Below are 288,358 nucleotides of genomic sequence, written 5' to 3'. Positions count from 1 at the left end.
TAATAAAATTCTTGGACTTTCGATTTTTCCAACTGTTGTCTCAGCAAATTATAATGAGGAGTTGATGATTTCAGCTCTTACTTACAATGCTCCAATGGTAATGTACCAAAACCAGCAATAGCTATCACTATTACATTACCAGTGAATAGAAATAAGTAAGTTGTATGCTGAAAGTTCTTTTGAGAGTTTTAAGAGTTCTGGCCCGATGCCCAATGTCCTTTGGATAAAACATGTCAGCAATGAAGGGCCAGAGCTGACATGGAGTCTTACACACCTTGGTCAAGCCGTTCATATTGCAGGTATGCTGGACACAGGGGCAGACATCACTGTGATTTCTTGTGCATCCCGGCTGTGCAATTGGAATTTGGTGACAGCCATGGGTGCTCTCACAGGAACTGGAGGAGCTATCTTGTGTCTGCAAAGTGAATTCATGATTACTGTTCTAGGTCCCAAGGCAAGGACAGCAACCATCCGTCCCTTCGTGGTGCAGAAGCCCATCACAGTGCGGGGGAGAGACGTGTTGTCCCAGTGGGGAGCAAAGACAGAAGTGGGTTTTTGACAAAAACCACAGCAACGCCTGCCACTCTGAAATTACCATGGAAAACCAATCAGCCAATTTGGATTGATCAATGGTCTCTTGAGCAGAAAAAATTGAATATTCTCAAAAAATTAGTAAGTGAACAACTACAAAAAGACCACATCAAACCTACAAAGAGTCCCTGGAATTGCCCAGTTTTTGTCATTCATAAGACGACTTTATGATTCCTGGAGATTGCTCCACGAGCTGAGGAAGATCAACAAGATCATAGAGGACATGGGGCCTCTGCAACCTGGACTTCCCTCTCTTTTGATGATTCCACAAGACTGGCTTCTTGTTGTCATCTCTGGATGCTGACAGAGAGAGAAACAGACAACTTTCCCAGGCATTGTCCTAGGGAAGTTGTGAGAATGCTGAGAGAAAGAATGAAAACAATTCTTATCTTAATCTCTGCACCTGGTATTTGTGAACACGTGGAATGTTTGTACATGTTTATGGAAAGATATTTTTCTAGAAGATGTTGTTCCTCATTAACCAGTGGTGTGAGGGGTGCTCAAGTTCTGGGTGAACGATCTTGCCCCTAAATATGTGAAGTTCCTAATAAATCTCGCTTTATGCTCTCTGATCCTAGGAGTCAATGTCACCTTGCTTCATCCCTTCCTAACTCAACAGCGACAGTGTACCACAGCAAAACCCAGTCTTAAGTAAGAACTGTGTGTAAGATTTCATGGTGTCAAGTTTATTGATTTGAGTATAATGCAAATACTAATAGAATAAGGGGTGGATAATGTCTTGGGTTGGAAAATGTGTCTGGGAGTATGTATTCTATTGCTGTCTGTTAAGAGATTGGGCAATTATCTTCTGCTGATTGGGCCACCTGTTAAAACCAGGTGGGGCAGTTTTATTCATCTCTTCCACAACCAATCCTCCCTCCAGAAAATATCTTCTGTTAGTGGGCCACTGAATCTCACTGCATGACTGAAAAAATTGCATCATCCCACTGGGAGATGCTCTACCCAGGGGAAGGACCCAAGCATTCCTACCTGGATATAACCTGCAACACCACGGCAGCCTTTTCCCACTAGATTCCCAGAAGAGCAGCTTTCTTTCAGCAGATTTCCAGAAGAAGACCAAGCGCATCTACACCACCACTGCACCTTCAGAGGAAGACTGCACCCTTCTCCAGGATCACTGCTTGAAAAGCACATCTGCCACTCCAAGAAAGCTACAGCCACCATGTATTTTTGGACTGCTCCCAACACCCCAACCAACACAGTGTCAGGGCATATTCTGACTCTGTCAGTAGTTTGTTTTTGTACTAGTGCATTTGTATTTTAATTTTCCTAATAAAGAACTACTATTCCTACTCCCATGTCTTTGCCTGAGAGCCCCTTAATTTCAAAATGATAATTCAGAGAGAGGGAGTTTGCATTTTCCATTTCAAGGGAGGCTCCTTCCTTCCTTAGCAGACACCTGTCTTTTCAAACCAAAACACAAGGCCATGACATTCCACAAGAGGAATCACTGGTGTACATATCATGGACCTCTCCCAATCCTATTAAAGTATTGAAATCCTGGTTTAGAATAGACAGATATGAAACAACTATGAGAGACAGAGACTAAAATGGCTTGTGATTGATTTATTTTTTTTTAGGAATGGGGAAAACTACCCAAAAGGTGTTGTTTTATAACATTTTAAAATATACTACATAAAAATTAAAAACTGCAATAAAAAGAGTTCTATAAATAAATGCTTTTTAATTAGAAACACAGAAATGTGAAGATATGAATGACATTTTCATAAAAATATGAAATTACAAAACAATATATACAGTGAACTACAATACAAAGTTAGGGAAGAGTGTACTTTATTTAGATCTTCTTGTATTGCTGGAGTATTTTCCTTCTGAAGAGAAGCTAGTATTTCAATGAAGAACTCTCTCACATCTGATAATTAAATCTCCTTCTTTCTTCTAGTGCTGGGTAACACATCCTGGCTGAAAGGAGCTACTGAAGGCAAAGAACTGGTTCTGCGTGGTCTGAAACTGAAGGATGAAGAGCCAGTACCAGCTCTGTTTCCTGTCAGACAGGAGGCCATGTTGCTTGAAGGCAGGGTAAAAGCTCTGTTTCGTCTGGTGTGGGAGGATGCATCCATGGAGGGCCCACTATTGGTTCTGGTTGGTATCAGGTTGATGGCTGGTTCCAGTGATGACCCAAAACCTGTTGTGCGTGGCATGGCACGGAGGCTGCGTTGGTGTCAGATGCGCTGTAGGGTCTGGCCGGTAGCACAACGGGAGGAACGTTGGTGTCAGACACAGTATGGACTCTGTGTCTAGGCACTCTCCGCTGTGCTGGGGTTAACAAAAGGATAAAAAACAAATCAGGAGAGAATCTATGTTTCCTGTCAAATGCTGCTCACAAGGGCATGTATGTGAAGTACTTATAAATGTTTGCTCCTTAAATGCTTCTTTGAAACACATGGCACCTGATTATTAGATATAAATATTTAATAGACAAAGGACATTAGCACAAGTATCCTGCCCCATAAATTGGTGGTATAGCACTTCAAATAAAGTGCTACAAATACTCACTTCAAGACATCTTTTACCTCTCATCATATTAACTCCAAAGCTGTGTTTTTTATTCAAGGAAACAAACTTATTCTGAATGTTAATAGTTTATAACAGAAAGAAAGGAAAAAGCGTTTGGCTCTTAAAAAGAAAGCAAGAAAGCAAGCAAGAAAGAAAGAAATTAAAATAGGTTAGAAAAGAAAAAACTCAAAAATAAGACTTACCAGCAGGAGCAGAAGTAGCAGGTGTACGGGGTGCTCTGGGTCCAAAGCTCACCTGAAATATATCTGTTCAGAGATAATAAATTTACTTCAGAGAAGGTAAATTTTAAAAGCAAGGAAATGCACAGAACTGAAATGGTTGTGTTTGTAAGAGAAGATGATTAAAAAACATTAATGGTATAAAACATAATGAAAGGAAGAAGCATTTGGCAAAAAAAGAGAAGAGAAAATAAGAAAAAAAATTTAAAAAGTCAAAAAAAAACCCACCCACTACTGCTACTCTATAAAAGCAAAAAAAAACGTAACAAGTAAACAACTGAAGAAAAACCCCAAACCAAAAATAGTCAAGCAATTGGGCACCAATAGGAAGAACCACGGTAGTAATTTTAATCCCTGTGTTAGCTTTCACCACCCCTTTCTCTTCTGAGAAATGTCTCAGAATATTTCTGTTAGCAATAGTTTTAATGCTCCACTATGTTTCCAATTAAGGATTGTTGTATTTGCCTGCAGAAGCTGTGCAGCATGAAGGGAGATGCTGGCTAGGAACCCATAGCCCAGGGACTACAAGTGTTTGACAAGCAGACTTAGCATCATGAGCTTGTGCTGGTGGAGGAGGTGTACGAGCAGCTTGGGCTGAAAACTAAAAAGAGGCTGTTCAGAGAAAATGAATAAATAATTACTTCAGAGGAGGTAGATTTTTAAAAGCAAGGAAATGTACAGAATTGAAATGGTTATCGTTGCAAGAAATGGCTCTTTCAAAATGTCTGCAATAGTGTTATTGGTCCATGATGTTTACAATCAAGTATTGTTGTATTTGTCTGCAGAAGTTGTGCAGCATGAAGGAAGATGCTGGCAAAGATCCTACATCGAAATGACTATCATTTCTTGACAAGCAGACTTCCCATCAGGATCAGGAGTACGAGGTGAAATGGGTCCTTGGGTATGAAGACAAGCTGAAATGAGTCTGTGTAGAGCAAGTAAATGTACTTCAGGGAAGGTGAATTTTAAAAATACGGAAATGCATGGAACTGAAATGGTTATGTTTGCAAGGGAAGGCTATTACAATGATTTATCACATCAAGAAAATAAATGCCTTCAGTAAAAAAAAAAGTTGAAAGCGGAGATAATTTTAAAAAAGAAAAAAATTAAAACCTAACACCAAACCACCCAGTGGAACCACTCCCCAAAACCAAAGAACCCAACCAACCAATCAAATCCAAACTGAAAACAAAAATTTTGCATGCAGTCGAGAACCAAAAGAAAAATCACACAAGTGATTTTAATCCCTGTGTTAGGTTTCACCATCCCCATTCTCTCCTTTAAAAACTCTCACATTTCTGTTAGCACTCGTTTTATTGCTCCATTATGTTTAAAATCAAGGATTGTTGTATTTACCTACAGGATCTGTTCAGCATGAAGGGAGATGCTGCCTAGAAACCCACATCCAAGAAACTATCATTTCTTGAAAAGCAGACTTAGCATCAGAAGTAGGAGCAGCAGGTGTACTGGCTGCTTGGGATGAAATTGGAGGCTGAAAATTACCTGTTGAGTAAAAGTAAGTTTTAAAAAACAAGGAAATACTCAGAACTGAAATGCTTATGGTTGAAAGGAAAGGCTATTACAAAAATGTTAATGGTTTAAAACAGAAAGAAAGGAAAAAGGATTTGGTTAAAAAAAATGCAATTAATAGAAGTCATAAAAGAAAAAAAATCAAAAATAAAACAACGCCCACCCACAAGGACCACTTTGAAAAACCAAAAAGAATCCAACCAACCAAGCAGCTAAACCCAGACTAATATAAACAATATCTAAGCGAATAAAAGACCCATAGGAAAAAAAATCCTCCAGCGTTAATTTTAATCCCTGTGTTAGCCTCCAACATCCCTGTTCTCATCTTTAAAAAGTATTACACCATTTCTGTTTGCATTAGGTTTAACGCTCCATTGTGTTTATAATTAAGTGTTGCAGGATTGGCCTACAGAAGCTGTGCAGCATGAAGGGAGATGCTGGCTACGAACTCACATCCCAGTGACTAAAATTGCTTGAAAAAGAGACTTTGGAGAAGGAGCAGGAGCAGGACAAACAGGAGGTGTACGAGCTGCTTGGGGTGAAACATGAGGCTGAATATTATCTCTTGTGGAAAAACAGGATTTACAAACTAAGGAAATGCACCGATTGGAAATCGTTATGGTTGAAAAAAAAGCCTATTGCAGAATATGAATAGTTTGTAACAGAAATAAAGGAAAACCAATTTTGCAATTAAAAAAAAAAAACAGAACGAAAGCAAGCATGCAATTAAAAGAAGTAATAAAAGAAAAAAAATCAAAATGCAAACACCCACACATCCACATCATCCACTCCCCATGGATGTGGGCTCTGAACCCACATCCAAATGACAATAATTTCTTCACCAGCAGACTTATAATCAATAGCAGGAGTAAGATCATTAGGTGAAATAGGTCCTTGGGGATGATGTGAGGAGTCTGTCCAGAGAAAGTGAATTTGCTTCAGATATAGTAAATTTTAAAAAGCAAGGAGATGTAAGGAATGGAAATGGTTTTAGTTGGAAGGAAAGGCAATGATGGGTCCAGAGACAGTACAGGTTCTGTTGGATGACACACCGGCAAATACGTTGCTTCCAGACGCAGTATAGTATCTGCTGGGTGAGTGGCCTTCAGATGCAGTACAGTATCTGCTGGGTGAGTGGCCTTCAGATGCAGTACAGTATCTGCTGGGTGAGTGGCCTTCAGATGCAGTACAGTATCTGCTGGGTGATGTACTGAAGGCTGAGCCGCTTCCAGACACAGAATAGGTTCTGCCGGGTGTCATGCTACTGTAGCCTGAGTCGGTTTCAGACAGAGTATAGGTTCTGAACCTTGGACGTCCCCAGAATGCTGGAATAAAAAATTAAAAAAAAATATAAACAAATCAGGAGAGAATCTACATTTGCTGTTAAATAGCTCTGACAAGAGTATGTATTTGAAGTACTTACAACTGTTTGCTCCTTGTCTTAATTGCCTATTTGAAACACATGGCATATAAATATTCCATATTAATCCTTAATAGACAAAGGACATTAGCACAAGTGTCTTGCCCTAGGAAGTATTGTAATCAGACGTTGTTTGAAGTTCTACATATTCTCACAGACATATTTTACCCCTCGTCCTTATAATTTCTAGGGTGTGTTTTTTAATCAAGGAAACAAACTTCTACAGTTGGACAAAAATTTTAATCCCTGTGTTAGTTACACCACCCCTTTCTTGTCTGAAGAATGTCTCAGAACATTTCTCTTTGCACTAGGTGAATTGCTCCATTATCGTTACACTAAAGTGTTGCTGTATTTGCCTACAGAAGCTGTGCAGCATGAAGGGAGATGCTGGCTAGGAGCCCACATCCCAGTGACTACAGTGACTGCTCTCTTGAAGAAGAGACTTACCAGCAGGACCAGGACCAGGTCCAGGAGCAGGAATGACAGCAGGAACTGGAGCAGGAGCAGGAATGGGAACAGGAACAGGAGCAGGAGCAGGAGCTGGCGCAGGAACTGGAGCAGGAACAGGAGCCGGAATTGCATGAGCTGCTTGGGGTGAAACACGAGGCTGGAAAATATCTTTTGAGTAAAAGTAAGATTTAAAAACTAAGGAAATGAACTGTTTGGAAATGGTTATGTTTGAAAGGAAAGCCTAATATAAACTGTGAATGTTTTATATCAGATAGAAATGAAAAACCCTTTGGTTATTAAAAAAAAGGAAAGAAAGGATGAAAGAAAGAATGAAAGAAAAAAAGAACGAAAGAAAGTAAGAAAGAAAGAAAGTTGGAAAAGAAAAAATTCAGAAATCAAACACCCACCCACCCACCCACCCACCTCAACCACTCCCCAAAACCAAAAAATGTCCAAGCAACCAAACATCAAAACCCAAACTAAAACCAAAACAAATCCACAAGGACATAGGAACTAACAGAAAATACATTCCAGTAATGATTTTAAACCCTGTGTTAGCTTTCACCATCCCCTTTTTCTTCTCTAAAACGTATCACAACAATTTTGTTAGCACTAGTTTTAATGCTCCTTTATGTGTTCCCTTAAGTTGCTTTATTGGCCTACAGAAGCTGTGCAGCATGAAGGGAGATGCTGGCTAGGAACCCACATCCAGGGGACTACAATTGTTTGACAAGCAGACTTACCTGCAGGAGCTGGAACAGGAATAGTAGGTGGATGGGGTGGTCTGGGTCCAAAGCTAATCTGAAATATATCTGTAAGGTAAATTTTTAAAAGCAAGGAAATGCATAGAACTGAAATGGTTATTTTTGCAGAAGATGATTAAAAACTATTAATGCTTTATAATAAAATGAAAGGAAGAAGCCTTTGGGAGAGGAGGGGAAAGGGAGAAAATAAGAAAAAAAATTAAAAAGGTAAAAACAAACACCGACCCACTCACTATTGCTACTTTGCAAAACCAAAAAAATCCATGCAACGAAGCAACCAAGCAAAAAAAAAAAACAACAAAACTCAACCCTAAAATAGCCAAGCAAATGGGGACCAATAGAAAAAAACCACAGTATTTACAGAATTCACAGAATGACTAGGTTGGAAAAGACCTTAAACACCCTTGAGTCCAACCCATGCCTTAACACCTCCACTAAACCATTAACCATGGCACCGAGTGCCACATCCAGTCTTTTTTTAAACACATCCAGGGATGGTGACTCCACCACCTCCCTGGGCAGACCATTCCAGTACTTTATCACCCTTTCTGTAAAAAACTTTTTCCTATTATCAAACCTATATTTCCCCTGATGCAGCTTGAGCCTGTGCCCTTGGGTTCTGTCAGTTGCTGCCTGGAGAAGGAGACCAACCCTCACCTGACCACAACCACCTTTCAGCGAGTTGGAGAGAGTGAAAAGGTCACCTCTGAGTCTCCTTTTCTCCAGGCTGAGCACCCCCAGCTCCCTCAGTCATTCCTCACAGGGTTTGTGCTCCCAGCCCCTCACCAGCCTCGTTGTCTCCTCTGGATGCCCTTAAGCATCTCAAGATCCTTCCTAAACTGAGGGGCCCAGAACTGGACACAACACTCAAGGTGTGGCCTCACCAGTGCTGAGTATAGGGCAAGGATGACCTCCCTGCTCCTGTTGGCCACACCATTTCTGCTCCAGGCCAGGATGCTATTGGCTTTCTTGGCCACCAGGGCACACTGCTGGCTCACGTTCAGCCAGTGTCAAACAGTAACCCCAAGTCCTTTTCTGCCTGGGCACTGTCCAGCCGCACCATCCCCAGCCCATAACATTGCAGGGGGTTATTGTGGCCAAAATGCAGGACTCAGCACTTGGATTTATTAAACTTCACCTTGTTAGACTCTGCCCATCCATCCAACCATTCCAGATCTCTCTGCAGAGCCCTCCTACCCTCCAATGGATCAACACACACTCCCAGCTTAGTGTCCTCTGCAAACTTACTCATGAAAGACTCAATCCCCTCATCCATGGCATCAGTGAAGATACTGAACAGAGCTGGCCCAGCACAGAGCCCTGAGGGACACCCCTGGTGCCCGGCTGCCAGCTGGATGCAGCACTGTTCACCACCACTCTCTGGCCCGGCCATCCAGCCAGCTCTGAACCCAGCACAGAGTGCTCCTGCCCAAGCCGTGGGCTGCAGCTTTTCCAGGAGTGTGCTGTTGGAGACAGTGCCAAAGGCCTTGCTGGAGTCCAGGCACACACCATCAACAGCCTTTTCTGCATCGACCAGGTGGGTCACTTGCTCATAAAGGGAGACCAGGTTGGTCAAACATGACCTACCCCTCCTAAACTCCTGCTGGCTCCGTCTGATACCCTGGCCATCCTGTAAGCGCTGTGTGATGACACTGCATATAAACTCTTCAGTCCCCCTTACTGGGGACTGAGGTCAGGCTGACTGGCTATCATTAACAGGATCCTCCTTTCCACCCTTTTTATCAATGGGTGTCACATCGGCCAGCTTCCAGTCTTCTGGAACCTCACCAGTGAGCCGGGACTGTTGGGAAATGATGGAGAGCAGCTTTGCAATCTCATCTGCCTGCTCTCTCATCACCCTGGGATGGATCCCATCTGAACCCATGGATTTGTGAAGGTCCAAGCAGCTCAGCAGTTCTCTGACTGCCTCCTCTTGCATAATGGGGGGACCATTCTGCTCCCCAGTATCATCGAGCAACCCAAGAGGACAGTTGTCCTGAAGGCAAGCCTTCCCACTAAAATCTGAGGCAAAGAAGGTGTTAAGCACCTCTGCCTTCTCCTCATCTGCAGCTACTAAGTTCCCTTCTGCATCTAATAAACAACAAAGGTTGATCTTACTCTTCTTTTACCATTTACCAAATGATCTTTTACCATTAATCTATTTACAAAAGCATTCTTTACAAAAGTCAACACTTTAAGATCAAACTGAGCTTTGGCCTCTTTAATTTTTTCCTACATGCTCTAGCAGCCCCCTTAAATACTTCCTGAGAGACCTGACTCTCCTTCCAAAGATAATACATCCTTTATTTTATTCCTAAGTTCCTCCAAAATCTCCTTGCCCATCCAGGCTGGACGTTTGCCTCATCGACTCATCTTTCGGCACACAGGGACAGTCTGTTTCTGTGCCCTCAAGATCTCTGTTTTGAAGCTCACCCACCCTTCCTGAACTCCTTTGTTTTTAAAGGCTGCTTCCCAAGGAACTCTCTGAATAAGTGTCCTGAACAGGACAAAGTCTGCCCTCCAGAAGTCACATGTGAAAGTCTTATTAATGTTCCTCTTGATTTAACCAAATATAGAAAATGTTACAATTTTATTATCACTGCAGCCTAAGTGACTTCCAACCACCACATCTCCCACCAGTCCGTCTCTATTTGCAAATAACAGATCTAACATTGTCCCTCCCCTGGTGGGCTCACCCACCAGCTGTGACACAAAGTTGTCCTCTGCAAACTCTAAAAATTTCCTGGACTGCCTTTTTTCAGCTGTGTTGAGTTCCCAAAAAATGTCCGGCAGGTTGAAATTGCCAGCAAGAAAAATGGCTGATGATCCAGAAACATTCTCTAGCTGTTTATAGAATGAATTGTCCACCACTTCTTCCTGGTTGCGTGGACAAGAACAGACTCCCAGTAGGATGTCAGCCTTGTTGGCCTATATATTCCCTAATATAAAGGGCCACCCCTCCACCTCTTCTCCCTTTCCTGTCTCTCCTGAAGGACTTGGAGCCATCCAGTGCAGCACTCCAGCCACGTGAGTCGTGCCACCCCATTTCTGTCATGGCAATGACATCATAGCTTTGCTGCTGTACCGTGGCCTCCAGCTCTGGTTTGTAACCTGTGCTGCGTGTATTGGTATACCTGCACCTCAGCTGGGCTGCTGATTTCACTCCTGTCTCAGGCTTACCACCCTTGGGCCTGCTTCCAGACAGCCCAGATGCATCCCCTTTCCCCTTCAGACCTAGTTCCATGTCCTTTCAACAAGTTCTGCCAGTTCCTGAGCTAAAAACCTTCTGTCCTTAACAGAGAGACGGAGCCCATCTGGTTCCAGTAGAGCAGGTGCTGTAAAAGTTGCCCCATGATCAAAGAACCCCAAATTCTGCCGATGACACCAACCTTTGAGACACTTGTTGATAATGTGAGCTCTCCTATTCCTTTCACTGTTTTTCTCAGCCACCAAAGGAACTGAGGAAAAGACTACCTGTACCCCTGTCCTATCAACCACTTGTCCCAGTGCCCTCAAGTCCCTTTTAATTGTCCTGACACTCCTCTTTTCAATCTCATCACTGCCAACCTGGAATATCTGCAGTGGGTAATAATCAGAGGGCTGAATCAGCCCAGGAAGCCCCTCAGTGATATCCCAGGCCTCAGGGAGGCAGCAGACCTCTCTGTGGGGTGGGTCCTGTTGACATGTGGGGCCCTCTGTTCCCCTCAGAAGGGAGCCATCCACTAGGAGTACCCTTCTTTTTTTCCTGATGTTAGAGGTGGTAATCCTTCTCACAGATGAGTCGTAACTGGGAGGCTCACTGGGCAGATAATTTTCTTCTAAATCATCTGGTTGACTCTCTAGATGGAGGGGTTCAAAGCTATTCTGAAGTGGCACCTGACTTGGGGATGGGGGTCGGGAGGAATTTTTATTATTACCTCCTCAAGTAGGTACCCATTTCCAGTCCCCTTCACCTATCAGGTGTCCTTCTATTGTCTGACAGTGAGAGGCATGGGAGTCCTCTGACTCTTGGTGGGCTTCCCTCAAGGATGGAAGGGCAAATCCACCAATCTATTTCCCTTTCACTTTCCCTGATACTCCTTAGTCTTTCAACTTCCTCTCTAAGCTCAACCACCAGAGAAAGGAGATTGTTCACCTGTTCACACTGCAGGCAGGTTTGCTCCACAATGCCCCCTGAAACTGCTACTAAGCTCAAGCAGTCCGCACAGGAATGGGTCTGGACCGATGTAACCTTTTTGGAGGGTTCCGTTTGATTATGTACACTTGTACTAACTACAGTTTTCAATTGCGTAAAAACCATTACTAACGCAAACCCCAAAAACCACCAACCAACAGAAACACTGCAAACAACACACAGCAAACCTTGCGGACAAGAAAAGTTGCAACCCTGCCTGCTTGCCCTGCCTGCGCCAACTGCTACGCAAACTGCTGTGCCACACCCTCAGAGAATAAAAATTCATACTAGTAATTTTTAGTATACAAAATATAATTTCAATCCCTGTGTTAGGTTTCACCATCCTCTTTCTCTTCTGAGAAAAGTCTTACAGCTTTGCTGCTAGCGCCAGTTTTACTGCTTCCTGATGTTTGCAATGAAGTATTGTTGTATTTGCCTACAGAAGCTGGGCAGCATGAAGGGAGATGCTGGCTGGGAACCCACATCCAAGGGACAACAATTTCTTGACAGGCAGACTTACCAGCAGGAGCAGAAACAGGAGTACAAGGTCTTCCAGCTGCTTGGGTGAAATGGGACACTGAAAGGCGTCTGTTCAGAGAAAGTAAATTGACTTCAGAGAAGTCAATTTTAAATTTTCTTCAGAGAAGAAATTTTAAAAAGCAAGGAAATGCTGAAATGGTTATGGTTGAAAGGAAAGACGATGAAAAAAACGTTACTGGTTTATAACATAATGAAAGGAAGAAGTCTTCAGTTAAAATAAATACAGAGAAATAAAGAAGAAATAAAAGAAAAAAATAAAAAATCAAACACCCACCCACCCACCACCACCACTCCCCAAAACTAAAAAATCCAACCAGTTTAGCAGCCAAACCCAAAATAAAAGCAAAAATAGGGACCAATAGAAAAAAACATTACAGGAGTAATTTTAATCCCTTTGTTAGGTTTCACCACCCCCTTTCTATTTTCCAAAAAGTCTCAGATAATGTTTCTCTTAGCACTAGATTTAATGTTCCCTTATGTTTATAGTTAAGTATTGTTTGCCTACAGAAGCTGTGCAGCATGAAGGGAGGTGCTGGCTAGGAACCCACATCCCAGTGACTACAATTGCTTGGAACACAGACTTACCAGCAGGAGCAGGAACAGCAGCAGCAGAAGGAACTGGAGCAGGAGCAGAAACAGGAAAAGCAGCAGGAACAGAAGCAGGAATAGGAGGAGGAAGAGGAATAGGAGCAGGAGGTGTACCACTAGGTTAAAGTGAACTTGCGGAGATTCTGTTTAGAGAAAGTCAATTTTAATAAGCAAGGAAATGCACAATACTGGAATGGTTGTGGCTGCAAGGAAAGGCTATTACAAAATGTTAATGGTTTCTAATAGAAAGAATGGAAAAAGCCTTTGTTAAAAAGGAAGGAAGGAAGGAAGGAAGGAAGGAAGGAAGGAAGGAAGGAAGGAAGGAAGGAAGGAAGGAAGGAAGGAAGGAAGGAAGGAAGGAAGGAAGGAAGGAAGGAAGGAAGGAAGGAAGGAAGGAAGGAAGGAAGGAAGGAAGGAAGGAAGGAAGGAAGGAAGGAAGGAAGGAAGGAAGGAAGGAAGGAAGGAAGGAAGGAAGGAAGGAAGGAAGGAAGGAAGGAAGGAAGGAAGGAAGGAAGGAAGGAAGGAAGGAAGGAAGGAAGGAAGGAAGGAAGGAAGGAAGGAAGGAAGGAAGGAAGGAAGGAAGGAAGGAAAGAAAGAAAGAAAGAAAGAAAGAAAGAAAGAAAGAAAGAAAGAAAGAAAGAAAGAAAGAAAGAAAGAAAGAAAGAAAGAAAGAAAGAGAAAGAAAACAAAAAATAGTAATACCAAAAAAACCCAATAAACCCACCCACTCACAGCCAACACTTCCCAAAACCAAAAAAATCCAACTCCCCAAGCAACTAAAACCAAAGGAAAATAAAAAAAACCCAAACAAAGGGGGTCAAATAGAAAAATAAATTACTGTAGTAATTTTAATCATTCTGCTATCTTCCACCATTCCCTTTCTCTTCTGAAAAGTCATAGATCATTTCCATTAGCACTACTTTTGCTGCTCCATTATGTTTACACTAAAAATTATTGTTGTATTTGCCTACAGAAGCTGTGCAGCATGAAGGGAGATGCTGGCTAGGAACCCACATTCAAATGACTACAATTGCTTGACAAGCAGACTTACCAACACTAATAGGAGAAGGAAGAGGAATAGCACCACCAGGAGAAAGAGGAGACAATCCAGCTGCTTTGGATTCAAAGTGAACTTGTAAAAATTTTGTTCGGAGGAAGAAATTTTAAAAAGCAAGGAAATGACAGAACTGAAGGGGTTATGGTTGCAAAGAAAGGCCAATACAGAAATGTTAATGGTTGCTAACAGAAAGAAAGGAAAAAAGACTTCATTAAAAAAAAAAAGAAACAGAAAAGAAAGAAATGAAAAACAAAACCAGCAAAAATCAAAAACCCACCAAAAATCAAAGCCCATCAAAACCAAAAAGGAAACACCCTCCCAACTACCACCACTACTACCCAATAACAAAAGATTCAACCAACCAAACCCAAACTAAAACAAAAAATATCTAAGCAAATCAAGACCAATAGAAAAAAAATAACAGTAGTAATTTTAATGCCTGTTTTATCTTTCACCATCCCCTTTCTCTTCTGTAAAGTCACAGATCATTTCTCTTATCACTAGTTTTATTGCTCCACTATGTTTAAAATCAAGTATTGTTCTATTTACCTACAGAAGCTGAGCAGCATGGAGGGAGATGCTGTCTGGAAACTCACATCTAAAAAACTATAATTTCTTGAAAAGCAGACTTACCTGCAGGAGCAGGAGGAGTAAGAGGAATAGGAGATGAAGTAGCTGGTGCAGGTGCAAAGTGAACTTGTGGGGATTCTGTTCAGAGAAAGTAAATGTTAAAAACCAAGGACATGGACAGAACTGAAGGGGTTATGGCTGCAAAAAAGGCTATTGCAGAAATGTTAATGGTTTATAACAGAAAGAAAGGAAAATCCTTTGGTAAAAAAAAGGAAAGAAAGAGAAAGAAAGAGAAAGAAAAATAAAGACAGAGAAGGAAAAAGAGAAAGAGAGAAAAAAGAACAGAAATAAAGGTAATGTATAAAAATAAAAAAAACTAATACCCACCCACCCGCCACCACCACTCCCCAAAACCACAAAAACAGTCCAACCAATCAAGCAAGGAATCTGAACTAAAACCAAAAAAACCCCAATCAAATAGTGAGCAATAGAAAAAAACATACAGTAGTAATTTCAATGATTGTGTTAGCTTTCACCATCCTTTCTCTTCTGGAAAATATCTCAGGATATTTCTCTTTGCAGTAATTTTATTGCTCTCCATTATGTTTACAATTAAGTGTTGCTGTATTGACCTACAGAAGCTGTGCAGCATGAAGGGAAATGCTGGCTAGGAACCCACATCCCAGGGACTACAATTGCTTGAAAAGCAGACTTAGCCTCAGCAGAAAGAGTAAGACTCTCAACAGCTGATAAGGATCCACAGTTAGAGCTCAAAGAGTCTCTTCCTGCTCTTAATACGTCAGTTTTGGAAGCCGCCAGTGAGTAGACATCCTCAAAATTTCTAACCACATTCTTAAATCAAAGTAGAAGGAATCATTAGTGCCAGGCAAACTACACTTAAATGGCAAATAGCACATATCCAAATTTTTTACAAAAGACAGATTTTTTTTTTTTTAGCAGAGAAATAAAATAGAGTTTGTAAGCTGTGGTAGGCATAGGGACAGGCGTTCGGAAGATTTCGGGCTGTGACGGAAAATTACAGGAATCCTTCTACCCCTCTCCCCATAGATAAGGATCACCCTTGGAATGTAGCCAAACGTGTAGCCCCCCTAACCTATGGATGCCAGTAACTTTCCACTCCATACTAACCCTAGAAAGTATAGCCAAACCCCTTTCTGATGTAGAGAAACCCCTTAGTCCATAAATACCCTTGAGACCCCTCAATAAACGCCTTTAACCGTCCACCACATTGGTGTCAGCGTCCGTTATTGGCCCCGAGGGATCCCAAGGAGGAGATCGCAATGGTGGACTCCGATACCAGGTCATCGCAGCCTTCACAAGAAGGCAACAGTAAGCCAGGGAGAGTGTCAGTCTCGGGACTTAAACATCAAAAACACCTAACACTGTATTTTCTATTTTTTATTTTAAATGTTGAATATTAATATCATTGAGGAAAAGGGAATTGCTCCCTAGTTAGGAGCTGCTTTGATGAGATGTTTTCAAGTATGCAATACAGCGTTGAGCTCTTGATACAACTTTTTCATTTTATTTCAATACAAGACGTAGTGCAGGTTCAATTTCTGTTCACAATTACCACACAGTTTCAGGCTAATGTTCACACTTGCAAGATCAATCCATTTACTAATCCTTCCACTCCACAGCAAAACAATTAACCTAGCAGTAAGAAAAGAAACATCACAAACCTACAGACTTCTGAAAACAAATAATCTGATTGCACTAGAACTGGAAAAATGTAGCTGTTTCCATGTATGCAGTGGAAGAATGTCCCAATTTTGTTATATTGATTGGATTGATCATAAAGTTAGCAGGACAAGAGAGCACAGATGATTTGGCAGTACTAGTCACTTTATATCTACCCCAAATAGTGTCAACTAACTGTTGAAATTATTGGTCTTCTTTGCAATGGTTAATCACATTTTATTTGTTATGATTTTTCCCTTCAGATAGTATTACATTGGTCTTTTGAATGCAAACCTCTGATACAGACAAAAATCAGCTAAGTATCACAAACAGGGATTTGCAAAGGTTTTTCAGTTTTCCTTTCCTTGGTTTCACATTGATGATTTTCAGAATAGATGTTAACACAGCTAAAATCCATCAGGTTATTTCATCATGGTGTCTAGGAAACAGCAGTGGCAAATTAACCCGTATCACATCTTTTCTCATCAGAAAGAATCTCCAAAATGTCTTGGTGCTGTGGTCCTAGTGCCAAAAGAGGATTATTGCAGATTATGAGGCCTTTAATTGAAATGTTCCCATCACAGACTAAGGCAGTTCTAGAGAATGTGCCTGCAAACAACTCCACTGCTTTTAATGACAAGTGTCCCTAAAGTCATTCCTAGCTGCTTACCTCACTCAAGATTGCAGGACTGCCCTTAATACAGTTTGGCATAGAGTAAAACTAAAATCCATTAGGTCACCTCTGTCCATAAAAGGCAAACTTTGTAATAAAACCTCAGTAATGAGCTTGGAAAGAAATCAAACAGGAACTAGAGATGAGGGCTGAGGAGAGAGAGAGGGAAAAGGGTGAAAGAGAGATGAGGAAAGGGAGAAAGAGAAAAAGGGATGGAGAAAAGGAAGTTCACAGTGACACAGACTGTGAGCCATTGCTGCTGTTTGTATATGTATTGAGTTACCAAATGCACCTGAGGCTGCAGGTGAACAAGAACTTCACAGTTCTGCCCCACCAGCGAGCTCCCCAGCACATACTGTACTATGTTATTTATACCACAAGCACTCTGTGCAAATATGAAATGCAACTTTTTGTGTTTATGATTCTCTTCTGGAGAGAAAGAGGGAACAGGCTGCAGGTGCTTCTGCAATCATTGTGAGGTCAAAAAAGAATGGGAGTTGAGATGGGACTTAAAAAAAAAAAAGCAGCATCCACTACCAAATTCGAAAATAAGGATTTTAAAGCTGGTGATTGCCACAATGCCTCCTGTGGAAAGATGCCACCCATGGGACCTTTTGTGCAGCTCTAAAATGGATCATCACTGTACTGGGGAAATATTTGTAATTCAACCGTTTGACAAAACAAATTCATCTGTGCTAATTAGCTTTATGGGAATCTCAAGGCATTCCATATTCCATATTTCCATATTTTAGTGTGGAAACATGATAATGCACACATAATTTATATCTTTATCATATTGAAATGTATGTATGCATGCAAGAGGGCAACAGTGAAAAATTTCCAGTTTAGAATCTGCCTTTCTTGAATGTTTGATTTTGTGACCCCGATCCTGCAATTATATACTGCATTAGAACAGAAAATCTACAATCAGTTGGGAGGAATTACTGCAGAAGCTTACACACTGTATGCAATACTTACTTTGCTAAGTTCCTTGCACTTTACTTGATTACCTACTCTCTCTCTAATTCAGACAGGGAAGCACAATGAAAGACATATGTACTCACTTTGCCTTTTGTTCTCTCATTGGGAAAAAAATTCTGTCTTGGCACTAATGTATTCTGCACAGCTCTAAAGACTAATATAGTTTCTGTAGAAGACATCAAACTTACAAACAATGAGGAGGCATTGCACTGAATCTATGTTCAGAGCTGAAAATATGGCACATCTTCTGTTAATTTCTCTTTTTTTCCCACTCATTGTTTTCATATTACTACTAAAATTAGTAGTTTGAAATGTGCAAGTTTTTAAACCTACATGGGCAACATAGCTTCTATGTTTAAACATTCTAAATAGCAGTTTCTTTTAAATAAGGAATGCTCAAAACCCCACAACTGATTCTAAAACTCTGGGTTGAAAAAAATCGGATACTGACCAAGAAGGAATATGAAAATTTTGTCTTTTTTTGTTTTGGTTGGTTTTGTTTGTTTGTGGGGATCTTGATTTTGGTTTTGTTTGTGGTTTTTTGGGTTTTTTTTAAATTAGTCTTTTGTATATCAATAGGAAAAAAGGGAGGGGGATAGAGGGATATTAATTTTTAGGTATATATACTTCTGTCCATGTTTGTATTGCTGTCAGTTATTTAACGCTGTAACTGCAAAATTAAAAGTTACCATCATCTCTGAAATACCATCTGCAGGAGTATAATTGGAAATTGTCTTTCAACTGTTGACTGCAATAGTTTTGAAGCTTTTTGCTCTCCACATGCTCAGAGCAGCTGTATCTCAGATGCAAAAAATGAAAGAAAATTTAAAAAAAAATTAAACAGGATTGGTTTTAGACTCTAACCTGGAAGGATGCAGCCTCTGGCCTGCCCGCCGTTGCTTCCTCTGGAAGGGTCTGCAGCTGCAGGCTGGGGAGTGGCGCGGCTGCTTCAGCACCTGATGCCTCTGCCTGCTCTTTGGCCTGAAGGGAAAATACCCCAGCATCAGTGGTAATTCTCCTTCAGACACACCAGTGGGGATGAACGGTGGCCCCTTGAGCCCATTGAGTGGACTTGCTTTGATCACTGCACCTAACATCCATGAATAAAGTATGACTGATTGAATTTTCGTTGCAAATAAATCTCTAATTCAAAGGGCTGGGAGAGAATGCTACCAAAACAAAGCACCTTGCCCTGCCCTGAAAAGAGAAAGAACCAGGATATGGCACATATGTATTACTGTAAGAACACAGCACTTGCTGCATGACATTCACTTCCAAAGTTTGAAAGAAGCAGTATGGAAATGGTGGTGGCACAAAGGAAATTTTCTATCAGCACAGTTTGCTGTAGGAGAAAGATGCAGTTCAGATTCTGCCACTTTCTGTGAGCATTAAAGGAAAGAGACTTGAAAAAGATATCTGAAAATAAATAAATTAAATAAATAGCAACAGTTTCGGTGACCTCTGAAACTAAAATAGTGATTCCCACATTGCTGGGAATTAAAGATATAGTAAGGGAAATTGACACTCCCAGGTAATGAAATCACTTTTGCTCTGTGCTGCTCTAGATTAAAAACAGTTATGAAACCATCTGCCATGAGAGCTATAGTTGAAAAAGTCCTTTCTCCTAAATAATTCATATGTACAGCTTTGTTGGACCTTCAAATAGTCCTATATCAGGGCACAATTGCACAAGTCAGAGGGAAAACTTGAGATTACTATTAAGGTTAAAATATGATTTTAAAAAATACTATGGAAGTTTCTGACCACAGATTACTACTTCCTGCCTTTTCTTTTCCTATTGATGATGTTTCATAGGTTAAAGTAGCAGACACAAAGCCAAACGTTTTATGGCCACCAAGTATGTGACGTTTTATTATTCAGTAGAGGGGGTAACTCCACAACAATTGCCAATTTTTGGTGTGTTCCATTAGTCTTCACTTGTCAACCAGAAACAGTGCTCAGTGAGGGAAGGCAAGTGAATTTTGTCATAACTTCTACATTCAGAAAAAGTTGTGTATGTACTACAAACTTGCCTTTTATTTCACTGTGGTTTTTTAAGATGGAACAAGTTGAGAGGGGAAACTTCAACACTAAGGAAAGGAAGTTGCTTTGCTACAACTTCTCTCGTCCGCTGAGAATAAGCAGTTCTAAGGCTTTAGCTGATTTAGAAACACAAATCAGAGGGAACACGTCAAATTCTTACCTCATTCAGGGCAGCTTCCACAGCTTTCATTTGACTAATGATCAACTCTTTGTCTCTATTATAAAAGAAAATAAAAGAAAACAAAACAAAACAAGAACAATGAGGTAACTTTATGGAACTGAAACTACCAATGTAGAAATTAATCTTCTGCTACTTTATGGCTGTCATGTCTTGTAAAATAATTGTTGATAATCCAAACTGTTAGGATTTTCTCTCTTTTTCATATTTCCAATGCCAGCCCTAAATATGTACCACTATTTTGGTGCATTTCCATATGAAAGATGCTTCTGTTGAGGATAAGCAATTAAAATTGAGATAATTATAGGCCTATCAATGAACAACCATCATGGCTTGGATATAGAGGTCATAAAAAGTCTCTAGCAGGATGGAATTATATTCTTGTATTGGAAACCACAGACAGATTCTGTTTATTTAATCTCTTTTGTTTATATTCCAAAGGGAGATATAAAACCTATTAGTTGTGAAGAGTTGCTGTAAGATTGGAGGAAGAGTAGCTTTCTTTGTTGATATTCAGCTGCTATATACAGGAGAAAAAAAATAAAGTCAGTTTTAAAGTTACTTCACATTAGAATAACCTTTTCTGGTTATATATATGGCCACAAGGAATGATCTCTACTGAAATGCCCAAAATAGATTGGGGCAGGATGAAAAGGGCAAGCTTTCTGGAACAAATCTTTCTGCAGGTGACACCTGCTTTGATCAACTCATACCAAATAACATTTGTCATTTTAATTAGCTTGTTAAACATTTCATTGATGACCATACAAATTGCATTATTTCCCTGGTGCATAAAACCCCTAAAGCTTCTCAGATATTGTTCTTCAGAGGTTGAATGATCCCAGGTATGATGAGAAATTTTAATTAACTAAAATTTTTTTAGATCCTAGCCACGGAACAACAATATTCATAACACATACTTCATACTATGACAAGTATTAGACAACAAAGTCTGCAAAGACTTATTTTTTCATATGGTGTAAGAATAGGTTAGTAATAAGCTCCTTCAAGTCAAGGGGGCTCCTTTTGACTACCAATCTTTTCAAGACCAGTGCCTGAGCCTTTTCTGCCACTCCAGGTTATGGTGCAAGTGGTGTGGGGATTAGGTCTAAATCCAAAACTCCCTGAAATCAGCTGGAAGATCTATCTTGTACCACAGGAAAGGCGAGATCCAAAATGGGTTTCAGTCCCTTTGGCAGTGAAGACCTGTCCCCTAGCTGATGCTTCTGTATTTACTATAAATAAATTGTATCTGTCTATAAAAAGTTGGCGTGGAAACACAGAGACCAAACAATCATTTCTTAAATAAACAGAACTTTAAGGATCTGCCAAAGAGATGTTGTCAGATCAGTAAGATCACACAGGTCTTTTGTTTGCCAGTTATTTCAGCACCCAGAATTTGGAGCACTATTATGGGATAACTGCATAAAATGTATGACCTAATATTTTGAACTAACACTTTTGCTTTTAGAATACTATCCCTGAATTTCAAAACAAAAGAGACGGATGTACTTTTCTCTTCTAACCTTATGCTGTCCAGGGAAGTAAAGCCCTGCCCATGGAAGTAGGAATTTCAATTTTTGTTCATTTTAAGTGACATCCCCCAGGCCCCAGGGCTCACTTTACTCCCTGTTCAAGGGCACGTTCTGCCTCCTCGAGAGTCTCTCACAGCTGCTTCTGGTCCTGCTCCATGTCTTTCAGGAGTTTCTCCTGTTGATCCAGAACTTGGTCTCTTTTCCTCAGCTCCTCCGCTCTATCAGGGAGGTCCTGCCAGCAGACAGAGAGCAGAGTTACTCTGTCGCCCAAAGAAACTTCACTTTATGCCACTGGCTACTGACCAACATGGAAGACAAATTGATTGTGAAGTACATTTGGACCACTGCATCCTAAGGTTTTATGAATTTCCTAGCAAAAGCATTACTGACTCAGAACCCCCCTAGTGTTTAGTATATTTGCTATATATAAATGTGCTTTAGAATGCAAAATGATTGTAGGAAAAAGAAGCCCCAAAACAAACCCCTATTGAAGACTTTTTCTTAAACTGTTAAAAAAAAACAGCTTAAAAAAATTTTAAAAAGGAGTCTTTGAAGGGTTTTCTCAGTAGCCTAAAGTTCCAGCAGACTGAGTAGTGTGTGTGTATTTACTCCTGTTATTTTATTTACACAAGGACTGCGCTATTTGGCTTATTTCATGAAAGGTAATACTCTGGTGACTGTTCCAGAAGAATAATCTTACCGTTGGAGATATGTGGCTTTTACTTAGCTCAGTAAATGAGTGTGATTCCAGTCTATTGCTCAGCTCCTGAACCCGTCGCTGCTGTTCTTGTAAAAGCAATTGTGCCTCATGCTCACGCTGCAAAGCATTTTGTAACTCCTCCTGTACATTGTCTTTGTTGATTTTCTGGAAAGAGAAACAAGTTGTGCCTGATTCTGTAACTATATTCAGTGGTTTCCCTACCATTGAGTGAGTTCCACTTGCACACATATCAAATTCTAAAATAAACGCATGCTTATGATTAGTATTGAGGTTTTTTTAACATGAAGACATCACTGACCAATAAGATGGCAGACAAGTTAATTGCTGTGTTTTTTATAAAGAACATTCATGTAAAGTCTTGGCATTCATTATTCTATTCTAATTAGCACCGTGGGATGCAAAACTTCAGTATTTAGAAGGAAAAATATGCAGATCAATGTTCAGAATTTTAGTGGAGAGCTTCTTAACCCTTATAAACACCTTTGTGGACTGTTCTTCTTGTCCAAAAACTGTTCCAGAAAGAAATAATTCTTCAAAGAAAGTTGTCATCTGCATTGCAACTACAATCTAATATGTGATAATTTTCATCTAACAGTCCAAAACCACTAAGGGCATAAAACCTGTTAAGAACAAAACTGAAGATGATTAGAGATTTTTGAGTTTAAAAAAAAATCCATTTCACTAGCTAAGAATGGGAAGGACAATGGGTGAGACATCATCTAGCAGATATTCTTTGCTTAGAAGTGTTTGGATTGGGACACCCTGACAGGTTCTACCAACTAGGCTTCAGGTTAGGGAACCCACAGTGTCTCGGTAAGTCAATCAGCAACAGCAAAAGACTCAGGGAGTGCTACTGAGAATATAGACAAAAGCTTTTCCTCTCCCTGCCATAAAGTTACTTCTTCAGGGAAACAGACCCGCTAAAATTTGTATTGTATTCATCAACATCCATACACAGTTTCAACGGCTATCTTTATATTTCATTAACATTCCTATTGAATACCCCCATTCCCACTGACTTTACTCTGTTGAAGTGAAATCTTCTTTTAGGATACATAAATCAGATCAACATTTCCAACAAATGGGAGAACCTGGATTGCTAAAGACCAAACTCTAATTTATACAGGATACCTCCTTCTACAAATCAAAAGATAAGTCCAGTGGAAAAGGGATATTTCTAAATAAATCTGTCTTTTCGTTTAGTGACATTTACAACACAAGGTTTCTGGAAAACTCTGTTGAAAGTAAATCAATTTTATGCTTGTTTTCCAAAAGAACACAAATAAAAAAATGTGTAGAAAGGAGAATCTCTTTTAAGCAAGAGAGCCTCTAAGTCAAATGCACTTACTTGCTGAACTTCACTTAATTGGCTCTGCAGTCTGTGGGTTTTTTCAGCATCTTTTTGCATCTCGTTTAAAAGCCCATCTGCATTCTGCAAGCTACAGGTGCAGTGAGTGGGACTCTACCTCTCCTGCATGAAGCCTTTGTGAAAATTCAAATACTTCTTGCTGCAAAGTTGCTATGTTTCTCTGTCAGCAAACAGAAACAAGTTGATGGGCTATAAAATCTGCTATTTTAGCAATAAAATAAATAATACTCAAGACTCAAGAAAAAGAAGAGAAAACATAATTTTTTCCTCCATCTCTAAAAGACATACACAAGGACAAAAGTTTGAACCTGTCACCTACCAAGAGTTACTGCAAATTCTGTTTACAAGGAAGTATTATTTTCATCTAAGGTTTCCTAGGAAGATTATGAGAGAAAGAGTTTATCCTTTCATTTTGGTTAAAGGGAAGAAGGTTATCTTTACTGAAAGAAAGGATGGTAAACATGAGAAAGTAGAAAATAATAATAAAAAGTAACCTTAACATTTATATCAAGCCAATTTGTTCTTATAAGCTAATACAGATCTGATAGAACTTGAAAAAAAATCGTTTACTTGGATACACTAAACCTCCTCCAAAAATTCTTTCTCAATAAAAGAAAAGACTCATTCACACCCTAATGTGTGACAAATCAACTTGTGGAGTGTCCATATAGTAGCACTTGACTGCCCTGGACTCATCACCAGCCTGAAACCAAAGAAATGCTGCTATCAAGGGAGCTTCACCATTGCTGTAAACCTTCTGTTTCCATGAAGGAGGACTGTCAATCTGCTTACTGTGCTGGGCAGTCTGTCATGGAATCCAGCTTCCAGGGCCTGGCATTTACTCTCTGGAGGCCACGAGCCAGCCTCTCTATCAGCGAGTCCCTCTCCAGGTAGGCTCTGCACCCACGAGCGTTCCCTTGAACTGTCTCCATCAGAATGCTCAGGTTGTCCATCAGTTGTGCAAAGCAGTTCCTGGCTGTGCCGATCAGCGAGTTACTAGAAAGCCAGAGCTCCGAATCTTGAAGAAAAAAACAGGACAAAGGAAACATTGAGCAGGTTATTAGTTCCCGTTTCTTGTAATATCACGTTCTTTTTCACTTCTACAGGATGGAACCTGTAAATACTCTGAAACACAAAATGCTGAATCTGAACCACAGTTCCAACTTTGCTTTTAAAGGATATGAATTCAAATTCTTGAAAACAGCATGATCAAAGAAGAAAGTGCCTGAAAGTGAATCCAAACACATTTGATTCAATGGCAACTTTTATACCAATTTAGGGTTTAGGCTTCAGGAAAATGCATCATCTTGTCTTTGTCCTGCTATTTCCCTTTATTCACATAAATTATCCCTCTTCTAAGATCCTTTCTTCTGGGACAAAAATGTGGGGATTCTAAAAGTAGAGGTTAGTAAAGAACCAGGGATGGCAGAAATGCAGATGAACCAAGGGAACGTGTATCAGTTTTCACTGTAAATAAATTCCAGAAACACTCTCCAGCCTTCAGCTTCCATGACTCTATATACTGAAAGGATAAAATATCCTATCAGCTGCTTAAGAAAATGAATCTGTTCCAACAGTACAGAGATGTGATCATTCAGAGAATGTAGAAAAGAGTTATTATTTTACCCTGTAATCAAATTACTCTTTCAGGGAAACAGCCCCACTAAAATTTGTATTGATTAGCTCAGGATATAACCTCTAGTCAAAGGCGTCTATCATAAATATCAGAAATATCTCTTCAGAGCTATGATCCAGAATAGTTTAGATAAAATCAGAAAAATGGAAATGATATGACCACCCTGACTTACTTATTTTTAAAATATATTTCTGCTACAACAATATAAAGTTAAAATTACCTTGTTTGCTGAGAACACCCTCCAGTTCTGAGATGGAACTGATTATTGCAGTATAGAGGTTAGAGCTAGACAACCAGTGAAGTGCTTCAATACAGTCAACTCCTTCCTCTCCAAAACCTGTGAAACAGAATTGCAGCTAGCAGGATAAGTAAATCACTAAAATATGGCACACTGCTGCCTCCAGCTGTTTCAGAAATCAACCAAAAATAAGCATATAAACAAGAAATCAGTCAGGACAATTTAGACTGTTTTAAGCGTGCTTCCAGAATGACTCAAAAAAAAAAAAAAAGTAGATGAATCTTCTAATTTGGAAAACATTTTTAATACCATTTATCATTGTAGAGGGAAATATAAACTGGTCTGGCAACAGAAAGGGGCAATCTAGACATAATCTCTAAAGAAAACTTTGAAATCCTATGCTAATATTTTACCTGAATCAGAAAGCAATTTTTGTGGATTTTTAGGACATAAATATGAAAAATTATTTTTAAAAAAAGAGGAAATACCTTTTAAAAAAAAAAAAATAGGAACATTGCAAGATATTTACCACAGAGAAGATGCTGTAGCACCTAATTCTGAAATCCATAACACAAATATCAAAAATACCAGATAGTGTTGAGTTCATGTGCATAATTGCAATTTTACCTGCAATGTTTAACATAAGACTAGGCATTTCCTCTTAGATTGAAATAAATTCGTCAAGCAATATAATAAACATAAATCTGTAAATAACATTTGTCAAAATGTCATTAAATATGTCTTTATGCCCCAGCAATAAAAATATTATTTCTCTTTGTTATTCCCTAAGCGTGTAATTTGGTTTAACTCTTTAAGAACATTTCACTTATGCGTCACAGGATGCCTGCCTCTGGATTCTCCCAGACAAACTTGAATTCCAGAGCTCTCTCTGCATCCATCTGTCCAGACGAAAAAGGTACAAGAATATCGGGCCAGAGCCCTCAGCCTGTTAGCAGCCAGAACTGCGATCACGGCTCTTCGGAACACATAAACCAGGTTTCTTGGCTCTTCTCTGCCTCAGCCTGCCTTCGTCCTGGTTTCTTTCCATGACAGCAGGGAGAGCATAAAGGAGGCTGACGATCTTGTGGTTCAAGAGTTGGTGCTGGTTCACCTGTTCCTGGAGAATGTCTCTTTGGCAAGACGTGGCGCACAGTCGGCCGTAGAGAGAGCACAGGGCCCCTGACAGCAGCGCACAGGCTGCCAGCAGGGGTGAGCGTGCCTTGAAAGCATCTAATAATGAATTTTTCAAGGATTTGTTTTCCTGGGCCAGTTTGTCGGAGAGTTGTTCAAGGCCATAGAGTTTTTGCCTCTTTTTCTGCGCCCTTTCTTCACATTCCTGCGACAGAAACAAACCAAACAATAATGGAAGAAACATTAACTACATGGTTTTTACCTAGACAAGAATGAAAAGAAAATTTAGCTTTGCCATTCAAATGATGCATTAAATGAGCAAAAGTTGCTAGTAATAATTGTGAATAGAGTATCTCTTCTAGTAAGCAATTACAGAATTAGATGTCTGAAACAAAAACAGTGGTAGGAGGGAAATTTTCATGATCATCAACTGCAAATGGACTCCTGATTTCTGAAAACAATCCACCAACACCATGACAGCTCACAGAAGGTCCAACACCACCTGTCTGCCCACAAGACAGTTTTAGGAATTGACTTAACAATAGTAATAACATCCTCCAGTTTCAGAGAGAACACTGCTGTACCGAGCAGAAAGCCCCAGTGGAAGTGAGAGGAAAAACATAAGGAAGGCTGGAACATGAAAGTAGACAGATTAAATTTTTCAGCATGCAAAGACTTCCAGTCCTGAAATCCGCATCAAATACAGCATTATTCTGTGAAGTTGCAGTAACTGACAAATAACAAGGGACATCTATTTCCTTTATTCACAACACTTTTAATTGAAACAGGTGCGAAGGAGTGTGATGATAAAGACAGTAAATGGTGGTTGTGGAAGAACAGGGAACATTCTGGATTGCAAATAACTCATCTAGCAAGGAGTGACAGTTTCACGCTTTTAGGCCTCTCCTCACTGTAGTATCAGAAAAACAGAGTTGCTTAACACCATTGAAATCTACCACTGCTCTTAGGGTCAGTACATATGTAACTAAATTTATCCCCAGGTTTATCCACATGATTGTTATTCTCTACAATCTCTGCAAATGATGATGCTGAAAAAGTAGCTGCTGCCCTCAGTAATTCTCAAAACAAGCCAATTTGATCTTCCAGCTTTAACATTCTCAGAAAAAGAATCTGCCATCTGTAGGTAAAATCAGGCTTCTCAGCTGGGCCTGCAGACTAAATTCTCTTCAACAAATGCTTCATCAAAGTAATTGATTTCTTATTTAAGTGATGTTAATATTAGCACAGGGAGGGGTTGGCTTGTTGTTTGGTTTTGGATTTTTTTAAACTTTAAACGTATACTAAAACTCCCAAATGACCTTTAACTGCTAAGAGGCTTCAACTATTGAAATAATCCATTCAATTTTTAAAGAAAAAAAATTAGAAGTTCACAGCACCATACCTGTGATCTTGCATGAACTTCTGCAAGGACGTTTGAGTACTGCTGCTCAAGATATTGCTTTTCTTTCTGCCACCAGTGTTCTTGTGCTTTTAACTGTTCAGACATTTTCTCCAAAGCATCCTCCTGGTTCTGCTGAAGGTTGTTCATAGTGTCAGTCTTGTGCTTGCAAATATATTCTAGGTGAGATATCCGTTTGACAAGCATTTAAGAAGAAATTATTATTTACCTTTTCACTTTAGGTTAAGCACAGACTATTCCAGCATCAAATCTAAACTGCAGTTTTTTCAATATTTTTATTAAAACTAAGTAAAACCCTTCTAACGGCAGGTGAATTACTTGGTTCTCAAAACAAAACTGAAATGTATTTTGAAACAAAGTATTTTATTTAGTTTCAGTTTTGCTATCCTTCTACCACCTTGCAGAGATATTTGTCACCCTCTTTGCAGGAAACCTGAGCCAGACACTTCATAGATTTTTTTTTTAATGATCATATTAAATTTTAGGAAATTAGTAATCCAAGTATATCCTTTAGAAGTTTGTGATGATTGCAAACAATAATTAAAACACAGCCTTTAATTTTTTGTTTGTTTGTTTGTGGTTTTTGGTTTTTTTCTTCTGTTGAAAAGCCAAGAGATTCCAGCTTATTATTAAGTTTTAAAACAATTTCAGGGAATTCTAGCACAGAGAATTTTTTCCTTACAAGTAGCTCATAAGTTTATGATGTATTTTCAACAAACATGAAGGGATTCACTCTCGTGCTTTAACACTGCACCTCATGCAAGCTAAATGGAGGAATGAACCAAGCCAACAATGATCCTCAAATGCACACACCTGAACTTTCTGTTCCTAGAAAATATCAAGATACTTCCAGGTAGACCACACTGAACTGTGTGGAAAAAAAGTTTTTTCAGCCCAGTCTAAAATCCCAGAAAAGCTGCTAAGTACATGAGAAGAGCCCTAGAGACCTCATAATCAGTCTCAATAACAAGGCTTAACTAAAAAGGAAGCAACAATAAGACACAAGCCCTACAAACACTGCCAGCAGTGTTCACCTTCCCTTCCCTTTCCTCATCTACTTCAAAAGAGAAATAAACCAGAACACAAAGTGATACCCTAAAGAGCTCTTTAGGCATAGCTTAGTCTCTGGAGCCAGCTGAGTTATTTTAAAAGGGGCTTTTTCCTTCATAAAACCAGAAGGCTTTCTGGGGAGAAAGGCCATGTAAGCTCACTTGCTTTAAAACCACTCAGAAAAGTACAACTCTTCCTTCATGCAGATCCTGACATGTTTTATAATAGGTATTTCTGTTGTGTTTCTGAATAAAAATGTCATAATCCAAAGTTACAATTTAACAAAAAAACCCCACACTGGCATTCTTTCAAGTAGTAAGTCTGAATCATAAATACATAATTAAAAGGTGATATTCCTGGAGAAAGTGTATTCTGCCTCTGGATTCAAGTAAAAGAAAGACTTGATTTATGACTGTAAATGACTATGTTCAGAGAATTTCTTCATCAGTAAGATGAATTTATTATCTTTTAATTAGGTCCCTGTGGCTACTATCAGATTGTCCTTTCAGAAGATCCTGCACAGAAGGTGGAGCTGAGAGACTTGATGCACACTCCAGTCACATCTGAATGCCCCTGGCAACAAAGTGAGCAGTGGACAAGCCAGAATTAATGGTGCTCATTTGTTAGTGTCCAGATCCTTTTGGGGGGATGAATATCAGTCCTTTTTAATGAGACTGCAGTGTGAACAAATGTCACTGAGCTCAGCAGAGGCAGCTGATGCCTGGGGACACTCACCCTCTGGTTAGCCTTGCTGAAGTTCGAGACCAGGGCTTCAATATTCTCATGCAAGAGGGCACAAAGCTCTGTCCAAGGTAACTCTTCCAGGGGGACGTTTGTCTGTCTGGAAAGCACCTGGGCATTTGCCGGGGTCTGGTATAAGTTCAGGAGGATGGACATCTCCCTCTGGAACACAAAGAAAAAATTAATTGCTGTAGCTGGGCAATGTTCAAATCAAAAGAGATGCATCCTATGTGTGGTAGGTAGCAGTGCTGCGCGCAGCTGAAAATGAGCCCTCAAGGCTCATTCTCACAGCTTTACAAAATTCCTCAGTTCATTTCTAATAATTGCAGCCATAATAGTGCATAATATTACAGCAGAGTAAGAAAAGAGATTTCCCAAAATTTATCTAATTAGACACAGTATGTAAATAAAGTATGTGAGTAAATCCCAGTCCTGTGGGGGCCACAACCAAGACCTGGCACAGATAAAAATTTCCATGCTCTTAGTGGATGCAATTTATTCACCCATGTTAATACCTTGAGGTGCCTCCAAATTGTGCCCCAACACTTGCACAGCACACAGAAAACTGTCCAGTTGGCCTGGCAGCACAACACACTCTAAATTCCTTTAAAAACTTGTTTTGCATGGATTAGATATGATTAAACAGCTGGCCAAAATGGGCCTACAGCTCCATCAGTCAAACTCCACAAGCCATGCCTCATTTATTTACAGTGATTTTAATCAGTGGTATATGAAATTGATTCAGATTATAAATAAATTTTAGCAACAACAGCATGCAGTAGAAATTCAATTCTTCATACTTTAGTACATACAAGTGCCTTAGAAACTTTTTAAGTTAAGATAATAGAATGCTGTTTCTCAAATGCTGTCTTAGTACAGGCAGAGATCAAGATAAGATTATCAGACTAGAGTGGAAAGAACATATTCAGGAAGCATAAAAATGGCATAAAATATGAAAAAATACTGTACAGGTCAGGAAAGCAGGAAGGGAAAATGAAGGGAAGAGAACACACTGACATTTTTACCCAATTTAAGTATGGGTATAGCAAAGACCAACAGCAATATATTAAATGTTATCTATACTTAGGTTCTGCTACAATCTTCTGCTTTTTCATTTTGGGCAGCAAAATCAGAGCTATCTCAATGGAGTAAACAGGATCACATACAGGCATTTCTGCTTCCCAACAAATACAAACAGCTTTGGGAAAAATGCAAAGCCATCCAAGGCAATAAATACCTGATCTCATAAGGCAACCAGTAATACAACTCTTCCAAAAACGAATATTTTATCACCTGCTCAGGACAGTCTTGTGGTTTGAAATCCTTTGAGTAAAATAATTAAAACCACCAGCTCTATGAATATGACAGTGAGACAATTATTATTATTTTTTAACCTTTCAATACCGTAACATTAATTTTGAGTCTACCATTAAATACCATTTCCATTACCAGAAATCTTGATCATGAATGGAATCTTGTCCATAGTTCTTGTCATGTCATATATTTTACTAAGGAATACAAATAAAAAGGAAAACTCCTACCACAGCAACAGCTACCAAGCACTTCAGGTTTGGAAGCAAGCACTTCAGTAGAATATTTTCAGCTTGCAATTGGGTTTTGTAGTTAGAAATAGCAATCATTAATGCCTGTAGTTAGGGCAGATAGTTGCTTTTCTCTGTAGGTATTCCTTTTGTGCCTGATGAAATGACTTTTTCAGGCTAAGTAGGCCAGCAAATGTCTTTTAATACATTAATGCTTGCAAGGAAGAAGCTGTTATTCTCCCAGAAAGAAAAAGAAGATCCTGATTTTATTTGCCTCCAGTTTATGAATGACAGATCTGCCTGGGCAGTGGACAGCACTAAGACAAAGTGGGGAATAACTCCATCAAGTGAGCAAAAGACACCCACAAATCTGAAGACTCTCTGATGCAGGTCTCTGCTCCTGTCCACAGGGAACAGACCTCATGCACCTTCCATGCTCAGAGCTCTGACAGAGAAAGAGGAGACGTTTCCAAGCCACCAGCAAAAAAAATGTATATTGCTAAGAGTAGAAAGAGAGCAAATGTTACCACATAATGAAAGGAGAGATTTTCTAAACATGCTAAGAACTTTCCTTTGTCCATACTGCTATGCAAAAAGATGGCAAAATTGTTATTCAAGGTGTAGCTCGGTAAAGATAGTAGAAAAGCCCAAAGTGGTCATATAAAAGGAGAAAATTTTCAGAAAATAATCCAGCGAAATACATCCAATGTGCCAAATCCACAGCAAAACAAGTAAAAAACAAAAGAACAGAAAATCCTGTCTGCTTTTCCACCTGAAAGCTTGAAACTATTTTCAAGTGATTTTTACAGTCAAATACTTGCACTAAAACTAAAAGGGTGTATGAAATAGAAATAAACATTTCTACAATGATAGCTAATGAAACGTGACAAAAAAGTTAGGTAGAAAGAACATTCTTCACATGAAATGATCATCAATATCTACAAAATGCCTTAATTAGGAATGCCAGTACATCCTACCCATGCTTAAAAAATATTTTCAAATTAGCTTCTCCAAGGCATTGGTTACATTTATTCATGTAGTAAATTTTTTTAAAGGTAACATAATAACAACAAGGGTGAGAGAATGGCAGAATCCTTCTACAGCTCAGCGCAGCAAATGCAGCAAATCCTCATCTCAGTAAATATTTTGACAGTATGTCTTAAAAAACCTAAGCAATGTGTGCTATAGATTATTAATCCAATATTTCTGGGTGGGACGTGCCTGGCCCCATCTGACCCTTGCTGCTGGACCAAAGGCGGCAGCTGAGGTGTGTTCACCTCAGAGACACCTTTGGCTGGCCGGGTGCTGCAGCTGCGCACTCGCAACAAATCCAGGCATAGTAGAAACTCAGTCTACCTCTGGTGGAAAAGGTTCAGGCGACGGTGAAGAGAAAGGAGAGGATTCTATCGTAGAGTTTTAATCCGGAGTTTTATTCCAGGATGGTAGACCTCTGAAAGAGCTCCCAGTAGAATCCCAACCGCATGGTCCCGTCTCCTTTTAAGCCCGGGGACAGGGGGAGGGAAGGGACAGGTGAGGCACCAACCAGGTGTGAGGAGGGGAAGGCTCAAGGGATACAGACACTTGGACAGGCCAATGAGCCCGGACCTGAGGGGCATCTTTTGAACGTCTGCCAACCACACCACGACCCTGCTGGAATGTTAAGATTGATGGACAACTCTCAGCAGGTAACAAAAGGGGAAAGGAAAGGTTGGCACACCTGAGGGGTTGGGATAGGTGAAACAGGAAGTGGCATCACATTGCAACAGTGTGCCACATTTTTTCCCTACTATTGAGCTTTTTTTTCAATTTACTATTTCCTATGGAGGCTCTTTTTCCTTACTATTGAGCCTTCATGCAGGCTGAAGCTGTCTGGAGGAGCCACTAATGTTGCATTGGAATCTTGAGCTCTCTTCCTTTCCTCAACCTGGTCTTTCCATTGCACACTGGAGGATAAACACTGTCTTCGTGATGGAAAGTTTCCACAAAAAAGATACTTAAACAAAATTACTTTTGTCAAATGCACTGTGTTCTTTTAAAGGATAATCAATGGATATGACAGATACCACTTTAGCACATCACATGGATGCTGAAACTGCTTGCCTTTCTTAATTGAATGAAGAAATTTATATTCCTTCTAAGAAAAGATTTTTCAAGAGGTAATATTTTCAGTTACCAAGCCTCATGTCATGCAATTCATAAGATTATTTGGATGTGGCCTCAAAGTTACATATAACAAACAGAATTTTTCATATTTTAATTAACACAACAGCTGTCTTCAGAGAGACCATGTCACATCTTGCATCATCAATGCTGATTTCAAGTACAGTTCTTGCTCTTAAGGTTTCCACATGCCTGACTCTACTCTGTCTGGCTTTTAAAGCAAACTATCCAGAATTTTAATCTGTTCTTGTACTGTGTCAGTCAGGAAAACAGATATATCAAGAGCCTGGCATGACTAAACAGGCAGCTGAAGAGGAAACTCCAAGGCCAAACAATAGCATAAAGGACACAGAAGCACAGAGAGGGAATCCAAGGAAGAATTTAAAAAGATTGCCTGAGTATTTAGGCATGGCATCAGGAAAGCCAAAAGCTTGCTTAAAACTGATGTTTGCAGAGGATGACAAAGGCTTTTCCAGCTCAAGTTTTAAGTATTTTACTAAAAACATGTCCATAATCATGAATCTTGAATGAGTTGCTGAGGCCACAAACTTCCTTTCTTGTGGGAAAACATTTTTTTCCTTCTCCACTGCTCCTTGTGTGAGTAAGACAACATAAACACCTGTGTATACAGAGCCATATAGCTCTAGGCTGAAAGAGAGCTCACCCAAGTTCTGCTACCACACGCACAGCAGACTGTGCTGGCCAGGAAACATCCCAAGAGATTTCCTCTGCTCTCACACTTTTCGGTATTTTTTAACCATTTAAATCTTTCTACAGCCATTCAAAAATTGAAAATAAAGATTATCCACTATAAATGATACACAACTTCTTGACAGGAGTCTTAGAGATCCAACTGACTCACTGAAGTGGAAAACAATGTTTTCATAATAATATAAGATATAGAGTATATAGAAAAGCCATCTTTTCTAGACCTGCTGGATATCTTTTCCTACAATCACCCCAACCACTGCTGCAGGCTGGACCTAACCATAACTATGATTTTCAAAATTTTTGGTTTGGCAAATAATCTGTAACAGGCCAGTTATTATCTGTACCATTCACGATACCTTTGGTTACTGATATGGGCCTGTTATTAATGGACTGCCAGGTTCTGAACCTTTAGTTTGGTTTGGCACATTGCACCCGATTTTCTGCTGATTGAAAAATGCAGGGAATGTAAACTGCGAGTTGTACTGAGGCTGTCTACTGCCATTTTGCAATGGCTTTAAAAGGAAACTTACGCTTTTTCCCCTGTCTCAAGTGCATTTTACTGGCTCTCTGAAATCTTCCCTTGCTGTCCCTTCTGGAAAATCTTCTCTCCTGCCGCATTGCTCTTCATTCAAAATGCTTTCGAGTTCTTGAATTCTCAACTACCAAGTGATAAGACAGCAGTTAAAGGAAGTTAGGAAAGACTACCATGGTCTTGAATGCTGTTCACTGTTCTCTTCTGCTTTTTATAGGTGAATATCTTCTATTAATTCTATATGGAATTAGAAAGCATTTAACACACATAAAAATGAATTAATACATAGAGTTAAAAACAGAGAGAAATAGATATGCTGACCAAAAGCACATTTTGTTCTCCTTGCATGGTGTTTGGATTTTCCTGTTTTCCATTATTTATATTACAGAAGTTTTCCAGGGGAATTCTATTCATGAAGTAGAGTCATAAAAGGGTGGGATGAACAGTAAAAGCTACACTTGCACTCAGAGCAAAGCTCATGTGGAGCTTGTTCATGTACATAAACAAGGAAGAAAACCTTCTGAGGTCTTCACCCATAAAAGATAAATCTCTAACTTCAGGGAATGTTACTTTTCCAGCTCCTTTGTATGTTGTAAAAGTAAAGAGGGAATAAAAGAACCTGAATCATCACAATTTATTTAATCATCACTTCAGAAATCCAAATGCCTGTACTTAGAGAAGGTCATAAGAAAATAACTGACTGAAGAAGTGGCAATGCTTGTGTTCCTCAGAAAACCAGAAAAAAAATATGAAATTCCCTTTTGTTTTCTCATTTAGTTCTTCAAAAATCCACTAGGAAGGCTTCGTTAGTCAGTACAAGATCACTCAACAATCATCTTACAGGGTTTTTCACTTTTTTTTTTTAATAAACCGTAATTGCTTTAATGGATCAAACCCTGTGTAACACAGTTTAGTAATACAAAAATTTAATATTCAAGTATACATATCGCATTTTTTCATATATTCAAACTTTTCTGGTAACAGCAGATGTAATAGCTGAAATGCACTCTGAATAGTTACATTTGGAACTGCAGTCTCAGGATGCATTAATATCTCACACCTAGAGAAGCTGGGTGAATGCATGCTATCTGAAATTACCTAAGTGCCCATTCCAAAGATATAGGACAGAATATTTTAGCAGTTTAACTACTGTGAAACATTTCCTTTTCCCTCACTCTTTCAATGCTCCTTTGAATTCTAAAACATAAGAATGTGACATTTTATTTGACCATTGATTCTATTAACTTGATGGTTCCCTGGAAATAAAGGAGATATTTTTCTATTACCTTTTACAGTCTTGACAATCATTGCAAAAAATCTACTCAGTGTTTCCCCTGGAGCAAGAAAGTCTTAACATTTTTGGAAGATTGCACCTTTACAAGTTCATCTTCTATTTTACTGCAAACTTCTACCAAATATTTAATCAAAAGTTTACCTGCATGGCTTCTGTAGTGTATTTACTTTCTACATGTGCAAGTCTTGCTGCTGCAGCATCATCCTCCAGTTCCTTTATTTTCACTGCAGCTGCCTAAAAGTAAGTACATTTAAAAAATATCTATGTCCAGAAAGATGATAACATCATGCAAAGACAACTTAATTTCTTCAGTTTATTAGGTCTCCATAAACCAACCTGTGGTATCTGAACTACTTGCACTTTGGAACTGTGAAAACTCATGTCAATAAATAAATAAAAGGAAACAATTACATATCCAGAATATTAAAGTAATAGTTTCTATTTAGTTAAAGAAATTGATGTAGGATTATGTTCTTGCTACAGTTTTCATAGTCACAGATACCTGTCTCTATATAAAGGCCTGGACATGGTATTTCAGTTGAAAAAATGTTTTTAGCAGAAGCAGTAACTACAGAGCCGCTAGAATAGAAATTCACATGAAATTTCAACTACATTGTTTCCTTTCAAAAGCATCATCTCACTTTGACTGATGATTGATTTGAAAAGAACAATACACCCAAAATGATTTCTGCCTTCAAGTGATGCCAGAAAGATGAAGAAAAGGACATTCATATTAAAAGTAATTTAAGACACTCAAGGTTACACAGATACAAGTCAAGTCATTGATTTTGGACAGGTAAAGCAAAGTAGCAAGCATGTGAGACTGAATCCTAACTCTAAGCACTTCAGTTAGGGAAACGTTAACTGAAAAATAAATAAATAAATAAAATGAACGTATGAGCTGTTGGCAATAAATTTAAACTTTGTATTAGCTCACACATTCACAAAAGGAAATAATTGAGAAACAGAGATCTATGGAAGGCCTATTAAAGAGAAAGTCACAGCACAGAGCTTACCAAACCCACTCCACAAAAGCATCAGCCAAAAGGCTTAAGCTTTGCCTCCTCCCACAAGATCTATCTGCTTAAGATGCTTCAATAAAAAATAAAAAAATCACAAATCCTGCGCAAATACTCCCTCTGTACCCATATTGCTAAGAGTACTTTCCCAGTGACATAAACCCCTTTCCATCTGCAGTTCAAACACCACTCTCAGGTCAGGTTCGCAGCATCCACCTGTGAATCCACCTTTCCTGCCAAGTGATGCTCTGCATTTTGTTAATCAAACACGGGGCACTCATAGCCTAACTCAGAGGTTTCACCCCTCAGAAATGAAACTGCTCAGTTGTGCCAGTGTTTGCTGAGGCTCCCAGCAGCAGGCAGAAAGCTTTACCTCCAGTTCTTGGAGGAGGCTCTCCTGCCGTTTATTCTTGATTTCCAGACAGGGACCTGGAGCTTCAGCACCTTGGTGCATCCATTGTGCTCTGCCTCCATATCCTTCAACTTCTTGGCAATGCTTTGCAGGGCAGCATTGGTTTTCTAAAGATAAATAGGTAAAGGAATAAATCAATACATCAAGAGGCACTTTTTCTAATATAAAGTATTGCAGTTGAGAGTTCAACTGCAGTTTGAGAGGAATGGAGACTGCATCAGAAGATGATGTTAGAATTTTAAAATCTACGACGCCAGCACACGTCAACAGAAGTGTTTACCCAACAGCAGACGTGCTTTTGATTCACCACCAAGAAATCTGTGTTGGCCCAAAAATCACTGTGAACATGATCTTCTGTGGTAACACTAAAATCAGAGCCAGATCTCCACTGGAAACCTTTCCCTAAAAGAGTATAGCCCTTCCAATCTCTTCTGTCTCCCAGCTCAGTGGCAATGATAGAAACAGAGTGCATTTGGTGAAATTATGCATGGGGACAAAAGTTCATTTTTGTTATGATTTTGATTGCTGAAACTTCAGATGTTTTTAGAAACAGTTAGTCCCACAGACTAAATAATTTTGATTTCTGCTTTTCTGAAAAGCATTTTCTTCTTTCTAGAAACTGAATTTAAGAACTTATGAAATATGAAGTCCTCAGTAGAATAAAATAAGATGGTCCCCACTTCAATTTCTGCATACAGAAATTGAACTCAGCTAGAGGCTGGAAGCATTATTGACATTACTGACTCTCCCTGGGACCCTCTTCACACGGAGAGTTGCCTGAGTACACACACCTATCTATATATACATATATATATATATTCATATATACATATATATCTATATATATATCTATATTCATATATACCCACATATGTACAGATACATACATATCTATATATATATGCATACATATGTGTATATATATATGTATAGATGTATAGATATAATATGTATAGATATACTTTTATATAACACTACCAAAAATTAGTTAGTTTCAGCACATAGATCACTTAATATGGTAATGGTATGTCAAGTTTATCTACACTTTGTACAAACGTGTCTTATTTTCCACGGCTGTAGTAGCCTATCTTGTCAGTATCTATATTTATCTACTTATTATATGTACTGATAATGAGTTATATATACACACCTATATGTAGACCGATGTATACATATACATCTATCTATCAATCTATATCTATCTATCTCCATATTCATGTAACCACATATGTATAGATACATACATACCTGTATATACAAACACACACACATATATACCAATATATAAACACACATAAATAGGATCTCTAGCAGTTAGTTAATCTGTTAATCTCAGCTCATAGATTATTTAAGGATTGCTTGTTTGTATGGTAATGGATTGTCAAATTTGTCTACACTGTGTACAAATACGCCTTCTTTTGTAGGGCTGTAATCACCTATATTTATATATATATATATATATATGATATAAATATATGATATAAATATATGTAATATAAACTGACAATGACCTATTTATATATACATATAAATATATATATATATATATCTGTCAGGTTATATTGGCATGTCTGTATCTGTATCTGCATCTCTATCATATATATCTATATTTGTATCTATTATTATATAAATTGTTTAAGACATATATATATATGCACACTTATATATACCTATGTATATATATTTATACCCTCATATGTACAGATGCATACATATCTATACACACACACACACACACACACACACACACACACACATATATATAAATATATATATATATCACCCCTACCAGTGAGTCTCAGCACATAAAGATTATTTAAGGATCATTTGTGAATATGGTACTGCTATGTCAGGTTTGTCTCACTGTCTACAAATTTCTCTAGTGCAAAACCAGTAGTCTGATGTAGGGAAAACTCACTTCCTCACCGCCACTCACCTTCAGGGACGTGCCACACAGCAGAAACACAGCAATAAAGGCGTGTTTTCTGAATGTTCTGAAGTCTGCAGGAACTTTCTTCATCCCAATGTACAAGAACCTGGTTATTTGCTTCAATGACACAGAGGAGAGTGTTTGTAGTGTCACTGTAAATTTCCTTGAGGAGGAAGCCTGGCTGCCGTTCCAGGGCCTTTTCTGATTCGAGCCTCCTCAGTGTTCTGTGCTCATGGAGCGTGGGAGCCACGCTATTCACTGAGCCTCAGAGTCCCGCCCTTGTCCATGCTTGCAGTGCCTGCACACCACCTGCTGACCAAACACTGATGGGCCATCACCAGACCCATGGTAGCAACACCCTGTGTCTCTCTCTCCTGCTCTTTCCTCCTTTTCCTTCATTTGCTTCTTTCTGCCTTTTCTGTCCTCTCTCTTAGGGTCTTTTTATTTTTTTTTCCTTTTTATCAAGAAATGGTTCTCAGGTGTAATATCAATCTTGTTTGCATCTACTTTCATTTCAGGAATCTGATAAGTTTCCCTCCCCCCAGCCTCACTCTAGGTTGGGACATCTTTGGTGTCAGAAGTGGGAGTGGACCAAGACAGCCAGCCAAAGTGGGGAGGGAGCAGAATAGAAAATTAAATCCCCCGAACAAGAACAACAAAAACAAATGTGCCTGTATGATGAGTGTTATTAATTTTTAATATATATGGTGACTATCAAATCAAGAGGAAAGGCAAGGGTAGGTCTTTGACTGGTTCATTAAGGAACAAATCCTTAAATATTTTCCCCAGTATTTTCCTCGTGCAGACATAAGCCTGTCACACTAAAGACGGGGCTTGGAATCAAGCACAATTTAGGGTTGCCTGCTGCACTGCACTTATGGATGCCATTTGCTGCACTGGAGGAACTGCAAGGTGAATCCTGGGTGGATTCTGTGTGATGGATGCTGTTTCAGGCTCAGCATTCTGTATATCTGCACACAAGATCTACACAGGAAATCCAGAGGTATCACATGATACCGTAAAAGGTTCATCATCATCATTACTATGATCTGGCTAGTGCAAGGTTGTTCTGCTGTACACAGCCTGGCATTCAGAGGTATCCCATGCATAATATAAAGGAGGAGATGAAGGAAGGTTCTAATGAAGTATGGCAGGCACAGTGTTGAAAATGTAGCTTAGTCCCATAAAAGCAGAATAATAATATTAATATTTTAAAAATAAAATATTATTAACATTATTTAAAATTAAAATATTGACACTTTATAATATTTTAAAAATTAAATTGACACTTTTGCCTCTAAAAAGCTTTCTAAATGTCAGTCTGTAATAGGATGCTCTGCCTAAGCCCAGATACAGAAGCTTGAACTTAGTCATATTTACATTCTGTCTGTGATGAACTGAGCAAGGAGGGCCTGCTGTTCAGTGATGAGACTGAGCAAAGAGGATATGCTGGTTTTAGGTCTCCTTGACCAACTATCAGACCCAGTGCAAGGCCATGCAAGGCCCTGATATGGAGAGTCAAAAGTGTTGAACAGAAGAAACCAAAGAGCTGATTACAAAAAGAAAAAAAAAAAAAAGAGCATATTTTGCTGAATAAGCCTGGCAACACTTAGCCTAAAAATATCTATGGCTGACAGTCAATTAGGTCATACTGTAAAACCCCAGTCCCACTTTTTCACAGTGAAGACTTCTAGCACACTCCCTGATCAGGTTCCTTTCCCGTAATCTGTAACGTCCGTTCACGACCCTTTTTGAGCAAATCAGCTAAAATTTCAATTTTTTGAAGAAGGGTTTTATGTTGTTGAAGTGGAGGAGATATCCATTCCAAGGCCCATATCTCCCCCGTTTTTCTGTTATGCTGAGTAAGTGCACCCAGTAAAAATTTTGGTCCACACCAAACTGTCAGCTGTATAGGAAGATCAAGATCACGTCTCCGAACACTGCCTTGTGTGACACAGTCCAATATCTGCTGCAGGTCTCAACCTGTTCAGGGGTTATACGAACAGACTGTGCCTGACGGGGGGGTGCAGTTTTAGCCAACTGTTGCAAAGGAATCAATTGAGCTATCCTTTGTCCTTTTTCGATTCACATAGGTGGAAAAAGAGTATGCACCATAATAAAAATCTCCCCTGTATAGTCAGCGTCTATTATGCCAGATTAAACAAATAGTCCCATCATTGTAGCCGAGGAACGACCTAAAAGCAAAGCTCCCATCAATAATGAGTGGTCCTTTTACCCCAGTTGGAACCTTTTCTGGGTGAGTAGACATCAGGGTCACTGTGGCTGCTGCTGCTGCCAGGTCCAATCCGAGGCTCCCGGTGGTGGGGGCTGGAGGCAGGTTGAGCTGAAGCGGTGACAGCTGCTACTTGTGTCTGGGTGCGGCGGCTGGTGGATGGGAAGCAGAACTGCGCCGGGCAGCCACGGGGCGGGCGGACCCAACAGAGCCCGCTGCCCCACTGGGGGTGGGAGGCCCGTCCTGCCGCCCCCCCCGGCTCGGGGGTCGGGGCGGCTGCGGAGCGGAGCGGGAGGCGGCCAGGCTGCAGCTGCTAAGCCGCCCAGGGCCGGGGCTGGCATGAGCCTCCCCGGCGGGGCGGCTGCGGGCTGCGCGCTGCGGCGGGGAGGCTGAGGGCGCAGATCCGGAGCGGGAGGAGGCGGAGGGGGGGCTGCTACCTGAAGCAGGAGCTGAGAGTGGTGGGGAGCTGCTGTTTAGAGCAGGAGCTAGCAGGAGCTAGTGTCGGCGGGGAGCCAAACCAGTCTCCGTAACTCCTGTTTCTTTCATGGGCTGCACTAGCCTGCTGGGCAGCTCTTTCCTCTGCCTGGTATTTCAGCAATTCATCATGCACGACTCGCCATAACTTTCCCAACTTTCTCGCAGTTTTATCATCATCTATGACTGCCTGCCACAACTAATCCCCAAATATACGGCACTCTGATAACCTATGCACTGTGTGAGGATTTTGAAACAGTCTTTGTGCATACTATTGAGCTAACAACCCATGAAGCTCTTTCTGCAAATCTATACCCTTAACCTGACGCTTTTATAAAAAGCCAGTAAATAAATCATATGCTGCTTGCCTTTCTTTATCCGTGTTAAAGATAACAGTGTGCTTCTTGCAGCCCTTCCAGGCTCCGGCAGCACGTATCAGCCGGGGTCTCCGATGAGGCCCCCGGGACTCAGCACTTTCCCTTTTTCAGCGGTGCTTTCGCCGTCCTTGGCTGTGATAGGACCTGAACTCCGTACACCGCTTGACCGTGGCTACCAGCGAAAAAATGTCCGGGGTCACCATTTGTCGTGAAAGGCGGAAGAAATGCCTCACACAATATGCGTGAATAGCAAATCCCCAAGTTTATTGAAAGCTCACCCATATTTATATTGGTGTTAATGAAGCTTATACATATTGCAAAAGCTGAGCTCATTATTGGCTAAAGCACACTTAGATCAACCACACCTACTTCTATGCTCTAATGATTATTTTGTTTCTATGTTTACATTCTTCTAGCTTCTCTACCTAGGATATCTTCATTTTCTGGCAAGCGATTTTCTCCCCCATTTTCCCGTTTCAGTGAAGGTCACTATGACCTTTGTCAGTGATTGGACAGTGGTTGCATAATCCCCAGCTTGTTTCCCCTATCCTTATCCAACGGTATCACATCGAAGTGGCCTTTCTCAGCTAACCAATTATCCAAAAAGCTCTCTACATCCTTGCTTTGCCCAGAGAAATGACAGTTATGCTAAAACAGAAAGGGGAATATGGGATGACAACTTCCTTTGTCCATAGCATTACGACAGATAGTTTGTCAGACCAGAAGCTATTCCTGCATCTTAAGCAGCTGTACTAGCAAGAGTATTGAGCTACCTTGAGCTAGTTCTCAAAGCCAACACCATATTTGCATCATAGATTACTTTTCATGTCTTCTGGGTACCAGGCCAAAACATTCCCTCATTTGCTGTCTCCTTCTATGCTTCCTATTCAAAGAGAATTACAGTGCCCCAGAAACTTGTGCCACTCTTGCTGCCAGCTGATGGACTTAGCTCTTGTCCCTCTAGATGCTTCCCCTGTGCCAGTTGCATATACACTTTGCACTTGCTTGAGGGCAGGCTTCCAAATCAAAAAGTGTGCATTGTGTTAGGGCATGGTGCTCATATCAGGGCACTGCATCTGGTACTATCAACAGCCCTTTCTCTTCTTGTTAACTGCAAGTGGCAGTGCGGAGCAGTCAGTTTGAGAGGGCTTCTTCTCCCATGCCAGCTCATGCCTGCTCCCTCCAGCCTCTCTGTGGACATCTGTAGTGTGTGAGAGGGGCTGATGCGGAGCAGTGTCTTTTCTGTGCAGCTAAGGGGGCAATTTGGGAATTGCTCCCTTCCTCATCCAGCCTGTGTCTTGCCACGTCTTACCTCCAAAATTTCTGCTTTAGGTGCCTTCAGCTTTGCCTCCAAGCAAGGAGAGTGAGAGATCCATGGAGGCCCTGGCTGAGGCTGAAGCCCCCTGAGCCTTCCTGACTCATGCAGGTAAAAGGCGCTTGCATTGACTGCAACAAGAGGGAACTTGTCTCGTGCCTCTGGGCTTTGCCCATCTAATCCAACCGAGCACATCAAGGCTTGGAGGCTACCCCAGTAGAGGAACCCAGCAGGAAACAACAGCGGGAAGGCCTGGGCCAGAAACGGAGAATAGCAGTCCGAGAGGAAGAGGAGGAAGAGGGATGGCAGGAGACGCCAACAACCCCGGAGGCTGCGGCAGGCCGGGAAGCTCAGGTAGGAATGCCCCAGCTCTGCTGCCTTTCTCTCCACACTGCCCTGAGTCGGCCCAAGGTGCTGGCAAGAGCCACCAAGGGCTGCTGCTGGCCAGGGCTTGGCAAGAGCTCCACTGCAGCCCTTTGCTTCTGGCACGGCCATGTGCTGTACCTCGGCAGGAGGAGTGCTCTGTGCAGGAGAAAACGGCCAAGGGAGAGGCTGTGAAGTTAGGGCAGCTGCCACGGCTCTCCCTCTACTTCTGGGTGTAGCTGTCTTTTGAGCCGCTCTTTTGAGATAAGGTTTCAATTAATTTCAATTTGGAAAGTACTAGCTCCCCATGACTAAGGAAGTAGATCTTTCTCTATTGGGAGGGGGAGATGCTCTTTTATGCGCTCTTCCCCCAATCTGCTGCCCCTGTGCCCCGTTGCCTTGTGCGCCCTGCCACCCTGTCCCCTCTGGCCGTACTGGGGTGCGGGCTGGCAGCCAGGCCGGGCCGAGCAGCGCTTTCAGCCCCAGCTCCCGGCTGCCCACACCTGACGGGAGCGGCGGGGAGTGCCGGGGGCACCAGGCACCGTCGCTCAGGGGTCGCGGGGTGCAGTCTTGTCCCGTGGCCACTGGAGCTGACGGGGCCGGCTAGCTGCTCCCGGAGTGTCCGGTGGAGACTACAAATCCCGCCACTCCCAGGTCCTCTGCGAGAGCCCTGAGTAGTGGCTCCGTCTGCGGTGTAGTGACACAGGCGAGAGCCGGACTGCGAAGTGCTGAGGCGAAGGAAGGAAGGAGTGGACACCCATGCAGGTGCCAAGGCACTTTACTGACCCGGGCGGAGCCAGTAACAGTGTCAGAGGAAAACCCTTGGGGAGGCACTTATAAAGGGGAAAGGTAACGGAAAGAGACACGAGGGACCAATGAACAAAGCCCAGGGGAGGAGCGAGGGACAAAACTGAACCAATAGGAATGGCCTGGGGAGGGAAAAGGCTCAGGGGACAAATCATATGTTAGGTAAGGGAAGACTGACACAGAAATTTCTTGAAAGGAAAGGGGGTTTGGTTACATTGATTGACAGGTAACTGGTGGAAGGGACGAACCATTATGAGGGAGAACATGGGGGCAACCGAGGGTCAAACCAAATTCTTAACTTATAAAAAATAACCGACTTTACAATAAACCCATGCAGGACACTCAATGCTACAGCGGGCTCAAGGCACTCAGGAGCCGCTGAAGGGCCGGTAAGGCTGAGGGCACTGGGGCTGCCACAGCGGGCACAGCGCCTCTGAAGGCACGCTGCGCCTGCTGAGGAACTGCTGCTAGTGCCCAAGGCACTGAGGGGACGGTGAGGCAGTGGGGACTGAGGGCAAGCAGCGGCTCTGGGGGCTGAGGGCGATGGTGGCGGAGGCTGGGTGGGCAGGGAAGAGGTGCGGGCTGAGAGGGCTGGGGGGGCTCTGGGTACTGAGGATGCTCAGGGGAATGGCAGCACTGTGGGGGCTGATGGGCTAGGAGGCTTTGAAGCGACTGGGGAACTTGCGGGTGTGCTGAGGCTATGGTGGGGCTGAGGGCACACGCAAGTGACTCAGTGCTCCCTTTGCTTCGTAGAGATCTCCGTCTGCTCGATGTTTCCAGAAGGACTGCTCTGCACAGGACCAAGGGATGGAGGGGGAGTGGGGGGAGATGGGCCAACTAGGTTCCCTCTGTATCTTGTCCTAGCCCTGTTTGTACCGGCTTAACGTTGTGCCTCTATATAGTTATGTATTGTAAATGCACGGCGAGCCCTGTGGCAAGGAAGAACGATTCATCTGACTCCATGTTCTCAGAAGGCTAATTTATTACTTCATTATACTATATTATATTATACTATAATATACTATGCTAAAGAATGCAGAAAAGATACTTACTGAATGCTAAAAAGATAATAATGAATACTCGTGACTCTTTCCAGAGTCCCGACACAGCTTGGCCCTAATTGGCCAATGAGTCAAAACACTCACACCAGAGTCCAATGAAACAATCACCTTGGGTAAACAATCTCCAAACACATTCCACATGAGCACAACACAGGAAAAGCAAATGAGATAAGAATTGTTTTTCTTTTCTCTGGGGCTTCTTGCTGCCTTTCAGCTTCCCAGGAGAAAAGCCCTGGGTGAAGGTGTCTGGTGAAGGTATCATGTTCAGAGAATGTGAATGCCACAGTTATGTCCCTGTCTGTCTCCAGTTCTACCTCAGTATGCACGGAATGGTAGAGCTATACACAGTTCTGTGTCTTTAGTTCCAGGGACATGGAGGTGTAGCTGGGTCATTGTATATCTCTGCACAGGTTCATGTGGTGTAGAGCCATTTGTATACAGAAGTCAATATATTTTCACAATGCAGATCCTTATGTTTCTCTCTGCATCAATTCCTATGTATACCTGCATTGCATTGGGCAGTTTCCTTCTAGCTCTGTGGGTATTTAGAGTCCAAGGATGTTTGTCACCCTCCCCCTGTATATGGATCTGTACAGGCACCACTTTGTAACCTGTCAGTGATGAGATGGTGTGAACTGGTAGTGATCTCTGTTGCTTGCCATGGAATCTGCAGAGATGTAATTATGTGCAGTAAGCTTGTAACAGAACTTGTAATTGCATGTAAGAAGCACGGGTACAACAAGCTGTAGTACATTTCCCTTTTCAACTCAAGTTGCCTTTGGTGCACTTCTACCCGGACAGCGCTGCTGGAGCAAGGTGCAGTCAGTGAAACTGGAACTGAAACGAGTCTTGGTTGGTGTCATTGGGAGCAATTAGCAGATGCCTGCCTTAGGATCCAGGAGGGTTTTGGCAAAGAGGGCTGCTGGGGGCTGGAGGAAAACAGGCAGGCCTGCCCAGCTGATCCCCAGTTGTGCAAAGACAAGCCAAGAAACCGTAAAAGGGTCTGGGCAGGTGGCAGAGCTACACGTTTGGGTAGAAGGTGCTGCAAGAGCCTGCTGAGGAAAGCTCCATTTGCCATTGGGAAAGTGGGCAAAGGAAAGAAAGCCCTAAGGCTAGAGAGCATCTCCCTTCTTTTGGGATAGCCCATCCCAAACTCATCTGTGCTACTATGGAAGGGCAATACACCAAGGAAGGCTCTGTGCAAGGATGCCAGTGAGGCCACCTGTCCCTCCCTGCCTGCCTCTGCTCTCTGCATACGGGGCTCTGCCTGGCCCTGGACCAGCTGTGGGTGCTGGGCGCCGGGAAGGAGGAGGCACTGCAGACACAAGAAGAGCAGCAGCAGGAAGGCAGTGATGAGGATGCCACCTCCATCATCCTCATCTGGCCCAGCAGCTCCTGCTTTGCCACTTTTGGGTGAGTCATGGTGCCACATGTCATGGCAGGGCAGGAGAGCTTGCCAGCTGTGGAAGCAGGAGGCCTTGGGCAGCCTTGCCTCTGGCCTCTGTGCAGAGCAGGAGCAGAGAGTGGCCTGTGTGGCCTGGTCAGCATTGGCTTGCCAGAAGGCAAGGGCAAAAGCCACTGCTCTGGCAGCTGATAGGGAGTCAGTGCTTGGGCAGCATCCCTGTCCTGCCCCCACCATGGGGCTTCAGGTGCCTAGGCAGTGCCATTCCTCTCTGTCCCCCAGGGGCTGGGGGCAGTGGGGCCTGCTGCTGGTTCTCCTCCCCTCTCCCTCTCTCCTCTCTTCCTGCAGCTCCCAGGCACTAAAAGAGCAGTGGGTGGGCACACTTACAGGGGCAAGCTGCTGCTGCTGCCGCAGGGGGATGCTCCCATGGCAGCTGCACTGGGGAACACAGCTCCTCAGCTGGGGAGAGCTGCGGCTGCGGGCAGCTGTCGGGCACAGCTGCCTGATGAGGCACCACAAATGGCTTGGGGCTCACCCAGCTCTCTGCCCATCCCTTTTGCCACTGCCCAGGACCCAGGGAACACGAGTCAGCCACCTGCCAAACATCAAAGCCCTGGCTGTGCAGTTGAACAGCCACCCTGTGGCAAATGTTTCTGTGCTGTGGGCTCTGTGCCTGAGCACTTCTCAGCGCACTGTTCTGGGCTGCCAGGGAGCCTTGCCTAGTGCACCGACCTCGTGTGCAGGGAAGCAAGGGGCCCTGCTGCCACTTGGCAAGCAGAGGCTTTGAAGAGCCAGCAGCAGCACCAGCATGTCTTTGCTGCTGCCGCTGGCAGGAGCGCTGTTGCACGGGGCAGAGAGGCCGGTGGGCCAGAGGCTGCCAGCTGTGTGCGACGCTCGGGCTGCTGGAGCTGGGTGGCTGCTGGCCGTTGGCCCTTTGTGCTGTGGGGCTGCTCTGTGAGCGCAGCTGGCTTCCTGCAGACTGACCCCGAGCAAGGGCCTGCCACGGCCCTGTCTGACGAGGGAGGACAACCAGGCTGCTCACTTTGCAGATGAGTTTGGGAAGGAAAAGCAACCTTCTGCTCTGGCTCAGCTGCCCTCTCTTGCACCCCAAGTGTGGCCGTGCAGGTGTGGCACCCTGAGGGAGGACGTGTGCTGCTGCCCACAGCTTGGAAAAAGGCAGGGTCAGGGCTGGGGCGGCTTTTCCCAGCACCACGCCAGCTCTCAGGAGCCCCCACACCACAGCCACACCTCCCTGGGGTGCCACATGATTCCACAGGGCACTGAAGGCTGGGCAGGGCAGGCTGTGACAGCACCGGCCTGGTGGTCTCCACTGACAGGCTTTGTTTCTCTTTTCCTTTGCAGCGGGATGGACCAGTGGCAGCAGCAGCAAGATGAGGAGGAAGTGGCTGCCCTGGCCCTTTGCTCTGTGGCAGGCTGGGGCTGCCCAGGCCCCAAGCCAGGAGGGCTCTGGCTGCAGCAGGATGGTCTTTGGGCAGCTTCTGGCAGCCTCTGCATGGAGCATGGCACGCTGCCCCAGCCCATGCAGGTAAGGCAGCCTGCACAGGGGCTGCCCATCCCTGTGTCCAGCTGCTGCCCAGTCAGGGTCCCCACGCATGTGGCCCAGCCAAGGACCTCTGGGGTCTTCAGCCATGGCTCAGCCTTCTGCTGCTAGCCCTTGGCAGGGAGCCCAGGCTAGGGAAGAGCAGAGCTCTGCAAGAGCTCCCCCTGCTCTTGCACCGGGCAGCTTCTCACACACGTCCCTGCCCTCCTGCCTGTCCTGCAGGAACTGCGCAGCAAGGGCTCACAACTGAAGGCATCTTCTGCAAAGCCGAGAGCACCACTTAGAGATAGATAATACCTGTTCAGTTTAAACTTCACACTATACGTGAAGAGAACTATACGTGAGAACAGAAGGCAGATAACAGAACCCCTTTCGGCATACCTGTGGTTACATTTGAGAGAGGAGGGGAAGGAAGAGCTTATAAAAATCTCAGGACAGATAAATTGACAGTATTTGAAAAAAATAATTAAGCATAGAGGAAACAGAAAAGTGCATAGCTTTCATAAGCTTTTTGAACGTTGGTCTTTCTTATCCTCTTGAATTACTTCTTTGTCTCTTCAATTTTTGACCTCTCAGGGCAGAAGCTGATATGCTGTAAACCATGAGAGTCTAAAAAGTACCAGTTGCTTTTTGCACTGTTTTATTTGACATCACTGAGAAAAGGAGAACTATGTGAAATGTTGGTATAAACAATTAGAGACAATGCAGTTCAAGTAACAGTTTTCATTGCCTTTGGATAAATATAGCCCGTGGATAATAAGTTATGGCAATATGGATTTAACACCAAGGTCAATGAGCAAACCCATGTTTCCCATGTTTTGGCAGGAGAAGCAACAGTACAGCGGAAGAAAAGGGTTTGGAGTAGATATAAATATTTTTTAAAAAATCTCTGTGAAACACATCAAGAGAAACAGAAATTAGTACATATAGTTATATGTATGTATTTACAGCACAGAGGGAGTGGAACAGCTATGTAAATTTAAAAAGACTGTGGTTTATACAGATTTGAAAAATAAGTATTAAAGCAATTAAAGGAACTCAAGCTTACTTGAATGATGAGTTGTTTTTCTATCCTGCATAATTTTAAAACTATGTATGTGTACATGCTTTTGTAGTAAGAAATGGTAATTTACTTTACTTTAAGTACTATCATGTATTCTTAATTTTTTTTCTCAATGCATTTATGCAATTTTGGGTCCAAATAAATCCTATTAAAATACAATCTTTTAAATATACTTTTAAGCAAATGTCAAAGAACGAAATTAATATGACATCTCAGTAACTATGGAAAACAAGATGCTATAAGGATAGAACAGAGGATGTATAGCCATTTATCGGTATAGCAAGAGTAGAAAAAAGATTTGGAAGTCTCTTGTACTTTTTTTTGCCTTGTGATGAAATCTTCAAATTTACATGAAAAATATGATTGGTACAAGAGGCATTTAACTTTATGTGTTGTGGTTCTATCTTTAGGTATTATGTAATGGTAATTTTCTTATCTAAAAACAAAATAAAAAAGTATAAGACTTCGCCTATTTTATTTTAAAATTCACAAAAGTTTGAAGTAGCAACATTCTGTAGTGCATACTATATTAAAAAATTAATTTTAATTCCAGACAAAAAACAACAGGGCATCCGATTTATCATTGTGAAGGGGACTTCACACTTTTCAGTCAAACAGCTGATTACGTTGTTAGTAAATTATTAAACAGTGCAAATGAAGGAGATAGATGTTTAAAAGACAGAATAATGTTTAGGACACCAGCTACTCTTAGCACACTATATTAGCAGCAGATTAAAAAACATTACATACCTACAAGAAAATGGAAATGATGGTCATAAAGAATGTGGATTGATTGCACTAAGAAAATATGTGGAAAAATCTTTCCCTTAACATGTCACAATGTAGAGAAGAAGATCAAAAGAGGTGGGTTTAAAAGTAGTAAAATTTTAATACTTAGTGGAATAAGAATATCCAAAGCAAACAAAGAAAAATAATAATGTAAGGGAACCTGACAAATAGAAGAATATTGTACAACTCAGAAAAAGCAACAAGATAAATAATTTCAGATTTTATCTAGCATACTAAAAAGAAATACATTGACATCATCCAGTATAAATACTAGTAAATCACCTGTAATATGTAGGAAGTATACCCAAGAAAGAAATTAAAACTATAAAAAAGAAACAGAGCATCATGTCTCAACTCTTCAGTCAATGCAGCATTTACTTTCTGATTACTGAAAGCCGGATACTTTTGGTTAAATTAAACTTTCTAATGAGCAGTCCCAAAGCAGTAGAAATAGTGGAGTGATTCCAGGAGCCTTTAGAATGCCTTCAGCTACTGAAATAGGCAATATTTAAGAATTTGATTTACAAAATCTTCACACCATAAGGTCTGGTCGCTTTAGATAAATTTCAAACTGCACATGTTACTTAGAAAATATAGATTTAAATTCTGCATTTTTAAATACAATATTTTATTCAAATTGGGAACAGTTAGTGAATAAACAGAGGCATTTCTGAAATGAAGATAGTGATCACTATTTTCAGTTTACATATAGTCACTTTGACCAATTTCATATATTAATAGTCCTAATAGATGGTGAACTGAAATAAAAGTTCATTAAGAGATGATACATTTACTTCATATCTTAAACCATACTTCTAAAAATAACATTTTGTTTCCTCAGTATAACTACAGATCACACATTGTTATATTTTAATAACCAGTTCTTTCAGAATCAGTGAGGAGCTCTGACCTTGCTCACTGTGCAGCTGAAGATATTTCTTAAATTGTCAGTGACTTTCAGCAATCTTTCTTCCCGTTCAATGCTACCAGGCTTCCTAGGGATGACCCACGTAACTCTTGTATTCACTCCAGTTATTGTCAAGAAATGTGATTATTCCCTATATAATCACATATCTTCTCTCTGGCCACCAATTCAAGCCTGAAGCTCAGTATGCCTCGGTTTGAGTGGCTATTGGTTTATTTAGTCAGCCTTCACAGAGTGGATTCTGGCTGCCTTCAGGGATTGTGTCTTCTGGCTATGTCTCCTCTAGAGAGTAGTGCCAATGCAGTCCCTTTTGATGAAGAGCAAATCAAAATGATTCTTCATTAAAGCAAGCTGTTCTGAGCAAATGAAACTAAGAGGGACATCCTGGAAATAGCTTACATGGGGGAGCTTTTCTAAGTGTTATTCCCAAAAAGCTGGACATCCCAACTAACCAGCAATCAAATTCTTGACAAGGTTAGTAATTTCATTATAACTGAATGGCTTTTCAGTATTCTTTAACCAGGTATGTCTCTGCCTATGAAGAAATATAAAGGATGATCCCACAAATGGAGATATTGTCTTGTTCTGTAGGTATTTGAATAATCTCAGAACCCAGCCACTGTTCAGTTGCTCAGATTTTCTCTGTGAACTTAAAGGTCATGTATAAGCCCAAATAAACATCAAAGTGTTAATGAGTTTCCTCTGTGATTATGGTCAAACTATTAATCTTGTATAAGTCTGGTGTAAAGGGCATCAGGAGTACCCTGTTAAAGAAGATAATGAAGTTATGTGTTAAAGAATCCTCTGTGGTTGGAGAACCCTGGTATGTTCAAAACCTCATTCAGACTAACGTGGTGTCTGATTTGTTGGCTGTCTTGTGCATATTCATATAGATGCAAAAAATATTCTGCCCTGATGACTTTCATTTACCTGTGTGAGACTATAAAGCTATGTAGTCTCCAGCATCTAAGGTTTTAAAAGCAGGGCTGAATAATGTCCTGAGGAAACTTTGTCTAGCCTCACAGTTGATTAAGCTGGAGTTTGACCTAGAAACATCTTGAAATCCTTTCCAAGCTTATCTTTTGCTACCATCATCCTAAGATATTTGCTGATATCAGGTGAATTATCATCAGTTCTCTGGTGAGTCAACCTCAACTGAGTGCCAGGTGTCCTCCCATTCTTTTTCACTCACGCTTCTCAACTGGATAAGGGCAGAAAATATGATGGAAATCTAATAGGTCAAGGTAAGAACAGGGGCATCTTTTACTAATTAGTGTCATGGGCAAAACAGACTTGACTTGGTGCATATTGGTTTAATTATTAGCCAAATAAAAATAGAGTAGCATGATGAGAAACAAAGATAAAACCTGAAAGCCCTCCCCAACTTCTTCCCAGGCTCAACTGCTCTCCTTCAGTGTCAACACTTCTACTTCCTTCTGCCTCCAGCAAGGGACGTGAGAAATAGGGGCTGGGGTCAGTCCATAGCAGTTCTTTCATGCTTCTCCTTCCTCCTCACTTTGCTGCTGCTGCAGCATGTCCCTCCTATGGGATACAGACCTCCATGAACTGCTCCAGTGTGGGTCCTTGCCACAGGATGCAGATCTTCACTACTGCTCCAGCTGATCCCTTTCCACGGGGTCAGTCCTTCAGGAACAGCTTGCTACAGTGTGGGTCCCCCACAGGTCACAGTCCTGCCACCAAACCTGCTCCAGTGTGGGCTGCCCTCCATTGGCAACAGCTCCTCTGGAGTGGGCTCTCCATGAGCTGCAGTTTCCCTCTTGGGACCTTCTGCATATCTGCGTGGGTTCCTCCATGGGTACAGGGATCTCTGTCCCCTGTGCCCTCTGTGGGCTGCAGAGGCACAGCTGCCCCACCATGGTCTCCTCCAAGGTGAGCAGGGGTGTCTCAGCTCTGGCACTGGAGCACCTCCTTCCCTCCTTCGGATCTGACCTTGGGGGCTGCAGAGCTGTTCCTCAGATTTTTTCTCAGTCTTCCCTCACAGTTATTGTGCAGCGTTTTTCCATGTTGTTAAATGTGTTATTACATAGCCACCACCATCTTGGCTGAGGGATTGGCTGTGCCCCACAGTAGGTCTGCTGTGTGGGGCTGACCCATCCTCCCTCTCCAGTGGCCATTCCTGCAGCATATCCTGCCAAGACCTGGACACTTGTACCTGGTACAAGTTCTGTTCAATAGCATTCTAAGCTTGGTTTCTCCAAGTGCAGAAGGATCACACAGGAAGGAACAAGAAGTGGGTGATTTTTAAACAATATTTCCCAAAGTGGGATCCTTGTCCTGAAATGTCATGCTTATTCTAAGCTGAGTATGCTTTCTTTGAAAGCTTCAAAGTAGTGGATGAAAAAATCAATTTAGAAGACCCATGTGTTTTTCTGAAAAGGTCAATATTGTTTCAGTCAGCTGTCTGCCTTTTCTGCCAGTCCTTACATCTTTTACAAAAGAACTATACAAAAGAACTTGGATCTATCTGTTCTACTATAACAGTCAATATTGCCTTCTTGGTTTTCTTCATACCTCTATTGAGAGAGAAGTATAAATAAAAGACTTATTTTTTTTGATGGTACAGACATCAGCAAACAGAAATACAACATTTATTTTTAACTAGTAAAAAAATATTGGTAGCATTATAGTCTGTACAAACACCCATTTATAAATATGCAAGGAATGGTGCAGAACTTGGTTACAAGCATCAGTTGGGTTAATAGATGTCAAAGTATAAATACCACCATTCAAAATTGTGTTTCAGGTATGCTGTTCTGGCAATGAATTAAGATCCTAGGAATACAGACCCTATCAAAACAGCATGAATATGATATAAATACATGTACAAGCAAATTAAAAATTCATCGTGATCATTCAGTGCTAGCAGCAATGGAAATTATCGGTGAACTTGGTATTATGAATATGGAACACTATCAGTTTTTAAAGAAAAAGCATTTCTGTAGATATATTAATAGAGACGGAATGACTTAATCTCATTAATCTTCTCTTCACAAATGCTGTGTACAGAGCCCTTATATCCTTGGAGCACTGCTGTATCAGTCCCTGGCAATCTGTGCTTTTCTGTAATGTGGTGGGTTTGAGAATATGCATCTATTAGAATAGTATTGCATTTTACATGCTGTGTAAGCTGTAGCATTGCTACTTTCATGTCATAGAAAATAAATTAATGTCCATAGTGTAATCAATTTGTACATAATATTTAGCATGCTAAAAAGGGGTCTACACTTTGACTTATTCACAATCATCTCTGAACATCTGATGTGGGACACATAGTTCTCCAAGGCTGACAAAATCCCATTTTTATTTTCAAGGTATAGAAATGTACTTGGCTTCATGAACAATTGCTTCATTTTTTATGTTCAGGTGCAGGGGAAAAGAACCTCCAAACATTGAAAAACCCAAAACCCATATTATATGAGCAACCTAGAGCATACCTTGCTGTTTAATAACCCATGTGCTTCGGAGGAGTTACAGCGAGACAGGTTACCAGTTCCCTGCAAGAAGCACCAGAAGCACACCTTTAAAAATTGTGTTTTACTGTGCACCAAGGTAGGAAGCCAGGCCAGGAATGCAGCTTGGGTTTTTGAGGAGCACAACAGGTCTGTGGAAGCAGATGAAGGGGAGGAACACCCATGGTGCTTAGACCACATTCCTGTTGCCTTCAAGGCAAAATGTTACATTGGAGAGGATTAGACCTGTGCAAGCAACATTTGCACTTCAATTCCATCAAGCTGTTTACATTTTCATGACCTCATCTGATACTCTCTGTCCCTGCTTGGCAGGCCCAGTTCCTACAGAAGCAATTCCTGCTTGGAGCATTTTTATAATACTTTCATCCTCTTTCTCTTTTTCAGTTTATATGCTTTTTCCCTCCACTTTTCTTTTTATTTCTGTCTTCTCTGATGTACCTCTCATAGTTGCTTTTATTTTCCTAGCTTTCACCTCTGTGTGGTATACTTACTTTTCAGTTCTTTTCATCCCAGCAACAAACAGATGTTCTTTCTCCTCCTCCTCCTCTTTCTCCTGCACTTTTCTTGCATACTCCCTTCTCCTCCCCTATGCTGGAAATTGAGTTTTTCCTTTTTTTGTTTCAGCCAGCTGAATGTTAGCATGGCCAAGTAATTTGAACTTAGCAGTGGGGTGGCAGTAAATTAGACTGTTATATAGACTGATGAGGAGCAGAAGGTATAGTTGTGCTGTTAAAGCCTGTGTCAAACACACACTATGAGAATATGAAAGGCAGCAGCAGTACCAGGACTTTAAAAATGCTCTGAACCTCTTATTCACCTCATCCATTTCTTTGAAAAACACTGGGTGCTGATAATTTTTATTCTGAATGCAAGATGAGTTCTGTAATTTCCTTGCTTTATAAGGACTTGCTGTCCCATGGAGGTCCCATTTACATTTTTTCCCATATGTCCTAAGGAGAAAATCAAATGTTAAAAAAGGATACACACAGAAATATGTCAGTCAGGTGTAACCATGCTTAGAAACTCCCAGAAAAGGGGAAAAGTTTCCAGGTTGTACTGTTGTTCAGCCTGACTTAATAATTCCAGAAAATATGCTATATCAGAGTGAGTTTCTGTCTTCTGCAGCAAGAAACATCCCCCATATTGAAGAGAATGTGATAAACATGAAATCAATTAGACAATTTAGTGGCCCTGACTGACTTTGAGCTGGAGCAATCTCTCTGCAGGCTCAGCATTACTCAGAATCAGAGGCTGATATAGGAGCTTGCGGGAATCCTTCTCATCTGTCTGGTGCCAAAAGGAAATTTGAAAGGAAGACACAGCAGGCTACATATGGCATGCTTTAGTCTGTATCTTTTCATATTAATCTGAGTCTACAAGATATATGACAACCTGGTTATTTCCTTAATCAGTTGTGGGAGCTATTTAAATCTCTTTGCTTTTGAAATCAACATAGATAAGTGTAGTCACTGAAGAAAAGATTTATTTCTTCCAATTTCCTCCAGCATCCCATCACCGCCCCATCTCATCGTAGCTCACAATAGATGATGTTGTCCAGACAATAACTGTATTTTCTGCTTTCAAGGTTCAGCTAAAGAGCACTGCTTATCCAGAAAGGGCAATTCTTCACAGAAATTGTATTAGAAAATCTCTAGATTTTCAGGTTGTCCAAAACTTGAAGTGTTGCTGCATACTACAGCTGATATTATTTTAGTATACACCTCACAATAGTAGAAATTGATATTAACTACATAAGAATGACATGTTTAAATTAGAAACTGAGTTTAGGATTAGCATTGAAGTTATCAATTGAGAATGTGGCTGTAATATCCAAACATCAGAAGAGAGAATAAATGTAGATGTAAAACCTGTAAAAAAAAATTGGACCTGAATTTTTAAAGTTTAAGGTTCACAGTAGTGAGTTTATTAAACATAAACGTAGTCAGCTGTTTTCTCCATCAGAGCTTTCTACTGATGGCTTGTATATATAAATATTTTCTTTTATGTGTGGAAAATGCTTGTCTTAATGGACATCTATGTCACTCTTGACTAATTGCCTCTCTGACCTGGCTTGGAGTTCTGGCTGGGGAGAGTCGGAGAGTCCTCCCAGCCTGTCTTTGCCTTGCCTAGATCATTGCTTAGGTTTATTGTGTCCCTGTGTTTATTTGCTGTGGCATTTGTAGACCTCTGTCTAATTAATCTCAGTGGAACAGAATCGAGGATCTCCAAAACTTGCATCCAGAAAGTGGCAGAGAGGAAAAGAAGAGGTGATGGTTACAAATAAACATGGTTTCTGTTGTGTTTGCACAATGTGGGGCACAAAAGGCAGGTTACCTGAGTCTCCTGTCATTTGCCAGCCAGCACAGCCAGCCTGTCCTTGGAATAAAAAATGCTTCACTAAGTCTATTCAAAGCAGCTGCTTTCTACAAGAATGTCAGAGTATATCGGATGCCTTGGAACAGGCTTAGCACCAGATCCCTGAGATGTAGGTTCTGGCTTACCATTGTTCATTGTCTTACCCCAAAGATGCATGTCTGGAGCTATTCTAATGGGATAGGAAAAAGTATAGTAGTGTGGAGACAATATTCTCCTTTCTGTGCTTAAGCATGGATCTAGTCTGTTGTGCTTTATTAAGAAAAGCAACAGTTTATCCACTAGGTAGTTTTCTTTGAAAAACTCTTTGCAAGATTACCTCCCATTTATCCACAGTCCTTCACAGCCTCTGTTTTTCTCTGCAGACTGGGGCTACAAGGTACTGTTTTAAATTGTGAGAGCATAACTTGAAGTCATGTAGAGAATTCTTGGTTTTGTTTCCTCTTGGTGAGTTAGGTTGTTACATCTTGCCACCCAATTACCTTTACTATTAAAACTTATTAAGTTCTGCCGAGGAAGCTAAGCATAAGCAAAATAAAACAGGATCATCTGGTTCTTCTTTGCATAGGGGTAACTTGTCAAAGTCTTGGCAGAAACTTTGTAAAACCACATCACACACAAAATTAGGTTCAATAAATAGTAGCTAAAACCAGATTTTTTTTCTTGCCTTGATAAAAGCGTACAGATCTTTCAGTTTCTAATTTTAGCTCTATGGTTTACAATAAATACCCTGAAAGCTTTATTTTAAATTTTTCTTGGGTGGAGAAGGTATAGTTAATGCCATGTGTTCTTATTAAAAAATCAGGAAGTGAGAGATGTTTATTATTTCCTTGATTGTTAAGTGTGTGTTTGCAATGTTGCAATCTTCTGGGGTCTTGTTAAATGTGTGAAGAAAATCAGGAATTGATTGTCACTCAGTCCCATGTCTGTTCAGAGGATTTCAAGGCATTTATTGCTATAGAATGACTAATAAATATAATCTGTTTAAGTTTACTTTGTAGCCTCCTAAGATTTTAAAAAATGTTTTATTTTGTTTGCCTGTGTGGGTTTTTTTATGTTATCCTTGCACTGTATATCTGAACTTTGGCCTTTCTGTAACATGTTTTGTAATTAAGTGGTCGTAACTGGCATGTCTTGCTTTAAGGACTCTAAATCTATTGTGTAGAGCATAATGTCAACATTTTTGCAGGAAGTATAAAACTGATGAATATCTGAATAAATTTATTTTCACAGTGGTTTTGATCATAGATTCTAATGGTGCAGTGGGTGCATACATGTCTAATGTGTAGTAGTAAGACAGAATCCAGATAAATCAGTAGTTGGCAACATCCTTGAATGTGTTTTAAGTAAAGCCTTTCGTTAGTTAAATGAGAAATGTCAATTCATGAACCATTGCAACAAACTTTTTCCTCTGAATACTGTAAAATGCTATGTGGAAAGTATTCTTTTTCCACTGCCTGCTTTGCTCCTCTTTTTGGATCCAAGAATCACAAATAAGTAGAGTTCTTAACAGCACGTTGAAGCTCTGGAGAACCCCTGTGGCAGGGCTGAGGACAGGTGTGTCTGGGCAGGTGGGCAGTGCCAAACCAGAGCAATGCAGTGCTGCTGGGGGAGTTGTACCTTATTTTCCCTGTAAAGACCAGAGACACTTGAACAGTTGTCTCAGTAAGATTTTTTTCTTTAATAGAAGATACACTCAGGATTGTTCATGTAGCCCAGAGAGTATGTGCTGTTTCTCTGTTTTCATTTTAATTTTCTTGTATTAGACCTCAGTGCTTTGCCTCTCTCATTGTTTGAGCAGGGAACTGAGTCTAGGAGACTTGTTTTTACATGTAAAGAAGAATGAAGAGCTTGCTCTGTGCCTCTCAAACTTTTCACTCAGTCGCTGGAAGCCCATATGGATAAGATGCAGCAATTGCATCCCTTCATATCAATGGGTAATAGTGAAAGGTAAATGATACTGATAACAGCTAAAACGAGTCATCATAACTCCTACTACATTATCAACTCCTGACAGCAAATGTTTGTGAGCAAAACTGTGTAAAAATGAGGGAGAAAGCAGATATGCCACGCTGTGTCCTTTGGGCAGTCAAATTGCTGTATGTTAGAATATAGATATAGGTCACTTCACGTATAGGAGTCCTTGTGGTGCCATTGTGGTGCCTTGGTAATATGACCTCATTGAAAATACTGCATTACAGCTAAAACTGAACATTTTAATGAGGGTGTACTGGATCACAGAGGCTGCAGCGAGTTCTGCTGGCTACTTCATCAAACAGGCAATAGACAAAAATGCCTTTATGCTCTGGTCCTGTACTTACATGCCTGAGTTAAACATGTCCATAAGTGTTTGTGTGATGAGAGCTTACATCAACAAGTTTTCCTCTGCAGTGCTTGACCTGTGTTTTTTATTGTAGAGAGAAGTAAAAAGGAGCTCAGTTTCCTAATGGATTTGGAAAACAGATGACTTTCTCAGGATCTTCATGAGTTGTGAGGTGGTCCTGATACTTGAAATACTGAGGCAGGGCTGATCTTTTGTAACATGGTGCTCCAAGATAAAACTATGTCCCTATGTTTTTGCCTGCTGGTTCTTTTGATTTCCGGAGCTTCTCAGGGCTCATACTGGTTCATAGTCTAGATCCCATCTATTCCATCCTCTCTTCCTCTGCTCCCCTAGCTGATTTTGTCTCTTCTGAATTTCAGAATCTCCTCCCAGGCTTTCACCTCAAGTAGCAGGCTCTGGTACTGCTTCTTTATCAAGTGGTTAGCTGTTGGCAATAGCTGGCTAGGAGACAAATTTGTGAGTTAATTTCTCTGTGCCCTAAACACTGGCATCAGCTCAACATCACTGTGTATTATGTATTTTTCCCATGGACCAATCAGCTAACGTGCAGCAGCACAAAATGGATCTTCAAAAAGAGAAGACATGAAATAGTTCACTTGGACAGCTTATAAGCAACATATAACCCAGAGTAGTATTGATAAAACTGCTCAGATTTGGGATTGTGATTGTATGAACACTTAAAAGTATCAAGAAAGATTTTGAAGCAGTTTTGAGTTCACTGAACCCTCCCTCCCACTTGATTAACCAGTGATTTACACATATATAATGACTTTAACTGACTTAGAGGGTAATTTATATCACAATGTGCATGATATATACTAAAGAGAGGGGAAAAGGAACCATCTGATCTCTAGAAAATTGTCTGCTATCAGAGGGGCTCAAGAACTGTTTGAAAAATGTGTTTAGAAAGCTATGAGTAAATTTCCTAAATTTTCTGTGCTTTCTGGGTTGCATTCTCCCTGGGTACATATTGCTCAGGAAAAAAAGTTAGGAAGTCGAATTTTTTAACTGGCTAGTCTTTTTAAGTCTTTCTAAGTCTCTCAAAAGGCTTTATTTTTATGAACCTCTATAGTGGGTTTTGTCCTGATCTTCCCAGTGCTCATGGAATATTGTTTTTTTGCAGCTAGAGGATGGATATGGAGATCCCAGCACCCCAAGGTCCAAGTTCAAACATGAAAATGAGAGTGTCATTACTTGGGAGTAACAGGGTTATATTTAGGACAGGTGTTTAGAAGCAGACTTACCTACATATCCAGTAGGTTTTGTAAGCATGACTTCCTTGTGCCCCTCTCTTATGCTACACAAACAAGTTATTGACCATAAGAAAAACACCTCTGCATATTCTTAAATTTATACATGTGAACTTCTTCAATAGGACGACTCATGCATACAGATTTACATAAAAGACAGGCACTTGTGGGATCGGGGCTTAGCTTGTAGGATCCCTCTCCTACCTGAGAGAGAAAAATCCTGGAGGTATGTGCATCAAAGAAAGTGGGTTGTTGCGTGCTCCAGAAACTATAGAAAGCAACTGCAAAAGCAGTTGGAGGATCTCTCGGGTTCCCCCTTTTCTTTGTTGGCTGGGTTTTGGTTTCCATTTTCTAAACTGATTTTTAAAAATGGATCTATTTATTTGTTTTTAATACTGTTGCTTTGCAAATTAAATATACCTGTAGCAAGCTCAGTATTTAACAGCCCGATGGAGAACAGACTTCCGATCTAGGGCACTTTCAAAAATTCAACCTCTGCTGGACCCTTCACTCGTGGTGTCTCCTGAAGCGCTTCTTTGTCAAGCGCAGAGACGAAACCCGCTCCCGATCTGACTCCCGCCGGAGCGGAGCCGGCGCAGCCCGCAGGGGTCAGTGCTGCCACGGAGACCGGGGCCGCGGCCGCCGGGACGGGCAGCCGTGCCCAGCGGCGACGGGGACAACTGAGGGGCGCGGGCCGGGGCAGGGGTCATCGCCCCCGCCCCACGGCAGAGGGCAGGGAGCGCCCGGCCCCAGACCAGGCACGCCGGTGGGTCCCGTCCCATGATGTGGCGCGGTGCCGGGGCCGGGCAGGTGCCGCCCGCCGCTCTCCGCCCCAAAGGCGCCTCGGGGGAGTCCTGCCCGGCGGCCGGCAGGAGGCGGCCGGCGCTACCGGACCGCCGGGTCTCTCTTCTCTCCATCCCTCCGCCTCCGACGGGGAGGAGGCGAGCGCTGCCGGAGCCCCCCCGCACGGCCGCGGGCAGCCGAGGAGCAGCGCAGCGCCGGCCGGGCACCGCCACCGCCCCGCTCCGCCCGCAGGCTCCGCGGCCGGAGGGAACGCGCTGGCCGGGCGGGGACCACCCCCACGCCCCGGCAGCGGCGGCCGAGAGCGCTTCCCCGGCCCCGCTCCTGCGCACAAAGGGGAGGCGCGGAATCGTGCGCGGACGGGGCGGAGGACGAGGCGGGTGGGCGGCTCGGTACCTCCCCGGGGCGGCAGCGGCGGGGGAGCCGCCGTGACAGCCGGGCGCGGGCGAGGGCTGTGCCCTGCGATCCTTCCTAAAAAAGCCGCCGGTCTTTTCCCCCCCTTTCCCGGAGAGAGAGGCCGGCAGCCCCGTCCAGGCTGTTGGGCGGGATGGCGGCGGGCCGCCCCGTGGGGCTGGGCGCTGTGCCCTAGCAGCCGCTGGGCTCCATCCGCGCAGCCGGGGCGCGGAGCCGGGTGCGGCCCAGACCCGGCTGCGCCTCAGCCCCTCTCCGCCGCCCGAGGCTCTTTTCGCCTCCCCGCCCCGTCTTCGGCCATCGCAGCAGGCATGGGCTGTTTCTGCGCGGTCCCGGAGGAATTTTACTGCGAAGTTTTGCTCCTGGACGAGTCCAAGCTGACCCTGACCACACAGCAGCAGGGCATCAAGGTAAGGACGCCGGCAGGGCTGCAGAGTCGCGATGCGGGAGAGCTCGCGGGGCTGCCCGGCGGCGGCTGCCTCCCGGCTGCGCTGCGACAGCCGGGAAGGGAGCGGCGGCGGAAAAAAAGGGGTTTCAGGAGGAATAACGTCGTAACTTTGCTTACGGTCGCGCAAAGGACAGATGGATCAGGGTGACGCTCGCCGGTGGGGCAGACGGTGCTCTGGAAGGCTTCATCTCGAGATAGTGACTTAAAGCGAGCAGGTGCCGACCACCCCGTGGCACTCGGGACGCTCGGCGCAGAGGTATTGTTCTGTACCTGCCAGAGCAAGAAAAGAGAAGGCGGCTGTGTGCACGGTGTGTTGCGCACCCGTGTTGAGTCATTCCCCGCTCCCTCTGCCTTGGGCCGTGCCCGCCTGGGACACGCTCTCCCGGGAAAGGCCGGGGGTAGCGGAGCGGGGCGGGAGCGCAGCAGCGCCTGAGCGCAGGGGCGAAGGTCCAGCCGCCTCCCTAGCCCGGTGTCCTGTCGCCCGGCCGCTGGGAACAGCTCCTGCGCCGCTGCAGCACGCTCGGCGTGATGAACTCTTCAAAGTAGTCATCTGCCAAGCGCTAATGAGCCCTGACAGAGCTTGTGAAAACTGAGATTTTTCTAAAGGCCCTTAACTTGGTCCTGTTTGGTTAAGACTGATGACAACTGATAGCATGTCGCAGACTTGAAGTCCTTGTTCAAAGAGCCACGGACATGAATTTATTAGCAACGTCAGAACGTGGTTTCAGTGTTGGATTGTCGGATCAGAAAAAAAAACCGAACAAAAAACCAAACCAAACCAACCAACCGACCAACCAAACAAAACACATTTGAGAAAGAGAAAATACATTCAAAGAAAGAAATTCATTCTTCTAAAATTTATTGTTGGAAAGGGCTGTCTGATTTTACCTAAGACATCCAAAGAATAAAATTCTGTATGCCTTTGTGCTTTAGTTTGAATGATTGAAGCTTGGTGAAGCAACTGTGGAAAGGAGAACCTGAAGGACGGTAGTGGGGAGTGGGGGTTTATATTTAACAATATGTTTTCAACCCTAATCAGTGGAATTACTAGGTCTACGTGTATTCAGCATTATCAAGCTTTGCTGAATCAACTGCCTGCAGATAGGCCCATAAATCCATGCTTAGCACAGAGGAATAAGCAAATCACGCTGGAATGATACTGGAATTCAGTACCTGTGCAGGGTCTTTGAAGTCTAAGTTTAGACACTTCTGAAAAGCCTTACCTTTCAATGTGCAGATGTGGGTGTGTATATCATGCATACTTTTGTGCAGTAAACGTGCAGTCACAGAAGTATGTTAGAAGTATAATCTGCAAAGATGGTTAGTCTAATGAAGCTAAACCCTGAAAGTGAAGGGTTTGTGCAGTGTCTAATAAAAATTATTGTCCCATGGGAAAGAAAGAGTCTGAAGACGTAACTTCTTTCCAAGAACGCATGACTTGCAGTGTTGGGAACTGTCTAGTTTAAGATGAGGGTGTGTTTTCCTGCCATTCTTAGTGTGATCTGAATGTGGTATATTGCTAAATATTTCATCCCTTCTACCTGCTCCTTCTCTGTCTGAAACTCAACCATAGAGCAGTCATGGAATCAGTTGGAAGAGTATGTGGATCTGACAAGAAAAATAATAGTTCATTAACAATTTGGCATAGGCACTCACACTGCGCAGTGGGAAACCTTAGGGAAGTGAGAATGTCCCTTTTTGTAGCAGCCTGTTTTCTGTGTTTTCTTTTTCTTTCCTTTGTTTTAAGATATAGTTTGTACATGGTGAAGCCACACCTCAGTGCTGTAGCTCCATGAGCCTTTGAAAACCCAAGGTGAAGAACTGCAGAGCTCTCTCCCAGGCATTGTTTTAAACCACGGAGCCCTCCCTTGCCTCTGTACCTGCATGAGTGTTTGTGCAGCTGTGCATGAAGAGCAGCTACTGCCCAGCTGAAGGGTGGCCACTGGTTTGCCTTTTGCTGGGTGAGCCTTCAGCTGGACCTTTGTGCCCTGCTCCACTTCACAGCTGGAGGATGGCAGAAATGGCTTTTTCAACACAGTCCTGGCATCTATCATTTTCGGCTGCTGTTGTTATTATTCTACAGCTTTCCGGGGATGTTATATTATCAATTCTTAGTGAAACAGAACATAAAATTTGTCATATTCTGTCACGCTTTGTCATTTGGCACTTTACCCTTGAAATACAAGTGTTTTATTTTAAATCTTTTAAAATGCACTCATGTAAATGCAGAGACTTTTATTTTTAATTTTTTTTAATTGGCATTTCAGCTTTGGCACATATCTATGGTTTGTAAAAGTTCATATAAGTTTCATTTTAAACTAATATTTAAAAAAAAAAACATTTCCTTAGAACTACAGATTCTGGATGGGATCTTCCTTTTGTCATCTTAACTTTTAATTTGGTTCAGAGATACATGGGACATAAGCTTTTGGTCCTCTTTCAAATATCTTGAATTGTTACAGAAGCAACTTTGTTCTCTTATTTTCCCCCAAGCAGATGCATGTCTGTTAGAAACAAAAACCACAGCTCAACAGCTTTTGGCAATCTATGTACTTGCTTGATATTAGTGGATATAAAACTACTTGTTTTGAAGGGTGGAAAGCAGTGCCCTGTAGGAGTCTGAGGCAAATTTGTTTCTTCAGGGAATTGGATATGAAGTAGATACATGTGTCCAGAGAGTTTTGAGGATGCGTTGCTTACTTTGTATAGTGGTTATTTCTGACTTGTTATGCTTGGCAGCAACTCTACTTATCAAAACATGACATTTTTTAATTACAATATTATTGACACATTTTTCATTCTACAGTGGGCTTCAAATTGCACTTCACATTGAAACAATAAGCAGAGGTGAACAAGACCGAGACTTTGAGTGCAATTTAGGGATACTTTTCTCTATGGACTTCAAAGAGCTTGTTAGGGAAAGGAAAAGATTAGTTTTCTTCTGGCTCCCAAGTGGGGAAGCTGAAATGGAAAGAGGTCAAGTGGCTTTTTCAAGGTTGTATGGCAAGGAAACAACTTCCTTTTGCTACTGGGGTGATAGCTACTGACCATTCTGCCATGGGCCATGCTGTCTGGAGGGGTCTGTGAGGAACTCTTCCTCAAACCAATTATTGCTTCTTTGCTTCTCAGTTTTTTGTTTTGTTTTTTTTTTTTTTTTTTTTTTTTTTTGGTTTTGTTTTGTTTTGTTTTTTGTTTTGGTTTTTTTGTTTTTGTTTTTGTTTTTGTTTTGTTTTGTTTTGTTTACTGTTATTAGTGCTGCATTGCTGTTCTCCCTTTCTGTCTTTGTGCTTTAAGGTTAGAGCACTGCTCTATGAAAATGTGTAAGCTGGGTGTTCAGCACTGAGGCTTACAGCAGACTGATAAGAGTTAGTTAATCAGGAAAAGCCATCAGGTGTCTCATAATCTTAATTTTTATGTTTCCTTATAGTACATTAACAGACATATTCTGGAGTGTACATGCATTGAGATAAAAAAGTGATGGCACTTGTTAGTCCCAGAAATTTTGGGATGGAAGAGGCTATTCACCACAATCTCATGCTGCTTTCTAGTCAAGGTGCATGGCCTCATATAGGGACAGCTTTTCCTCTTAAAAGGATGTTCAAGTGTCCAGTTAGGAAATGGGTTTTTGCTAAAGATATGGTAAGAATGAGCTACCAGCTGACAATAATCCCTTTTCCAGGACTGCTACTTTGTCTTCTCTTCACACAGACTAAACAATAACTTAGGCATTTTTATGGTACAGCACCAGTTGTAGCTCATCTGCTGATGTTGCAAGACATGTCAGTGGTCTTTTGACATGATACCTGACTGAGGGGTTGTGGGCATTACATATTTTGGCTCTGTTGAGAACTGGGCTAATTGTCCTTGTAAACAGTGGTGTGCCTTATTGCACAAATTTGTTTCTGGAGATTAAGGAAAATCTCTGTGGGCCCTTAAAAATAATGCCTTGAAACCTATTGGTTGTCAGCTGTTTCATAAAGAGTGCTCATCTTGAAAAGTGTGTGTTACAGGAACCTAAGAGCCCTTTTTTCCCCCACCCGGAAAATAGTATTTAAGGGAGATATTTGTTTTGTTTTTTTTCTCCTGAAGAAGCTAAAAATTACATGAAGCATCTGTGTCTCATGTTTACATCTCTTTAGTTGGAACAAAGATCTCAAAAAAAATATTAGCTACTTCTGCAGTGAAGAAGCTCTCTAATTAGTCTTAAGCCATCTGGTCATTGCACTTTTGAAGTGCTCCTTGAAATTCTTCTCTGACCACAGTTTTTATGTTCTGTTTAGACTGACATGTGTGATGGGCCATCAACAGTATTTCATTAGAAGAGAAGTGATGAACAGGAAAGATACACAAGGTCTTCCTGGGAAAAGTATATGTTCTGTAATATTATTTTTTTAGGTGGTACCATTTATCACTGGTGGCCAGTGATAGTCTGGCCATCATACCATTTACTTGATGATTTACTGAGAATTTAGCAAAAGGATGGCTAAAAAAACCCCCAAACCCTCACCTCAAAAAAACCAAACCAAAACAACAACAACAACAAAACAAACCAAAACCCCCAAAAAAACAACAAAGCAAAAAAGCAAACCTGAAATAGAGAGTGACTGATATTAGGAACTGTGTTAAATAACTGGACATGTAAAAAGCATGAGTGGGTTCATCAGAATATTATACATATTGTGAAGATACTTATGGAATAATTGACAAAAGGATTCAGTATGATCTACAGAAGTAGGTAAGCACACCATTTCTTAGAAAGTTTTCTGTGGATTATTCTTGTATTTTTCCTTTTTTGGTGTGTGTGTTTGTTTGTTTGTTTTTCATTTTTGTTCAGTTTGGTTTTTTTGTTTGTTTGCTTTTTTCCTTTGTTTTTGTTTTGTTTGACTTTTTTTTTCAGTCCCCAGTGAAGCTAAACAGTTCCAGACTTCATGTCTTTAAAATACACTGTATACAGAAAATATACAATTTTACACTTTAACAAGAGCACTTTTACATCAAGCTATATTAGCTGTAGGTACACCAAGGAGTCAACCTGGGAATGACAGGGATCTGTTTTTTTTTCCCAGTGAAAATACTTAATGGATGCATTTGATAGCAGGAAATAGAATCCTATGAATAGAAAGAACTTATATTGGGTTAAAAAAAAATTTAATTGAGAGTTAGCATTAAAATCAAATTGGTAGTAATTTGCTGTGAATGTAGAATGTATTCTTCATGAAAGTGATTTCTGCTGATTTATTCTTCTAAATTTTTCTAGGAAAGGAAACCATCTTTTTTGTGAGAAATTTCTAAAATTTTCTGGTTACACTACTTCAGAAATCTGAAAAATCTTTTTAAAGATAGATAGCAGTTGTTTTCTACCTATGGTATTTTCATCACCTACAGGAATTACTAAACTGAAATATCAGAGTTCAAGCATATTTAATCATATTTTCCTCTGCCCTCTTTGGTATTGATTAATAAAGAAATAATTAATTGATAAATATTTCAAGGCAGATTCTTCTTGATATTCTGCCTATTGATTTGAAAAGAATAGTTAATAAAAGTGAGTTGATTAAAAGGACACAATCTCAGTCTCGTTTCAACCTTGTAATAGATTTTCTTTATAAAGCAACAGTTCTGCTATGTGTACATATTTCGCATAGCAGCAGGAAAACTACACAGACAATATCATCAAGTTCCAAGTGTGAATAATTTTCTTCTTTAATGCTGTTGACACCCCGCATCTAAGTATTGTCTGTAGCAAAAGCAAAAAAAAAAAGTTAAAAAAAAGTACATTACTGATAATCCCTTCCATATCAGAAAGGTGCTGGTGCTTCTTAAAGTTCCTTTATGGGTGTAAAATGGTCATCTGATTGCACACTGAAGACCAGATGGTATATATGAAATTTTGAACTGTTTCAGTCCTCTACAAATGGGCTGAAACAGTGCACGATTCTAGTTTACAGAGAATGAAAGGAACAAAATGGCTCATGAACACTGCTATTAAATGCTCTGCAAAAATTTGTGTCACAAATTTGAAATAGATTACTAACTTCTTACAATATCTTTACAGATGAGGCCAGCGATCTTGAATACCCCACAGAATAACCATAAAATAAATGAACAATGAGACACTTTGTTTTCCCTAGGTTCACTTAACTAAATTAATGAAACCAGCATGACTACAAGAAGTAAATCCATTAACTTCTAAATGGAGTTATGTCTTGGTCAACCTCAGCTTTGAGCAATCATATTGTCAGAGGTGTCTGTTCTTCTGTTTTCACTGAGCAGTAATTTCATAATAGGACCAGGGTACACGTAAACTATGAGGCTGCTTTTTTTGGTACAATTTTGGGTTTATGTAACTTGGATCAAGCATTTCTTATATTAAAATATTTTAGTATAGTTAAATACTATCTCTTGATATGTTTTTCATTTTAGTTCCTGAGAATTCTGAACTAAAATTCAGCTGCAGAATTGCAATCCGTTCCCTCAAAAAAGAAAACTGCTAAAAATTATCACATTGTATGAGGAGAAATCTTGAAGAGACTGAATTGAAAAGGTGTTTCAGAAAGAGAATGTTTCTAGAAGCTAAAGTTTTATGTCACTTCATGCTGTAAAAATATCTGTTTTCAAGATGATATTGAACACATATAAGGAAAAGAGAAATTATGTATTGGTCATATTGCATCATTATTAATATCTGCATTTTCGCTAGAAAGATGAGAGAGGATTTGCCAGTCTTTTAAATATTTTTAAAATTTATTTTTCTAAAGGGGGTTTAATTTTTTAATGATAGATCAGCTATATTACCTTAACTTCTTTCACAACCGATATATTTGGAAGTGAATAATCACATTTCAGTATCTAGGTTTAATTTTGCAAACTGCATTTTTAAATGCACATTTTAGATGCTGCTTTCTGATGAGATCTTTTGCTTGCTGCATACTGATTTAATCACAGAGTTTAAAATGAAGGTTGTCATTTCAGTATTGATCGAACTTTTGTTCCCACTTCTTCTGTTGCATCCTGAGTTGCGGATGGCTGAACACTGCAGGCGCTAAGGTCAAAAGGACATGCTCGAGATCAACTTGTGCTATTATTCAGAAGTGGAAAACCAATAGAAACATTGCAAAATGAGAGCTCTGCTCCTTTGGTTTTGCTGCAGCATGAAGAGGGGAACCTGCCTGTTTTGCCAAGTGGGAAACATGCTTTATCTGCTCTCCTTGGCTTGTGACCACAAACATTGATTTCTTTGAAGGGAAGTGACCTGGTAATTCTAGCAGTACCTTTCCAGAGGCAGGAATAAGACACCTCAGAACTTCCTTTGAATTGATATACAAATTGTCTTTATTGAAAGTAACAATCAAAATTTAATATACCTGCATAGGCATTTTTGATCATTCTAGATGGAAATCCCTATTGGGCTGAATGTACCATTAACCTATAGTACTAGGGTAGTTATGTTAAAGTTTGGTTGTTAGATGTCTCAGAGGTCTGTAAAGATTCCTTTTTGAGAAGCCTTTCTTTCCTCTTGCCCCTCATGATTTCTTTTTAATTCTGTCTTGTTTGACAGTGGCAAACTCTCACTCCTACCAGGAGCTTTCATTAGTTATGCTTGGTAAGAGCAAGCATAAGACTTTATATTCAGCGAAATCCAACTGTTCCTGCTTACATTTAAGATAAATAATAAAGTCATTACAGTAATGGGTAGTTACTAATGTAAAGGAAAAGTGGATCTAATTTGTATGGCGAGGTGTTTATTTGTTTGTCAATATTTACATTTTAAACTCTGCAGATTACAACTGGTTGTCCATAAAGCAGAGAAGAACGCAATCTATCTTCCTGTAGTTCTTGAAGTTTTGGGTAAAATCTCTCTGTGGCTGAGTGAGCCAGTTTGATAATAAATCACTCAGCACTTCAATAGTTTTCCTGTGTTCTCAGGAAAGTAAGAACTGAGTGCACCCTAGAATAAATTCTCTTGTTTGTGTGAGAGACAGAATGCCTTTTAGGAATGAAAAGGAAGGACCTTCAGTATCTCAATTCCATTAAAAGAATTTGGAAGGCAGAAAATGGCAGTTTCCCTATATAATTAGTGGAAAAATTTGGCATGACTACTAATGTAGGCAAGCACATGATTTAACACTTTGTAGAACTAAAGACACTTGATTGTCTTGTAGAATTGATCCAGAATACAGTTCATCCAAACAAAACCCACTGGATCTGGTTTTTGTTTTCCACATACTATATATTTCTCACTTATATCTGAGAAGAAGTTATTTGTAGTGTTTTGGAAAATATTTTCTATCTGTAATAATACTCATTTGTGTGTTATATAGAATATCTGGTTTATTTCATTTTTAATTTTTAAAATACATTCTATATGAGAAAAAAAAACATACAGTTCTTGTTTTGGTTCCACAGTTTTATTCAGATCACAGTGTAAAAGAATTGTGACAAACTTTTTCCTATTTGGTGGATGAATGGTAGCTGGAAGGAGTGTAATCTTTTCCCCCTTTAGAATACCAGAACAAGTATTCTCTTTATAAGAGACTACATTGAATACCATAAGGGAAAGTAAATTTTCTTTTTGTGCTGTTTGTGAGTACCACAGAAAACTGGTGGAGCTAACAGTTCAGAATTATAAAAATGAGGAGGAATGCATAGGAGACTAATGAGGACTGAGTTCAGCACTGACTCAGGACTTGAAGCAAATGATTCAACAGCCCTTGTGAGAAGAGGTAATCCTACAGTGCTGGTGTGATAGTTAACACGGAAGGAGATTCTCCACATCTTGCTCAGGGTTGCCTTAAACTGCCTGCAAAGCTCCCTGTTTTGAAATGAGTTTTGCTTTGTTTGGCCAGCACCAGATACAGAAGAATGCTGCAATGGGCCTTGCCTCTGCCCTTGTTCTGTGCTGGTGGAGGTTGCTGTGGTGTAGAAGGTGGCTGTAATTTATAAAGTGGTGAAATCTCGTCATGGCCATCGAAAGCAATGCAAGTCATGTCAGAACCAAGTGGGACTGGAAGGCCATGACTGCCAGCATTTCTTCAATGCTTGTTCCCATGGGGGAATCCTCAGATCCTCGTTCCCTGTGGTTCCTGTGGCTGTGGGAAGTGAGAAGTAGTGCAGAGGAGCTTGTTGCAGCCTAACACTTCCACGCTGTGTCACACAGAGCCCAGACCTCCTACACAGGGGTCCTTTCAAGTGTGCTTCAGGCTGATGGCAATCTTTTGTCTGTGTGGTTGTTATGTTTATTTAGTATGCCAGAATGAAAGAAAGCTGAGTGTCATACTCTCATAATTCTGGTTGTCATACCATGACAGTTAAGGGGTGGGTGATATGTATTGGGGTGCCTTGGAGGGGACAAGACAGCAGATAATCCTGAAACCTGTGCCTGGATCTCCCTTCAGAGCAAATTAGGACACCTCAGGAGGGACCACAGGAGAGAGGTGGCTTAAGTTCAGTAGACAAGATCAGGAGAAAAAGTTCTTGGGGAAATGAAGGAGAGTTGCAAATGGACAGAATAGTCTTGCAAAAAACAAACTTTTTTGTATTGCCATTCGCTTTCTGAAAGAAGGGGAGAAAGCCGCAAGACTTTGTAGAGGAACCTTTTGATGAGGTGTGTGAATGTCCTGACCTGACCTGCCCTCAGCTTTTTCGTTTTAATTTCCATTGGCTACTTTGGGTAGGGGAGGAGGAACTGGAGAGAGGAGGAAAAGGGGAGGGAGGAGGAAAAACATTAAAAATGTTTTTTTAATAACATTTTCAGGATAGAATAAAGCCCTTATGTTGAAAAGATCAAATATTTTCCCCCTGCTTTGAAGTGATGTCAGATTCTTCAGCTGTATTCTTCACTTTATTATTTTTTACTTTCTAAAAGTCCCATTTTTTCTTTTTGTGTACAGCACATAAGTTGGCTGAACACTTCAGTTCTCTTTTCAGTGTGTGCGTCCTTCTTCTGGAACACAGCAAACTCTAAAGCTGTGGGAAACAAAAGTTTCTGGTATCCTTCAAAGGGTATCTACCACATTTATTCTTATCCTTTTGTTCTTAACAAATGCATTTCTGTAGGCAAATTATAATGCCTTTAAAATCACCTCTGACTGAACCATCTTTCTCCAAAAAGGGGAGTGTTCTGGAGCTCTCTCAGTGCTCCAGGTTGGGATGGATGAGATTTACTAAGAAAATATTCTTGGCCTTGAGGTTCCTTTATCTGTGTCTTTAGTGTCTCAAAGCAGTTCCTGCAAAAGCCAATTTTCTTTCTTGGACCACCATTTAGTATTAATGCTTCTTTTTCTTTTCCTGTGAAAGCAATAGTGAGTTACCACTGTCTTTCCTGGATTGGAGAATACTTGAAATTTTGTACCCGGTTTTAATTTCAGTGTTGATGACATGGGTTTTGAAGTGCTTTGGCACCAATTTCAGCAGGAGCCAAATTGAACCCAATTTTTCTGTGAGCAGGTTCAATTAATAAATGAAAATTTACTTGAAAGAAAGAGTGTAAATTCTTGGATGAATGTGACAGATGTTATTAATCTAAAATAAACATGAAAAATTTCTACCTTTTTAACAGAAGTCAAATCTTTTTCTTAATCATCCTTGGCCTTTCACCAGTATTCAGCTCTTGTATCCATTTAGAGCATGAAAGCCACGTTTGTTGTTTCCATGTCTGTATCTTTATTCTTTTGTTTCTTTTTTCCTACTTTCCTGGAAAAAATCTTCTACAGAACTAGGTTTCATGAACTGTCTCCTGAAATCTTTATTTAAAGGAAAACGGCAATGCTGACCATGTTTGTTTATGATGTCTGCTGCTTTGGGAACAGGTGAACAGAAGTCAGAACAAATGATCAGAAAAAATACTAGGTTTAGTTTTGGTATTATGTGTGTGTTTGTCTCCGACAGAAATTGGAGGGGCCTTGGCTAAATGAAGTTGTTTGGGGAGAGGAATCTATAAAATGTCCAAAACAAGATAGTTCTAAGTAGTGTTGTTGTTTTAAATCTTTCTTTGTAGTGTTTGTAGTTTTGTGAAAGCTGAAATTTTTTCCTGTGGCATGGAAAAGCTCCAGAAGTAGGCAGAAGTCCTGCAGGAGAGCTTGACTCCAGCTTGATGTATTTTGTTGAGAGGAAGGTTTGATTGGGAGGGAGTTAAACCACTTCCACTGAGTTGGCTGAAAATGGATCAAACCCAGTTTTTTGTTTTATGTACATTTTCTTTTTCCTGAGGCTTAGTCTGTATCTCAGATCACGACACTTTCAATTATCTTGATATTAATTAATTAATTAATTAGTTTATTTATGCTAATTTTTTGTTTTGTTCATGAGTTTTAGAAAGATCAGGGTAGAAGATTTGCGGTAGATTTGCAGTAGGGCAGCACACAGAAATATTTCTACTGCTGCGTGTGACATACACAGAGAGTGTGCTTATAGAACCCTCCCTTCGAGAATATTTACTTGGAACTTCTCATAGACAAATAGTGCCCCCAAAGAAACTCAAAAATTGAAAGGGTGATTTTTTCTTTAGTATTAGTTAATCCTGCTGTGTGTCTTACCTGGAAGAGAATTCAAACCAGACATTTTTATGTGCCTGCTGTACTAAGGTATAAGCATTCACTTGAAAAGTTACAAAAGTACAAGTCAGTGTTCATTACAGCATTCACTTCTCTGAAAGTTACATAAATGTGTGCACTGCCCATCTCCATGCCCAGCTTGAGGTGATTATACTCTGTTTGTATCTAATCCACCAGTGGATTCACGCAATTCTATTGAAAGTGGCAGAGTTTCTTTGCCTACAGTTGATTAAAGGCTCTTCATCTTAATATGCATTTTTTCCTACCTAATCTAACCACATAGAGCAGATGGACTTGGTATTATTATCTATAAGATGAAGAGCATCTAACACGATGCTGCTTATTATCTTGTTTTTCAAGCTTGCTGTGATTCATATTCCTTTTCTTGCATACAGAAGGAATATGGGATAAAAAAATCACTTGAACTGAAGAAATTGCAGTGTAATTGAATTTTGAACATTGATTTCTGAGTGTACAGAAAATGAAGTGAAATAATGTACTTGAGCAGCAAATTACAGGATGTAGGACAGTGTACAGTGCCTTTAAGAAGCAGGTGTTTGCTGGGGAGTTCACTGTGCATACAAATGTACTCACATTTTGAAGTTGGTTAGGAGCAGTTACAGGGAAGAGGAAACCTGACTGGCCTAATACAGGCTTTTTCTATTCAGTACAGGCTTGAAAAAAAGGTAGAAATATAATAATGTAGGGAAAGGCTGGGTTTTGTTTGCTCTTTAAAGTCTGAAGCAGGGGAGAACCAGAAGTATGATTTAAAGGAAATTGTAGTAGTGGTTGTTGTAAGTACACAGAGAGGAAGCCTTGCATAATTTTCAGTCTGGAAGGAGGAACTGAACATTTAATTAAACAATGCCTTTGACTCAATTAGTTGATACTCCAGTCTTCTTAGTACATATAGTTTTAGGTTATTCTTCAACTGTACAGCTGTTTCCTACTGCATTACATGTGGGAGGGAGGTACACTGTGGTTCCAGAAGCAGAGGGAAAGGAAGTAGGTTTCTAGGCCCTAAAATTTTAAGCATCTCTAACTCAAAGCTGCAAAGGTAGCACATCTAACAAAAGCCTAACTGGTAATTTCACAGTGAGTATTGACCTTATCAAAGTCTACCCAAAATCTATTGAACCCCTTTTATCATCCCATCACTCCTGCCAGACTGCTGAGCCCCGAAACCTCAAGAGTTTCTCTGCATGCAGAAATAGTATTTGACTAACTGGATCTGCTTTCATAGGGAAAATAAAATACAGTCCACCTGTAGTCTGTTTGAGTATGCATTGTGATAGTGCTCATGTAACATAAGTTACTCCCTTGTGGGCAGAGGAATATGTTGGACAAGGTTAAAACACCTTGAAACATATTTATATATATAATTACACTAAAAATTAGCAGAAACAGTGTTTGGGTGAAATAACAGACTTATTGAACCACATCATAACAGATGATTGTTGTGATTTTTTTTTCCTTGATCTACCTCATTTAGATAGGAGGCTGGATCTGCTTGAAAGAACACATTATTTTAAACAGAGATTTGTTCTGGATTTTGGCTCTTGTTTCAGGGGGAATTATATCCTCTAATGACACTTGTTTAAGCCAAAATAAGTCAAGTCAGTTGTTGGAGTTTAGTCATCTCACACATGTTCTGCTACAAAAGGAGGAAAGAATACTCTCCTGTGTTATCTCAAATTTCGTTTAAGCAATAGTTTATCAATGCAAATAAAGTGCAGATCAAACAGAAGAAAATTATGCATAATAAAATGAAGAAATTGGAAGGATCTGACCTTGGTGAGGAAGAGCCTGACAGTTTCAGTGGGAATTATCATGTGTCACATAATCATAGTCAGGATTGCAATTGTACACAGAGGACACAGGCATTGGAACTTATTTTCAGAGCTATTTAGGTGCTTGCATAAGAGTCTTTCAAAAGTCTTTTTTAAAGATTGTACTGGGCACTCAGGCAACTCTGAAAACCTCTCAGGACTGAATTAATGGTTACGGAGTAAATATCAGGAGAACAGTGTCACTTAAATCAAGGTACCTGCTGTATGAGAGCTTGACCCAGAAGCTGAGACTGGGGAGCAGCATTTCAGCTGTGTGAGCTGGCATTTTCTTACTCAATGCTAGAAACAGAAGACAGAGAATTTTATGCTGTTGAGGCTGTGGACTTAACAGATTTAAGGAACAGCTGCTGCTGAGACAAAGAAATGTTTGCCGCATTTGTTCACACAGAAGAACTCCTTCAAAGGGAAGGTTTGGCTGTCATAGGGTTGTTTAGGTGTGACATTGTGCTGAAAGTTATGTGATTCAGGTCAGTGTGTTACCCTGAAATTCAGTTCTCTTGAGGGATTACAGTATCTAAGTATTTTACTTGTGTGTAGTATTTGCAGTCTCTGCTGATTCTTACAAGTTTCTATGGAAAGGTTTGGACATGTGATCAAACTGGTAAGTGTTCAGTCTGGTAGCTGTCCATATGCATGAATAGCAAATATTTAGTAATTCAGTTTATTTTAGATTGTACTAAGAGGATTTAGTTGCATTACCTTTTATTTGCTGTTGGCTAAGAGCCTTCACTCATGCTGGTTGTGGTTCAGCTTTCATATCTTGAAGGCCTCTGATTTCTCTGGGAGATTCAAATCTGCAACACTTCAGTCTGATTCTTACAGTACATTTCACTTTGGTGTTTTTGTCAATGCAAAGTCTTGAATTTCTTTCTTGCTTTCATTTGAAATAAACTTTCTGTTGTCATGGTTGCTGAGAGGAGCTCAAAAGCATGAGCCCTGCTGACTCCTAAAACCAGTAAGCCTGCATTTTTCAGTGAGGAAGCTTGGAATTAAAGCAAGTGCTATGATTTCTTTTCTTTCCCCTTGAAGGTAAAGTCATAATTTCTCAATGGCCAGGATTGCCTCTGTTGAAGAGCAGGGACAGGAGGGAATCAGATGAGGAGGATATATAGTCAATGTACAGTGAATTACATTACATGAGGGCATGGTCACAATTATGTGGCTCATTCTTTACAGGTTCTTTTAGTGTGATCTGTTTTTGAAAACCCCAACTAAAGGAGCCTCCCAGGAGCTCAGCTGCAGTCCTTTGTTACTCTTGTAGAAGACAGCTTTCCGTGACATCTCATCAGGGTCACGTTTGTTTTCAGTTAATCTACTTTCATGTTTTTCTGACTTCCGTGAGTCTGTGCACAGAGTACATTTGATCCTTAACCTTTTTCCACATGCTTTTTTATAGAACATTAGGAGACTTGATGCTAGGAGATGCTGGCAGCTTTGACTTTGAGCAGAGGCAGACACCCAGGCAATTGTCTGACAGCCAGGGTGGAGGAGGTTACCTGAGTATAGAGCATTAAATTATGTGCCGACCTCTTCCACCACCATCACTCCTACTCATGTTCCTAAGGAAAATATCTGGATTTGGGTTTGTTTTACCTTAGATGCTTCTCTCACGCTCAGTGTTTCTGAGTACCTCCAGGAACCTTAATCTTTGTTCCTGTAGTATGTCTTCACAGTTTTGCAGTTTTCTCTTGCCTTTCTTGAATAGTTCTTCTTGATCTTTTGTTTCCTTGCTGGGAGCATTGGTCTGCTGGCCAAAGACTTGAGATGGCATGTGAATGAGCAGAGTGCAGTTCTTTTTCTACCAGCACTTGGGACAATCTGGGCTTCATATCTCTGCACTTAAAAAAGTGGGAATGGGGAAATGTTTCTATTGTTTGTTTGGCTGGTTCACTATTTTGGCTTTATGTTTTGGGAGTCAGGGATTAGTAATTGTATCTTTTACAATCCATGCCACAGGGAACTACAGTATTTTAGCATCTCTTTTTGTGTCTCATCTCTAAATCATGGTGACAGTAATAAAGCAGGAGGGGCAAGTGGCATGAGGGGAAATAAGCACTGCAGTATGAAACATATATTTTAATTACAATTGATCTTATCAGATATAGATCCTTCTTCCACATACAATTCTCATACAGTTCTTTGTTAGAAGATCCAAGAGGACCCTGAAGACTGGAAATATGTTGAAGCAAACATCTGGCTTTTTTTTAACTAAAAGAGAAAGAGTTGACTTAAAACAAACCCACAAAACAGAAGCAGAACAAAATATATGCAAACAAACCTCACCCACCAGCTCTGCCAACTTCCTGGCCCTTCTCCCCTTAAAAAGCTGTGGACAGATTTTTCTCTCCAGAATTAATTTTGAAATTTAAGTTTGCTGGCTTATGCATCCAATATTTATCATTTCCACTACACTGTTGCATCCAGTGTTCCTTCCCATTTTAAAATGCTTATGCTTTACTTTCCAGAGGTAAACCCCACAATTTTAGAAAGATTTTAGAAAGTTCATGGTTTTTAGAAAACTCATGGTTTTTAGAAGATTTCTCTGCTTACAGGCATCTAGCAACAGGACAAGAGGACATAGCCTGAAGCTGTCCCAGAGCTGGACATCAGGAAGAATTTCTTCATGGAACATTGTTCAAGCATTGGAGTGGGCTGCCCAGGGATGTAGTGGAGTCCCCATCCCTGGAGGTGTTCAAGAAATGACTGGACAGGGCACTACGGGGTATGATCTAGATTGGTCAGAGTTTGGACTTGATAATCTTGGAGATCTTTTGCAACCTAAAAGATAGTGTGATTTCAGGAAGTTCCTTCAAGTGAAGTCATCACTATTTGCATTCTGGTCTCAGGCTCTGAAGAAGCCATTTGTAATGACTTCCTATTAGATCAGTTCTGACCTTTCATGTTTGCTCCGAGGTCTTTGTGCTCATGCTGTCATTCTGACAGTGAAGCATTAGACTGAAACTGGAAATGACATTAACCACCTTTCTCACCAACTGCTATGCAGGCAGCAAAATCACAGAAACAGAAGAGGAACATTGAATCAATATTTTCCACTGTTGCTGGGTTCAGTTTTACTGAAGGCCTGTAGAACTTTAGTGTAGCAGTTGATGTTTGTTTCCAGTTTGGCACTTGGCTTGCTGAGATTCACGGAGTCAGGAACAGCCTGTTTTGAGTTACACACCTGATGCACTTTCTGGGCTGGGGGAGTGGGATAGCAGCACTGGTATTGCACTTGAATTTTTAACTCTGGCACCTTTTTTTAAGATCCAGGAATCTCAAGTGCCGTAGAAATAGGAATGACACAGCAGAGGTGATGTCCCTCCCCATTCACACTTCTTCCAGCCTAGAATTGTTGGTATTTTTAAGTCTGGCTGTGGAGACAGGTGGGATGGAGATAGGCTAAGCAGACCTTTGTAAAACTCTTATTGCTCAACAAAATTAAGAGGAAACATGTCTTTGATTAAGAGACTGCTTCTTGAAGTTTATCCTGATTCCAGCTGCGTGTTTCTCCTCTGCTGACTTGTCCCAGCCCTCTGTAAGGTAGTCTGAGGTCTACTTTAATTTACTCTAGTTGGCAGTGGTCCCTGTGGAGGTGTGTGCCACGTGGCCATGGCTAGAACAGGGCTGATCCAGCCACTCCCTTTCCCCACCCTGCCAAGGTGCTGTGGGCAGGAGAGTGTGGGAGCTGGATCTCTTGGATCAAAGCCCACCAGCTTCCCTCCAAGTGAGGAACCCCTAGTGGGGAACTTGCTGAGACTTTCCTGTTGAGGCTGTGTGGTGTGCAGAGTAGGAATGAACCTGCTGTCTTCCTTCAAATACTCCCTCATGCCCACAGTGAGGAGTTTGAATGCTCCAATGCCATGCCCTGTAATTTGAAAGACAGGCACAAGGACTTGTGGCTGAAGTCAGTGGGTTTTATCAAGGACCTTCTCTAAAGGCCCTGTCAGAACAACTCTGCAGTTTGTTAGTCAGAGATATGAATGTCTCTGCGTCTTTTGCAAAAATGTTACTTGGATGAGCAAAATAGGAATATTTCAAAGAAAATTTAGTTGCCTTAATTAATTTACAAAAGATAAATTTATTTTTCATCTTGCTGGAAAGAGTTTTATCATCCTGTTTCACTTAACAGAGTGTATATGAATAGTAAATGCAATAAATAATTACAGAATACAGTGTAACATGATCAACTGAGGTCACAATTCATTCAACCTGTTAATATTTTCTTTTCCCATTCATCTGCATCAGAAATACATTAATAATTGCTTTTAAATCTACGCTTCTTGCCTCACTCCCTTAATATGTGCCATGTTTGGGGGGTTGTTATTAAAAATGTTTGTGCTGATGTATAGGAATTGATTCCTTGTCCACAGTAGAGCTGCTGTTTCTTTAAATAAAAAGAAAAAGGCACATCCATGGATTATATGCTATCACCAATACATTTTCAGTGTTACTTGCCTGCTTCATGCATTTATTTAACTTTGTGATTTATAGCCAGGCTCAGTATTGACTTTCATCTGCCTTGATGGCAGATTTAATGCAACCACACATGCATTAGGAATTGGGATGTCATTGCAAGAGTTTACAAATCAAAAGTGTTGCTGCAAAATGCATTGTACCTGTGCTAAGAACACTGTTTTTTATTGCATGGGGAATTATTCTCTGCAGCCTTCTGAATAGGCTTATCATCCATCATAGAAGATGCATCCTAAAATGTGTAATATTGTTTTGTCATAATGTTGTCAGATAACGGAAAAAAAAATGGTTTTTTTCTTTTTCCCATATTAACCTTTAACTTCACCTTCATGTTGCAGTAGGCTGTTATCAGCAAGAGCAAGTTTCACTTTAAAGTTCAGCAGACTAAGTAGTAACAAAAAAAAATTCATTATCTCTCTGGTTTATAGAACCTGAGTGGGTTTGAGATTATAGTGAACAAGATTAGATTGCATAGCTGGAAATCTAAAACATTGAGTAAATATTGACTGTGAAAATTTTCAGGATTTTTAAGCATCTGGATATGTTCTGTGCAAATCACCTGCATAGTTTTGTAACTATTTGATTTTACTGAGTAGTTACTGAAAAGATTAGCCTTAAATAGACTAAAAAAAAAGAAAACAAACACACAGTGTAAAAATACCTTTAAAAAAATTATATCCTTTATATAGAAGAGTATACAATACATAAAAAGTATAAATGTAATTTATGCTGGGATTTCTCTATGTATCTGTCTACCTAAAAAAGTAATTAAAAGACCAGACCCTTTTTCCAAGAGAGTGGTGGCTGAAAAGTGCAAGTGTGCTGAAGAACTGCTGAGCTGCCATTCCTAAAAGTCTGCAAGAGGGCTTTGAACCTCTTGTGAAAGAGCAGAAGGTGCTCAAATTTTTGTGAGTTGGTTGCAATGGGAAGAAATTTAAAGATGTGTTGTCCATGTAATGTACACTATCAGTCACCTTTGCTGACTGAGATGATGTAAATTCAAGGAATTGTAATTGGATCTTTATACAGACAGCTTAGTTAAATCTCACATTTTCCACTGATTTCAAAAGACTAAAGGTCAACTTTTATCACTTTCTCCTCTGTTGAAAAAGACCTTGATGAGGGCCTGGAAAAAATGTGTGTGTGTGCAATTTTCTCAAGATATTAAGACAATTTAAAAAACAACATAAATGTTCTAGTAGAACAGGAATTGGTGGTAAAAGTTTCAAACCACTGGTGTTCAGTGGAATCTTTTCATTTTAGAGGAGATTTTGCACACAAACATCCCATAATGTTTGCTTCATGTCTCAATAACTTTTGTCAAGAAAACTAATTTAATATGTAAATACAGTATTAACATAAGCCTCCACAATTTATTATATTATCTGATCTTGTGAACACACATTTTTAGCCTACCTTTTAAAATCCTAAAAGTAGTGTATTTTTTCAGATTTCTGGGTATATTTACCTGAAAACGTAAGGGCGGGACTTTCAGGTATGGTTTCTCAGTGGCTTATTTCCTATTTTACATGGCTTCGTAGATTTCCATTGGCTCTGCATTAAACTTATGGAGTTTGAAAGTGTTCCAGGAAGTTTTGCCTGAACATGGGGAAGAACTTCTTCACTGTGCAGTGACTGAGCACTGAACAGACTGCCCAGAGAGGCTGTGGGTTCTCCCTCACTGGGGGTATTCCAGAACCTGGGCACAATCCTAGGATGACCCTGCTTGAACAGGGCAGCTTGACCAGATGACCCCATTGTGTCTCCTTCCAACCTCACCCTTCTGTGATTCTGTGATTCCAGCTGTGCATTGTTAAGGTTGATCTGCATGTCCAGGGGTTTCTGCCTGTGGTATGGGACAGAAAATGTACCAGGGAAATCAGGTCAGTTGAGACAGAGTTGATTGTCCCAGAGACACAATAGCAGGGAGTAGCAAATCTCCTATGAGCAGAGAGCTCGTTTCATTTTGGTTTCCCGAAGGATGTTTGCAGTGCATTGTCTGAGTAGGGCAGGTGTGTTTTGGTGCTTTGTTTGTGTATGGTGCTGTGTTCTGAGCTGAAGTGAGGCCAGACTAGGAATCCTTTGGATACAACCTGAATATTCCCAAAGTTTTCACTAGTACAGTGTTTAGAAGTGAGTTTATAGCTGTTGTCTGGACTTTTAAGTAGTTTGTGGGCTTGTGAAGAAAATAGCAGAATTACAGTTCTGGTTCATGACAGGTTTTGCGGATTATCACTGTGGAAGTAATCTGTCTTGACACGACTGTGGGGTGCCAGTCATGGTTTCATAAAGCCAGGTATGCTTTGCACAGTGTCACAAACTAACACAGAATTAGCCAATTTTTAGAAGTGAATAAACAACAAATCTCAACAGCATGTCTGGGTCTGTTTCAAAGAATTTTGGAGATTATGTGTGGTTACCAGCATGTTACTAACATGCTGGTAACTTTCTGGCAGAGCAGTTAAATGTTTTCCTTTATCCCTACTTGGGCCAACTGGGGCTGCTGAAAAGCCTCTGTTTCTAGTTCATTTCTCACAAATTACTCTGCCCTGTATTCTGTTTGTGAAATACTGAGAATACTGTAAAATACATCTTATCCTTTCACCTGTGTAACAGCAGAAAGCCTTGGAGTAGGCAGGGACTGCAGAAAGCATGGGATTTTTTGCCTTGTAGGTGATAAATAGTATGATGGAAATATAAAGCAAATCTAGGTTGTGTTCTGTATACTTCACCTGCCTGGGAGTGCTCTGTAATTAGCCTTTCATGCAATACCCAAGGGGAGGTAAAAATCACGTTTTAAAACCAGATATGGATAAACCTGCACAATAAATTGTTGCCTGACAGGTAATTCTTTGAGCATTTTAGCAGCACACTTTGATTGCCTTTTGGTTCCTATTTCATCCTTGCTCTCTTTTTATCTTTTCCCTTTTATTTTGTTTTTTTATGAGGTGTTTTGAGTGTAGGGCTTTTTTTTGTCCTCTCTCTGTGGTTGCTTGTATAGGCTTGTTAGGCAGGCTCTTTCTCATCTCGTAGTGCGTGATCAGGTGATGGTTTTGCAGAAGCAGCAGCTCGCAACTGGAGTCTCGAAAGGGGGTGAGAGTGGGTGGATGGGGCAAGGGGGACACGCAAAGCTCATGTGCTGCTCCCTGAAGAAAGATGTTTGTGCTGCCCTCCCTGTTAGGCAGGAGAAGGTGTTTATTTCTTTCACAGAGGGCACAGTGTTCGGAGTGCAAGAAAGAAAGGAGCCGTGCTTTCCCACCTACTAACTGTTTCTGCTCTTTTACCCTGCCTCCATTTAATGCATTTTTGGCTGTCTGCTTCCTGGCTAGAGCTCCTGGGACATCCTTCCAGTTGCTACCTATCTTCTTTCTGTTTTGCAGAAAAAAAAGGATTACTTTAAGAAAACAGACTGTAGGGTTGATTTTTTTTTTCATTGTGTTGCTCTACTGTGTTGAAAGCAGACATTTACTGCCATATCTTATGTTGCTTATCAGTACATGAAGCCTAATGCACAACTGCTTTCAGTACAGCTTAGGGATGTCTGGGTCTCGGGCACATGGCTTTGAAGCAAGAGCTCATTTTCTCTCTCACTCAGCCAGAGAGATCCAGAAGAAGCGTATTCTTCATCTGAGTCCTTCCAAAATTTGAAAGCAAATTTACAGCTGAGGGCTGTTGACGAAGTCACCCCCACTAATGAATCAAAATAGTACTTGTATACTTGGTTTCCATTCAGTTTTAAACAAAATCCATTCTCTTCCTGGGAGTTCTTCCTTCTCTTCACTTCTTCTTGAAAGGAAGTGTGGGAACCCAGAACATCCCTCTGGCTGTCCAGGATGGCCAGGACTCCTGCCAGGGCGTTCAGAAGCCCTGGCACGGAGCCCAAAACACCTGTGGGTTTGAGTATGACCCGTGGAGAAAATTACCAACCTTATATGAAGGTCAGCAAGCCACAACAGTTTAGGAAGAATAATAGTAAGTTATCACGGGGTGGAAAAGTAGATTTTAGTGTTTTTGGTATGGGGATTCAGGAGGCAAGATGGAGGGATCTGGGCGTGTCCAGCCTTTCTCCTTCTTCTTCTTGGCCTCCATCTTCTGCTGTGATGTTGACACTTACAGATTGGTCTAGAGTAGAAGCTCACTGTCTAACAGAGGTGATAGGTATTGGAAAGTAATTGTAAATATTGTACACTTACTTTTTAGTATAAAGACATAGCACTGCCCCGGGGGCAGGGAGTGTGTCTGGAACTGTCCTGCTGGATGGACCTCGGCAGGGCAGGAGAAAATTTTTTATAGATAAGACGCAATAAACAACCTTGAGACCGAGAACTGAAGATCTCTGACTCATTCTTCAAGCGCTCGGGCTGGGAAAAGAGACTTTTAACAATCTCGGGGTCGCAGTGACCCAGAAAGACCCCGAGAAGGAAGAACTGAAATGCAGTTTTTAAGTACCCATTATCTATTTCTGGTATAGATCACATCAGTTGTGACAAGTTAAGTTGCAGGTATGGCTTGCATATGGAAGTCAAAGTCTGACAATGTAGATCTCAGAGTGCTTTGTGTATGACTTACAAAAGTTACCATGAACAAGGAATTTTTGGTTTCAGGTAGGACACAGGTAAATAAATGTGAGTGGAATACAGACACTAAAACTTGTCAGAGAGGATAAAGTATGAGAATATCAGCTCAGAAATTGAGCCTGTTTATTTCATCTAAGTAATTCAGTAATTCTTTTCATTCTTTAAAAAGCAGCATCCATAAGAAGAAAAGGCAGTGCCTTTTATGGCAGATTGTGCCAATTGAAGTAAAACCCACCCATCATCTGTGAAGGAAAAGGATTTTGTTTCTGCTTTAAGTGCTAATTTCAATGCAGCTTCAAATTTGGAGCAATCATTATGTAAAACTGCCCATACTTTAGCTCTTTTTTACTGTCTTATACAGTTTCATAAACCTGCAGAGACAGATATGACAGAGCAGCCTGTCTGGCAAAAGCACAGCAAGAAAGCTAAGTGCTTAAAAATTGGCATTCATCTTCTTTTAGACAAAATACATTAGAATATTCCTTTATACCTGAAATGAAATTACTGCTTTCTTGAGCTGCTGTCATGTTTGTGCTATTATTTTGCCTTTCACTTAATGAGTCCCAGAGCTTCAGGATTGTTTTTGACATAGCGATTGTAGTTGAATATAGAAATAATTTTTCCAACCCTTTCACATTGTCCTTGCTTTTTGAGAGTACTTTTTATCCATCAGTGTTTGAATCCAGAACTGTTTTCTTGCTGTAAACAAAAAGGGTAATGAAGGGATGTATCTTCTTGGAAATAGGGAATTGCATCTGGTATTGAAGTGACAGAGGGGGAAAAAGGGTCCTCTTTTATTTACTGAATAATCACCCCTACTTTGTCTGATATTATGCAATATACCTGTAAGATAAAGCCTAACAGATGTTTTATGTTTCATGTAAAATTTAGCTTAAGCTTTCTCATGAGAGAACCATGGAGGCTTCCGTAGGATTTGCTGCTGCCTGATACAGTGAGAAAATCTGGGTACCACCAGAGGCGGTACTTTAATTTATGGGGAGTTGAGTTTTACTAGTCAATAGTGTCTTTTCACCCCTCTGGACAGAAAAAGAAAAACAACAAAAATAAAGAAATTAACTCCTCCACCACGGGAGTCTTTGGCTTCAGAATTGTGCTGCCCTGAGCCATCCCCCTCCAACATGATAATTTGGATCCTTAGCATGGCTATTCCTAAAGGAGGATTATGGAGAACTTCAGTGGCAGTGAGCCATTCTGCTGGCAGTGCTTTGAACTGGAAACATGAACATGTGAGTCAAGTGTCCAGGCTTTGAAATATACATTCTTCTGACGTGTTTGGAGACAGCCACACGTCCTCCACTGCAGCTGTGACTGGTCACTACAATGGATGTTTAATATTGGTGATATCCTGTTAACAGTCCTGACCCAGAAATCGTTCTCTCTTCCTTAGCTGGTGAAAATTTAGACATATGCAGTATTGCCTCTCCAGAAATTTGTGCTCAATTTTTAAAAGGCAGTGATGAGAATGTAAAGTTTAAAATAAAGTGTTATTGTTACTGTATCACCTGTTAGGTTGTTTGACGTGTTATTTTTGTTATTGTCACTGTTAATTCTTTTTAATATTTACTGTGAAATTGTGCAGATATCTTTTATCCATTTCAGCTTTCTCTGCCTTTTGCTCTTAAACTCTTGCCTTTTGACCTCTATCAGAGACCTTCCTTGTGTTGATACTGGGAGGCACAGACCAAATCACCTTTAATCTCTTTCTGATACACTGACTATTTCAACATTCTTTGACACCTCCCAAATGGCAAGATTTCCAGAATTTATCCATTTGTTTTTTAAAAATCCCCATCTGAACGAGTTTTAATTCTTGAAGTGCAGAACTAGAAGAGAACTAGTTACATTTCTTCAATTATATTAAAGTATTGCCACCTTCCTACAGGAATAGGAACTGAAGTTCATGGGGTTGTTGTACTCTCTCCCTGCCCTTGCTTAATAACTGTATCACTGTGATCTCAGGTTCACTTGCTTATTCCCAGTGATGCCCAAATTCCATTCAGAGCTGCAGCTTGTCAGTACACAAATCTTACTTCATAAAATTGGTGTATTTCCTTGCCATAGATGAACTCACCCTTTGCAGTTGTTAGAATGCATGTTTTCAGAGAGCTTGTCTTACCGAGAGGCTTAGGTGATTTTCACCAATAACTGGCTTTTTTCATTACTTGTCACTTCAGTGATTTCTGGAATGTCTACAAATTGGAATGTCTACAAATGTCTACAAATTTCTAGGGAGGTCTTATATTGCAGGTCATAGAAAAACTGTTGCAAAGCCCTTCTTTGAACTTGGAAGACAGTACTCTACTAAAAATTATACTTTAGAGATGTATAATTCACAACATTTATTTAATTTTATTAAATTGTCCATTGGTATTTTTTTATAGTATAACTTTTAAACATTATTTAGGGTAGATTTACTTATAACTGTCAGACATCTCCAGTAAAGTGTTGCTGTTATAGCAGGCTCCAAAATTTGAATGTGTGTGTGGGAAAAACAGACCCCTGCCATAATACACATTTATTTTACACAAAGAAAATTGTTGATTTTATTTTTTTTTCCTGACTGTGGTTAATTATTTTGGGGAAGGAAATTTTATATATGATATTTCTGGTGCTGAAGCTGAAATGTTATGAAACCTATAAACAGAGCTTTCCCCCCCTCCCACCCTCCAGAATAAGATCATTATGGAACACTATAGTCAGGCTCTCAAAGGCTTATTCTGTAGTCTATTTACACAATCACATTGTGTTTACATGGCAAGGCTTTTGTGGTGGGGTCTGCAGGGGTGGCCTCTGTAAGGGGAACAGGGGAGAAGAGGAAAGGATGGAGCAGCAGCGAGGGGCAGTCGTGGGTTGAGCCCGACCCCTGCTCCCCAGGTCTCTGCACTGCTTGGGGAGGGCACACAGGACTCAGAAATAAAGTGAAATTGAGCCTGGCAAGAAGAAATGGAAAGCATTTTAAGTTTTGCTGCTGTTTCTCACCACGCTTCTTGTAATTGTCAGCAAATTAAATCACCTTTCCCCAAGCTGAGTCTGTTTTGCCTGTGACAGTAACTGATGAAGCAATTTCTTTGTCTGTATCTTGACCCATGAGCTTTTAATCTTGTTTTCTGCCTTTGTCCAGCTGAGGTGGGGAAGTGAGGGAGTAACTGGGTGGGCATCTGGAAGCCAGCCAGGTCAACTCACTATAACAATAAAGATTTCGGACACAAAATGTTAGCAGCCTGGTTTCCTTGAATTAGAACAAGAATATATTATTGTAAAGGGTTATGATAATGCTGCTCATATTCATGAAGAAGGGTACTGAATAAATTGAAATTCTAAGAAAATACTAAGTTATACATGTGCTTGGCAACAGTCATGGTGGATGATTCTCTTCCACTCCTGTTGTAGCACTGAGTTGATACATTCAGTTCTATTCTACACTTACTATAGTTCAAAAATATTTAGTTGTATTTAAAAGGTACTAGTTACAAAAGCTATTTATGCTTGTTTTAGTCATCCTTTGTTTTGTTTAGTGGCTTTTAATGTTTTTTCAAATACAATTCCTTTTCTGGCTGTAGAAGGAGTAGATTTTTGACACTATTGATAATTTAATTGGTTTTGGGTTTTATAAGGCGTTTTAGCCTTGGTGTAAAACACCTACTCTTTCATGGTTTTTACTACTGGTGCATATGAATATTATTCTTCCCGTAATGAAAATGGAAAAAATAAAAGAAGAAAGGAGGAAAAAGTGCCAATATTAATGGAAGATCTTTGTAATTGTTTCTTACTGCAAGCTCCAGTTTTGAAACAGTATATGAGAAAGTAATGTTGATCATGAAATTCTGATAGTTTATTTTGGTATGTGATCAACATGAAAGTTCCACAATTAAATTGCATATGTTCAGATATGTTCCGCTGCAAAAATTGTACTAATAATTTATAGTGAAAAAGACTACTTTTATTATTATTGTGTGGATAGAGAAGAGCAGGAGGAAAACATCTCCAGGTCTCCCCAAGGGGTTTGAGAAACATGCAGTTGTTAACTTGTTTCTTGCCCCACAGAACAGTATGTTTTATTTTTGTATTTTCTTTAATATCATGTATGTGGTGTCTTGGGTTGGAGATTTTCTGTTTAAGTGCCCTCCTCGTGTGGGTTAGCAGAAGGAGGTGTGGTATGGTGGCTTTGTTTTCATTCTTCACTGTGGAGACTTTCTTTCTGTTTACATTATTGTTATGCAGTTTAAAGGCCAGCAAATTTGGAATCAAACTGGCTTTTACATAATGTTTACTTATTTCTCTAAGAAACTGAAAGTTTTTAATTGAAAAACACATTACTGGGTCCTGGAACCACCAGTGGTGGTGGTTTTGTTTTGTTTTTTGTTTGTTTGTTTGGTTTTCAGTGGTTATTGTTTGCTTTTTGGGGGAGGGGTCGGGTGTGGTTTTGTTTGTTTGGGTTTTTTTTTTAATTTCAAATAAATAAAAAGGCCTAGGATCAATGCAAATTCCTCAGCCTCAGGGTAACTCTGTAGTACTGCAGGATCTGGATGTGAGGACATGGGGGACTGGCTGGAATGAGATGGCAGCATAGTGTCACCACATGGATGGATAAGCCACCAATGTTAATAATCTTTGTTAATGACAGTCTTCTGTATTCTTCAGCTGGGTTGGTTTGAAACACCTGGAAATAAGTTCTTGAGTTTAAAAAGTGTTGTTCTTGTGGAACCTGCCACTACCTGGCCTTCATATCCACAGCATAATTTCTTGATTGAGACCTGATTTGGTTCTCCTGTTTTATAGATTAATTGGACCAATGCCTAAGGCAACAGCTTTAAATCAAGATTTTCTGGCATATCTGTGTGGGGTCCAATTATCACAATATTCCTTTCCAAAAGAGAGCCTGGGGCTGCAGTACCACACATTTGGGCTGAAATTTTGAGTTAATTTATTTTCTTTCCAGCAGCTTTATAAAGATAAGATAAGGGAGGACCAGTAGGATAAGTATCTTCCCTTTTGCAATGGGAGCACAAATGTCTTGCATGCTAATTGATTGCACTTATTAAAACCAGGGTACAGCTGTAATCTGAAGAAGCCATCAGTTATCTAGCTGCCTATATAGTGGAGGTTATGAAATAGTATTTTGCCCTGGGAGACTTAGTGTCTTAAGTCATGAAATTACCTAAGGTCAGAATGTTTTATTTCATTTTTCTGTATAAAACAGCAAAAGAAGTGTTAGAAAAGTTCCCTGAAAGTTATTTAAGTATAAAATTTTAAGGAAGTATGCTGGTAGGAAAGGAACTTTTCTTTTAAGGCTAAACTTACACAGTTCTGATGGTGCCTAGCCCATGATGAGCTAGGACTTTGCTTGTTGCGACTAAGAAACGTTCTTGCTTCTTGCCTTTGAAACAACCAACTTTTAAAGAGGTTATGCTTGAAAATTTTAATATTGATTAAATTACTTGCAACTATTGTTTTGGAGATTACTTTTGAACTGTGAGATGTTATATAGTCTGCCTGAGCTTTATAGGCTGGTAGCACATGTTTCTCCTGTGCTGGAAGAAAAGGAAAAAGAAAAAAATTCAGATAAAGATGCTTGGAATTTGCTAGTCAATGCTGCATTTTTTTAGACACTGTCTTTCTCATTTCCATATATAAATGAAGAATGAAGTTTAATCTTTAAGAGAAACAAATTGTAACTGCAGATTTGACTGTGAACTGCTTGAGTTGCTAAGCTCTAGTCAGAAATTGTCTATGTCTTTTAATTATAAGTTATGCATAAGAAACGTTTTCCTCCATCAACATAATGTTTCAAAAACATAGCAGATTTGACTCTGTGACATAGATGGCAAAAATTACGTCCATAAGTTCAGTGCTAAGTTCTGGGATATCTGCTCTATGTAATGGCAAGGCTCTGTTTTAATTTTTGCCCGTTTGTAAGCAGTAATTACTGGAGAGTGAAAGATTGATTTCCAGTTTCTTTTGGGACTGGGCTTCTTCCCTCATCTAGTTGGTAAATGTAAGCAAATTCAGTTTGGTATTGCCTTTCCCAGAGGAAAATCAAAACATTGTCCTGTTACAATAGAGGTGGCTATAGCTGGCCCTGTTTAACCTGTCCAAATTTTTCTCTTTTCAACACTAATAATTCATAGTAGTACATAGGGCTAAGCTAGTTGAAAAACCATGAAAGACAAAAGTAAATATAAGAATTGCAGAGTCAGTCATCTTATGTTATAATTAATTCTAAGCTATCAGATCATGCTGTGACTGAAATGGCTTTGAGCACTGAGATGCTTGTGCCATTGTTTCAAAGTGGCCCTGTTAGCAGCGCAGTAATTTATTGAAAGTAGTCTGCTTGAACTGAGTCTTCTGTTAATAATTACTGAAAAGAACTCATGACAAGTGCTGCTGGCCTCAAGTTTCTAACTATTCTCTTTAGAAGCACCTCAGAGGCAGCATTTCTGGAAATTTTGCTATAGGTAAACAGAGCTGAGTTGTGTAATTGACTTTATGCATAACCTGTCTTCTGGTGTATTTACTTTCAATGTTAAGCTGACTTGATGTTAACACTAGAATATCTCATTGCAGTTAAGAATTGTAGTTAATATCTAAGAGATTTGTGTAACTTCTTTTAACTCCTGCTCTCCTTTTATATAAATATAAGCAGTATAAAAATGAACATAAAGTATTTTTGTGGGAATAGTCGTTATGAGCATGTCCACTATGAATTAATCATATGCTGTCACAATTACATGGAAATATTTTTCAGTATGTGTATTTATACCTTCAAAATATTTTTGAAGTTAAAGTGAGTAGCATGTGGATAAAAAATACACTATTGTCTTGGGACGATATGTGTGCTATTTATAGTAAGTGTATCATTTATAACCATTTCAATAAAAAATACTGATAATGCTTGTTGACTAGGTGTCTATACAAGTTCTGTTAGGATTTAGGAGTTTTACAGACTACCTCCCATTTCCCCCCCTGTTTTTATAGTTGTATCAATTATATACATTTATTTTAATAATTTCTGTATGACAAAGGTTCTTACAACATCCTTGGGAGCTGAGGATATGTGCATATTTACCCCAAACTACTATTTCCATTTATTCACATTCAAATCTAATTTCAGACAAATGCAGATAAAGTGATGCAGCACTAATTAGCTCTCTTCTGTGGGCTGTGTTAAGTGGTGTGATAGGATCATTAAAGCTGGAAGGACCCTCTGGAGGTCATGTAGTTTATCTTCTTGCCAAGTTAGAGCAAGAACTTTCCCAGGTGAGTTTTGAGTCTCTCTAATGGTGGAAGCTCCGTAAACTGTGGCTGTGGGCAGCCTGTTCCTGCACTTACTCCCTCTCGGGGGGAGGGGATTTCCTTTGCTGCATCTTGTAATCCTTTAATTTTCTTACTGTGCATCTGTGATGAGAGTCTGGCTCTGTTGTTTCTTGCTGTAACTACAACCTCCCTTGAGTTCTCTGCAATGTAGATAAGTTCTCATGGATACTTGGATGTCCATGTGCTGCACATGGCAACTTTTGCAGCTCTCTGCAGAACTTTATCCTGCTTTATCTTTGTGTTGGACTTGGATAAACTCACCTTTTTACAGAAAGGAGGCTTAATCAATGTCATGTAACTCAAGCAACCAGGAGAGAGTGAGGAATAAACATGAATTTTCTCATGTCTGTCCATAAATAATATTTAAAAAGTTGTACTTCATCTCTATCTAGATATGGTGACTATAAATTAACAAGACTTTTGATGTGTAACTTCTGGTCCTAATCAGAACTTTCCCAGGGTGGTAGGAGTGTGAATATACCAAATTAACTGCAACTGATCTTACCTTCTTTGGGTCTGGCTTCTGAAAGCAAGCAAAAATAGGTATTACAATGGCTATAAAATTCTTAGAAGGAATTATTTGCCCTCTTCGTAGTCCTAGTGGCAACGTATTCTGCTTGCTATTTTATGAGCATCTGTTTCTCGAGTAAGCTACTGAAATAATGGTACTCCAAAAATTGCCTTTTCCATTAAACAGAAATCTTAAACTTCCCAGTCTGTTTGTTAGGTCTTAAATTTGTGCTTATTTTAGTAAATGTTATGTATATAAGCCCTTCTGTGAAAGGCAGTTTTTCTGAGCAGTGTCTTGCTTGTGCAGTGAATGCAGGATTGGGACACAATGAGTGCTGTCAAAACAGCCATGTCACCAGCTGACTTGTCAAACAGTGAAGTATTTGGAGCCTACTTATGCCACTTGGTTTTGACAGTGGAGTTGCACACCTTTTCTCCTTTGTGACAGATTTGAGAGCAAACATTTTATAGGGGAACATAGTAAGGCCTAGAATATTCTGGTGTTTGGTAAGCCAACAATGTCTTTGACTTTGACTTTCAACAGCTGTGCATCTAGCTTATTCAAACATTTTCTTTAGTTTTGTCACCTGGAGCAGTGCAGCCAACTGGTTTGTAAGAGTTGTTTGAACACCAGGTGTTTACAGGTCTTGTGAACTGCCCTGTGAACCTAGCTGAGGCTCTTCTGCTGGTGTCAGCTGAAGATCCTGAAAAGTCTTGAGGCTCTGAGACTTGTTGCACACATAAAATTAATCAGATAGACATTTAAAAGTTTTTCTTGCCATTGTCAAATGTGTAATGCATTTATGATCTCCACGGGAAGAACTTAAAACTGGGTTTCATGGCTAGGATTGTATTTTTTTTTCTTCTAATTTGAAAGAAGGACCTGCACAATGAATGTAAAGTTCACTGGTGTATATTTGAAGTGTAGGCTTTTTCAGTAGGATTTTTGTAATTAACCTGTCTTAGCCACTTGGATCTTGGTATTGTGTGATGATATTTACTAGGTTTAGGAATGGAATGCTGAAGTTTCCTTTGGCAAATCTCAGTTGTATTGATTTTAGTGGATTTATGCAAAAAAAGTAAGAAGTAGATACATACACAAATAAGCATTTTAGTAACAGAAAGGATGCATGATCATGCTTGCAAATGTGGAGGTGAGAAATAGAAAAAAATTGATTCTTACTGTGGGAATAAGTACAGAGAAGACTTTCCTATCAGAACAGGAAGAACTTTAATAGTACTAAAAATACTTGTGGACAAAATGAAATCAATACAAATTTGCAAACATCTCAATTCTTGAATATTAACATACTTTTGTCTTCTTACATTTGGTGCTAAGTGTAGTCTAGTTTCTGTAAGAACATGCAATGAGTTTGCTCTTGCTAGTTGCTAGGGCTTTATTTGAAACAATATTTAGACCCCTAATTATGGACTAAAGTAGAGTGATATAGAGGACATATATGAAGCATTACCTCAGAGCTACAGTAATGAGAAACTACCCTTCTCCTCTCCAAAAATTATTAGTCAAATAAGTTGGCCTAAGTGGTAACTGTCCCCCTACCTAAGATGGGAGCTCCAGCATTGTTTGGGTTATTGCAGCTCTGAAGGGGATAACAGATGGGTTCCCCTCATCTAGCAAAACAATAATGTTATTTCTGCTTCAAACAACAACTCTGAATTGAGCAAAATGTGTTTCTTGGCAGCTTCCATGGACCATTCTCAATCTAGCTGTGCAAGTGGGGGTGATGGTTTCTCTTATTTCACTTTCTTTCAATTGCCTGCCCTTGATTTTCATACTCTTCTGCTTCTGTGTCAAAATGTGACATCCCCAAATCCATCAGCTGCCTTTCTTCAGGAAACATCGGCAGCATATTTCAGACTAGGATAATATTAAATTCCTGTGTTCAGCTTTGAGTCCCTCACAACAAGAAAGTCAGTGAGGTGCTGGAGCATGTCCAGAGAAAGGAAACTTCTCTTGGAGCTGGGAAAGGGTCTGGAACACAAGTCTGATAAGAGGGGTTGTTTAGTCTGGAGAAAAGGAGGCTCAAGAAAGACCTTATTGCTCTACAACCACAACCACCTGGAAGGAGAGCATTGGTTGCTTGTCCCAAGAACAAGTGATAGAACAAGAAGAAATGGCCTCAAGTAGCGTTGGGGATTTTTATATTGGATAAAAGGGAAAATTTATTTATGGAGGGGTTGTCAAACAGAGGAACAGGCTGCTCTGGGAAGTGGTTAAGTCATCACCCTGGAAGTATCTAAAAGATGTGGACATGTGGCACTTAGGGATGTGGTTTAGTGTTATGGATTTGCAGTGCTGGGTCAGTAGTTGGTCTCAATGATCTCAAAGGTCTTTTCCAACTTTGGCTTTTCTATGATTCTCTCATGGAGTCAGTGTCACCTTTCTTCTCAGTGTTGCCAGAAGTTTGTGCTCTTGCAGCAGGGAGTGACAGCTAGGTAGTAGCTGAGTTTATAGAAGCTGTCAGACAACTGTAAAGGAGTGAACAGTTTGAATGTAAAGAAGTGAGAACTACTTCACTCTGGGAGGAAGTGAGGGTGCATAGGACCAGGCAAACCTTCAGCATCCATCTTGAGTATTTTCCATATTTTCTTAGGTAGCCTGGATAATCTTTGATCATCCTTCTTTCAGTGAGGGTTTATTGCCTGTTCTGTGGTATTGCTTTTTGTTAAAATGTATATTAGAATACAGGGAAGATACTAGGGTAGTGCTGTCCACTCATCCATCATTGACCTCAGCACTGACTTTGGTGGCGTGTTGCATGGCAGCAGGTCCAGGCTGGGCCTTGGAAATGTCAAATCCACTGGCATTACTCCTCCTTAATTAACTGGATGAATGCCACGTACATCACTGGCATAGTGTTCTAGTCCTCCCAGGCCCAATCTAGATATAAGTTGTGTATTTTAACAGCATAACTCTGTCTGGGAGATGGCCAATTTGCAGTTAAAATATCATACGTTTTGCATAACTGGATATACCAAATGCCCTTTATCTCTGTGCTGTGTGTGCTGGGTTAACTGATGACTACTCCAGTGCAACTCCTGCAACCTGGGGGACTTGCTCATTTTCATACTGATTGGATACCTGCCTAAAATTCCTAGCAGGTTTCTGACTGAGATATCAGCAAGCTATGGCAAGTAAAAATGCATTAGATTTGTGACGTTTACCTGAGAGATCTGTGCTATCCTGGATCATTTTCATTGAAACCAGATGAGTTATACTCCCAGGAGCAGCTGTGTAGGCTGGCATCCACCCTCTCTTCAGCAGGGGCATGGGGATGTCAAGCACCTTTGGCATCTTGGTGAGAGCTGCTGGGTTTGTTACAACTGGTAAGTTGGATGAGACTGTCCTTCAGGGCATTTGTTAAGTGGGTATTTCATTATATATTTATATAATAGGGCAAATAAATGAAAGCCTTGGTCCTTAGTCAGTTAGTTGTATATGTAGTACAACCTGGTGGCTGAGGAGCAGGGCTGGGAGAAATAGTGCTGGGATGAATCTTTAACATGGTGGATACTGGACCAACATGCTAGGTTTAGACTTTTATGGTGGAAAAGATTTACTGAAACCTACTTTGACTCACACAGAACTGCACCTTTCAGTAGAAAGAGACAATCTTGCAGTTTTAGTGCCTGTCTTCCTTTTATTAGCTACCTGGGATGAAGTTTCAAATCACCTTGGCTGGGAAGCATCAGTATTTTGGGGAATGCCCTAAATAATAACACAACCTCCTCCACTTATAAACAAACATGGTTATTTAAAAATAATTTTACATACATGTTGTAACATGTATATAGAAAGAGATACATATTCTAATATGGTTTTGAGTGTTGTCTCACGTAGCAGTCCTGGTGTGGTTATTGTCAGCTGAGAAGTTTTGTGAGCAGGAGTTCATATCACCAGAAAAAAAAAGGATGCAAAAATTAAAACCTTATAGTTTACAAGGAAGGGTGCTTAGTCACAATTAATTCTGGAAAATGAGAGTCACTGACTTTGCAACAGAACTTCAAGAATCATTACTTTGATATATCTCATTTAGCAGCCCATTGACAAAGGGATGAGTATGGGCATGGTTGGGGTCCACATGAAGTGGTAGACCTTAAAAATTTACAGAAGTGGTGCCTCTTCACAGAAATGCCAGGGGAAGCCTAGGGGCTATTACTTTATTAAGTTCTGCTGAATATGCTGCTGGTTTTACTCTAAGCAAACCACACTATTTGATCCTCAAGCAATCAGATCAGATCAAAACTGAAGGGTGTGAACCTCCTGTCTTTAAGCAAAAGGTTGGGGTTTTGTTTTTGTTTTTGGGTTTGTTTTGTTTTTTTTTTTTTTTACTTTTGAATTTCAGTGTGAATAGGATTTTGTCCAAATCATCCAGTAAGCTAAATTTACTGTAAACAAAAGTAATACTGCCAAAAGTCTTGTATTCGACACAGATCAGAGATGGGTAATTTTGCCTTAGAGATTTGGACATAATCAAGTGCATTTTTAGCAAGTTAAAAATGAAAAGTAGTGATCTATTTGAAATGAAATAGTCTAGTCTGCAGAATATGTCATGACTTGACTGTAGTGAAAGAATTGTGTTGGTCATATGCAGTATCTAAAAAAATTCCTTTAAAACATGAACATTTAAGATTCATCCAGTGCTCTGTGGCAGAGTACAGCTGTAACAGAAATGGAGATTCTCTGCTGAAGACTCCTGATAATACACCAGTGGCTTGCCTGCAAGCTCAGGATTTTAAACATAAGAGTTTTTACAATCAGCCTTCAGTTTCATAGTTTATTTTGCTTTTCTTGCAGTCATCAGTTTTCTACTCTGATTATTGGAAGGTAGCTGTGTGTTGTTTGGGTCCAAAGAAAGCACTGTGAGCACAGCTCCACTGTGTGCAAATTTTAGGCTAAAGGCCTAAAATCTTATTTCTAACATTAATATAAATTTCTCTGCCGTAAAAGTCAGTAATAAATTTCACATTTACATAAATCTGAATGTGTTATTTTCACATCACCAGTGAAAAATTTAAACAGATTTTTGTTGTCTTCTGGTCATAATCAACTCCTTTTTTTTTCCCTAATGTGAAATATGTTTGTGATTTCATGTCCATAGTCAGCAAGCTGTTTTAAAACCTGTTTTCCTTCTTGCTTGAGATGTGTAAGTGTGTAAGTGGACTCATGGAGTATAGCAGATCGGAAAGGGTGGTATGCCTTGGGCATTTAATTTAACTAACCTCGTGAGTCTGATAATGGAGATGCTGCAAGGATGCCTTTTTTCAGTGGAGTCACAATACTGAGACTATGAGCATTAAGGAGTTAACTGCTTACATCTCTGTAACTTTTGTTAATGCACAGACATATTTGTTGGTTTTGTACTAAATGTAAAGAAAGAAGGATCTGGTTCTGCAAAATTATATGTGCCATGTTTGTGTATAGATCTTTACACTATGCTAATCACTGATCTGCCTATCAGCTGGCAGTAAAGAAAGTTATCCAGATTTGCACATGTCTTTAATTGCTTTATATTTTCCTTCATGGAGATGTATTGTAGACATGCTAATTAAGGTGAGTATTTTTTTCTTTTTTCTTTTTTTTCATTATATGGAATATTCTTGTTAACTTACATAGGTAAGCTGCCACCATGTATAAAAATATAACTGTCATATATGTAAGTATATATCATACATATCATATTACACCATGTATAAAATACTTTGTTTCTTGAGTGTTCCATATCAAAGAATAAAAATCTGCAGGAAGAGGTTTCAAGTCAAGGCATAGCAGTTAATTGGTTTGTAGCCTCATGTTAAAAGCATCTTTCCCCAACAACTTTGGTATGTTAAATATGTCTTAAAAGTAAAGAGATTGTGGTCATTTTATTGATGACTATGTGAACATGCAAATTGTGTTCTCTGGTTTGTGCAGTTCCCATATCATATAAAGGCACTTCAAAATATACTACCCATTTTAGGGATCCAATGAAGACTAAGCAGTGAGAAAGTAATGCCCTTGCTTGAATCACTGTGATTAACATGAAGTCACTACTTGAGAGGTTTAATTGCTGAAAGGGAAAAAGAATGGAGGTCACAGGGAAAGAAAATCTTACTAAAATACACCATAGTTTCCCTTGAAACCACACAGAATGTTTTGTGCATTACCCTTTTCATAGGGAGATACATGTGTTATCACTACAGTTCCTTGCCCAAGAGCTTGTTCAGTGTAATATTGACTTTTTAATGAAATCTCTGAGGAAATAGCTGTAAATTCAGTGTGAGAAGCTTGTGGGACTTTCCAGAAGGGAAGGTGCAAGGGAGAGGGTTGTTAGCTCTACTGGAGTTGGTTGTTCTCTTTGTTCTCTTTGGTTTTCTACTCATCAGTTTTCAAACTCTGCAATGAATTATTTTACAAAGTTTTGTTGAAATCTGTTTACCTATTTCCAAGAAAAAGAAAACCAGGCAACTTTTGTCTGAGAAACTCTTGGAGCAAAGAGATTACAATTGCTGTCAGCATGGTCACCACACCAGAGATGTGTTGTTCTCCATTTTTTTTTAAAGATAAGCCTAAAATAAGCCCATTTAAGATGCTGGAATCTCTCTCTCAGGAGAGATTTCCTCAGACTTTCTCAATGAAGTCCTGTTAGGATGCCATCTCACACTGGCCCTATCAGGTCTGGGTGTTCTGATGCATGAGTTTGGGCACCAAAACTGAAAACAATTTTCTTGCATTTGGAGCCATCAAATGTGTCTCTGCGTTACAATATGGGAGTGTGGAGAAATTTCCTCTCTTCATTCACGTGGGGACAAGGACAAAGTTGGTGGGAAGAGTGAAGAAACAGATTGGAGGTGGGTCGGAGTAGTGGAGGGAGGATTCAGTGCAATCCGCTGGAACCGGTGAGGATGTCTGGCTGGGGAAGCAGCAGTGTCTGTGCCAGGGTGTCTGTGCCAGGGGGGTGTGAGTGTGGAGGATGCTGTTAGTGCTCCGTGGAATCAGGCAGCATGTGGGAAAGGACGAGGAACTGGGAGGTGGTTCGGGAAAGCACACAAAACCCCCTGGGTTACACCACGGGTAGATCTAATTAAGGGGCAGAGCACTGGCAGCCAGGGATGAGCAATGATGCCAGGGAGGAGACAGTGATAGTCCTATGTGAGCTGCAGGGGGAGGGGAAACAACCGGTGGTGACACTGCCCCATTCACACAAAAGAATGAATTAATGGTTGGCAGGTTCTCTCGATGCTTTAAATTTAAATGATGTGTGTTGCTATTTTAACTTAACACTTGAGTTTTGTGTTTATTTATGTGCAGGGGTATCATTCTACCAAAAAAAAAAAAAAAAAAAAAAAAAAAAGGGGGCTGGCTTGGATTCTGTTTTATGTGAATATGCAAGGCTGGAACCTGCAGCGATTCGGGGACTGATTGACAGTTGAATGATTCGGGAGTTGATTGACAGCTGAATGAGGCACTCTGGCTGTGAGTGTGGGTGTGAGGGGCCAGGGAGCACTTGCAGAGGGTGACAAGAGCTGGGAGCTGTGATGGATACCTCCTTTTCATCCCCCTCTGCTGCCGCGGCTCCGTGAGCGTCCTTTCCTTTCCCATGCACGGGCTTTTATGTTGGGGTTTTTTTTCAGTCAAGCCTGTTAAAGTTGAATGCAGCCCAGCACCAGTAAAATGGTAATATGAGCCCATGCAGTGTGTGGCACTGGATAGCATCTCTTCAGGACAGCCAGAAATTCTAGAAGGGGAAGGAGAGAATGCAGGTGTATAGAGTTCCCCATTAGCAGCTATTATGGCCTGCTAATGGGTAACTTATTCTTGTCCCGGTGCAAACGTGTTGACTGCTTTTGTTTTTTTTTTTTGTTAATGAGAATATCTGGAAAACCATTTTTAGAACAAAATACTTGCAGTGTATCCTCCATTGCTCTAATGGGAAATGGCTATTGAACAAAAAATGAAGACTAAAAAAAAAGTCAGTCATCAATTTTTTTAAAATATGAAATTCCAGATGTTTATTTTGAGAAATTAGGAATTAAGTTTCCAGTATAATGAATCAGTTTTCTGGGAAGCACCATGGCAAATCAAATTATCAAAGATGTAGAGAAATCATATGTACATTTTTCAGGATAATATATGTATTCCTTTGCCTTCTGTCTGTCTCCACTGCAGAAGTAAGTAACTTGGTGGTGTCAGCCCAAATGAGAATTTGAACTTCATCAAACGGGAAATAACACTTTTAAATATTAAAAATCATAAAGTGTTTGGGAAAAGCTTTTTGGGATGTGAGCAGCTCTGTGGTGGGCAAGTTTGTGGTGGAAGAGGAAGGTTCCAAAGATCTGTGTGCTTTGAAAGGCTTGTTGGAGAGCTACTATTTTTGTTTTGCATTTCCCCCTCTCTTTCTTCCCCGAGTCACCTATGCCAGAGCTAGGGAGAAAAGGTGGCCCTGTCCAGTCAAGAAATATACCCTCTCTTTGTCCTTTCTGTTAGTTTTGCATCTGAGAAGGTTCTACTGTTTTTCTTGTAACTTTTTCTCTTGTAATATCTCTTGACTGATAATGAGAGAGTTCAATTAACAGAATCAGCTGATAAACAAAATCATGCTAGCACCATTGCTTTTGAAGAAGGAAAATATAAGAACTTACTTTTTAAAAAATTAACTGAGCTTGATAGAGGTTTCTAAGGTGTGAATTGACTTGAAGATGAATATTTAAGTCTCTATGTTCTATGAACGTGGGGATTTAGAAAGAAAGGGTTAAAAATAAATTGAGAATCTACTTGGGAATTGCCATCATAACCTGCTCACTTCATGACCAGAACGCTGATGAGATTTTGACAAATGGAGACTAAAGGAGGGGGAAGAAAAAAGGGGGATGACACAGGTAAAAGTCAGAGAGCAGCAGAAATAATTATCTTAAGAAAAGAAGGAGCAACTTGAAGGCAAAGATGTTAACGAGGCTGAGAGCAGGTGGTAAGCAGGGCCCTAAATTTGGGCTTTGCTGAGGGACCGAGAGTATGAGAAGGTGGTTTGTTTTTTGCTCAGTCTAGTGGAGCTCTGTACAAACAAGCTTCTGCAGGTATGCTCAGCTCTGACAGTACAGCTATTCATTCTGAATGAAAAAATGGCAAAATAAAGGATTGGCAAGATGTTCACTGACCTTTTCTCCTTCCCATTCTTCTTGCTTCTAAAAGCTTCCCAAACAATCTAGCACAGAAAACCTTCAAACCATTCTGCCAGCTAATCGTTTGAGCCAACTTCTTATAATGGGAATATAACTTCATTACTTCTTTAACAGCTGAAACGATAGTAAAATCCCTGAGCAGTTTGACAGAGTGAGTGTCTAGTCTTTAATTTTTAACATTCTCTTTCTGGAAGCCTTTTAGAGTTCAACTCTTTACTGACACTCTCCCTTGTCAGTCTTGCACTTAAAGCAGTTAAGCAAAGCAAGTGACATATTTAAATTTCAAGTCCCTGTGCTCTAAAACTGCTATGCATATTCAGTTTAGTATGCTCCATGAAAATGCATGCAACACCTAATTTAAAAGAGGTGTTTAAGTGGATGACCATAGGAAAAGATAGGGTGTTAGAACTGAGGCTTTAGTTCCTCAAGTGCCTCCCTTTGGCACAAAGGCAGCAATCACAAAATTACAAATAGGAGGAATAGAACCAAATATAGCAGGACTAGATGACTGATACAAAAAAGATTATACCTATGTATTTATTTTCAATTGATATTTTGTACGTAAGTTGACAAAACTAGCATGAATTGCTGTAATAAAACATAACAAATAAAGGAAGAAAAATACATAAGGCAAAATAACTAAAGAGAGGACAAAACAGAATCCAAGAATACCAAAATAAGCAGCAGCAAAAATAGACTTTTAAAATGGCAAGAAATTTATATAAGAAAGGTTTCAAGAAAGATTTCAATGACTGCAAAAAGAATTGCAGAAACTGTGTCATGAAAATCACCTAGAAAACGGGATGCTTACTTTATTTAAAATGAATGTGCCAAAAGTAAGTACAGCATCCTTTCTCTGCCAAGATAACTCTTCCACCAAGTGCTCTACCATGGAGCTGCTCACCTCACAGAGTAAAGGGCTGTCTCCTGACCAGAAGGTACACCAGGTCACACAGCTGTGAGTTAAGAGCAGTTTCATAAAGTAGAAAAACAATAGCAACCTACATCTTCACCATTCCCAATGAGTAGTTGTATTCTGTGGTTTTTAATTTCATTATTACATTATTCATAATTCCTTTCTTAGGTGTAGATTTATTCAAAGTACATTAGAATGATGGAAATGTTCATTGTTATTCAGTTCTTCAGAAAAACTCTTTTCTGTGAAAACTTGGAATGCATTATTGTTGGTAGCTTAACTCATCTGTCATACAGTGAATGTAGATGCTAATGAACTGGATAATGTTAATATCAGGGGATAGATTAGTAGATAGATTTTAACAAAAAATTTATATGGCTAGAATTCCTCTAAACAGAACCAGTTGCTGCCATTTTGTAAAATATCATTCGTTGTGGAGAAAAGATCAGTTTTAAAGCACTAGTAAGTAATTATGTTTCCAAAATTTATTTGTCTTCCCATTACTTATTTACTTGCTCTACTTGTCCTTTGTTTTCTTCACTGGGCTTTGATTCTTGCTTAGAGCATTCCTTTTAATGTGTGTGCATGTCCAAATTGCATTGTTACACCATGTAAATATAAATATACAACTACAACTTGCTTAAATCTTCTCCCCAAAAAAGACCCCAGTGAACTGAAGTAATTTTTTCCCAATTTCCCATAATTTCCCAACATTCCCAAGAAGCCAAACATTTTAAAAGCATAATTTCTTTAACTTATTTTCTTCTGTGTTTAGGAGTCAAGTAAATTAGTTTACATCTATCTGTGACAGTGCCTCAAAGTGCACTCCAGCCAGTAGTTACAAGGGGAGATGTTTAATTGTCTGGAGCCCATGCTTCTAGGAATGTATCCCTCTCTCAAAGAGGTTGCAGATGAATTTGTGACAGATACAATAATTGTAAAACCAGAAAAATATGGTGCATCTTCAGACATTTTTTCTAGAATAGCATTTTCTGACTGAAATGCAATGGATTGACCACTAGTGAAAGCTAAAGAGATTTACAGGTATCTTAATATACAGCACTTAGAATTCAGTGTCATCTCTTACATCCAGGCAGGTCAGACACTGTGCCAAGTTCTTGGGAACAGTGATAGGGAGGTCTTCCTGTGCCCATAAATCCAAGGAGTTCTCACACAAAAACCTCTGAAAACATGTTGGCATGACTGCTGCCAGTGAAATACAAGCAGAGAGGAAGGGATGGATGAGTACATTTTGGATGGTTCATTTTACTGATGTATACTTATGGCAGCCTGTGATGTTTCATTTGTATTTGTTAAATTCTCAGTTCCTCAAAGTATTCACTTCTGTTATATGATTGTGCTGGGGAATACCTTGCACGTATAAAATAACACTAATGTAAATCCTCTGTTTGGACATGCATTCTGGAAATTAAGGTTAAGCTGTTTTGTCTGGGTGAATATTTGTAAATGTTTAGCATTTTTAATTTAAAGACTTTTCTGTGAACGTGTGGTACGCAAATTGAGGCCTGGGTGGCACACTGCCTTGGGGAAAAGGGATCCTTAGTCTTCATTGTTAAAAACCAAGAACTTTGATTTCAGAGCTTCATGCCTTGCTGCTTTTGTCAGGGGAAGGTGATGAAAAATTGCAGGGTGTCTAGTCTTCTCTGAGTTTGAGGTAAGGAGGAAGAATCGGCCAAGAAGAAAAGTGAGAAAATGCTGTTTGGAGACAACTATTTCTGCTCTGTGTCTGCTCACTCTCATGCATGATTGTGTGCTGCCTTTGTGCATAATTTTAATCTCTCCTTAGTAACCTTTACCTAGGGCAAATACTGCAATTTGTCTCCAAGCATGCTGCATCAGGGGGGACTCTCTGATGGACATCTCAAAAGGCAAAGGTTATGTTCAACCTACGTTCTAAGCTCTTTTTCTGAGCAAAGGCTCATGAATTCTGCATTTCCTTAGCATTTTTTTTTGGGTTGTAAGAGGTAGAGTGTGTGGATTGAATTATTTTCAGGAGAAAAGCCCCATGATGTCTGCTTGATCTAAAAGAGACAATAACAAGAGGCTTCACTACCTATACCACTTTTCCTTCAATAGAGGGACTAGCATCCTACTGGGGCAGAGATTTTATCTTTAAATTCAGTTAATGCCAGTAATAGTTCTGATGTGGCCTCCACTGCTCTGTACAACACAAGAGAGAAAAATAAAAACTACCCAACAAGAAAAACCTCACTGGAGCTAAAAAGCAGTGAGCTGTGTGAAAGATAAGAATTTCTGGTGTCTAAATATAGAGTAATATGAATATGTTAAAACATAGAACTCTATGTACTCTTTTAAAAGAATAATTTCAATTTGGTTAAGAAAACTACAATTAAATCAGCCTTCTCCTGAATGTTCTGGCTGTCATTTTCTTAGCCAGTATAAACCTGCCTTTCTGGTTTATGAAGCCACAGTGCTAACATGTAAAGCAAGATGTTATGACTCATTGAAACAATTCTTTGTTCTCTCTTGAAAGCATTGCTGATGGTATTTTCAAGTGTACTTGGGTTTACCCCTAAGAATGCAAACCTCTTGCAAGTCTGAGCTTAATGAAAGGCAGATTATGTAATTTTTGCAGTGCCATATGATGTGAATGTAATCCTGTTAACGTCTTTGATAGTTTTGGTTTCCAGCTTTGCTGAATTTTGCTGTAATTTTATCAGGGGAAATAAGATGGCTTCTCTTAGTTTGCAAAACTTTGAGCAAATGCAGTAAAAATGTGTTTCAGGACTGAGAAGTAGTTACTAAGGGATTCATCAGCAAAACTTCTTTCTTGATTTGACTTGAAGATGCAAATTACTTGCATGAAACCCTGAAATCATGTGGCTAAAACTGAGAACTTAACTGAAAATGAGTCTGCAGTGATTTCACCAAGGGTCAGTGTTTTATGTGGACTGTGCTCCCCAGTGCTGGGAAAATAGAAGGTTAAGGAAAGGAAGGTTTAAGGGTGTGAGGATAGGTCCTGGCTCACATCCTGGCTGTTCCCTTGCAAAGCACTTCTTTGTGTTCAGCAGGCTGTGCTGAAAGATGTGAAAGGGATTGGCAGAGAGGGCTGTGGAGACTACAACATGCAGTCTGTTTTTGCTGTGAGTAACCAAAGCACTGAGCACCTTGCTGCTGTAGAGGTGGAGAGCCCCCAGCCACTGTAAGCTGGATAGGTTTGCTCAGCCTTTCCTCACAGCCAGACCACCTCTTTCTGAGGATCTGCAATTATTGAAATGTTAACTGAGCTGCATCAAAAGAGAATAAATTAATAGGAATTTATGTTTTCTATCTGCCTAGCAGTATTAGTAAAAAGCAGTTTAAAGCCTTTTATCTCTGAAAGGAACAAAAGGGGGCTTTAGTTTTAACCAAACCAGGTCTGATATATGCATCTTTCTTGGGGATAACACACCAGCTTTAGGGTCCATAGAAGGAAAGCTGTCCCAAAAACTCCTTGAGCAGTCCTCAACTTAATGAAGCAGAAGACTTCCAGACAAGAAGGGTAGTTGCATTCTAAACTGGTGCAGAGTCATGAAAGTTGAACTCCTTTAAGACTTAAGCCTCTTTGATTACTCCCAGGATTGTGTACTCTTATTGTAAGTAAAATAATACTTGCATTATTGAAATTGACAGCTTCATCTTGGTGGCTCAATCACTGTTTCTCAGTGCTGTTAATAAAACCAAATGACACTGTGAATAATGGTACTGGTCAGACAAGGAGTGGAAAGCTCATTGAAAGAAAACAGATTTGAACTTCACACAGTCACAGAAGCTGAGCAAGGCTTGGGTGGGCACCACTCGATGTGTCCTGTGAGCCATGGTGCAGGCACCTCTTTTTGTACCTTCTGCAAGGGTTTGCTGACCTCACTGTGTTAACTGTGTCAAAACCCATCGACTCTGAGTGGCTGATGCTGGAGATCCTTTAGTCTAAAATGTTCTCTGAATGTTGTGCACAGCTGGAAGTGTTGCCATCATTTATCTGCATGGGTCATTTGGAGTCAGGGCTGCTTGCTTATTTTGAACTTTTCTTATGTCTGTTTATAAAGATGCCTGTCCAGTCCTAGGTTCCCAAGACATTGCTGTACTGTTTAAGTGATGATGGAAATAGTTAACAATGCTGAAGGTAATTTACCTTCAGCATTCAAGGTAATATGACACAGAATCAGAACATGCCCACTGGAAGGGGCCCACCAGGATCATCAAGTCCAATACATGAATGATGAGATAGCAATGTCCTTTTTAGTGGGATATCTCCTCTGCTTCTTTTGAATGACAGCTAATTTAAAAATAAAATGAGCAAGGACAATTACTACTTCAGTCTTAAATCCCTACTGTCTAGTAATAAAACCTGTATTTTTAGTATTTTTAAGGTGTGTTTTGTTTTGTTCCAACTTTTTTTCCACAGTGCTCCTGATAGTCACTCTTTAGCCTGTCTTGCCTTGTTCTCACAACCTGACTTCAGCTTCTTATTGATGAAACTGATGATAAAATCACTGTTTTTCTCTGCTTTATCCAACTTGATAAATTGAGATGTAGTGAATTTCTGCTTACCTTAATCATGTTTCCCCCCAGATTGCCCTCTCTTTTGTGGCTGATCATTAAGGCTCACTGTACACGCTGGGGGAACATGTAATTGCAGTTGCCTGATGTAAACAACCAGTCTGATGGATTCAGACAAAGAGAACCTTTCAAGTACCTCTCCTAATTTAAGCAAATGTATAGTAAATCTGGTGAATAGCATGGATATGCTATTGCCAGCCTACCAGAGATGTTTACCTTGTTATGGCTTGCTTAGTCTGTGAGTGGCCACCTGAAATTGTTGTATTGTCCCTGCTCGTGGGATTAGATATGAATCCTGACCAAATGCACCTGCTGAAAAAAACCCAGACCTTCACTGTTGTGATGTGATTAATACTTCACCAGCAGAACTAAATTAAAGAATTTTTTAGTCAGTATTATTTGCCATTTTAATTTTGAAATTATCTGTTCATAGGTTAGAAAGTGAAACTGCACAAACAATATCTCACAGCTTCCACTTTCTGTTTATTTTCTCTGTGGTGACTTTACTACAGTCTAGTAGTTTATAAAATATGAAGCAGTTAAGCAAAACGTTATTATGAGTTATGTCCATATTTTCTTGTGGAATTTAGGACTGTAATCATCAAAGGCTCTAATTGATTCTGAGAGGGGATCTTTCTGTGTAATTATTCTCCATCTTCCTCATCTGTTTGTTGTTGGCTGCCAGGCAACCAACAAATACGAGGCATTCAGGTGGAAGTGAGCTTTTTATGGAGCATATTGCCCCTGACATTGTTTGCAAATACTGCTGTAGACACTTAATGAAGTGCAATTCAAGAAAACAGTGGGATTATTTCAATTCAGGGTGTTGGACTGTTCTCCCTTCTACTATCAAAAATATTTTACAAGAAAACAAATAAAACTAACAGTCTTTACAAAGATTAGTAACAGAGAAGTTAATGATGTATAATTTAGGTCTTAAGGGCAGTTTTGCCTCCTGTTCTCCATTGTCAGAGCTTGAGTGACAGGTCTGTACTGGAAGGGTGAGTGGGATTTGAAAAATGCTGTGTTCACTAGAACCATGGGGTTTTTGTTTGTTTGTTTGTTTTTCTTTTGGTATTGTGTAACTACTACCTTGCCAGCTTCCTAATAGTATCTTACAGAATTATTTTTCAAACATGCAAAATATTTTCATCTTTACTGCTGAAATTTTTGTTAAAGGCACTGGGAACTGCCTCATTTTTTTTTTTTTTTCTAGACAAAGCCAATTGAATGCATAAATGCCACTGCACATAGCTGACAAAGGTAGAACATCTTTGTGAATAGGCTGTGTAAATTCTTTCCCACAGAAGTCAACGAAGGGGTCGGTTGTCCTGGGCTACGTATTTCGTCACTTAAACCTGGTGGAAATAGATTACTTTGGGCTGCGCTACTGTGACCGAAGTCATCAAACGGTGAGTGAGAGACACAGCAGATTGGATTTGCCATGCATAAAATTCACCCTGTTGTGCTGGTTGCCTGTACAGCATTAGATTGTCATACTTCCCCTAACTTTCACTGTTTCCTGGCTCAGGTTTCCAGTAATAATTTATTTTGTTTATTTCCAATAAAGTCTTGGAATAGTCATTAGCATCTTAGATAGGAATGGAATCAAATGTTAAATGTTGTTGAAAACTAAATTAAGAAAGTACAAATAAAAAAATTATTATATGAACTTAGGATTGATATTTTTTCCTCTTTAATACTGTGCCCTGAAGCCAGTGCCTGGTGCTCTGTACTGCTCAGCCTCACTTGGCGCTGCAGTGCCTGGGAAGGAGCACCCCTGAGTGCATCACAGCCTGCTTCACTTGCTGCAACACTGGCCAAACACCTGTTTCAGGCTGTGCTGGGCAGTGCCATTTAAACTCTTCCTGAACCATCTCTGTGTCCCTGAGCCCATGTTCTCTAGAGCCTCCTTGGCAGGGACTCACCCCACATCTGAGGCTTTTTCCACTGAGACGTTTCCATCCTAAACAGACAAGGAGATGTTTCAGCCAGGCTGAGATGTTTCAGCCAAAGCAGGCAGTGTTTTGGAGCAGTGCTGTCTACCCCACCAAAGGCTTGTGCAGGACTGCTGCAGGCAGAGGTGAGGAGCAGGGAGTGCTCAGCAAGAGAAACCAGTGCTGTATTCACAGGATGGTCTTCATGCTACCTTAAAATTATGAAGGGAATAGTGCAGGGCCTATGGTTAAGTTAAGTCAAGCCATTACAGTTTTGAAGCCAGTGTTTAGTGATGATAACACTGCACAAGATCCTGTTTCACCTATATATAGTAATAACTTATTGAATTGGCTAAACATTTGCTGAGTTCTTCTGTTAACCAGAAACTGATCATGTAAAGACTGAATTTAGAACAGTATTAAGCAGATTGCTGATTGCTTCTGAGAGCTACAGACTGCCCCACTCCCTGTGTTTTAACTTCTGTGCCATAGTCCAGAAATGTATGAATTCAGTTCCTTGATGAGCTTCTAATCATTTTATTCCATGAAGATGAAGGCCAGATTCAGCTGTGAATTAAAGTAGACTGTTAAAAATGGTGATTTTGATTTCCTGAGGAATTTGAGGTGTGAATGAACAGCAAGTAGGTATTTTTTGCTCTCAGAAGTGTTTTCCTTTTAGCTGTGGTTGCAAATAAAATAGAAATGGCTGTTCCTGGGAATATTTCCAGAAACATGCACAGGGTATGTTTAATGGTGTATATGAAAATATGAGTATAAAAATGGATTGCACCTCTGTTATGAAAGGACACACAAAAGCATATTTTAGGGCACATCCTTTTGTTCTACTTTTTCTCTCATGTGGTGCTCCAGTGGTGTTAATTTAATGTTAGCTTTAGGCTTTATCCTCTGGCCAGCTCAGTGTCAGGAAGCCGTTGTGATTCTTGATTTTCCCATGGATTAGAAAGGTGTTTATCTCACTTCTGTCATTCGCCTGCTCTTACACAAACTCTGGCCTTCTCATGTGGATACAGGACCTCAGCTGTGTGCAAGGCTATGGAGTGCTCCTGCCCAGCCATGGAGATGCTGCCACAGGGGCTGCCTTTGCACCTGGGCTGCCTTTGCACCTGGGCTGTTCTGTAACACACCATTGTGAAAAGGCCTGCTTGTGTTGTTTGTCCATGTAAGGATAACAAAAAATTGATGCTCCTTCATCTGAAAAGTTCATAAATGAGCCAAACAGTGCTACTGTGTGTAGTTTTATATGTTTTATGATGTGTGGTTTTATGCTGCTAGCTTGCTATTTTTAGTGAACTCCTGTAAAATTTTAAGAATGGGCAGTAGAATGGAAAGTTTTCACACAACAAACAACACCTTGTGCTTTAGCTGTAAATATATATTTAGTTGCATGCTTACTGTGGCTAAACTCTCTGGGCTGTTGTGGGAATTAGTTCAGTAATAGCTGGCAAGAAGCCTAGATCTGCATTTTGGATTGGATATTTTTTGGATTGACCACAGTAGATTTCCTAAGGGAAGAGGAAAAAGGTTACCTTGCTAATTAGCTTTAAAACCATGGTCCTGAGTTAGTCTCAGAGGGAGAAAAGTGTTTGGGGGTTGGGCTACCTATTAATACATTGTTTGTGGTGGGGAAAGTTTTATTATTTGTACTGTCAGGTTTTTTTGTCACACTATAGATTTAACTGAATGACAAAGCAGCATAGACAAAATGATGTATTTTAAAGAACACAAATCAGTCACAAAAGAAACATTTTTCTTATTAAGGGTTTGAAAGGGATTGTTTGGTTATTTTCCCCATTACTCTTGCATGCCTCAGCACTTCCCGGTGGTCTTTTAAGTGCTGTGTTGGTGAGCTACCTCTTATGTGGGTGGTATCATAATTATTTTAGTACTACCAGTAGGGCTTTAATGAGTGAACAAGGTTTCACTGTGCTATGTAGTGTATATGAATGTGTAGCATTAAAATGGTCTCTTCCTGAACACCAACAAACTAATTAGCCGGTGAGAACAGCTGGATGCAGCAGATTGACAGAACTGGGTGGCACTGGCAGGGGCACTAACAGTAGGGTAAAGCATAAATTGGATAACCCTGTCTCTAGGGTAGTAATTTGGTCTTATTGCACAAATTTCGCTTTATTGACATTCCAGGTTTTGCCCAACTCTCCACAGTAAAAGGACAGTATTCAAATGGAAAAATCAAGCTCTGGAAGATTACAAGTTGATGTCAGAATAGCATTACCTATATCTACTTAATGCTGAGCAAGTGCTTAGACCTGAGCAAGACAGGTCTCCAAAGAAACAACAAAATATCTCTTCTAATAATTGGTTAAAGTACAACATTTAATAATGAATTAAAAAATCCATGATATAAAGTTACACCCCAGTGAACAGATGGGTTCAGCTAATGCTGTGTTGTCAGTAGTGTTTCCTGATAGTCCCTCTGCTGACAAACTACATGGTGCTTCTTCTCATGTGGTACTTGAGTACCTTTCTTAGTGCTGCAAGTTCTTTAAAAAAAGACCAATTTTCTTTGAGAGCCACAGAATCCCTAACTGTGCTCCATCATCTAAACCTCACCTGAGCCTATTGCATTACTGCAGAGAGTACTGGCACCCAAATTAATGTGAGTTGACGCTAGATACTGTCCTCATGGTTCTCAATGTGGATATGGTTCTCAGCTGGGTCTTCCTGGAGAGGTCATTTGTGTCTTCTGCCTCATCTCCCAGGACTTTGTGCCCCATTTGCTATTTCTAGGTGAGACACAATCACCAGAATATGTGTAGCAGAGGCTGAGGGTGGCTGAGGAAACTCTGTCCAGAATCACAGGCTCATTGGGTTGGAAGGGACCTCTGGAGATCACCCAGTCCAACCCCCTGACAAAGAAGAGTCACCTGGAGCAGGTGACACAGGAGCACACCCAGGAGGTTTTAGGATGTCTCTGGAGGGGGAGACTCCACACCCTCCCTGGGCAGCTCTTCCAGTGCTCTGCCACCCTCAATGGAAGGAAGTTCTTCCTTGTATTGAGGTGGAAATTTCTGTGTTTTAGTTTATGCCCATTGCTCCTTGTCCTGTCACTTTGCACTATTAAAAAGAGTCTGGTACCTTCCTCCTGCAAGCTGCCTTGGAGATACTTACTTGCATTAGTGAGATCTCTTCTCCAGACTAAATAGACCCAGATCCTACCTCTCCTCATAAAAGACATGCTCCAAAGCCCTCACCATCTCTGTGACCCTTCCTTCACTGGACCCTATCCTTTTGCTCCTCGTCACTCTTGCACTAGGGAGCTCAGAACTGGACAAAGTTTTCCAGGTGTGCCTCACTAGGACTGAGGAGAGGAGCAGGATCACCTCCTTCGACTTGCTGGCCACACTCTTCCCACTACAGTCTCTCATTGCTGTAGTATTTAGGGAAAACAGTGTTCCAGGGGTGTACTTCTCCAGGGGCTGGGTGAACTGGTGCTGGAGAGGGCTGTCCTGCCACTCACTGCTGCTTCCTGCTGTGCTGCAGCTCCCAGGTGCTCTCCACACAGTCCCTTTGCTACTGCCTTTGTGGCTTTGCCAGGGTGTGTAGGATAGCCAAGCTGGTCTGGAAGAGGCCAGTGTTTTATTGAGGTACACAAAAGGCAGAGATTGCAGTATTAATACATGATATGTCAAGAAAAGCTGAGCAGAATTTGATGAGGGAAGGGGTCCTCCTGAAGCCCAAAGGTGTTCCCTTTTGTGAAATGCCAAAAGAATCATGCTATATACACAAAATAGTACAGCAGTAAGAATATTTACAACAGTAAATATTTTTTGATAGTGCTAATATGAGCTATTATAATCAGAATGTACCACATACTGATACCTTTCTAGGGCTCTAAGTGGAGAAATACAAATACAGAAGGACAAATAATGATATTCATTCATATTGCACCATGCTCCCACCCTGCAATGTAGGTGTGTTTTTCTCCCCTGCTCAGAGGAAGCTCTGTTTGAGCACACAACCCTGAGAGCACAGCAGGTAGGAGTTAACCCATGGCAATACAGGGAATTAATGTCATACAATGTACAGCATATTTTGTCTTCAAGATCTTAGGAAAAAAGTCAAATTGTACTGAGCTAGTATTTTGTTGAATGAAATTTTTTTAAATGGATTTTTACACTCATCCCCAGGCATGATATACTAAATTATCTAGGAGGAAAGAGAATTGTTTGTGTGTGTTAAATTAGATGTCATAACCAGTGGAAAGAAAATGGAGACTGATAATGTTGCGTAGAAACAAGAAATTTTAGAAGAATATTATTGGATTAAAACAACAGACACAAAGCTGATGGTCAGGTGAGTTACAGATAGTAAGAATAAACTTTTAGAGTGCAGCAGGATCAGTTCACTGATGATATCATAATAAATGTAATCTATATAACTTCAGATTCTAAAAACAAAGATAGTACCATTAAATACACATTTATATGCAAGATTTGCCTGAAAATTTTTACATTTCTTATATAATAGGGACATCCTGAACTTGGCAGATTGAGCTTCTTTGCACTGGATATTTGCAGGAAAAATCTGATACAGCAATTCCAATTCTTAGTGTTGTCTTAGGCTGTAGGAAGTCTCGCTAATTTCAGATTCTAATTGAAAAATGACACATTTTCTCTCCAAAACTGTGTTTCTTCTGTTGTAAATGTGATCAAAAACTAACACCTTGATTGTGAGAATCTAATTAAGACAGTCCAACATTTAGTTTGAATTTGGTAGATCTTTCTGCACCAGACACTTCATTGATTGATACTACAGCAAACATTTCTACCTAGTTAATATTTTGTTTCAAGCAGGTTCATGGAATTTGACCCAAGTTTAACCCTATGCAGATACAAAAAATTAAGATTCCAGGTTTGTGGTAAAGTTCTTGCAGGCACTTAAAAGGGCTAATTATGAAATACTGCATGTAGCTTGGTTACATGCAGCTTACATACCTGGCTTGTATGGAAGCCAGGTTTGTAAAAGTACAAAGGACAAAAGAGTCCATTTATTCTTTATGCTGTATACTTTAAAACATTTTCTTAATGTAATTTCTACCTAAATTTAAAAGGGAGCTATTTTCCTTAATAACATTGTACCTTTTTAATCAGTCTTAGTTAATAAAAAGTTATTAAAGTAATACTGTGTGCATTTTTAAAGAACAATTAGTAAACTAGTCCCTTTAGCAACTGGATAGTTGCATCCCAATGCAACTATCCACAATATAATCAACAAAATGATTATATTTTTTTCCCACTTCTTCTCTAAATGTTAAATACTTTTAGATTCTCAGTGCTGGTCCCTTGCAGCTGGGTGAGGAGGTGCTGTGTCCTCCAGCCCTTTGCAGCAGGGGTGAGCTGTTTGCAGGCCTGTGCAGGGGCACAGGTGGGAGAGCACTGGGGGTGTCCCAGGGGCTGCCAGGAGATGGGAAGGGCGGAGGCAGCAGTCGGAGCTGCCTTGGCATTCACCACCCTGGGGTTTGTTGTCAGCAACTGCTGTGCAAGTGCGCTGGGTTAATGAGACACTGTTTTTTTGTTGCATTTCTCTTGGCACTTCAGTCTATCAGCTTGTGGTGTAACTATAGCTGACACTGTTTATCCATCTGTACAAGCATTTAACAAGTATCTAGCACACATTACTGTGTAGGTGTGCCCAGGTGTGCTCACAGGGCCCTGGTGTTGGGGTTCTTGGATCTCTAAATGTTCTCGTCTTTACTGTCTGACTTTGGTTTGAAAAATGTCTTTGCATTATCCATGAAATTCCATTCATCTTTGGCTTGCAAATAAAATGTTAGAAATCTCCTGCTCCTCCTCCCACCTCTTGCATTCTTCAGGAAAATTTTGGCAGCCTTTGAAATAATAAATAGCTGCGCGGTAATTTTAAGCATGGGTTTGTGCCACGGCCACAGAGCTAAGTGCTCCCTGGAGAAATGAAAAGGCAGATGAGATTCTTGTCTCTTCTCCACCACACTGAAGTATTTAATCTCACCTGCACTGATCTCAAGACCTGTGGCACTCACAGAAAAACATAACTTCTCATGGCAGCTGATACTTATTTTTACTAGCACAAGCAGCAGCACTCTCTCTCTTCCAGGGATGAGAGTGCAGTTCTTCCTGTCAGCTCAGCATGAGGGAAGGAGAAGAAAAGGTTAAGTGATATGAATAACCAATTGTTCTGTGCTAATTTTCAAAGTTAAGTAACTAATTTCCATAATTATCTGTCTCACAGTACTGGCTGGATCCTGCAAAGACCCTCGCTGAACATAAAGAATTGATAAACAGTATGTATTTAATTTGAACTTAAAGGACAAAGATGAAGTAACAATGTTCCATCTACACAGTTGGCACAATATTCTACAGATTTATAGTTCTTAATAAGTTTGTTATTGCAGTTCTTTGCTTGCAGTTCTTTGTATCAAAATTTCACACATGGGTTACACATGGTATCATTTAATAGTATAATTATTGTCCAAAGACTGCTGTGTGCTGAAATTTTGTTTTAGGCTAATAAGCGGTGTTATTGTTAATTAGTATAATTTTATAGTGTCTGTGATGCCTCTATCATGCTTAGCATACCATAACCGTTTGCTGTGTGAATGTAACATTTTTTCTGAAAATTTTAAGTTTCATAAAATATTAAGATAGGCTTATTAGTAGCTGTTTTGTAGTCAACTAGTAACAATTAATACCAATTAGCCATTCATGACAACTCACTTTTACACCAATTTTTTTTCGTGCAGCTGGACCACCATACACTCTGTATTTTGGCATTAAATTTTATGCAGAAGATCCATGTAAACTTAAGGAAGAAATAACAAGGTACAGTATTTAATAAAAGTATAGTTTGTTGATCTCAGGCTAGCAATACATTTCAACCAGGTGCATATTGTTGTGCCCGGGTTGGTTTTTTTTCTTGAACATCTGAATGTTTTTGCTTGAATGTTGGTGTGTATAAAGAAAATTGTGATTAACTTCACAGTGGTTGATAGTGAGGACTGTTAGGAAGCCCAAGAAGAAAAGATATTCTCTGGTGCATCAAAAATCAAAGGGCCTTGATGTGCATTTTTAAGAGTGGGTTTTTGGGTTTTTTTCCCATATTTTCAGTAATGCAATGTTACAGCTGCATTTATACTATGCTATAACCAAGTTTAGAGTTTACTTTGATATCAGATATAAATACAGGGAATTTTCTTCTTTATTTGCCATAGCTTAAATTCCAGAACTGTTTTTCAAGGGGATTTCTTTTGGACTTACTAAAAATATGTGAAGGAAATTGAAGAGTTGCATGCCTCTGATTCTTTTACCTAAGCTTGATCTCTGCAAGGTATGAGGATGCACACAGTAACACATGCACATGCTTGCACACAGACACACACACAAGGTTATCTGAACTCTCTCACAGTTTTGGGGTTATCTGTCTGTTTTATTTATTAAATGTCTTGGACAATTAACTTTAGGTTCAAAAGGAAATTTGAGAATTTGAGTAGGTAGGTGGACAAAATTAGTGTGCTGGCTTGCATTAACAAATGCCAAAATACTTCTTTTGATGTCCTAAGAATATGGCACATGAGGATTCATTAGAATGCATGCAAGGTTTTTAATTTTCCTAAATCAAAAGTTGCAGCACAGGCAGAATATTTTTCTTACTCCAGAGTGAGAAAATTCTTTTGTTTCCAACTGGCACAACAGGAATGGAAGTCTCAAACGTAACAAGACTCAGGCTGGCCTGGTAAAAATAAAAAATGCTGTGACTTGGCAGGTATAAGAACATAAGCTGGCAGCAATGGGATGCCCCTGTGCTATGGAAATTTGGTGCCATTTTCTTGTACTTTCCCAGAAGAGCTTTAAATCCTCCTCACAGGGAAAGACAGGTGTCCCTGGGAAGGGAACTTTGGCAACAGAATTATGATTGCCTCTCAGGAGGCAGGGTGGGGCCAGGGGGCTAAATTTTCACAAGTTCTTCTTTTGCCCTATGATAAGGCCAGCCAATGATCTACACTGCTGATTAGCGTGCAAATCCAGTCAAGAAAGGTCCCTGTGTCTTTAGGAAGCCTCTGGTCATGACTTGACAGTGTTTGGTCATGCAGAACTGGCACCTTGGGTGGTACAGAAGGCCAGCCTAGGAAAGTGATATAATGGTATTGTCAGTCTTCTATGAAACACATTAAATAGCCATCTGCCTTCAACCTCTGTGAGCACTTATTCCCATAGGCTCTTAAAACTTGGAAGAAAGGCTTTTGTTTTTTTTTTGTTCAGGAAAATAACAGTAGTAATCCCAATCCCAGTAGTAGTAGTAGTAGTAGTAGTAGTAGTAATACTACTACTACTACTACTACTACTACTACTACTACTACTACTACTGATACTACTACTACTACTAATATACCACCATCTCCTTAGAATAATTTGGGTTGGAAGGGACTCTTAAAGGTACTTTTACTTAGGAGGTATTAAAGATCCTCTTTTCCATTGTAATAATAATAATAATATTCTGCCTAACTCTGTAATTCCAGTGATGTGTTAACTGCTTTGTACTAATGGGTGTGTTTCTTTGGAGCATGTATTTATTACTTTAATGGACAAGAGAGCTAGCTCTGTTGTTATTAGATTCTGATGATCTGTGCCATTACATGATTACTCTTTGCAAATAATGAAAACCTGTCAAATTTGTAATTGCTTTGCAGCAGAATCTGTCTGGCTTGTTCGCAAAAGCTAACACTGCAGTGTTTGCTGGATATGTTTGCTAGAGAAAACTTGTAATTTGGCACTCTAATATATGCATGACAAACACAGGCACACAAGATGAGACTGCTTTAGCTATAGGTATGGACAAAAGGCAAGGAGCTCAGTGGCTTCTGGGGGAATTGAGATTGTTCACCTTACAGTAGTCACTTAAGCAATTAACAGTGCAGGATGCAGGTGTATTTTGAGGGTTCCTATGCTATTTTATTTTGAGACTACAGAAATACAGGTACCTGTTGCAAGGATAGTACGTTTTTAGCATCCTCTCCTTCCAAACTCTGCTTTGTATAGGTGGAGAAATGCTAAGAGAAGTACGGGTGTGCAACAGAAATGCATTTCATATCAGAAAGATGATATTGTGTATTTCACAGAGGATGTAAAATCATCTTGGTCATTATCATAATTCATACAGGGAAGATTTATCTAGGTAGGATTGCAAGCATAAACTAGAAGCAGGACTGAGGTATTGCTTAGAGTGAGGAAACACTGAGTGTCTATGCTTTGTATTGCCCAGAGACATTCCCAGGAAATTCCTATGCTAATGCCATTCCTCTAAAGTAGAGAACATTAACGATTTTTTAGAGGATGGACATTCCTACCATAACATCTGTTCCACAGCACAAAATCTGTGGGAAATCATTAATCAGAAAGACATGGGTATCTTTATTCAGAGGCTGATGAGAACATTTTCTAAATTTTCTAAAGTCTAGAAAATTTGGTTGGACCTTAAGTTTTCTGAGTCAGCTATCATGTAACCTGCAGTTTGTAAACTTCTCTGAAATCAGTGTAGGTGCACTTTGAACTTACAGAGCATTCCAAGGTGCTTTCATAAGTTACTTGTACTAACACAGAATAAATTATTTGCAGAGTAGCTGAATGGCTCTATGTAGATAAAATTGAACCAGTGAATAATGAAAAGCCATGTGCTTGTGTGGAAGATTTTTTTCTTTCTGTAAAAAATTACCTTCATTGTTTTTTTACATTTTGTAGGAAATCAGTGCAAGAAATTAACTTAGGCTGATGTGAAACACTGCATAAATTTGTTGTAATAAAAACAGACAAAATCCAAATAGTATTTAAAAGATTTCGTATAAATCATTATGGAATGTTGCAAAACTGCAGATCCTTTATAATGGCTTGTTATCTTGTCTGTTCCATCTGCTTTGGGAATATTGATTCATTCTAAGTGGTCTCAGCTTTATCAAGTGTAGAAGCAGGTTATGACTTTGAAAATTACATTTTCACCCCTGCTATCACTATTCCAAGCAGGAGAGTATCCTGTGCTATGACAGATTCATTTAGTTGCTGATGGCACACCCATCCATCTTTTTCATGGGCTCCATCAAACTTCCCTGCTGCATTGTAGTCAATAGTCTGGTATGTGGAGAGGAAATATTTGAGTAAGCAAGCATCCACTACCCGGTCATCCTTTACACTGATCCCATGATGAGGTTAAACTTTTGCCCTTTGATAAGTTTCTTGTTCAATTTTTCTGATTCCTATCCCTCTTCCCTACTTCCTGACTGCTCTGTGAAAGTTCAAAAGAGGGAAATGAAATTTTAGGGGGATAAGTAATTGCATCTGCACAGTATAAGCAGATTGGAAAATAGGGAGTGCTCCCTTTCCTGGGTTCTTCCACTGGATGAATCTGTGCTACTTCAGGATCAATAGGGGAAGTAATTTAGAGGGGAATACAGGCATTTACTGTCACATAGTTATGGTACATGGTATGTGCACAGTTACAGGGATAATTTTGAAATATTAAGTGGCCTTAAAATAACAACTTTTTGTCTCTGTGTTTTAGGTATCAGTTTTTCTTGCAGGTAAAGCAAGATGTTCTACAGGGCCGTTTGCCTTGTCCAATCAACACTGCAGCACAGCTGGGAGCATACATAATTCAGTGTAAGTTCTCCTGGTCCTCTGAGAGCTTATTTCTTTCAATCCTGCATTGTGATTATTTTAAGTGATGACTGAAGACAGCATTAACACTTCATGCATTTGCTTCCAAACAGAAGTAGCATGACTGATTTCACTTCAAGAGCTATAAATAAATGACCATTCTGAATAGATAATGCAGGAGTAATATAGAAATTAGTGTAAAGAAGAAACTTTAAAATCATTATTTGCTTTGCTGGTGAATATTTTATCACGTACTCAAGTCTTTATGACTTTGGATTACATGTAGAGTATGACAAAACCTTCATCAGGAGTTTTACAGATTTCAAAGGCTATTAGTAACCTCAAATCTGGGAAATAAAGTATTATTTCAAAAATTACATGATATCCATATGAATGCAAGTTTACTTAATGGGACAATATGATCTGACCTGAAGTGAAGAATTTTCATTTTATTTAGTATTTATCTACATTCATTCATCAGTAGAGATCTTTTCAGGAGTGGAGGTTATGTGCTGCATGCTTAATAGAACTAGCAATCAATTATAAAGGAATTTCTGTCTACTGGAGCTGGTATTCTTTTTCCATTACAGCTCAAGATCTATATTCAAACAGAATTGCAACCAAAAATTGTGTGAAGTGCCATTCTGGGACCTCTATCTGTAATTTCTTCTGTGTTAAATTTAGATTTGTCTAAAGTGATACGTATCAAGGAAAGATTATTTGTATTTTTGGTGGTACAAGTGTGACTCAACAACACTTAATGTAACATAAAAAATAGTCCTCCTTTTATATCCATTTAGAATGACAGGGCAGAATAACTTGTGTATGAAACAGGAATGGGCCTAATACAGGATTTTGTGGTGGATTATATGTGTATCTGAAAAGCTAAAATTTCAGGTAGTATTTATTTGTGTACAATTATTTTTTACTTTATTTTGCCATCTAAGAAATATGACGTCATTCTCTAAAAATTGTTTGCAATGCACATTTCAGTTTACTGGCAGACATGCCTTCTCTGAAAAATACTTCAAGTGTGAAGCAGGAAAATATGCAATGATGCATCTTCATTTTATTATGAGAAATGAATAAAAGGAGTAAATTCATGGCCTTCAGTTATTTTGTAAGGTGGTGAGAGCTGTTGTTTTGGTATAGTGTCCTATTCCTGTAATTCTAATCTCAAATATTTTTAGTGGAAAACAATGAGAAAGTTTATGGGAGAGGGAAGAGTTAAAGCATGGCCAAGGTTACATACAGTGAGTTAAAGTTAGTCCAGGCTCTAGGAGGTATGCATTCCTATGGGCTCTATAAAAAACTTCATTCCTTGTATTTAGGGCTTGCAGTTGTTTCAAATATGTAAAGACACCTGAGAAATGTCTGTCTCAGACACTGAACGCATAATTTTAATGGAGGTTTTCCAGTGAGACTTCTCAACATCCCTACTGAGCAGCTCACCATCTTTTTCTAGCAACTTCATTTCAACATTTAGGAAAGAAACGTTAGTAGTTAGATGAATCTTTTCCTTCTTGGCTCTTGAAGCCTCCTTTTGTCTATGGTTTTGGCTCAGTGGGCATTGGATAGAAAGCTCCTGTGAAATCTTTCTCAGTAAAACTTGGTGTACAGATATTACCCAGGGTTATAAAAACTGAAATATTAACTTTTGCAGAATTTCTTAGATGCAATTATAGTTAAGATCAGTAGATGTGAATTCTGACCAAGGTATTTGTTTTATAATTATGTTACGATATATGAACAGACATGACTAATGTGAACAAATTCAGGGTTGCATCAAACAAAATTACGTTGGCTATTCTTTTTTTTAAGAAAAGTCTTTTGAAAGCTGTTTTTATTTTAAAGTGAATTTAATATCCAGGAAATACACCAATATTTTATTGAAAAAGGAAAGCTTGTGATTCTTCACAAGAAGCACCATTAGAAGACCTTCCCTCCAGGACTCACAGGATATTTACCTCCATTTGTATTCCCAGTTTATGTTAAAGTCCCAGCAATATTATGGAACTTTTCTGCCAGTAATATTGCAGTATATCATGAGAGCATAATATTACAAAACTAGGCTTTTCTTTTACACTTGTTTTGCATATGCTGCCAAATAATCAATGTCATTGAATTCAAACTTAGCTGGCTTGGTTAAAATTTTGTCTGGCCTGTAGAAGCAGTCGGTTTCCTTTTGACAAGGCTTCTAGCTCTTTCTAGCTCTTACCTTCTATATAGGTTTTAAAATGTGTAAAGACAATTTTTTCTTGCTTTTATGTGTGCTGATGTGAATAGTTCTGTATTCTCTTCCTTCATTCCTTTTTTTCTTATCTGACTGCCGATAAAATTTGCCGTCAGTTGGAGGGGGGTAGCTGGGCACCGGTAGTTGGATTGTATAACATGTTTTTTGGTTGAGAAGAAGCACAGGTGATCTCTGTTTTCTCCCCGTGTTCTGCAGCTGAGCTGGGGGACTATGACCCATACAAGCACACTGCAGGTTATGTCTCCGAGTACCGCTTCGTTCCTGACCAGAAGGAAGAGCTGGAGGATGCCATAGAGAGGATACACAAGACTCTGATGTAAGAATTCAGTTCTGTTGGGAACCTGGCAGGTAATACCAGACTCAGGGATGCTAGGCAGGTGGGGAGGAACAGCCTGTGGGGCAAAGCGGAGGTTTCTAGACTTGAGGAAAGGACACAGGGAGTCCAGTTATACCTCTCAGAAGCAGAAGAGATTTTACATATTGAAGCTGTTCTTTTAGGAAGTGACTAGGACAATAGCTGGAAATGTGAGGTGTGTCAGACCTAGGTATGGGTGTTTCAGAGCCAGCGGTTTTAATAAAACATATGCCAAAAATTCATATGTAGAGCCAAAATAAACATTTACTTGCTTATCTCCAAGTTCATGTTCCTGGTAAGTGTAAGGAAGCTTTTTCTAACAAATCCAAGTTATGTGCAATTGTGATATAACCATTTATGAAGATGAGAGCAATAAGAACCCTTTCATAAGGGTGTTCATCATAGCCTTTGTCAAAGTAATGCGAAGAGAATCCGTTACCCATCTTGTAGTAGATCTAAATTTCTTGATTCTTTTCCCATAATGAAGCCACAGTCTGGATAAAGATTAAGTAATTTTTGCCTGTAGCACTGTGTGTTAATGTTACATATGTCTTGTTTAATGAGAATAGGTATTAACTCAGGGTCACAGCTGTTCTCTGAAAAGTTTTCCAGTAATTGGAATCTGTGCCATTTGCCACGTTGACCTGAGCTTTCTCTTCCAGGGAAGAGAGTCTGTTGTTACTAATTATTTCTGTATGGTTGCATGACAGCCTTATACTAATTGATACTTTTCAGAGAACTTACTACATGTATTTCTATAAAGGAAAAAAGTATTGTTTTTTTCCATTCCAGAGAGAGGAAACTGAGTCACAGCTCGTTAGTTTGGTTCAACATCACAGAAGTGGTTTGTGAGAAATGAGACTTGAGATAAAATTGCTGTGAACTAAGCAGCCTTCATTTCTCTCTCTCAAATTTCTGTAGTCATTAGATTCAGAGGCCAGTGGTTGTGAAGGGCAGTGATCACTATCAACCACTAACTGATCTGGAGCCCTGGTACTGTTCTGCTGCTTGGCTGCAGTTGGGTGTCAGGGATTTAGCAGCATCAGAACAGAGAGGAAAGCCAAGGTGTACTCATTGCTACTTCAGCCCAACTGTTACCATCAGCACTGCCAGCTTTGACTCCTGCACAGGTGACCACAGTCTCTTCAGCTAAGGAGTGTGAAGCTATAATGGGTGTGGGCATCCCAAATTGTCTCATTGACCTGAGACATTTTAGGGACAGGTGTGTGATAGGGTTTGGAAGAACTGTTTTATTCTATCTGGATCCCAGCATGGAAACACGGGGGCTTTTTGTGTTTGGTTGGTTGGTTTTTGTTGGTTTTTTTTTTGGTTTTGGTTTTTTTTTTTTTTTTTTTGGTTTGGTTTGGTTTGGGGTTTTTTTTTTGGTTTTTTGTTGTTTTGTTTTGTTTTTTCAAAACAGCTGGCACTGCATATACCTTCCTTCTCCTGGTTATGTCAAGAAAAACTGGTTTTGGTTGCATGTTTCCTCTCAGGTATTGGGTTTTTTTACACAGCACAATAGCTATTTGGAGATTCAGTAAGGATGCAGTCTTTTGAGAAAGGTGAGAGAAGAAAGTGGTGGGGGTTTCTGACTCTGCAGCCTGCTTACTGTGACTGTAGTCCCATCTATAAACCAACATGACAGTTCCAAGGTCAGAGAGCAGTGTGAGGCGACCTGATGTTGTCAGGCACATCTGGAGGATCAAGCTGTGACTTTGGGGCTCACTTGTGAGGGAGGAAACACTTGGTGCTGGAGGAGAGACAGAATCCCTCAGTGCAGACAGGAGAGCTGGTGTTGTGCTGCTGATAGTGCCCATTTCAGGCTGTGGGAGATTTATCTCTGACTGGTGCTTGGCAAGTCAGCTGCTGCTGTGTATTGAATCAACACTTCATGCTGCCAGTAGGGTACAAACAAAGCAAAAATGCCCCTGATATTTAGCTTTAAAAGCAGCTTTTAATGTTGCTTAGGGCCTCAAATGGCACTCAGGTGCCCTTTGTCCATAGAAACGAGTGTGTGTGTGTGTGTGTGTGTGTGTGTGCTGCATGGCTGTCACTTTGCCAGCTCTGTCATTCCCACTGGCAAAGACTGCTTTAGTTTTGGGATGTGTGATGCTGAGGAGAGTTTGTGTTTTCACACATGATAAAAATGAAACACTCTTTGTAGTAATGGGAGTTATTTCAGTCCCTGACAGTTCTTCGTCCCTTCATGTTCTGGCTTCTCCATCTGCTTTTGGGAGGACTTCTACCTCTGGTTTCCATCTGCTTCCTTCAGAAGCTCCAGCTCACATCTTTGCTTCCTTCAATATTTTTGCAAATTCGGTTTCCAAAACATGATATATTACTCTGAAAGTATTTATAAAAACACACTCAAAAAATTTATTTGACATTTGAGCTTTTTGGTCCTTTCAGAAGCAGGAGAGAATAGAGGAATAAGTGCATCAGCATTTCTCTAAGCCTGGTCAGTAAGGAAAGACTAACAGCAGGGTTTAAATTGGAATTGTATTCTAGCACTAATTCAGTAATGGAATAATCCATTTTGCTCAGGACTGGTATTTAGCCTATTTGCAAATTCAATGCAGCCCCTGTGACCATTTTGCTTACATTTCTGACATATACTTGCAAGATTTTAAATTTAAAAATCAGGCTGCAGAGTAAATTTTTACAGCAAAAGTGTGTAAACACTGTGACAGATGTGACATTACTGATGTGCTGAATGTCCAGTGTTCTGCGTGTTCTGAATACAGATAATGAATGACACATCTACTGGGATTTGAAGAAAAGGATTTCTCTTACAAGCTTCAGGTCTGCTGCTTTTCCTGGAGTCCTTGAATGAATAGTCCTATTCGTTCTATTCCTGCTTTATTAATAATAATGTAATTATTGGGGAAAAAAAAAGTTATTTGAAGAAAGAGATTTCTCTTACAGGCTTCAGGTCTGCTGCTTTTCCAGGAGTCCTTGGACAGAAGAGCACCTGGAAAAGGGGCAGTGCTGCTACATGGATAAGATGAGCTAAAGCAGTCCATCTCCCAGATACAAAGAAGTAATTTTAAATGCCTTTGAATGCCTTTAAATATGTGTTGCATTAATGCAACACTGCTTCTTCATGTCTTTGACCTTGGAAGTCCTTTTTTCTTTGTCAGCCATAACACAAAGTTGGGAAAAACTGGATGGTAGCTTCTAGGCTAGAGAGAATGGTGACACAAGAAGCAGGAATGTGCCTATTCCAGGACTTTTCCAGATCTTTGGTCAAAATGTTGAATGTAGAATGCTCTACGTCACACCTTGAATTTGAAAGGTAGCAATCCAGTGAAGTATTTCCCAAGAAAACCAACAGGATGAAGCAGGATATGCATCTTTTTGAGCTGATATTTTTACAACATGTACTGTACTTTCCCAATAACAGCCAGTTGCTTTCAGATAAGTATTAAAAAGAAGTGAAAACAAAAACATGACTTCAGCTCTTTCAGGCTTACAAAAGAGACTCTTGTTCTTGTATCAGTGACAGATATTAAGCAAAGAGCAAATTAAATTCTGAAGATAAGGCTTTGAATTTATTTAGTTGTTTTGTTCTTTTTGAAAATAAGTTAATTTTCAGTAATGTCAAATATGTTCCTACCAGCCAGGATATTTCCCTTACCAGTTTTCCCAGTTGTTTCCTGCCAGTGGTACTTTTAAACTGATGGATTGATATCTGTAGCTAGGAAGGCAGGCAGGATCTTTGAAATGGCTAATCTCATGAGACAGACTCCAAATCTTGTTTTCAACATAGCAGACCTGCATGCTACCAGCTGGTGTGACTTACTGTTGGCAAGATTTTATGGAGAAGGTAATAATTTCTCTGAAGTTACCCACCTTGCTTTCAGGACCTTCAACACTTTCATGGGGAAATAGTACCCCAACCAGTCGTTCTATTCCTGCTTTATTAATAATAATGTAATTATTGGGGAAAAAAAAGTTATTTGCATGTTGAAGCCTGAAAATGAAATGTGTGAAGTGTTTTTGTGGCAGCAATAAAAAGGCAAAAGGCAGTGCATTAGGCAAACATTATATGTATGATAGCATGTATGTCTGTGCTAGGAGACCTCTAGAGATCTAGTCTTATCTGGAATAAGAAGTTCAGAGTTGAAAAGACCATGAGAGTCTAAAAACTGGTAAGAAGGGCTGCATATGTGTCCAGAAAACTATATTTATTAATATGATCTATTTTGATATGTTAATTGGAATTACAAGATTCTTAAAAATAGTTGTGTTTACAGGGGTCAAGTTCCTGCTGAGGCAGAAGTGAACTACTTAGGTGTGGCCAAATCTCTGGAAATGTATGGAGTGGATCTCCATCCTGTTTATGTAAGTATTAACTGTGAAAAATTGTTACTGCACTAATGTGTGAAACAGTACTTATATAGTTTTGTTGCCTCAGGATAACTGAAAAGGGAACACTACTCAAGAAATGCAAAGGAACACATATTTACAGACGGAGAGGATTCAGTTATTCGTATATACAAAAGCCTAATGATTTTCAGATCAAATGCTGTGATTGTGTTACACCTATAAAAACCAATCAGTTATATTCTGGATAAAAACAATTCAGATAGAAAAGAAGTAATTTATACAAGTGTCAGGAGACATGAGTGAGGGTTATCATCTTTGTTTTTGACAGAAGAATTTGCACATTATTTTAGTTTAAAAAAGAGCAAGTGTGTCCTGAAACCTTTTCAATACCATTGCAAAAATTAGGGTGGAGTAGCAGTAGCATGTCTGGCTTTTTAAAATATTTGTTGTCAAGGTTTTGCTAAAGATCCCGAGTATGTTTCCATTTTTTCCCATGTTGTATCATGCAGCATTGCAAGTTGTCTGTATTGCCTCAGAAAACCCCTCCATTTCTTTTGTCTGTCAGCATGTATGTTGGGATTGGATCCAAGTTATCAACTGGAGGCTATGTGCTCCTGGTGAAAACATCATTCTCTCTTGTTTGAATTATTCTGCTTGTGGCAGGCATTTTTTTGAATAAAAGAAAATCAGGAGTTCAAATGGGGAGTTGTAGTATAGATAGTTCACTGAGTTAGATATCAGTACTTTGTAAAATTACTTGAAAAAAAAGAAAGAAATCAAGATAGTACCTGAGGATTAAATATGTGTTTCCTCTGGAAAATGTGTAGCCTGCAATATAAAGTACCTTTAAATGCAACCTATGGCTTAATTATATTCATATCCCAGGCTTTGTTCCCCTCCCACCAGTGGAAAAATGGGGAGTTACTGGAACAAGATCCAACATGATCCAACAAAATCATGTTAAATTAGTACAGCCTGGATTTTTTTTTGCCTCATAACTTGCCTTTGTTGTGCAATGAAATCCCTGCCTGGGTAACCTGTGAACATCATTGTTCTACTTAAATTACATCAGCAACAGAAGCCCTCGTTTGAGACTGAAGCTGCACACACGATGAGATGCAGTTATTTTCCTCCTTGGTCACATTAAAAGTAAAGTTGCCTTTAGCAGTTAATTCACTGAGGAGCACAGGAAGAGCTTGCCAGATGTGCTTGACCTTTGCCAGCCCTGTACTCACACAGGACACTTTTTCAGTGTCTCAAGTCAGTGCCTCTCACAGTTGATAATTCTGCTGCTCATGCTCCACTGGTTTAGACTTGCAAGGCTCTTCCTCATTGCCTCAAGTAGGAAGATGAATGAGCTTTTCCAGCTGACTTTCTTTTAATCTCATGCACTAGGGTTTGCACTCTTTCAGCTGTAACCTGCTTCTGGTTTTGGTTATTGACTGTAAACTGGGGAGGTGGGGACCTTCTGCTATAGAATATTAATCCCGATGTTTCCGGGTGTGTCGTACCTGGCTTTGTCAAGCCCTTGCTGCTAGACCAAAGGCAGCAGCTGTGGCGTTTTACCCCAGAGATACCTTTGGCCAGCTGGATGCTGCAGCTGGGCACTCACAACAAATCCAGGCAAAGTAGGAACTCAGTTTACCTCTGGTGGAAAAGGTTCAGGCAACGGTGAAGAGAAAAGAGAGGATTCTATCGTAGAGTCTTAATCCAGAGTTTTATTTTAGGGTGGTAGACCTCTGAATGTGGTAACAGCTCCCAATAGAACCCTGGACCCCAGGGGACAGGGGGAGGGAAGGGACAGGTGAGGCACCAACCAGGTGTGAGGAGGGGAAGGCTCAAGGGATACAGACACTTAGACAGGCCAATGAGCCCAGACCTGAGGGGCATCTTTTGAACTTCTGCCAACCACACGACGCCCTTGCTGGAATGTTAAGATTGATGGACAGCTCTTAGGCAGGAGGGCAAAAGGGGGAGGGGGAAGGTTGGCACACCTGGGGGGGTTGGGATAGGTGAAACAGGAAATCACACTGCAACATTCTGCCACTCAGCAGCAGGGCTTTCACCCTGTTCTCACCCAGTACAGTTTGAAATTTGTATCCTGACTTCAGGAATGGTTTCCTTCAGAGGAGTTGATGCATGTGGCTGTTCCCTGCATATCATTGCCCTTTCTGAACAACAAAAACAAATCTTGACTCTCCCAAAGGAGCTACTTCACTTGGAGGCAGCAGCAGCTGACACTATTTTAGGAGGGAGAAGGCAGCTGTGTGGTTCTATTATAGGTCAGAAAATCACTATTTACTTTCAGCTGAAAGTTGGGATATCTATTGCATTCATGGCTGAATAAGGAGTTCAGGTTCTGAGTTTTGGCCATTTGCCAAATAGCAAAAGTTAATTCCGTAAGAAAGCAGAAAAAAAAAAGGTATTTTTGTTTTTCACCATGGTATGAAATTCCCTTCTTTCCTCTCACTGCCATTCTTTCTTGCCTCTTTTCCCCCAGTTCTACAAATTTTCATATAGAAGCTTTCATAACTAGATCAAGTATTATTTTTCTATTTGTACAGAGTGAAACAGTATATTCAAGTCACCAGGATGAATTTCTCACTGGATCTCACTGATACTGTGATTCTGCTTGTAACTGTATGAATGACATAGATTTTTATCTTCTAGGGTGAAAACAAATCTGAATACTTTTTAGGATTAACACCCATAGGAGTTGTTGTCTACAAGAATAAAAAACAAGTAGGAAAGTATTTCTGGTATGTACTATTCAATTGTGCAGTCTGCACTAAAACAATAACAATGTTGTATGGATGTCTACAATTTGTGGTATCTATTTAAAAGTTTAATCATAGCAATATCAAAAAATTATACATAGAATTATTAATATTTCTTTGGATGATGCAGATTTTTAATTCTTTGATACTCCAGGTGATAGATCATTTTTACCATACTCATGCTGAAATGTTTACATGTCACTAATTCTCTGCTGACATCTAGGGCATACCTGAAAAATAAATCTACCTGTGAATTTTTTTTTGTCTTTGTATGCAAATGTATGCAACTTTATATCTTACTACACATGAAATTAAAAGGTCATGAAGTTTGGTCTGTCTTTTTTTCTCAATATTACAGGCCTAGAATTACGAAAGTTCACTTCAAGGAAACACAGTTTGAACTTCGAGTCCTGGGAAAAGATGTAAGTTTTCATTTAGGCCTTAAAAGACCAAAAAAATAATTTTAGGTCTAATGAAGGTGAAAATTTAGTGTGTCTGTGGAAGTCTAATTGGTTTTATTGAAATTTACTCTATGAAACCAAATGTAGGTGAAGGGAACCTCACAAAGCTGTCAGGCACAAAACAGGGAGCCATCTTGTATAGCTTGAAACCCATTTGTCAGAGTTTATCATCACTTTGCACTTAGACCATTTGAGAGAAAGCAATGTTGGTTCTAGTGGGGCAAGGACAGCAGGTTGATAGGAAGAGAGGAGGTTTTAGAGAGGAGGTTTTAAGATGCAGTAAGTAAAAAAAAAAAAAAAAATTATCTCCTACAAAGCATGTGGAATAGGGAGAGGAGGAGACTGTTGAGAATGTAGGAAAAGATAATGACATGCAATAAAAAACATAGTTGCAATCAGTTTGTGATTTTTGCTGTCTGGTTTAGTTAAAAATTTAGTTAGACATAAAGTTTATAGTTTCATAAGGACTGATAGTTAATAGTTTTAAATTATATTAACCTGCTGGCAAAAATCCCCTTTACTGTTTATCTATGTATTTTTGTTCATCCTTGTAATGGTTGTCAGTCTCATCCATGGTTTTTCCATGAGGACATTTGTCTTGCTCCTGTTGTGGACAGCATTTCTGGTGTCTCTGCAGATGTCTTGGCAAATCTCTCTTTTGTTACTCCCAAGTGGCTTGTTTATATTTGGTGTGGTAATCTATGGGAATTTTATTTCTGAAGGTGTGTTTGTTGAAATAGGAGAGTTATTTAAAGGCTGGCGGAAGGTTGGGAAAACTTTTCACCATGTTTCATGTAAAGGGTGAGTGATAGTTCATGTACAAACAAGTCTGAGTTTGACTTGGAGTGAATTGCTTGGAAGTGAATGAAGTTGTAGCTTCTCTTTGATGCCACATTTCCACAGTTTTCTTTTAACCATATGGAATTGCAAAGGCTTAGCATGCTAAGTAGAAAAACCTGGAAGGTTTTGGAAAAGTTGAGGCTGTGAATATTGACAGCTGGTGAACTCTTACCATTGTGATCATAAGGCAAACATTTTGACAGAACTTGGTAGTTTCAAGCCTTGACAGGTATTTCTAGGAATTGTTGGGTAGAACAGTAAGTACAGAGGTGTGTACCTTCACTAAATTTGCCTTTGCAACTAATACTAATCTGAAGTATTTCTACAGCACTTCATATCCTAACAAGAGCAGGAAAGGCCAAAATGGCATAGAGAAATCTTCTTTTTCCCTTTTTTACCAGTCTGGGGGTACTTTGAACAAAATTATATATTGGAATAAGCAGACAGCAACCTCAGTCTCTGGATTAAAGTTGTCATAACAATTTATGCTGTTCTACACAGAGGAGGAAAAGCTCATCAGTGTATTCATGTATGTTCCAATACTCCAAAAAATCTGTTTCACTAATTTATTTTATTCCTCTTGTGTTTTTTTTTAATAAATGCTATCACTTTATCCTCCCACATGACACATGAGTATATTACAGGAGAGTAAATATCCATCCTGCCTCCTGTAATATAATTTTACAGTCCAGGGAATTGATACTTTCCTTGTATCACATGTGGTATACTAAGTCTGGAATGTCTGTTCCAGTTAGTTGTAGAGAGCTCCACAAGAGATTAGGGAGGAGTAAAAATAATGGGGGTTTTCCAATGTCTTTAAGTTGAACTATATGTCATAAAGTGAAGGTGCTAACACCATGTAACAGAACAGATTATTTCTGGTGAACTGAGTGTTTTTCTTTTCCATATGTTGTAAAAACTCTCTGCAGAGTGGGTTTTATCTGTGTTTCCACACACACCAGCTCCCCTTATTCACACTGACTGTCACCTTTCACTGCACATAAAGAGGAAACTGTGAGTGCCTTTAGTACCAGAAAAGCTCTTCCCCTGGATAGAGTTACTTGTGGTAACTTCTTTGTTGTTGCTTGCTGAGATTGGTGTGACATTTTTGCAACCATGCCAGAAGAATCTGTGTATTTCTGACTAGGTGGGTGGAAATGGACATCTTATCTTCTTGACAGATGACAGTCTCAGTGTACAAGTCCATGCCTTCAGACTACCTAAACCTCGCTGTTGTCTGTGTGAGCCAAACCTATGGCTGTTCATTCTCTTGTTTACATTGCTTCACTTTTAATAAACTTGATGCTTACTGAGCAGAACATGCTATTGCTTAGTGTCCTACAATAAAGTAAGCTGCTTTGCCTTTTCTGTTTTGTAGTGTAACCTCTTGTACTTCTTCATATCTCTTCCATGAGAATAATTCCCGTATATTTAGCTGCCTCATATTTTTTTTTCCTGCACATCTGTTGCTGTTGTTTACAAGCATGACCATCAGTACTTTGGTTCTATCTTTCACTATTTTGCTTGTATTATATATTTTCTCCCTTAGGTCATTGCTGTTGCCCCCTCATAAACAAAATATTGCCTTTCATATTTGGCCATCCATGGACATGTGAGACTGAAGCTCTTTTTCAGTGGTGTTAATAATTGAATCAGTGTTTAATTGTCCTCCTGTGTGAATCCATGCTGTGAATTCTGAGCTATAAAGGCGTTAGGTCCTCCCTGGCACCTCTAAGCATCAGCATGAAATGAGGAACCCTTCCCCTGCAAAGGCTTCACATGTTCACATTCCCTAAACATGACATAAAATAGCCAAGAATTTTTGAAGATTAAAGAAGTTTATTTCTTAGAAAACTGAGAAATTCATCTAATGCCTGTGCACAGTTCCTGGCAGCATGTCTGTGGAGCAACCTTACTGGAAACAATTCAGTAACACAGGTGGCTGCCAAAGCCCTCCCCTCTCCACCAGCAAAGCAGCGCTTGGTCACAATGGATGCTCTGTGTGGAAGTGAGTAGTGTAAGGGGTGCCCAGCATACCTCCTGTGATTCCCCATGTGAGGAGCACAGCCTGCTTCCTAGATTTCTCTGTCAACTAGGGACATGAAAGGAAACAGAGAAAAACATGCTGTGATAGACTGTGTAGGCTGGGAATGTAAATGCGATAATAGGCAGGAGTGAGAGATGAAGAGTTTTTTTGCCTCTAGGTACCAAGTACTTTTGTGCTGTTCCCTGCACTCTGGTGCTGTTTGGTGTAACTGAGCCTTTTACTTCAGTTGCTCTGTGTCTGAACATGCATGTGAATGATTTCACTCCTTAGCAGAGTTTATGCAAAACTTCTGTTCTTACTTTTCCTGTTTCACAAAACAGAAATAATTCAATGTGCAAAACACTGGCTTTCATCATTTTTCATGTAAGAGAAAGGCCTTTTTGAATTCTGAAATTTTTATTTCAAGAGATCTTGGAATTTGGGTATTTTTGAGTCAAAACAATCTCTCAATCTGTGCAGTTAAAGATTATTTCCACATTTTTGTGTGTTCCCCTGCAGTCTTCCATATTCAGATGAATTCACAAGGTGAAATTGGTAATGACTCTTTAGGAACAGCACCAGCCACTGATGCAAGTCCAAAGTACATAATCCTCCCCATTTTGTGTGGCTGAAACTTGTATAAACACAATTTTTTTTTGTTATTTTAAATAGTCCAGAAAACACTGTAAATATGCTTTATCTGTTTAATCTGCTTCTCATTAGTCTCATTAGTCTGAAAAATAATTATGTTAATAAGGTGGTTCTGCTGTACCCCTTCTTTTTCTTTCAAACGCTGTATTCTGTCTTGAGTTACAAATTCCAGCTAGGAACTTTTAATTTGATTTATAGTTCCTGCAGCTTCTTGGGAAGATTGAACAGGATTTGAAGATATGTTACTCTGACTCTTAAGTCAAATTTATTGTATGTGTAGTTTCCAGACAAAAATAGCGGTTTGATTTTTCTTATGATTTAGGAACTGCAAATGACTTTTGCATCATTTGCATTTGCACCCACTTAGCTCAGAGTGATAATAAAGGGTGGAGGTGAACAAGCCCAGTGATATTCATATATCATATTAAACAGTTTTGGCTTGTTTTGGTTGCTTGCGGGTTTTCCTGTCTTTTCTTAATTGCTTTTTGAGCCATCATAGAAGGACTGTACGATTGGTTCAAGGCCTGCATAAAATTAAATTCACTGACACTAAGGTGATACTGTCAGCTTTCTTTAATTCTCCCTTAGTGTTTTTGAATTGCTGTAATTGCTGTAAAGCTGAGATATGTTTGTTTCAATGTTGACATGCAACTGGCACAGCTTTTTCAATTTTAATTGCCTACTTGGTATCATTTTCCTAAAGTCTGACCTTGTGTAACCAGTAATAGTACATTGTTTGTTACATAAGCTGTGATTTGTCTGCATATGTCTATATATAAAGACAGAATACTTCCTATTGGAATTTAGTGCTGATGGTACCCAGGTATGTGCCTAAGAATAATTATTCTGGCAAAGAATAATGTTCTGAAGCAGTAGCTTCAGTGTTAATAATTCTGTTACATGTGCAGGTGTAGTATGTGTATGTGCAAGTGTGTCCTGTAACAGGGCAAGATCCCTCCTTGTGTAGCATTAGCACTCACTGTGACTGGGAGGAGTGGTGTGTGTGATGGTATGGCTCCTAATGTGGTTTTGGGATTTTCTTCTTCATTTCTGAGCCTGCATTGCTGGGAGCCCATAAATGTCTTGTAAATTAAGGTAGCGAAGCCTGCTCTGCATCGGTGATTCTCGAATCATTTTTGCTCTGTGGGCAGGGTGAGTTCTCCCTGCAATGGGTGTAAATCTGCTGACAATGGCCTCTTATCCTGGGAGTAATCCATGAGCTCCAAGAACAAGGGATATTCTGGCCCTCAGAGAGAAGAGCTGTCATTTTAAGCGTGTGTCTTCTCTTCCAGGTCAAGCTGAGCTTGCCCTGCCGAGGAGCTGAGCTAGGTGGGCACAAAGCATCTCTGAGCCTGAAAGCTGTGTAATCAGGCTGGCGAGGCAAAGCAAGCAGGAAGCTGTTTGCCAAGCACTCCTGAACTTTTGTACTAGTTCCAGAGGTGTTCTGTGCTTAGACAGAGCAATGACCCCTCTGACCTGTCTCCTTTGAAGGGTTTTGTAATAATCTTTTAATCTTCCGCCTGAGAGGTGTGGGTATTTAGGGTGCAGCACTGTTCCAGTTCCCAGCTCTCTAGTGGAGGTCTTAGAGGCCCTGCCAGATCAGTCTTCTGGCTGCTCTGGGAGCCAGCATAAAACAGGGAAGGGCTTCAGTGTCCGTCTGTGTATAAGTTTGTAGTGTAGACAAGCTATCTGCATCCACTGTGCTAGTCTCTCTCTCCTCCTCTGGTTAAAAATGGTGGTGAGGTACTAGCAGTATGAGCTGTAGCATGTTTTGGAGACTGCAGAACAAGTTTTCAAAGCACCTTAAAGGAGAGGGATAAGTAATGTTCGTCCTCACATTTTTTGACAAAGGGTGTGTGCCTTGTCAGGGCTAGGAGAAGGCAGTCCCACAGCTTGGTTATTGCTGCAAGGGTCCTTTTGCAGCCTCTGGTCCCATCCTCCTGCCCCTCTCTTGCTCCTGCAAGTCACAGATGGGATTGAAAAGAACCATACAAAAATAAGTGGTTTTCTACTTGTTTGATCAGCAAAATGGGCTTCCTGAAAGAACAGACAAACACCAAAATGGTTCAAAGGAGAGAGATCTCCAGAGAGTGCAGAAGCTGGGACTGCTCTGGAAGGAGTTCATGATTTACAGTGCCTCACCTTTAGTACACTGGGCACTCTGAAAGCAGCAGGATGAGTAGCCAGGAGAAGCTTGTGTTGCACCAAAGAGCACTGAATGACTTTGGAAGTGTAATTTCCTATAAATAATTAGTAAAATTACAATAGGTCTTTGTTTCTTTTGGTTCAGATATATAAGAATTATAAGCAAAACACCCAGCTTACACTAACTACCTGTAGGAAATTGCTATGTTCAAAATGCTAATAATATTGTCTTTTATTGGGAACAAAAGGTCATGGTTTTAACAGAAAAGGCCATCCTTGCTTTACCAATATAAAAAATGTCATTCTCTTGGGGGAGAAATGTTAATCCAGAAAGGTATTGATGTTCTCAGTACTGATAACTTTTTATATAGGCATCTATGAATTGTCAGGGTAATCACTACTCTTACAAGCCTTAAATAGTCCTAAAACGAATATGGAGGAAGTCCTAAACCTGGCTGTGTTGTAAGCAGTGTCATACTGGACTTGGTTGCAGTAAGTTACAGAATAATTCCCAGATAACTGAGAAATGGTGAAAGAATTGTGAATTGTTTCCCCTTTGATGGGGTTGAGTATTTTAGGCTTTTTTTTTCTCTATATAGCACAATTTTCCCTTTCAATAGCACAATTTAATTGTGCTATTGAGTTATAGCAAGCATCAGTTTTGAGGCCATAGTTTTCAGACATATGGTTTTCCTTCAAATTTAAATAAATAAATAAGTAAGACTGCGTGTGTTATCAGAAGGCTTGTTGGTCTGTCCTATCACTTTTAGGCAATTCTTTCATTTTCCAGATCTGAATTCCAGAAAGTTTTGGTAAATTGGATCTATAGGGTTATTATCCTCCTCTCACCTCCCCCCCACCAGCCCTTCTATTTTTTGCCCTCCCTGAGTGCCATTGATTGCTGAATACTAAGTTTAGATGTTTCAGCATCATCAACATTTTTCTTACCAGCTAGGGTGAATTTTCTTCTGCCTTAGAAAATAATGCCTTCATATGATGGAATCAGTAATTTTTGCTGGTCAGATCTTTCTATGAAATGGCAGTATAACTATATGGTCCCTCTTACTGTCACTTACTGATTTTAATGTGTTTTCCTGCTGTTTGTTCTGTGTATGGGAAAGTTCTAAAATTGCAACTTAAAGAAGAAAAAATGGATGAATAGAGCTTTTTTCCTCAACAGAAATAGAACTTTTCCCCCAACTTTTTCCCACTGTCGTTGAATGCCAGTGGTATTCAAATTGGTCTAACAGTAAGATAAGGCAGAAACACCTTATTTTAAAAAGTCTCTTCAAAGAAAAAAAAAAAAATCATACCTGTCTTCTCTTTGCCTCTCCCTTCCCACATACCAGAAACTCCTTCCTTTGAGATTATATAATTAAATACATTTAAGTGCAACAGAGGATTCTTTGCCTAAAAGTAGGAGTAAACAAAGAAGGAGCAAGATCCTGCATATTAAAAGTGAGTCATTGAGTTATTTCCTAACAGAAGCTAAACTGATTCATCATATTGCATCAAGTTTGTAATACTACAATGCAGTTTGATATTATCCTTTTGAAGATGAGTTGTATGGGTTTATATGAAATCATATGAGATGACAGTCTAATATAGAAATTGTAATTTAAATTAAGTAATGAAATCCAAAGCTACTTTTCTGCTATGTGCAAAGTAAGCAAACACAAAGCACCACTTCATATGTTTTCTTTACAAGTTTTACAATGTAAAATGCATTATGATTTTTCAGTGGGTAGACTCTTGTTTCTAGCCATCAGAGGAGAAAGAGCAATGTTGTTACTCTAGAAGAGTCCATGATAAATTGAGTTTTCTCCTTGACTATTTTCAAGATTTTTCAGGAAGCCTTTACTTTTCATGAATTAAAGTTATTTTGTCTATAAGTTAAACCACTTGTGAATCCTGCAGAGGGATGATGATCCCTATCAAACCTGAAGAACTTTGGGAATATATTTATTGGACCTATCTATTTCTATTTTATGCATATTTATATATATATGCTTATATTTATGTACTACAAAGTAATTTTATGATATACACAGCAGTATCAGATGAATCCTAGGTTTCAACATTCTTGGTGGTCATTGTCTTACTGTACTGCCTGTGTTATTTTCTCTTGCCATGGAGAGTAAAATGTGCTTTTGATGGAAGACCAGAGAATTATTTTAATTTCCTTGCCTGTTCCATGGCACTGTTCCAACCAGACATTTAACTAAAATAAGGCATGGGAGAAAATAAGCTCATGTATAATGTTTTTTGGTTGTTTTTTTTTTTTGGTCAGGGAATGAAATCTCTATTATTCTAACCCCAGGTGCAAAATTCTGTTGTTTTGCTGTTATTTGTTTCAAGGTGAAGGAAAAGCTACTTGAGGAGGTAATTTGTGGTTTTGTGAGGCTGCTTGACAGCTGTTAATGGGGATATAACTGGATTTTTGTTATAGGTGAAATTTTGAATTCTACAGAACATAGAGAATTAATTCACAGTTTGCAAGGTGCTTGCAGATAATAATAAACGACAATAAATCAGGAGAGGGAGAAACTTGCCTGAGCTTTTTACTTGTGTATGCATGGCACTGGGGAAGTGTAAGTAACGCAGGGACATAGATTGTTCAAAATCAGCTGCTGAAGGTGGTGTGAATCACACCTCCTTTGTAACTCACACCTTGCTAAAACAGTTTGAGACTCAGTTTTGTTACAGGGGGTGTCATACCATGCTGAGCTCTCACACTGACATCACTGGGATTGCTCATTCTTCGTGCAAATCACAGCTGAAACACCAAGTGCTTGAGTTCACCAAGTGAAAAATAGATAGAAGGGTATTTTTTGTGAACACATCTGAGTGTTTAGCTTGTTGAAAACCAGCACTGTGATGTGTCTGTTGCTTCTCCTTTTCTGTTGGAAGTATTTCATAGTTTGTATGTGTCCCACTTCTCTTTTCTCTGCCAGTTTCCAGAGTTTGGCTTTTAAGCTTGGTATATGCTTTTGTTCCGGCTGTTGTTGTCTTCCTTAAGAGATTTTAAGTTGGGTTTTAAGACTTTCAACTTTTTCTCAGCATTTTGAATTATTCAGAAGTTAGCTTTCTTTAAAAAAGAAACTTCTTCCCTTCTTCAGTATTCTTTTCCCCTCAGGTTTACCTTGGCCTGTTTTGTGTGTTTCCTCTGTCATTGCTTCATAATAGTTTATAACAGATCATGAGCTCCTTTCTTTCTTTCATTTATTCCTGCCTTTTTTTATACTGTTAACCAGAATATTTTTGATTGACATCTGAGCTGCCATTTTAGAAAACATCAGAAACTTAATTTTTTAAAAAAAAACAACTTGTATTTTATTAGGAAAACTTGTGGTTTTTTTAGGAAAGAAGATGTGTATGAACAAATGAACATAAGTGTTTCAATAATCTCTTTTCTCTATTTTTCAAAAAGAAAAACAATTTTAAATGAAGAATTCTACAGAATTATAGAACTTGCTTTTGTTTGTGCTGATTTCTTTTCTTGCATGGACTGACATGCAATGGCTGGTTCTTGTGTTCAGTAAATGAGATTCACTCCAATGGCAGGATCCCCCATAAGAGCATTAATTTGTTTTGTTTTGTCTTTAGTGCAATGAAACTTCCTTCTTTTTTGAAGCACGTAACAAGGTCACATGCAAACATCTCTGGAAATGTTGCGTAGAGCACCATACATTTTTCAGGTGAGTGATGCAGAAGTTAGGTTGTGTTTTCCATAGGGCCACTACACTGAGTGGGAGCCTTGTTGTACCTGCAGAGTGGTGCAACAAAGGCTTGCTGCCTGGAAACGTATTTGTGCTCTTGGTTATAGAATGCTTTTAAAAGCCAAAACCTTTTCTTACAGTGATGTGAAACAACGTTTTTAAAATTTGGTAGTTTGGTGGTTTCTTTTATCTTAGCACTCTTTTCTAAACAGTACTTGAGATTGTGTAGAGTAGACTTTATCAGAAAGATGGCAGGATTTAAGTTGCCAAATAGATTTGGATGTATTTGATCATCAGATTTTCTGTAGCAGCATTGGCTTGAGGGAGGCCTTTGGAATTCAGACATTACTATTTTCTACCATGCACAGAAATATATATATATATATATATTAATAGAAATTCATTGAATTTCCATAACATTTTGCTTACTTACTGAGGTGTATAAAATCTTCTCAGTACTGCACATCTCAAAGCACTTGCAAAAAACACCAAGAGAAATGTGCTAAGGTGTGTAACTGGGAATTGGTGGATGGAATCCTCGGGGCTTCCTTTAGCAGTGCTGTAAATGAGTGAATTGAGAATCCCTCCTGCAGTCTCACTACTGTGTCAGGGTGGATTTGCCTTCTCCCAAAATTAGGTGAAAGGCTGCTGGTGTCAGCAATTTACACTTGACTCTGAAATAAAGAGGTGTGTAGTCAAAATAGGGGGGACAAACAGGTGTCTTTGGGAGACTCTCAACCCCATAAGAATCTATCCAGTGGTAGGGATGAAGAGGAACTTGCAGAAAAAATAATATTTTTTTTGAGCCCAAATTTGTATTGTTTTTTCTTGACTTGGGAAGGAGACTATAATTCAGACCTATCTTTGCAACTTACTCTGTTATTTTATTTTTCAAACTACACAGGGTGCCAGAAAATGAATCAAACTCTCTGTCAAGAAAAGTCAGCAAGTTTGGATCCATAGGTTATAAACATCGGTACAGGTGAATTTGTTTGATTGTTTAAAACTTCAATTCATTCCTTCTTCATTCCTTTTCTCCTCTTTCCTTCCAGTGAAAGAAAACCACCACCCAGAATATGACCCAGCAGAGTTCTGAAGATGAAAGATGAATCAGGGCCATTTTAACAGACTGTCTTTGGGAGCTTGAAAATTTTGGGACAAATGTTTCTTCTTCAGATCCCCAGAATGGGTTGAGGCTTGCTATAGTCTGTATTCAAAGTGGGAGTAGCTTTGACAATTCTCTAAATCATTATCTCCTTATAAGTCCTGATGTTTATGTCCTAAAGAGGTTTTCCTGACAGCTGGGGAATACCAAAATGAGTGTCTATCTTCTCTGACTTGAATAGGTGACAATATCGGATGAATGTTCAAGGCTCTAAACTTTGAAAGATGCTGTAACTTGAAATTAAGGATGGATAAGGAGCACTGTTTCCACTATCATGCAAGAATTAAGTGGATCATAATCATCAGTAAGGTTGATAATCATTTGTTAGGCAAATCTTTGTCATTCTGCCTTTTTCCTAATGCAGATTGAGTTATCCCACTCTCTATCATGATCCAGATTCTCCTTGCTGTGGACAACAGGGCAATGATTGTCCTGCCTTTTTTGTTTGTAGTGGATCCTGGCCTGCATTATCCCATCTGGGATAATGGGTAGGAGCTCACTGATTCCTGCCAGAGTACTGCAGATGAGTTTTTTCAGTTGGATCACTTCAGCAGATTGGAGCAGGGCACTGGTCCTGGGGAGGAGAAAGCTTTGTACTGGCAAGAACTTTTCAATCAATTAAAAAAACAATGCCATAAAGCAGTTAACTGTGTTTGAGCTATGGCTCTTGGTGGTGCAGTTCAGTTCATCTTCCTGTTTTAATAAATGTCATGGGTGATAAGTGATCAGGCATGCCATGTTGGGATGATGGTCATAACTGACAATTTTGGTTGTCTTCCCTTTTTGTCTTTGGTCCCCCACTGTATCATCAAAAGCAGTGATAGTGTTATGTGTCTGTACACATCATTAGCTCAGAGCAGAAGCCATAATCCCATTGTTTTTCTGGGTAAGTGGGGGGACCGTAATATTTTCATTTGTCTTGTGGTATTGTGTTTTTAATGTTGTTCTGTTTTGTTTGTTTGTTTGTTTTTGGTTTTCTTCTTCTTTCTTTTTTTTTTTTGCTAAATCTTTTAGAGATGTCTCATTGTGTGTCAGTTTTCAGGAAGGCAATTTTTTTGTCTTAAGATCAGATGCTTTGGAGGTGGAGGTGCTTAGTGGGGGTGGAAAGTCCTATTCCCAGATGTTTGTTAAAATTGCTTCTGGAATTTGCAGTACTATCATGGTTGCCAACCTTAAAAGTTGAGCAGATGAGTTTTTTGGCTAACTTGGGAGCATTCTATAAACTAACTACATAAACAAAAAAAAATTACATCAGTACTGTGATGTAGGATTAGGATTTGAGATTTTTTTTGTCCTTCAATTCTTTTATAATTTTGAAAACATTGAAATTCTGCAGTGCTGAATATCTATGAAGGGCTACTGGTGAAAATATTATCAGTATTTCATGGAGTCTATTCACATAATTCAGAAAATCTGCATAAGTAACTCCTGTATAGTTGCTTAGTACTTTCTAGTACAATCATTTTACTTCACAATGATCAAACTTCAGGTGTTAAGGAATTAATAGTGACAATTACTTCTCTTGTGTAATAAGTTTCCAGGAACAAATACAGAGTTTTGGGGAGGAATATGAATTTTAGATTTCTGTTATGAACACAATATTCTGTTTAGTCACACTGAGAAGAATATTAAAATGAGTATAAAAGAATTAATTTAAACTTAATAATTTACTTCAATGGTGCAGTGAAGGAAAACCTTACTGTAAACAAGAATCAAGACTTTTACTCAATTTGTTGTCATCTGGGGCTGTGCTAGTGAGAGTCCTTTATTACAGTTTGTTTTGCAGTCTTTCAGGTTGTCATTCCACATGCCAGAGGAGTAGCCCCTGACTGACTGGAACTGTCCAATATTAAATATGTGTAAACAATATTAAACATGTTTTCCTGGGAGGAAACTTGCAGAAAAAGGTCAGGAAGAAATAATATTACTTAAGAAAGTCGTATGTTAGAATATTTTAGGTTAGAAAAGGTCATGCTATCTTAAGCTATTCCTAACAAAAAGCATTTTGTTTTAGTGGCATATCTCCACTTGGAAATGCCAAATATAGGAGTGGTTGGCACAATCTGTTGATGATTTTGCCAGTGACTGATTCAAAACAAAATTCGGGTTAGTGCCACTCAACAGGAGAGCCAGAAGTGGGGTGACAAATTAACAGCATGTTTTTTTTTCAGTCTAAGGATCCTGTTGGATAACTTTCCCAAGTGTTTTCTCATGATTTTATTGTGTTTTGAAGTGGAAAAACATCTTTGCGAATGACGAGAGACCCTTCTGTACAGCTTCCGCGGCCTGACCAGAGCATTGAAAGAAGTCGCAGTAAGACTTACCCCAAAAGAGCACAACAGACAGGTAGGTCCTTCTCTACTGACCTTGGGGCAGATGTCTTCTTTTTTTGGTTCATTTAGTCATCATGAGGTGACTCAGAACTGCTGCAGTGTCCTTGAGGTTCTCTCAGAATGGATTCTGTGTTTTGCTTTCAGTCAGTATTTATATCTAAGGTTAACAGGATATGAAACCTCCAGCTTTCCAGATAAAAGAAAAGAGTTTCTGTGGATTAATGAGGATAAGCCCCCATGTGTGTAGATCTAATGTAAAGGTTGAAAGGGAAGTTTGAAAACAGGCAGTGTGAACATGTTTTTTTCCTCTAGAGACCTGTTTCTTGCAAACGAATTTTATACCTTTGTCTCTTGGTTAGTAGCCCATTGTTCAGCCTGTCTGACCCAGGGTGTCACTTTTTGCACCCTCTTCCCATTTCAAGGACAGTATCCCTTTATTTTGATATTAAGTGGAACAGAAGTTAGTGCCATGAAATTTTAACATGCTTCAGATGTGTGAGCTGGAAATCTGTTCTGCATGTGGAGGCTGTCATGGCAAGCTGGAAGATTTCACAGGTGTTAGAGGAGATAGGATTAAGGATCACAGAATTCATGCCCTAGATAATGGATGCTTCCTGAAATTTAGTAATAGAGATGTCAAGCTCTGGGTCTATATATGATTACATGGGTATTGCTTAGCTTCATCTGTGACAAGAAGGCAGACACGCTTGAGTCAAACTTGTGCCTGGAGTAAAGTGTGTGTGTGTGTGTGTGTGTGTGTTTGCTGTTTGAGAAAAAACTTGTCTAGGCTTTAAAATGTAAATAGTATCTCTCTTTTATTGTCGTTCAATATGCCACTATAGATTTTGAGAACCTATTTTTAAAAAGAGAGCAGATATATACCTCTGGAAACCTCCAGTGGTTATCCTGAATGTATTCTTTCGATTTAGTAACAGAACTGGTGCACTTTTAGAAACAAAACACTGCCTTTTAGCTGTGGTGGCTCTTGAAATGTAACATAATTAAAAGTGTAGCCTTGGAAAATAGAGGCAGTTTACAACATTTTTAAAAATTTTATTTTATTTAGTGTAAAAAGAGAGGAATTGCTTTGCTTTCTGATTCTGATATGTTTCATTGTGTGTGCAGTTTTAAGTGGATGTCTGAGAGGACAAGTAGCTAATGACCCTTGAACCTAATGACTTAAACTTTTTGTTCAGCTGGAGTGTCCTGTTCTTAGAGCAGCAGTTCAAGCCAAACAGTATTTCCTACCTCATTAGTCCCTGGTTCTGTTTCAGGAAATTTGTGTGGCTATTTGTCAGCTAAAATTCAGCTCTTCGTTTAAAATAATGTTTGCCTTAGCCCAGGCAGAGAAGGTCAGTCTGTGCTGCTGCGAGGCTGTGCATGTGTTTGTGTTTGTTCATTTTGTTTTCAGTCTCTTTGGCTGGAAATATGACGAAAAACTGAAACTTTTCTGTAGCCTCTTCTGCTGATGTAATTGGAATCAGAATTCTCTGTGCAACATGTGTTTGCTATTTTGATGTATTTAAATACTTTCTCCCACTTTAAAATAAAATGTCTGCTTTTTCACCATTTTACTTACATGTAGTTGTGTAATCTCTATCATCCATCTGTTTTCTTTTCAAATTCAGCTTAATTGATGTGTTCCAAATGTGCAGTCATATCATTGGGACAAATGTATTAACTTAGATTATATTAATGTTAAGTTAATTTGTTTAATTTCCAGCTCAAAATATGGGCTGAGGGAAGAGAGCTATGTCTTTCAAATGCCATCTTGCCCTATGAATAAACATATTTTCTCCTTTTTTAAAAAATTTTGTCTTTGCTATTCACAGTGATAAACATTGAATATTCTTCCTCCATTTAAACAGGATTTCAGAAGAAGAATGAAGGCTAATGCTGCTTCTCCTTGCTGTGTCAGGCAACATATGATAGTCTATTGCATTAAATAAATCTGCCTCTTTTTACCTAAAGTTGTTTTTAGATGTAACATAGTCCATTTCACTCAATGAATCAAGACTATTTGGCATATTTTACCCATCATTTACTTAAATATATTATCCCAATGTAGATTTAATTTTGTAGACTATTTTTAATCTTGCAAATTTACCTGATGCTCTAATAAGTTTTACAGGTTATGTAAAAGTTTCCCTGACTAAAATATTTGAGAAAATTATATTACATTTCTTCTTAAAATAAATACTCCTTTTGCATAGTGACATTATGCAGATGGTCGTCATTGATGGCTAGTCCTTTGTTCTTCATTTTCTGTTTGTAATATAGTTTATTAAGGCTAAATATTACTTGTCCAACATTTTAAACAGGGTTATTTCAGTTAACATGTGTTATATCATAAGGTTTTTTCAGTCAAATACACCTTTAATTAGGATCTAGCTAGATGAAGTCTTATAATTTAATTTTTTTGGGTGAAAGTCAGGTTTCCATTTACCTCCCCAAATCCAACAACAGCTCACAAATAGCTTGGATGAAATAACTTCCTTTCACCTTTTCTGAGTTCAGCATCTTTCCTCATCTGCTTCTTTCCCTTTTATCTTTTCTTAAGACTGCAAAGTGAAATGTATTAAAGAGCTTCATTTTTGCACTCACTACAATTAGCCATTTTGATTTTTTTAGTATTTTTTTAAGCTGTTGGTACCAGTGATGGGACCAGCCACAGCAGTGGCTTTGGGGGCAGTTAGAACTCAGTGCATGACTGCAGCATATAATACTGGCATTGCCTCCATCAGATAAGTGTCTATGAAGTGCTAAAACCTCTAATGTCTGACATCTAAATAAAACCCTTCCCCTCGTTGCATCTTTTTGTGTACATGTTCTGGTGTTATAAACATAGTATGTGCTTTTTATATATTTTTTCTGTCACCTGAAGGTAGAGGTTAGTTATCTCTAGCAGAGCTGAGCAATAATGTTTCTTTGTCTCATTGGTCCACTAAAGTACCCTGAAGTCCTTAGGACTGCATGCACTTGGTGAACTCTGGGTTAAGAGCTGGAGCAGGTGCCAGCCAAGACAATGACAGAAAATATTATTTCTGTTTTCAGTAAAAATATTTGTGGTTTAACATCAAGATTGAAGGAGATGATATTGTCAACAGAGAGAAACTATTTTTTGTGTATACAAGCCACTGCCGTAGATTGCTTCCCCTGATAGGATGAACAGTGCAAACCTTTTGGCTTTATCATGGCAGAATATTTTCTTAGAATACAGATTGCAGTGGTTTATAATGTAGTAACCTCTATTTTGTCACTTGTTTGATACATTTCATATTTCAGTTGTTCTAGGGCTAGTGCAAAAATCCTATCAGGAGACTTTAATGGCTATGATTTTACATTAGATCTAGACTGTGTTTTTACAGTAGCCCATAGGGGTTTTTTTGCTACATGTTTAGGCTGGTATTCAAGTTGGTGTTCATTTAAAGAAAGAGTTTTTTTGTTTTGTTCTGTCAAGTCTTGTGAGTGAGATAAGACTAACTTCATTCGCTTGTTTTTCCCCTTTCATGTGAGTGAGAATTACAGTTGCATTTTGCTCTACTTGCAAATAATAAACTTAAACATGGAACAGGATCTCTTGCTGTCTTACTGTCTTAAGGCCTGACTGATAATGTTCAGCGTTCACCACATACAGTGAAAGTGTTCATTATTCTTTTGGCTGAGTGCTGAACATGAAAAGCTCCTTGGGAACATCCTCTCAGGACAAACATTGATGTGACCAGACCTGTTGCTGTGATTCTGAGTTTATTCAGAGGTGGAAAACACATTGCTTAGGGTTTGTTGTTGTTTGGTAGCTGAGGACTTGTTTTGTCCCTGCCTTTGCACGTGGGGTAGTTGTATAAACAAGTGTAAAATAAGTGTTTAGAAGCCAGTTGGAGAACTGGGTGTGGGTATTACAATTACAGTACTGTCAATTCCCTAAGCAATCGCATTTTGCCACAGATGCCTCTCACTGCCCTACTGGTAGCTGTGGTCGAGCTGTTGGTCTGGCCCAGTTAAAGTATTTTCCCAGAGAATTGTAAGATTGGATTTGAAAGTTAGATTTTTGAGAGAATGGATCTTGGGGTGATTTTAACTGTTTCCTAATTTATGTACTTCGAGCTTTATACTTTAAAATTTACTTAAAATCCAATGTTTGGTAAAAGGATGGGTGTGACTGCTTCCGCATTTCAGTCATGGGGCATGAGATGAACAAACTCTTGAGGCTACAGTCTTAGAAACTAATAAGAAAAACAGCCCTTATCACAAAGTAGGCTGTACTGGTGTAGACATATGAAAGTCCATTCATTTTTGTAGGCTCACAGTAACCCAGGGTGCAAAGCATGAGCTCTTACTGCATGTTTTCCATTTGGTCGCACTATCTGCTGCTCTCATGACTCGGTTTAAACACAAACACTGCTTCCAGATAATGTCAGTTAAGTGGCTTTACCTGATAAGAAACAGGCATGACAAGCTAACTAACTTGCCAGGCTGATATGGTTTTGGACACTTGAGTTTTTAAAAATGTAATAGTTGGCTTGAATTGAATGGACAAATCAGTGTCAATATAGCTGTAAATGGGAATTAAGTGTGTGCATTCACTTCATTGGAAAAGTTCAGTGCAGTGCACTCAATCCTGAGAGTACCTTTTCCAGCCAAATGTAAACAACCAGGGAAACTGGCCACGAATGACATGTTCAAGATTTCTGCTTAAGGTATTTTTGAGAGGCCCGTTGCCTTGGCAAGCAGGAAGCACCCATATACGTAAGTTTTGCAATGAAGTTAGTGTTTGGACAGTGTTTTTGGAGTCTGCTTTTTTATATTAGATAACTATATCATACAGAGATATAAGTTGGTAGAACAGTACTGTAGTCAGTAAAAGATACACCAGGTGGAACATACTCGGAGACAATCATTACAGTTTCTGTAGGCGTGGACAGAAAACTCCTGATTAACCCACCATGGCCTGACACCCAGAGGTGACTGGGTGCCTGCAGAATGGTAAGGATATTACCAAACATAGCAAACAATCACTTTTGGAGGTGTCTATTACTTTTATATCATTTGACCCTTGGCTGTTTTTCTGGCAGCTGTTTCACTGCTGTGGTATGTTTTGGAGTGCAAGTTTTTATTACTCCATTAAGTGACAAGGACTTTCTGTGACTTAATCGAAAACTGCCTCACAGAAGAATATGTGAAGTACGGAGATAAATTCCTTTGTTTGAAAAAGTCATGTATTTGGTGATTTCTGCAGAAGACTGGTAAATCTAACCTGTAAGAGAACCAATTGATGAGCAAACAAAAGGCATCAGAAAATCGCAAGTATTTGTGTTGAGGTAGGGTCCAGAGACTTTGTATGCCAAAGGGGTGGTATAGGAAGTTGAAGGAGATTGTGAAGAAATCTTTTCTCTGAGGCAAAAACTTACCATGCAAAATCTTTTCACAGTTTAAATTAAGACATCGCATTTTTGTTTTAGCCAGTCAAAATGGCTTGGGGTTTGTACTATTAACAACATATATTAACAACATTGTGATGCCGTTGCTTTTGTCCAGAGGACATCATATTATAATCTTCAATCTATTTAATTATCTTCAATGAACATGCTCAGAATCCTGTCCAGAGGAGGTCTACATCAATAATGTCATTTTTTTGTTGTTCTACTTGACATCTGTTTCTATAGATGGGAACAATTTTGTGAGAAATGTCTGAAATTGCCAATTAGGTGGAAACACAATGTGTGAAGGGAAATTACAGATTGATATTAACAGCATAGCACGGAAACTGAAATCATGGCACCAGCAGGAATCAAACTCTATTCTCCTCACACCTTTATTCTCATTGTTGACTGAGCAGGGAATTTCCTTCTGTTGGCAGTGGCAGAGTACCCCTTGGAGAACAACTGCTTCAGACTTCTCTGTCTTATGTGGAAGAGTAATGAATGAGCTTCATGTTAAACTTTATAGTGCCCTGGTACAACTAGAAATAAGGCTAAGACACAAAGGTGTGATCCTTACACACCTTTAACAAGATGAGCATGCACCAGATATTTTGTGTCTCATCTTATCTCTCATGCTGCCGTGTAGGTGATTATGATGAGTAGGTATGCAAATATTTATGCTACAGGATTCAACTATTTTGGGCTTTTTTATTTTTTTCCAGGTTCTAAGAACATGAGCCAGATCACAACAAATGGGGAAAATGAAGGAACTACCAAAATTATTGCACCTTCTCCAGTAAAAAGGTATGTAGACCCACAGTTTCCTTACAACTTTTAAGACATTGTACAATGCATTGGATAGAGGAACATATTTAGTAATTATTACTATTAGTTTATCCTGCCCTTGAGTTCAGGACCATCTGATCATCTGCTGACAAAGGTCTGAGAGTGTTGCCAAGTATTTAATTTTATAAAACCCTGATCTTCCAATCAATTCGGAACAGGGATTTCAGGTGACACATGGTTTGAAAACACATAAATCAGCACAAGTTAATGGGAAGGCAGACGGTCTCAGGTTTAAATAGGAAAAAAACAGGTAATGACCCAAAGTGCACTGGTCAGGGTAGTCCTGTGAAGTCCTATTAGTCTCTCCCATGGGAGCTGTGGGCTGGCTGTCAGTGCCCTCAGGTCATGGGCCTTCTGCCTCTGAACAGGGCAAGCTTGGGGTGTGTGGAAGGGAGGGGCTGGGCATGGACTCTCTTCCAGCAGGTTTGTTAATCTTGCAGTGATTGCCCATTACACTGTTCAAATTATAGTAAAAGTCAGGTACAAATCACCTTTGTTCCTGATCTGTAGGAGTAGTGAATTGCCAGGGGTCCCCTGGACTTGTGTGCTCAGCCGTGTCTAATTTATCAGTGTTGAAATGCACATCTCTGGTTATTAAGCATATCTGAAAGGAAGAGGTAAGGCTCAGATTCAGAAAGGGGTTTGTATCCCCACCTCTAATTTTAGGTGGAATTTATGTGCCTGAATCAGAAAAAGAGTGATCTTACAAAAGAATGAGTCAAAAACACTGTACCTAACTTTTGTTTAATTTCCTAGATATCTGTCTCTGCATGCTTGGCAATTCTGACAGTTGGGTTTTTTTCCTGACTGAGTAACCCTTAACTGGACATACCTATGCATTGAGGCTGTTGGCTTCACAAACTAGTTATCTGGACTGAACTCTCAAAAACGATTTAAAAGATGTACTGCAAATACTTGGTGGATAGTGTTCTCTATTGCCTAACATTTAGAACAGTTGATCTCCAAAAAAAAAGTTGAGCTAAATTCCTTTCTCATTTTGAGGGAAATTGAATCCACTATTCCAACCCTTAGAAAAAAAATGCTAATTGTGTGTTTAAAAAAAGTTTATGATTGCCACTTGGTCATGCTGAAGCTAAACCATTAAGTAGAAAAGAATACAGAGGTAAAAAAATACATGAAGGGAAGGCACAAAGAGGATGGATCCAGGCTCTTTTCAGTGGTGCCCAGTGACAGGACCAGGTGGGCATACACTGAAACACAGGATATTCCCTCTGAATGTCAGGAAAAATTTTTCCCTGTGCAGATGACTGAGGACTGGCAAAGGTTGTCCATAATTGTGGTGGAGTCTCCATCCTTGGAGATAATACCACAGCTGTCTGGAGTAGTTCTGGGCAACTGAGTCTGGGTCACCCTGCTGGAGCAGGCAGCTGGACCAGATGACATTCAGAGGACCCTGATGGCCCCACCATTGTGTTGTTCTGTGATTTGTTAGGAGAAAGATATAAAACAAAAGATACCATTATTCCACAGCGCAGAGGTCATTGTTTTAGGAGGCATGGGAGTCCTTTACTTCAGAATTTTTAACAATGAGCTGTTAAAAAGAAATGTATTGACAGGTTTTAGACAAAGAACCAGAATAAGTAACTCTCAATATGACAGCTTCAAGGTTACTGAGTTTAGTTTCTTACCTTGACAGATTAAAAGCAGTTCACAGGCATATTCTTACTGAGTCATGTTTCAGACAGTGTTAGTCACTTCCAGAAAAAAAAAAGGTGTTGGAAATTGTTTTTCCCTTTAGGATTTGATTTGTTTTTCCCTGTGTCTCTATCTGCACGTGAAAAACACCTTTTGGGTCTGCCAGGCTTCGTATATGTAAGAGGTAGCACACAAAATTTGTGTAGCACTTACAGTTTGGAAGTTTGCTCCATCCTGTGTAATTCTTGCATTAGTTGTTAGTGATGCTTGCAGAGCATCTTTCAGTAGTGTTCACAAGCTGAGTTTTCATATTTAACATCTAATTCACTGTTGAGATCTATAGTTAATCACTTCTGTGTAAGTGGTATAAACTGAAATCATAAAAACCCTCCAATGAATCTCACTTGACATTCACCTCCTAACCCTTTCACATACTTTGAATGAACTGAGTACCTTTTGCAACTGCATTCCTGGAGATACTGCTGGTATTTGAAGAGCTCCATAGTCTAGCTTCCTGTCTGTAAAGTGTGTGTCTGCTCAAAATGAATAATGACTTGGGAATTTAATGCATTAAATTCACCTCCCAGGTACATTTTCTTTCTCCTTTTAAGATTTGAAAACAGAATTCACATTTGTTTAAGTTGAGCCTAGGTAGTACTGCACGCTGTGCAAATCAATTCCTTTTTGCAATATGGGACAGAAATGTATTTATGTGGGATTACTTGCTCAGTTTGTAGTAAACACATATTTTTGAGCCTAGGAATAGATTGCATGCATCCATGAGTCAATAATTAATGGGTGCAGTATTAAGAAAATTATTTACCTGATAAGGTGTAATTTAATTTCTTTTCCTGCTGACTTACTGTAGCTTTGCATTTTGTTCACTCTGTGAGAATTAAATGATTAACTCAGTGACCTGTAGTAACCAAAGGCTGAGGTTAAAAGTGGATTAGTGAGTTAAGTAGCCACGATTCCTTCATAAAGCTGAGTCTGTCACCTCCTGCTCTGGGGAAAGAATTCCCAGCTTGTATTCTCCTCTCTGTAAGCAACTGTAAAGCTTTTATTTTTCCTGCTTGAGTTGCACTTTATAACTATATGGTGTATTAATGACTGTACGGGGTTGCTGTCAGTAGTACTTGATGACCTTAGTGGAAATCAGTGTGGCTGCCTTGTCCTGTCTCAGGTGCACTGCAGGAAAAGAGCTCTAGAGATGGTGCTGCAGGAAAAGCTCTGCAAAGCTTTTGGACAGGGGTGTGCTTCAGCTAAGAGCCACTTCCCAGCATTTGAAGTGCAATTTTCTGGGAGCGTTAATGGGTCAGAAGCTGTAAAACCTGACACTGTGAGAATGATAGGAATAAAGGAAGAATTGAAGCATACTGCTTTTTCCCCTCATCCCCATAGGTATGGTGGGAGACTGGTTACAAATGCTGACATATCTCTCAAGCCAGGTGACTGTTATGTTAATTTGCCTTGCAGCAGTCAGTGAAGTCAGCTCTTTCACAAAAATGTCTTTCTGGCAAAAATAAAACCCAAGGCTTTACTGGGGAGGGTATGAGAAGGATATGCTACTCTGTGAACCTATGAACCTGTGATCTGTCATGCTTTGAATAGTTTTCATCACCCCTGACTTTGTTGCTCCCATTTTAAAGTATGTACTGTACACCTGGAAAAATGGTAGAGAAAGACGATAAGGATAACCTGAGGTATGTGGTGACTCCTGTACTGGGAGAGATTAAATAGTCTGTGGTTCTTTCACTTGGAAAAGGGATTAGACAGTTAAAAATGTGTAAAAAAAAAGTAAGGGGTAGAGTTTTTGATTTAGGGAGCCATCATTCATAGCTGTTTGTTTTTCTTTATTTCTTTTTATAATCACAGAAACAGTCAGGAACAAGGGATTGATGTTTTGAACCAGATGGAAGTTTTGAGATAACATTAAATAATTGTTTATGCCATAGCCAGATACTGGAATATTCTCCTACTAGGCACTATTTATGATAAAAATCAAAAAATGTTCTAAAGGTATTTAAGTAAACCCATGGAAAAAAGTTTCATTTAGAGCTTTGTAAAATAAAAAGGAGGTAAAGGCTCTGATTCAATAGTCTTTTAAATGCATATTATGGAAGACTATGAGATCGTGCTGTATGTTTGCCCTACTGTTAGACTTCTTGCTTAAGTATCTGCTCACGTTTATTTGGAGACAGCATTACCTGTTTTTCTGACTCAGTGCTGCCACAATTATGAGGTTGTAGAGATTATTTTTTCTCTCTTTTCTTTTTTTTTTTCTTCTTCTTCTTTCTCCTTCTCCTTATGTTTGCTCTTTATGGGAGAGATTTTTCAACATAGGAGCTCTTTGCCCTCTTTCACATGACAAATAAATAACTGTATGCCAGGGTTGATCTCTCTAATAACTGTATGTCTTAAAATTAAATTTTAAGTGGTCAGCATAAAAGAAAATGTGATCTGCGTACAATGTTTTGAGGTTTTTTTAAATATATATACATGTGTATTTGTCTGTACTCTTATTTAGCTTTAAAAAGATGAAAAATGAAAACAGTCCAGAAACACAAAGAAGTAAAACAAGTGCTCCATGGGAGGAAAATGGCCCACAAAGGTAAGGCAAGACTTGATGTCTTAGGTATCGTGCAATAATAAATATCATACCACAGCAGAAGGTCAAAGGTTATTAATACAATATATTAATGTGTTATTTGATTCACAATAGATATGTATTGCATGTAAGCAGATAGGTTCTTTCATGGATAAATAAACAGTTAAAAATTAAGAAAGTATGTGTAAGACGAGGTAGCCAGTGATTGAATGTCAGCAGTGGCTTTTTACAGAGATCTGTTCATAGACCTCTGATATTTAGAATATTTGCCAAAGAATTTGAAAAAGGGGTAATAAAGTTTGGTGACAATACAAAATTGTTTAGGATAGTGAGAAATTTGTCTGTTAAGAGTGGCAGAAAGACTCCTAATGTGACAGATGGGTATATTCTGTTGAGTCAAAAAATGTAAAGAGAGGTACATAAGGACAAAAAAAAACCCCCTAGATTTCTGGTTAATATGATGTGCTATGAAATTATGATGGATAACAAAGAAAACATCAGCTGTGTAGCAATCAGAAAAACAACTAGCAATTATTAGTAAAGCAAGAGGACAGAATGATGCCATTATATAAATTGGTGGATCACATTTTGGAAGCACTCCTGATGTTCTTATCTCAGGAAAAGGCATAGGCTTTGAGACGAGCAGCAAAGGTGATCAAAAATGTGAAAGGCTCTGCAGTAAATCTGTACAAGGAGCAAGGGCAGAGGCAGAAAGGAATCTTCCTTCAGAATGTAAAAGAGGGAATATCAGGGGATGACATATAGAAAATCAAAAGTCATATTGAGAAAAGAGGAAATGACCAGGACTCTATTTTTCCAGTAAAAGAAATAAGGATCTTCAGGTGAAGCTATTGAAAGTGGTTTAAAAGGCAGTCAGTAGTGACTCACCATGAGTGGGAGACCTGTGGTCCTCCTTTGCAAGGAGGTGAATTCCTGAGGGAAGCTGGGTGAGTCTTGGAACAAAAATCCTGAAGGGCTTGTGAAGACGGAGGTGCAGCAGCTGGCTCAGTAGGTCCCCTGGACTGGGAATGGTGTGGGACTCAGGGAGCACTGGGGAGCTGCCTTCAGGGTTTTGCTTCCTGTAGCTGGCTATTAACAGCTGCTGTTGGAAACAGGCTACTGAACCAGACAGCATGTAAAGTGTAATCCAGAATGGTCTTACCTTTCTGTGACAATTCAGATCTATATCTGGTGTGTCATTTGGGGTACCCTGATGATTTACCCCTTGTGCTCCTTCTGTAAACAGTGGTAGTTTCCAGAGCAGGAACAAAGCAGTGAGCAAATATTCTTTTGCTACACTCCTTCCTTTGGTTATATTTAGGAAAGTGGTGTCATCTTGTCACTTTGTCTCCAGTGTTTCAATTGCTCTCAGGACAGCAGGAGGTTTGATCTTGCAGAAAGCAAACAATGGTAGGATTGAGTTTTTGCAAAACTATTATTTCTAAAGCATTATGCAGGTTTAGACACATAAGCAGGCTGGATGTTGCACAGAGGCTTTCACAGCTCTTAATAATTCTCATTGAGATGAGCTGTGGGAACTTTTCACCTGTGCAGAGCAGTGCTGTAATCAGCTGTGTGCAGAGGTAGATGAATAAGAATGGATTCCATTTGAAGGCCAGAGGCTTTAAGGAAAACAGAAAGAAAGCTGGAGCTTGGAACACCTCCATACCATTGGCAGAGGTTTGCATGGATGAACAGAAGAGAAATGGAGATAGAATTGTTTCCTGTTCCCAAGCATCAGCTCTGTGATGAAGACAAATGTCATGACAAAACATGGGAAGTGTTCATACTTACATCCATGGAAAACATGAAGGATACCTAGCTTTGGGTTGGATACGCCATACTAAAGCACAGAAATTTTATTATGGTAAAAGAATATTAATAAGGTAAAATCTATTCTTTGTAAGCTTAGAGTTGTTGACCTGGCAATGCTAAGAGACCTCTCTCTCCTACATTTCAAGGTTCAGTGCTATCTGCATTTACATAGAACACCCACTAACACCCAGAAAAGCGCACATAGCCGAATGCTCACCTGTACATGAGTGTGTGCGTGCGTGCATGGATCTGTTCATTTTTGTGAGCTGAATCTCAGCTGGCCTAGCTGCCCTGGAAATTTTAAAGCTGACTCTTTGCTCTTCCTTCTTAACCTCAGTGGACTCTATAATTCTGCCAGTGACCGCAATAAATCACCAAAGTTTCCTTACTCTCGCCGAAGGAACCCATCTGGTGGCAGTGAGAATGAGTCTGGGCAGCCAGTTCGGAGGAGGTAAGAGCCTCAGGATTAACTACTGCCAGCTTTTCTGTGTAGAAACTGAGGTTCTGCATGCTCAGTGCTCAGCTTGTGGAGGCACAGCTGGGTCCTGGGAAAGGGGCTATTCCAGGGGGCAGTAAAAAAACATACCTGCTTTTTAAAAAAAATTAAAAAAAAACACCTGAGCAAGAACACCATGGCTGTTTTTGGAAAGGAAGCTTTGGCCAGGTTGTTTGCTTGTGTGCTGTTGTGAGAAATGATGTTAAAAGTGTAAAAAGTTGCATTATTGGCATGGCAAGATTCCTTTAGTTACTGGAGCTCTTTTTGCATGGTGAATGGAAGCCCTGATGGATTTGCTTTCTTTCTTTGAGCTTCCAAAGTGGTGTTATAAGTACATTTCCTAATTTTAACTGCCCCAAGGATTACACAAATGAGCCATAAATCTGTCTTCAACAGTCCCATATAAGAACCACTTTGCATTAGAAAGGATGCCAGCAAAAGTACAACTAGTGACAATTTCAATTGGTATAAACTGAATGGAATGACTTAGAGGAGTAAAATAGAATGGGTGGAGATTCTGTGCAGTGTGTCCTTGAGCATGTCCAAAAAGCAAATTACAGGGACAATTCTGAAGCAATAGAGTATTGAGAAGACTGTGTGTTACCTGGGATGATTTGTCCTGCTGAGAAGCTGTTTTCATCACTGGGGCACCATGCCTGGTGCTGTGATCTGTTATGAAGTATAAACAAACACAGATACTGTGCCATATTCATTGCAGTCTTCTAGAACTGCCTCAGGAGCCAGCACCTGAGAGTTACATCTCTTTCTGACAGCTCTGAAATGAGTACCTGTTGGGCCTTCAAAGCCAGAGCTGGCAAAGGCATCTCTGACAATGCAGCTATATTGATGAGGAAATCCAATTTCATGTGGAGCTTTTATCCTTGTCAGGTTTCTGAACTGTTTCAGACCTTTTATCTGCCATTAGCTGTCTGGGACAGGAGAGAAGAAACTCACCCATAGTGAGTGACTAGCATGCTTAGTGACCTCAAATAAATCAGTGTAACTCTCAGGCAATGGAGTTATGTTTATTTGCTCTGTTGGATAGAGCCCTTGTAGGTGCTAACAGCATTGTGTTTCCTGAATGGGTTTTGTCATGTTTTAACCTCAGCCAAGTCCCCTCACTCACTCCCCTGCCAGCAGGGAGAGAATCAGAAGGGTAGGAGATAGAAACCTTGTGAGTTGAGAAACACAGCAAAAGCCACACACCCAAGCAAAGCAAACCAAGGAATGAATCCCCTGCTTCCCATTGTTGAGCAGATGTTCTGCCATTTCCAGCAGAGCACAGCCCATCATACTAAGGGTTACTTGGGAGGACAAACACCATCAGTCCAAACATCCCCTCCTTCCTCCTCCTTTCCCCACTTTATACACTGAACCTGATGTTACAAGGTCTGGAATATCTCTTTGGTCAGTTTGGGGTCACCTGTCCTGGCTGTGTCCCCTCCCAGCCACCCACACACCCCCAGCCTCCTCCCCAGTGTGGCCTTGGCTCTGAACAGTCCTTGCTCAGCAATAACAAAAGCATTTCTATATTATCAACCCTGTGTTCAGCACAACCCCAAACTACAGCCCCATGCCTGCCACTGTGAAGAAAACTAACTCCACTGCAGACAAAACCAGCACAGTTCTTCTGGTGCATTGCTACCTTAGTTCTCAGAAGGGCTCTTTTGGCTTTGTAAAAACAAAAGAGTAGAGATGTGCAATGCAAAGATCTCTCATATCAAGAAAAGTGTTTGTGCACTGTGCAGCAGGAAATTATTTTATCATCTGGGATTTGCATTGGGCTGATCTAGGCAGTGGACACTCATGCCAATAGCAAATTTTCTCTTGAGCTACCACATGAACTGTGGTTTTTAAATGTTTTTAAAGTCTTATCTCATATGTGAGACTGTGAAGACTGACAACAGTAGGTAGATTTTAACTTAATTATGCCTTCCTGAGTCTTGGTTTTATTCATGCACTTTCTTTTTCCAACTGTTAATAACAATAGCTCTGCTGTTTATCCACCCTTTACTGGAGTTAAGAGGAAACCACCACACTCTGCTATGCTGGAAACAGTAGGAAACTCTAAAGGCAGCATGCTCTGCTGAATTTTGCTAGTCAAGGGTTTGTGATGAGACCTTGAATGGAATCATGCCTTCAAAGCTTATTGTAAAGGTGTTCTGAAGGGTTTAAAACAAGCACATGCCCTATTTTCTCTGCCTGACATCATACTGGCCAAAAAAAATCCATCAAAAAACTAAAACACTGGGTTTTTTATGGGTAGTTCTGTGTATTTGTATTAAGTAACTCTATGACACTTCATTAAAACTTCCTTAATGTCACAGGAAAAATCAAAACAGTGGTGAAGATTCAGATTTAAAGCAAAGGAGAAGGTAAATATATGATCTATAGCACCTTTGAAATGATACTGAAGGTACTGGTCATATTTTTGTTCACTGCGTTCCCTTCTTTCATTCTTCTCCCTCATCTTCCTAAATGTCTAAAAGGTTTGTTGTGTTATGATCTTTTTATTTTTGATTTCTTATCTTTTGCTAAAATGCTCTGTGGTGTAGCCTCATCACAGCAGAGTCTTGCAGTACATGGTTACTACTCCATGTCAGAAGCAGCTTGTGAAAGTTTCCTAAGGGCTTATCTGCAACTTGAAAGTCATTTCCAGAACTTCTAGCTTTTGGATTTTGAATCTGCAGATTTGTTTTTACTTCTCCAGCCTCCCTACCCGCTTTTAATTAATCTGTTTTGCAAACAATTGTGCTGTCATCTGAGATAAATTGTCCTGCCAGAGGTAAGTGCAAAGGCATATGTAACTCCTGATGGTCCTCTTGCTGTCTTTTACATTTTTTGTCGATTTTTTTAAGCTTCTTCTCCCTGCCTCCATCTCCCATTTCAGACTTCACTAGTTATCACATTTCAAATAAAATGCAGGTGTGAATTTGGGTGTGACCTTCAACAACCTCAGATTTTTGCCACATCTGCTTGTCATGACTCTGTTTAGTGCTCCTCCTTGCTCCTGTGCTCCTGCTTGCACTGCTGGAATAAAGAGACAGTGGAGCGCATTTCAATGTCAGAGGCTTCTGGAGCTTGGGAAGGTGAGGAGGCACTCCCAGGATCTGAATCATTGCAGCAGCATGGGAAAGGAGCTCTGGCAGAGATACAAACATCTCGGGACAATCACGGGAAGCCAGAGAAAGTGCTCATGTACTTTGTACTTTCTATGAGATAACAGAATGTTTTTTGGAAGGATGTTAACATTACAAGCTCTAAGTGGTAATCTTGTGATAGATGTCCAGCACATAAAACTGGGAAGATTTAGTTAAGCATCTCGGGTGGAAAGCCTCAGGGCTCAGAAGGGACCTCTTACCACATGTTTGTTATTGTACATTGCAAAAGACCTTCTCCACTTCCTCTCAATTTGGCGATTCTCCTCTCATTTTTACCAGAAAAAGACTGTGCCAGAATGTGAGCTTTCCTCAGCCCTCCAAGCCCCCTCCTAGGCAGTATTTGTTCTGTCTCTTGTAAAACTGACTATGACCTCTTTCTGGCTCCTTATGCCACAGTATATATGTATTCTACCTGCAAAATATCAAATATATTGCATGACAAGGAAAACAGGGGAATGCAGGACAAAAGGTACCTTAAAATTGTCAGAGATAGGGATGGCCTCATGTATTCTTGCACCTGATATGGGAAACTATATTTTTTTCTACCCATTTTTGGTATTTTATTCATTTTAATAAAAGATTATAGTTAATATTCAGTGAAAGATAATATTCTGACAAACAAGCATGAGCAGCTGCCACTCAGCTGACAGCTCAGGAGTCCTTCTGTCTCCCCACAAATGCTTTCCTGACAAGAAACACAAGGTAATTCAATGGGCAATATCTAAAAGGTGAATCAGATTTTCATTCCTGAAAAGTTAGAGAAAGGCTCATCTTGAGTTTGATCAATTTGGTTGTTTTCTCTTATACTTTGCCTGCCATGCTGTGATTTTTGGCTGTTTGGTTACCTTATGATATAAATTACTTAAATCACATGAAAAAACTTCTTGTCATACTGAAAAATGTAGAAGAGTCATGTTAATGACCTGGAAGTGTGAAAGAACAGTGTTGCTCAAACAACTTATTGATGTTGATGTTAGTGGTATATTTATTAAACATCTGATAAGACTGGGCTGGGGAAAGGTATCTTTTTGGCTGTGTAAAGTCTCCTGCAATTCTAGAGCATTTTTATTGCTCTTCACTCTTCCATTGTGCTTGAGTGACTCTTTTTGACATCATCTTTTAATCTTCCTTCTTCCTTTGGGGTTACAATTTTCTGTATTAACACATATATTTTTTATTCCCACTTTGAGCTTCACCCAGAAAAGTGTATTTTTAGCTGGCAGCAATGATAACCTGGCTTTAAATTATGAACATGAAGTTTGGGGATGACAATGTCACTGAAACTGTGGGAAAAACAAAAAACCCTCCAACAAAATTTTTAGTATTAGAGAATCAAGGCATTACTTTATTCTGGATAGGATGTTGTTCTGACCAGGATCTCAACAGAACAACAGAAATAATTTCATCCTCACATAGCCTCAGTGTGCAGAGGAAATAATTCCATTACACATATATTTTACCAGACTTTTCACTAACTTTATACAGTCAAAACCCATAGAGATTCATTGGTTCAGTGTTCATTGGTTTCAAGTTATGTAGTTCCCACTATTTGGTTTTCTATTGCATATGAATTTGTTTGCCTCCAATGCTAATTTGGTCCTTGTTCCTATCTTTCCTTTCCCAGACCAGGTGTCTCTGACCATGCCAGGGTTGATATTTAGAGTTGATGGTCATTAATGGTTGTTGATGGCCGTTATCTTTTGTGTTTCTTCTGTGCTACTCCCAGTCTGTTAAGATGTTAAGTTCATCAGGCCTTGCCTAGTGGAACAATGCCCTGAAAAAAAATTCAATTCCTTCCTCCAGGGCAAAGATGAACAAACTTGACTAAAGCTATAAAATGGGGAAAAAAAATTAAACTTGGTGTCTTTTCCAACAGGGAGAAGCTCCTTCTCTGGGGGAAAGTTCACTTTACCAAATTTATTTCCTTCAGGCAAGCTGGGTTGAACTGATTTTCCTAGACTTTAGCTGTCATATTATTCTAAGACATTTCTGTTTGAATGGGAGCTATTTGAGCTAATGATTTCCTAATTTGGAAGAGAGGGGAGAACAGATGCCATAGACCAGGGGATTTAAAGGCTCAGCAATTTGTTGGAGGCAACTATAATTCACTGGTATTATGGAGAATTTCATGAGGCTCTCAGGTGTGTCTGAGTGACATAGTCCTCTAGAGAGCAGAATGATGTGTGCCTGAGCAGATAGAACAGCTCCATGCTGCATCTGTGCTGTTCTCTGGGAACAATCTTCTCTCATCCTGCTTGGGCTCTTCTTCCTAAACCATTAGAACATGCACTGAGCAGGTGCTAGTCAGGCACTTCCTACCTTGTCATTGAATGCTTCCCCTTACCTGTTACTCACACCTAAGAAGTGCTTTGTCTCCTTGGCTTGTTTGAGGTGTAGTTTAACAAATCTGCCCTCTTACAAATGTCAACTAAGAGTGAAAGAAAACCCAGGAGGCATAAGAAAATATATATCTCTACCAGCATCATCAGGAGTTATCCCCTTATAGCTCCTATTTCATGGCCAGAGATTTCAGAAGAAAGATTCTGTTTTCCATTGAAGCAAAACCATCACTGATTCCAACTCAGCCTAAATCCTTGTAGACCAGCTCCTGTTAACATCAGCCAGCTTTCCTCATTAATCAGCTGGGCTGTCAGTATAGCAGAGAAACATGTCTGTCTTTGGAATCAAATGTTCAGGGTGGGAAGGACCTTTTCCAGATCATCAAATCCAACCATTCCCAAGCCATCCTCACACTAAAGAGCAAATAGTCCAAACCAGACTGTGATGAGAGTGCCAGCTTTAGCCAGTGGTAGAGTGGCAGAGTCCTGGATTCTAGGACCAAAGCCCTGACATCTGGTCTGTGTGCTCCAAAATGCAGTCACAGATTTAAGGGTCTCAGGTAGTAGAGAGGAATTTGCCTGTAGGTAGTGCAGCCTTTTTTCCATAAAGAGCAGCAGAATCCTAGTGCTACTGGTGTTTCTTCAATGCTGCCTAACACTTCCTTCAGACAAGCTGGGTTGAACTGATTTTCTAGATTTTAGCTGTCCTGTTCTTCTAACACATTTTTGTTTGAGTGAGAGACATTTGAACTAATGATTTTCTAATTTAGCATAGAGAGGAGAACAGACTCCATAGACTAAGGACTTAAGAACTTACACATTTGAAGGGAATAGAATATATAGACCTGTGAGCATTTTGTTTTGCCTGCAAACACAGAATTCTGGGTCATTTCTGCTGGGTGTACCAGAATCTGCAAGAAGAAAAGAGCCATACAGATTAGAGATGCAACATTTCACACCTCCAAGAAACAAATTGATGTGGCATTCACAAAAAGAATGCTGAACAATAAAATAATAAAAATTTTAAAAAATAAATGAAACAGTGAAATTATTCAAAATGAAAACAGCATTCACCTGATACTACAGTCTGGGTGCACTACTTTTGGAGCAGTTCTTTCCAATCAATTAATAAGAAAAAGATAATATGACTTGCAGGTGTAGACAAGCACTCCAGAGTCTTTTAATTCTGGTTTTCTGAGTAATGTCTTTACAGTGTTGTTCTTTCCTCATTTAGCACTGCAATAATTTTGGTGTTGGTAGATAAATTCATCCTGAGATGTTGCTTTTCTCTTCTCCAGGTCACGGTCCCGTTGTAACACCAGCAGTGGCAGTGAATCTGAAAATTCCAACAGAGAGCATCGGAAGAAGAGAAACAGGTGACAATATATTAAATATTTTACACAGGAATACATGAAGAATTTCATGTCTTTAGGAAGACATTAAACACACAAATGGAGATGGACTTTTCTCAGATAAACATAGTAAAAATGGATTTAACGTATTTTATGTGAATAGAGTCCTCCTGAGGCAGCTGAAGACCCTTTTCTGAAAAAGAAGAGTGATAATTGCCAGAATACATCATTATGCAATGAATGCCTGCTCTCCTGTTCCTTGGGAAGAGCTCAGTAATGAACCACAAGATCAAGTACAGGGCACACTTACAAAAGACTTGTGGTATAAATGCAAAGAAAGTGGATAATATCTTGATAATGATATTTTCAGCATATACTTTTACCTCACAAATTCAAGTGCAGATTTTTTCAAGCAGAAAATTGCTGTTGAGAAGTAAAAATATTTTTAGTGGTATGAATCTCAATGTTGTTTTTAAATTCATGTATTTAATTGTGTAAAGATTTTGTTTTCCGAAATGTCAGGTGTGGGTCCAAACCTAAAATGTGTACAGCATCAAGTTTTAATAGGACAGCAATAGTTCATATCAAGTGATGCTAACAAGTCCTGTATTATATATTCTATTTTTCTTCTTGCTGGTATGAAAAAGAGGACATAACTATTGATTTCCTATAAATTCCCTTCAAAGCTGTGTATTTTGTGTTGCACTGGAGATCACAATATACTGGAGGTATTTCTGAAAATATACTTTGTAAAAGCACATAGAATTTCCTCATATTGCATAAACACAGTGCAAGAGAAATGTAACTAGACAAAAGAGGAGCTGTTTTAAGGCGAAGTTTCTAAGTTACTGTCTGCATGAGCTGCCATCATTTCTTCATGTCTTATATTCAGTGATAAATGATTTCCACATCTCTGGAAGGTCTGAGAAATAATTGCATGCTATATAGTGCAGCAGGAGTATGCAGTATAATTACATTTTCAGCATGACTTGCAGTAGTTAAAGAAATATTAAAAACCATTGTGACACTCACATGGGATGGCATAAAGCACATCTGAGACATGAGATTTCTTTGAAGCTTGCCTAAATCAGAGCACAGTCTTGTAGGGTACTAGGCTAACAATAACCTAGTGTGCCTGGAAGGTTTGTTTTCCAGCTGAAGTTTAAATGACATGCTGAATATAGTTTCAGTGATCAGCAGTAAATGGTATTTTGTATCCTTTTCTCCCAGAACACTCTTGCCAGGTTTTTTTCCTCTTGTGAAACTCCTTCTGCAGGGAGCTCCACAAGCAAGTGAAAGAAATTAGAGACTGACCACAAGAATGTTTTTAAGAACTCCTGGAAATATAAAGACTGAATTTTAAGAAGGATTAAGTACTGCTTATCATTTTTTGAAGAATGAAAGGGCTTTTACCCACACTTCCTCACTTAATGGAAAAAAGAATTAAAATAAAAAGAAAAAAAGATCAATTTTTTTGCTTGTTTCTAAGTTTTTCACGTTTTCAGAAATGGAAGATACAACAAAAATGTTAATGTTTGAGCATCTGTTGTTCTTAGGTGATCACTTGAAATCTGACCAGAAAAAAGATCATTATCAGTGTTAGATTAAACAAGTACTAAATGAGCTGGAAGTCTAAGACTTTTTCCTTGTGAGCAGGTGCAGGAAAACAACCAGTCATAATGAATTTCTGCATTTTGTTAGCAGCCATAGCAGGAACATAACAAGCTGGAAGGTCAGAGGCTCTGAGCAACTTTCCTGTTTTCAGAGATGAGCCAGCACTAGCAGGGTTAAATAGGACATTATAATGAGGCTTGCAACTGCTGTTACCCAAATTTCTGCTGTTGCATAGACTAATACAATTTATTTCCCAGTACAGTAATCAGGTCCCTGACACAACCAGAAACAAAAGTGGTTTATTTTGTTGAAAAAAATAGTGAATATTCACATTAACCAAAGAAGTTTGCTTCTGATCACATTAGAGTAGAATATATTGTTCACATGACAAGAGATCACTGTGAACTATTTGCCAGAAGAAAACAAATTATCAGAGAAAACCAGAAACATAGAGCTTCTGAAGGTAGAAAACTAGAAAAATCTTGGGGAAGATCTTTTTACCTGATCTCAGTCTTTGAGGTTTCACTCCATTATCTAAATGTTTTCTCCTAAGCAGATGTTCATATGAAAGTGAAGAAGAACCTGTGATGAGCATATTTCAATCACAGAAGAAATACATTTGCATTTTCAATGCTGTGGTCAAAATTTATTGTGTAGATAAAAATAGATTAAAGGAGCAGGCAGTACATACTGAAGCATACTTTCCTTCCTGGCTACACTTAGAAGATGCATCTGATAGATTTAGAGAGTGACTGAATGGTTGAGGCTGGCAGGGACCTCTGGCTGTCATCTGGTCCAACCACTGCTCCAGCAGGGCCACCAAGAGCTGGTAGTTCAGTACCATTCCCATGCAGCTTTTCAGTATCTCCAAGGATGGAGATGCCACCACCTCTCTGAGCAACCTGTGCCAGTGAAAACTTTGAAAGGAAAACTGTAATGGACTTTTAGGGCAAGGGCAACAGTTTTTATTCAAAAATATCTTTAAATAGAAAATTAGGATTTGAGTTAAATTTCTTTCAGCATTTTTTTTTGTCATTTCTGTCACCAAAACCCTAAAAAAATTGCCCCAAAATGATTAGAATTTGAACATTGCATTCAAATAATGTATCTAATATAGATTGTGGTACCTTGGTCATCTTTTACCTTGTTAAATGTGAGCATACTACCTTTCTTTGCAACTGCAAAATGCATGTTCTTCATGTCTCCATCTAGTAGAGTTTTGCTGTGGTGCAACAGTACTTTGAGTTTGCTAACATCCCTTGTTTTAATAGCTGCAATGCTAACTTTATATATTTAGATTTTCAGTATTTTTGTGCAAGTGGCTGCCGTGTGTGGGAGGCAGTTGGTGGTGTCTCTACCATATGGGATGATTGCTGTTAGCACAAATTGGATTATTTGGGATGAAAATCACAACTCATTACTTGTTGCTGTGTGAGTCTTTCTACTAAATCCTTAGATAGAAGTTTATGTTAATACCTGTCAGCAGATTACAGATTTAAAAAGATTTGCTTAGAAATCAAAACCTGAGGTTGCAGTCTTCTCCAGATGCTTCATACCATTTGGTAGAGTTGTGTCTGTTTACAGTAGCTGGGGATTGAGCTCAAAATTCATTATGCATGTAAGAGAAGATCTGATTAAAGGAAAAGCAGAAGCCTGTGTAGCTGGTTTAGCCTGATACAATTCAAAACTCAAAGAGAAAAGTACATCTGAAGTGAAGAGCAACAACAACATACTTTGCATTGCCTACATCTCCAGTGTAATCCCTTTATCTCTGTTGACTTCTTTATTTGTTGGACCTGTCAGTCTTCCCCCCTGGTTTCTCCAGTATCCCAGCCATACCATCCGATCAGACAGTCTACACTTGGGAGATGTTTTCTAGGGATATTTTGAAATCTCTGCTGAATTTTAAATTCGCTGCTGTGACAAACATATTCATTTGCTCCACTACCATAGCACTTCATCTCAGCAGTCATATGTGCAACCTCAAAACTGTGGGAAGCATCTGCCTGGAGGACTGTGGCATTGTGGAATCACTGCAGCCTGCTGACAAATGTGCTGAGTTGACAGGATTTTGATATTTGGCTCAATCTGTAATGCATTCCATCAATTAATTAATGGATTAAAAAAAAAAAAACTGAAAAAAAGAAGGAATAAAAGTCATAGTATGTCATTTAGATCCACACAAGCCATGACAGGGACCAAACCCTCAGGGGATGGTGCGGAAGTAGAGCCATGGAGATCCGCATGCATCCTGAGCTTTGTTGCAGGTCAGGATGAAAGGATGATTCTTCTGAGTGGGGACTCACTGAGTGGATTTTTCCCTGGATCCTAGGAAGTTGCATGCTGCAATAAAGTGATTCTGAAAGTTGTAGTAGAAGAACCTTGTAGCATGATGTGGGTCTTCTCCCATTTGGTACAGATGAGGTAGAGTGGAATATGTAAACAGGGAAAAAATTCCAAATGTGCGGCCTGGACTGGGAAGAAGAATGCAAGTTGTGGGTCTGTCCTTAAAGGCATGGATTATTACATTTTTGGCTCATGCTGTTTCTAAATAACAAATCAGCAGGTTTTCTTTTATATAGTTCTTACGCTAATGCAGTTTGGGAGTATTAGTTAAAATTTAGCGACATTAAAGGTTAAGTACAGCATTGCAGGAGCAGATTTTCTGGGGGGTGGGGGTAGAAATACCCCATTGCTTCTCAGAGCATCCTGCTCTTAGGGCCCTCAGACTAAACTCTTGGTACCTCTTTTGCAGATTGCGGCAGGAAAATGATATGGTTGACTCGGCTCCTCAGTGGGAAGCTGTGCTGCGACGGCAGAAGGGGAAAACCCAAGCAGATCCAAACTACCGGCGATCCAGGCACAGATCTCGATCGTATGTAACCCTTGAACCCTTTGATGTGTAAATTAAGGCTGTTGAATCGTGTTAAAGAGCAGGAGGAATATCTCCAGTGTGGCGGTGGCCCTCAGCTGCTGAGGAGCAGAGATTTTCACCTGGCATATTCCCACATTAGCAGATTTGTCTTTGTGGTCAAATTGCTTTTGTTTAGTGATTTGAATTTTAGGGCACAAATAAGGAAGAGAGGGCTTTGTAACAAAGATTCTGAGAAACTCTGTCCATCACCTGGGAAGAAGTCTGGGCTGGTTCTGTGGCTCATTGAACATCAGTTCTGTAATGAGTACAATGATTCCTCTTTTCTGGGCAGCACATCTGTGGAGGCATTGAGATTTTACTTGATAGCTGCAAACATTTTAATGTAATACATGCACACCTGTTTAATCATATAATATCTGCAGTGGTGTTCCAGATGAAAGCAGCTGCTCATGTTTCCATGTCAAATTATCCCTGACAAGCAGCAGTCAGTGATATATTGCATCTCAATGTCAGGATTCCATGATGGACCTGTACTGCCAGGCGCTGCTGTTCCTGCTTACAGCCTGATCTGACATGGTGAAATTATCAGCTTTTGAAATTAATTTTCTCAAGCTAATGAAAATGTTGGTTTCCTTTAATTTATATTTCTTTTCTAAAACGGCCTGTTTTTGGGGCATAGACACACTGTTTGGTATCACTGAAATCTTAGTCAGCATTGAAGTTTCCAGCATTAAAATCCACTTGAATTCTATCTTCAATTGTCCATGTCGCTAGAACTCTTTGTTGTCTCCAGTTTTACAGTGCAGAGTTTTATTTCTTTATGAGGAACAGAATTTACCTTTAAAGATCCAAGTATTGGAATTTCTTCTTTAACAGGCTTTGTACAGACTTGTTCACTTTCAGCTGTGCAAAAGTCTTGTGTTATTAGGTGTAATTATACAATGATATATTACTAAACTTTAGGAATATTAAAGCTTACTTGTATGGAATCCAGTGAATACAGTTCATTTAATTTGATTTTGGTTTGTTTTATTATATACAGAAAGTGCTGTAAACTAGGAAATGTACTCAGTTAATAATGGTTACAATTAAATTTGTAGCCAACTTTTCTTTTTTACCCACAGGCCAGGTAAATCTCATTGTTTGGACTGCACGGGTTCCCTCTTGTGGTTAACTTAACTTATGAAATTGCTTTGATTTTCCAGCACAGTGACATTCTGAGTTATATTTCATTTAAACTACTTATAGCAAAATCACATAGATGTTAAGCATCTAACTTTGAAAGAAAAGGTCCAAGCGGAAGCAAAGAAATGAGGAAGTCCTGAAGATTTTGGAAGGTGTCTCATTTCCTTTTGCTATTCTTTTAGTTATTCATGAGTTTCTCCTTTTTATCATACTCTCCAGGTTAAAAAAACACCCACAAAAACAAACAAACCCACAATGAAATAAGCCCAAACTAATTTTTGAAAATAAATTTGTAAAAGGCATTTTACTGTTAACATGTAGTACATTATTAGAGAATGTATTTCATTTAGTTTGGCTCAGCTGTTTGTTTACTTGACTAGATACAGTTCAGAAGAAAAGGAAACATAATTCCATAGGTTATGGTTGTTTTGGTTTTAAATGTTGTCAAATGGTCATTTCAACTTGCCCATTCAAAAATTGATACAAACCCTTAAATTTAGTAGAACGGGTAATTCTTTCACAGTAAGTCCATTATTGCATTTTTAAATGGAACTCCCCTTTGGATATGTGAAGTAGTGCCTGAAATGTTTGTTACTGTGCCTGGTATAGTGCATTTCATTTGCTTGATAATGAGTAATATTAATAATTTGTGGTGGCAAGGTAGTGTCTCCTTGGTCTTGGGAATAAAAGTATTTGACAGGAATTTGACCTTTCTTTCTCCTCAAGGAATAAGCAAATGCAGAGAGCTCCCAATTCTAGTTCCACAGGGTTTATTTTCAAGACTTCATGTAAAACATCTGTGTAGCCAAAGGGCTTTTTCTAATTAAGAAGAATGGCCATAAAATTCCATGGCTATTTAAATTTACCATTTGTGACTCAAACTGAAATATTAATAAGGGTGCAGATGCAGGCACAAAAAATAATGTAGACCTTATTAATGTGTAGAGCTGTTCCAGCTTGTGCAAACGAAATAAAAAATAAACAAAAAACCCCCATGAGATTCATCACTTACTGGGAAGTCCCATTAGGTTTCTTGTGCATTAGAGAAACTTATTAGCATGCAAATTGTCCAGAAGGTATTGATTCAGATACTGAGATAGGACAATCTGAGTCCTATATATCAAACCAGTGAGTTTAAAAAAAAATTCACAGTAAAAAGATGAAAACAAAGTAAAAGAGGGATTGTGATCTGACTTTAAAGATTTAACAGAAGAATTGCTTTGTTGTGAGCTCTTAAGAACCATACAAACACAAATGTCCTGTGCAGAATATGCAATACCTACATTTCATCTTACATTTCACTCTTCTTTTTGTAAGCTTTCTGTCGTTTTACTTTCAAAGAAAGGGGGAACAGGCCTTTGGAAAGAAAACGCCTTAATTAAGTTACTTTATCTGCATCATATTTCTTTATATTCTTTGGTGGGGAGCTAACCTGAATAAGTGCTGTAAGGTTATCCTAGTATGGTAACACTTCTTAAATGGATGGAAAATAACTAGTTGCAGGATGTGAAGTCTAAGAGAAGTTTGGTCTGAGGAATCATTGTATTCAGCCCTTTTTTCTTTTTTTTCCCCATGGTATGCCATACTGCTAAATTGGTATTGTACAGCAAAGGCTTTATTATTAATGTAATTGCAGGGATGGAAAGAAGGAAAGTGGCAGAGATCACAGAGCAAAATACCTGGAGCTGGTCACAGAAAGCAGGAAGCACAGTTCCTAGAAAGTGGAGAAATGGAGATGTCTTCCTTTTTAACCACTCTCTTTCCACGCTGCCCCACAATTAATATTTCTTACTGTTGGTGTGGCTTCACACAATGCTTTTGTGATACTTGAGTCTTAAGGCCAGGTCCTGAACTGCTGTATTTCCATGAATAAGTAAAAGCCATGAGCTGATCAAATGGGTCAGTGGTGTGCACAATACCCTGCTTTGTGCGGGTCCTAGGTTAGGGAGCAACCTTGGGGCTTTGCTTCCTCAGGCAAACTAGGGCTTGTAAGCATGACAAAGCCTCCCTGGAGAAGCTGGCATTTCCAGGGAGCTTTCACATTCCCTGCTGTCTGATTATTCAGCCTCAGAAGAGGATGCCTATCTTCCACCCCCCAGGGTGATCGCAGGGTTTGCAGCTGCTATTTTGTGAGCAGGAAGCTACATGGGGGCAGAAATCAGTTCAAAACTGAGGGGAGAAAAGGCTTTTAAATGCCACTGAATTTACTGCATCAGGGAGTTAAATGCAGCATGGAAAGATGCAATAAAGAGAAGTAAATGCAAGAAGGGTGAAGGAGTGAAGGAGTATTAGGAGTATTGTGCTTAGCCCCTTTTTTTTTTTTCCCATGGGATGCCATACTGCTAAATTGTATTGTACAGCAAAGTCTTTATTATTAGGCTAATTGCAGGGATGGAAGAGGGGAAAATTGCAGAAATCACAGAGCAAAATACCTGGAGCTGGTCACAGAAAGCAGGAGGCACAGATAGAAGTGAAAATCAGAGAAAATTTAATGCAATATAATAAACAGAAACACAAAAATATTTAAAAAGCTCTGAACACAGAAAACAAATGGACTGTAAACCACCCACACTGTAGCTGTTGCCATCATGAGAACCTGAGGAGCTGGAATGGACAGCAGTTTGTCAAGGATGAGAATCATCCTGCCTGGAAAGTCTTGTAGCCTGAGGTGGTTATGCATTAATTAATTTTAGCCCTACTAGGGAAACACAAATGCTAGATTGTTTTTCACCCTTTGGTTCTTCTCTGGTGTTTATAAACCAGTCAAGTAGTATCTCCTAGTACTTCTGCTCCTATAAAATCTAAAAAATATCCCAAAACATCACCATTCCAAAATATTCTGCCTTTACATCAGCTGTATAGTGTTTACTGCCATATAGATGTCTCTGAACATTATTCCTAGGCTGAAGTCTGGAAATAAGCCAAACATGGTAAAAATGCAGATCTCTGCTGTCCTCCTTGATCTGCATCTAAATTTGGATAATATCCCTTCTAAAGCATCTTTGAATATGTTAGGCCTTTTTGCCTAAGAGAAAAAAAGATCAGGCTGTATGACCTGATGGTGTAAGACTTAGTATTTGAGAAACTTTGGGCGTGTTTATGTGTGCTGTATGTGTCTAAAAGTTGCATCCCTCACATCTTAGATAGTGTGGAACAGTCTAGCTGTTGACACTGAGCTTATATAATGACAAGGAAAAGAGTTACCAGATCTGTCAATGCAAATGTAGTCCTTGCCATTGTCTAAAATCTTTACTTATCTACTACTCTGAATGGGTTTGGGTGAATTCCAGGGGCAACTTAAACAACAGTGGTGGTTTTGCACTTACCTTGCAATAGAGAAGGAAAAGAAAAGTAAAAATAAAGGAGTTCTAGTTAGAAGCATCTATTCTGTGATTTAGTAGAAAATGCGAAACCTCCCCCTCAGGCTTGCTTTGCTCCACTCTATGTCTGCAACAGGGAGATTACCATTTTTGGTAAATTCTTTGTGTGTGAATTGAATACTTGCTGAAATATTTGGGTGCATAAGTAGGCATAGTTGCTAGTTTGATTAGTTTGTTGCTGGGTTTTTTTTTTGTATTGGACACCAAAAATACATAAATTGAGCAGAAACCTTTTTTGGAGATGACCAGAAAGAGAGAGGCTGCACTGTGATTGCAGTGGAGTTGTTTCATTCAGGTTTTTCCCAGTGGTGTCCATGGGTAATGGCTGGGATCGCTGATCTGTGGCCTGTGGCCTGTGCTTCCTTCTGCCCACCAAGGGCTCTGTGGGCCACAGGACATTTCTGAGGGCCTTTTTCAGAAGTGTTATTCCAAAATGTGCTGTCCTTGGAGGGATAAGTGTTGGCAGCGACTGGGCAGTGATTTGGCTTGGGGAATTCTGCTGTTGTTTATATTTTATGTACACTCTTGCTAAAGGCTGGTGAAACTGGAATTGTGATTGAGAGCCTGTCATTCAAGAAATGACTTTTTAGTTGAAATACAGCGATGAAGTTTAATGAATTTTCTGAGATAACAAACCTTAAAATTGAAGTCACTGGTGGATTATATTTATCATGATTTCTGTGCAGGGTCTGTGCTGTTAAAAGTTATTTGGACAGCAACATGGTCAGACAATGGTTTTCACAGCTGAGCCTTTGTTTTCTTTGTTGATATTTATAGGAGAAGTCCAGATGTACAAGCTAAAGAAGAACTGTGGAAACATATTCAGTAAGTATGGTCCTTGTAGGGTCTGAGAGATGCTTGGTTTGCCTTTAATGTAGTTATTAAAATCCCATCCACTGTGGCACTACACTGATTTAGTTTCAGTAAATTATGTATATGTTAATGACCTCCTGTGTGTAGAAGATACTGCAGGTCACTGAGTGCACTGAATAAAGATGACCATTGTATGTAAATGAATTATTAAAGAACAATACCTAATTTTAGAGATTTATTCCTGTGTGGCTTCCAAAATGTCAATATTGACACTTTTAGCATGACAACACCCCATTACCCCTTAGGAAGATATTTAGCAATTCCAAAGCATGTTCACTGTTCAGCACACATAATGTTCATGATATTGTGAAGCAACAAGATCAGATTTGCAGGGAAGTGAGAAGAAGGTAGAACAGGATGAGACATGCAGTTGAAGCAATCAAGGTGAAGTTATACTTATTTCAAAATAAGTGTCCTATTTTGATGTCAAGATAGCTTCAGGGCTGACAACAGCTTGTTTTAGTAAATATTTTTAGCCAAATAGAATAAAAATTTTTGCACTTCACAGTTAATGTTACAGTTTTTACTTTTCCTAACCCTTTATAGGAAGGACCTTGTGGATCCATCTGGCCTATCTGAGGAGCAATTGAAAGAAATTCCATACACTAAAGTAGAGTGAGTTTGGTTAGAATTTATTTTTTGTGAATATAAAAGCCCACTTTTTTTACTTTACTGTGAACTGTGTCCTACTGAAATAGGAATGGGTTTACATATAATCTATAAGCTCATATCTATTCCAAATACTCCCCTAGGATGGGTTGGGTGGGGATACTTAATAATCTTAAATCAAATATTTTTACTTTTCAAAATAAGAAAAAAAACCCATCTTAATCTCTCCTAATCTATTCCACACACTCATGAAGGTATCTGTATGTTCTGTATGTCTCCCTATGCTAGCCATGAAACTTATATTATAAACTACAGAACCAGAAAGAAGTGAATGCAAACAAGAAAATAATTTTTTTCCTAAACTTCTTCTTTGTTTTAAATATTCCAACCATCCAAGGCACTCTTTAATCTCTGCAACCCCTTCCCTGGGTTGTCATGGGCAGCTGCCAGGGCATAGCTATTTCCTTAAGAACCAACATCCATTTCACTGAAATAATTGCCCATTTGGGATTCCAAGTGTCAATGCAAGCAGCTTGAATGTGGCAGAAATGGGATCCTGGGTTGCATTATAATGTACTTCCAAACACCACTAGGCAGAAAAGGCTGATGTTAAGGACATATGAATTAATGCATTCTTCATTAAAGTTCCATTCTCAAACATGGGCATGCCAGTTTGTGACCTCTGCTCTCTTAAAGCATTGAATTCCAAGTGCAGATTTCCAAAAAGAAGCATCAGCCCTTTAAATTCAGCCAGTGCAAGAAGAAGCCATCTGTTACACTTCAGTACGAAATGCGAAGACTTAGTCTGCAGCTGAATTTGTGTTCTGTGCCAAAGATCTGGTTTACCAAACCCTGTTGTGAATTCTGTGTCTCTCAGGACTCAAGGTGACCCCATCCGCATCCGGCACTCGCACTCCCCTCGCAGCTACCGGCAGTACCGGCGGTCCCAGTGCTCCGATGGGGAGAGATCTGTCCTGTCTGAAGTGAAGTATGTGAACATGGTTATTAGCACTGAACTAGTCTAGTGCAGCCCAAAAATTGACAGAGGTCATGGTGGTAAGAAGCTGCATAAATGTGGCTTGTTGGTGGCACAGGGTTCAGGTGACCCCCTGAATAGTATGTCTTCAGAGCTAAACATAAAGGAAACAACTCCAAAAACATTTATGGTCTGTTCTCAGCCAAAGTGGTTTTCTTGATCCATTTGAAAGGAAGAAAAACTGAAAAGGCTGAAGTAAACCTGTATTGGTCTTTAGTGGTGGGTCATAAAGCTGCTTCGGGGATGAGAATCTATGGGGTTGCTTTCCAAGTAACTTCATCCTTGATAGAGTTAAGATGTTATCAGTGTTTGGCCTGTAATTTTTTTCATGGGAACTCTAGTACAACCCCTTTCATCATCTGGTGGATCAGTCTTCCCTAGAAGGCTGAAGAGTACTGATGAATGGAAAAGTAATAGCCCCATTTTCGGTTGCAGCAAGGCCATAAAAATATGAAAAACAGTCCCAGCCTGGAAGACTAGTTTTAGCTGGATAGCACTCTGAAGGAGGTGTGGCACACCAATGATTTCATATGAGACTTGTCTTTGCCATGAGGGTGGCTGGGCTCTGGCAGAGGTTGCCCAGAGCAGCTGTGGCTGCCCCATCCCTAGAAGTGCCCAAGACCAGGCTGGAGGGAACTCTGAGCAACCTGGGATAGTGGAAGGTATCCAGGCCTATAGCAGGAGGTGGAACTGGAGGATCTTTATGGTCCCTCCAAAATCAAAACATTCAGTTATTCAATGATGTTGTATCAATTTGGGCTCCTTCCGAAGACCAGGAAAAGACAGGAATGGGATGGGCTATACCCTGAAGGTGCCCACAGAGGATCAGCATGACAGCTTTCAGATGTCCTAAGTCAGGTGATAGAAGCCTTTCAGATCAATAGAGTAGTCTGTGTCAGTTTCATTGTTCTTCCTCTGCACAGTTATAGTTAACCTCATTAAAGCAACATCCATTTTGTGATATCATAATTCCAGTGTCAAAACTGATCTGGTCCCTCCACTGCCTGTTACACGATCTTCAGATGGGAAAGTTCCTAGCATCCAGCTGACTCAGCAGGTTAGTGATTGTACACCCTTTTCAATTTTCCTACTTATTGGAGGGAGAAGTGGGACTCTAGTGCTTTATTTAAGATAGTCTTTGATTTACAGTGAAAAATAAAGACGAGATTTTTTTTTTTTAATCAAATTTTTGTATTTTACTTACACTTTGTTTGTATTCCAAAATACATGTACTTCTGTAGCATATGCCACTGTGAACACCTGCTCCTGCTGTTGGAGAACTCTTTCCCATCTGATGCATTCCTAAGATGCATCTCTGCTTGTCACTGAAGGAAAACTGACTTTTACCACTTCTTGAATTATGCAGGTGTGGTTGTGATGCAGGTGTAATCACATCATTTATTAATCTCTTTTAGAGGTTGTCTGAAGAGTTTTGTTGCTTGGGCTTGAAACAGTGCTTCTTTTATTTTCCTTTCTCTTTTATTCCCCCCACCACCTCCTTCCCCCAAATAATTTTTTAGGTTATTGAAATCTAAAAAGGACAGAAGTTGCCTTTTGTTAATCTAACTTAATCACTGTCTTTCATCATATATTACACTACCATATCTCTCAGTTTTGATGGTTTTATTGAGCTCAGAATGTGAGAAGCAAATTCTGTTCAAAAGCACTCACAGGTCTTTTGTACAAACACACAAAAGGAGAACCAAAACATGGAAGGGAGAATTCCAGACACCTAACTTACCATACCAGTAATGTTAAAATGTTCAGTGTGTACAAACACCTCTCTTTTCCCTCTGCCCCAGGCTCCCTCACAACAGTGGACATGAATTCCTTGTGGGTGTTTACTTGCAGTGTTTTGCTAAATATCAACATGGCATTTCCTGAATAGGCAATAGCACAAAGGGGCAGCAGCTGGCAGGAGGCAAGAAGGGAAAAAGTTCTGTTTGATCAAGCAAATGTAGAGACTTTAATATTCCTGATGCACGTATATATACGTATACACGAATTGCCATACCATAGCCTAAGGCTTTCATAGCAAGTTAGCAAAATACAATGTTTAAATTCTTCTGTATCTTTTCAACAACATGTTTAATTTATTCTCTTCAGAGGCAGAAAGGATCTAAGGACAGCCTGATAGAAGAACCATCTCTGCTATCCACTAATAATGTTGATGGAAAACCCAACACTAAGATTGTAAAAACTGTACAGGTGTCACGCTTCAAGGTGGAGACTTGACTGATGAATTGAAGATGGTGAATGGATTTTGGTCTTTGGAAAGTGAGAATTTGTTTACGTGTGCAAGAGAAGGAACTGAAGTCGACATGGTGGTCTTTCCTTCAGGACACCTGGCAGTGCAGCCTGCTTGCTGGGAAGACCAAGCAATGGTTTTATCACCAACACCATTCTAGAGGTGTGACTGATTGAGGACAAGCTGCCTGATAGACAACCAAAACCAAAAGTCTTTTCAAAACTGAAAGATCAGTAGTTAAATTTCCAAAAAATGAACAACAACAAAAAAATTGCTGCAACAAAACAGGCTTCATGGTCTGCTCTGTAACTGAAGAGCCTTGTTCCAAGAAGTGACTGTTAACTGACATGATCAGGATCAGATGCTTCAAGATAAGTAAATTAGTAATATTTTTGGTCAATTGTGCAATACAGTGTGATATGGGGAAATTATCTTCACAATTTATATGGGGATCAACTTATGTTCTGAGACATAAGGACAGATAGCTCTTACAAGAGTTATTTTAACCTAGCACAGTAACAGATGCTTGTGTTGTTGATACAAAATCTGACTCAACCCATTTTAGCTCAAAAACAGTAGACTCTGTAACATGCTGTAGCAGTGCATTCCAGAGATGATACAGACTTACTTTGCTTTGGGCAGGTTTAAGTGTTCTAAATTTTGAATGTCCTTTTGTGTAGAGAGACTATTTAAATGAACATTCCATACCACAGAAATACATTTACCAACTTGTAGTTAAGCACATTGGAAACTGGGGAAGATAAATTGACCCACTGTGTTAAGACTGCTTAACAAGGCACTTCAGTGCTGGTTAAATGAAACTTGTGGAGTAGTATTTAAAACAGCTAGAAAATAGCGCCTTTTTTTTTTAATCTAGATTAGCAAAATCTGTCTTAATATCTCATATAAAATAATCTGACACTTTTCTCTGAGCCATTTCTACTATGTTAAAATTACAAAGGCGGTCTTTCAGGTATGAGAACTATAATTTTTTTTCTATTGTCATGGTAGGAATACTAAGTTTTAATGATGCTGCACATTGAGTGGGTTATCTTCTAATATATATCTGAAGTGATGCCTGGTTCTCCTCTTGTCCTATCACTTCTTACATATATCTGAAAATCACTTCTCTGCCTCCCATTTGTCCACAGTCAGCCCATGGATGAACCTTCAAGTGTTGCTGACTTGCTAGGGAGCTTAGCAAAGTCTTTGTGTTGTGGAAGTAATTTTTTGCTAAGTGTAATCATTGAGCTAAGTACTGAATTTGTCACCCAGTGTCACAAACAGCTGTAGCAGCTCATGTGCCTTTCTACATCTGTCCTCTCTACATTCAACCCTCACAATCCACAGAGATTTGCAGTGATCCTGTGTCTTCCAGTCCAAGCAACACCAGGGAATTGCAGTCCTGTCAGAAAAGCAACACTGCTTGAGAACTGGAGTTAGCATAAAGTGTTTAAGTTACACTTTACAAGAGGCATGGGATTATAATACACATTTTAACTGACTAAACTGGTAAGCAAAATGTTGTACAATGTGTTTTATTTTCCACTTTATTTTTTGATTCTTCATTGTTTCATGATGTGAAGTGGTCAGGTGGATGTTACTAGCCAGGGTGGCCGCCATACAGTTTATATATTCCTATCACAGTATAGAGTGGTCTCTAGGTTAGCAAGTGCTGCAGGGAAGGCAGATTCACTTAACAAATACTTTTCTTTGGTCATTTACTTGGGACAGCTCTGCTTCTACAGTCTCAGTAAACAAATCTAAGGGAAGGAAAGAGCAAGATCAAAAAAATTCATGTAGTAAAAATTCAGTTTTCATGGAGATTCTTTAGAATTTTTTGAATTTCCTGTGGATTTAATTCTAGGACATTGTTGGGCTTGGTTTAAAGTACTTACTCAGCTTTTTAAGTTTGTTAAATGGTTTCATTGCTCCAATTTAAAGTGATCCTGTAGGATCTGTTTATGACCTTGTGTAGTACTGTCAAGAACAACAGTCAAGAAAATCCCAAACAAAACAAAAAACCAAAACAAACCAAAATGAAAAAAAAAAAAAAATCCAAACCCAAACCACAACAAAAAACCCTGATCAACCCTGATCAAAGAAATCACCATGGCAAAATGGCTTAATGGAGAGCATCACAATCTTTTGGAAGGCAACTGAAAAATGACAAACTGTACAAGAACTGATTAGTATCAGCAATGAAAGCTGCTCCTTGTTCCTTTGAGAAGGTATTCCAGCTTGGAGCATTACACACTTGCTTATAGTTTGGTGCTTTCTAATCATTACTATAAGTTTGCTATCCTTACCCAGCACAGGTAAGTATCACATATACTGCAGGGGGATTTGTGTTATTGAGAATTATCTGTACATAGTGTACCTATCTTGCCAGTCTTTAAATATTGATCAAAGGTTTATATCAAACCTCATGTTTTCCTGTATGCTTTCATCTTCCTGTGGCCTTTTGTGTGTTATTGCTGGATACCCTCAGCCAAGTGCATGGTATTTTACTTACTGCACTACATCAGAAAATAGCTTGTCTAGTCTAGTAGTGAAAGGTTTAAATTCTCAAGTCACTGGAGATTTGTTTTGTAATCAAGCCAACTTTTTTGCTTCTAGATGAGAAGTTTACAGAGAGAGCCCTAGATTTGAGTTAGTGATCTTCTCCCTGATGAAGCAGGTTTTTAGCAAGTCTGATGTTAGCCTGGGCCACTACAATTCAGTTTTGTGTCCACAAAAGACTAAAGATATAATGCCTCTATTACACATTTTCCAAATGTTTTGTTGTGCCAAAACAAGGCAAAACTTGCAACAAGGATATCACTGTCAGCTAACAGTACAGAAAAACAAGTTTCTTTCATATATGTGATCCTCCTTTCCCTTCAAGCTTCTTTTCCTCAATCATTTGAGGAAAAGCACCTTTTTAATGATATTTTTGTGAGAGATACACACACACAAGTGATCAATCACTGAAAACACTGTGTCACAGCTATGCCTTCTACACCTAAACCAGCTCTACATGTCTAAGTGATCAGCCTCTTACAGCTCTGAGCTACACCTTGCCCTCTCCGCTGTTGCTACCCTTCCCCAGCTCTCCTGCGGCGTTCAGTGCCTAGAGGCAGTTGCATTTTCAGATCTGGAGTCTGGATGTCAGTCTAAAATCCTTGTACATCCTGATGAATCAGGCAAAAGACATGAGATCTGTAACAGTGTCAGGAAGTTTACCCTGGGGTTGAATGCCATACACAGACCCCTGCTCACTTGGACAAAGGACTGGTATTTGAGGCCTTCTCATCTTAATTCTCCTGAACTGATTTCAGGCCAATGATTTTAACTTTGTGCCTCTGCCTTTACCTTTTCTGAGACTTCCATAAGTGCTAAGCATTGGTAAGTTATAGAACTTTCACTAATTAGCAACAATTGCAACATATTTGCACAACCTTTTGCAAAACATGTATTTTATACAATAAAGAGGGCTTGCTAACCACAGCACAAAAGGACTGCAGTATATCCTATACTGGTTCCCTTGCTTAGTTGGCTGGTTTCTTTCATTTGGAACTAGCCTGGACATGCTGTTTTCTACACTGCACCTCTTACCACTATCACTAACTCTGCAACTTGTATTCTAACCAAGCTCATTATATTGATGATGTTTGTTGCAAAGTCATTACTATTTAAGTTGCCAAAGTCATTCCCTTTAGGCAGGTGGATATTGAACTGAAGAGATAGCATGTTTTCTTTTGGGAAGATTTGTTTAATTCAGAACCCCTTAGAAAGGTGTTTGAAGACAACATACATGAACATACCAATGTGATACATTTGTTCCATATACATTAGGTATTCATGAAGCAACTGTGTGCTTTATTTTAAAATGAGTTTGATAGATGGCTGTGTCAATACTTGTGTCCAGGTTATTTAAAAGTCAAGTAAAACTTGAATTTTTAGGGCATTGCATGGTTGCCTGTGTGTCTTATTTACATTACACTAAGGAGCAAAGCCTTCAGAAACACAGATTCATTTGACACCACCATCTGGTAAAAACAGGTGTAGTACCAATTAAAATCCACTTGAGGATACAGCTTCTCCAGATTAAGTACTTTATCTTGTAGCAGGAAGTTGTCAGTGTAAGCTTTGCATTTCCAGTGCACATCTATACCAGTTTCCTTTCTCACCTAAAAATCACCAGAGAGGAAGCAGCAGACTATGTAAGCTGTGAAAGCAAAAACACAGATACAGAGCCAGTGTGGCAGACACTCTCTCCTTAATGTGTCTGTTTTTATTCCTGTATTTGTTCTCCTTAGTAAGACCTGTGGTGTGTTGACCTTGGCAGGACACCAGGTGCCCACCAAGCTGCTCTATCACTCCCCTCCTTAACAGGATGGGCAAGGGAATTAGATGGAAAAAATCCTTGTGGGTCAAGATAAAGGAATTTAGTAAAGCAGAAACAAAAGCAAAAAATAACCAAACTCCGAAAGATTTATTTTTTCTACTTCCCAGGAGCACATGGTGTCCACCAAGTTCCCGCAAAGCAGGGTTTCAGTGCATGTAGTAGGTTGTTCCAGAATATGAATACCTTATCCTTTCTCTTCAGTTTTTATTGCTGAGCAGATTCTTATACTCTGATGTTTTTTTCAAGGGTGCAATTCAGTTAGCCAGTCATACAAAGTAAAAGGCAGTCCTAATGTTTAACATCGTACTTCATATTTACCAGCATTATTATTTAAGTAATCTGTGACCCTTGCACGCACCTATTGCTCCCTGTAGCTCACTTTTCTCTTGTTCTACCCCACTCGAACACCTGCATTACATATTAAAGCTTGGGGTTCTACATCTTTTTTAGTTGAAAGGAAGTTTACCCTGAGGTTGATACCAATCAAGTATCTAACCCTGGGGTTAGGTACCAATCATCACATCCTGTCACTAGCTGTAGCTCATGAGATTTTTTTTAAATTTTAAAATGCTACTCATCTTGGTCTTACACTTCAGGAACAAAGGCCCACGAGCGGAACTCCTGAACAGATGGTATCTTCAGGGAATGTAATCCCTAATAAAAACCCTAAACTTTCAAGTACATCCCATAATTACAAGCTGGATCTCTTAAAAATTAATTACTCTTGTCTAAACCTCCTTCTCTCTTGACAAACTAAAAACAACCTCGCACTTAGAAGTATTAACATGCTTACATTCAGTACTGAAAAATCACAGTGCAAGATACACAATTTAAGCATTTGTTCTTCTGATAAACCATGTTAAGTCTTCCTAGGAAAATAAGCAGCAATCCCAATTATCTCAAGAGTATTTCAGTCCAAGTTATGCTGAAGTACCACATGATGTAGATGGTCAAGGTGATAATAAACCAAGCTTGACGTTCTCCATGTTGGATAAACACCTTTCCTGCTATTTTTAAACCCAGGTTTGCTGAATTTTTACTTTTTAAATTTCTACTTTTGCTTACAATACAAATCTCAGCCAACTCTATCTCCAAATACTGCAGCACACCATGGTTTAAATCATCACATCCCAACTCACTCCTAGGCTTTGTTTCATACAGAGATTGTTGGTATCCCAACAATAACACAAAGACATCTGAACTCTGAAACAGAAGCACTAAAGCTTGGAAAAGACAAAAATTCTGAGAGGAGAAACATAAATCTTTATTTCTTTGTCTACATAAACATTACCAGACACTGACACAATGCAGTTAAATGCACTTTGTATTAATACATGGAGGCTTAGTAGTCCATCTTTTAAACAGTTTTTTTGTTTCTTAGGCAAGAGTGTTTCAATAGACAGGCATTGCTCTCAGGCTGGTTCTAGCAATTGTTCCTAAGGAAAAAATAAACACACAATGTGAGACACATGTAGCACACAACTCTTTGCAGGAACATCCTCTAAATCCCCAACACTAATACAATATTACAAAGACGAGCTTCCCCTCATCCCTTGGGCGAAAAGGTAAAATTTGCAAATTAATTTTTAGGAAGCCTGTCTGTAAGAGAGCCTTCTGCCCACCTAAGCAAGAATTCAGATGATAACTACAGGCTAGTGGCAGTAATAACACTTTCTGGCTAGTGGGAATCAACAGAAATTTCTGTAGTACTAACTCGTGCACATTGGAAAACACTCTGGGAACAGTAGGCCAATAATACACATGATTTAATAATTTTATGTTGGAAAACAAGCAACAGCCCTGTTACTGGACACTTTACTAGTAATGGATTACACAAACTTTTCTCTACCCAGAGAGAGATTCATACACAGAGTGCCCACCTTGCCCACAGTGCCTGGGGTGCAGAAGTTGTGGATGGATTTCACAGGCTCACTTCCTACCAGCAGCAGGGGTAAAGGATTCAGTGCATCTGTGTTGCTCAAGCAGATTCTCACATTTCGTTGATGAAACTTTCAGATTTTATTACTTTCAAGAGCATTATGGCCAGCCTGGAGGAGTTTCATCACTTCACTGAAGATTAGTTGTATTTTCTCCTGAAAAAAACCCAACCCAAACAAAATCTACAGTGATGTAGTAGGGGATCATTCTTACACCAGATTTCCAGTATTGACCTATAAGTTCCTGGCTTCAGAGACTTGGATTACATGTCACACCCTTGGGAATGTAGGTTACACAAAAAAAAAAGACTTGACAGTGCATGTAATTTTTATTAATACCTTGTCTGTACTAATGAAATTTGGGCTGACTTGCGCTACTCAGCTTTTCAGTAGTGTTGGCTTTTCCAAGACTTTACAGTGAAGCAGTATCTGGCATATTCCAAGCGTTCTTTCATACTTTGCCAGTCTTTTTAACATTTTCAATCCTTATGTTCTGAAATGCTCCACAATATCACACCCCTAAAAGCAAACATGAGAAAGCAAGTCCTTGTCTTGGACACACTGGCAGCCATATACTGATTTAACAAAGCCACCCACACCAAAATTTTTATTTTGTAGCTTTCACTTTGCTCTTTTTGATAAGAATAGCCATCAGGCTGATCTCACTCTCACTGTTTCAGTTCTGATTTCTGCTCTAAAGTCATTCTGCCAAACCTCCTTCTCAGCAGAAAGCCTGCTTCATTTTAACGGCAGGCTACAGGACAGCATTGCACAAGGAATTATTGCTACTCACAGCTCTGCAATCAGCACTTGGCGGCTTCTTCCCACATGTCCTTCTCAAGCTCAGAGGCTTTCACCACACAGGGAGATCCCAAACTTCCAGCAAAACATACTAGAAACCTGCAGGAAGCATTCCTAGCATTAAACGTTCTGTCAGGAATTTGACAATATCCAAGAACACTTTACACTTTCAAAAGGGCATCAAGGAAAGTCTATTATTCAGTATTGAATAATATGTTTTCTACTCTTTTGTCAGAATAGAAATATTCTATTCTGACAAAAGAATAGAAAACATATTATTCAATACTGAATAAGAAACCCTCAAATCTACAGAAACAAAACACATTTTTTGCTCTTTAAGAAGATTTAATCTTTTCTGTGCATGAGTATTAAGCTGTAAATGTCTTTTTACAATAGAAAATCTAGAAGCCACTGCTAGAAGCCTGGAAAGTTATGTACTAATTACTTGCAGATGTAATGACAGACAGGAGAGCTAAACCATGCTAAAAGTGGCCATTATAATTTTAGCTTTTCCTCTTTTAATAACTGTCAGATTCTCCACTTTAAAAGACTGCAGAATAAAATCTACTACATAGCTACTCAACCATACTATTCCTACATGTTGTTTGGGGTTTTTTGTCCTTGCAAAAACAGAAAGAAGGAAGGTACATAACCGGCTCCCTCAACCAGTTTGAGCAAGAATTCCTGTTTGCCTTTTTTGACACCACATCCATTCTGGACAGGAATGAATGGGCAACACAAAGGCCAAAAGTTACGTATGGGAACTCTTTACCCCTGAAATTAAATTCACAGTTTATGAAAAAGACAAATTAATCAGCTGAAAAATATTTCAAAATTCGCAATTAAGTAATATTATATACAGCGCAAACATTTAATAGGAAAAGCCAAGAATACCATCCTCCTGGGACATCTTTTGGTCATGGTGGTGCACGCTCCGGCCACTGACCAACTTCCATTGCTTTCATCTGGGAAAAAAAAAAGAGAGAAGACATATTTGGAAGAGCGACAGACACACGAACAGTACAAGGAGTCTAAAAGGACGTACTAGAGGTAAGTACCCGATTTCGAAGACAAGCAGCGCCAATAACCACAGCCTCGCACCGCAGCTCCCTCAGCAGCCCCGGCCGCCGCGCCGCTCCCGGCGTGCCTCCCGCGGGGCGAACCATCCCTCCCGAAAAGGAGGGGGGCACGCCGTGCGCCGCCTCCACCTCTTCCCGCAGCGCAGCGCCCGCGTACTGACTCTGCCGCAGACGCGAGGCTACAGATTCGGCCATCCACGCAAAAGGAGTTCTGAGCAGGCGACACCGCCCTGGAAAGGCGCCGGGGTGCAGATCAGCATCGGCTCTCCCCCCTGTCTTACTGCGGCGATGGAGGCGCCTCCGAGAGGGAAGCGGTGTCGCATCCTGCTGTCTGCGCATGCGTAATGCCGCGCCCGCCGAGGCGTGTGGTGTTGCGGAGGGGAAGTTGCTGGTGCTTCCTGTTCCTTGTGGCAGCTCCCGGTGTTCCCGGGGCCTTTGTGGGGGCTCCGGGGACTCCTGTGTTCCCTGTGCTCTCGCGGCGACGAGGCTGCGGCGGGAAAATTCCCGGGGTTCCCACGGTGAGGTGACTGCACGTAACACCCCATCCCGTGCACCGCTCGCTCGTGGTTGCGATGTCTTCAGGTTAAATTGTCTGTCCCCAGGCTGAACTCCCCTCGCCTTTTGTAAACATAACCAGTGCCCTCAGATGACATACAGTAGAAGTTGCTTAATAAAGAAAAGGACTGTGTTTGAAGAATTGCGCAAGGTTACATCACAGAAATAAACGTGCATTAGGTGGACCGAGGATGTTTTGCTCTGTAAGCTGTGACCTTTTACCTTTCTCTGTGCTTGATTGGTGGAAGCCTCCACTTTGCTCCCTTGCAGAATACGCAATGTTTCTTTTCTAAATTTAGCTGTTATGTCAGTTCAGAGAGCCAAAATGTGCCTCATCTGCTGTTTCCTCCGCCGGGAGCACATGGAGAGAGGAACCGGTCTTGGTGCACACTACAGGTTGAGACAGCCCTCGATATTTAAGGCTTGAATGCTGGCAGAAGCTCAGCTCTCCCAGAGTGGATATTTTCCACATTTCCTGACCTTGTGTTCACACATTTGAAATCCTGTGAGAAGGGGGAATCAGAGCAGGCAGGTACACCAGGAGGATAAACTGGCAGCATGTCCAGGGAAGAGCAGGGTGAGGCTGGTGCCAGCTATAGGGAAACCTGTACAGCTCTGCTACCTGCCTTGCTCTGATGGATTAAGCTATCATCTAACAAAAAATTCTACAACACTACTGATTCCCACACTTATAAATCCCACCCACCCAATCTGTGGGTGAAACACAACACCTAAGGCGCAAGTTGGAATCTCTGTGCAGTTCACGTCTGTGTGCCTGCTTCTTTGCTTGTGGAGTGGTCAGCATTTTCTTGCACTCAATGGGGTTTCACGTTCTTTGCTGGAATCCACCTTGCTCTGCTTCTTTGGGCTGCTGTGGTCTGCTTGCTTCTTTTGGCTCCTCCCTACCTGGGAATATCAGAGGAAGCACTTACACAGTGTCCAAAAGGCAGAGTTGCCAAGTCACTTCTGCAGGACAGCCTGGAGCGTGTTCTGCAGGTGTTTGTTCACCTTAGCTAAATTACAGGAGGTTATGAGAAGGCTGCCTAATGCCCAGGCAAAGAGACATGATTCATTGCAGCCAAGACACTTAGGAGGAATAAGCAAGCAGATGTCATCACTTAGAGCTTCTGGGAAAGCCTTCATACTTGAAGGGGTGCAACATTAGTTTGCTTTACAGAAATTAGCTTTTGCATCCTTATGCTTAGACATGTCTAAGCATATATTAGTGCTCTGTTTATAGCACAAACTAAAATAACATCAACATTAATTTTAAATAGATTCACCTCTAATAGCTTTGGCTTGTCATTTGAAATTCTGTTTTGCACATGAGGAAGATGCACAGTTGTCTTAGGCATTGTCTCAAGCTAAACTTATGCATGCATAAAGGTCAGCACTTTGAGTAAAGTGATACTTATAATTCACAAGTAGTGGTCTTGGAGGGACACAGATGAGATTGTAGGTGACAGTCAAGGTATTAAATCAGTGGAGATCTGTTACTCTGTGTTGCTGATACAGTCAAGTGTTGATTTGCTGCTCAGGGACAGCTGCTTGGACAGAAGTTTAAGTCAGATATAAGTAGGTTTTGATTATCTAAGTAAATAGTATAGTGAAGAAAAAGCTTTAAATGTCTGTGATATTCATTATTTTTGCCTGGGGATACAGGAGAACTTGATTTGCTGTGTTCCATCTATAGAACACTAACTGACTGTATGAACGATATGGTCCCTTCAGGTGAACCCAGAAATTGTTACTGAGTCACAGAGTCACAGAATGGTCTGGGTTGGAAGGGACCTGCTTGTCCAAACTCTGTGCCATTGGCAAGGGCATCTTTCATAGACCAGGCTGCACAAAGACACCCCACCACCCTGGCTTTGAAGACTTCCAGTAATGGGGACATCCACAGCTTCCCTGGGCAATCTGACTCTATCCTCAGAGTAAAATTTATTCCTTATGTCCAATTCTAATGTCTGAATTTCTCCTCTTTTAGTTTCCGACCATTGTTCATTGTTCTGTCACTACAGGCAATGGTAAAAAGCCTGTCTGTATCTTTCTTATAAGCTCCCTTTGAGTATCGAAAGGCTGCTTTAAAGTCTTCTCCAGGTTGAACAACACCAAGTCTTATGAACCCCCCCTCTCAAACCTGTTGAGGTCTCTTTGAAGAGAATCCCTTCTCTCAAGCCTTTCAGTTTGGTAAACTTGCTGAAGCAGTCATATACCATGAGAAAACAGTGATCAAAGCTTTTCAGATCATGAACAGGTTAGGGACATTGATCACACATCCTGTTTTTCTTTTTTTTACTGAACAACTTGGAAGACAGTAAAAATAATCAGTGGCACAATTTACAAAAGACAGGAGATGATACTGCACAGCTGGATTTATTTACTTTTTCAAACTGATTCATTTAGTCCTACTAGGGTTAGAATTTTCTGGAAAGTGGCAACATAATTCAAATTGGAATGACTTAATGTGCTTCTCTTCTAGATGATCACAGTGAATCTGAATTCCTAATCTCTGAGTCTGTGATCATTTTATTTGTTACGAATATTCCCACAAAACCAGGACATGCTAGATTGAAGACATAACTAACAATAATTCTTAGTTACCTAGTAGATAAGAAAAACCTCTTGAGGTGGAAACAGAAACCACATTTAAATATGTGGGAGGTTTAACAGAAGGTTAAAGTGTGAGTCCTGCTTTGCCAGGTCAGGACAGTTCTGTCCCAGCAGTTGGCCGTGTTGTTCAGATTATTTATTGTACATTTTGCATGGTTAGCAGCTTTGAATTATCTGCTCTGGTACAAAGCCCCATTGTAGCTTTGTGGCCTCTTATGTGGAATTTGGGTTAAACCACTGTCCAGTACATGCAGTGGTTGATGTATTCCAATTTGTCAACACAACCACAAGGCACAAGAGGACAACTTTGACCCTAGAGTGATTAAGAAAGAAAACCTGAACCTACCTAGTGAAAGGCATAAGACACTCAGGTTTTTGTCTTTGAAGTTAACGGTAAGGTACTACTTTCTCTTTTGTTTCCTAAGCATGTGATCAATTATTTAATCACTGAAATTATTTCAGTGTCAATTGGCAATATTTTTAAAGCCAAATTATAAAAGGGCTAAAGAATATTAATTTCTTGAAGGTTTTCTGAAAAGTCATCATTTGGCTGGCTGAAAGTGCGGTGTGCACTGCTTGTCATCCTGCCAAATGGAGAAAACATGGGAGGAAGCAATGATAATGACTACATTTTCTAGTGTATTCATTCTTTTGCACAAATTTCTTTTCAATCTGTTTAACCAACTTGCAAATGGCACTGCAGACTTCCAGCAGCAAGGTACCTGTGTCTCTGAGTATGTGTGGACAGCATTTGTGTTTTCAAGGTCTGCTGAACTGCTTCAAACCCAGCACTTAAGTGAGTCTGCTGTTAACAGCTACATAAGCTGAGATCTTTCTGTTAAAATATTCTTAAGCACTTCCTGAACATGCACAAAAGGCCTATACCTATTACTGATGTGTTTTGTCAGACCTGAGAATATTTCTGACAAGTTAGTACTGAAAGAGCCCATTAGGCTTTAAATGACATTAACTTCAGTTTTAAAAAGTACTGCATATCATAAATGATCTCTTAATTCACTCTTACTTATTTTCAAAGTAGAATTCAACAGCTGGCAACTGACATAGTCAGAAGGGGGCTCCCTGCACCACCACACCCCAGGAAAAATAATGTCAAACTAAGTCTTTTATAAATTTATTACTATGTTCAAGGGAGAGTGAATATTCAGTCTTACCCTACAAGTGGAGTAAGCACAGTTCTGTCTCCTCATCCTTTTCAGTAGTCATTGATTTCCTATGAATGCTAATAAGCAGTCAAAATCTGAATCTGCAATAAACATCTTGTTTTGTTCCACTCTGTCTGGGTGTGTCCTTAGTTTTCCTGAGTGAATTCCAACACTAACTTGTAAGGCTAAAATTCCCCGTTGTGCTTTCTTCAACAAGAAAACCAGTTCCTGCCCTTCCTGCCTTATGGCCTCATTTCAGTTCCCAACATCAATTAACTGTTCCATGAGTTTTGTCAGTGCTGGTGTTTGTGGCAGCATGCCACAAAACCGGTCACTGAAACGGTCAGAGTCCCAAAAACATGCAATTTTCCTTCAGGCACACTAAAATGTGCAGTAGAAGATGATAAAATTAATAAAAATAGTTCAATATAGCCTGAGAAGAGTCAAGAAAGGTTAAACATATGGACTTCAGTTTGAGATGTATGTTGCAAAGAAAGCTTGCAGATCCACCTATTCTTTGCTTCCTTTTCTTCATAAAGATTAAAGGGCCACTGTGTGCACAATATTTTAGTGGTGTTACAGAAAATCCTAACACAGCACAGTGGACTATTTGGAGGGAGCGTAGTTGTAAAAGCTGAAATATCTCTAAAGTGATTTGTGAGCAGCAAGGCATTAGTGTGTTCCTATTGGGCTGTCTTGAGGCACTTGCAAAATCAGATTTTCTGCATGCCCTTGCTGAGCTCCCACCGAAGTTGCAGGGTATGATTTCCTTGGATTTTTATCCGCCTTAATTTTCGGCGTCTTGTTTTCCTGCAGCCCAGCAGAGGTCAGTGTAATTCCGAGAATGGCGAGCAGTACGGCCAGGACAGTAATGCCAGGTTGCCGGGCTTTTAGGAGCCTAGCAGCGATCTGTCAACAGCGCGTCCTGTCTTTTGTCAGTACCAGCTGAATTAGAGAAAGGGTATGGAGCTGGCAATGAGTCAGTGTGAAGTCAGCTGTAGGTGGTGAGCTTGCCTCCAGAAGCATGAAGCTGGCTATATCTTTGAAAGAGTTTTAATGTCAATTAGCAGTTTTTCAGATACTCTGGAGAGCAAAAGAATGGCCGAATCTTATTAAGCTCTTCTCTCAATGGCTCATTCCCTTCCTTTTCTGGCAACACTTTTTCATTGAATGAAGCCCCTCACTGGACTATAATGACATGTCAATTTCCTTCAAAACTTATAATATTAATGGAAAACATTTTGGGACTCTCAGTGTAATTTTTTTTCTCCTTTTTATTTGTTGTTACTGATTTTGTTTGCCACTGTATTTCCCTATTCAGCTGATTTGTGCAAGGCATTTGCAAGTTCCTCTCAGCTTCTGTTGGTAGCCTCACCTGCTGAGTATGATAAACTACAAAACCCACTAAAATACCGGCACACTAAAAATTTTGTTAAACCTGTAAGAGTTTTTGTTTTCAGAAATTTTTTGTAACCACTCTGTATCAAAGGTCTCTTCTTCTCTTGCACTGCATTTGGAGCTGATTTGCCAGAGTGTTTTCCTACCTGTTCTGTGATGTTTATCACTACTAACAAGACAGTGGGCTAGGTTATCCTGGACATAACAAATGTTTAGAGCAATTGTCTTTTCCCCTGTCATATGAATCCAGCAATTGACTCTTTTGTGGTAGTTCTAGGACTGAGTATTTGGTAAAAATAAGTACTCAGGCTCAGGTAAATCAGTTAGTAAAGCAGATTTTCATGGGCCTGAGCATCCCCAAAAGAAGAGTCATTTACTAATGTGTAGATTTGGGCATCAGTGGCAAATAACAGACTGCTCCCTTACATATACTTTTAGGATAATGTTTCCATTATTGTATAAATCTCACAATTATTGAAAAAGCCACAGAAAATCAAGATGGGAATGGCTTGGTGCAGAGATCTGCCCAGCAGCATATATTTATTTACTTTTGAATTAGGCAGAAAACTTGAACCTGGTTCAGGAAAATGACACATTAGTCCTTGGCATAGTGTCCACAGTTCTGCTCAGCAGATATGAGCTCTGCTCAGCTGCTCTGTGGGGACAGCGCATGAACCTGCCCCAGATTCTGATTGTGAGAATTTCTCCATTGTTAAGTCAAACAATTTTAATTTTTGAATTGGTGGACTGGTTATTTTCAAAGAATGATGTTTTTATATGTGTATTGGCACTGTCTTGCACTGTATATGGTATACACACTACACTTGTTTTGGAAAAGTTAACTCTTAATTCCTGATACATTCAAATGGTCTGGAAACAGCTTTTATTTTCAAAACATTAGTTAACGTAAACATACACTTATGTGTATTCTTACCTCATTCTTACCATCATTGTTAAGGATTTGAACTGTTTATTTGTTGTTGAGAAGCTCAGTCAAGGTGGGCATGGAGTAAAAATGGTGACTATTTTTTTGTCTAAATTACCATCATGTAGTAGTGGTAGTGCTAGTAGTTTTTTAGGGTGGTTTGTGAAAGTAGTTTTTTTTCTTTCCACTAGATGTTCAGTGTTATTACAGCACTTTGCACATTAGCCAGGAGTAGTGTCAGTTAATTTGACACTGGGCACATTTTGAATATGGCTTCCAGGTTTAGTTTGAATAATTTCTTCAGTTTCTTGGAACAAAGTTCTTTTAGTCCTGTGGAAATGGGCAGAACGATAGTGAGTAAGATTACAGTATCCTTGCTTTTCTTCAGGGTGTGTTCTCTTTGTAGAGTCCCTTGGACAGGTCCTAGGCTCTCTCCTTGTTCCCTGTCCTTTAATTTCTAGTGGAAAGAAGAGATTCAACAACATTTGTTGTACAGAAAAGTTCTTGTTTATTCTTGTGCAGATAATCAGGAGCTGTCACCTAGGTACTTAAATTACCAATCCATTTCCTTTGTAAAAATGTTCTGTAGCTGCAGCTCCTCTGGCTTTGTAAGAATGGAGCCTATGGCTGTGTTACAGATGCATCACTGTTCTGGCTTTTACTTCTATAGAGGTTTAGGAAGTTGTAACAATTGCCTGGGCACTAACTGTGTTGGCAGCATTTCTCACTCTGAAAAAGGTGCTGGCATTTCATTACTGTAAGTGCTGGTGTCTGTATATAAATGACATATCTTGAAAATCACCATGTCTCTAGGTCACTGGGAAACAGGGGAACTGGAAGGAGAGAGATGTGCTGACAAAGTTTCTGGTGAGAGGAGTGTTTAAAAATGGCCATCTCTGAAAAAGTTAACCACTGATGTCTTTCATCTGGCCTTTTCTGTAGTGATCTGACATTTCTGTGTCCCTGCTGGAAGTTCCTAGTCCTGATGTGCTTAGGAATTACCTAATTTGGGCTAATAAAGAAAAAATGATGCCCTTTTAAGAGTATTTTGACACATATCTATGTTTGCCTGATGATCATATTTTCTAGTCAGTGAGCAGTGTTGTTTTACCTAATGGTGGCAGTGGGCCCTACTTATCCCCTAACAGAAGAGCAGTTATGAATATAGTACAGTTCTGTTCTGCTTAAATGGTAGACCTGAGGCTTCCTAGAAATATGGAATAATTAGTGACAGATCTTGAGGGATCCTTTGAAGGGAGGCAGCTAGGTGCAAGCTAGGTGAAGATTATGTGACAATTCATGCACCTTGTGACTTGCTTCCATAGAGTCCTCAGGGAAAAGTGCATCTGGAAGGAAACTGCAGGCCAGAAAAATTGGCTTGGCTTGCTGCAGACTGACCACAGAACTGGAATTCAGTTCAATCCATGTGCTTTTCTGCCTTCTTTCCCCATGTGCTTCTTCTGCTATGCACTTCTATAGTATTATTTGATGACCATTGATCTTTTGCATGGTTCAGGTTTTTTAAATATATCCTTTCTGAGTAGGATGTAAAATTCCAGGAGATTTTTCTTTTGAAATGACAGCACAGTGTGATTCAGAGAATGAAATACTCAGTTGTGAGACTGTGCTCCTAGTTGAGAAATAATGCTATCTGCTAATGTTAATATGCAGAATTAACATTATTTTACACTAATGCTGCTCATTAACCCTCAATATTGTAGTTTCACTGGCAAATGTGTTGGCTTGACATAGGCTAAGATAATCAGAGCTTTTCTTTCATTCTGTGATTGCACACATCCTCTTTTAATTAGGAAATTGCAGAGTAGAAGATCCTTTCAGGCTGCAATATGAAAAATGTCAGTATTAATCTACAATATTTGTCCCATTCACGATGAGCAATTATGAGTGATGAATTATAAATGATAAATTATACACTGTGGTATTCATTTGTACTGCAACATGAATAGGTTTGCGATTCTTGTCCCATGCATAAGAAAACCCCCATAGCTTTATTCACTATGGAAATGGGATACAACTTTTCACTTCTCCTCAAGAGCTATTTGCTTTAACTTAGACTAGAACATCTGCTGGTCACAGGTGTCCATTCCCTAGGAGAAGTTTGTGTTCAGGGTCCACTGAGGACATACCCAGCTGCAATGGCAGGGAGGCACATTGGTTGCAGACCAGGGTGAGCCAGCTGAGGCACTGGATACCTCACATACCTGTTCCTCCTTGCAGACTTGCCTTCTCACTGGGGTAAATGCAATGCCAAGCTATGGAAAGGGCAGAGTGAGGCTTTGGTAGCAAGCTTTCTATTGACCCTTACAGGTAGCACTTGGTGATTCTTGTTAGCCACCCAGGTGCAGGGCAGGTTTTTCCTCCTGTGAGTGGTGGGGTAATTAAAAGAGGGCTCTAGGGAGCATGACACGGCTCTCAGAGCATGGCATGGCAGTTTGTGTGGCAGTTCGCACAGGCAGGGTTGCAGGTTTCCTCCTGCTAGTGAGGTTTTTAGTAAGTTGTTTCTTTTGGTTGGTTGGTTGGTTTCTGTTGGTTTTTTTTTTTTTTTTTTTGTTGTTGTTGTTGTTGGTAATGGTTTTTGCACAATCAAAACCTGCAATTAGTAAAAGTGTATGAAGCCAACCCTCCAAAAAGGATGTGTCTGTCCCAACCCATTCCTGTGCAGAGTGTTTGGGCTTATCAGTGGTACCAGGGGGCATTGCAGAAGAAGCCTGCCTGTGGTGTGAACAGGTGAGTGATCTCCTTTCGCTGGTGGCCAGGCTTAAGGAGGAAGTTGAAAGACTAAAGAGTATCAGGGAAAGTGAAAGGGAAATAGACTGGTGGAGTTCAACCCTTCCATCCCTGAGGGAGATCCATCAGGAGTCAGAAGACTCCCATGTCTCCCACTGTCAATAGGAGGCAGTAGGAGGACATCTGGTGGATGAAGGGGGGTGGAAATGGGTCCCTGCTTGAGGAGGTAATAAAAACTCCTCCCAACCCTCATCACCTACCCAGGTGCCACTTCAGAATAGGTATGAGGCCATGGATCCAGAGGGTCAGCCAGCGGATGTAGAAGAAAATTATCTGCCCAATGAGCCTCCTACTTGCCAGACAGAACACTACTTCTGGCATTAAAAAGAAAAGAAGGGTAGTCATAGTAGGTGACTCCCTTCTGAGGGGAACAGAGGGCCCCATTTGTTGGCCAGACCCATCCCACAGGAAGGTCTGCTGCCTCCCTGGGGCCCGGATATGGGATATTACTGAGAGAGTCCCTGGGCTGATTTGACCCTCTGATTATTACCTACTGCTCATACTCCAGGCTGACAGTGATGAGATTGAAAAGAGGAGTGTCAGGGCAATAAAAAGGGACTTTAGGGCACTGGGTCAAGTGGTTGATAGGGCAGGGGCACAGGTCATGTTCTGCTCAGTCCCTTTGGTGATGGAGAAAAATGTTGAAAGGAACAGGAGAACCCATGTTATTAACAAGTGGCCCAAAGCAGAATTTTGGGTTCCTTGATTATGGGGCAACTTTTTTGGCACCTGCCCTGCTGGAACTGGATGGGCTCCATCTCTCTGTTAAGGGCAGAAGGATATCAGCTCATGAACTGGCAGAACACATTGAGAGGGCTTTAACCAGAGGTTTGAAGGGGGAAGGGGATGCAGCTGGGCTCTCTGGAAGCAGGCCCAAGGGTGATAAGCCTGAGTTAGGGGTGAAATCAGCAGCCCAGCTGAGGTGCATGTACACTAATGCACACAGCATGAGTAACAAACAGGAAGAAATGGAGGCCCCATTGTTCAGCAGTAGAGCTATGATGTAATTGCCATCATGGAAATGTGGTGGGATGACTCACATAGTTGGAGGACTGCAGTGGATGGCTACAAGCTCTTCAGGAGAGACAGGAAAGAGGGAAGAGGTGGAGGGGTGGCCCTTTATATTAGGGAGGGTTTTGATGCCATGGATATTGAAACTAATGATGCTGAAGTTGAATGCCTATGGGTAAGAATTAGGGAGGAAGGCCAACAAGGCTGACATCCTACTGGGAGTCTGTTGTCGTGCATCCAACCAGGAAGAGGAGGTGGACAACTCATTCTATAAGCAGCTGGAGAATGTTTCAGGATCACCAGCCCTTGCTCTTGTAGGTGATTTTAACCTACTAGACATCTGCTGGGGACTTAATACAGCAGGAAAGAGTCAGTCCAGGAGTTTTTAGTGTGTGGAGGACAATGCTTTGTCACAATTGGTGAGTGAGCCCACCATGGGAGGGACCTGTTGTTTGCAAATAGAGATGGGCTGGTGGGAGATGTGGTGGTTGGAGGCCTCTTGGGCCATAGTGATAATGAAATTATAGAGCTCTCAATGTTTGGTGAAATCAGGAGGAGCATCAAGACTTTTATACCAGATTTCTAGGGGGCTGACTTTGGCCTCTTTAGGAGACTTATTCAGAGAGTTCCTTGGGAAGTAGCCCTTAAAAATGAAGGAGTTCAGGAAAGGTGGGCTTTCAATAGAGATCTTGAAGGCACAGAACAGACTGTCCCCGTGTGCCGAAGGATGAGTCGATGAGGAAAACATCCAGCCTGGATGGGCAATGAGGTTTTGAAGGAGCTTAGGAATAAAAAGAGGGTTGGTCTATTTGTCCAGGCAGCAACTGACAGAACCAGAGGACACAGGCTCAAGCTATGCTAAGGGAAACATAGGTTGGATATTAGGATAAATAGTTGGGTAGAAAATTTTTTACAGAAAGGGTGATAAAGTAGTGGAATCATCACTGCCTGGGGAGTGGTGGAGTCACCATCCCTGGATGTGTTTAAAAAAAGGCCTGGATGTGGCACTCAGTGCCATGGTTTAGTTGAGGTGTTAGGGCTGGATTGGACTTGATGATCTTAAAGGTCTCTTCCAACCTTGTGATTCTGTGTGTGTGATTCTGTGTGAAAATACTGTTTTTTTTTCTCATGCTTGTTCTGAAGTACTGAGCTCTCCCTTTGTAGAGTAGAGAGAGATAGACTTCAAAGCCAAGGCAACATGGAATCACCATAGTACTCTCAGGATTGTGAAGCCTATATTCCTCTATGGATCTGATCCAGAGCAGCCAAGTCTTGCTCTGTACTGCAGTACACCTGTACATATGACTCAATATGGGCATGAAGGCAGAAGCCTTTCAGAGCACCCTGATACCCATTTGAAAACAGTTTTCAAACATAGATGTCACTATTTCACTGTCCTCATTGTCTGTTTGTTGCTGTGTAGTGCTGGCTTTGCTTACCAATATATACTTGCTGTTTCACTCAGACTTCTAAATGGAGGACTCTGCTGCTACCTGGCCAGGTTCAAATTTGTCTTTTAGGTGCCTGGAATAAATGCAGATTTTCAAATTCAACATGTCATTCCCTAGTGTTTAACATCTCAACTAGTTAAAATCCAGAATCCATTCAGCTTCTCTGGAAGTTGCCTTTACACTGGCATCCAGATATGATTTTGTCTAAATTTCATTTACTTAGAACTTAAATTTGCTTTGTGTCAGGAAGTGACTACAGGAAAAGCTTTTGTTTCTCAACAGATCTGCTCACTGGATTCTGGAGGACAGGATAAACAAGTATTAACCACCTTTTCCTCCTGTTATCTTAGAGTTCACTCATCTAAAAGGAATACACTGTCTTCTTTTTGTATAGTTTTCATGAAGTTGCTTACTGAATGCCAACTTTTGTATGTCCTTTGAAAACAATGGGTTTCCCTGTTCCTGCTGAATGTTCTCACGATCATATGCAAACAGGAATTAACTCATCTTGACTTTCAAATCCCATGCTAAATTTGGGCTTGTCAGAAAGTACTTCATTTTAATTTGAACATACTGATATGAAGGTTCCAGAAGAATAATAAATGCAGAATGCCCAAAAGACCTGCCTAAAAGACATCAGTATATCAGTTTAAAAAAAAAAAGAAAGTTTTTGTTTTAATATGAAGGTGGAGAATACAAATTGGAGTGTCTTAGTTACAATGGACACATTTCAGCCGTGAATGCTTTTACCAGCCACAGATGCCAGTTGTGCTTCTTTGTGACATGTTGGAACCCCACATGTTGTCTTAGTGTACTTCTCAGGTTCCTCCTGCTGTATTCAGTCTGTCATTCTGGCAATTGTGAACTCATGGTGTCCTTTCTTCCCACCAACAGAGTTTGGTGACATGGCACACATGTCACTGGGAGTGGTGTGAGAGGAGCATATGGTATTGCTGCAAATGAGGAGGGATTCCTTGTGGAAGCATGAGTGCTGGAAGTTTTACGTCACCTGGAAGCTTTTTTGTTCTTGACAATTGTTATTTTTGCTTTATTGAAATGGACATGTCTGTCCATAAGCAGTCACCTTGCCACTGCAACAGATGGGCAGGAACATAAGTAGCCAGGAGAATAGATCTGTATACCTCTCAAATGTGTAATGGTCTGACTCTCAGAAAGCTGTCACTGTAGTTCTTCATAGGGAACTTCCTTGGCATATGGCTAAAAGTGAGATAGTCTGTTATTACTCAGTTACTTAAAAAATCCCAACTATCAAATGTAATGTGCTGTGTTTCCCTCTCTAATGAATAGGGAGCAGAATGTCCCGAGATAACAAAAAAAATCTTCAGGTTTCTCTGTTTATGTGAAGAAAAGATTCTAAGAACAAAACGGCTTGAAACCTCTCTCTGTGTGTGCTAATATGTGGTAAACACTAGTTGGTAGTTCTGTGTTCTATGAAGTGTTTACAACCCAGAAGCAGGTGACGGGTAACTGGTGCTTGAGCAATCAAGCAGCTGGAACACAGCTAACACAGAGAATGGATATTACAGTGTCTATAGTAGTATGTTTTCTTCATTCTTGGTTAGTATTATAGATTTAAATAAAATAATAAATAAAAATAAATAATAAAAATAATAAATGAAAAATAAAATAATTATTTTTTAGAAACTTTCCTCCTATAGATCTAATGAAAACTACTGACTCTTCAGAAACAAAAGCTGTCACGGAAAAAAAAAAACACAGACAGCTCAGGTTTTAGATGTTGTGCTTGGCAGCATATTAACCAGCTGGGAGCTGGATGTTAGCAGCTGCATGTTCTATTTCTTGCCTTTGTGAGGGTTCTCTAAAGGCTGAGAACAAAGGATACAACCCTAAGAAGCCTGCTTCTTAGTTCTGCTACCCATGGAACACCTTGTAATACTTTCAGGTAATGAGAAAATCAGTATTTTCAAAACAGAAATTGATCCAATGAGAAATGTAAAAATAGGATCTTTCCTCAGGACTGCTGGTTTATGGGACTGGTCAGAGCTACGTGTGGAACATTAGAGAACATTAAAACAGAATAATTAATAATATTCAATTATAACAAAATAGAACATTCTTTAGTTTTATAGGGGAATAGGAGGTTGTTTGTAAGTCTTGGCTTTCTACTTCCATGCACATCTAGAGGAAGTTATGACCTTCACTCAAGCAGACACCTGCAAGGTGTTGTTAAATGGAGCCATTCAGGAATGAACAGTAATGCAGGTTTAGCAGTGTGCAGCACTGCAGAACCCAGCTGCACAAGGGTTTATTTCTGGGACAGACTAAGCAGAACCCCACGCTGCTGCACTTGTAGTTACCCCTGGAAGGCTTGCCTTGGTCACCTCCAGAAAAACTTAGATAGCATGGTAGAGATGCCACTGGCCACTGCCCACAGCCCCAAAAGTGAGTATTAGATAATTCACTTGCCCTTGAAATGGAGGCATCAGAGTGTGTGTGTGTGAGCCCTGCAAATTGATAAGCATTGATGCTGAAGCCTAGCCAAACATGTTCTCTGGCACAGCCTAATGTTCAGGCTGGAGATACTTTTCCAAATCCTAAATTGCTCCTGGAAAGGGTTTCCTAGTTTTGAATCTAATCTCCTTTTTCTTTCTTTACAGATAAGCCAAGAAACGTGCAGGGTCCAAATTGCAGTCACTTGTAAAGTATAGGCTTTTTTTCCATATATCCCAGTATATACCTCTTCATTTCCAGTATTGCTCAGAAGACCACTCAGTAGACTCAGAAAATAATGGAACCCTAATGTCCCAGATATGAGTAAAAACCTTAAAATTATAATTTTCAACCTTGAGAACTAGTTTTCTGAAAACCTGATCTGTAGTGAAGAGCTAGTGAAAACAATGTTATCAAGATTAACTGAATTCCTGCAGGGCAACAGTGCCATTAATTATATGCTTAAGGTTAAATGCATTTCTGGGCCTAAGAAAGTAAGTGATTTGAAAATAGAGAGTTACAATTAATTCTGCATTTTAAAGGTAAACTGAAAACATGTCCACATACTTTTGTGTCCTTTATATTGCTGTTACACAGCTGTTAAAAAATTGAAAGCAAAAGCAGATTTCATTTTGCCTGGGAGTGAAAAGCACTTAGATATAAGACAAGTTTGTTACTGAAAGAAAAACTAAATACTGAAATAGGGATTTTAAAGTAGAGAATAAAGTAGCTTCTAAAGAAGGAATATAAGCTATGTGACTGCTAGAAAGATTGCATAATGCAGGCAAAAAAAATTTCTGACCATTTCCAGAAAAATGCACTTGAAAACAGATAGGACCAGGACACTATTTTATTACTTCCTGATCATCTTTCCTGTTTCTCTCCGAGTTGTTGTTTTTGTTTGTTTAGTTGGTTTGGTTTGGTTTGGTTTGTTTATGTAGAGCAATGCATCTGAGCTAACATTGAAGCATAACTTGAGGAATTTTAGAGGGATAGCTGTATTTTAGGCCTAGGTTTAAAAAAAGAGAAAGGCGTACTTCTAGTCAAGGAATATTTTTAAACTTATGACACTCTGCCTATGGGATAACTTCACTGAACTCAGATTCAAAGCTGCAGATTTGCACAAATATTAAGTCATCTCAGAAACTATGCATTTGTTTATTATAATTACCTGAAACTAGAAAGATAAACAGTTTTGTTAAATGTGGGCCATGGCAGGTCAGGATTGCAGAAAACTTAATTTATTCAGCTAAAAAGCAAGGACTAGCCACTTAAAATTCCATGTGATTTAGGTGACTCATTCTTGGCAGTAACATACTACACCAGAATGGAAAATCATCTTGATTTGTAATACTAAATAGGAGCTCATATATACCATAATAAGATGAGAATGAGTATATGAGAAGAACTTATGTGTATTGGTTCAATTGAATTGAAAATTTGGGCACATGTTTTTGCTTTCTCTGAAATGATCTGGGAGAAGTTCAGAAACACTTGCTATGCTATATCATAAACCAAACTGTATTTTTGCATCTCAAAATAGTGTTCTTGTGTGTGCCTTTTTATGCAATGTCATTCCATCATGGTGTGTTTTGATTTAAGTGAAGTGTTGCACAACTTCATAAATGGAGCTTTGATCTAAGAACAAGAAAAAGACACAACTCCATGAAATTAATTTTTCTGGAAAAGTACCTTCTTGGTCATATATGCTAACAGATGGTAAAGATAGTGGAGATGATATGGAGGGCTTGATATTAATACATCTATCTATCTATCTATCTATCTATCTATCTATCTATCTATCTATCTATCTATCTATATATATATTTGGGAAGGTTCATACTGTGGGGGAGTAATGGAGTTTTTCCTATAAATGATGGAATCCTTAAAAGTGAGATTCTTCCTTCTTTTTGTTTTTGTCTCTATACAAACACCTACACACCTACAGGTTTGAATATATTTTTAAAGCAGCTTGTGAAGTGATTTTGTTTTGTTTTAATATAAGATTTACTGTATTCAGAGTGGAAGAGAATAAAATTAAAAATTTGCAGAGCCAGACCTCTTCACTTTTAATGCTGAAGACAGCCTTTATTTAGACAGAATTTTTAAACAGTAATGATGCCAAGGCTTGCTGACTTTTTTGCTACAGTTCACTATGGTTCCTGGAATTATTTTCACAAAATGGAGCTAGTGGGACTGTTCACTGAAGTTTAGTTGTTCGTGTGGTTTGTTATACAGATAAGACCAAAATCAAGCCTTTATTTAAAGGAAAGTAGTCATTATGTGTTTATCTCATTAAGGTCTTGATAAAAAAGGTCACTTGCAGGAGGTAGGTTTAGGTCTGTTGTGAAGGGTGGCACATATAGGCAATGAATATTACAACTGTACTTGTCATTCGCTGGATTTTTAACATTGGTAAACACACACCCTTGGAAGTTTTTTTACAAAGTTGTATAATTCCATAAAATACAAATGGATCATTGTGTTATGGAAAAGAGAATATCATTCTTGTTTGCACCTGTCATGCTTGTATGGTGCTGCAGTATTGAGGTGGTTTTCAGGTAAAACCTAAACAGAGGGACTGGCCCATGCTCCATTCCATGTCTCCTACATACATATGTATATGAATTCAGGATTAGTAATCTGTCTGAACCCCTACAATTTATCTGGTGATTGTGATCATGATAATGTGCAGTTCCTATTAATTTATCACCTACGAGATTTATTCCAAATTTTGAAACCTCTAAACACAACAAATGATTACAGGAAGAAGAGAGCATGACAAGAAAACATTTTCTTCAGTTTTCTAAAAATTAGTTATGTAGGAGTCTTTTATTTCAAAAATAGCCTATGTTCATGAGCCATTATTCATGTAATTTAATCCAGTATTTGTTCTAGCCTTGGATTTTTAAAGCAAAGATTTGCCTTAAAACTGCAATGTTTAATATATTTGACAACTGTAATATCTTAAAAGGATAAAACCATCAAATCCATAACTTTTTTAAGGAAAAGGAGCTTGTGTAGTTTATTGATGGCTTTAAAATTTCTCTACTAATTTGAATACAAGATGCACAAGAATAAACTCTCTAAGCGTTTATGTACAGCATTGTCATATTTTAGTGTTCACAAATCCTATTTTTATACATATGGTGTATGTAGTATATAGAAGTAAGATGACATGAGGAATTATATAAAACCTCAGCTAGCTGGTGTTTTTTAGTAATATTTAGTAGTATTCCTAATACTTTTATCTTTCTTCCCCAGAAATTACCATTGATACAACTGTATATGTGATAGAAGAAAACTGACAACTGGGCTTGCCTTTAAAATACTAAAATTGGCTATTCAGGACTCAACTGTTCTCTGTGTTTTCTTCATACTGTTTTCATTTGTTGACATCAGTCAACACAGTTCTGAATTGGGATTTCATCTCACTCTTGTGACTTTGACTCATGTGAGTGAATCAGCCATTCTAAACATCACTTTAGGAATCCTCTGTACAGATTATCAAGAACAGTACTTCTATGATACAAATGTGATGTGATAAACTTACATTTTATCTTAGATTCTAGCATCTTAATATCTCTGGGAGAAGGACAAAACATAACAGAAACTTGTTAAGTGTGCTTAAAAATGCATTATTTCACAAGTAAGTGACAGGCAATGGTCAAATGTATTCCTCAGGCAAACACTCTGAAACACTTCAAATGAGCATTTCTCTGCCACAGATTGAAGTAGTTCCTGGTGACAATCTTTTGTGAGTAAATATTATTAGCACAAGATGACAGAAAACAGATTGCCTATGCAGGTACAGAATGCAAAGGAGTAGGGCTGTGTACAAGACCTTTGTCATAGAGGAAAATGTCACTGACAAATAGAGGGCAGAAATATTTGCACATGAGCTGTATTTTCAGTATCTCAGTGGAATGAGAAGTCTCAGTACAATTGGTGGGAGATGTGGAGTGATGCTCCAGGGCAGTGAACAAAGTACTTTTCTGCCAGTGTTCTTCACCTTGCAGATCTTCTAAAAAGCACTCTGGTAGATGTGCCTTTTATTCTCAGCCTTAGCCTGTTGAGACTAGGCCTGGTTTTCACAGTTGGAAATAATGCATGAAACCTCAGATTGAAAATCAGTGACCATGGCCAGTCTTTTCAAATGTGAACTCAGTAAACTCAGATGGAGAGCTATGTTCCTGGGATTTGATGTAGCTGATGCTTAATTTTGGGCAGCTCTAAATCACATGCTGAGCCTCAAAAATTTGTGACAAGCAGAATGAACACCTGAAGCTGAAACACTGTCCGTGAGTGCCATTTTATGGACAGACAAAAAAAGTGAATATATTTCCTCTGACTACACTTAAAGTTTCCTGGAACTAGGCCAGCTTTGGCCTGCAGATCATATAGCTTCATTACCATGGCTCTGATCCTGAGTTAATAAGCTGTGCTGAGCAAGCTCATGTGTCTCTGCACCTGTCTCCAGAGCTCCTTGAGGTAGTAGAAAAAGATATGTATCCTTTGGGAAAAGCTGAAATGCTTCTTTTGTGATAATTGCAAATTCTGTCTTTTAAACCTGCCCTATTAATTCTATGGAGTTTTCAAATTGATGAACCCAGAGAATGGATCTTGTGTAATAAGAATTTATCTTGAAAAAGAAATCCAGCTAATTTATTTATGTGGCAATCCTCCTTGCTTCATTTTTTTTAAAACATTTTCATCTTCAAAAGTTGGGCATGTATTGAATTTTTGAATACAAAGGTACCCCAAATGATAATTTTATTTAAGCTAGTTTGATGACATCACAGTCACTGGAAGGTACTTCACCATAATTTTTGTCCTTCCATTTAAAGCTCCACTCACATGAGAAACTTGCTTTTTCTACTGCTGGTTATTCAGATAGTGATACTTTGAAGTTAACAGGATTTGAGTTCCTATGCAGTTTTCATGATGAAACCTAGTAAGTATAGAGACACTTCAGTTGCAAGCACAACTTCATATTTGGAATAAATTTGACCAGCCTCATTTATGGTAATTAAATGTTTTGTAAGCATAGGCTTTCAGTATGTGCCACTATTGCTAGCTGTCAGGAGTTTAAATTGAAATAATTACCATCACATCACCATTGTGGACTCTTTTGTAGTGCACACTCAGGTATTTTGTAAAATGAATGTAATAAGCATGTATTTTCTCTTCTCTTCACTAGGGATCTTGCTTGATAAGCTCAAATAAAATGTAGAGTACATTTGAATCATACTTTGGTACTACTTCAAACCTGCTATTCATGAGTAAAGAAAAGTTGTCATGGAAACTTGAACTGCGAGATGCAAGACAATAATTTTATTCAAATCCTTTATTCAATGAATATGTTCCCTTGCTGTTAATTAAGTGTGAATTACTTATGGTTTCCTTGTATTTTTCTGTTATTTGAAATAAGTTGCTAAGCAATTTCTGTTAATGTAAATTCTGAGTACTTCTTTGCACATATTTAATATATGACATTGAAAAGGTTTATTAGTTTTGGTTGAGAAAAGAAGCCACTTGATAGGGTGTGTTTTGCTTTTCCCGATGCTTCAGTTATGTTTCTCTTAAAAAAATATCCTTTTTTTCTTAAGTTCATGGTTTTGATCTGAAAACTTCTATTTTTTGGGTGCTCACTTAACAGACCATCTTCAGGGAGACATTCCTGTTCTCTCCACACATTTATTATAATAGTTGTTGAATATACAAAGGCAAAAGGTATTGAGTTTGTGTCTTGGGCATACTGTAGTAGGCTTTCTTGGAGAACTTTTTCCCAGGCTGATTGATTGGTTAGGAAGCAATTTATCTGACAATATATGAACTTAGTTCTTCAAACAGGATCTATGCAGTGAAGTACTTTTCTGTCATGAGTAGAATATTGTACATTTGGGAATAGTCATTAAGTTAGGATTTGCTTTTTCCCTAGTCAATTTAAAAATGATAAGCAATGTTTACGGTATATTTTGTTGATACTTTTTTTTCAGGTAGGTGTAAAAATTGTTCTCATATATGAATGAGTTAGTGTACAAGTAGCTGTTTTTATTAAGACTAAAGCTGAAATACAGCCAGGTATTTTTTATAAATTGATGAAATGTGTATAATTCAGGCTGCTTGGTTTTGTAGTCTGTTTTCATGATGACCATAGCAATGTGCTTAATATTATATTTAAAAATGTTAACTATTTTTATTTCCTAACAATTAGTAAGTATTACATAGTCTGGACTGAAAATCATGGAAATGTAATTTCTCTGTGAATTCACTGTTTTAATCTAGGCTGCAGATTCACTTCTCCAAGTGAATTTCTTCAAACTGAACTGTTTTCATGGACAAGTTACATGGGCAAGTTACATTTAAGAGTGGGAGATGCCTCTTTCTGTTCCACAAAGCTCTGCAGTTGCTTCTGTGTCTGACTTTTTATATGACTTTATGCTCATTTATCCCCCTATTTATGCTGCTTTTTCTTCCCCTGTATCTGCTGTTCTAATTTATGTGGATTTTCAAAATACTTTTCCACTAGGGCTCTTCTTGATGTTGGTATCGATTGTATCAAGTCACTGGTGTTACTTGTGGAGCAAGTTAGCTCTGAAAAAGTATGGCTGACAAGTAGCTGGGTGGCTCTAGCCACCAGTAGCCTGATTGCCTTTTCAGCAATTTCAAACTCCTGGGAGATGGGTTGATTTTAGTAGCTCCCATTCCTGTATAAGGCATTCTGGAAATAGGACCAATAGAAAGATTTTGTCAGTATAATGTTAATGAGTTTAGCTGAGTCAAATGATTTTCCTAACAGAGCTGCAACTTTATATGCAAATTTTCTAATGCATACTAGCAAAAACCTTGTGATTTTGCTGTTGTTTTGGTTTGTGTTTTTTTCTTGACGAGGTATGTCTCTGACAGTTTTGACACTTAGACGCTGACCAGCATTTCTGGACATGTCATTGCAGGGCTAACAGCAACAGGCTTGAAGAGTTGAACTTAAAGAGATGGAAGTGGAGATGCGGACTGATAAGCAAAAGTTAATGACAGGGAATGTCTTTTCTCTGCTTTTTCTCTCCCTGATGTGCCTTTCAGTGATAAAGGCTTTATCTGCTTAGATGAACTGCTGTTCATTTTTTTACTCCCCCAAGACTGAGACAAAAAATTGTGTTGTTTCAGTTGATGTAAACATGAATAAAACTTGCCTTCTTATGTAAAAATCTTGTCTATCCTTCATTTTATGGCTATGCTTTCTTACCACAGCAAGATGTGGCTTGACTTCAGAATCATACAAGTAATTTCTTATTGATTCTTTATAATCTTTTGGCACGTCATCGTAAAAATAATAGTTCAATCCCTACCTTATTGTAAGCTTTGTCAAAATCACTGTTTGTGCTTAGACAGACTTTGAAAAAACATTTTCTGAAAAAGATCTCATTCAGACAGCATTTCAGATCCTGAAAATGCTCATAGCAGAAACAAATAATTTTTCATTTTCAGAACCTGATGTTTGAGAGACTTGCTTAGAAGACAAGTAGTTTATGCTTAAGAAAAGGTAGTGTAAAGTGAGTGAAAATTATCTTCTCCAGAGGCTTTGCTTTACTTGTTTAGAAGACTAGCAACAACATGTTAAAATAGACTACATAAAAACTCTGTTTAGTAAGAAGAATTCAGTGCACTTGTAAGGAAGAAAGGAAGAATTAGTTCTCCATTGTTTCTTTGTAGAACTTACTTGTGCAAGAAGAGAACCACTTTATGAAATATCTTGAAATAAATTTTGTCTTGATAGGAGTTCTCAATAGGACACCAGGTCTTCTTATATTAAAAAGAAAATACCATGGTGAGCCATATGTACAGTTACCTAGGCAGACCAAAAGAAATGATCCATGGTGTACTACACTTTTCGAAATGCTAGCAAAAATCAGTGTCCAATTTTCTAGTGTTTGTTCAGAGAAAAGTAGCATTTCAGTCTAACAGTAGCAAAACATCATCATTAAACTAGTGAAAAGTCCAATGCTTGATCCAGTTTCTTACTCAAGGCTACTTTTACTTTGGAAATAACCATTCTTTTATGCATTCTGTGAGGGGTTGGAGGCTTGAGGTTAGAACAGCCTTTTGAAATAACAAGACTTCCATGTTCCATATCTTAAGTGTTTGTGATACCAGGATTGGACATCTACAATTATTCTGCTCATCAGATGACCTCTGTGGAGGTATTATATTTAACATTTGTTTAATGATCTTTTTAAATGAGTGATAGTGTAGGTTTTATTTCAACTAGGCTGTACACAAAACCAAGGTTTTGGCCTGTTTGGAACCTCTGTGCCTGTAGAAACAAATATTAAGTACTAGCAGCATGGTGATTAAGATGGACATTGTGTATGAAAGATGGCCTTCATTAGCCAGAATTAATTTACCACTCATTATTCACTTTATACGATTATGAGGCCAAATCTGAAGTAATGTATCCCTTTTTGAGACCCCAGAATGGGAAAGTTCTTGCCAAAACTCAGGTATGGTCAGCAGTAGGTGCTTTGAGCACATAACATATTCTGACTGAAGGCGATGGGTTTTTTTGACTCAATTTTCAAAATACTTAATTCCTCAACTGTGGAATGAGGGCTGTTTACAAGATGAAACCCCACTACTCCCTGGATTGTGAGCTTGAAGGACAAAAGGCGACAGTCCCAACTTGCAGAAAAAGTGATTCTAAGTATGTATAAGGCAAAAAAACTGCTAATTGTGAGTCATTTGGCACAGGTGCCCCGTGAAAATATTTAATGTTGATCTCTGGAGATTTCTCATTGGAGGCCAGACATTGAGCAATCTAATCCAACTTGAAGACTCTTTGGAGACCTGTTTTGGGTAAGAGCTTGGACCAGACAAATGCAGGGACAACTTTACTGATTCCACTTAAATAAAGGATAAATGTGAAGAAGATGAGGAGACAGACATATCAAAAAATTCCAAGTGCTAATCAGTTTCTATGGGTTTTGTGTTATTAAAGTCTTTTTCTCATATTTGTTAGTGCTAAAGATCAAGTGTTTTAAGTGGTACTTTGGATAAAATCTAATTCCATCAATAATGGATGACTTTGAAGAAAAGCCTAATTTTTGAGATTTTAAGTTGTCTTTTTTTTCCCCTATAAGCAGGTAGAATATCTTGAAGTAAAACTTTGATACATCAATGTAACATTTCATGTCTTGTCATCTGTTTATAGCATTTCAGACCATCCATTGCAAATATCACAACATCTGAGACTGGGAACATTAGTGATAAACAATTAAACTTATTAGTTAGCTAGCTCTAAAAATAGACTTCATTCTCTATCTTTATCAGTCAACAACACCTGTGATGGAATTCTAGTTTCATTTCCCCCTTCAAGTGCAGAAACCATGAAATTACCCAGAACAGTAAGATACAGAGAAGAAAGTTTATCATGAAAAATAAAAGCTGGAAAGTGTAAGACAATTGTATTCCATGCACCATCTATAGTAATTATATCCTTGGCTTGCCCCTCCTGTAAGAAAGGAAGAGGCTCTTTTGTTGACACTAAACAGGTGGCCAACCCACCATGTGTGGAGATAACATCGATGGAGATGAATCAAAGTATCATTTTGATAATGACAATTGTATTTATTTTTAAACAAAGATGTTTAGTTTCAAACAGGTCAGTTTGGAGTCAATAACAGACAATGCAGAAAACTAAAATAACATCCAAAGCTTTTTCTGTAAAGTTCTTTTAATTATGTTTGATTTATTTTTCCTTTGAATTTGGACCCTGAATTTATTTACAACACAGTTTCATGTGGAGGTGTGTTGAAGAGAGAAAGCTTTTGGTCTTTTGGATGGACTATAAAACATGCTGTCTTGTTCATTTCCTCCCTTTTTCTTTTGTAAAAAGCTTCCAGCTCTTTCCAAGTAATGAATAGGTGTTGGTATTAGTAAGAGAGATGGAAAATTCAGATCATTCAAGAAAAGGTATGATTGGGGTCAAGTTATGGAATGCCACCCATATCCTGGGAGGTGGGGAAAAAAGAGAAGGAAAATGGGAGAAAATTAAAATACCTGACTAATATTGTTCCATGAGCAACTATGCTGGTTTTTTTCCATCCATTTCCAGATCTAGACCCTACAATTACTTGAGAATTAAATAATTTAGCAATTATTTAAATAACAAATTATGTAAAGCCTAATTAACCATAATACACCCATCAGAAACATGAACAAATGTAGAACAGCAGGGAATAGATCTACCCACACAAATTCTCTTTCTTCCTGAAAGACCTAGCACAGATAATTGCCTTCCTCTTGGTCCAAGTGACTAGAAAACATTTGGGGCTTTTAAGGATATTCCAGTGAGGAAAAGAGACCAAGCAGTGAGCTGAGTTAGTTTGTTCTGGTGTGTTTGTTTGCAAAAATTTGTTGTTTTTTTTTTTTTTTCCCTTTTTTTAACAGAAGAGTAATCAAGTAATATCCTCCTCATAGTCTTTTAGTTACAGACCAACCATGGTCTTGTACCTCTTTTTATGCCCAAGCAATTCAGATTTTTTTGTCTTGCTCTATCAGCATCTCACTTTTTTCCTAATTTAAGTGCCCAGCATCCATTCAAACTTCACATAAAAATATATAGCAACAGAATTCCTTTGCCTGTAGGAACAGAATTCCTATGCCTGTTCGGTGAGGGGAGATATCTGAACCAGGTTCAGTGAGATTCAATTCAATGTCTAACAATACCCATTGCACTAGTCTAAAAAATCCCAGGCAGGTTTTATTGAAAGATGAAGATGTCCTGGAGCTAGGCTATAGAAGAAAATGCCTTCCATCACTCCCTTTCTTTTATTTTTTGGAGTTCCAGGTGGACCAGCACCTTTGGCAGATGCATTAATACTATCCCATGAGGAAAGAGTCATTTTTCCAAATGGACAGCTCTCAATGTATTCAGATCAGAGCTTATGCTGTTAAATGTCACCTAGAATCCAACAGACAATCTACTAAGGTCAAAGAGTGTCAGTAACTACACACTCTCAGGAAGGGGTATCATTGAAAATCAAATCCTTTGTCACCTTTTCAGGCCTGGAAGAGGAAACCTCATTAAGATCACACTGCAGTACAATAGGGTGAGTAAGGTGTGGATAACAACAGAGAGGTCTAAACTCAAAATCTGGGTCCTTAGACCATGCCCAGAATTAGATTGGAAGGAGCTGCCTTGGCTATTGAAGCAATATGATTATCTTAAGCAATTGGGAAACTAGCTATGGTAATTTTTACAAGATAAAGAAGCATAAAAATGTGAGAAGGGATTATTGCTAAGTGGGAGTGGAATTCAATTGAATAGGTGAGTTTTTTCTAGGGGGGGTTGGAAGAACAAGTGTGAGTCCCAGTGTTGAAGTCATATTGTCACCCCCTCTTCCTCAGCTTTCCCCTCCTGGAGATCACCAGCTTTATGGCAAACATCTGGATAATGGCCAGTGAAGGCACTTTAGCCACTGCTGTTTCCAGCTCATCACAGCAGCAATATAAAATTTGGTCCACGTTCATCTCCTGTTCCAGTTTGTGAGCTGCAGTGATTACCCCTTGAAGCAGCTGCACTTAGTCTTAAAATCCATACCCACACCAGGTGGAGTGTGGCTGAGCAGATCGAGGATGAAGCAGGGCTGCAATGGAATAATAGTTTGCAACAACATCAAGCTTAGCTGTCAGAAAGTCATACAAATTCTATCAAATATCTGGAAAGATGAAATGGAAGCTTGCCAAGACATGACCTGTCAAAGGCCTGAAGAATTCAAATGATTTGTTTTTACAAACCTGCATAGCCACTATACAGGTTTTTGTGAATTTCACCAAAACTGGAAATAAAATTACCCTCATCCATGTGGAAACCTTCTATATCATGGGAAATGTTCTTGGAGAATGTGGCACTGACGTAGCCTGTATTAAAAATGTGCTTTATATCAAATGGAAGAGAGAGCAAAAAAGAATGAAATACAGATCGTAAAGAAAGCAGATGTCATTTGATGTGATCTAGTTGAAACTTGTAGTTGCTTCACCCCTGTACAAAATTTTAGCAGAGACCTTCAGAATTAATACAAACCCAAATGCTGAGATATTTTTATTGTCTTAATAATCTTTCTGAGTGATGGTTGAGACCCTCAGAATACATAAACCAAAATACTTGTTCTGTGTTCATGCCTGCTGCATAATGATCTAATTACTATTTTTATACTCCTTTGGTGACTATGAGTAAAAATTGGCTAAAACCAATGCTGTTTTGCTGATGTTGTGTTTGATTTTTCTGCTTTTGTTGTTTTGATTTTGGTTTTGACATGGTGGGGCTTTTTTAAAGGTGCTTGCTGACAAGAGTCTCGTCAGTTGTATTTTTGTCTATATCCTAGTAACAATCCCACAGCAAATCCACACTGTAGGTTTGTGTTCAGTGTACTAGAAACAAAAGTCAGGAGCATAGATGTTGGAAAGGTGTCCTTTATTATGTGTGCATTTCTTTGAAAAAATTTAAGGGGATATTTAGATATTTGCCTGCAAACCAGGCCTTGCAGTATTCTAAGATAGGCACAACAGTAGAAATATGGCTATCTGAGCTCTTACTTAGGCTCCCTTTTGGTTTTAGCTGGCCTAGATGCAGCAGTTTCCATCAGAAATCTTGTAAGAGATGGTCCTGTACCCCAGGTGTTACCACCCCAAATTTTTACCTGATCAAATCAAAGTTCTGAATGTGAATTGCTGTTGCTGAAGGGGCACATGCTGCTTTTTTTGCCACTAATGCTTGGTGACAGCAGAGTCATCAGTTTTTAAACCATGACATTTGTCATCTAACATTGGCAATGTCTGTGAGTCAGCGTGTTTAGCACAGCATGTGCACAGCACTGTGTCCCATGGGTTCTTGAGACGACCTTTATGGCTTGCCAAGTCATGGTTTTAGTTACAGCAAATCCAGAGCTGTGCACACAAGTCCTACACCACTCTTTCTATATATTGCATGTATTTATCCTTTTATTTCTGGAGTTAGATCTGAAGAAATCAGTATGCTTAGCTCATCTCAGAGCACAGGGCGGTGTTGCTTAAACTGACTGATGTCTTGCAACCCAATGTATGAATGCAATGCCCCTGTTGAAGCAAAGAACTCAGACAACCCAGGCTTGATAATTTATCTAGTGCAGCATTTTTGCTGGTAGCACAGCTCTGTCTCTGCTGAGTGCGTTGTCATCAGTGCCTTTGTCCATATAATCATTATTAACATTATAAAAGCCCCATGAGGCCCCAGTCCTCAGCACTTTACCAATGCCACCCTACAGTCAAGAGCCCAGTCCTGGAGAGCAGTCTGAGTCTGTGGGGTACAATATTTCCTTTGTCTAGATTCAATAGCACAGCAGAACCAAGAAGATTCACGTGTACCTGTGTGAGAGGAGAAGCCTTGGACTGGTCACAGCCAGTCTGATGTGCTTTTTATTCCTCTTATTTGCCTGCTTTGTTTTGACTTGTTTTATAGGTGCAACTGAATTCTTAAGCAGGATTGAATTTTTATGCCTGAAATTGTTTGTTATACGTTTATACTGAAGTAATACATCTACATACTGCTGTTGTAAACAGCATTGTTTTGTGTCATACAGAAATTTGTGAACTTGCTTTATTGGCTCTTGTCTCTGGCATAATAAAATCCATCTGTACTTGGAGCAAAGAGATAAGGCTTGGCTGAATACAGGACTATTCCTTTTTGTAAATTTTTACTCTTTCCATGAATTAAGGGTTGTTCTTTACCCTCTCTGTTATCTTGTCTCCATGGTCTGGATAAGTTTTTGGAATGTAAGAATTCAGTCAACATTAACTTTGTTCCTCTGTTTTTGTCAGTTTAAGATTGTTTCTGTGACAGCAGGAAATGAATTTTTTGAAGAAAAGTATTTGGCTCTGGAGATTTTCTTAAAGATCTACTGTTATCTTCCATAAAATGAGAACAAATACAGTCAATTATTTTGTTGAACCTTTCTGTACAGCAATTCTATTCACATATGTATAGTTACTAATACTATAGTGTCTAATCATTTGCACTTGTCCTCCAGACAGACCAAACATGGTCTGGTTTCAGACAGACTAAACAATGCATTGCTGTGTCCACAAATGAAGTGTTATGTTTTGCTTTATATCAGACTTATTTCATGTCAGGATGTATATCAATAAAGAGCTAGTCATACAAACATATATTAAAAAATTGCAGAAAATAAACTCTTTAAACTCTTTCCCACATTTACAAGGGGACAGGATGAAGTCTCACATGATTTCTGGTAAGTCACACTGAGCAGCAGCTAACACTGCAGCACCCATCGTTCACTTAATTTCTTTGTCTCTACAGTTGACCCTGCTCTAGATGAGACAGTGTTGATCACAGAAGAAAATGGGCCCCAGTCTGTTTCTTAAGTAGAGCTCTGCAGTGAAAAGCATAGGATTTTCTGTCCATGGCTTACTTTGGTGTTTGAGTTGCTGAAGTACTGACAGCACTATCTATAATTCAGTGATAAAAACTGTAACACTCTACACATGAATGGGTGCTGTTCAAATACCAGGCTAGACCACTGATATCAACAATTATTTTTATCCCCATCTGAAAGATTCTGAAATCGAACAAGTGACTATCTCACCTCAAGTCACACTGCAAGTTAGAAAGCACCCATGAGTGCTTAATATATGTTATATAATGTGCTGTATAACTTAGCACATATATTTAATATATATTAAACATTCACTGGCAGTTTCTAACTTACTGTGTGATTCACAACTGTGCAAATCCCTCCTTCAGTTTCTGAATATATAAATAGTAAACCCATCAGTGTTTATATTTTAACATTTTGTCCTGCTTTTATTTTTTCCATTCTGCCCTCAGGCTGTTCTTTTCCATGCACCTGGTAATTGCCATGTTTTAAAAGGCACCTTTTTTAGCTCCATCAACCTATCTGCTGTTGGCACTTAGGAAACAAATTTCTGAGAATTTCTGAAAATCTTCTGTCAGTTGTACTTGAAATTACAGTACCTTTAGATTTGATCTATTAATTGAGTAAAACATTTTAATCTGTAGATTAATCAGAAGCCTATGATCCTATAAGCCTATGGCTTATATTTTATTCTAGGATTTATAAACATATAACAAAGAGGCCACTAAAACCAAATAGCTAGCAAAATGATCCAGTACTCATTCTTTCTGAAAGAATTATACCACAAATGTAAACAGATCAGAGGATATTTAATTATTTATGTTTAGGTTTCAGGTGGGACATATCCAAAGTAAAATGTGAATACAAGAATAACTTGTTTGCATCTTTGAAAACAAGGCCTACGGAGTCAGGCATAGCACATTTATTTACCATGAGGAGAGAGAATATTTGCTTCTAACTGATTTATAAAATTCTTCCCTTCAGCAATATGGAAGTAATTTTGTGGTCAGTGGGATCTATTGGATGTCCTTTCCTAGTTTAAGTGTTAGATATTGTATGTGAGGCATGCAGTTCTGTGTGTAATGTACTCCATCTGTTACAAGACTGAAAGGCACATTTGGTGCACGCGCCTGCCAAATGAACTGCTGTGAGCTGCCAAAAGTGTAAGATGTTAAAAGGGAGAGAAGGTTGAATTTCCTGATTGTCTAATGCCTGTGAATGTAGCAACTGGAAAATAATTTCTAGTGTGGCATACAGTGGAAGAATACAAGATTATTTATATTCCACTGTCTTTGGTGTTTCCAGTCATTTCCCTATCTTCCTCCCTTGTCCACAGTTGTCTCTCTCAGCAGTGAGCGGAGGTTTACTGCCACCAGGCATTACTCAGTCTCTCCCTGAGGTGCACAATCAGGCATCCTGTTTTTCCCTTGGAATCTCCTTGCCTTCTGTTTCAAAAATATCACTTCTCTGCTAGAAGTCATGGCTACCCAGCAGAGCTGGGATTTTTTAAGCCTAGGAATCAGACCAATGAGAAGATTCTGGGTGCATGATGCATCCAGTTAAAGCAAGGCAAACCTGAAACAGCTCCAAGCTCCCTACCCTGATAGGGTAGAAAGTGTGCCCACAGTCACAGAAGAATGCATCTCTATGCTTTTCCTCCATTCCTCCTGCTCTGTGCAAGGGTGACTTGCAGTAGACAGGGGGACATGACAGTCAGACAGCTGCAGACTGCTGGTGCATTGCTAAGGTGTGTTACCCCCACTCAACTCAGAGCCCTGTTCTTGCTGCTTTCCTCTGCAGAGGAGTTAGTCCTTGGCCAGTGAAGGAATGAAGGAGAGGACAGAAGGATTTTGGGGCATGGCTTGACCCCAGCTTCCTCCTGTGGCCTGTAGGGCATAAAAGATGCTCCCCTTCTCACCCTCACAATAAGGAGAGGGCTGTGGAAGACTTGTAGCCTCTGAATTGTGCAGTCAGGGTGCTGCCTGCATCAGCATTGTGCAGGACTGACATCATAATGCTCAAATTAAACAAAAGTAGACTGACCTGAAGCCCTGTGTCCCCACAGTCTGTGGAAAAGAGGTCTAAAGCTTGAGTGGAAACCTGCTTCTGTCCAGTGGTGGGGCCATGCACATGGTGAGTGTATGGTGCAAGGGACAGACCGTTTGCAAATCTGAATATCTGATATTTAGAATGCTTTGCTATTTGATTCCCTGAGGATCATGTTTGTGAACAGAGGACATATGGTGATGGATAATAGATGGAAAAGGACAAAACATACTGATGTCAGTGAAACAGCAGCAAGGAGTGAGTAGGAGTACAATGAAATCTGCAATGGCGAGATCATCTCTCTTTTCTGCTCTCTCAGTTTCTTCCATGAATAAAAGATAAGTCTGTCAAGGCTATGGTCTAGACTGCATATTGGAGCAATTTCTGCTGAAACAATGGGACCACAAAACAGATTGCACTGAAACTTGAAGGTTTTAACAGGTTTAAAATTCTAGTTTCCCTTTTGAGAATGTTTGCTTTTGGACATTCTGCTTGAATGGGTAGCTCTTGGATGTGTTGAAAGGGTTGAGGTTTCCTTTTGCCTGTGCAAACAAAGCTGAAAGCTCTGATTTAGATAGAACTATTGTGTGTGTTAATTTAATTGAGCAAACACAAACAGCTATAATGAAAGAAAAGTATTTCTGTGCTGTACTGCAGGCGGGTGTTGCACTTCTCAGGGATGGATTATTATGTTGACAGGACCTGCCCTAACACAGTTTGATATTGTCTTTCTTTTTGCTGCTTCTCATGGAGATTCAAGGTGGTAAAAAACCCCCAATCAGCATTATAAAACCAAGAGAATGTAATGATGCACAAAATATAATAACAGGGTAGAATTACATCTGACCCAAAACTCTTTCTAGATGGTCAGTGAGGTCACTTGTGAATAATGGTACCAAAGCTCAGGAAATTATATAGGCTAATAGACAAGAATTTTTTTTAGGTAGTCCAGTACAAACTCAGTTTCAGGTACCAGTTCTGTTCCTGAGTACTCAGTTTGATGCATGGCAGTTAACAGGTAATTTCACCAGTGTCTTCTCTCTTGACTGCTTCTGGATGGAAGGCACATCATGGGAAAAGACTGCAGCATTACAGCAGCTCCCAGCTGCTTGGAAAGCTGCACAAAAGCTGTTGAAACTCAGTATAATTTAACATTAGCAGTAATGGTGATCACCTTGGGCAAAGGACTAGAATTGCTCCAGGGCTGGCTGACCCCCCTCTAGCTCAAGTCCAGTGAGATACAGAGCATGAGTAATCCCAGGGATACAGAGACAACAGTAGCCATTTGAGGATTATTGGTACATCTTTTTGGTATCTAGTGATGAAACCAACTTGTACACCCTAGCCAAGAAATGTGAGGCCATGGTGTTATTAGCGGCTCCTTTTATTACAGATCTGTCAGTGAGTGGGAGAATCAGGATGACATATGCAGGTGTCTCACATAAGGACCTAGCACCAAAAATGACAGAGCAAAGGAGGAATTTTTCCAGTTGATAAAACAGGGCGTCATTCACATAGGTTCAGCGAGGGACTGAAAGCACAATTAGTATCATAAAACCAGTCAAAGTAAGAACTTGTCTAAATCCAAAATTTTAATGAAAACCATAAAATGTAAACTGTCAGGTGTAGTCCAAGAATTTGTCTAAATTTCAGGTTGTAGAAGTATCTTTCAGCTAAGCACAAGATATCAACTATATGCTTCCATAGAGTCTACTCTTAAATGTTTATTCAAGACTCCCAAGGGATTCAGCAGGAGCTAACCCTCTGGTTATTGGGCTCCTGGACCCAGATGCCAAGCTTTGCACATTGAAATAACTGCAATTGCCTCAGCAACCATGTGGTGTCGAAGAGATCTTTCAGGATATGCTGCCTGGGGACAAGAATTATTAATACTGCAGTAAGCAATGGTGCAATATTCTGCCGCACATCACAAACAAAAGAACCCCAGACTTTGGAATGAAGTGGACTTCACTGTAACCTGAAAGAAATTAGTTATGTTTACCTGTATAGTCAGTGACAGATGAGTTGAAATTAGAAGAAAAGAATAGACAACTGTACAAATGATAAGGCTTCCTCAGTTGCGACTCCCTGAAAATTGAGCCTGTACACAGACTCCTTTGCAGATGACTAGAATAAATAAATATATATAATTTTTCTCAGTGCAGTTTATGCGCTGAGATGTAGAGATGCATATATTTCTTGGGTTCAGAAGGCACTGAGAAGAGTGGAAAGAGGAAAACCTTGGGAAGTTAAGAATTAAATGTCCTTTATTTCTAGAAGCACTTCTAGAAATTCTGAGAGTAATAAACAATCCATAATCATGGCCATTGCAGGAGAGTGGGGTGAAGGGTGATTTAAGTACTGAGTAGCCTCAGAAGGGTTAATTCCAGAAAGAAAAAAGAGACAAATGAAGGAAACCTATAGGCAGAAAGTGATTGCAAACCCTTTGATTAACACCCCTTTGTAAAGTCATCTCTGTGTAGAGATGGTACCTCACCTTACGCTGCTGGGAGCCACTGGCTGAGTGAGAAGTAGGCTCACCCGGCCAGCAGTGGCTGTTCAGTGTAGTTGGCTTCCTGCAGCCCATCCCCTTTCCCCCAGGACAATGAGCTCATAGCAGATACTCTTCCACTTGGCTGTGTGCCATAGACTGAAGTGGATTTGGAATGTGATCTGTATTACCAACAAGCTTGTGCTATACTGAGGCAGCTCTTGGTATATTGCTTGTGCTGTAATGCTTCTCAAATAATTATGATTTAATTGTGATACAGTCATTCAGGCTAACGTATGCCTGCATTATCTCATGCTTTTTTTGTGGGCAGATTTTACTCAGCCTGTTTGGCAACTGTCTCAGGAACAGGACATGTTAAATTTCTTCTTCCATTTGTCTGTTCACATTATATTCCTGTCTGATAGTGTAACATTACACATGGTTCTCAAAAGGTCATGCCAACCTTTTTGCTCTGTACTTTCTGTAATTCTACCTACTTCCATCTCAAGCAGCACTGAAGCATACATACCTCCCTTTCACCTAGCCACATAATTTCAATGTGACCAAAACATGCAAACATTTCCTTCCCTGATGGTAAATAACTTTTCTCTTTGTAAATGGTGTTGTGCATACTGCATACAAAATGCAGACCAAAACAACAACTGAGATGCAATGATGAGAGAGAAGAATGCAAAATGAATTCTCTTATTATGGCCTAGTAAAACTCTTTGCACATTATAGAAAGCTGCAGGTGGGATTGTCCAGGAGCCAGGACGTGGGCCGTCCTGATACTTTTGTGGCAGACAGACACACTCCTGTTTTCACACTCAGACTGCAGCAAGGATTGTAGCAGCACATGATAAAAAAGAGTAAAATTTAAGTGTAGAAATTTGCCATAATTAGTAATCACTGCTGGCTACCTTTGTAAGAAGAAGAAAGACAGATTTATTCAAGCCCATGGTTACAGTTGTACAGATACTCAAATACATCTACAGATGTTTGCTACCCACTATGAAAGCTGTTGTTAAGAGTGGGATTGTTGAAATTAGGCTGCAAGAGGCATTTTGTGTAGAGATTGCTACTGCCAACTTAGTGGAGTACATGCTGAGTGGTTCTTAAAACGCCTTTCAATCAATATTACAATTGTAATGCAGGCACACATTTATAAGTGTATGTGAAAATTCTGTAAGTCAACAAGAACAAATGAATAATGCAGGTCCAGGTTAGAGACTTTTTTGAAGCAATGGCCTCTGACAATTAAGGTGGCATCAGAAAAGCCACAAATGCCAAGGTGGAAACCAATGATTTTATATTGGCTGCAGTGGTAAGTAATGGAAGGAAATCTTCCTGTCCTTCCCTGACATTAATTTCCACCCTAGATTAAATTTTTTCCCTGCTATTCTGACTATTTAAATTATTATCCTCCAGCAAGGTCACCTGACACAGTTATGGATTTACTATGTGCAATAAGGTTCAAGGACAGGCAGTATACATCATAGCAGCATCTCCTACTCTAGTGCCAGTACAATTGTGGGTTGCAAATCAGAAAAAAGTACATGAGGAGAAGATATCCTGTCATTTGCTATGACCCACAGCTTTTAGGAAACCTTGTTAAACACAATTTCCAAGAACTGCATTAATTTTCTAGAACATATTTTTTCAAATATGTTGCTCCCTTCATGATTTCAGAGACATGATACTCTTTACCCAAATTCAGCTAACACATAATAGGAAAAAAAAGAAGATAGAGTTTTATAATTGAAAAAAACCTTAGCAGAAACTGTCCTTGGTTTTTCTTTTTCAGCTGTGTCAAGGCCTGAGGAGATGGACAGAAGCATATTGCCATAAGGGTGCATTTGTAAGTGTTTTTGTACTTTAACTAGAAAAGAGGCTTCTACCAGCCTCAATCAAATATTTTCACTTTGACAGAGAGGAAAAATTTTCAGAAATCAGGTAACATGTCAATACCTTGGCCTAAGTCACTGTAATGGGCGCAGGGTTTTGCCTTGAGCTTCAGGAAAATGGAAGATTCATTTTCAGTGAATGCAATAAGCCTGAGTCTTAGATCAATTCCTGAGTGCATGCTTTCCTTTCTGTGTTTGGGTTTTTTGGTCTTGTTTTGTTCTATTTGTTTATTTGTCAGGGGTTTTTTTTGTTTTGTTTTTGTTTTGCTTCATTTCTATGGTTTGGTTTTTGTTGCTGTTTTTTAAAATTTTTTTATTTATTCCTTTAGAATTCCCTACCTTTCTCCTTTCTCTTTGCATTGTTTCTGTCATCCTGGTTTAGGCATTTCTCAGGCTCACTACTGGAAGAGGAATTTATGTGACAGAAAGAGTAGAAGAGGACTATCTACAATTAAAATTCACTTTCAATTGCTAATTTCAGCATTAGAAATAAGCAGTAATATCTTTGCACATTGCAGAGGAACTGAATTTTATCACTTGTATTTGTTTTTCATTTAGAAGTGCACGTTAAGTCCCAAACAGTACTGCAACCTAAGTATACAAGACAGTAAATAAACCTAGAGCATGTCAGGAACATCCCTCGGGACTTTACAAGCAAATTCAGTCTACTCACATCAGACACATCCAACTGAAATGAAAAGGAATATTGGAGGAAACAGGCAAAGTCTTCATAGTAGAAATGTTTTAATCATTGTTTGAGAAGCACAGCAAAAGGTTTTTTGGAAGAGCCAGATTTGAGAAGAAAATGATTCACATATGATGTATAGGAGCATAAAGGGATAGTTTGAAATGAACTGAAGAGGAAAAAAGAAACTTGATTTTCCAGCTACTTTTTCTTAGTTGTGTTAATGGGCAGCATGAAGGAGAACAGAAGAGGCCAATATAGAAATGGGGTTGTGTTAATTGCAGGGGTCTACGCCAAGTGGAGCAGCCAGATACTGTTGGTGACTTCTGGAAATGTGTGAAGACGTGGAGAAGGTGAAAAAGCATGAATATAGGAGCAAGGATCAAGCAGCAAACCATGGAAGAACAGAGATGGCAAGTAGGAAAGGTAGGAAAATGAGCCAAAGATTGAGTAAGACAAATGGCCAGGAGGAGGCAAGAAAATTTTGCTTGAAATAGAGAGGAAGAACAGGAAGATGGTGGGAATAGTGCTGTGAGAAAGAGAACATAGAACTATAACAGGTATGAGGTGAGGAGGAAGATAAAATAAAAACAGCAAAAGGTAGTGCAAACCACTAGGAAGAAGAAGGATAGGGCAAAGTTATGAAAGAATGGTGGAACAGTGGAGAAATGATGCTCAACAAGCACTGAATCACTTGGGGAAGAAGAAAATAGCCCAGATAGTAATGACTGAAAAAAGGAAGTGAACTGTCTGCCAGAAGAAAGCCTGGGCATACAGCCAGTGAGGTGCTGAGCATCAGGTTCATGAGCAATTTAGAATAGAGGAACAGCTGGCTGCTGTGCCTGTGGCTGGCCCTGCAAGTCTGACAGCTGCCAGCCAAAAAGTGGGCTATTGGCAAGGCTCTCATCCATACTTGTATGAACAAGGACAGAATGTGGCTGTGTGTAAATATGTTTAAGGATGAGGGCTAAACTGGTCTGATTTTGATGTTAGGAATGGGTTATGTGTGGGCCAGGACTCTAGCCTGACTGACATTCTGGAGGAAATCAAGGAAGGAGAATTCAGAACTGTCTTTTCAACTGTTTTCATGTCCCTAGTGTTGGAAGTTCCTGGTGAGTGGAGTAGGCAGCTTGGTAGCAGAGCGCTATTCTGCTATTCAAAATCTCTAGAAGGTATCAGCTCTCTTTTAATCCTTTGCCAAGTCTCTCTCAAGTTGAAAATGAAGAGCCCAAACTGCAGACAACATTTTCTGGTATCAAAAGTGGTTTAGCTTTCAGCAGCAATGTGATGTGAGGAACTGATTCAAAAGATTTGACTGAAGCAGTGGTTCTTTAGACACAGCCCCAACTTTAAACTAGCCTACAAATTGCACTTACTTACCAGCACAAGGCATCAAACCAGGGATTAATTTATCTTAATCACATTATTTATGGAGGCTTGATTAGAAAGGGTGACTGAAAAATGCAAATAGTAGATTTGGAATGTCATAACAAAAACCTAATATACTTCTGAATTATTCAGTGGGACAATACAATATTGGTAGATGATGTTTAAATTATTAAAAATATATTTCTTCACTTCACAAGCAAAACAGTTTTTACAGGAACCTTCCCATTTAGTGTGAAAAGACTGAATGCATTTGTGAAGAACTCCAAACAGTTCACTGTAGTATGGTGTGTATTGGTAACAAACAAAAACAAATAGAGGTGTTATTCCACAATTTACCCAAGATATTCTAGTTCCTGGGTTTTATTTTTTTAAGAAGGGGAGTAAGACAGTACTTGTGCCATAATTTTTGTGTGTTTTTTCTTTTTTTGAGTTAGTTAGTGGTAATTGCCAGAAGTGCATTACTTATACAGTACCACAAAAACACATGACTATACCAGATCCTATGCCGAAGGATGTGTCATTTCATGGAAACAGATATAGGCATAATATTTTGCATCTCAAAATCCACATTTGTGTCTGCCTACCTCTGCTTAGTTACTTAATTTACCACACATATTTTTAATGCTTGCATGACTGTAGTATCTGGCCAGCCTACGAATGGATGATATTCTACTTTTCTTTGTCATTTTGGACCCAAAATAGATCAGGCCCTGTAACTATAGTGATGATCAGTGTTGGACAACATACCAGATTGATTGCAGCATGCATACATGGATATTTCGTACTGCTTTTCACAGCAAAAGCCAGTTCCACCAGGAAATGCCCTGACTGCCCTTCCAGGCACTTGTCCCAAGAGCCCTCAGAAGCAGTGTAGATTTGCCATCAGGATGGGCTGCAAAGGGACATCATCCAGTGGGTAATTTTTTCTGATACTGACCCTGAGTCCTAATCTGCTGATGGGTGCAAAGCACAGGCTGGTGTCACAATGTGCCCTGTCAGGCACCTTTGGGATGCTCCACTGACATGGCATGCTGGGGTGTCACACAGCTCCCCTGTCACTGACCACTGAAGGACCTCACACATCCTCCCCAGCACAGCCCAGAACCTCACTGCTTTGGAATTTTGGCTTCAAACACAGGTGGAGATCACTGGTGACAGAAAGCCTCACGGAATCTGGCAGTTACTGGGTAACCTGAAGAAAACGTAATTTCAGCACCTTCTCAGTGAGAAGTGTTTTCATGCTGTAAGATTCATAGTGCTTTTTCAGCTGCCTACTTGGAAGTGGTAGACAAAAAATCAATTAAGGCACTGGCCCTGAAAATGTTTCATAATCCAAAATTCCCACTCAGATAATTTCTGTGAGTTTTTTTTCTAGTCAGGTATCTGTTGGCCCAGACCCTGAGATGCCAGAGATTGTCCTTTCAGCTTCAGGGCCAAGTTAGATTTAAGAGAGGAAAGCTGAGCAACCTCTATGGCTTTCACACTTCTGGAGGGTGAGCAGTGTCTGAGCAATGGCTTTCAGCCTCTAACATTAACAGTTGATAGCATGAATTAATTTGAAATTTCTGATTTGTGCCCATTCACTGTGCCTTTAACAAAATCAAACCTATTGTGCCAAGTAGGATGGTGCATAAATAAATAACTAACTCATAGCAGCTGTGAAGTCAGTGCTTGCCAGAACTGTATATAGCAGTTCCCAGAGACCATTGGGAAGTGGTAGAGAAAGACCAGTTTGAAAAACACATTTTTAAGTACAATTTTTAATCAAACTAATAACTTACAGTGTAACTGCATCTGTGGACTTGTTTAAGTAGAATAAATGTGGAATAAATGGAATATTGACATCAAGTAAATATATAATGGAATTGATGAGAAGTATACTCTTCTCCACACTATCCATCTTCTAAACACTAAAGATCTGGGGAAGTGACTCAGACATCATCCTGCTCCTTAAAATTTAATACTAATTCATTTCCACCACATTCCTGATTTGTAACATGAACGATTGTGAATCATGGAATTGTGAGCCTTGCTAAATCAAAAGAAATTATTGGCTTTTGAGTATTGTGTGCTTAATATTTTGAAGAAGTGAAAATATGCAATACTGAATGCTTTAAATTCCCATTGCAATTACTAGTTTAGGGCCTTTTTTTTAATACTCATTGTTTACCAATTTCCACTGTTACCCCACTGACTGGACACCTGAGAACTTTGTGCTTGATATATCTGTCTATTCCAAAAATCTGTCCTCAGTCATGGAAGCTAAGAAGTTTTGAAAGTCTGCCCATCTTTTCAGTTGTTGAACTTATAATTGAACATGGAATAATAAAATAGTCACCTATTTCTTTAAAAATATAGGTGAGTCCTAAGGAGACCACCAAGGTGATCAGAGGCAGGGAGCACCTCTCCTATGAGAAAAGACTGAGAGAAATGGGATTGTTCAGCCTGGAGAAGAGAAAGCTTTGGCCTTCCAGTACCTTGGGAGAGCCTACAAGAAGGACGGAGAGGAAGTATTTGTGAGGACATGTAGTGGCCGGACAGGGGAGAATGGCTTCAAAGTGAAAGAGAGTTGGTTTAGATCAGATATTAGGAGGAAGCTCTTTGCTGTGAGGCTGGTGAGGCCCTGGCACAGGTTGCCTAGGGAAGTTGTGGCTGCCCCATCTCCAGAGGTTCTCAAGTCCAGGCTGGAAGGGGCCCTGAGCAAACGGGTCTTGTGGAAGGTGTTACTATTGATGGCAAGTTGGAACTGGAAGACCTTTACAACACCTTTCAACCCAAACCATTCTATAAATCTGTGATCACTCCACCCACTTCCAGACTCTCATACCTGTTTTGTGAGGTACCAAACATATCTGCTAACTGTTGGTCTTCAGGAGGAGCAGGAGCCCTCTTTCTTGTGTGGGCAGTGACCTGCTTCCAGCCCTCACATTCAACAGACTCTTGCCTTACTGCTCAAAATGGCACAGAGTCCACCAGCACCTCTGCTGCCATGGTGGGACAAGACTCCTGAGCCTACAGAGTTCTGAGAAGATTCCCATCACTGTTTCTCTCATCCTCCTCTGTGTTGCACAGCCTGTCATGTCCTCACATGGGAACCTGGTGAGAGACAATTTGAGTTTAAGCGACATAATTTATTTTATGTTCTTGAACATGGTTATAAAAAGAAGCTAATTTGATTTCCAAAAGTACCTTGTGAATCTGAGTTATGGATTCAAACCTTGTGTTCCCTACTCTTGATAATTTTAAAGAGAGTTGTTTAGACAGTGAAGTCTTCTTAATGCATCTAAACTTGATACACAAAAAATGTAGTCAAATTTGAAAATCTCTATCCCTTAATAAGGCAAGCAATATACACAATGCTCATGAAATGGCAAAATATTGAAACAATCTGGACCAATTTCCTTAAAGAGGAAATAATTCTGAATTGTACTAATAATTTTTAAAAGATTTACAATTTAGATGATATAGCGATTAACATGTGATTGTAATGTAGGAATGTTTTTGTGATATTCTGAAACCAAGAAAGAAAATAGTTTTACAAAGTTTTACAGGTTTCAGTGTATGAAATGAGTGATTAAGTGGTATGTAAAGCTACTGGAGTTCTTGGAAGTGAATAATAGCAGGTAAATGACCTCATACCATTTGACCTCAAAACGGTAAATGACGATTTTTTCTTGGTAGCATAAAATTATTGAATACAAAAAATATTTTGATTCATTGGATTAAGTTATCCAATGAATTATAACAGTGCATTTCCTGATTATAATTGTACAGCTCCTCAGAGTAGCTGAAGTGATGGAGAACAGAACGGACCTTTCGTTTCTGATTTTAAGGCCCAGCTTTAGAATAAGTGAAAGATCTGTGTCTGAATTAATTATTATATTAGTAATAACATAAGCCTATAGATTTGCTTTTCATTAGCACTACAGAATATTAGTTACTCAGTACAGTCTGCTATGTGTAGTAGTCATTCCCTAGTGACTAATTACAAGGATGATTCTTGTGATATTTGAAATGCTGATCTCACTGTTCATCATTGCCATGAAATGTGGATAATTTAATGTAAAGTCTGTATGGTGCTATTGAATTTCTGTGATGTAAATATGTCAAAGCCTGATATTTTCTGATCCTCTTTATGGCAGAGTCTTTGAAATATTTGTTTGTAAGGTATTACTGTCATTGATTATCAGTGGATATTCCTCAAATCTTTTTTTAGCCACTAATTTATATGTGTAATTTGTTTGTGAAACTGAAGGAAGACAACATTTTTCCATAAAAAGCTCTAATGACTGATGGAAATTTCAGAAATAAGGAGTAAGAATTCAGTTGGTGGATAGTTGTAATAGCCAGTGTACATATTGGAAAACCAAGTTCTCATTTTTGGAGATCCAGATCTGTGGTTTCTTTCAGAATTTAATTTTGAAAGACGAAACATCTGTCCAGACCTCATGGTACTAGTACATTTTTTTATCCTTTCTGGAGCCAATGAAAATATTTAGTGTATCGTAAGACTGTTGTAAACTACTTATTTTAGGAGCTGTGTATCTTAATCTTGGCAAGTGACATCAAAATATGCTGGTAGACACCTCCTGTGTGTGCTGCTGTTAGATACACGTGTTGTTATCAGCTATGCTGTTATCAGCTTTCTCTTGGCTGGCCACAGTTTTGAACGAGTGGTGAGATTTGTGGATGCCTGCTAAAATCCCTGAGGTGGGGAGCATCCTTGGGCCTTGAAGGACCTCACTGGTAGTGAATTCAGCAGAGGCTTTTCTGAGTCACATCTGCACAGATGCTGAGCTGGACAAGATGCTCCCATTAAACTGCCTGCCTCAGACCTGAGGTGTCTCTAAAATTTACTCAGCACTGTGGTTAGACAGAGGTCACAAGGCTTGAATGTTTTGACTGAAGTCCTGCTGGTGATTTATTTCAGAGATCTAAATCCTTTCATGGGTTTGAGTCATAGGCTTGGATCTGTAACATGAAAGCTGAGAGCAGACTGCTGTGTCTTTATCGGGACAAGGTTCTGAACTGACACTCATTTTCAGCTTCATGGCTTGTCAGTCTCTGGTGAGAAGGGTTAAATATCAGCTTAATGCTAACTGCCTGCTCTGTGGACTAAAATGTTGCACAGGTCTGGAGTAGATCCTCCTCCCCCCTCCTCCCCACCCATGAAGATGAATTTCACCCACAGGAATTGGGAGCTCACTGAGAAACAGCAATGGTATTACTCATTTTCTAATGTGAGCTAAGACCAACCTTTCTCCTGTGTTACACAAGGAAAGAAAGCTATTTTTAGTGAATCAGAGAATGAATTAAATGCCATGGTATAAACAAAGTAAATAATCATGTAAAGGATGGCAAACATTTTATACTTTTCAGACAACAAATGCAGAGAAATTAGTGAGGGACTTGTCATCCACATTGTATTCTGCTGCTCTTTTTTTTGTTTTGTTAGTTTAAGCAATGACATTTACTCACAAGTTTCTACTAAATGAGTAAATGGTATTCATGAGTCCTTGATGTTAGTGTGGTATTGGCGATGAAAACCTAATGCTTATCAACACCAATCTTCAAGTAAGAAAAGGCAATAGCTAAGGTAGATGGCTTCGGTTGTCTTTGAGCAAATAATAACAGGAAAAGATGCAGAACCTAATTAAGCAAATATAAGAAAATATGTATAAGAATAAACACACATCATAAACACCTGCTATTTTGTAATTGCTATGTAATACCTAGCCAGAGGGCTGAAAATCAGACTACAACATGTGCCTCATTTTGTGAAAAACATGTGATAGAATGAAACAGGAGAAAGAGAGAAAGCTCTTGTACACAAATCTTGCACAGTCTGCATGAGACAGGGTGTTTGCAAGACCCTTAGGGCTGGTCAGAAAGACAAAGGTTCATTATCCACTATCTCTTATGCCATTTGGCATGTCTGGAGTATTCTGTCTGTGGTCACACTTGTAAGCACTACCCAGCAGCTTCCCTTCATCTCTGTGGTGGTCTGCAAGATCCACTCTTTGGGTAGTTCATAGCCCTGAGCTAGTGGGCTTTGGGTGGAAAGAGCCAAAGTGAAAGAAAAGTTGAAACTTTCCACACCTTGGTCTTCCTTGCTCAGTGGAATTGCAGTCACACACAACTTGGATTCTATGGCTTCATCTATGTCGTGCTTTGTGAGTGGTGCCAGAAAAAGCTGTGAGCAGCATTAGGATTGACTTCTCTTCCTAATCCACACCCCTGCTGCACTGACTGCCCACAGGTAGGCCATGGGGAGCCTGTCAGCTCTAAGGGTATGTGCTAAGACATCCAGCAACCAGCCAAGGCTTTGGACATACCTGGGCATGTAGTGTCTTTCATAAAGTGGCCTCTGGCCTGTACTTTCAGTTTGTATGAATTGCACATTTGGTCTTGAACCTTGCCTTGGGACACCTCTTACATTTGCAGGGTACAAATGACTTTTGTGCCTGAAGGTGGAAAGATAAGGGCTATTGCCACAGAGCAGCAGAGGTCTGTGCTTTACATAGCTGCATTTTATAAAAATGTATAAATAAATAATCACATGTATAAATATTTTCATTTGAGACTAGCATATTCGTCATGAAGGATACTTAAAATCCTGTATCTTCTTTTTTTCTGTTCCGTAAGTAATACAGTGGAAGAAATCAGAATCTAATATAAGAAAGCCCACATGATTTCTTTGCTTAAGATGATCTACAGATCTTTTGTGGTATGAAAATACACTATTTTTACTTTCTTTTTCTTTTTTTCCTTTTTTGTTATAGTGTTCTTAACTGACTTTATCTTGGCCCAGGATCAGTGTTTTTGGGACATGCAGTATTACATATTTATGGAACTTAAGTACTAAAGACGTACAATTTGTTCTTTAAAATTTGGCTCCCCTTGCAGTTTTCACTTATAAACCCATATAATAAAGGAACACATGCCTGCCTGAAATGCACAATCCTTGCAGTTCTGACTAATTGCTTCCTCACTGCAGTCCTCCTTTAACACTCCCCCCTCTGGTTTTGTTTCAAGACTGTGAAGACATTTTTGCCTGCTTTCATGTTCAGCAGAAGATTGAAGACAATTGCTAGATAAACTTGGTTACCACTCTTATAGGGGCCTATAAGACCGATAGCTACCCAGCTTTCTGCATGATACCAAGACAAGAACCTGACCAGAACAAATTGTGCTCCCATTAAGCCCAATCTTTTATGTGGACCACTTTGGATAAACCAGTAGGAGAAAAAAAGAAAGGTTTTTTGCATTTTAAATAACATACTCAAGCTACCTCAGCCAAGAATCTGGGGAGTAATTTGTTTAAGGCCAAATGGCAGGTTTATGCAGGTAGGTTAGCATGTTTACCAGAAGAGGAAAATGCTGAGGCAGCAGTTACAGGCGTTGCCAGCAGTGGGGTATGCCAGCACTAGCACTATTTTTGGAGGCAGATATATGGCAACTATCAAACTTTTCCAAGAGATGTGAATCAGTCTTGTTCACTATTAGAGAACATGGTCAATTACTTTCTTATAGTTTTGATTTATTAACTTCTACTCTGAAGCTTAAAAATCTGAACCAGTAGCATATCCTACTCGCATTTGAATATGCTTGTTCTAAAGCACTGCCTTTAAAAGGTAATGCTCTGGCGATGCCAAAAGATTTTGCCTGGATGACAACTTCAGAAATACACAGAACCTATCCAATTTTATCTGAAAGGTGACTTCTAAAACATAAATGTCTAGGGAATTTAGCAAGAAAAGGTTGAACTTTAGCCTGTGTTTGTTTACATAAGGAGTGCTTTCCTGGAATGTAGACACCTAGATGTTGTATATTAGCAGTAGAGCTATAAAGGCAAAGATTTGCAGTTTACACGTATAGCAAAGCCACCGCGGCCTCCCACTCACCTGCCCCTGGGGGAAATAAGCTATTATTCTGAAAAAATGTTGTTTTTCCAGTAAGGTCTTTTGTCAGTACAGCTGTGTTTGGTAGGGCTTCGTATTCCTCTTAGGTTCACATTATTCTCAAACAAATTCCTTGTAGTGTAAACCTAGATGAGTTTATGATTTTTATTTGTAATATCTGCACTTGGAGGTCATTTTCTTGTGTCTGACTAGAGCACCTTAAGGAAACTTTGCTCTCTGAGCACCCAGGGGCTGCTCTGTCAGCCACACTGGCACCCCTTGCTTGGGACTGAAGCCCCTCTGTGGCAGCAGCCCAGGGAGGTGATGGATGCCCTGCTCGGCTCCCTGCACACCCCACACAGTCAGACCACTTTCCTTACTGCCTTGACTTCAGGTTTGCCACAGCAGAGTCTCAGACCTCTGGGTCCCTAAAATGTAATCATTGTGCAACAACACAATAACACCTCAGGCTGGAGGAGGAGGGACCCTAGAAAAGGGACCCTTGTGGTTTTATACTCTGTCAGTCTGCATGGGGACATCTGGGTCTCCCTGCTGAGTCCTTGTCTCCTGCAGCGTCCCTCACCTGGCTGTGCCTGTACATTTGTTACGCAAAAGGCTGGCAGTTCACGGACGCTTGCCTTGGGCTCTGCCACCCAGACCTCAATCTGCACAATGAGCTACCTGCACTAAATATATTCTTCAACATCTGAGACATTCTTCCTCCTAGTTTCGTAGAAAATATTCATCCCTGAGTATGACCTTTTGGCTCAAATTGCCTGCTGAAATGCTTTATTCAAACTGATTTCTCTCTTCATCTAGTCAATTACAAATTTTCAGGAAAGCTCCTGCCACAGATAATATCATATTGTGAAGAGAAACTGCCTAACATATTTTGTTAATATAATATGACTCATCATTTGCTTGATATTGCACTGGTTGCTATACAATTTCCTGCTAGAATGAATTCTTGGCTGTTTCTAATAATCTGTCTCATTGCTTACTAGCCATGGCACTTATTTGAACTTTGCCTGTGTGCTGAGGTTGGCACCATGGCATGGAAATCTATGTGGGAGATGGAATAAAACTGTTTGGTAAACCTCTGAAGAATGATATTAGTGAGAAGTTTTTGCTGAGCACATCATACACAAGGCTCTTTTTCAGGTTGTGAACCAGCCCATTATTTGTCTCAAGCAGAAGTTGCCCATGCAGCCTTTTAGGAGACTCCTCAACAAAACTTTGGTAAACATTGAGTTTCCTTATGACAAGTTGACAAGTTCTGGAAACAAGTTCTGGAAACAGTTTGTGAGTCTAGGAATTGTTCCAAATGCCCAGTGTGGCCTTTTAAAGGTGAGGAGGAGGAGAAGGGTGGATGAAGATCTCTGCACTAATTTGTTCAGCAGTATAAAGGTACTGAGGACTGGGTTTGTCTAGGCAAGACAGGAGCACAAGACCTTTCATTGCCTTTATTCTGATTGCAAGCAGTGTTTCATCTCTCCTGAGGAAGGTATTTGTGTTCACTTACAGCACAGGCCCAGCATGGCTGTGGTGGTAGACTAGGCCCTGGTCAAAATGGAGCATTGACATCCCACTTTTTGTTCAGTGCATGATACCCTGGATACAGATGCTACTAGCACATGCCAGGCAACCTGCTGAGCAGCTGTGTGGAGCATGTTTTAGGTGGAGGTAGCCAAATCAGCTGTCTGCTCCTGGCCTGAATTACAAGAGCTGCAATGTTGAGCTGGTCTGCAAAGCAAAAAATCTTGTTTTGCCTAATCTGCTAAAAAACGTGAACAGATTTTGGTCAGGAGAGAGGTTGGGACTGGAGGGTAACGTGGACTTGAGGAAGTTTATCTACACTTTCACTTGCTGTGCTTCCTGGTTGGTAACATTTTGGTAAAGACAGGTATTAAAATAAAAAAAAAAAAGTAGAAAAGTGAGTCTAAACATGCCTGGAGAATATTTGTGTAGAAAATGTTAACTTCATAAAAAAGAAATAAAAATCCATTTTAGCAGGTTCTCTTGAGATCATCTAGTCCAATCTCATACCCAAACTGGATGAAGTCACTCAGAGCCTGGTCTGGCTGAGGACAAGACATCTCCTCCAAGGATGGAGTATCTTCTTGGGGCATCTGGTACTTAACCTCTCCCACAGAGAACATTTTCTCCAGAAATCTAGTCAGAATTGCTTTTGCTGCAAGATGGGACAGTTGGCTCTTTTCTCCTCACTGCGCATCAGAAGAGAGTCTGTCTTCATATTTCCTGTAGTCCTTTCTATTTTAGTGATAAATATTATCTGTACTCTAGTTTAGTTCTAGTTGTTCCCAGGATGCATGTTTGGAGTTAGGCCTCTCCAACAGCACAACTGCCCATGGTGGCTGTGATTTTTCTACGGCTTTTGAATTGAATGGATGACAAAATCAGAACACAGCAGAATTCAGCTTAGCTTGTGCTGTCCCTAGCTCATACAGGCTGATCTCAATTCAGCCTGTGACTCTGATGACACATACTGAATATTTCTATAAGGCAAATACAGTTCAATTGCTCTGGTAGTGATGTCACCTATTTGAAGTGTCTGAATTACTATTTTAATCTAATACTTCACTGTATAAAATGATTGTGGGCCTTTTTGCTATTTCCAGCTCTATTCTCCTCCCTGGTAGAGCTCAGTAGGATCTCCATATCCGGGCAGGAATGGGGCAGGCCTAGGAGCTGTCTGCTTTGTTCAGCATTTTCTTTGCAAAATCTACAGGAAGCCAAGACAGTCTGCCTGCAAGCCTTCTTATTACATATTATTTTGTGCGGTTTCCCTATGGAAAATATATGGCTGGAAGGAATGCTTGTGTTGAACCACTAGAATGTGAAGAATTTGGGAATCAGTTTTTCTTACATAACTCTGCACTCACTCTTCAAAAGAAAAGCGACAGAAAGAAAGCTCTTTGTCATATCCTGAGTTTATTATCTCCTTTATTCACTATTTACTGGGGGAGGTTGTGACAGCCTTATGCTCTTCTAAAGGTTATTTTAGTCTGGCAGAAAGATGGAAGAAGAGGGAAAAACAGGCGAGAGAGGAAGGGAGTGAGTGGTCCCTCAAAAAAGGGAATTTACTATTAGATTCTAGTAGAAAGAAGAAAAGACAGCAAAGCAAAGGATGACATAGTTTCATCCCATTTAATGGAATGGATTTTGCTAGCAGTGTAACTATCTCAAGGAGACCTACATCAGTGAGAAGTAAATAGTGATGCTGAGAAGAAATTTTGATGTACATGACTCACTTTCCTCTTTTGCATGCGGCAGTTCCTAATGGTATTCCTTTCAGATTTCAGTGATCTCCAGTACCTGCTGCTTTTATTTGGGTTACAAGACTGTATCTCAACACTGCAGTCTTTTCAAATATTCTATGAGTTTTCAGTAATTTTTCATGAGAAAGGAATTGCTGCAGAATAGGAATGTCAAAATGAAAACTTCCATATAAATACAGTCTATTTTGTAAGTAATATTTTTTAAATTTGTAAAATCATGAAAAGATGACATTTTCATTCTTACATTTGATAATGTAATAGTGTACATGAAGGTCACAAGGGATTGAAGGGAAAACCACTAAAATTATTAATCTCCCTATTTAAGTTAGTTTTCTGATTCTGAAATTGAATTTAACATTTTGACTTAGTTTACACTCCAAATTCTTCTGCAGATCCTTAATTCTTCATCTTAGGAAACTAAAAATGTCTGATAGGAGCATGACTGACATTTACAAACAATAAATAATATGGTTTCAAAATACAGTCTCCAAGGACAGTACATACTTGAATTAGGAGGATATTAGAATTCTTTCCCAGTGGTTCTGTGCTTTGGCAAGATATTTTCTTGGATGTTGGAAACCAGCAATACAGATGGACTGAAAAAGTCAAAGAGGAAACATCTGAAGTGATTTTTTACACATTGCTGTAAGTCCCTCTTCTGTTTTAAATCAGCAAGATCTCAAACATCGTGGTAACAGATGTTGGTATCCGAGGGTAAACATTTCAGAATGGAAATCTCTCTGCATCTCCTGCTCTGCATACATAATATTAACGACATACAAACATATCTTGCCATTCTAAGAAAAGTTTTCACCTACCTTGAATAGTTGGCTTAGTTAAATAAAAGTTAGTAATCTTAAAAGGGTTAATAATCTTCTTGTGCCTGACTAGAGTAAATACTAAGGGCTTATGAATATGTATGGTAGTAAAAATAATAATTTATTATCTTTTTTTGTTTTGCTATCCATACTCATTTTAAGAGAGGTACATGACTTATCCTTTGGACAAAATCTTCTCATTTTTGCATGAAAACCTAGGTTTCACAAAATATGGGCCATGATAACAGGATCAGGGGAAGTGAATGCTGGAAGACATACACATTAAAATTAGTAGATTTGATGTTTATTGCAGACAGGAGATCTTTCAAAGGTTCAAAGGGTATTGGTTATGAGATTATTGGAGAAGATTACTTCTATTTCAACAACACAAAATATACTGCTTTTATAATTGAGTTGTCTTTCTTAATTTATCCTGAGCATTGGAAATAATCCCTTTATCCCACTGCCAAATCTAATATATTTTGTGTGTAGGATCACATAAATACAGTGGTTTCATAATTTACTTTGAAGAATAACAAAATGAAGCATACATGGGAAGAATGACCGTGTCAATAATGAGGCTCAGCAGAGCTAACTTCAGACAGTGACCTGAAAAGCTTATCTGGTATCACAAGCCTTTATTTCCTTTGCACTCATGACAGCATTCATCTGTGAGAACTGCCTAAGACGAGTAAAGTAGTTTTGAGGAGTCTCCATAGCTAATGATAGTTTGCTATTCCAGCCCAGGTGTTTAGCTGGTGTGTGGAATCCTGAGGACTACTGGGAACAAGAGAGTAAGTTACACACTTTTAAAAAAATTAGAGTAAGATGTTCATGTTTTATGTGTCTGGATACGTAAAAAACAGGAGGAAGTAGTAAAATTTCTTCCATGAAGTAGCATTCATTCTTAGAGGTTTGTTTCTCTTAATACCTGTTGGTACTTTTTGATATCTTGTTCTAGTACTAGAAGCACTTCACTGGAGACTGAGTCCCTCCATCTTCTTCCCTGTCCTCTCCAGCTGCACGTAAGTGTCTTTGAATCATCCCAGTAGGAATCTGGCTGTATCATGCATCTCATTGCCCTCTCCTCCACTCCTGTGATGATCCCTTCAGAGATATGCCCACAATTTTCATCTTGGCAGACAGCCCACTCTCCCATTCTGTGAATGGCCCATAAAATTCTTCTAAAGGAGAATGTAAACCCACTTATTTTGCTGTTCATATGGAATTCCTACCCTGCATTTTTCTCCTGTCTGCATATTATTCTGTGATTTGGCTTGATTTTACGTTTATTTCTGTCTATCATCCTTATGCCACATTCTATTTTTGTTATTTCTTCTTCTCCACCCCGTTTTGGGAAGAGCTGCTTCATAGTTCCTATTTTCTGTTTTCCCTTAGGTGCAGCCAAACCCTTCCTTGGGAATATCTTTGCTCTGGGAGCTTTCTTCCTCCCTTTCTTCTGTCCTCACATTCTTCCACAGGCAGCCCATCTAAAAAGGTATTCTTCTGCTACTTTTCTCTGTGATGTACCTCTCAGTCTTGGGTTACCTACCAATTTTCTGCTCCATCACCATGATGAATCTCTGTCAAGCTCTGTTATTCTCTACAGCTGCATTGAAGTCTGAGGTCTCATCATTTGTTGCCTTCGTGAGGCCAAACCTTGCACTGCAATGGTTTGTGCCAGGTTGGCCTCTGCAAAGAGACATCCTCTGCCTCTGCACATTCTCATTTACATGCCAAGCCCTCAGTCATTTCCAGCTGCATCTCTCTGTGTTTTATCACTGATAACATTTTCCATTTCACTGGACTTAAAAGAGAAAGAACAATATCTCTCAACATGCCTGTTATGGTGTTTGCTTTATTATTGTGGTGGGTTGATGCTGTGACTGGATGCCAGGCACCCGTCAAAGTCACTCTGTCACTCCCCTCCACAGCTGGACGGGAGAGAAAATATCATGAAAGCTTATAAGTTGAGACAAAAATAGGGAGAGATCACTCAGTGATTACCATCAGAGGCAAAACAGACCCAACTTGGGGAAATTAGTTGAATTTATTACCAACAAAAATCAGAGCAGGATAATAAGAAGTAAAAAAACCCATTAAAAACAGCATTACCCCATCCCTGCCTCCTTTCCAGGCTCTACCTCCTCTCCCAGAGGCCCATGGAGACAGGGAATGGGGGTTATGGTCAGTTCATCACACTTGGTTCCTGGTGCTGCTCATGGAGAGCAGTTGATCCCCTGTTCCAGCGTGGATTCCCTCTCAAAGGAGACAGTTCGCCATGAACTTCTCCAGCATGCATCCTTCCCATGGGCTATGATTCCTCATTAACTGCTCCAGCACAGGGTGCTTCAGGAACAGCTTGGGTTCCCCATCAAGTCAAAAGTCCTTCCAGGAAACCCGCTCCAGTGCGGGCCCTATCTTCACAGGGCCTCAGGTCCTGCCAGGACCCTGCTCCAGCGTGGGCTTCCCAGGGCATCATAGCCTTTCTTGGGCATCCCCCTGCTCCAGCATGGGTCCTCCACAAGCTGCAGGGGGATCTCTGTATCTCTATGGATCTCCATGGGCTTCAAGGGCACCGGGTCTCGACCACAGGCTGCACCTTGGGCTGAAGGGGAATCTCAGATCTGGCGCCTGGAGCACCTCCTGACCCTCCTTTTCCACTGACCCAGGTGTCTGCAGAGCTTTTCCTCTCACATGTTCTCACTTCTCTCTTCTCTGAGCACAATTACATCTGCTCAATAACTCCTCTTCCTTCTTTCATCTGTTATCACAGAGGTGTTACCACCATTGCTGATGGGCTTGGCCTTGGCCAGCAGTGGATCCATCCTGGAGCCAGCTGGCACTGCCTGTGTTGGCCATGGGGAGACCTTCTGGCATCTCCTCACAGAAACCATCCAGTAATCCACTCCTACCAAAACCTGGCCACAGAAACCCAATACAACTAGTCACTTTTTGTAAAGTGGAGGATGAATGTAATGATTGTGAAACTTGTGCTTCTTTCCTCCTGCATAATGAAAGTGGCTGAATTCCTGCTTTAAATGTGAAATTTGTTGGTGTTAACTGTGGAAACTCAAGCTGTATAATTTGTTGGCAATCTTTGCAAAATTAAAAGCAAGTGTATGGGATTATATGCATAAGTCAGTTACGAAAATCTTCTTCAATGCTGTATTGTAGGGGAATGAAAGGAGAAGAAAGATCCACAGCAAGGTAGTACTGATTAATGCAACTCCACTGCTAGGGAAATGTTCCTCTACTCAGGACATTGCCATTAGAATTAGAAAGACTTTTTGAGAAACAGCAGGTTTTGTCCTCAACAATATCTAAGTGTTGTCAAATGCAAACACCTGTAACCATTAAAACATCAAGACTTAGAAGAGAATGAACAGGACAGCCAACAGTTTTCAGGAAGTTCCAGTTTCTGCCTTTTAACTACCAAAGAAGTTGAGATTCTTGGGAAGGCTCATCCAAACTCAGCATCTGACAGCCAGTCATAGCTCCCCGTGACAGGACACTTCTTCATCCTCATTGAATCTGGATGAAAGTGGTGTGTACTAGGCCAAACAGAAATTGGTGATCCAGAAATAATGTCTTCACCACAAGTTTATATATTTATGTCTGGCTTGATGAAAATCAAAGACCCAGCTTTTCACACAGTCATCCTGAATTGAAAGAAAATTCAAAATGGTAATTCCAGGTGTCACTTCTCATACTGAATTTTAAACCAGAAAATCCAAAATGACCACCCTTAGAAGGCAGGTAAAGTAGCTATTTTTTCCTGTTAAGTGTTAGAACTCAGCTGCATGATTTGTTGCAATTGATCAGTTCTACAACTGCTCAATAATAGCAGCATTGGAGCAGGCTCCCCAGGGCAGTGATCACACCACCAGCCTGACTGAGCTCAGTGAACCTTTGGACAACACTTTCAGGCAACATGGTGTGACTCTTAGGGGTGTCCTGCACAGGGTCAGGAGTTGGACTTGATGATCCTGATGGGTACCTTCAAACTCAGCTTTTTCTATGATTTCATAATTCTACGAACTGTTGAACTGCATTCCAACTACTAAGCCACAGAATTTTTTGCACTCCTTTTATTCAAAATCATGCAGTTTATGGCTTCAAACTGCTCTCTTTTCAGTTCTATTGCAGTGAGATATGTGGCTCTCTTTGTAGGAAGTGAAGAATTTGCAATTTTATGACAATGTGAAAATTGTTATCACTCTCTGTTTTGCCCGTTTTCTTCTTGTCTTGCTGAGCAGCCTGCTTCTGCTGCTGCAGGGAGCTCTCTTATGTCAACCTTGTGTTTGACCTTACAGCACAGGTTACCCATGCCAACTAGGAATTCTTCTGTGGATGGCTGTTCAAGCTGTAAATTAATTTTGCTTTTTAAATCATCACTGAAGCATCTCACAAAAATTCCTGCGCTGATGAAAGAGGGGGTGTACATTTGCTAGTGAGTAAGCAGAATGATAAAGTCTCTGAGCCACTCGTGCTGCTCATGGGAAGGAGAGGCAGTGTTGCAGGATGAGGTGTTGACCTTGATGACTGGCCATAATTTTCAGATCACATTTCTAGCAAATCATGTTCTTTCTTCTTCCTTCCCTTTTCTAGCATTCCCGTCCCCTTTGTCCAGGGAAGAAATTCAGACATTTCCTGGATTGCTACACAAGAGCTTTCACATTTATCTTCTTCTCCTCTGTGAGCTTTTTCTCATCCCAATTTTAAGAGGAATTTAGAGGAGAGAGTGGCTGCTGTGAAGCAAGATGCTAATTGGCATGGACACTGATGACAGGGCTAGGTCTTTCAGTGAGGTTTCTGGTTTGTTCATCCACAGATTAATACAGAAATTCTCTTGGATTCATGGATGGTACAGATGAAAAAGTCATATTCGGTCATCTGGTTCATCCATCTCAGAGCACAGGGTTATTTAGCAGGACATATGTTTCTAATATTTTGTCCAACCTATTTTTATAGGCTGGGTCACGAATCATGGGGCTTACACCATCCCCAAAGGACCAGTATTCTATGTCTAACCAAATTTCAATGCTGGGAATAATTTTTTTTCTGCTATAGGTTTTCAATTTTTTAATTTTATTTTATTTTAAACTTGCTTATCACTTCTAAACACTTCCTCTCATTTTTCATATTTGAGTTCTTCATCTGTATCTTTGCTCCTATCAGATCATGGTATTTTAAACAGGGCAAATTGTTGTAGCCTATCTTTATTTTTGCCTGGCAAGTTGCCTTATAAAACCCTCTGTACATTAATGTATCATTTAACCTTCAGACTTAAACATTTTGGAAAGTTCAGCCATATCTGAACACTGTGTGAAGCAAAAATACCCATGCTCCCTTCCATGTTAATATAAGCAGTATAGTCATTCAGTTGAAGCTCTGCACGCCCATGTTTTGAAGCAGGGCTGGGAGATTTGGCAGGAAGGGTGGATGCTTACAACCAAAATGCGTCTCTTGACATCACTGAAAAATGTATTTTAGACAAATGATGAGTCCAAAAAAAGAAATCATCTCTCAGGAGTGCTGTGGGAGCTTGTCAGAGCCTGGCTGTTGGCTTTGGAGCGTGGAAGATCCTCTCTCCAGCTGTGGCTGCTGTGGGATGAGGGGATTGTGACTGTGCCAGCCCTTTGCCCTGGTGCTGGGCTGAGAAGCCCCCAGCAGGCAGGGCCCCACCTTGCTTAAGGACATGGGCACCATTTCTGGTGCTGGCACAAAGCTGACACCAGGGAGACAGGAGAAGAAAGGAAGCATAAAAATAGACCTGAAGAGAAAAAAATCTGGGAAGAAGAGGTGAGTGCAGTCAAAGAATACAGTACACACTAAGCATAGGAAGAAGTACATGACTCCCTGTCATATGGTCCTCTGCAGAACTGAGTGTATGATGACAGGTAGAAAGGTATGTATTTCTGTATCCTATGGATATAGGTACCTGTATTTTCAGTCCTAGTTTTACAGACTTAGTTTTTATTTCCAGGCTCTTTCCTTGCCTGACCAAACCCTTAAGTAGCTCAATTCCCATTTCTCATCTCCTGTCCCATGTTCTCCTGAGCACCTTTCTACCCAAAGGCAGCTCCCTGTTTTCCCCATTTCCTAGGTCTCCATCGTCCCAGCTTGCACTCCACTTCCTTTCCACAGCAACCAATAGTATATGTTACCAAATTTAGGGCTGTATTCTTTTATCAGGTAGTATGAAGTGCAGTGAAACATGCAGAATTACTGATTTGTACATAGTGGTAGGAATCATGTCTACTGTCATTTCGGTAACTATGAACACAGCATGAAGAATCTCTCAACAAAAAATACCATCTAACCTTTCTCATTTCAATAGCCATTTCAGTATTATATTTAATAGTAGTCCTGGGTTTTGATAAAAATCAAGATTTTATGAAAAAACTACATAAACAAATATTCTTTTGACCTAGGTAAGATGAAGGAAAAATAAACATTGGTTTATGCTTTAAGAGGTAAAGCTAGTTTTGCCTCCAGGAATTTTCCTTCAATAAGAGGCTAAAAGGCTGCCAGATATTAAGGACAAAGTTGTGAATTACAATATTGAAGTAATTTTCATTGCATTGAGCATTACTAGGCCAGTCATAAAGCAATATGAATTTGCATTTATTAGTCTCCTTGCTGTCAGTATCAAAGCTGCTTTTTAAGATCATGGCTTAGTAACTGACATCACTGGAAAATTATCTACTGTGTCATAAAGAAACATTTTATTACTGAACTAGGAACGTTTATGCTACTGCAAGTAGAGATGGCATGTAAAAAAATGTATTTGGTGCTTTTGGAACTCTTGACATTTATAATCTAATTCCTAATATATAAAATTATTCTACTGTTTGATTTCTTTCCAATACATGTATTCTTTGATTCCTTTACATGCAGTCATTTCAAGGAACAAACGATGCTAACATCACCATGGAAAGTAAAGATAAACCAGTTGCTACTGGTTACCCAGTTCCAAATCCAGACTATTGTATCTTCTTTAATATAATTTACTTTGTTTTCTGAATACAAACTGGATTTGTTGTCTTGTTAATGAATGAATAGAAGACTTTGCAGAAAATATTACATTTAACCAGATGTGTTTCAGAATTTAATGGGCCAGGATTTATTTTGACCTATCACTTACTAAGCTATTTGTGACTGTGTAACATACAAGGTTTATATTTCAAAAAGAAGCTCTACATAGTGATCTGATGTTGAGGAGAAACTTGAATCTTTTAAAATATTGGAGAGCATTCTGTTCAAGCTCTATTCATAGTAAAATAATGGTAAGGAAATGGTTATTGACAAAGCTGTAGGTTTCATTTCAGAATTTATTTGAAAAGAATATATTTTTATATTGACCTTTCAAAACCACATTTGCAAAAAAAAAAAAAATTATACTGCCAGATGTCTGTGTGAACTTCTTTTGCTATTGTGGTAGATTTATGTAGCTACCATTATATTAGTGTTGAAAATTTTAATAAATTAAAAAATTGGACGAATTAGTTTTTTTTATATTTATGAGAACTAAATAAATTTGTTCTTGCTGAAATTACAAACAGATAAACTCCTTTCACCTCCATTTACCCTTGAAGGAAGTATTGCAGTTAATTATCTCTATCACATGCACAGCAACATACATTGTACGCATTCATTTACTCAAGCAATTCTCTTGCATGTAAAAAGAAAAAAGAGACTTCTACTGGTAGCCAGAATTTAGGGTGGCAATTCTTTCTTCCTCATGCAGCCCAGCAGTCTCTGCAGCATGGGAATGCCAGCCCTCCTTGTTGTGGGCCCTAAGGGTGCTGAAAGCTGCATGCTGAGGAATGAAGTGGACACAGTGCATGAGTGAATTACTCATTACCAAGTGTACAAAGATTCCCTTGAAAGACTGCAGCATCTTGAAGTAAACTGCACTTCACCTTATGTTGAGTAATGACATAAAAGCCACCATCTAATGCTAATTACACAGGCTGAGTCACTGCAACTGCACAATCCTACCCACTTGTTTTCCCTCCCTGTTCTTCCTGCTTGTGACTTGTTTGAAGTATATGACAAGTACCTCTGGACAGACTGTCTGCTCTGATTATTTCATTAACTAATGCAATATGGTTCAGTCTTCATTTGTGAGGCTAGTAAGCACTGGGATGCTTCTAGTAAACTAAAAAGAGAACATTAATTACAGGGGAGGGACTTTCAATGTAAAAAATCTGTCAAAAGAATATGTCACTGTCAATATAACTGCATCAGACTTCAGAATGTGTGGTCTAGGATAGGTCCTGGTAAAGTAATTAATAGCTTCATTGGAAAGTATGATTTGGCTAAAGGACTGGTCAGAGAGTAATAGACACCTGCAAACTTCTCTGGTGATTTGTATAAGCCTTTATAGCTTATATTTTCTTGCATCTAAAACATTAGGACTGTCCAGAACGAACTCGTTTTATCACTACATATTTCTTCTTGAACAGGAGGGAGAAACCAGCAGGATAGCACTTGTTTAATTTAGGGGTTAAGCAGGAATTACATCATGCCTTTTCAGCTCTGGTGGTCTCTCATTCCTTCGGAAAGACAGTACAGCCTTGGGCTGGCTGCAGTGCACATGACTAAGTCTCCAAATCTGGATTTCCAGAGTTCATTTTAAAGAGAATGACCTGGTTAGATATCACCTGTCATAGTGGTTAAGCAGGTCAGTCTAGAAGCCAAGACTGGAGAAAGGAACACAGAAGGCTCTGGAAGGCCATTGAAAGACATTCACACAAGAGGCAAGAGCAGCTGGGTAAGGAACTGGTCAGACTGAGGAAGCCTGAGAGCTGCTACTGACCCTTAGATCTGGGACCAGAAAAGCTGCTTGATGGATATTCTTGGTGGAAAGAACAGATGGAACAGTAAGGTGACTCTTCAGTTCCTTTGTCCATCCAGGGCTTTCAATGAACTTTTAAAGGTGATTCTTCAGTCTGAAAATCTTGAAAAGGTTAAGATGACTGTAGTGCAGCTAGAAAAAACTCAAATTCAAAACTGCACTCCTATGAGCCCTCCTTGATGGTCTCTTTCTTCATGTCCTCCACCCTGTAAGAGTCTGCTTCTTTACAGATACACAGGAGCCTCAGATTGTCATGGCAGATGAACTCAATGCCCAGCTCATACCTACTCATGCATACCACTGGTTTAGATTTTTGAATGAACCACTGTGCCTAAACTTTCTGAGATCCTGGTCCCAGAGATACTTGAAAAGACATTTCTGCACAGATCACTGCCCAAAGATCTTTACCACAGATGGCAACATACATGAGAGCTGCCCTGTTTGTAACCAGACCTGACCGGACATGCAGTCCCGACAGAGACAGACATGGACACTTCTTGATTGAGATACTGCATTCACTGATGAAAAACTGATCACTGAGGTTTGGAAGTGCCTATGCATGGAAAGACTGCATAAGAACTTTGATTTTAATAGTGATATTTATAACAGCAAAGGAAGAATGGACTGGGAAGACATGAGTACTGTACCTCTGGACCCAGGAGGATCTGCATCCTAGCAGACTCTTAGCTGCCTCGTTAAAAATGCAGTATTATTTGCACAATGCTAGTCAACATTTGGTGATCTCAAAAAATATGGAGTTTAACAGATTCGTTAATTTGCAATCAAGATATGGATAAACCAAACCACCTAGTTGCTGACTAATAAGCAAAGAAGTATTATTTTTTAAGTCTTTGTTACCTAAGGTTTCCTGCCATGTTCTCCAGCTGCTACTTCAAAATTTTTCTTGTGTTATTACCAAATTGCATATTTTAAAAAGTCATCATGCAAAAGCTGGCTGATTAAAAGCAAGTTACTCATCCAACTCATTACAGCTTTCATGAGTATCTATCTCATAGCAGCCGGAAGAGTTATTTTGCTATAGTGGCATTTTCATTAAATCTTCAATTTTAATTTCTGTTTATCAAGCCTCATTTCTCCAAGGATCAGATGTCTTACAAATGTATCCAATATTCTTTTGATTTTGCCAACCAATTTCTTTGAGGGAGGAGGTATAGTATGAAAACTCTACTAATGACCATCAACATGTCCCTTTAAAATTCATATTTAATTTCTGAGTTTTCACTGCATAGATTTGCACTCTTTCTGATCAAAAACCTCTACCTTTTGTACTTGACTTGCCAGAGCAATTAATTGTCTCTAACACATTGCTATTTTTGCTTGTTTTTTGCTGTTTGACTTTCTTTCTTTTCCTCCTATCTATGATTATGAAAACCTGTCATGGTCCTGAAAGAAAGAATATTGCAATGTTGTTTTGAAAGTAGATGCTCAAAGTTTCCATTCTTTTTATTTGTGATGAAATACAGCCCACAAATCTCTGTACCGTCCATGACATGTGAATTGTGGAAGATTCAATCCATTTTGGGGACCTCAGAAGACTTTTGAAACCACAGTTACAATCAACACTCCTCTTTTCTATAAGTAGTCACTATCAATGCAGTGGGTGAACAGAAAGTTTTCTTTCAACAGCTCCAGAATAAGTTCTTAGTATCAGTAAAGGGAGTTATTTTTAGAAAATTAAACCCATATTGTCAGGCTTGTGTTTTGAGAAAAATACAATAATCTTTCAAGAGAAAGATGGCACAATGCTGTCAAAATGGTATTAAACTTTGACATATGTAGTGTGTTCTTGATCAGTGTTATCAAGATTGGACACAGTATAAGTAATCACAAGAAATTAAAATAATACCATTTAGTTTGTTCTTTAATCTTTGATCAACATGAAAAAGGCTTATCTGCAAGCAAATCGAGTCTTATTTTAGCATAGCACTGGGATGGACTGTTTGAAGTGAGTGGGGGTTACATCTTCAGCAACATTGTTCACCTTCCTTTTTAACTTTTCCAAATAAGAATTTTTCCATGAACTTAATAAATTTGAGAATCTGTGATGGACTATTTTCAGCTGCAAAATACCACTGTGTACCTCTGATACAATCAGATAACTGCAATCCAGATGTAAAATAATCATCTCCAAGAAGCAGGCCTAAACAGAACAAACATCCTGATGGCAACAGGGGAATTATTTTCACTCCCAAATACTTTCCTTTACAGATTATTAGGAAAAGCAGTTGTCATCTAGTATTCATGTGGAAACTAGAAATCTGTTTTCATGAAGAGGATCTATCTTTTCTCTTAAAATGACACTGGATACAAGTTCTCCAATTTTGAGTTTTGTAAGCAAGCTGAGAAGAAGGTAAGAAGAGCAGTCTGCCGCTATTGCAGAGCTGCTAACATTGCGGGTCCCCAGCATCCAGAGTACAGATAAGAGAAAGACAGAGAAACAGCTCTTCTGGATAATTTTGCCATTTCCATTAAAAAAAAAATAAAAGAAACTGTGCTTATTCTTTGTCTGCTGGGCCTCCCTTACAATGGCAAACCTTTCCATCAGTCCTTTTCCAGTTCCAACAAACTGCGGGACACACTGGAAGTGCTAGAATAGCACAGGTCTTTGCACTCAAGGTGGGGGAAACCACAAACAGCCATGCAAAACTCTGCTACTTTCTTTCAGCTGTGAAAGCTGAATCCTTGGCCACTCAGTCTTCTCTGTCAGAGATCATGGTCACTACATATGTGCCAGGAGATTTTCTGTATTACTGAGAGGATTACAAAGGAATACGTGGCTCTAGCAGGGGTAAAACACTCTTTCCTTTCAGCTCAGTCCAGACAAAGGCATTGGTGTCAGAAGGAGCTTTTGAACTTGTGGCACCAATAATTTCTCACATTATCGGTCATTTGTACCCTCTGGTTACTCAAGGAAAAGAATACAGGATGAAAACAAGGCCCAGCTTCTATTCACTCAGTGGCAGATTTGTTATCACAAGATGTATTTGTCATCTCTAGGGCACTCATTGACCATGGCTGTGAGCCCAGACCACAGTGAATTGCAGGGACATTCCAATAAACATAATGCAACCAAGGCAAAACTGGTGGGAGAGACAAGCCAGTTAGCCATAATTTCCAGTAAAAAAAAAAGTTATAGATTTTGATAAAGATCCATCAAGTATGAAAGGGATGAAATCAGCCAGTTTTCTTTGCAGCAAAAATCACTATGATTATTTTACACTGACTGGTTATTGTATTTTCTGTTGGTTATTTTCTACTCACTTCCTTTGGAAAGTAACAGTTGTATATAGTAGTGTTTCCAGCTGTTTCATCAGTAGTCCTTGATAGAGATGTTTTAAAACTGTGACACGTTTAATCAATAAAACAGGGGTAGGCTTAAAAGAGACAAAGTCAGAACTCCCATAGCAGCTGAACAGGTACTAGATTATTTATTTATGAAGCAAAAATAGCTCAGGTTTTCTCATACAAATCAATGTTAAAGTATGTATTTTCCTTTTCCTCAAATTAATTTTTCAGGTTCATTACCAGAACACAGACAAGCACAGATAATATTCTAAGCATGGAGTTGAATAGTGAAGATAGTCCTTAATCAGCCCAAGAAAAATAAGAGAGAGACTGAGATGGAAACTCTTATGGTCATTCGCATTTTTAATACTTTAGAGATATCACTGTCAATCTGTTATTACATAGTGCAAAATAATAAACACATTGTTAGTCATTAAAATGAATAAAACCCATTCAGATCAGGTATGCCACAGAATGCAACTACTTCAGTTAGGCTTGGTTAGATTAAAATTTTTAGTTTCCTGGTATCTTCTGCAAAAACTTCTAAGACTTCTTTCTGTTGTTTTCCTTTTTCTCATTATTGCTGTTGGACTTTTTGTGTGCATGTGCATGAAGTCAATGTATATCTGTATAAAATTTAATAATTGCTGCCCATAAAGGAAACAAGGAATCCTATATTCAAGGCTGGGACTGCTTTTCTTCACTGAAACAAACTTACTAAGCGTCAGACTAATTTAAGCATACCTCTGCTCACTCTTTCATGCTATTATATTCGAATAAATATATTCAGGAAACTCATGAAAAATTTTTAGACAATGAGGTTCCAGTGTAAAGGAAAAGTGAATGCTTTTCTCTATTTTGATGTTTCCAAGTGGATCCCCAAATGCAGATAACCTGCTGCTCAGAAGAAAATGATATCACATGTCCCAGAACAACAAAATAAACAAAATTCCTCTGTCTGAAGATTGTATCCTAAACATCTCCCATTCACAACTTCCTCATCATCTTTTTACAGTGGTAATGGGACCATATTGTTTGGAATGCATTTTGCCTGTGACTTAGAGCTGGTTCTGGATTTATATCTAGCAGATCAATCAACAGAGTGCCATGCCCATGGATATGCTGTGCTTACATGGGAATTGCCATTTCAGAGTCTGCTACAGGCACATGCAGGAAAAGGGATAATTTCTGTGGGGAAGCTGAAACCTCAGAACCTTGGTACACTGTCTGAAGTGAAGCAATGATGCTGAAGCCCCTGTGATAATCCCCAGCCCCTCCTGTGCCAGACAAAGCAATCAAACAGTGCTGGGCTCTTCCACTCCCAGTCTGTGTCCTGGACACAGCCCTGCTCTGCCCCACAGTGAGTTGGCAAATTTCGGTTTTATGTTCCCTTGAGAGGTTGAGATAGTTTTATGATGGCTTTGTTTTAATGTAAGTCAGAGTTATTGTACACAGGAGATTTAGGAGGATCTATCTTCTCTCTCTCTTAACTAAGCTGAGGTAGAAAGAAGGACTAAATGTCTTTATCTGTCATTAGGTGGCATCACTTCCACCCGCAGAAAACCTTGGGGTCTCTGAGTTACAGAAAAAGAGCAGAAAGAAGTATATTTAGTTATAAAGTAATAGCTCTCAAATTACTTTGGAAGTAAAAAAAAAGTGAGAATGAAAAAGAAAATTAAAGAAGATAAAATCATTATTAAAAAGCCCTTTGTTTGGAATGGTTATATCCCAGAAAGAGTTTTCTCTTCCTATCTCTTGTGATTGTAACATTAGTTTTGCATCCATATTTTTCTTATATTTTTCTTATATTTTTCTTACAGACCAAGTTGCTGAGGTCAATGCAACACCTTTTTTCATAAGGCATTTTTTAAGGAAATTAGTGTAGAAGGTAAATGAACAAAAGGTGTACATGAGGTTTAGGAATTGTCAGCTAATACCTTTACAGCCTGAAAAAAAATCATTCTGCAGAATAGGATTTTGAGTTCTCAGGGAATCCAAGTCTTCAGATTTCAAGTCAAAACGGAGATAAAGTGTTTATTTTTTGTTTCAAGATGAGGCATTGCTATCTGTGTTTAGGGAACCACTTAGAAAATGCCAACTAGAGGGAGTAATGGAAAACACATTTTCTTTGAGTTCTTTTGACCAAAGTAGGCTCCAAAGACTTCTTAACTTTCTAGACTTCCTGTGCAAATTTTATGCACACAGGAAGTGCAATCACATGTCATATTGCTTTTACCACTGAAAGATCTTTATAGAGCAATTTTATTTCAGTTTGTATTTCCTTATTCTTTCCATGAGATATTTAATGGGTACTTCTGGGGCACAGTCATCCTAGGGGTATTCCCAATTGATGTCACTGTAATTACACCACAAGTGCTACTATTTTTCAGTTTCAGGGCATTTTTTCCTCTAACAGAAAAAGCCACATAAATTTATTTGTCATGGACTGTGAAACATTAGGATTTTGACTTATAATCAAAGAATCACAGTAACTGTGATCTGAAGTGATGTGCCTTTTTTATTAAAAAAAATTGGGCAAATTGCTGTAGTCATAAGCAGAGGCTAAAAAGGAATTTATCTTACTGCAATATTACCAAAGACTGCAAAAAACCCCAGATTCTAAAGGACATCCTCCAGTGAAGTGTTTGTAAAGGGGTGGTCTCTCTGTTTGTGCTGTTTGCTGGTTTTCAGCAAGGTGCCACTTTGTTTTCCACTGTGCAGCCTGGATAACATGAGTCACAGTGGAAAGGATTAAATTAGCTGATTTACTTCTTTATGCATTGCTTGTCATGCCTTACTTTAAAACCTTCAGCATGCATCAATAAACAACATGCTGCTATGTCTTTCAAAGTGCAGTGTGTGCACTTTGCAAGTGTTCCAGTTCAGAGACATTTTCTTTTCACATTAGCAGATACTTAAAAAAATGAAAAGAATATTCTATTCTCTTATGAAACCAGATGTTGCTATAACTTCTTATGTCTTCATGAACAAGCATTCAGGATTTCACTATAAAGGCTCTAATTATTCCATCTGCACTTACACTTACATAACCTTCATTTGTAATTAAAATCTATTTCTGTCTTAATTGTGGACTTGATTTTCTTAACTGGTGATATCAATGCCATTTTATGCACTCATAGCCATAGGTTGCTAAAGCTATACACACATACATGACTAAGCACTCTTAACCACAAATCAGAAGAAGCTTGGTATGATGTTTTTTCTTCTTATCACTTCAAGACAACCTTATGAAAATCTCTCCATTAACTGTTTTCCTATATTCTGATAATATATCTGCAATTTCTGTCTTCTAAGTTTCACTGAACACCACAATAATGTGACTTTGATGAAAATTCAACAAAAAACAATTAATGGAGGTAAGAAAAATACACCTCATAATGCAAACCATATTTTCTCTGTTCCCTCAAAGATGTAGAGTATAATTTTGAAAACAGCTGTTTAGATTGTAGACTAATCAGTTAATCAGACTCATCCAAAAGTTTAATCATCTCAGCTCATCTACTCCTGACAAGATCACATTTAGGATGGCTAACACCTGAGCATGGAATATGTCACTTCAACAGTGCACTTCTGTTGCCTTGGTGACAGAGTTGACTAAAGAAGGGCTTAATGTCATGAAGTACCTTGACAACCTGTCAAGTGTCTCATGATAATTGTGATAATTCATGTGATGTAGAGCTGGGACAAGAGGTCTTCTGAAAAAACACAGGACTATCAAAGCTTCCTGCTGTTGTGCACAAATGCACAGCCATAGATGGTTCTTCAACTTGTCCTTTGGCCCATGGCAAAACCTGGCACACATTTGCTCTTTTTACATTTGCAAGGATTATTTGTGCAGAGGCAGCTGGTACAAGAACATTGCTTTCCTAAATTCCCCTGATTATTTTATAATAACTGCAGTACTTCAGTCAGCCTGTATGCCAGCACAGACATTTAGAATGAAAAAAGGATCAGAAAGTAGCAAACTTTCTGGAATGGCCTTTGTAGGACAATATATGAGCACATAAGGGAATGGAAACCCTTATCTTTTCTTACACAGTTGTGCCACCCTGCTTTTTTTTTTTGCGGGCCTTCAGCCTGCAAGTGCAAGTACAGCAGCCAGCCTGCCACTCCTCACTATGTTATTACACTTCTGCCAGGGGATCTTTTTTAAGAGTAAAATACCAGGTGTTATTAGAGGGTAAATGTGGTTTTCTAAAATGCAGGAGAGGGCACGTATTAAAGTGGGAAATGTCTTGGGTGTAAATAAGACCTCTGCCTCTCTAAAGTGGTAAATGGAAAATGTGTGCCCCACCCTGATACCTTGGTGCCTGCATTTATGTAAGTCTGGCTCTGTAATCAAGGACTTTGGACTTGTTTCCCCCTGTGGTTCCTGCATTTCTTGTGGTAAGGAGAATACAGGTGTGAGCATCGATGCACCCAATGGTCCATGGCTGTCTGAAAGGGCCATTCTCTTGAGCTATTTTCCATCTCAGCCATTAATGGTTACTAATTAGTGGTTATTAATGCTCACCACTGTTGAGTAAAACACTGCTAACACTAGCAGTTGACATTCCAAAGCAAGGGGCATGAACTTATTTGGGCTGCCCAGCTCTGGAAAGCAGTAACAAACTGTGTCTGAAGGAGTTCCTTTCCTTCTTAGTGTTAAAGGACCAGGAAGAGTTTTTAATATGTAAGTTTTCCAACTATGCTTCATAGATTCAGATCTGAGAGAGTACGATCTCCTCCTCACTCTGCCTCCAGGGAACTAGTCATATTGGCTACGATAATGCCTGTCCTTCTGAAATGAAGGTGTAGCAGTGCTGTGTACCTGGGGACCACAGCGTGTTCCTGCCTTGTCCTGTGTCCAGCCCTGTGTCTGAGGGGCCAGTGGATGGCCAGGTCATGTGTGGGGGCCTAGATCCCTCTGCTCTACAGTCATGCCTTCAGAGAGAGCTGATAGTGTGCCCTTTATAAGAAAAGGCTGACTGATGCAACCAATGACTAATGCAACAGAGTTTGGATTCCAAAGCGAGCTGAGTTGGGCAGTAGCTATAAAACACTAAGCCATGATGTTTTTTGGGTCTTAAGTTGAAATAAACCCACATTCCCAAAATGTTTTTCTTTACTGAAGGAATCTTAAGATCATTGATGAAAAGGCTAATAGTTTCCCACTTGTTTCTAAAAGACATCCAGCTGTTCAGGCTGCTGGAACACCCATGAGCCATGTGAAATGGCCCTGAGAGAGCAGAGGAGCCTACACCTCCTGAAGGACAGACTGAATGTGCCAGAACTGTGACTGCTCTCTGTGGCTAGATGGCACATAAAAGAATAATCCTGAAAGTTTTGTGACTCACAGGAGCTCTACTGTGAGCATCTTTTTGAAGCTGTGTTGCTGCAACATTTTATTCTCTTGCAATGCTATGTGCTGGCCTGTGCTGTTTGTCCCCTGTTTATATCGAGCATGACCTGTGACTCAGCTCTGGAAAATCTACTTTTAGAGGAAAACTGAGAGAGCTTTAGCAGCAAATTCTTCACAAATGAAAAAGTTTTTATTTCAGGTAGCCCAGTTCTACACAGCCAAGGAAAAAGATCTTGAAAATATATGACATGAACCACAGTCTTACTCAATCTTACAAAGGCTTCCAGGGAAATCTAAAGTAAATAGCAGGTGTTTATTTCATAAATAAAACAAATATGTTAGAAAAACCCTCCAGCTACTCTGGCACATTGCACTATATGCAACCACTAAGAAACTTCTTCAAAAACAAAAATGCAGTCATACCTTTGACCCAAGCACCGGAATAATGATGCAAATGAACAGAGCTCCCTTTAGTTGTTGAAGAGTCCTCAAGAAACCAGATTTGTTTCTGGCTTCTACTGCAATCTGTCTTTGCTTCCTAACGATTTTTCTTTTTTTTTTTCCAGACTGAAGTTGTTTATGAAAATACTGCAATATTGAAGAAGAATACTTGTTGAGAGTTTACAAGATTGTATTTGGAACATGTACTTTTGAAAAGACAGGAAAAAAAGAAAGAAACAATGTCAAAAATAGCTATTAATTTTCTGAGGGATCTTTGCCCTGAAGCTGTGTTATTTCTATACGCAGAGATAAAGGAAACTTCTCCGAAGCCAGAAGTACAATTTGAAATTTTTGGTAACACCAGGAAATTTTCAGCTTCTCCTTCATAAGTTTGCTCTGCTTCTCCAGTAATTATAACATTTCAGAGAGTGGAAACAAACAGAGTTAAAAATAGAGTGAAAATCTCAATGGGGGAAAAAAGGATAATTTTATCACTCTTTCTTCAAGAGCTCTGTAGTACTTTCATCAAGTTCTTTGTAATATTAGCCAACATTCTGGCTTTATTTTTAGTCTGGACTTACAAAAGCTACAGTGTCTAAGGCAAAAATGAATATGTAGTAAATGAGTTTCAGTTTCCCCTTCCTTCAGCATTGCTGTGGGTGGCTATGTATGCACTTTGGTTCACATTTTTCTCTTTTGTGAATAGTTCCTCATAGCCACATTTATGGTGGCAGCAAGAAGTGAAGTACTAGTGGTAGGATGTGAATTAGATAGCTTCTTGAGTTGCCTCCTAGTCCTGTTTTCCTGGATTTGTATGATTTTTATGTTTCTGCAGCACTTTGCCTCTGAGGATGGTGGCCAGGACTAATGAGACTTGTTCCTTCTGCCTTCTTTCAGGCAGACAGTAGTGAAGAAAAGAGTTCCCCTATCCCAGCCAGTGTTGCAGATGAATCAGAGCACCAGCCCAGACAGCTTGTGCTAAGTCCCCTGCTACTGAATCAGTCTTGCTTCTGGCAAAATTGAAGGTTTGTTTGGCTACATCACACGATACAGATAATGGCTTGTTGGACAGACTCTTCTTGGCAAATTGCTCCACCCAAGTAGGTCAGCAAATCAAACTGCTGCAGCATGTACAGAAAAAAAGTAACCCTTGGCTATCTTGTGATATGAGAGCAGCTGTCAGGAAGCCCCTTTCTATCCATTAGCTCCTACTGCTTTGCTTATCAGGCATGTTCTGTAAACTTCCAACTAGCCCTTGTCAAGCAGCACTGCTTGGAAGAGGATTTTCTGTAACCTCTTACACGTTTTCTTTCTCAGTATAAATGCCAGGAGTTTTATAACTATGTTTTCTTGCATCAGGCATGGTCTGCTTCTGCCGTCAAAGTCACATCCATTTACTTTTCCCAAGCTTCCTCCACTATGAACTTTCCCAGTTGTATCTTCTACATTCATCTCTTTCATGATCCTTTTTTTTTTAATTTAAGCCTTATTAAAGGGTACTAACAACGGAATGTTGTAATTAAGGCGCAGATTACTACCGGAGAAGGAGAACATTCTTTTTTCATATTTTTTCTGCCACTCTGAGCCATTAAAAACACAGCTTAGAATAACAACAAATTTAACTGATTATCACATGGCAGCTACTTTACCTTTTTTCATGCTTAGATATATTTACTCAAGTAAGACCTATCTCCAGGTGGGACTTTTTTGTCCAAGTAACACACAAAGGCCAAGGTGGTTCAATAACACAGAGGGGGAATGATCATCACCCCATCCAGTCTGTGGCTGAGTTGAAGATAGCTGTCCTTCTAAAAGGGATATCAGCTTTACCCACACCATTCCTGAGGGCTGGGGCTATGGATAAGCAGAATGTGGAATGCCTGCTGAAGTGATATTCCAGCCCTCTGTGTTAAAGCACAGGGTCACTCAATGACTACTTTTTGGCCCGTCTTTTGGTCAAAAATGGGCTTGTACCCTCTCTGCTGGTGTTGCCCCTGATATTTCAAACACTTTAAATGGATAATTGAAGTTTTGTGGCTCCTCTCTTTGCTAACTTCTCCTGTCTTCAGGTGTGAATTTGGCTGAAATCCAGAGTTCACTGCCTGTCACTACAGGTGATTTCTGTTTTCTTTCTCCAGTATTAAAAAAAGGTGTTAGGATGCCCAGAAAAACAGAATTTTTGGGCAGAGTAAAAACTTCAGCTCATCATAAAATATATACATGAACCTCGTCATTGCAAACATGAAGAAGATTTGTTAAAAATCTTCCATAGCTACTCTTTCAGGTCTACAGTAGGACTGTAAATACCCTGCTAGAGAGATTAGCAGCTAACTTCTAACCAGGCATATTTTTCTGGCAGGGAAGGCAGATGTGTGCATGCCTGGCTCTGAGCCCATCTCCTGTCACAGGCATTCACTGGTGAGTGTTAAGTCTTTACTGCTTCTTACCTAAATAACACATGGCTACATTTCTTCTGTTGTTTGTTTGTTTCCAGTCTATCCATGGCTGTAGAATGCTCAAGAATAAGACCATACATACCATATTGTGGTGTTTTTCTTCTACCTCTCTTGAGTGTTTGAAGCAAACAGAGTCACATTACTGCCATCACCCCAGAGCACCTCAGGAGCATTATGAATATGAGTCAGATTCCTTCATGCTGCTATCTGACAGGATCAAATTTTTGCAAGAATTCAGCAGAAAAACACCAACTGTGCCTGTTCAGCCGGACTACTCCGTGTGTCAGGAAGGCAGAGCCAAGGTTTCACTCTGACCTTATACAACTCCTTCTGTGGGGAATACAAGTGATAAGTAGGCTTTTGTTTTCAGATTATGCATTTTTTTTTTCATCCATTAAACCAGGCTGTAGTGATTCAAGGGTTGAAATGTGATTTTTTTCTTCTGTTGGCAAACAGTCCTGTTGTATTTAATTAGTTAATTATATGCATGGTCTTACTGGTGCTTAGATATGTGCTTTTGGTGGGACAATGACACTGCTAATAAGCAATAAAATATTTGCTTAACTGGAAAGTCCTGAAGTGAGAGGGCTGTGACATCACCTGTCAGAGCCACGAAGTGGTAAAATGACCGTTTTGCTGATGGGAACTAAATGAGCAGTAAACTCTAAATGTAACACTAAATGAGCAGTATTGTACTAATTCCTTTTCATTATGAGCTTTTAAACCAGATTTTAAGTGGATAACTTAGTTAATTCAACCTGCTCAAGCTTGAATGTCCACCATTTCCAGACTTGAATTTTATGGTATATGTTAATTCTTTTGTTTTAGCTCAGTTTCAGTGTTTCTATTGTCAACAGTTCATTCATCAGCCTGACTGTGGACTAAATCAATTCAGGTCTAAATTAAATGGTGTCTCTTATATTGTTTGAGACAAGCTAACCTAGTGTTTACTACAGTGAGAAAAGAAAATAATTTTCTTCTGTGTGATTATTCACTGACATCATGTTCCAAACTGTTAGGGAAAGATCAATGATAAGAATGGCCAGTCAAAAAATCAACATTCTTTTTTGGAAACTGACTACCCACAAAGATATTTTACTGTTGGCAAGATATCTTCTGCTGAAAAGTTTCTGTTTTATAATTTAAATACAAAAAAGCCAAAGGAACAAAGCCAGTTTTCAACACATAAAACCTGAGCAAAATTTTTCATTCTCCATAGTTTAATGCAATAAAGAACTTCAAGAAATGATGACTAAATTAAAATATTCACACAAGTTACTATTCCCTTGACAGGCCCCCCTGCTCCCATCATTTAATGGATGCTTTGACTAGCCCTTCTTTTGAGGAGCTTTTCAAGCAAATTGAAGGGGATAAGAATCAAAAAAAGAGGAATATCAGTATTCCTTCCAGATACATAGTTGTTATGTACTGTAATTTGTAAACCTTTTATTAAGTGTCCATTTTATGTAAATCTTTGGCTCCTATTTTCTCAATCTGCAGATAAAAAGATAAATAGGCCACAGGCACCAGAGATTTTGGACAAGGGTTTTCCAAAGACACATGCTTGCTTTCAGTAGGACACTAAAGTCTGCTAGATACATCTTCTCTCCATGAAATGTAAAACTCTGAAATTGTGTAAAAGTTGGGGTTTGGAAAGCACAAATAAAGAAGCAAAATTCTTACAGTAATTTTGCTGGGGCACACCTTTTAGCGATAACTCCCTGGGAAAACCTACCATGCATACATTTGTACAATCTGCCAAGAGCTGATAACCTCACCTTACCTATCCAAAGAATGTCTCTAAATATTAATTTTGTATTTAGATTGATAGGATTGTTTTCACCCTCAGTAGAGTGGATTTCAATCACTATGCGCAGAGCTTTCTGCTCTCCAATCTGCCAGCAGCACTGGGGAGGTTTAGACTTTTTCCAGGTGTTGCCTCCATCATGTTTAATTCCCAGTGTTAGAAACCTTTGAATGTAAAATATGGTTCAGACAGTTGATAAATGAGTACTCTGGGAAGGCTTGTTTGTCAAGGTGAACAATGGAGATGCAATTGTTCCAAATATTGTCCATGGTTGACACCTTGCTTTTATGTTGTTGTCTGGACACTTCTTGGAGAATCAAGAAAGTGCCAAATAAGACCATATTTTTTCAGAATGAGAACTAGCCAGTCTGAAGGAATTCTCAGCATCAGGGCAGCAACCAGGTAATTAATTTGTACAGTAACTGTTGTTCAATGTATGCACGTGAAGGTGTTTATTATTATAGCCTAGGTGGTCATCTCATACCCTCTGTGCTTGGCTTGTTCATAGCCACTACCATACACTCATATTTAAAACTTGAGAAGTTCACCATAGCAACAGAGATGTCTCACCAGGTTTTTCCACGATCACAGGGTTTTCTGTTTTTTGTGGTTGATGTTCCCCCTTCTCATTGGCCAGTAGAAACAGGGGAGTAAATACAATGAAGCCCTGGATTCAGGTTATCCCAAAGGATAAACAAGAATGAGAAGTGCAAGATCTGAAGGTATAGGAGTCATGGCTCTTCTCCATTTAAAGGAGACTGATTTTCTTCATAAAGGTTATTCCAAAGCAGTAAATTGGCGTTGATGCACAGGCCCAGACTCTGGCTTTCACAGAGCAGTGCTGGAGCTTTGCACCTGAAGTTTGTTTCAGGATTAGGTGTTTGAAAATGGGACATTATGTGAGAGTGCTGCAGATACTGGACTGGATGTAGAAGATGAGCAGGGTGGAGTCAGAGTACAGAGAGACCTTGTTAGATCTTGTCCCCGAGCTGCACTGATGAAGCTGCTTCTTGCTTAAGCCTTACCAAAGACACACCACATTGCAGCTCTCTTAATATTTAGATGTCTTTTTGCATAAATAATAGTGAGACAGAGCTGGAAAAGATACACACTGTTTTGCTTAAAATTAGAAAGTGGTGATTAGAGGCTTGGGATTAGATGCTTCATCCATTTTAAATTTCTCTCCGGTCGTTTCTCCTGTGGCCAGGGGGCTGAGTAGGAAGGAAAGTACACACAAATTTGGTGTAAGACACTCAGTGCAGTGAGCTGGGAGCCTACATCTTGTTTTTTAAAGTGTCTATGCATTTGGGAACTTACATCTAGACGTTTCAACATTTCTGAAGATTTTAAAGTCTTTCTGCCAGTAGTATGGTTTGGGAACCTATTTAGTTAGATTAATTACAAATTCCTTGATTGACTATCTATATATCCTTTTTTATCCTCTCATTATCTTCTCTACCCACCCTCCCATTAAAAATGGTGTAGTAGAGTTGACAGAATCAACTTTGGTGGTAGTGTGAATCATATTTAAACTGAGGAAATAAATTAGTATAGTCACTGTCAGATGCTTTCATAAGGCTTTCCATGCTGAATGACTAGAGACAATTAAACCTTGCTTAATTTTAATGGCTATCCTTTGTTAAACCTCACCTTTGTTAAATCTGCAGTGGCAGTGTTTGGGGACTGCTCTTTTATTATATTTCATTAGGCATGAGCCTGGTAACAGCAAAATATATTTTAAAGAAAATGCTAAACTCTGATTATGACTGGTTTGACTGACACTGATGAATAACATTCATACAGCATGGTTCTGCCTGGCCTGATATTAGCATAAGAAAATTAGGCAAAACTCTGTTAGAATGCTAACATATATTTAAAAGCCACTAAGTTGAATGTCTTATGTAGATACAAATCCATCCACTTTACATCATCATCATCTGTAGCTACTGTTCCATTTGCCAAGGTAATTTGTTCATTTATACCTGGTTTGTGCAGCTTCAAGCCATAATTTTTGCAAGGTCTTGTAGATACTATATAAAAACGACAGGAATTAGGATCAATTTGCCTGGAAGACACTACTTGTCTTGGAACATGCTGTACTCAGTGCTCTCCTCTAAATAACTGGACACCAGCTCTCTTGTGAAGACTTTTGTCAGGCTCTAGATGACTAACCCTTCTTCACAGCGAGGCACTGTATTAGAAGGACCCTCCACCCATTATTTCACATTGTTTCTGAATGAGTTCATGTCCAAAGAATGGAACGGGGTGACTCTGGAGTCAAATAAGGAAAGCTTGTAGTGATTAATGAAGCTGATAAAATTCAGATTTCCCCAGTCTGGAGAGAAATTCAGCTGGACTCAGATCCACAAAATGAGTCAAAGACAGTTGTGTCCAAAATGTTATGTCTTAACTGAATTCATTGCTTATGGGGAAAATGTAGACCTTAAACTCTAGAGGCTGTGTAAGCAATGGAAACTTCCTTGCATGACAGAAATAGATTTCTACTTTCTATCTGCCTGCATTTTTCTCACTGGTAGATCTGGACAATGGAGGTAAACATGAGAGTAATATTAAATATGTTCACCCATTATGTTAATGACTTGGTTGCTGACATAAAAGATCTCCCCCTTACTTCTTTGTGGTTCCATTATGTTCTGCTCAAGAAAAAATGGCAGGACTTTTGACAAGATTTTATTTGAAACTACATTTTCAAAGTACCAGAATGTCTCACCCCAGTCTCATAGACAGTTATTCCTCAGTCAGGATTCTCATGAGTGTGTCTGGTTTTGTAGCTTTTTATTCTGCATCTGTGCAGTTCCAGATGCAGTGGGTTGTAGTAACCAAGCAGAGCATGAATCATGGTAGCAAGGCTCTGGTCCAAGAGGAAATGACAGAGTTTTTGGCTTAAAGATAGAGGGAGGCATTTCTTGCCACTGTTGCTGTTGATGTGCTCCTGTTCATTGGCTGGCCTGACATACACATGCTCCCTATTGGCCCATTAATGCGAAAAAGAGTAAGTTCTGTTTCCTGACTAGCTTCCTGACATTTCTTCTTTTCATGCCAGCACCAGTTCTGGCCTGCTTGAGGGCAGCTTCAGGTGCTGTATGGTGTGTACATGAGGTCAGTGCAGTGCTGAGCTGATGATTCTGGCTAAGAACCATGATTCTGATGCTGTCCTAATCTAATGCTAAGTTCCTGGTAGAGTCCATCATGTCATGAAGTGCCCATTGAATCAGAATCACAGAATGGGCTGGGTTGAAGGGACCTGAAAGATGATCTGGCTCCAACCCCTCTTACCATGGGCAGGGACACCCCCCACTATCCCAGGCTGCTCCAAGCCCCATCCAGCCTGGCATGGAACAGCCACAGCTTCTCTGGACAACCTGCACCACGGCCTCACCATCCTCACAGAACAGACATTCCTCCTGATCTGAACCTGCTCTTTCAGTTTGAAGACATTTCCCCCTTGTCCCCCTTACAATCCAAACTCTTGTAAGAAGTCCCTCTCCATCTTTCTTGTGAGCTCCCATCAGGGACTGGAAGGCCACAGATAGGTCACCTCAAAGGCTTCTCTGCTCCAGGCTGAACAATCCCCATTCTCTCAGCCTTCCCTCATAGCAGAGGTGCTCCATCCCTCTGATCACCTTGGTGCCTCCTCTGGATTCACTCCAACAGCTCCATGTCCTTCCTGTGCTGGGGATGTTTTGTTGTATCTTAGGCAGTGAAGTCCTTCAGTTTGAGTAAACATGTATCACAAATAATGCATTTATTTTTTTCGGTGCACTCAAGTTATCTTTTTTTTATTTTTTAATTTTACTACATATATGAATTGTTAGATTTGTACTGAGCTTCCCCATAGTGACTATTGGATGTGGAGTTTTAAGAACTAAACAGTTGGGGGAAAAAAGAAATTATATGCAGTAATTTTACCCAGTTACAGCAGTTAAAAGAGTGCTTTTGTGTTTATACATATAAAGAATCTGATTCTGTGTAAGTAAAATTACAATCTATTATAATATGTCATAGCATAATGAGCTTTTGTCATGTAATTTTTACCTATGTAAATATTTAAGTGCAAACATTCTGAAGAGTTTAGAAATATGGCTGACCTCAGGCAGAAATAAATGTTATTCTTATCCTTTGTTAAAAAAAAAAAAACAGTATTAGTATCTTCTGCTATAATAAAATTGGATTGCTGCTGCATTTCAAGAGCTGCTGCTGGGAAGCTCAAGCCAGGCAAGACTGCTATGACAAAGAGAGATAGCTCATACTACAGCTGCCCTCTGGCTTGATGCACTTTTCCCCATTCACTTCCCTCAGATGTATACCCCTGGATGGCATACAATAGGAAAGAAAAAAAGGGAGATGGTTTAGGTTACATTCCCATTTACCACCCTTATACCACACACAGACAACAGGGACACATCCCTCCCTCTTGGGAGAAGGGATGCTTGAGAGCAGTCAGATGTGAATAGGAAGGCAGTGCTGTGAAACAGCAGGCTAGTCAACAGAGACTTGTGGAGTAGTTTAGGGACCATGTCACTATTGTTCCACTTGTTGACACTGCTATACTGTGGTGGAGGATGGTAATTTGTTTCTTATAATAATGTCTCCTATGAAGGCAGGCTGAGAGTGTTGGGGCTGTTTAGCCTGGACAAGGCTCTAGGAAGAACTTAGAATCCCTTCTAGCACATGAAGTGGGTCTACATGAAGACTGGAGGTTTAGATTAGTTATTGGGAAGTAATTCTTTACTATTAGGATGTTCAGGCACTGGAACAGGTTACCCAGACAGATCATGAACTCCCCATCTCTGGAGATGCTTGAGCCCAGGTTGGATAGAACTCTGAGTAAGCTGTTTCAGTGGAAGGTGTCCCTGACCTTAAAGATGATCTTTAATGTCTCTTCAACCCAAACCATTCTATGACTGCATAAATTTTTCTCTGCAGGAAAGAGCACTCAGCCTGCACACAGCTCTCCAGGCACCAAAAAAAAAAAAAAAAAAGTAGATATGTGTACCTCCCACTTCATATTCAAGCAATAATTTGGTAGCAAGCCTCTAAAAACTTTTGTCAAAATAGAAGGTCAACCTCCAGAGCTATCTGCCAGCACCTTTGATCCTGTTAATCATGCTGCAGATGAAGTACAGCACTTAATCTACTGTACAAATGGTCGTACTGAAGAACTGCAGTCACCCTCACCCTGCTCTGGTCTTCTTTTGTGGATCACCAGTGGCTTCAAATCAATGCAAAGCAAATAATCTAAGAGGGAAAAAATGCTTGACATGTTATTTAAAGACCCAGACGGCAGCTGCTGTCAGGGTTTATTATGGATGGCCCAGTCATAGTTCCATGTGAGGGCCAAAATTCCAGTAAATATGATGGAACACTAAGAAAGTCAATTTGACTGAACAGGAGACTCTGGTCTAATGGAGAGGCAACAGAGGTAAGAAAGAGGAGGTATGGGTTTTTATGGACTAGTGCCATTGTGATGGCTTGAAGGAAAAGAGAGCAGGGAAGATAAATTGTAGGAAGAAAGAGAGACTTAGAAAATGGGAGGATGAAAGGATTCAAACCCTAGGCTGGCCAGGGATTTTGCTGAATAAGCATAGAGGAAAACTGGAGAGAAAATTGAATTACAACTCCAAAGGCAGAGGAACCCTGACAAACCCTAAAAAGGAAACTGAAAGTGCATCAGAGAACAGTGGTTTTCTACTAAGAGCTGTGCAGGTTACATTCTAGCTCACTATTAACTTCCCATCAAGCTTTTCCAGTTTTTTTCTATCAAGTTTTATGTACAAAGAATGTTCTCTTTGCTTTAAACCACACATTCCCTAAACTATGATATTTTTGTGTCCTGATGTAAAAACTTGGATGGCTTTTCTTTCCAGTTGAGCAGAATCAGTGAGGTTGTTTCACCTCTGTTTCCAAAGACTACCAATAGGAATAGAAGCATTATTTACCTCTCACTATTCTTTGACAGATTATACTCCTTTGTATGATTTTGGGGGGTTATTTTGGGGGGTTATTTTGGGGGGTTTTTTTGGGGGTTATATGTACCTTGCAAACAACGCCAGGTAGCACTGACCTGCAGCCCCTGGGAAAGAGCCATGCCAGAGCTTGAGTGTTTATGCCTAAGTACAATCCCCATCAGCCTAAGCAATCCTTTACAATGGGTCTGTGCTAAAACCAGGTGAGAGCCTTGGGTGAAAAGTCTGGATCCACAAGGGAATGCATTTAAGGAATTCATCATTTCAGCCCAGAAGAATAAGTGGTCCTGCAGGCATAGCACTCAAAAGCTTAGATAAGCACCAGTAGCTCTTCAAGGAAAAGATGTTTCAACAGCATTTTCATTTCCATTGGCTTTTTGAGCCTGGTAGTTTGTATTACATTGGCTGCTGACTGGTGACCATGCATTGCCAATCTTTGGTTACCTACCTGGGAGTGACAGTAAAGTACATAATCCATAGTAATCTAATAAATTAAGTAGCACATTTTCACTATCACATGCAAAAGGGGTACTAACTATTTTTGATCACATTCATGAAGTGACCTTCTCTATTCTTAGCACACCAGTCTGAAATAAATACCACAAGTTGTTCCAGAGCTGCACAGAAAAACTTGTTGAACTCAAGTTTTCATTATTTCCCAAGTACCCACAGGGGCAACAGTTTATCTGAGCAAGCTTAGCAGCATATCAAGTGACCAAATTAATTTCTGAACAAGGTACAACATTTTCTGAAGACCTACATTGAAAATGAAATTGTTTTAAGAGTTAAAAGCAAATACTGCCCCCCTCCCCTACAAACCAGGCGACATTTTTAATTTATGCTCACTTTTTTATTATCTTCACTGTTACCCTTTCCAGCATATAGAAGTCTATTTTGGTTGTTGAAGTGGTATCTCCAATCTAAATGCTTACTTGCATTTCATAGTGCTTCATTGCTGTAGGTATTCATATTGTTGTCTACATCCTATCTTTGTTAATCTTTACCCAGTTACTGTAAAATAGATATCCCTTTGTACTATTGAAGTCTAAAATGACTTCACAATTGTTTTCAAATGCTTGTGAAGAAAGGAATAATGGAAGATTGCTTGCCTGTCCTTTTCCAAATCTTTGTGTGGCAACACTTAGGGGAAATGTATCAGTTGAATCTTGAAAATGGATGTTAAATGGAGAAATTGACAGGCCATGAACTGCACAGTGTGACTTAAACTCTCTGTAATTTCATATATTTTCTCAGTGTGTTGGGTATCTTGTTCTCTTTTCTCCCTAACCCAAAATGACAGGTCTGCTACACATATTTATGCTAAGTGCCTTAATGGATTTAGACAACCCCTTCCTGATTTTTAAGATGCAGCCACTAGACAGTTGGAAGCAGGTGCTGTTTACGGTTTGAGTTCTGTTTCCCTCTCTCTCTGCTGTTAACGTTTCCATCTTGCTATTGATTAACAATGAGGGGTTTGAATGACACCAGGGCAGTGTCACAGCCACACTGCCATGGAGACTGCTTTCATACCCGCCTGTCTCTCCCTCAGGGCTCTGAAAAGAAGGGAGAGACATATGTTTATATAGCCATTAAGCCAATATTTACTTTCAGTTATTTTGCAATCTACTTGCTTACAGACTTTCCCTGCAGGTTAATCTCTGTGCCACCTGTCTCTTCTTGTATTTTCACAACACTCTGGTGTTTCTTCCTGATATGAAGAGGCCAGTGACTGAAACAAGAGACCTGGAGAACCTGAGAAAGTGCTGCCAGTACCCATTCCTGCTATCCATTTTCTTTGCTCATGATATCCCTAAGTGATCAAGAGCAGAGACTAGTGGATAATCCCAGTTTAGCATGCAGTTGATCCCACCACACCTGTAGTGTTTCCTAACATCCCTGGGTAGGAACAGTGAGAGAATGCCTGGCTGTGTGCTACAGGGTAATGCTTGGCCTGGCACAGAGTGTCTGATGCAGAGAGGTCTGAGCTCTGAAAAGCTCTGCTTTAGCACATTTCAAACCTGCACTTGCACTTGCACCTGCCGAAAAAAGGGCAGGAAAGGCGCCAGGTGGCGCGGGAGGTGTGGCTGCACTTTTATATCGGACAGGTGTTGACATGAGGGCTTCATATGTTACCTTGCTGGCCAGCAAATGAGATGCCTTGCAGCAGTCCTCCTGCACCTGAGGTGTGCAAGCAGATGGCCTGATGGCACTGCAAGGCACTGCTGACAGCATTTGTCCTTCCCCAGTCATCGAGACTGGAGCAAGGACACAGTTTGATCCACAGCACTGAGGGTCCTCCCCTTCTGCATCCATTGAATTTCACTGTTTTGAGTTGCTGTCTTCAGAAGTAGATAAATCAAGAATTAATTTTGCCCCTCCTTCTAAATTTATGAATATTTCTCTAAGAAAACAATGTCATAGCACCTAAAAATTTAATCATACTTATTAAGATTCTCTAACATTTAAAATTGACACATTGACTGTTCAGTCTTCTCATTTAACATTTCTGAAGTGAAAATAGATGGAAATGAAAATAGGCATGATTGAAAATAAATGTGTTTACAACACATTTACAGAAATAATTTACTTGTAATACAGTGATGAAGGAAATTACTGAAGTAATGATTAGGGCAGTATATGTAGCAAATGTGTAATAGAGGTTTATGGAAAATGTGGACTTTAGATAGCAGAGAGGTAATAATATAAAACATTTTTTCAACAACCTTCCTTGTTCAGTAATTCTTTGCTTTCCATTTTGCATCAAGGACAATTAAGCAGATGCAAAGCACCGTGTGGCAAAGATGCCAAGTCCTAAGGGTAGTTGAGGCAAGCCTTGCAGAATCTGTAGGTTTAACAGTGAAGTTGTGAAATGTTTGCCATGTCAAACATTTTAATATGGTCCATTGTTAAGAGTGTTTGTGAGAACTCACAATAATCAGCAAGCTAACAGGACTCCAGTAAAATTTCAAATGAGAGGGTATATTGTTTGGAAGGGCGTTTTATAAATTATTATATAGAAGTCGGATCACTTAATCAAGATTTATGGAAAGTACACTCTGAAAGTACTGACACCACAGAAGAAGGAGCTCATGGATTTGTCAGTGTGTCGTTTGGTATAATAGCCTGATACAGCTGCTCTTATGTCTACTGTATTAACAGGAATATTTTTAGCAGGAGACCAACAGATTCAATAATTTCCCCTCCCCATCCACCACTTTTCTGGACACACATACATCACTGTGATGGAACCCAGGAAATGGAAAAGACTTGGAGAAATATGTGCTGTTTCCCAGTTTTGGCTCATAGCCATTTCACCACAGCGTCATTGGTGAAAACTGGCTTTAGAAGGAGAATATTAGAGACAATGAAAAATTAAGAATTATGACCATAGGGAATTCTGAAAGAATTATTTTAACACCTTTTCCACCCTCAGCTGTAGATGTAAAACAACCTGGTTTTGTAGTTAAAGCATCCCTCAAAAAATGCTTGACTCAGTCAGAAATAGGAGTGAGAAGAATATATTCAGCTCTATTTTTTCTAAAGCCCTCAAAAATAATGTGGAAATGGGTATTTTCCAAGTTCTTGTTGAAACAAAAAAACAGATGCATACCATACTAAAATGAGGGTGAATTCTCTTATCTATATCCAAAAAAATGTTGAATGAAAAAGTGCCTTGGAAAAAACATACTGGTATGTGCAGCAGACTTTTACAAGCTCTGTATCCTTCTGCAGGCTGCATATTTATTCTCTAGAGTAGCCAGCAATCATTTCGAAAAGTGACGTTTCTCCATGTGAAGTTCATTCCTGGAAAAGACATGATATGAAAATTTGGCCTTCTGTTATTTTTGTAGGACTATCTTTTAGTTTAAAAATGGAGATCAGGGCTGAGCTTTCCCTGTGTGCTGCTATAGTAAAAAATCCTGATATGTACATGTGTCATGGAGCAGGGTCCAGTAATACCATACATCTACTATTGAAAAGAATATCCTTGACATTAATCAGGACTTGAACATGAGGGCCAAGACCCAGCTTGGATCGAAGGTGATATTCCTTGGGAGAAACTTGCTGAACTTTTGGGTTGGCCAGAATGAGACAGCTTCAGACTAAAGGGGTAACACTGTGACTAGTATGATGATTCTTAGGCTTGTATTTGCAAGCAAGAGGAGTGAGAAATGTGATAACAAGGGAGATAGAATGGTATTGCAACCGTGAGAAATGTGGAAGGTCAGACAAGGGGATTGGCCTGCAAGAATATAAGAGTCTCACAAAGTGAAAAGGGAGAAGAAACATTGAGGCAAAACAAGATTTCAAGAAGATGGCTGACTTTTCACAAAGATTTCTGGTAAAAGAAGATGGGCTGTAAGCTTTCAAGGAAAACCTTGAAAGTGGTATGTGCCTCGTGTGTAGGGTCTGCCTAAGCAATGCAGATGAGAAATTGATTAATCTGATCCTAAAGCACACACCTCTCTGTGGTGAGATTGATTGCTTTCTATAGCCTTTCTACAGATCAGGACTTCACTGACTGTCACAGCTCACAGACCTGCATAAATTATGACTAAACACAGAGCCATGAGCCCCACTCTAGTTTCCTTGTGTGTGTAAGAAGATCCTGTTATAAAATCAGCTTCTACAGGCATTTTGCAAACTCATTGTCATGCATGCTGCAAAGAAGCACAAGCAATATATGCCAGATCCTTTGGAATTTGCTCACACTAGAATACATTTAGTTCTTTATTGTCCATCTGCTCTGCACTGGAGCAGCCTCACCTCAAGTCCTGGGGGCAGTTTTGGGTATCACAATATAAAAAAGGCATTAAGCTATCAGAGAATGTCCAAAGGAGGCCATGAGAATGGTGAAGGACCTTGAGGTGAAGCCATACAAGGAGTGGCTAAGGGAACTTGGTCTGTCAGCCTGGAGAAAAGGAGATTGAGAGCAGAACTCACTGGGCTCTGCAACTTCCTCATGAGAGGAGGAGGAGGGCCAGACCCTGATCTCTTCTCTGGGGTGACCATTGACAGGACCCAAGGGAGTGGCCTAAAGTTCTGACAGGGGAGATTTAGGCTGGAAATCAGGAAAAGATTTTTCTCCCAGAGAGTGATAGGGCACTGAAATAGGCTCTCCAAGGTAGTGGTCACAGCACTAACCTGACAGAGTTCAAGAAGGACAACACCCTCAAGCACATCGTGTGACTCTTGGGGTGTTCTGTGCAGGGCCAGGAGTTGGACTGAATGATCCTGATGTGTCCCTTCCATCTCAGCTTATTCTATAATTCTAAGAATAAAGTGAGTGGCATCCAGGATCCAGACTGTCATCTGTGTTAAGTGGAGCTCGTGCTTCCATCTGCAATTTATTGAGTTCAAACTTTTTCTTGCATCTTCTCTGATACATCACTTTTGGTGGGTAAAGACAGAAAGGACATAAGAGGATGGCCTCTTGCTCACACACATTCCTCTGTGTATCTTGTGTGTAGTTAGTTTGTACAAATTAGTGGCTTTGTTTTCTAGGGTGCTTAGTAACAACAGCTGGATAAGATCAGGTGTCCAATTAATTTGGAAATCAAGTCACTCATTTGTGTTGCTAAGTATGATTTCAGGCCTTCTATTTTGAAATATTCACAGCTCCTTTTAAATGCCACTGAAAGAGAATAGTGGACTATGTTTTAACAAACATAGCTGCTTTACTATTCTCCTCAGTGCACTAGATCAGTGCAGAAAACAGCCCACTGCCTTCTAACTGCACAGAAAAGGGGAGTAGATCTCACGCTGATGATTCATATGTTTGGCTTCAGGTGTCAGTCGTCTCGGGATTTGCATCAAGCCCATTGAAATGATGTTAGATCATTCAAATAGTATCTGCTCATTCATGTCTTACAGAAAATTGGACTTCCATGTATTTAGCTGAATTGGCATCTGACCAAGGCACCTCTTTCATGGGTGAACTGGGAACTGAGTTCTCTCAGAGCACTTCAGCTGAACTTTTTGCGTACAAAACACTTAGATTTACTTTCTTTCGTAATTTACTACTTCTGGCATTCATGTGGGCCTGTGAAATTCAAGTGTGTTAGGTTAATCTCAGCCAATTTATTTCTGTCTGATTCTGCCCTGAGCAAATGCTGACATTAGACATAACAATAACACACAGTGCTGTGCCTCCAACAGAGGGTAAACACAATCTGTGTAATTCATTTATGAGGAATAATAATGGGAAGTTACCCACTACCAGCAAAATCCAGGTCAGGACAATTTCAAGGTCCTGCAGTGCTCCAAGACTACAGTGGATACTTGTAAGAATACTGCACACAGTATTGATAAAGAGCAATAATTTCAAGTTGTACAATAATGCTCTTATTTACCTTATGTTACTTCATTGCAGGAGTGGACTGTAAATCTTTCTGTCAAAGAGCAAGTGAAAACATCAGAACCTTTCCTTTGTTGTCAAATTTAAAAATACTACTTAGCCTGTGGACTACATGTGTGCAGCTTTAGTACTTAAAAGGAAATAATTTTAGATAATGTTTTTCAGCTTTTGGATACATCAACTCTTAAGGGATGCCTCTGAGGAATTAATAAAAGACAGTTAAGGACAGTGAAGTTATCTTCAATAGTGTTCTGTCTTTAGGAGAACTACAAATTGAAGAAAGCTTGATAGTTACAAAAAAATTCCACTTGTATTTGTACCCTTACCTGGCACAAAAATGATGGAAAATAACAATGCATTAATTATAGGTGTGTGAGGGACAAACACAAATTTGACCAGTGCATTGTGTATATTTGGTGACAAATGAATTCCCAGACTAAACAAATGCACATGGACAATGTATAAAGATGTGCTCCACCCTCTCAGATTCACTGATAATAGGTTGGGTTATCATGACAATGAGTCCTTCAGTGCCAGGCTGAGAGAGTTAACTGCAGAAAACCTCATTCAGTCCTTCCTCGGGCAAAATTCCATTTGCTCAGCAGGAGTTTGTCTGGGTAAAGAGTTTGAGATTTGACAGGCAATATTTATGAGTTGTACAGGAAAACTAGCTGAAATAGCAATCTTTCCAGCCCTTCCTAATGGACTAACAGGGTTTTTTTTCAAGCACCTGGAGGATTTTCTATAATCCCTCCAAGTCCTTAATACCAGTTTTACAATTATGTCTTCTAATAAATGATGGAAATTTCTTTCATTTTACCACCTCAACCAGGTGCCTTGATGAGTTCTGCAGGGGAGTTCACACAAGTTACAACAGGAGCTGGAAGCACAACCATTGCTCTAGGCACAGAACAGCTGCTTACAGATGGTTTGTGGTGAAGAACCACTCCCAAAATCTGAGGAGACTACATGTCCAGGGCAAGGTTCTTCCAAGGTAGAACACTGTCCCTATTCTTTCAAGTCTCCCTCAATATGCCTTGCCTGCCTGCCTGCCTCCTCAGTGAGGATGGAATGGGGGTATAGACACTTCATCTGCTGTTGGTGGGGCTGAGATGCCTGAATATGTGATCTGTACTGAAAACCTGTTTTAGAAATTACAGACTAAATAGGAGATTTTCTCTTGCAGTTTTGTAATGCCCACTACAAGAGAAAGAAGACAGTTTCCTTCCTAGAATATGTTTGCATGTTTTCATGAGGTTGTTTTTCTTCTTAAGGAGTTTAAAGATATTGAAGTCTAGAAACATTTGTACGATTTTTATTCTAGTTTGGAAAAAAAAGCTCTTCCTTCCTTTATCATAAAAATTATGGTGTAATATTTTTAATACTCAACCTTCAAAGTGCTGAATATTTTCTCCTTTTCTGTGGCTACTGTGATATATCACATATTCTGAAGACATAATTTTTTTCTCAATTAAATATTTGCTTTTATTTGCTATTTATATGGACAAAGTGAACCATGCTCTGATATGTAATCTATGGTTCAGGTATTTTGTATTTAGAATTACATAACAACAGTACAGAAGAGAATGCTTCTAATTAATGCAGGTAATTTCTGTACTGCTTTATTAAAAAATTACTGTGGTACAAAATGTCACTGTTTATTTGGAACAACTGACAATCCAGTGCAAGACATATTACTGCCCATGTGGCAGTAGGAAGAATGGTGTAGGCAGGTATCTTTTCCAGCATCTGTTTGGCTTGGAGCTTGGAGCTTCTGTCTGGCTTGATGAAAGGACTGTGTGATCTTACCTGACTGTTATAAACTGTATCAGTTTCCTAGTAAAAGATGCTTTCTCTCCTGTAAAGCTTAGCTTCTTATAATAGGTATACACCTTCATCTTCTGCATAATAAATATATAATATTTTAAACAATAGACATTCACACTGATGTCTAATAACTTCCTTGTAAACTTGCCTTGGTGAGCCCTTTGTTTTATGGAAAATAACAGTGTCATAACAGCAAAAGCTTTCTGGATTTTTGTTCCAATCAATGGTGCTGTGGCAGGAGCTTATACAAATTTTACAAAACATGGAAGAACAGGAGATAGCCAAGAGTTGTGTCAAAGTTGTGGCCACAACAAAGTCCACAAGAAGTCAGGGAGCACAATATACTGGTTCACCATCAGGTTTGTCACCACTTGACACAGCCTCCCAGAGAAATGCCCCCCCATCTCCAAGACAGGTGCATATCTGTTTTCCAGATATGTACCTGGCAGCAACATATTTTCAAGGCTTTCCTTGCGCAATCTTCTCTGGGGGAAAGGGGAGGAACAAGACTAAATATTAGTACTGCTTGTTCTGCTGGTAATAATATTGTGAGGAATCAATACGTTTACAGGCCTGCTTTTCTCTGACTCCCTGGCAACCCAAAGCATTGGTATTAGGGTGATAACTTACAAGAAGTCCTGGAACAAGGACTGTTCCATTTAGTACATTTTGCTGCTTTTATATTACTCTTTTTTCTTCATACTTTTATCTGAATCTTTGGGAGAAAATGAAGAGACCTTTGCCTGTACTCTGTGGCTCTTTTACTAAGGGAGTAATTTTTACAGCTATATACTATGAGTTCATGCTTTCTATCTGAAGGATCCTCGAGAAATTTCTCGCTTTGATCCTGTTGGAACAATTAACTTTTACTGTGTTCTTATCGTTATCTGACATTCCCCATCTCTCAAGCATGTCTGGGAAATCAGTGTGATAGAGACCAGTGATTGCACTATACATTAATTTGGGAATGTGAGGAGTATCTCAGAGATGAAAGAACAGACCCATGATCCCCATACTTAGATTCTGTACCTCTGCTTTACTCCCAGTGAACAGCTGCAGTGCAATGGCAGTGCAATCACAAGGTAGTGCAATCTTGCATAGTGGCCTCTGAGCTGCTGCACTTTCGGAAAGAGCTTTTTCTTTTTGATCTTCTCTTTGTATCTTACTCAACTTTGATTCTGAGGTTCTGTGATGGTTTTGGCTGGTGTAGAGTTAGTTTTCTTCCTAGTGGCAGGCATGGGGCTGTGTTTCATATTTGTGCTGAATACAGAATTGATTATTCAGAGCTGTTTTTGTTATTGCTGAGCAGGGATTGCACAGAGCCAAGGCCTTTCCTGCTTTTCACATCACCTCCCTGGGGAAAGGGCTGGGGGTGCCTGGGAAGCTGGGAAAAGACACAGCCAGGACAGGTGACCCCAACTGACCAAAGGGATATTCCAGACCTTGTGACATCAGGCTCAGTGTATTAAGTGGGGAGAAGAAGGAGGAAGCGGGAGGGAGGTCTCTGAAGTGACATTATGGGGCCCTGCTTTCGTGGGGATGGCTGAAACACCTGCCCAGCCACAGGAAGCAGTGAATTAATTCCTTGTTTTGTTTTGCTTGTATGTGTGGTTTTTGCTTTCCCTATTAAACTGTCTTCATCTCAACCAATGGGTTTTGTAGCTTTTGCCTTTCTGATGCTCTTCCCAGTCCTTCTCATGGAGGACCATCTCTGTGGGGCTTGGCTCCTGGCTGGGGTTAAACCATAACAAAAGAAATCTGAGAGGGGAAAAAACCCCCATATGGCTGTCACTGGAAATGTGATCCATTATTAGCAGTTGTGTCCTTGGACATCTGCGTTAGGGCAGGACTCAACACAAGACTTTCTACCAGCATCTAAATTCCCTGAATGCAATTATCTTCTCTGTAAAGCTGAATCAAAATTGTTCCCTAAGGCTGTATCCTGTCACACCTAGGATTCCCCTAGAAAAGATCCAATTCCCTTTGGACCTCACAAGTCCAGTTGATGCTAAACAAAGATTTAGCAGTAATGGCCAGTCTTGTTGACAATATCAGTAGTAATACAGAGAAAACGGAACACCTGGGAATGATTTGGCTAAATAAAAGCTGAAGTTTATTGTTGCTGGGGAATTGTTTCTGCCTGGGGATTTAGAGGTACGCTGCTTCTCCTTAGGGAATGGGTGTCAGACAGCACATTTCACAGTCACTGCATTTACCTGTCTTCAAGATAGTTAGGCTAGCTCTGCCCCCTAGTCCTGTTAAATTTACACCAAGCTGAGACCATCATGGTTCTGTCACTCCATTTTCTTGAACACCATGTACGTTTTGATTACTGAGGCTCTATCTGAACCACTGGCTGAACTGATCTGTTCTGACCTATGTTTGCCAACTAACCAAAGCATAAAGTCCCCTCTTCAAACATCTTTATTAGGTCAAGCTATTGATAAAAAGCTTTGTTCAGAATGCATGACTTCTGATAAGCTTAGCTTTCTGACCCGGTCTGAGAGAGTGAAGACTTTTTTTTCTTTGGCAAAACAAGAGGCAAGCATTTATACCTTCACTATTTCTCACTAGTCTTGTGCTCCTGAAATCCACATTTTTCTTATTATCCAAAGGGGAGAAACGCCCCATTGTTATAGTACCACAAACTAACATTAAATATTACTGTTCCACAGAAGTTCAGACACTAATTTTTCCTGGGATGTCATTTAATAGAGGGAAAGAAGGAAAGAAATAGCAGACTTTATGCAAGAATGTAGATGTCAGTGACTGTGTGCCACTGTATGATGGAAGATTGGCAAAAATATACTCCAAATGGTCTCTTCTTCCCTTGATTGTGTTTCCAGTAACAATGAAATGATCCAGAACTCCCTTACAGATGATCTCATTGTCAGCTTCTTTTACACAGGGTTACAAAATTAGCTTCAAGAGGAGAATGTAAGGGATGTTCTTATGGATGTGTGGAGTTGCTCATAAATTCTCTACTGAGATTCATTATTAAAAAAGTGCGACATACAAAGTAATGAATGACTGAAGCTGAGTAAGAAAAAGCTGGCAGTTCTGCAGTGCATGAAAATTTAAAGCCTAATGGAGTGTCCTCCAGCAAGGATTCATGACAGCCACCCTGGATTCAAGGCTCTGTTGCTTAAGCTGACATTCTGCTCTGGCAGAAACCCTACTTCAATCTGTAACTCTTTGCTGAGAAACTGTTTTCCACTAAATACTGGATCAGGCAGTACCATGTCAGTATTGCAGATAAGAGCATGTACTGGCAATATAATTCACAGACAACTGCTCCCTTTCTTCTCAGATTTATTTTATAGATTGTGACAAAAAACCCACCAAAAACTCCCCAAAATCCAAACCAAAACAAAATTCAAAACAAAAAAAACAAATAACCCCCCCAGCCTCACTAGACTAGTTCAAGCAAGAATTGGTGTTGCACTCCTGGGTCTCCCTATTCACATGGTGACTGTATGGGGCCATGTACATTAAGCTACAGAATTAGGAATTTGACAGACAAAAGTCAAATATAGCTCATGGACAATAGTCTTTGAAAGTTATAAGCCCTCTTGGTACCTTTCTACTTGTTATAACGATGAAATAAAAGTGAGGAACAAGGGGCCCAGCAGCAGAGAGCAACTCTGACAACCTCTTACTTGCAGCTAGAATTGGTACAGCACAATGAGATGAATCCCCAGCACAATTGTTGCATATAGAATAGAAAATTATGTACTTGTATCTACTGGAAGATAAGTTCAATGGTAAATGTGTATTCATTTGACACTCTTACAAAGAAATAGTCTCTCCAGGACAGAGAAATTTTGAACAGTCTGGTGCAATATGGTTTCTTACACTAAGGTACGAGAATATCTCTGAGCCTTACATTCAGGTACTACTTAAGGCTCTAATCTAGGTCTAACAAGATCAAAAGCATTTTCCTCTCTGTCATATTGCTCATTTTTAGGACTTTTCATTGCAATCTATCACCACCAGAACACAATTTTTTCAGTTAAAACCACTGTCTGAAATTTGCTGGTTTCATACTACTGGAAGTTATGAAAGTGTCCCTGAAGACATCTAGAAGTCTTCTAATTGGGTGGCAGCCACCTTTGGATGTTTTCTTAGGCTCCTGTATATTTCAGTAAAGGTAGGAAATATAAAGGAAAGGCTTTACTTAGATAATTTCTGTGTTGGAAAGAATCTCCGTGTATTTAGAGGTCATAGCTTGAGTATGATTTTTTCCCTAAAGAACCAAGAGTGCAGGGAGGAGAGCAAATAAAATGAGATTTTTTTCTCAGTGCAGCAGCTGGCATGCATCCTCTGTGGTGTAACCCACACTGGGCCCCCAAATAGAAAGACTGAGAGTGCTGTTATGAATTCCCTGTCAGCCACCCCACTCTGCCAAAAGACAGTATGAGGTGGATGCCACAGACAATCTGATCCCGTGTCTGCAAGACTTAGAAGGGCAGAATTCCAGTGAGAGAGTTAACACTCAGCTAAAGTTTCAGGTGAAAGAAGTTTTTCCAATAGCAATTTTGGCTGCAAGAATCCCTGCAACTGCTCTTTAGAAAAAGACATGCAGGACCTCATCTCCTCGTGGTTCTCTCAGGGTGTGCAGATCTGTCTGTGGAGTTTCAGGGCTAGCATTTCTTGCTGCAGAGGTGAAAGATGCTGCTGCTTCCAGGCGAGAGAGGGAGATCTCCATCAAGCTGCTTGCTTCATGGTAGTCTAGCCCTTTTTCTCCTTTTTTATGATTGAAGTTATGAATTCAGTTGTTTCTTTTGCACAAGCAAATAAGGTGTAAAAGCTTGCAGCAAACACTGTTGTGTTGCATTCATTTCATCTACTATGCCCCCTAACAAAAAGTTCAGCGAAATATGGCTTGTGCCCTTTCTGGAAATCAAATACACAGAAGTTTTTTGTAGCAGAGGGAGAAAAGACTGGAAGAGAAGAATGCTGCTTGACCAACCTTTGACACCCACCTTTCCTAGGTCATCTGTTCTCTGTCTCTCCCTACATTCACATATTCAAGATTCCCTACATGTTTAACCTCAGCTTTGATACCAGTGCCTTTCACTAATATTAGACAACATGCAGTCTGACCTGAGTGCTGGTGAAATGCCATTATTGGGGGGGCAGGGTACTGAGGGTACACTACAGAACAGCACTTCTCTGAGTTACATTTCTCCCCTCTGCATCCAGCTCTGCAGATTTTGGTACAAGGAAGAGACAGACCTGCGCAAACAGCTCCAGAGGAGGAACACAGAGGTCATCAGAGATCTGAAACAACTCTGCTGTGAACACAGGCTGAGACAGTGGGATGTTCAACCAGAGAAGGGAATGCTCTGAAAAGACATTAATATGCCCTTTGGAAACATTGAGGGGCATATAAGAAAGAGAGAAAATATTTTACCAGGGTGTCTAGGGATAGGACAAGGGGTGATGGTTTTAATCTAAAACAGGGTAGACTTATTTTAGATATTAGTAAGAAATTCTTTACTGTGAGATTGATGAGGCATTGGCAGAGGTTGCCTAAAGAAGCTGTGGATGGATGCCCCATCCCTGGGAACTGTAAAGCAAGGCTGAATGGGCTATTAAGCCACATGCTCTGGATGAAGGTGTCGCTGCCCATAAAAGGGGGATTAGACTAGATAAACTTTAAAGGTCTCTTCCAACAAAAACTCTTCTGTTACTCTATGGCAGAAATACATGAAATAAAGTAACATATAAATGACATTCTTTGTGCCTTCAGAGAAGCTTAATAAGAAAAAGTACATTTTAATTTCTTAGGACTCTCTTTGCATCATACTAGGCCAAAGAATTCACTGCACTTTTTTTTTTCCATGCAAATCTGAAGGTGGTTTCATTCTATCAATATTATTCCTTTTGGGAACACTAAGATCCTATTGGTTTTAATCTTTGGCTGATTCTGTTAACACAACAGAGAAAAAAGGTCTCTATTATTTTAATTTCTTCGCATTAAAGTTATTTTAGATCTTCTTGAAATGATAAATCTCTCTGAATTTTAATACACATTATTCTGTGGCCAATTGTTAAGGAGATTCAAATCTGGCAGAGACACTCAAATCCCTTCCTAGAGAGAAAGGCTAAAGAATAAAATATTTCACTTTCTAAAATAAAACCAGTTTGTGGTTAATTACTTGGTCTATAATAAAACCACTTATTAGATCTTACTACTCAGGAACATGTTTTTATCATATTTGGTTTTAAGGATACTTAATTTTCCCCTTAATTTTTAAGGATACTTAATTTACTTAATGAAAAACTACCTTAGTGAACCAGGAACTCCTTCTTTCTCAGGTAATGTTTTCAATTTCTCTGTGAACATTGAAAATAAAACGGTACCCCATAACAACCCACAACAGTAAACATAATGACCCAGGAGGAACTGGAAGTGCTTATGCTTCCATTCCTGAAGCCCAGTCAGATCCACCAGCCATCACTCAATATTTTACTCTGTTTTAATGTTTTACTCATGGTTCAGTGAATCTTCCCTTTGCCAGTTCTCCCTTCCTTCCATAAATACTGTGCTGAAAGGCCAAACTGCTACCAATGCTGCAGACACAAATCCATACAAACACAAAAAGACCTGTCACAGCACATTTCAAAAAGCAATTTTAAAAAATCCTATAAAAACTTAATTATGTAAGGACCAAATTCCACATTTTAGATGCAACTTTCATGTTCCTGAGTCAGAGTGAGATAAATTATCAGATTCTGTGTAGCAGCATGATTTTGTCTCCCAGACTGACAGCAGATAGAGATTACTGTACATCAAAGTACATTGTATAACAAGGCTGCCACTGAATTGGAATGAGGACAAACTGCCATGCTTTATTAATGTTGCTGCTGAAACTAAAATAGAAGTATAAAAGCCAGATTCTACCCCAAGTGCTTAGTTTACCCTCGCAAGCAACACACCAGAAGTGTTTCTCAACCTCTGGGTCCAATGGAGGGATATTTAAATTTCAGCTCATTCTTCTTCAGGAAATATTGCAGTGGAAGCATGAGGATATAACAGGATGGGAAGGCCTATTTTGGCTTTCTCAAAGACGATGGTGTTCCTGGGGGGGCTATAGGCTGCAGATGGCTTTTCTGGCTGCTGGCCTTTAGGCAGCGATTTTCTTATGCATGTATTTCATGTACTTTATTTAATGCAATTAGGGCTGAGACAGAATTTGGCTTGCAGGTGAGAATGCCACACATACCAGTTCCTGTGTGTGACATCAGTGGTATTGCAGCACACTCTGAAACTGTGTTTGCCACAGCTCTTGGCAGCCCTCAGACTGGGTACAGGCAGCTACAGCTGCGTTCATATGTGTGAGAATAAACTTTACCATAAAAATCCAAACACACTACAGGGGCAGCTGCAGCTAAATACTGAACAAAACTGATTTCTGCTTTCAACTGCACAGCCCCTGGCTCTCTTTCCCAGGATTTGTCAGGCTGTACCTGGAACCAGAATTTGACCCCAAGATTTGCTCTGTGGAAGTTTTGCAGTTCGCCACCTTAGGGCAGAAACAGACACTGTTCCTGTTACTAGTTAGTTACAATCTAGTGGCATCCATACCAAGCACAGTTGTGCTACTTCAGCTGGCAAAAGCAGGACGTGTTGTGTTTTTACAGTTTTCATGGCTGAGTTTACAACTGAGAATTGTTTTGTCAAGCTAAGCACAACAGAGGCATAGATGAGAAACTGTAAAAAGTAGACTAAAGTAAGAAATCATTCTCAAAAGAACTACTTTAAATACTTTGTGTTCATGCTCAGGACTGTCAGTAAAATACACAGGTGGGCCAAATCCTTGTCCCATTGAAATAAACTCCTAGTATACTAATAAAAAAAGCACCTTTGACTTTTATCAAGACAACTTTATCAATACTTACTTGATAAAGCTGTACACCAGAGAAATTTTCAAGGCATGCAACACTCCTTTCTTCCTTCATGAAGTCACTCAGTATAGCAGCTGTTTTAGTGATTCTTTCTAGATAGGGTCTGGCAAGATGAAAGCAGCAGTAAGTACATCAAGAATAATAACAGCAAATGTACAACCACATGCCAGAAAAGCTGCACAGACAAACAAGATGCTAGCTTGAAAATTCTTTGCAAACATTACAAAACTTTGTCCACTAAGGCAAGGAGCATGAAAAAAAAAGATTCTGCAGAAGTAAAAGTTATCACCTTTTTATAAGCAGAAGCATTGAAGCAGAGCGGCTGGTCATTTTGGCAGTTTTTTTTAAAAATTTGTAAAGCTTTGAAAACATTGAGTTTTTTGGGAATTATGACAGGGAACTGAAGAAAAATAAAAGTTCTACTGTGTGGCTGTAGACCTCTGCAGTGTGTTTGATTTCCCTGATTTAAAATAAAAGAATTTCAATAAGATCTTCTGTTTCCTTTTAAAATATGCAACCTATTTGTCTTTTTGCATCTCTTCAGTAAATATAATTTCCTCATTAAAGAGTGCAGTGATTGCAATTCCTGCAACCTTACTGTGCAATAAAATGTATAATAGTGGTGGCTGTTATTAGTCATGGAGATCAGGAGTTATTACAATTCACATTTCATGACATATGAAACAAAGATATATTTATTAATTGATGTTAAACACAAATACTCTCTAGCACTCCTTTATCAGTCCAGTTGAGAATGATGTGCTCCTAATATTCTGAAGCAAATGCTTCAATCCGGTTTGGATCCAGCAGTTCCAGTGCAGAGTGACATTAGGATCAGAGCACAGGCAGCAATCAGCCATGGGCAGCTCTCCTGCATGTCTGGCAGCCTCACGAGAGAAGTAGCTGACAGTAGACTTTGGACATCTGGACATCATTTCTGTTTAGAAAAACAATAAACTTTCTGGAGCATCTCTCTGTATAATAGACATCATTCTTCCAGATTTGAATTGTGCTTCTTCATCTGCACTTTTCACCAAAGAGCATCCTGAATAGTTGTCTGCCTCAGAAACAGAACTGATGCTAAGCATTAGACACAAAAATAATATTCAAGCAGTGAGTTTCATCCTTTATTGGACACAGATGGTAATTTTCCTAGGGGCAATACTAACACTGAGATAAAATCCTCTAATATACAATCTCTTCTACATTATATCAATTATTGGGATTCATCAGCAGTCTGGCCTCCTGATGGAAAATATTAAGCTCTTTCAAGTAATGCTTCAGCTTAGGCACTTCATGTCTCAGGAAGATATTTTGTTCTCCCAAGAGCATTTAAACAAAGGAAACTGAAGGAGTTTAAGCAGGAGCCTAGCAACAGTACTCTCATAAAAACTGCTTCTCTCATTAAGCTTAGCTTGGGCTTAATTGCTAACCCAAATAGTACTGGGTTTTAGACAATTAAAGCATTTTCAAAGAGCTACAAGTAATTAATTTGGCTGCATGAGACTGACTTGTATAATGTGGACACTTTCAAGACTTTTGAAGAGCAGTAAGTATATAAGAGATGTTCCTAAGACCAAACAATTACAACTATTAGTACGGTACAATAAACAGATGGTCAAAGTCCAACCCTCACTGACACCTAGGCTGGAATAGTCCTGATCTGGCATCCAAATAATGGGGATCTTCTGAGTAGGACAGGTTGATATAAAGTAAATATTCAGCTGTGTGCTGGACATTTTGTCCAGAGGGATCCTGTGAGAGACAGGGCCAAAATCTTTACTGAAATCCAGAATGATGTCATCAACTGCCTTCTCTTGATCAGCTATGTGGGTAACCTTGGAAAAGAAATAAGGCTGGATAAGCAGGAATTTCCTGTCATGAAGCTGTGTTGGCTGTGACCAGTGACTGTGCTGTCCTTCAGGTGTTTTTTAATACCTCCCCAAATAATATTCTCCATAATTTTTCAAGGCACTGAAGTGAGACTGACAGGCCTGTATTTTCCAGGGTCCTCCTTCTTGTCCTTCTTGAAAAGTGGAACATTGTTTGCCAGACTACAGTTGAGACTGTAGTTATATTTTTCAACTCTAAAATACAATATGTAGGTGTTTTGCTTACTACTTCCTCCTATTTATGGGATGAATGAAAGTGCTACAAGAATATCCCTTTTTGGAATGATCAGATGCTCCAATTTGAATTGTGCTGAGCCAAGGACATGGAAGGGTGTAATCTAACTCTGATGATGTTGGGTTGGGATACTGGGATGCAACATATGAACACCATATTAGCTATGACCATGGTTTTGGAATGGCTGCAAAACGGGCAGTGGACATATGATCAGCAAATACTGTTTTTGTTAAAAACTGTCCCTTTCAGTCCTTGCTCTCAACCTACTCAATCTGTTTCGGAAGGTGCAAACTGCATCCCCTTGTGCTGTACAGACAAAATATGGAGTCAACAGTAGGAGATGCCTGCAATATTTCCACAGGGAGCATATTTTCTCATGGATTCAGTAACTCTCTGTCTAGACAAGGTGGTCCTCAGAATAAGCTGAATATGTATCTCTACCAACAATCTCTAGCTGTCTTCTCTTCTACGAGAGATACTCTTTTTCTGAGCAGTTCTGGCAACAAATCATCCCCACAACACAGAAGCAGGGTGTTGGCACCACAAGCACTTTAAAACTCAACTCTGGCTTTTCTCAAACCGGCTAAGAGCTTGTTTGCCATCAGACCTTGTCCTTGAATTGAGTCTGAACAGCTCTGTATTTCTTTGTCACTTAGTGCCAGCTGGAAGGTTGGTCCTGTCTTCCAGAGGAACATCTAAGTGTTATTTTGAAATGGCTTTGGGAGTATCTGCTTGTATCATACACAGGAAAGGGGGAAAGGATTCCTGTTTGCATGCTCTTCCACTGTGAAATACTGTTTTATCAGTGTGAATTAAAAATGCTGAAAATATGCATTCCTTTTATTGCATGAATGAAGTGGCTGTCGGATTACCTGGGCTCCATTGTCCCTGTGGTAACTCTCCCTTTCCAAGGCGTCTCCTATGACAGGGAGGTGGATAGTGCTGGGGTGCTCTACTCTGTTTCCCCCAGGATCCCACCAGCAGATCTGAATCACAGATCCAAGGCTTTCCTCAGGTCCTTGATAAGACCTGCTGACCTGGATCAGACTCAGACACATCACTCTTCTCTGCCCCAGAGAAATGCCTTCGTTCTGGAGTAGCCTGTGGTGATGCTGGCCCCTTACTCAGTTCAATCAGAAATCAGTTTGAAGTTCTTTCATGCAAGTCTATAAATGTGTGTGCCCTGAGTGAGAAACACATTTTAACACTGCATCTCAGGAAAGGCCTCCAGAGCTAAGAATTCTCATGTAAAATGTGGTCACTTCTGAGGTGCTTTTACTCTTTTACTTCTTTTCACTTGCCTCTCTTCCTTTTACCCCACCTTCTGCACACCTGGCTGCTAAAACCAGACACACATAAGCACAAGATATGTTTAATGCTGTCTAGACAAGCACCCTATTAGGCTGGGCTGGGGCAGCCGTTGCCATAGCAATGAACAAATATGGTTTTGTAGCTGAAAATGAGGTGGCAGGAGATTCATACTTTCTTCACAATATAGTGCCAATGTCACAGTGAAATTGCAGCATGAGAAAACAACTCTGTGTTAACTATTAGCAAAAGAGTAATAAATAGGAAGCGATGTGCTGGTTAAGGACTAGACTCTTCTATTCACTCTGAAGGTGAAAAATTAAGTTTCAAAATAGCCTCAAAACTGCTCCTGAATGCAACGAAGATCACTAAACATTTGCAGTATTTCAGTTTTTGTTTGGTAAAAAGCATAACTTTCTATCATACAGAGCTTTAACTTTAACATTTGAAGTTCATGCTGAAGTTTTAGCTTAACAACTGGAAGTTTTCCAGTGTTAGAGGGGCCCAGAAAATTTTTTCTAGTTTTTGCAACATTTCTCACTGAAGCAGTGTTGCCAGGAAATCGCTGAGGCAGGCTCAGGGAGAAACCACAAGATTTTTTTCACTGCTACAAAGATTCAAAGGAAAAAACTTTTCTCTTTTTACCTATATTGCAAAATACAAAGTCAAAACCACCTCTCACTTCATTTACTGGGCATAGTGGTATTAGGTCAAAGGTTGGACATGATGATCTTGGAGGTCTTTTCCAACCTTAATGGTTCTGTGATTAAGACTGGAAAAGACCCTGAAGTTCATCAGATCCAACCATTCACCCAGCACTCCAAGTCAACTGTTAAACCATATCTCTAATTACCATATCTACACATGTTCTTGAAAACTTCCAGAGACACTGCTCACTTCCAGTTCCCTGGGGCCTCTCTGGTTAGCCAGACTGCTGGAGAATAATGGAAAGTGGCTCAAAGAGCACTTCCACAAGCTCCCTTAGTACCACTTGGGAAGCTGAAGTGGAGCAGCAGGTCACTGACTGTTTCCTCCTGGATTACAGGGCTCTCTTGTTTTGCAAGAGAACAAGAGCCAGCACCTACATGTACTCCTGAGCTGCCTGTCGAGTATTTCACCTGCCTCTTCATCCTGGTTGGGTGGTCTTTAACAGACTCCTGGGATATCTGCCTTGTTGGCCTTTCCCCTAATTCTCACCCATAAGAATTCAGCCTTAATCATTACCATAATAAAGCTCTTGGCAGTCAAAACACTCCCTCACTCACAGGGCTTCCTAGTGCCTCTCCTCCTTGCCTGTCCCCTCTGAAGGGTTTGCAGCCACCCACTGCAGCACTTGGGTCACCTGAGCTACCCCAACACAGCTCTGTGCTTGCCACAGATCTCCTTCTGCACAGCTTTCTCAGTTTCCATCTGAGGGTTGCCAGGAGGAAGGGGAGGTGTCCTTAGAGCAGCAGCACATCATGACAGCTCTCACTGCCACAGCCCAGCTGCCCCTGCCACAGTGGTGCCTGGGACACAGCTCTGCTGCAGCCCCCATGGCTCACACCCCCTCCTGCTCCACACATGGTGGCATGGGGCCCATTATAAACCCTTCTTGGTTGTAGAGGAAGCCAAGAACTATGCTCACATGGCCTGTTAAAAAAGTGGCTTTATTTTCTTCTGATGCTCCTGAAATATGTTTAATGGAAAAGTATGGCAGCAGAATTGTGCTCGGAGGTAATAAAGCAAGGAAGAGGCATTTCGGATGGTATTATGGCATGATTATGAGTAATTTTTCCCTCATCCCTTTTGCATAGTTTTTATATCAGACTATTAGATACAGCTAAGCTGTATATTTTAATATATGTCTTAATGTACACAAACCTGTGAGCTGTAAGATGTGGAGAAAGTATTTTCCTAATAGAATAACTTGAAACAAATATTAAATTACCACACTTATTCTTAGTTTTTTATCCAAATTTTTCATCCATACAATGTAACTTTTCTCCATTTCAAAGATAGGCAGATGTAGGCTCAAAGATTTCTGTGAGCAAAAAGACTCACAGAAGCCCAGGTGTCTTAAACTTTTCTGCTTGGTCTATGCTTGACTGCAATGCTTGTTTACTTCAAAAGGAGATGAATAAGCTGACAATTTCTAGAAGGCTCACTTCAAGAGGGGAATCACAGGGGTCATAAATAATCTGAAAATTCCAGGTAACAGACTGACAAATTGACTGGGCTAGACCATTTATTCATAATTTTCTTTAAAAATATTTTATAGCTAAAAGATTTAAATATAGTAAAAATAGTAAAATAGAAGATGCTTATTAGTACAAAATGATATAATCCCGTTATTTTTCCAGTCACAAATCTTGTTTCATTAATGTCTGGTTGCTGACTGGGGTGAATAGCATAGTAAATGAATGGCTTGACTTGATGATCTTAGAGAGCTTTTGTATGATTCTATGATTCCATTAGAGATTACTTTTTCTATCCATCAGTTGGCTTGTAGGTAGAGTGAGTTGTGTAGAAAGCAGGGTACCTGATGTTAGTACAGACAGCATTTTTGCCAGCATACCCTAAATCATGTTCCTAAGGAGTACAACTTGTATCCCTGCAAGAACTTTTGCAACAGGACGGCTGGATGTGTGAAGCCCTTCTGTTGCCACAGCACTGCTGGTGAGGTGTGAGTGTTTTCCTGGGCTCCATACCAAGGAAATGACCTGGCTAAGGCTTGCTGCTTTGGCCCACATCTCAAAACTGGAGTTGCAGAAAGAACCGAGACACAGCTGTCCTGCTCAGACACACTGCAGCACGGTTAGGCAAAGTAGGAAGTTAAGGACATTTTTTCTCAGGACTATGTAAATAAATTATGGTTAGTGCTCCTACTGAACTGTAAAAGCCCAGGTAGGTAACTTCATAATGTATGTCCCACTTGTAGCTACTTACTCTCTGGAGTAATAACACTGAGCATTTCCAAAAACATATTCAGTCTGTATAAACAACTCTGAAAATTGTCTTTCTATTCCTCCTTTTTAGAGGTGACCAAAGCTATCTGTTGTTGTTCATTTAGCACAGTTTGAAGTTTTATATTTCATCTAGACAAGGTCCAGAAAGATCAGTTCTCTCTTTTGACATTAAAACCAGAGTCTGACTCTTCTTCAGTGTGGTGGTTTTGTTGCTGAACTCCACAGTCTTAGAACAACACAAATAACTGAAAGTTCTCAAGTTGACTAAAAATGTCTACAAATCACATAGCTTTCAGATAACATGAGTTAGAATAAACTGAGTAATAAAATTTATGGCATGCTGTAATATGCTTGAAAAATATTTTTTCATTTTTCAGTTGATAGAAGTGCGAGTTCTCCTGCTGCTGCCACACTGGAATGATGATTCTGACACTGCTGGTTTCCTTTGACTATTATGAAATGTATAATGATGTCTTAGGGCTGAGTAAACAATCAAGTAAGAAGTTCCCATACACTTAGTGGTATATGGAAAGAGGATCAAAGATAATGGACATAAGTTGAAATGTGTGGCTCAGACTGAATTTTTAAAAAGTTTCCCTATGAGGGCAGTAAATCAGTGGCAGAACTTATGCAGAGGCTACGTGGTGTCTGTCCTTGCAGTTTCAAGCCCTGACTGGAAAAAGTCCTTTGCAAACCTATCTGACCTCAGATGTTGACCCTTCTTTGAGCAGAAGGATGGAATAGAGATCTCCTGATATCCTTTCCAGCCTGAATTATTTTGCATTTATTTGATCAGATACAAAAATAGTGAGAGAGGTTGCCACAATTTCATCAATACAAAGGAGTCATTTGCTGCCAGCAAACACATTCCCTCTCCCTGCCAGGCTGGCAAGATAAATATTTAATTAGAGGTGCCTCACACTGTGCCCTGATGGACAAGTTATGGAGGTTTGATCCAGATGTGAAGTAAAACACTTTGCAGGACATGACCATTCTGTCACGAACAGACACACAATATCCTTGTGAGTACAAGCATGCCTTCGTCATCATTCTAAGAAACACAGACACAAGGGAAAGTTTCTGCAGAAATCAAAACTTGAGAAAGTCAGACCTTGTTGAAACTTGGCTTTGTGAATTATAATTTGGAGGTGGAAATACAGACCACCAAATCTAAGGAGCAGAGAAAGCCAGAAGTTCAGTCCAGGTAAGAGGTTAACTGCTGTGGTAAACAGTATCTGAAGCCTTCAGGTTTTTTGCACAACCAAATAAATGGCAAAACAGATTGGAGTTCAATGAGCCAGAGCTACAGAAGAGCACCAAGGTGACCATTTCTGGAAAAGGCAGTCACTTGGCTCATAAATACTGTAAATCATGGAGAGCCACCATGGTTGCCCTCAAATTCAAGGTATAGTTACTCTTCCAGTAAAATCCTTCAAACCACTCCGAGACAAGAGCAATGAACCATTCACTAGCTGGGCAGAGATACCACTCCACCTTTCAGGTAGCAGGACTTCCACAGCACATAGTGTGAATTTGATCTTAGCAAATGTGTGAACAGCATGAATTTGCAGCTGAGCTCCTGCCACTCTCAGGCAGCTGGAGGGACAGACACCTCCAGTTGTTTCTTTGCTAGAGGCCTTCTTGCTAAAGGCCTCATTAAAAGCCCCAGCTTTTACTTCAGCTAATGCTGAATCGGGCTGTATCATGGGTGCCACTATAATGAAAAGTACTGTAGGTCAAACCACCCAGTGCTTTTCTCACAGCCATGTATTTAAATCCAGATTAAAATGGAATGTGAGGGAAGCATCTGTGATAAATTAGTCTGTACTTGATCAGTATAAGCTTTGATGTGTTTTGGTAAAAATATGTTCTTATGATGTGTTATCTTATATGGTTACAACCTGTAAGGAGAAAAATTAGATGGAAAAGCTGAGTTAATTTGTTTAAAAATAAAAGTATTAAGATAATCTTTACTGTTTCTTTTTTTTCAGATGTGCAATACCACAAATAAAAATTGACATTTGGGAGTTTGTTTATTTGGTTGGTGTTTTTAAGTACAATTTTACAACTTTTAAAAATATTACCCAGAACTTCTTAGCAATCCTAAAAAGAACATGTCTCTCACAAAAATGTAATTATACTCTTACTACTTTCAAGAACATAGATTGCAAACACACAGATTGCAACTCACTTTTAACTTGGGATCTGAAATAAATAGATTGTAATTTTTATATTGCAATAGGTTTGATGTTTTAGTGTTCCTTATAAATATATGACTTAACATGCTATTTCTCTTGGTCAACCTGAAGATGTTTAACATGGTTGTTAAACACACAAAATGAGATTTTAATTTATACAATCTATCTTTAAATTGCTATTGTGTGGGAGTACAAATTCTGAACTTCATCATTAGCATTTACAGGGCAGCAGACTCTGATATGTAAATTCAGAGTTATGACTTTACTAAAGGACCAAGCAGCAGAATCTGAACAGCTGTGGAAAGCATTTATTTAAAAACAAATATTAGCCACAATGTGAAAAGAAAACATACAGCAGTATGCATTCTCTGCTTAATTTAAAGTCCTTTATTCTGAGAATACAATATTTCATTATATATACTGGATTAACAGAAAAGGACAACAAGACAGTAAGGACACTTATTGAAAGACAATGCAAAGGCAAAAGGCACAGGGTTACATGTCCCTCCAAACAGCTGCTGTCCCAATGTCACAGCACTGACCTGAAGGGACTTTCTCAATTTATCTGCAGTGATTTTTAGTCCACCACCTTGTTACTGTGTCAGGAAATGAGAATGCCAGTTATCCCTGACTGCAAGCATTGGGTGAAATAATATCAATTATGAAGTAAGCTGATCAACCAAGTCTTTCACACACAGTGGTTAACCTTGTGTCAGATGATGGTCTGGATAGATTCAAGAAGAGTAACCTACTGAAGACCTCCATAACATATAATTAACGTTG

General features: G+C 39.6%; 1 protein-coding gene, 2 long non-coding RNA genes and 1 other non-coding gene across 5 annotated transcripts; 2 read left to right on the top strand and 2 right to left on the bottom strand.

Annotated features, from left to right (window-relative positions):
- The first annotated feature begins 45,376 nt into the window (after positions 1-45,376).
- On the top strand, positions 45,377-50,117 carry LOC118699353 (uncharacterized). Its single transcript, XR_004982058.2, has 3 exons — positions 45,377-45,435; positions 45,800-47,520; positions 48,872-50,117. It is a non-coding gene; the product is annotated as an uncharacterized LOC118699353 (long non-coding RNA).
- Positions 50,118-62,722: 12,605 nt separating this feature from the next.
- On the top strand, positions 62,723-181,054 carry EPB41L4A (erythrocyte membrane protein band 4.1 like 4A). Its single transcript, XM_036403354.1, has 23 exons — positions 62,723-62,927; positions 109,247-109,351; positions 116,126-116,177; positions 116,637-116,715; positions 120,443-120,540; positions 122,987-123,107; positions 127,403-127,490; positions 130,146-130,234; positions 130,611-130,674; positions 139,982-140,073; positions 140,999-141,076; positions 143,493-143,605; positions 149,735-149,816; positions 154,042-154,125; positions 156,275-156,388; positions 158,761-158,808; positions 163,232-163,309; positions 167,655-167,774; positions 173,117-173,164; positions 173,759-173,827; positions 174,699-174,809; positions 175,833-175,914; positions 176,964-181,054. Exons 1-23 carry the CDS (start codon positions 62,829-62,831, stop codon positions 177,090-177,092), a joined length of 2,043 nt encoding a protein of 680 aa, XP_036259247.1. The 5' UTR covers positions 62,723-62,828; the 3' UTR covers positions 177,093-181,054.
- A 1,681-nt stretch (positions 181,055-182,735) lies between these two features.
- On the bottom strand, positions 182,736-185,398 carry LOC118699371 (uncharacterized). Of its 2 annotated transcripts, none has more exons than XR_004982060.1 (5): positions 185,292-185,398; positions 185,128-185,198; positions 184,226-184,332; positions 183,376-183,588; positions 182,736-182,931 (listed from the first exon to the last, which is right to left on the bottom strand). It is a non-coding gene; the product is annotated as an uncharacterized LOC118699371 (long non-coding RNA). The 2 variants fall into 2 exon arrangements; XR_004982061.1 differs by having other exon boundaries at positions 185,279-185,376.
- LOC118699855 (small nucleolar RNA SNORA13) lies at positions 184,847-184,979 on the bottom strand. Its single transcript, XR_004982135.1, has one exon. It is a non-coding gene; the product is annotated as a small nucleolar RNA SNORA13 (small nucleolar RNA).
- Positions 185,399-288,358: the final 102,960 nt, after the last annotated feature.

The sequence above is a fragment of the Molothrus ater genome (genome assembly GCF_012460135.2).
Source record: "Molothrus ater isolate BHLD 08-10-18 breed brown headed cowbird chromosome Z unlocalized genomic scaffold, BPBGC_Mater_1.1 matZ_random_MA35, whole genome shotgun sequence".
In the NCBI taxonomy this organism is placed as follows: domain Eukaryota; kingdom Metazoa; phylum Chordata; class Aves; order Passeriformes; family Icteridae; genus Molothrus; species Molothrus ater.
This window is presented reverse-complemented; position numbering and strand designations above follow the sequence as displayed.

Coding starts and splice junctions, on each gene's coding strand:
- EPB41L4A (XM_036403354.1), top strand. CDS start 62,829: ATGGGCTGTTTCTGCGCGGTCCCGGAGGAATTTTACTGCGAAGTTTTG. Junction 62,928..109,246: donor CACAGCAGCAGGGCATCAAG/GTAAGGACGCCG, acceptor TCTTTCCCACAG/AAGTCAACGAAGGGGTCGGT. Junction 167,775..173,116: donor TCCAGGCACAGATCTCGATC/GTATGTAACCCT, acceptor TGATATTTATAG/GAGAAGTCCAGATGTACAAG.